Source organism: Chiloscyllium plagiosum, unplaced genomic scaffold, assembly GCF_037043375.1.
Source record: "Chiloscyllium plagiosum isolate Xiang-an unplaced genomic scaffold, Cpla_swu_hap1 HiC_scaffold_9, whole genome shotgun sequence".
NCBI lineage: Eukaryota > Metazoa > Chordata > Chondrichthyes > Orectolobiformes > Hemiscylliidae > Chiloscyllium > Chiloscyllium plagiosum.
The window spans coordinates 66,091,124-66,309,041 of NW_028270147.1; the positions used below are offsets into that span (position 1 = coordinate 66,091,124).

The 217,918-nt window shown below is 42.4% G+C and overlaps 1 protein-coding gene and 1 pseudogene across 2 annotated transcripts; one reads left to right on the forward strand and one right to left on the reverse strand.

The window, feature by feature from the left end:
* The first annotated feature begins 9,729 nt into the window (after window positions 1-9,729).
* On the forward strand, window positions 9,730-148,139 carry LOC122554454 (cytosolic phospholipase A2-like). Of its 2 annotated transcripts, XM_043699514.2 has the most exons (18): window positions 9,730-9,854; window positions 17,642-17,809; window positions 50,516-50,597; window positions 68,407-68,555; window positions 69,623-69,739; window positions 84,830-84,867; window positions 94,307-94,451; window positions 96,541-96,677; window positions 98,321-98,543; window positions 105,167-105,281; window positions 107,389-107,526; window positions 108,778-108,873; window positions 124,719-124,787; window positions 126,267-126,509; window positions 132,881-133,065; window positions 138,223-138,418; window positions 141,457-141,614; window positions 143,176-148,139. In XM_043699514.2, the coding sequence occupies exons 2-18, from the start codon at window positions 17,777-17,779 to the stop codon at window positions 143,347-143,349; spliced, it is 2,298 nt and encodes a 765-aa protein (XP_043555449.2). In that variant the 5' UTR covers window positions 9,730-9,854; window positions 17,642-17,776; the 3' UTR covers window positions 143,350-148,139. The 2 variants fall into 2 exon arrangements, with proteins under 2 accessions (XP_043555449.2, XP_043555448.2); XM_043699513.2 differs by lacking the exons at window positions 9,730-9,854; window positions 17,642-17,809 and adding an exon at window positions 48,119-48,251.
* Window positions 18,884-19,374, reverse strand: LOC122554679 (large ribosomal subunit protein eL42-like; annotated as a pseudogene).
* Window positions 148,140-217,918: the final 69,779 nt, after the last annotated feature.

Genomic DNA, 217,918 nt, shown 5'->3' on the forward strand with positions numbered 1-217,918 from the left:
GGAGCCATGGTGAATTTCTGCAGTACATCTTGTAGACGGTATACACTGCTGCTTTTAAGTGTTGATGGCAGAGAGAGTGAACATTTGTAGATATAATGCCTTTCAGACTGCTTTGTCCTCGATAATTTTTCACTGCTGTAGGAACTGCACTCATCCAGGTTGAACATTGTGGTATCATAGATAAGCATCCTCCCTTCTGATTCTTATGATGGATGCTTGATGAAGCAGCTGAAGATGGGCCTAGGACACTACCCTGAGGCTCTCCTGCAGAGATGTCCTGGAGCTGAGATGACTGACCTTCAATAATTGCAACCATCTTCCTTTATGCTGGGTATGACTCCAAAACAGAAGAGAGTTTCACAATTGATTCTAGAAAATCTGCTTTTGCTGGGATTCCTTAATGTCACATTCAATTAAATGTGACCTTTGCATGATGGGTAGTCACTCTCACTTCACTTTTGTCCTCGCTTGAACTAAGGTTATGATGAAGTCAAGAGATGAGTGACCCGAACTGGGCATTATGGCTAGGGAGAAGCATCTGTTCAGTGTTGTTAATCCATCACTTTACTGATGGAGAGCAGACTAAATGGTAATTGGCTAAGTTGGATTTGTCTTGCTTTTTTAAACAGGATCTACCTGGTAATTCTCCACACTGTTGGGTAAATGCCAGTGTGTGTGGTTGCACTGAAATAGTTTGGCTAGGGGAATGACATGTTCTACAGCACACGTCTTCAGAATAATTGCTGGAATGTTGTCAGGGTTCATAACCTTTACTGTATCCAGTGCCTCCAGCAGTTTCTTGATGTTACATGGAATGAATCAAAATTGGTTTAATCCTAATAGCTGTGAGGCTGAGGACCGCAAAAGGAAGCCAAGATTGATCGTATATTTGACACTTCTGACTGAAAATTGTTGCAAATATGTTAGTCTTTTATTTTTGCACCATGTACTGAGCTCCCCCATTGAGTGTTGGAGATATTTGTGAAGCCTCCTCCTCCAGTGAGCTATTTAAATCCTCCATCACCATTCAAGACTGGATGTAGGAGGAATGCAAAACCTAGTTTGATCTGAAAGTTATGGAATCACTTAGCTCTATCTATCACTTGCAGCGAATGCTGTTTAATACACAAGTAGTCTTGTGTTGTAGCTTCATCAAGTTGACACCTAACTTTTACGTATGCCAAATGCTGCTCCTGCCATGCCCTCATGCAATCCATTGCACAAGGGTTGATTCCCTGACTTGATGATAATGGCAGAGTAAGGGATATGCCAGGCCATGAGGTTGCAGATTGTGCTGGAGTAGAATTCGAATGCTGCCTATGCCTACAGTGTTTCATGGATGTCCAAGCTTGAGTTGCTATACCCTTAAAGTCTATACAATTTACTCTGGTGAAAATGCCACACAACATAATAACTCATCATTAGATAGTGGCACTTGACTTGAAGTACTAAGTTAAGAAATATTTTCAACCAGTTTAATTTTTTTCTACATAATATTCATGATATTAAACATAGCACCAAGCATCTGGTCAAACAACAAGCAAAGGCTATAAAATCTCCCTTTAGTTTTAGTTGCATGTATTAATTGGAAAACATTATTAATAACATTTTTGTCATGATTTACCAATAAAATCCACAGGCTGCGCCCCAGCAGCTGAAGTCTTTCTCAACATTTCATTTTATAGACCTGGGCGAACCATCTGTGTTCCTGAACTAGTGCTGTACATGCAGCACGTGCAGCATAAATTTCTCCTGATGTAATTGTCTTCTGATGACTGAAGAATTTGATACGACACTGAAATGGACATAACACAAGAAGCAGATTTTATTTAAAGATCCTTTGTAAATAAAAAAAAATCAGCTGCTCCAGTGAAAATCATATGGAGGGCAGTTGGGTTAGCATGATGCTGCTTTCAGCTTCATTTTGCAACTGACTATCATCCACGGACAGCTGAAGATGGGCCTAGGACACTACCCTGAGGCTCTCCTGCAGAGATGTCCTGGAGCTGAGATGACTGACCTTCAATAATTGCAACCATCTTCTTTTATGCTGGGTATGACTCCAAAACAGAACAGGTTCAAGTCCATGACTTCCAGTGTGACTGCAGCTGCCACTTTGCTTGCTACCCACTGCTGCAGGTCATTTTGTATTTCTGTAGGTCATACTTCAGCCCTACACCTATGTTGAGGGTTTGGTTGCAGTGATGGAAGGGTTTGTGTTGCTGTCAGAAGACATAGGAGCAGAATTAGACGACTTGGCCCATCAAATCTGCTCCACCATTTAATCATGACTGATATGTTTCTCAAACCCAATTTTCCTGTCTTCTCCTCATAACCCTTAATCCCCTTACTAATCAAGAAGGTATCGCTGCCCTAAATACATTGAATGACTTGGCCGACACACTGTTCTGCCGCAATGACACATTCAGCACCAGCTGCCTGAAAAAATTTCTCCTCATCTCAGTTTTAAAGGGTGGACGCTTCATTGAGGCTGTGGCCTTGGATCCTAGCCTCTCCTGCTAGGTGGAGGTATCTTCTCCATGTCCACTCTAACCAGACCTCTCAGTATTCTACAAATTTTAAACAGACCCACCCCCCATCCTTCTAAACTCCATCGAATACATACCCAGAATCTTCAACTGTTCCTCATAAGACAAGCCCTTCATACCTTGGATTATTCTTGTAAATGTCCTCTGGACCCCCTCCAAGTCAGCATAGTCTGCCTTAGATGCAGAGCCCAAAACTGCTCATATTATTCCAAATGTGGTCTGACTAGAGCCCTATACAGCCTCAGCAGTACATTTCTGCTCTTGTATTCTACCTCTCTTGAAATGAATGCTAACATTGCATTTGCCTTTGTAAGAGCCTCCTGAAACAACATATTTACCTTAAGATAGTCCTGAACCAGAGCTACCAAGTCTTTTTGTTCTTCAGATTTCTGAAGCCTTCCCCCATTTAGAAAATAGTATATGCCCATATTCCTCCTACCAAAGTGCATAACCTCACACTTTCCCATATTGTATTGCATCTGCCAATTCTTTTCCCACTCTCCGAGCTTGTCCAAGACCTTCTGCACCTCCCCTCCTCCTCAACGCTATCTACCCGTCCATCTATCTGTGTCTCATCAGTATATGTGGCAAGAATGCCCTCAGTTCCTTTGTCCAGATGGCTAATATACAAAGTAACAACACTGACACCTGCAGAGTCACCAGCTGCCATCCTGTAAATGACCCCTTTATCCCCACTCTCTGCCTTCTGCCAGTCAGCCAATCCTCTATCCATGCCAGTAATTTGCTCCTAACACCATGGGATCTTATCTTGTTTAGTAGCCTCCTGTGCAGCATGTTGCCAAAGGCCTTCTGGAAATCCAAATAGATCAATTCCACTGGCTTTCCTTTGGTGAACATGCTCGTTACCACTCAATTCTAATGGATCTGTCAGGCATGACTTTCCCCTTGATAAAGCCGTGCTGACTCAGCCTTAGTTTGCCATGCACTTCCAAGTACTCTGCAGTCTAAACCTTAATAATGGACTAAAATCTTACCAACAACTGAGGTCAGGCTCACTGGCATATAGTTTCCTGTCTTCTGCCTCCCTCCCTTTTTAAACAGGGGTGCGAGACTAGCCATTTTTCAATACTCTGGGACCCCCCTGACTCCAGAGATTCCTGAAAGATCACCACCAATGCCTCTACAATATCCTCAGCTATCTCCTTAAGAACTCTGGGGATTAGTCTATCTGATCCATGTGACTTATCTACCTTCAGACCTTTCAGCTTCCCCAACGACTTCTTCTTAGTGACAGCCACAGCACTCACCTCTGCCCTGACTCTTGAAGTTCTGGTGCATTGCTGGTACCTATTCAGTTCCTCTGCCATTTCTCTGTTCCTCATTACTACTTCTGCATTCTCATTTTCCAGCAGTCCAATGGCTGCTCATGCCTCTCCTACCATTTGGATATCAACATAAAACGGAAAGAATTGTTGCAAATGTCTTTTATGCTTCTGGCTAGCTTAACCTCATATTTTATCTCCTCCCCCTTTATTGCTTTTTTAGCTATCTTCTTTTGGTCATTAAAGGCTTCCCACTGACCTTCACCACATTAGAGGCTATTTCTTTTGCTTTTCTGCTGTCCCTGGCTTTCCTTGTCCGCCATCATTGCCTCCTCTTCCCCTTAGTATATTTCTTCTTCCTTGGGATGAACTTCTGCTGTATCTCCTGAATTACCCCCAGAAACTTCTGCCATTGCTGCTCCACCATCTTCCCTGCTCGGTCCCCTCTTCCAAACAGCTCTGGCCAATGTCTTGCTCATGTCTTTGTAGTTACCTTTACTTGATTGTAATACCATTACACCTGATTCCAGTTTCTCCCTCTCAAACTGCAATGTGAATTCTATCATGTTATGATCACTGTCCCCTCGGGGTTCCTTCACGTTAAGCCCCATAATCAAATCTGTCTCATTAACCAGCAAATCCAAATTTCCTGGTCCCTAGCAGGCTCTGACTACAAGCTGCTCCAAAACAAAAACCATCCTCTAGACATCCCACAAACTCCTTTTCTTGCGAGATCACTACCAGCTGGATTTTCTAAGTTACCCTGCATGAAGTTCCCATGATTAGTCCAAAGTCAGAAGTCACCAGGTTATAGTCCAACAGATTTATTTGAAATCACAAGCTTTCGGAGAGTAGCCCTTTATTGTCACAGTGCCTTTTCTATCTCCTGATTTATTTTCTTCCCTACATCCTGAATCCTGCTAGAAAGCCTAACTCTGCCATTTTAAAAACTTTTGTCCTCTATCTTCTGTGAATTTGAACATTTCTCAATGCCAATATTTTAAGTTAATATTTGATAAATATCCTAACCAGGCCAGCACCCCTCTCGAACCCCAATTGGATTCTCCCTAATCAGAACATTACCTTTTGTTTGTTTCAAGAGTCATGATGACCAGTCTTGATAAAATACCTGAAATGGTTTAATCTATTGGGATTCTGGATAACCTAATTTCTATAATTCTATTTCATTTCCATAATTCTGATTTTGTGTGACTAGAAGACAGGCATTCCAGTGGATGGTCGATATTCTGGCTCTTGTGAAATGAATCACATTGAAAGAAAAATTCACAAATTCCTCTGCAGGGATGCTGAAGTTAATAAATGTAAAACAAACATTTCTACCATTGGAATCTAATTGTTTTGAGCAGGCAAAGCATCTGCAGTTACGATAAAACATTAGTTAGGTAATAGCTAATGCATAACCTCTATTCAAAAAAGGAGCAAGACAGAAAGCAGTAAGCTACACAGGGATAATGTAACATCTGTCAATGGCAAAAGGCTAGAATCCATTATTAAAGAGGATGCAGTGGAACATTTATAACATGATAATCTGATCAGGCAAAGTCTACATGGTTTTGTAAAGGAAAGCCATGTTTGACTGATGTTTTGCCATTATTGAAAAAAGTAATAAGATTCAGATTTTGATTTTTTTTGTCACGTGTACTTGAGTACAGGAATGAAGTGAAAAATATACAAAGTCACCATTCTCTAGCACCATTTTAATGTACAAAAGAGAGGATTAAAAACAGAAGTAGAAATAAAAGAAACAACCAAAAGAAAAGGATACATTCATATCACTCTCTACCTCCGTTGTGGGTCCTAACTGCCAGAAAAAACAAAGCCACTAAGTCCAACATACATAAAGGCAAACCTGTAAATGTGGTGTACATAGATTTCCAAAAGACATTCTATAAGGTGCCTCATTAAAGGTTATGATGCAAAATAAGAGTTTATTTGCAGAGGGGAGATCATATTAACATGGGAAGAGAATTGGGCATTTATCAGGAAGCAGAGAACAAGGATAAAAAGGGCATTTTGGCTTGGCAGATTATGACCAGTGAAATTCCAGAGGGATCACTTCTGCACCCTCAGCTATTTGCAATCTACATCAATGAATTGAATGGAAGAATTTAATGTATTCCAGCTAAATTTGCAAAGGATTCAAACACAGGTCAGAAAGTAAGTTTTCCAGAAAGCATGTAGGGTCTAAGAGGGATATTAATATGTCAAGTGAATGGGAAAACACTTGGCAGCTATAGGAAAATGTAACCTTGGTAAGAATAGAAAAGCAGAATGTAAATTAAATGGAGAGAGACTGCAGAACTCTACAGCAAAGGGGGATGTGGATGTTCTGGTACATGAATCACAGGTGCAGCAAATGATTCGGAAGGCAAAGGCAATATTGCTAATTACTGCAAGAGAAGCTTTGCTACAGCTATACAGGATGTTTGTGAGGCCAAATCTAGAATAATGTGTATAGTTTTGGTTTCCTTACTTAAGAAAGGATATAATTGCATTTGAAGCAGTTCAGAGAAGGTTACATCATCTGACTCTTGCAATGGAAGGGTTATCTTATGAAGAAAGATGGAACAGGTTGAGCTCTGTATCCACTGAAGTTTGGAAAAGTGAGTGGTGATCTTACTGAAACGCATAAGATCCTGAACAAACTTGATAAGATGGTTGCTTGGAAAATGTTGCCACTTGTGCATGTGACGAGAACTAGAGGACACAGATTAAGAATAAATGGGTAGGAAAGATAGGAAAACTGAAAGGGAGGATGCTGGGGAAGGAGCAATTTTGAATAATGGTGATACTTATATCCAACTAACTATACACTGTTCAGCAATAATGTTGATAGTATCCAAAGGAAACAGTGTGTTGGAGACCAGGACCCTTTATAATAAGGAAGGGACACTCAGCTACCACTCCATTGCCCATCACACCAACCACCATTGAACCCAAGTGCAATGCATGATCAAGGAAGCACAATTAGTGTTAGAGAAAACAGGGAAAACCATTACCTTAGTACAAACCATGACTGCATTCATAAGTCAATGACTGTATTGAGATGCTTGAAAGAATTATTCACTGTTTCTGTCTTGTTCCCCTCACCATGGCAAAATTGGTAGTGGAGGTGTTTAATCTGGCAGGGAGTTTGGCTAGGACATTAAATCAAGCTTGCCTATAGCTACCAGAATGTTCCTTTTATAAGAAACTGCAGCAAAGATACAGATTTATCTTCTATTTCTTGTTGTGGCATGGGAATTGCTATTCCTTCAGGGCCACTGGCTTAAAAAGCTGAAATACCCTTCTTTACAGCACTGTAGGAGAGAAAGGGTAGACAGTTAAATCAGATAACAATAGACCAGTCAGTTTAACATCAGTATGGGGGAAACCCTTAAACACAATAATCTAGAACAAAATTAGTTGCCACTTGGAAAAATATATGTGAATCAGTGAAACATCAAGGATTTGTAGAAGATAAATTGTGTTTGACTAACTTGATTGGGCTCTTTGATAAACTAATGGAAAATATTGATCAAGATAATGTGGTTGATATAAACAGATGCCTGATAAAGTACGACAGAATAGACTTCTTGGCAAAATGAAAATCTACATGATTAAAAGAGGAGTGGTCGAGCAAACACAAAATTGGCTAAGATGCAGAAACAGTTTATGGGAGAGAGTGATGGATCTTTCAGATTGAAGATAGGATCAGGAAACGCCCGGATAGCCCCTTAGTACTGCTCTGCCATTCAGCTAGAATATGACTGACTATCTATCTCAATGCCATTTACCCAAGCTATCCTTATATTCCTCCGTCCTCACTGACCTTGCATCAGGAGCACCCACCCTATCACCGAAGTAATCAAGCTCATTTGGTCAGCAAGTGAAAGCTGTCACTTTAAGTGCTATTTCATTACATGATGCAGACAGGGCTATATTCAATCTCTTTCTCTTACTTGACTATCAAATTGTGCCATTTGCATTCTGCAATCCCACTCATTCACCTCAACAACATTAAAATTCTAATTCATTGCACATTTTCAAAACTTTTCTAGACTAGAGGCTCAAATTTTGAAAATTGTCAGCCTTACAAGAGTCAGTGAGAGTATAAAACAGCACAACCATGTAATGCAGGAAATGCAGTTAAGATATGATTAAGGTCACATCCTTCATGAGAAAATTGGCGTAGGGTGGTTGCCTTTATGTAAATTTACAACATTAGTTTGCATTAACTTAGAACTTTCTTGATAGTTAAGAAAACTGGAGATATTTTACTCAACGATCACATCATCAATTGATTTTTTTTGTCAAATTAATTTGATTACATTTCAGAAACTTTCTCTCCACCACAGGCTAAAATTACATTCCTTGGAAATAAATCTTCACACTCCAAACATTCACAGTAGCTTTTGCCACATTGAAATCCCTGAACCAGCAGTATGTTCAAATTTGATGCTGACCAGCATGATCATTGTCTTTCAGTCTGTGAAGTACAAATTGATTAAATTGTGAAAAGTGATCCATAAAACATTAATGAGACACCCACATAGTGTTTTAAGTATTAATTATGTGCTGGAAATCCAATGTTTGAAAATAACAATAACCATTCATGTAAGATGATTGTGTTTTTCCATTTCAGGTTGATATCCAGCAACCTTCCACTGGTGTGTATGGTGTTAATCTATGGATATTAAATGAGTGCAGAATGAGAATTGGATTCATTGCTAGCAACCCAAATGAAGAATGGTCATGTAGATCAACATATCACCATAAGAATTAGGGAAGGATGTAGAACAGGTTAGAATGTTTCTTACATTCAGTTGTTGTGTCTATGAGCATGTCTACACAGTGAATTCAGCAGGCTGTGAAATATCTGCATGAAAAAAAGTTCAGAAGAAGGGTCACTGGACACAAAGCTTAACTCAGCTGTTTCTTCACAGATGCTGCCAGACCAGCTGAGTTTCTCCACCAATTTCTGTTTTTGATTCTAATATTTGCATGGGTTCTGAGCTCTGTAACAAAGCATAGGCCACTGCACAATAGACAGGTCCATGAGAAGCACATACTGCCTGCTCTCTAAGTCTGCTCCATCATTCAATATGATCATGACTGATCATGGACTTCAACATCACTTCCCCACCCATTCTCTATTCCTTGATTTGTGGAGACCAACAACCTGCCTAATTAAGCCTTAGCTATTTCAGTTATAGAGCATCTACAACCTTTAGAATGGAGAACTCCAAAGATTCACAAGCAAACAGCATTTCAGTGAATTCAACATCAGTCACAGTGGCTACAGGCAAGATCCATGATAGATCTCAGACATTCATTGTTTAAAATACCTGCCTCTGAGCTAAATCTCCATTAGTCTGAATTGTAGATGCAATATTATTCATATTTTGACAGAATTGGACAACATTCCTCTTCAGTAAACTACACCCAGTGATGCTCCTGGTGTAAGCCATGGAATTTAGTAATGTTTGGATGTATCAGAGTGTGGAACATGGTAAGAGCGTAGATGGAAATAAATATGCACCAGAATCTGATTTCTTGGTTTGAGTGGGATTATGCAGAATTATACATGAGTGTTATGAATTAGTCCTGGGAGATGGTCATGACCTGATCAGCGAGGCAGAGTGTAGTAACTTGCAGGAAGTTCATGAAAGTCTATAAAGCACAAAAAGAATTCCAAAAAGAACCCCAACATATTCCATTTCATACTGTATGAAAACTCATGTACACTTTGCCCAGACGTGTGTGTACGGGAATGAAAGGTTTCATCAGCCCAAAACAAAGAAAGTTAAGCTGAATGCTTCTCAACACACTGAGCTCTGCTGATCGCGGCTCAGTGTGGGCAAGGCTTTCACGACTACTCGTTTTGTAAGGAAACACCGCCTTCCCCTTGCTGTGTAATATCCGCCTGAGTTTTCTCTACTTCGTTCTTTTTTTCAAAACGCTCGGGAGGATTTACCGGAGAACAGGGGAAGAAAGTGAGTGGAAGCAGACACTGTGAGAGGTAACACAGACCTTCAGACTGGCTTGTTAGTGGGGAAGTTGGAGATGGTGAGGTTCATAATGTCTGATATAATCAGAAAATACATAGTTTTGTATCAAAGTTTGCAGGGACGCTTCTCTTGTTCAGGGGGAGAAAAGAGATGGGAAATTAAGGCAATCGCTTTCCGAACGTGACGGCTTCCTTTTGTGTGGCTGAAACGTACGTTGGGTTCATTGACCTGCTTGAAGGGGAAGGATAGGTACCGTGCCCGTGCCTTCAGCCAGGCTGCCTCTTCCATACAGGAATTACTGCCTTCCTTCATGTGACCTGCAGCGAGTCTGCTGCTGGGAAATGCCTTCGCCAAGTTTTCCTATTGGGAAATGCGAAGACTTTCAAAGACCTAAGTACTGTAGGGGAAAATGGTCATCTGAGTGTGTACCACAACCAACAACCGAAATACCTTTTGGAGATGATTAGTTTGTTCACCCAATTGTTAACCGTGCAACGAGGAATCAGGGAGAAATGGGCAGAAGTGAGGGCTGGAACTTTGCATTGAGTGAAAGTTATCCTGAAAGCGAAAAGCACAGTGACAGGGCTGTTTTAATGAGCACTCACTTTGTAAACCTAATTCTATTTGCACTTTCTACTCTCAATTAGCAGTAAGATACCCATGTAGGGGGTGAATGCAAACACTTATTGAAAACGCGTATTAAATATCACTGTTAAGTACATTCTCATTTTACAATGATCCTTTTTAAAGGGGAACTGGATGCTGCTATGTATTCCACGTCATCCTGAGAACAAAAATAGAGGATCCCCCCCCCCCCCACCAGCCAACATTGCTAGCTAGTTACAAAGATTCATCTGCTGCTTTTCCTTACTCCAGTACCTACTATATTTTGCTTTTTAGTCATGCAGTGAGAGTATTGCTAGCCAAGCCAATAACTTGTTACCCACACATTGATGGTTAAGGGGAGTCGGACACACTTCCTTTTTTGTACAAGCAGCAATGTTATGTTTTCTCCGACAGTCTTTATTGAATGATTATATTCATGTCCAGTTGTTCACTCGGTGCTGTATGGACATGGCTGAACTTGCCAACTCAGCTGGCCTCCCTTCTATATATTGTAAAAGAGCGTGTTTACATACATTTTCAGGAGGGATCATTGAAATGTTGTAGTGAACTTAAAACCTTGTAAAGTCTTTGCCAGTTAATACTCTGAGGTGGATACACATTTAACAGGACTGACCCTGCCCTTTAGGACTCTCATTTTCTTGATTTTGACGGACTGTTCCCACCACCTACCGACTATACCCAAGTCATCAGGCCCTTCCCACTGCACTCTTGCACATCCTCCCCGGAACCCTCTTCCATCCCCCATGCACCCCATCCCAATCGACACCCCTCCCTCCCACCACAGATTCACCCTTGTCTGTCTCATCTCTCCATGCAAACTGACCTTCTCCTGTCCTACTTCCTCATACAGCAGAGTTAAATCAGGAAAGATGCCAACATCCTGTGCAAAACCAAATGGTGTACGCCACCCTTATAAATCCAGAGATGTGCAGGTTAGGTGAATTGGTCATGCTAAATTACCTTTGCCTTTGTTCAGGGATGTGTTAGTTAGGGGTAAATGTAGAGTAATAGGGTAGGGGAATGAGTTTGGGTGGGATACTCTTTGAGGATTGGAGTGGACTTGTTGGGCCGAAGGGCCTGTTTCCACACTGTAAGGATTCTATGATCTCTGATCTCTAATTACATTCAGAAAGTAGTGGGGAGCTGCCTTCTTGAAACACTGTAGTTCAGATGTTCTAAGCACACTCACATGCTTGGGTGGTGAGCTCCAAGATTTTGACCCATGGATTCTTTTTATTTCACAAATATATTTTAATCATAAACATCTTTATATACATTTGTTGTCACTAAAGCAGTTTAGTTCTGTACAGTCTTTGCGTATGGAAAGCAAACAAATGTCGGAGTTTAACTTTCCCAACAGTTCCAACAAACAAACCCAAGGCATTTCTTACTTATGCAAGCTATTATTTACATATATTTGAGGCACTGGGAGAGTCCAATATCTGAATGGACCTGCATTATATTTTGGCTGAAAGATCTTTGATGGTAGTCTTTCCCCACTGCGTCTTTGCAGCAGCTGCCCCAAGCTTTAGTGTGGATTTTGGCCCATTGATGGTGAAGCAATAGCGGAAGGCTGTCATCTGTAATGTTCGGGGTGTCAGGAGGAGGCCAAGATGTACCATCCACTTGGCACTTTTGGATGATAGTTCCAATTGCTTCAGCCCAATCTCGTGCACTGGATGTACTGGAGACCCTAATCTGAGAGACCGGAGTTGTTAACTCCAATTAGTTGTTTACTTGTTCACTACCATTCACAAATGGATGTGATTGGACTGCAGAACTTCGATTTGATCCATCAATTGTGTAACAACTTCGCTGTCTCTACCCCATGCAGCTCCCACAATTCCTTTGCTCTGTCGTCCTCCAGCAGTGTTGCTCATGAAACCACCTTGAATTATTTTCAATGGGTCAAAGTCCTGCAAAGTAGCATATAGCCTGGCAGTAGCGAGTGAACAATTCACACTGGTGCTATTGTAGCCAGATGTAACACTGAATGGAGCATTTGTCCTTTGCCCATGTGTGACTGAATGGAATTGATAAACGAGTTTATGTTGGGAGTCGAAAACTTGGGACCAGCTGACCTTTAATGAGTCTGTTTCTAAAATAATTGAAGGATAGGGTGAGTGAAATCTTTTGTGGAGCATAAATTTTGACTTTGCGTAGTTGGACTGAATTGCTGATTCAGTGCTGACATGATTTAGCGCTACATAGGTTACATTGATTTTACTGGAATGAGTCAGGGAAATAAAATTGCCTGGAAGTTAGGAAGGCAAGGAAAGTCATAGAGACATGGGTACATATTCTGCATGATTGTTTTTATAGGAGGAAGGAATGCATTTGTGAAGTAAGGTTCTGTGAATTGAGATCTTGAATCTTCATTAGAATGGATTGTGTCAGGCATATTGTTAGGTTTGATAAGTGTTTTTTTTTCAAGTTCCCAACTTTAGAAAAACAGTCATAACGCAGACTTTTGAGTAGTTCAAGAGTGACACGATGGCTCAGTGGTCACCTCTGCTGCCTCACAACACTAGGGACTCAGGTTCGATTCCAGCCTCAGGCGACTATCTGTGTGGAGTTTCCACATTCCTTCCTGGGCGGCACAGTGGTTAGCACTGCTGCCTCACAATGCCAGAGACCCGGGTTCAATTCCCGCCTCAGGCAACTGTCTGTGTGGAGTTTGTGCATTCTCCCCGTGTCTGCGTGGGTTTCCTCCGGGTGCTCCGGTTTCCACCCACAGTCCAAAAAAAAATGTGCAGTTTAGGTGAATTGGCCATGCTAAATTGCCCGTAATGTTAGGTGAAGGGGTAAATGTAGGGGAATGGGTCTGGGTGGGTTTCTCTTTGGAGGATTGGTGTGGACTTGGGCTGAAGGGCCTGTTTCCACACTATAAGTAATCTAAAGAAAAATGAAGATTGATATCAGAAGATTGCAAAGATAGTCATAGCGCTGACTTGAGCGCTACAAGAGCGATACGGTGGCTCAGTGGTTATCTCTGCTGCCTCACAACACTAGGGACCCAGGTTCAATTCCAACCTCGAGTGAGTATCTGTGTGGAGTTTGCACATTCTCCCTGTGTCTGCATGGGTTTCTGCCAGGTACTCTGGTTTCCTCCCACAATCCAAAGATGTGCAGGTTTGGTGGATTGGCCATTGCTCATAGTAGGAGAAAGTGAGGACTGCAGATGCTGGAGATCAGAGCTGAAAAATATTTTGCTCATAGTGTCCACAGATATGTAAACTAGTTGGATTAGCCAGTTAATGGGGTTACAGGGATAAGGAAGGGGCTGGGTTTGTATGGAAATACTCTTCAGAGGATGAGTGTGGGCTTGATGGGCCAACTGGCCTGCTTCCTCATTGTAGGGATTCTGTGATTCTACAGAGTGACTATTTTGGGTACTTTGATTAGCCAACCACCTTTTGATATTAGTTTTGATTTTGTCAAGTTGGCAAGTGACAAGTCAGTCAAACCAAAAACAGCCAAAGTTCATAGGTACTCCCAATTAATTCTACAGTGACTGATATCTTAGTAGGTATTGATATCAGACTTTTAAAGTGTGCTTTTGAAATGAAATGCATGCAAAGTCTCTGGCTGTACACTCCTACATCTTTTGGGGGAAAGCTGCAAGGGTTAGGGAAGGCTGATATTATATTATCGTTTACTATTTTGTGGTCACTTTGTTGCTCAGTGTAGTGGATATCTCTCAAAGTTAAGGCATTTTGAACAAATTTTTATCACTTGATAAATGCATGATGCTATGAAGTTGGGGTAATTGTTTCAGATTGCTGTGATGATGTAGAGTCATAGAGTCATGTAACAAGGAAACAGACTTTGGTCCAACCAGGCAAAAGTGAGGACCGCAGATGCTGGATTTAGAGTTGAGAGTGTGGTGCTGCAAAAGCACAGCAGGTCAGGCAGCATCCGAGGAGCAGGTGAATCGACGTTTCAGGCAAAAACCCTTCATCGGGTATGAGGCATCCCCTCGGCTCACAGCCTCATTCCTGATGAAGGGCTTTTGCCTGAAACGTTGATTCTCCTGTTCTTTGGATGTTGCCTGACCTGCTGTGCTTTTCCAGCATCACGCTTTCGACTTTGGTCCAACCAGCCCAAGCCGAATATGTTTCCAAACTAAAGTAGTCCCACCTGCCCGCACTTGATCCATATTCTTCCAAACCATTCCTTTTCATGAACATTTTCCAATGTTGTTACTGTACCTGCATCCACCATTTTCTCTGGTAGCTCATTTCACACATGAAACCACTTTGTGTTTAAAAAAAAAATTGCCCCTCATATCCATTTTAAATCTTTCTCCTCTCACCTTAAAAATATGCCCCCTAGTTTTGAACTCCTCCACCCGAGGGAAAGATCTGGTGAAATTGATTTGCTTGGAGGGCTGGGTAGAATGCAAGGCTTGTCTGAAAGTTGCAAAATTTAGTTTAATAATTCTAAAGTTTTACAAGCTATTAATCTGAATTTATTTTGACATGCCAAATTACATTTTATTTGTTAATATTGGATACATTGCCTTTAAAGTATTGTAGGTTGTCTTTCATCCTTATTGGGTCCACAGATGGAATCTCTATATCCAGTCTGAATAGCACTTGATTTGCTGGGACCTCCTATAAGTGGGCAGTCTGGGGCTCTCACTGGCTGTCCAAACTGGTACATTACCAATGAGAAGAGTGTGTGCAAAAATCTAAAACACCAGTTCAAACTGACCTGCCAAAGTACAATATGAGAGGGAGAAACAGGTATGGTGGAACCGGACTGATGTCCCAGGTGCAAATAGAGAAAAGGAAAATTTCCCGTCTGAAAGTTTTTCAGAGTGATCAGCTCATGAAATGGACTTTCTCATTAACTGACAAAGTTGAAATGTTTACAATTAGTTAAGAAATTGATATGTATTCAAATGAATATTGACTAGAGTTAACAATTTGGATGGTGAAGAATGTGTCAAATGTGTTCAGGAAAATTTTCTTTCTCAATATGTGGATGCTCCTACTAGTGAAGGAGCAAAACCAGACCTTTGTTTGGGCAATAAGGCACAGCAAGTGACTGAAGTAAAAGTTGGGGAACACTTTGAGTCTAGTGACCCTAATTCTATTAGTATCAAAATGTTTATGGAAAAGGATAACCCTTCCATAAAAGTTAAAGGTTTTAATTGGAGTAAGGCAAATTTTAATGGTATGAGACAAGAACTTTTGAAAATTGACTGGAGTAGACTGTTTACAAGTAAAAGGGCGTCTGACAGTGGGAAGGGTAAGCACAGTAGGTCAGGCAGCATCCGAGGAGCAGGAGAATCAACGTTTCCTGATGAAGGGCTTATGCCTGAATTGTTGATTCGCCTGCTCTTCGGATGCTGCCTGACCTGCTGTGCTTTTCCAGCACCACACTCTCAACTCTGATCTCCAGCATCTGCAGTCCTCACTTTTTCCAAATGGGAAGGGTAAGGCTGGTAAGATTAAGGAATTTTTAAAATCTTATTTTAGATATAGACAACTTGGTTCAATTGAATCTCTTAATCAATATAACGCATGTAGGGACATTCTTAAGAAAGAAATCAGGAAGGCAAAGAGGGGATATGAGATAGCATTGGCAGATATGGTTAAGGATAATCCAAAGAGATTCTACAAATACATTAAGAGCCAGAGGGTACCTAGAGAGGGTAGGACCTCTTAAAGGTCAAGAAGGTCATCTTTGTTTTCAATCACAGGAGCTGGGCAAGATACTAAATGAGTATTTCATGTCAATTTTTACTGTGGAGAGAGAAATGAGACTAGGGAATGCAGAGAAATAAACTCTGTTTTAAAAACAGTTCACATTACCGAAGTACAAGTTTGGGATATCTTAGAGAATATAAAGGTGGATAGAAATCTGGGGCCTGATCTAATATATCCTAGAATGGTGTGGGAAGTAAGGGAGGAAATTAAGAGACTCGTTGCAGAAATATTTGCATCACCTATAACCTCGGATGAGGTGCCTGATGAATGAAGGATGGCTAATGTACCTTTGTTTAAGAAAGGTTGTAAGGAGAAGCCAGGGAACTATAGATCTATGAGTCTGACTTGGATTATGGGTAAATTGCTGGAGGTGATGATAAAAGAGGATTCATGGCCATTTAGAGAGGCAAAAATTGATTAGGGACAGTCAGCATGATTTTGTGTGAGGAAAATTATGTCTCACAAACTTGATTGACTTTTTTGAGGAAGGTATTAAAAAGATTGATGATGGCAGAGCACTAGACATTGTTTATTTGGATTTTAATAAAGCCTTTAACAAGTTCCACATGGCAGACAAATTAGTAAAGTTAGGTCACAGGGCAAGCTTGCCAATTGGTTGCATAATTGGTTTAACAGCAGGTGTCAGAGAGTAATGGTGGAAGGTTGCAATGGACAGGGTTGGGGGCAGAGGTGGGGGTCGGACAGGAGAGGGGGGGGCCGAGGTGGGGGCAGACGGGGGGGTCGGGGGATCGTGCATGGTGTGCTGCTGCTTAGTCTCATGAAGAGGGAGTGGACTTAGCAAGTGCTTGCTGTGTCAACCCCATTGAACTGATAGAGGTGGGCAGGAGGCTTCAGCAATGCTGCAGGTTCCTTACACACAAATGTGTCTCTCTGCTCAGAAACAAACCCTGATACAGAGAGAGGGAGCAAAGCAGACAGAGTGAGGAAAAAGGAAACTTATATGTATATTCCCTCCAGGGAAAAGACAATTATGGAGAGATATATATATCTCCGTGGTTGTCTTCCCTGGAGAGCAGATTTCAAGGCAAGGGGACACATTTTTAAGGTGAGAAGGGAGAGATTTAAAAAAAACATGAGCGGCAAATGTTTTTACACAAAGTGTAGGTCGCGTGTGGAATAAACCTCCTGAGGAGGTGGTGGATGCGGGTACAGTTATAACATTTAAAAGACGTTTGCATAAGTACATGAATAGGAAAGGTTTGGAGGGATATGGACCAGGAGCAGGCAGGATGGGACTAGTTTAGTTTGGGATTATGATCAGTACAGACTGGTTTGACCGAAGGGTCTGTTTCCATGCTATGTGATTCTGTGTCTGTATGGAGGGAACTTAAGTTCTCCAAGATGGTGAAGCTACTGGGGCTGCCTTGCTCATGTCTACCTAGTACGCATAGCTCTTAAAATTGATTTTAACAATTGTTTTTTCTATTCTTCAGGAATGGAACTAGACATTTGCTGAAAGCTATCTATTTTTTCATCGCACCGAGAAATCTTCAAGATTTTGTTTAATCAGTGCCTGTTGAACCAGTAAACTGTAAGATACACCAAGATCTGTTCAACTGCAATTGAGAATGGCTTCTATAGACCCTTATTCTCACATAATAGTAAGTACAAATCTCCGTTGCTAACTCAACTTAATAACTTGATCAGATTTTCCATTAACTAACTGCAATGTATTTTTGAAATGTTATGCACGTTCATACTGTGGAATATTGATACCTTACAAAACCTCCAGAATGATGGTGTGACAGTTACTATCAAACCAGGCCATAGCCTGTCCCTTACTCCTCTGGTAACTTCTTTTTCAAGCCCCTCACTTTGTGCCAGCTTTTCTTTCTTTTGAAATCTTGTTTTCTACTACTCCAGATTTCTATGAGTTATCCTTCCTTCTTTCCTCCCCAAATGCTCAGTGCTAGATTACACCTCACCCTTGATGATTTTGATCTTCATCTTGTGATTCCTTGCCCTTGCTATCTCCTGTGAATGTTTTACTGCCATGGGACTGGTCACAGCCTGGGCCTCTCCCACTTGGTGTATCTCTCACTGCTCATACTTCCTTAGTCTCTTTGAACCCCTACACCATTAGTATCTACAGTGGATTAAAAGCTTTCTTCAAAATCACTTAAAATACGCGTTCAAGCTACAACATGCTTAAACACGAGCCCCTTGAGTCACTGCCATGTTTCTCCACTTACTAATTTGCTCAGGAATCCTCCTTCCTTTGCCCTTGCCCCAAGCTACCACTCTCTGACTCTGACTCTGGTTCCTCTTCCTGGTATAGTCACCATCTTTCCTCCTGAATTTGCAGGGACAGGAATTTATGACCTATCCCAGGATCTTACTGAACCTTGGTAGGTGCCATGAGACTGCAGTCTCTTTGACTAAAATAATTCAAGACCTGAACACAATAAGAAAGCTTTGGTTTCTCTTCCACACAACGGGCCATTCCGTTAAATGTGTCATCATATTCTCATCTCCAAATAGCTTTTCCACCTACCCCACATTCCGTTAGATTTGAATCATTGCAGTTAAATGTCACCCTGTGGCCATACAGATTCAAAGACTTCAATGACATTCCCTAGATTGTGATTGTAGTGTATTATTCTCAATCTCACAGCATCCTTCAACCATATACTTGTCTGATCTCAGTCTTTCTGTTTAGCTTTTAGTTAATTTTATTATGAATTTATACTCCAAAGAATTGCAGCATAGAACTGGATGGCATGACCCTTCCACTTCTTGTTTCCTCCCAGCTCAAAGTGCTTATACTTCTTTAATGGCCAGCATTCTCTTTGATTGACACATGAGCTCCACACAATCTAGTCTCAGCAATATCTTCTTTGTAGTCTTAGCCTTTATTCAAATATGGGCATAACCATTCTGTTTCCTATCATAATGCCTCTTACCCTATCTGTATAAAGAATCTTTTCTTGTACTGCATAACCTTATGTGCATGTTGCCTGGAACATTTCTTACAGTACATCCTGCTGGTCTTTGATGTGTTGACCAACTTGCCACTTTGACCCCAAGCAGAGAGGGAGGGTGCTTCAATGAACTTATTATTGTATACCTTAGAACAGGTGGGACTTGAACTGGGACTGCCTGGTTCAGAGACCGAGCAATTACCCCCGCACCATGAAAACTCTCCATTCCCTGGACTTTGAGCCATAATTTCTCTTATGAAATGTTGAGAAGACCAAAGATATTATCATTGGCCGTTGTCATAAACTTCAAATCATTCCCCCTTGTCAGCCAGCTTCTAAGCCTGAACTAGATTGTTTGCAACCTTGGCCCAAATTCCTGTCCATCGTCCTACACCATGCCGATTAAAGCTCCACTACCCTAACAACTGCTGCCTGACATCAAATCCCACTCACTTATCATCATTCACATTTTTAAATCCCCTCATGGCCTTGATCTGCCCCATCACTATAACCTTCATCAGCTCTACAATGCCCAGATTTATATGCTTCTTCCAAATGTGGCCTCTTGTGAATGCTGTGCTCCCTTTGCTTCACCACTCACTGCCATAGCCTTTTGCTGTTTAGGCTGTAAACCCCTGAAAAGTTTCCCTTAACCTCAGCCCCACTGCCACCTTCTGCTTTGAGAACTCTTTCAGGATGAAGTCTGAGGAATTGGTCACCTTTCTTTCTACCTCTTCATTTTGGGATTCCTTTTATACATCTGTGAAGCTCCTTGGAGTGTTATGTTCTGTTTGAGGCTCTATATGCAAGTTATTTCAGGTTTGTCACAGGCATTTTGATTCTTTCCTGTGGGCTCTCGTCTCTCTCACTTGTTTATGTTCTGTTTCGTGAGCACCAAATGATAAAGAACTGGGAGGTGCCTGTGACCACTGCCTCAATATAGACCAAGAATCAAATGTATTCAGCCATTGAATGTGAAAATGAGATGTACTCAATCTTGTCCACTTGTGATCAATTTGAAGTTCCTTGGTTGAATGCCCTTCCATAAACTTGCCACTCATTCTCTATGAATCCCACTGACCTGAAAGATGTGATAAAGTAAATAGACATAAGTAAGCATTTGCTATAAAATGAGTTATTTACAATGGGGTGAAGAGTACCATAGAAAGAGGTCCTGGAGCACTCCTGTTTGTTCTGATGCTGAGACAGTTGGCTATAGAATTATAACTGGTGCAAGTTTGCACTTTTAGATTTCAATTTTGCAGCAGAGGGGCAGTTTTGAAACTGAGGACCATTATAAATCCAAATATTCTGAAAAGTTACTTCCTTAAAGTATTCACGTCTTGCAAAAATGCTTTCCTTTATCAAGTTAACCAAGCAAACATCGAAGGATATTAACAATAAATAAGATGGAGTCATAGAAAGCAGAGAATGTAATAAATTAATCATTTTCCTGGATAGTTGGTATTTATGCCAATGCACTGAGACTGGATGATTTATGAGGCATTCTCAGTCATTACGTGTGGAGTAATTGGATGCTGAGGTTTCATAAAATAGATGCAATAGATATAGGCAACTCATTTGTCTTTTTTTTTAACTAGGGGAACCAATTATTAGCAAATTTGAGAATTATATGGGCAATGATACCCTAACAGGTATCATGGATTTAAATAAAGAACATGTAATCTAATTATCATAGAGTCACAGAGATGTACAGCATGGAAACAGACCCTTCGGTCCAACCTGTCCATGCCGACCAGAAATCCCAACCCAATCTAGTCCCACCTGCCAGCACCCGGCCCATATCCCTCCAAACCCTTCCTATTCATATACCCATCCAGATGCCTTTTAAATGTTGCAATTGTACTAGCCTCCACCACATCCTCTGGCAGCTCATTCCATACACGTACCACCCTCTGTGTGAAAAAAGTTGCCCCTTAGGTCTCTTTTATATCTTTCCCCTCTCACCCTAAATCTATGCCCTCTAGTTCTGCACTCCCCAATCCCAGGGAAAAGACTTTGTCTATTTACTCTATCTATGCCCCTCATAATTTTGTAAACCTCTATAAGGTAGCCCCAGCCTATTCGCCCTCTCCCTATAGCTCAAATCCTCCAACCCTGGCAACAACCTTGTAAATCTTTTCTGAACCCTTTCAAGTTTCCCAACATCTTTCCAATAAGAAGGAGACCAGAATTGCACACAATATTCCAAACGTGGCCTAACCATTGTCCCGTACAACCACAACATGACCTCCCAATTCCTGTACTCAATACTCTGACCAATAAACAAAAGCATACCAAACGCCTTCTTCACTATCCTATCTACCTGTGATCCAATTTTCAAGGAGCTATGAACCTGCACTTCAAGGTCTCTTTGTTCAGCAACACTCCCTGGGACCTTAGCATTAAGTGTATAAGTCCTGCTAAGATTTGCTTTCCCACAATGCAGCACCTCGCATTTATCTGAATTAAACTCCATCTGCCACTCCTCAGCCCATTGGCCCATGTGATCAAGATCCTGTAGTAATCTAAGGTAACCTTCTTCGCTGTCCACTACTCCTCCAATTTTGGTGTCATCTGCAAATTTGCTAACTATACCTGTTATGCTCACATCCAAATCATTTATATAAATGATGAAAAGTAGTGGACCCAGTGAGGAAGTGGCCATTGTATTGGACAGTGAGAGATCTATAGCATATGTCTGTTAATTTCAGAAAGGCATCTGATAAAATGTCAAAAGGAAAGCTACTGGTTAAGCTTGGGGATTACTGGCAAGATATTGGCTGAAGGATAAAAAACAATTAATGCCTGCTCAAAGAGGTGTAACACGGAAAATTAAAGTACCAATTTTGCCCTGATTTTGCCCTGACCTGCAATGATGGTTTTGGGAACAGTATTGTGAGCAAAGTAGGAGATTGTTGAATCTGAGCAGTTTTCCAAACTAACCACTGTATTTGAGTGATTGTGCTGGAGACATGGTCTGACTGGCAGCAGCTAACCACCTGCAGGAGGAGGAGATGGTGTTGGTAGAGTGGTATTATCACTGGACTGGTAATCTTGAAGCCCATTCTAATGCTCTAGGGATAGGTTCAGATGGAGAGTATCCCAATGGCAGTCAGGCCCACAACTGAGGGTGAAGCCCAACCATTGCCTCAAGGCAACCTCTTGGCAGGTCAAGAAAGATTCCTTTAAAATTGCCAAATCTTCTCCCAGCCAAGAGCTGTGGGTGCCAGAGGGTCACAGCTGCTGCCGCCGATTCTCCTCCCCTTAAAATAGTGGCCTGGCAATGTGGGCGACACATATTTTTCAATGTTGTAATTTCTAAGAAGATGCCTTGCCTTGAGGTGCTCTGATAGTCTCCTGCTTACATTACTGCAAACCATTTGAGCTTGCTGGTTCCCTGGCCTATCTGCTGTCCTTAATTGGTGAGGTTACCAGGTCGTCTTTTTAATTGGCTGAATTCGTAATCTGACCGGAAACGAACTGGATGTAACAGAATCAATGACTTCAGCAAAATTCAAGGGGGGAGAACTCCCCAAAGATAGACCATAACTATTTCTATTTTATTTAAGTACCTTGAATTCAGAAACATGTTGCCATTTGCAAATTACATGAAAGTAGAATGGGTTCTTGTTTTGAAGTAGACAACTTTGAAATTACAGGAGGAGTTTTTGAAGAAACATCCAAGAGTTGGAAGGGTAACAATAACAGCCTTGTATGGGTCATGAACACCAACACAAATCAGTTGAGCTAAATAAATTTCTGTGCTGCAAATTCTGTGAAGAAATTTACTGCTAAAAAACATGAAGTAGTGCAAACATTGCAAAACAAAAAGAGCTGCATATTCCTTGAATGCGGAAGCTAAGTGGAGGAGATTTTAGAATCCTTGAATTTAATGCTCAACATGAATGCTTCAAAGAAGCAATCAATAAAGCCAATGGAATGTAAATTAAAAGCATTTCTCACCAAACTGGAACATGCTATGCTGAAACTGTTCTAAGTTACTACATCCAATTCTAATCACAAAGACACAAGGTAACACAGCAAACTGAGCTGAGAGTTCTGCAATACTTAATAGTGAATAGGCCAGCTTGCTGTCTTCCCGTGGCTTGACTACTGAGTCTCATTTTCAGCTGATTACTTAATATTTTTGGGAGCAAAGGAAGCTTTGTGAAAGTGTGCATTTCCTTTTGTGAGGATTAGAATGAGGGGACCCAGTTTTAAAAATAAGATATCGCTCTTATAAAATGGAGATGGAATTTTTTTTTGCTCTCTGTTGGTCGTTAGTCTGTGAAATTCTTTGCTTCAGAAAGGAGTGGAGGGTGGATCATTGAATTTATTCGAGGCTTACTGAGTTAGATAGAACAAGGGAGCTGCGGTCGATGGGGAAAAGACAGGAGAGTGAGTTGAGACCACAATCAGATCAGCTTGGATCTTATTGAATGATGGAGAAAGCCCCAAAGGCTAAAATGACCTAATCCTCTACATCGAGGGCAGCACAGTGGCTCAGTGGTTAGCAATGTTGCCTCGCAGCACCAGGGACCCGAGTTCGATTCCAGCCTTGGGCGACTGTCTGCGTTGAGTTTGCACATTCTCCCTGTGTCTGTGCGGGTTTCCTCCCACAGTCCAAAGATGTGCGGGTTAGGTGAATTGGTCATGCTAAATTGCCCATAGTGATAGGTGCATTAGTATGGAGTAGGTGAATGGGTCTGGATGGGTTACTCTTCGGAGGGTCAGTTTGGGCTGAAGGGCCTGTTTTCGCACTGTAGGTAATCTAATCTAATCTCTATGCATCATCTTGTCTGCAGACATGTAGCTTGGTCTTTGCTTTCAGTTCTCAGTGGCTCAGTATTGTTCACCAAACAGATTTTTACATTTTAATTTTCTCCATTCTCTGTCAATATAATCTTTTTCTTTTGTCAATTCTGCTGTACTGTCAAAGTTAGTTTTCCTCTAGGAGTTTTATTTACGCTAAAGCGTAATTTTATTTCACTTTCCATGTCATGATCTCTTTTCTCTAATTTGATGATTTTCATAACTCTGCCTCGGGCATTCCAATGCTTTTTATGTCTGAGAAGCTATGCAAGTGCCAGTGCTGAACAGTTACTTCCAGGGAAAGGAATCTAAAAAAGATTTGCATTTATATTGGAGGGGGGGAGGGAGCGGGGGTCTTGTGAATTTTAAACATTCTAACATGCTTTACCATCAATGCCTCTATTTTCTGGTCCAGGTGACTATGAACGGACAATAACTAAGTCTTTAGTGTGGCCAACATTCCTTCTCCAACCAGTCCTGACTATGTTGATCACACATCTCGTTGCTGCTTATGCAAGTTTATATTGTGGAAACAGGCCTGACCTGTATAATTGAGAAAACTGTCAACCTAATTAATTGTGATTGAAAATTTAATGGGTGAACTAAAAGGGCACCAAGTAAATGAAAGGATTTATTTTATCTATGGAATTAAATTGTCTGATGTCATGTTAAATAATGATTAAAAATATAGTTTGAAGAGACACTCATGACAGTTCAAGTGATGCAGCCAATATAATTATAATGGGGCTTTTCTGTTCACTGCAACTTTGCTTTCCAGGAACTCACTTGTGAAACATTCTTACATGTTTGATGTATTTATTGATACTTTTCATTGTAATAGGTAGGTTGCTGCACCTTTTTTATTCTTTAAAATCCCCCTGCCCTTGCCCCCTGAAGTCAGTTATTTCTGATGAGATATAGTTTAATGGAGGATACAGCATGCTGTATCTGACCTAGTTTTTGTTACACACTGTGCACTTGCCAAGCATTGTTGGCTGGTGATCAAAGGTGAGAAGATTGGCTGATGTTCTTTTTCCTATTTCTACCCCAGGAGGGTGTGGAGTTTGACAGGCAGACCCCAGTTCTCTGGTTTCTGTGGTCAGCGGTAATCGAAGATCATTTGTAATTCTTGGCCATTTTTCTTTCCTGATGCTTGTCCCACTTGATTGTTGCTTAAAGACATTTCTTATCGGTTGTTACCCAAGTATGAATGAGGACTGCTTAACTTCTGAGCAGAGAACTGTTTCATAATATGGTCTTCTCCCATTTCTGATTGGCTCACTCAGGTGATGGCTATAAAATACAGGGGAACCTAGATTATCTGAATGAGATGGGTGGCCACTATTTATTTCGAATAATCGATTATTTGGTTAATCGATTAAATGCCTTTCCTCTGGGGCTCGGAGTTTTTAATGTCTGCTCCTCGTTCAGGAGACTTCAGCAGCACGCTGCATGGTAGGCCCTGCTTTTTGTCTGGCTTGTATTATATGGTAAAAACAATGACTGCAGATGCCAGAAACGAGATTCTGGATTAGTGGTGCTGGAAGAGCACAGCAGTTTAGGCAGCATCTGAGGCGCAGTAAAATCGACATTTCGGGCAAAAGCCCTTCATCAGGAATAAAGGCAGAGAGCCTGAAGTGTGGAGAGATAAGCTAGAGGAGGGTGGGGGTGGGGAGAAAGTAGCATCAAGTATAATAGGTGAGTGGGTGAGGGGATGAAGGTGATAGGCCAGAGAGGAGGGTGGAGTGGATAGGTGGAAAAGAAGATAGGCAGGTAGGACAGGTCATGGGAACAGTGCTGAGCTGGAAGTTTGGAACTAGGGTGAGGTGGGGGAAGGGGAAATGAGGAAACTGTTGAAGTCCACATTGATGCCCTCGGGTTAAAGTGTTCCGAGGTGGAAGATGAGGCGTTCTTCCTCCAGGCGTCTGGTAGTGAGGGAGCGGCGGTGAAGGAGGCCCAGGACCTCCATGTCCTCGGCAGAGTGGGAGGGGGAGTTGAAATGTTGGGCCACAGGGCGGTGTGGTTGATTGGTGCTGGTGTCCCGGAGATGTTCCCTAAAGCGCTCTGCTAGGAGGCGTCCAGTCTCCACAATGTAGAGGAGACCACATCAGGAGCAACGGACACAATAAATGATATTAGTGGATGTGCAGGTAAAACTTTGATGGATGTGGAAGGCTCCTTTAGGGCCTTGGATGGAGGTGAGGGAAGAGGTGTGGACGCAGGTTTTGTAGTTCCTGCGGTGGCAGGGGAAGGAGCCAGGATGGGAGGGTGGGTTGTGGGGGGGCATGGACCTGACCAGGTAGTCACGGAGGGAACAGTCTTTGCGGAAGGCGGAAAAGGGTGGGGAGGGAAATATATCCCTGGTGGTGGGATCTTTTTGGAGGTCGCGGAAATGTCGGCGGATGATTTGGTTTATGTGAAGGTTGGTAGGGTGGAAGGTGAGCACCAGGGGCATTCTGTCCTTGTTACGGTTGGAGGGTTGGGGTCTGAGGGCGGAGGTGCGGGATGTGGATGAGATGCGTTGGAGGGCATCTTTAACCACGTGGGAAGGGAAATTGTGGTCTCTAAAGAAGGAGGTCATCTGGTGTGTTCTGTGGTGGAACTGGTCCTCCTGGGAGCAGATACGGCGGAGGCGGAGGAATTGGGAATATGGGATGGCATTTTTGCAAGAGGTAGGGTGGGAAGAGGTGTAATCCAGGTAGCTGTGGGAGTCGGTGGGTTTGTAAAAAATGTCAGGTGTCAAGTCAGTCGTCATTAATGGAGATGGAGAGGTCCAGGAAGGGGAGGGAGGTGTCAGAGATGGTCCAGGTAAATTTAAGGTCAGGGTGGAATGTGTTGGTGAAGTTGATGAATTGCTCAACCTCCTCGCGGGAGCACGAGGTGGCACCAATGCAGTCATCAATGTAGTGGAGGAAGAGGTGGGGAGTGGTGCCGGTGTAATTACGGAAGATCAACTGTTCTACGTAGCCAACAAAGAGACAGGCATAGCTGGGGCCCATACGTGTGCCCATGGCTACCCCTTTGGTCTGGAGGAAGTGGGAGGATTCGAAGGAGAAATTGTTAAGGGTGAGGACCAGTTTGGCCAAACAAATGAGTGTGTTGGTGGAAGGGTACTGTTGGGGACATCGGGAGAGGAAAAAACGGAAGGCTTGGAGGCCCTGGTCATAGCGGATGGAGGTGTACAGGGATTGGATATCCATGGTGAAGATGAGGCGTTGGGGGCCGGGGAAACGGAAGTCTTGGAGGAGGTGGAGGGCGTGGGTGGTGTCTCGAATGTATGTGGGGAGTTCCTGGACTAGGGGGGATAGGACAGTGTCGAGGTGGGTAGAGATGAGTTCAGTGGGCAGGAGTATGCTGAGACAATGGGTCAGCCAGGGTGGTCAGGCTTGTGGATCTTGGGAAGGAGGTAGAACCGGGCAGTGCGGGGTTCCCGGACTATGAGGTTGGAAGCTGTGGGTGGGAGATCTCCTGAGGTGATGAGGTTCTGTATGGTCTGGGAGATGAGGTTTGGTGATGGGGGGTGGGGTCATGGTCGAGGGAGCGGCGTTTGGCTTCAGCGGTGTAGAGGTCAGTGCGTCAGACTACCACTGCGCCCCCTTTATCTGCTGGCTTGATGGTGAGGTTGGGATTGGAGCAGAGGGATTGGAGGGCTGCGCGTTGTGAGGGTGAGAGGTTGGAGTGGGGGAAGGGGGTAGACAGATTGAGGCGGTTAATGTCCCGGCGGCAGTTGGAAATGAAGAGGTCGAGGGAAGGTAATAGGCCAGCGTGGGGTGTCCAGGTGGATGCAGTGTGTTGGAGGTGGGCGAAGGGGTCCTCGGAAGGTGGGCTGGAGTCCTGATTGTGAAAGTAAGCTCGGAGGCGGAAGAAGTGTTCAATGTCTCGGCGTGAATTAAATTCATTGATGCATGGACGGAGGGGGATGAAAGTGAGTCCTTTGCTGAGGACTGTTCATTCGTCCTCAGTGAGGGGGAGGTCTGGAGGGATGGTGAAAACTCGGCAGGGCTGGGAGCTGAGATCTGGTGTGGGTGTGGAGCTGGGAGTGGGGGCGGAGCAAGTAACTGGAGTGGGTGTGATGGTGGGGGGAATGGGCGTGGAGTCATAAGCAGGGTGTTGGTGGGGGCGGAAGTGATGGCAGGCATGGCAGTAGGGGTGGCGGAAGTCACTGAGCGTGTGACATCAGCGATGATGTGAGGGGCTGAAGTGATGTCACGTGTGATGCATGAGGAATTGTGAGGGACCATGATGGGGGCGGAAGTGACATCATCAATCAGTGTGGGGGTGGCAGCTGCATCAGCCGCATGGCTAAAGACATCCAAGCAGTTCCAGAGGCTGGGGGGATCTTCTGGAATGTTTGAGGAGCGCTGGTTATGGAGGTGGGTAGATAAAAGTTTGTTGTACTTAGTTTTTGATGTTTGAGATGGAGTTTAAATACTGTTTGTTGAGAGTATGAATTCTCCTGAGGATGTAGTATAGAGTGGGTCCTTGTAATTCTGAGAGAGTGTAGCCCTCAGCTGAGGCAGGGCTGACTGTAGAGAGGTTAGGTGCTGGCGCATGCTGCAAGCGTGGTTATATGGTACCCTTTGCAAGTGTCCAGGCATCAAAAGCCCCCTTTGAAGTATCAGGATATTTATACTGGTATCAGTTTGCTTGTTCTCAACATGTACAGCTGGTTGTTGTATGTATGCCTTTCCTTTAAGGTATTTCACCTTAAGGACTCCGTGTTGTGTGTATACAATGTTGTGATTCTGGCAGTTAATCAGCTTTGTATCTGCAAACTACAGATCTACAAATCAGTTCGTCTGCTGTAATGTCTGCTTCGTGACTTATAAGGTGTTTTACTGTTTCAAATAAAGTTACCCACTGAATTAATCAACTCCTGATGCATGATTCATTGTTCAATCATTATCATTAACATAATTATCCTTCACATATAGTCTCTGCTGACCTCAATCTGGTTAGATATGCTAGCCAGAGCAAAACGTATTAAACGATGACTTTTGAGTCACTATGGATTGCTTGTCACATCAGCCATTTTGGAGCTAATCTATACAGACTGCAGAGTTTTGAGTATGAGCTTTTGAGCCAGATAGTAACATGGGTAACATTGTTGGTAACATGGGAGAAACAGTACAAATGCTCATATTGCAGCACGTGAAACTGAAGGAAAATCCCAGTGCAGTTTCTGAATGCAATTTGATCATCTCTGCATGGGAGTGTGCACGTAAAGGTTGGTTATAGGAGGATGAGATCAGCTGGTGTATATTCTCTGTCATTGGACAGTCACCCTAGTGTTAGAATTTATTAAGGTGAGTTTCTGAATGCAGTGGTCACAAGTTGCAATCTGCATGCCTGTTTTCCTTTAATCAGGCAATTCTCAAGCTTTGTGCTACCTGCTCATTTAAACAATTGCAACATTGGTGCAAGCAAGCCCACAATGGGTGGTTGGCTGTGTGTAAAGTTGGGGCTGAGCAGTGAGGGCCGACAGCAAATGGTTCACCTGGCTTGCTGCTCTTAAAAGCAGCCTGCTCCTCTGAAAGGAAGCTGCACTGATCGGTTAGGAGTCACTTGGACCCAATCAGAGAGAGCCAAATTGTCCTTTGAGATAGGTACAGATCTTCTGATAATCAGGCTTTGAACTCCTTTTTTAATGTGAAATGGGTGAAACCTTTTCCTGTCCATGGTTACTCTGCCCGTTTTACAAATCCCACCTTCGAATGGCACTCACGCTCATAATTTCCTTCATAGATCAGCTTGGAGAAATGTACTAAAATTAACCTTTCAGAGGCTTAGTTATGGGTAGGTTTTCAAATGAGTGATTAACTATAGCAATGACCACAGTACAAGATTGGATTTAAAAATATATATTAAAAACATTCACATTTTTACATATATGTACTCACATCATGTAAGATTAAAGGATTTAGGAGCAAAGACATGCTGCCATCTGATGGATGTTTCTCACAGGCAGAATTGAGTGGCATCTAGACACTTTATATACAGATGTAATATCACCAGTCACCGCCAACAACTATTTCATTGGCTGCCACTCCAATCAGTTCTTTCCATTCAGTAGTCAAGGTTTGATTCCTATCTTAAAGTGAGTGCTGAATCACATCATGGTGATGTCAGGTCAGCCCAGTTGCTTTGGTTACTCAATGGTCCGTGGTCATTTTCCACAGATTCCCCCCATGCATAATCAGTGTTTTCAATCTGGCCAAATGCTGTTTTGGCCAGGAACACTGCAACCCAGTCTTTCTGGGTCTACTTGTTTTCTAAAATAGTGAGGAGATATAAGAAGGTAGGAGCAGGAGCTGATACATATATGGAAATAGAGAGCCATGAAGACCATTCATTCAAAAGGAAACTGGTAGAGAAAATCTTTCAAAGTTTGTGAGAAGATTTGTAGCTCGGGTGCTCGTTGTTGTGGTTCTGTTCGCCGAGCTGGGAATTTGTGTTGCAGACGTTTCGTCCCCTGTCTAGGTGACATCCTCAGTGCTTGGGAGCCTCCTGTGAAGCGCTTCTGTGATCTTTCCTCCGGCATTTGTAGTGGTTTGAATCTGCCGCTTCCGGTTGTCGATAAGCACATCGACCTGGACCCAATATACCGACCACTGCAACAGACAGCTGGAATTACAACCGGAAGCGGCAGATTCAAACCACTATAAATGCCAGAGGAAAGATCACAGAAGCGCTTCACAGGAGGCTCTCAAGCACTGAGGATGTCACCTAGACAGGGGACGAAACGTCTGCAACACAAATTCCCAGCTCGGCGAACAGAACCACAACAACAGAGAAAGTCTTCGCTGGGTTTGAGATGACATTTCCTGAAGTTCTGAACCTGAAACATTAACCTTGATTTCTCTCCTTGGATGCTGCCAGACCTGTTGAGTTTCTCCAGTAATTTGGTTTTGCTTTAGTTTCTGATTTCCAGCATCCATAGTTCTTATGATTTTTTGAGTTGACATTTCTTGCTCTGGCGCTGGTTAATGTAGTACTATGGTTTGTTACCTTCCTATGTTATCTGAAATGAAATGACTTCAGTAGAAGATAACATTTGGTCATGTTTTCCACTCCATGTTACTATCATTTTAACACAATGTTCGTGGAGCTAAGAGACATACTTCACCTGATGGATGTTGTAAAATCTGACATGTTATGAAGTTCCTGTTTTTGTTAATGCCACACTGAATTGAACCACTTGCCACACATCCTGTTCCCAGAGTGAAGTCCATTTTGTTAGAAATGTAGAATAATCTTGGAAATGGAAGTCAGGCATATGAATGACTGACAATTTTTCACATGGACAGCCTTGCCATTTCCTTCGTTTGCTGCATTTTCTTCCCTTGAATTTGGTTGAACAACTCAGAAACTATCTAGAAAATCACTCTTAAGGCAATGATTTAAAAAGAAAACTTAGACTCTGCATCACCTCCCATTCAATCCATTTTTCTCACTACCCCTGCTAATTGGGATCTGGCTGCACTGTTGCTGGCAGCTTTCTGCATTCTATCCAAGTGACCATTCTGAACAGACGAGCCCAGATAGCTTGGCTTCTCCAGCCGTTATCATGGCTGTTTATTGACAGAGCTATGATAAGCAGTAATTTTTTGACTGAAACATAGAAAATAGGAGCTAGGAAAATAGTAGGCTATTCAGCCCTTCGAGCCTATACCAGTATTTCATATGATCATGGCTTCTGCCCTTGCCCTTTGATTCCTTTTGCCATGAAAAAATTATATCTAATTCATTTTTGGAAAACATTCAATGTTTTGGCTTCAACCACTTTCTGTGGCAGAGAATTCCACAGGCTCACCACTCACTGAAATTCCTCCTCAATTCAGTCCTAAATGACCTACTGTGTATTCTCAGACTGCAACCCCTGATTCTGGATTTCCCGGTCTTTGGGAACATCATTCCTGCCTTTACCCTGCCTATTTTTAAGGCTTTGCAAATGATCACAACCATTTCTTCATTTGGCATCATTGTGCCTCCTTTTTTGTAAGTGTTTTCATATTTGGTGGTTTGGGTGGGGAATCCGATCTGCCTTATTTTGAGAGACCGTGTTTAAAAATGACAGATGGTTGGGGATGGGGAACGCTACAATCTCATCACTTCTGGAGCGGCCTGTATCATGCCCCATGCCACCAAGAGTATTCTCAGTGGGCACTCAGCCTGGGTCAGAAGCCTTTGAACTGCTGATGCCATGATAACTGATCCTTTCCAGCTGATTTGTGAATTCAGACCAAGGGTGTATCAACTATCACTCACCAGAGAACTTGCAGTCAGCCACGCCAGTGATTTGTTTATTTCTGATGAGGTTCTTCTAAGAAGAAGTTTGCTTTTACCGAGGTCTATTTCTGGAAATTTCTGGAAATGCTGTGGTGAGCTCCTTAAATTGACAGGAAGTGTTGCTCTTCTCACGGACAGGGAGGGTGTGTTGTGCCCTGTCCCACACAGAAGCTGTAACAGGTGTGGGACCTGTATTTCAGCAAACAGCGAGATGGAGCGGAGGCTGCAGTGGGAGCTAGCTCAATACCAGATTCTCCACCAAAATGGCACTGGACTCCTTTGTGTTTTTTGGTAGTGACAGTCTGGCAGGCCTGCCAATGCACCCAGCCTCTCAGTGTGCATCTTTATCTTACAGCATAGTGCTGTAGACAGTCCCAATGAGATTTTAATCTGAGTCCCCAGTAACAGAACTCATCTATGACTTCGCCCTACAGTGAATTAGCACTGAAACTACCATTTCCCTGATTTCAATGTAGCCCACTTATACCCAGTGATTCACCAGGGGCAGGTCTCAACTCTCCACTTCTTTCTGAGATCCATGTAGTACCAATGTCCGCACTGATATCTGTGAGGGTTGGATCAAGTGATACTGCCTCTTCTTTCAGTTCTGTGCTTTTGATGTTCTGCCTCGGGCTGCTGTGTTTGGGCATGCAGCCGTTATTGGCTGTCAGACAGCAAGTACTCTGAATGGGACATTGGTGTGTGCGGGGATTTTGATTGGATGGAATGCAAGAAGCCCATGGATCATTCTGTCTATAACTTGCTCATCAGGACAGGCAGTAGTGTGAGGCTATGTATAATGTAGACTTGTGTAGGAAAATGTCAGTAATTATATCGCTATCTGCCTAATATAGTTAGTGAGAGAGGTGTGTGGTTAGTGAGAGTGAGTGAGGTAGATGATCTGGAAGTCAGTGAATGTCAGGGACTTCTAAAGATAAGAAAGCGGAACAGACTGCCTTTAGGAGCAGAGAGGCTGCACCACATACTGTTAACGTACATGGTCAGGTTCCTTATTGAGTTTAAGTAACCAGTTGCTCAGGCCCCACTTGATCCAATGCTTTAACTATTTGACAATGCAGCAAACAGTCATTCCAACAGGCCTGAGCAAGTCACCAGCTGCAACTTCCACACACAATTTATAATTTGTAGCTTAATTTGTACAAACTTATAGCTTAATTTATAGCCCCTTCTGTTTTCATAAGGCTGCAGGTTTTACAAGAGCTAGAAACTATTCTAACCACCGATCCTTGAGCACACAGCACCTTGCTTAGATTTTACTTAAGTGTCGATTTGAGTGTTTTTCCTCAGCAGCTTTCAGCATCTTTCTCTCTCTTTCTCTTTCTTTCTCTCTCTCTCTCTCTCATTCCCTCATTCACTCTCTGTGGATGGAGCAAGTTGGGAGGTTGCAAGAGCAAGCAAGCAAGATCACATGACTGTTGCATTATTTCCTGTGAAGTATACTGTTTTATTAACATAGTCAGACTTAACCCCTTATACTACAAGAACCACAGGGAACTGGAACCAAACCAAGAGATTTGTCCATTTCCCATCTCCCATCAATCATCTTTGAAGATCTCATAAATGTAGCTGCCCTTCAAATAAAAATTATTCTTCCATTTTGAAGTGCTGAAGGATTTGGACTGCTGTTTTCAGATGCCAGGGGCATGGCAAGCCCACATTAAAAAGTTCAGAATGAAATGTTGTAGATATTTGGTGTATTATTCATTGGCCAGTGTACAGGAGCACAGCATAATGCATAAGTTGTCCTTCCCAAGTGTGATTTGATAGAGGAGCTAACCATATTTATACTACTTCCTGAAGTAATCAGGGGCATAAAAGCTTCCTTACATATTATTTTCAAAATGGTTTGCCTCTCTTGTTCTCTTCCTGGGTCTGTCAGTATCTATTACAATTCATTAGCATGCAACCAAACAAGATATCTTAATTACTACCTCAATTACTACCTGCCCCAACCCTATGGTGTCCTTGATGCCTGATTCTAGCCCCTTCTTAGCACTTGCCATTCCTGGGACAATTCACCACTGATAAACTGGCACCCACACCACCTTTGAGAAGTTGCTGTGTATCTGGACTAGCATTGGCAATCCAGCATTGCCTCTCACTAGTAAAGTAATAGCACAGCAGCCACAAAGCCACACAACCAAGCTACATAGCTGACATGGTGACATTCCCTCATACATACAGCCGCATTATCTCATGCTAAATGATGTTGTCATTTAACTACCAGTCTAATAGTTTACATCGTGCCAAATACCTTCCTAAATCACAGCGAACCTCACCTCATGCCCACTGCTGACCTGCAACTTAATGTTCAGTTTAGACCATCATATACAGGCAAGCAATGACAATGAATGCAAACAAAATGAATAGAGGCTGCAATTTGCCCCCACAATGCCAACCAATTCTGATATGATGATCAATGACTATTTTACAGTCTGTGATGCTCTGCTGCATGCAGCTCCCATCTACTGGAACCGGGTGTCAATCATGTCCTGTTGGCTTGTAGCACAGGACACACTGTCACTGGTTCCTCCGCATCCAGCCCATCATCTTGCTGCCCACTCCAACTGTGTAGAGCACAGCTCACCAGAATGATGCAGCACACTCTATCGGGGTATCGGGGTTATACTGCAGGGCCCCTTCAGGCTGGTCCAAGCAGTGGAAGTATGTTTTTAGTCTGCACTCCACAACAGTCAGGTGCACTGGTGTCATGGGCTATGGACACAGTGGTAAGCCTTGTCCCCCAGTAACCAGCTTCAGAAAGCAGCTGTAGTTGAAATTACCAGCTATCTTTCCAAATCTTCCAGCCCTGGGCTGCAACACTGTTCTTGTCAATGGGAAACAAAATGAACCAGTGTAACCTCAGATGCCACAGGTTGCTGTGCTGATGCATTTGTAGATACATGACTGGGAGATCCTACACCGGTCTCATGGCACTCCCCGAAAGGAGCTAGTTACATAGACATTCAGAATGTCTGTCACCTTCTCAGCCCCCAGGGAGTGGGTGGCCTTCCACTCCTGTCACCTTCTGGTCCCGTTCTAGTATCCTGTACAGTTCCAGCTCAGTGTCCCAGGAAATGCTAAGCCTGTCTTGCCATTACACCTCACTCCATCCCCAACAATAGAGTCCAGAGTGAAAATCTCTGGTCTCCCTGTAAATCCCCCATGGATCCTGCAGCTGGGACCTCTCCCTGAGCTGGGAGCTCCTGGGCTTGTTGCTGTCCCTGGGCTCACCTTCACCATTGTTACTCATGCATCTGCCTTCACCTCAGGAAGGCAACCATGGCAATCAACATCTCACCAGCAGCCGGACGCACGACTCTTGCTGGCAATGACGGTAAGGTACATGAAACAGATCCTATACTCTAAGAGCAGTCAGTGATGGCATGCCCTGCAGGTGAGGGCTGCACAAACCTTCCACACAGTGAGACGGGCAGCACTGAATAACTAGGGCCATGTCCCTATAATTCGCTGAGCATCACCCTCAACATTTGCACCAACTTGGTGAAGGTGCTGCACTGGCTGAGTGACTATTGCAAGAGATCACAAAGGGAGTACCTGCTATACTGCAACCTGCTTTCTATTCCGAACCCTCATTAATCATAAAATTGTCATTGTCTTGAGTGGAGTGCATTCTGATACTTACTTTACAGCTCATGAAATGATGGTCTGCCTCCCATACAATGCTGTAAGCTTCACAAGTGATGTGTCACTTTTGGTCAGCATTTGCTTCTTTTTAATAATTTCTGTGAACTTCTGTGCCATCGAGAAGCCAATGTTCAATTTGCAAAGACAAAGGCCTGGCGCAAATCACCTTTGAACAGTATTGGAACATTTACACAGCCCCATCACCAACTGGATGGAGGACTAGCCCCACCCACTTTCCAACATGGTGGCTTATTTTGCGCAGTGTGTTTGCTGCACAGACTGCTGGTACCCACTGTATGTGTTAGATTGACATCTCTGTGCCATACAGCTCTGGGTCTCCTCCACTCCAAATCCACCCTCAGACAGATCCAACATGATGAGCAATCTGTGTGTCTGTGCAAAACAGCTCATCAGCTTGGCAGTACTGAGAGCTGCTTGTACAGGTGCCAACACATGAACAAGCATGGCAAGGAAGGGATACTGCCAGTCTGCAGGTAGATGCTAAGTGAGTAAATGCTTATAGAACAAGTGCAGAGTTATGAGGGGCAGCCTGGTCCTGTCTGTGAGCTGGGTGCCAGCCCCTCTGTATAAGGTGTGTCAGCAGCAACATTTCTGTGGTATTGTGGGTGTACCCTACAATGCAAGGCTGAGCAGCCTGAAAAGCATACAAGGTGGAGTGAGATGGTCTTGACATCAAGATGAGCCCCACTGCACTTGTCACCTGATTCTGCCTCACATCTTGCCTTAGCCCACGTTGCTCAGAGCCCTGTAAGATTCTGCCTGTTGATTCCTTTCTGTTACTCTTTGTCTGTTCTGGTGCTGCAGCTTTTCCTCCTTGGTTCACTCTGTTCATTTTCTTCCATTGATCTCTTTTCACTCCCCATCCTATTCAGTGGATAAGCTTCATGAGCTGCAAAGATTTATTCTGCTTCCTGTTGCAATGAGACAAGGGTAGAGAGGAGTTTGTGCAATCAAATCAGTCAGTTAACAATTTGCACCCACACCTGGATAGTGAAAAGTTAGCAGAATTTCTATTAGTTGAACAATTTATTAATTCCAGTTGTTGGTGGAGTTATTGCCTACATCCAGAGTTTTCTTTTGCTTGTGTTTCTAGATTTCTGAGCTCATGTTCACTGCAACTCTGTTGATAGTGTTCAAACCCATGTTATATCATGCCCTGATGTGTGTAGAGGGAAAGCTTTCAAATCCATTGGGTCATGGTTGATTTAGATCCAGGTTCCAGGGGTGATGAAACTAGTCTTATCTATTTTCACACCCATTCTTTTATTAATTAAAAGAAAAGCTTTAAATGGAATAAGCCCTTCCCTTTCAACCAAGATCAGCTGCAAGCACAGACACCATAGCTGCTAAATATAGGGTTGTCACATTTGGTGCTTCTGTAAAATACACTTGTTTCTTAACATGGACTGAGCCACATGATTAAAACGGGAAATTATGTGAATCTACAGATGTACTCAATTACACTGGTACAATTGGGCATTACTTATGTGGATGCTGCAATTTGCATTGAAACAAACCATAGTGGCATTTTGTAGAATATTTTCCTTTCCAATTTTCTCTCAGCAGCTGTGTCCACGTCCGTTCTTCTTGTGTGTTCCTGGAAGGCTAATGTTGTCAGGCAATGAAGAGGAGATAAACCAAGTCTGATACCATTCTCAGCTGGTGTTCACATACATGGGCTTCTCAGCAGCAGTCAGAAGATGGTGACTAGAAAAGAAATTAAAGCAAATACTGCAGCTGCTGGGAATCTGAAACAAACGCAGAGAATGCTGGAGAAACCCAGCAGGTCTGGCAGCATCTGCAGAGAGAGAAATAGAGTTCATGGTTCGTGTTTGGTATGACTCTCCTTCAGCATAGTAGAAGACTATTCAGTTCCTTGTGTCTGTACTGGCATTTAAGAAACACTATTCAATAACAGCCACGTCCCTTCTTCTCCTCCATAACCCTGAACACTTCACTGGTCTAATTTTATATTCAACTCCATTTCAAAAGTTACCAGAGAATCTCCATCCATGCTTCCCTTTCCTGGAAGAAAAAAAAACTTTCAATAAAACCAATTTAATTACCTCATATCTTCTATAAATATGGTGTCCCTCTGTAAGATGCATTTTTTTGGTGTAGATCAATCTACGCATTCACAAATGTGAAACCTCAAGAGTAATTGGGAAGTGCCACGGACCCTGTGATGTTTAGTCCCACCATTGCTATTTTAGGAGACAGCAGTTCTTGAGCCTGTTAAATGCAGCCGCAGACCAGTTTTATTCATGACGCAGAGGAAGAGGCCTTGGAAAGATAACTTTAAAATTAGTTTAAGTGGCAGACCATGCGGAACAGGCTACTGCTATCCTAGCTTCCTTCCCCTTTCTACGATTTCACAAGCAGCCCAGAACCTGTCCTTCTACAGACTGCTGGCCTGCTATTGCTCTGGCTTGAATACTAAAAGCTGTAAGTTTGTGGAAGCTGTGCACATGTTCTTTTTAGACAATGCCTGTGCTGACATCAACCACTGTCAGGCTAAAGAAGCCACTTGGATGTCCCACACATCCACAGCCCTCTTGCCCTGTGGACAATAGCATAGAAGATCCTGAAGTGCCGTCTGCTGGCAGACTGAATTTCAGCTAGAAAGTAGCAATACATCTTTAAACAGGCAGGTTTTTATACAGGCTGCACTGCTCTCAGTAGGTCCTCATATATTGAGGCCAGTTTGCAGAAAGACCTGCAGAGAGGAACTACTTACATTGACTTACGAGTCCTGAAACGGTGTTTCATGTATGGCATAATGCGAAAACTCTCCAAAGTTACTTATTGTGTGAAAACCTGACAACTAAGCAACTCCATTATCAGCAACCAACATTTCTACATGCAACATGGAGATAAAGTCAGCTGCCCATATATAAACAGCAACAGGCTCTCACAGTAATCAATCTTAACACCAGCCTGTATTATTTTGTACCAGGGAGCTCCCACACAGAGTGTTCGGCATCATTGCATATGCCAATGAGTTGGCCTTGACATGCCAAGCTAACGACATTCCTGATGAAAAGCTCGAAACGTCGACTCTCATGATCTTCAGATGCTGCCTGACCAGCTGTGCTTTTCCAGCACTACACTTTTTGACTCATACAACCAACGCACTCGGTACTGCTTCCCTTGGGCAGGATTACCAATAGCACAATGCTGCCTAAAATGTCCCAGCAAAAGTGATTGACAGCAACCTCCATGAAGCCATGAGGCTTATTTCTTGGATTTTGAGATTGATGTAATTCATGGTAACCATCTGTGCTGGAGCATGCTAAAACCCCAGACCATAGGGTCCCTTTAGTGTGGAAGCAGGCCTTTGAGCCTACACCTACCATCTGAAGAGCTAGACCCACCCCATCCCTATATCCCTGCATTTCCCATTGCCAATCCACCTAACCTCTACACCTTTGGACTGTGGGAAGAAACCAGAGCACGCAGAGGAAAGTCGTGCAGACAGTGGGAGAATGTGCAAACTCAGCACAGTCACCTGAGGGTGGGATTGAACCTAGGTCTCTGGTGCTGTGAGGCAGCAGCGCTAACCACTGAGCCAATGTGCTGTGATCATCACAGGAAGGACACCACTGGCTCATCCCAGCGAAGCACTCACATTGACATTGAATCTCAAAAAAAACCAAGCACTAATCCTGAAATACTGGAAAACACTCCATATCCAACAAACTAATGACAGTGCCACCTTGCGATGATACAACTCCTGGTTGACTGCAATCATCAACTGTAACTGGGAGGTGACACCAGTGAAGAATCAGAGAATCCCGACAGTGTGGAAACAGGCCCTTTGGCCCAACAAATCCACACCAACCCTCTGAAGGGTAACCCACCCAGGCCCATTCCCCAACCCTATCATCCTATATTTACCCCTGGTGACGTTCCAGGTTTCGACATTCCATAGAAAATCTCAACAACCCTCAGGTTGTTGATAATGGGCCGGGGAAGATGTGGCTGATTACTCCACATGAGAAACAGCATAAACTGTGACAGTGACTGTCCAAGTCAACCCAAACCCACGACTGAAATCCTGCTTTGAAAGATCCGTTCTCAACCATTCTCCTTGTGTCAGCCAAAACCGTAGAAGGGATTGTTAACCTTGACATTGAGCTATAACTGTTTCTCTCGCCCTAAAACAAACCTGGGGCTGTATTGTTTTTTCACGTTGCAGGTGAGTTGGGTTTTTTCTTGTTACAGAAACCTGATCAAACTGGTGGGGCTAGGAATGGAGAGCGATTCCCACGACTAAATGCAGCAGCACTGAGGCCTCTGGTTGTTTGAGAGGAGAGTCGAGATGGCGTAGGGGGGCCAGAGGAGTTGCGCCGATGGGAGTAAGGGGGTTGGGGAGCTGCTTCTCCAGCAGGAGACAACCACTTTAGACAGCAGGGCTACCTTTATGTTCAGTATCGGCTCTGTCTTCTGAAGGGTACAGAATGATACAGTCTGGTGTGAGAAGCAGACTGAGTTCCCTCTGACCCTGTGATGTCCCGTCAGTCATCATTCTGATGTGTTGCCTGGCACCAGCAGAGTGGACATGAGATGATGCAGAGGTCCAGAGCAGCCAAGGGCACAGAGATTGACAGTCTTCTTCAGTACTGGTTCTCAGTCTGGATCTCCTGTCGCTACTGTGCTTAGGGTTCTGTCTCTTCCTCCTACTTCTCTTCATGGTCATTGCCATTTTTCTCAGGCCTTCTGGTCCTCATTCTCCAGTTGCCTCAATTTCTGAGAGAGGAGCACCCATTTTTGGCTGTGCCCTCAATGGTGTTTGAGAGGATTTCAAAAACCTATGACCATTAATGCTAATGTCCACATTGCCAGCCAATAAGGTTTAAGGTTGAGAGTATGGTGCTGGAAAAGCACAGCAGGTCAGGTAGTATCCGAGGAGCAGGAGAATCAACGTTTTGGGCAAAAGCCCTTCATCAGGAATGAGGCTGTGAGCTGAGGAGGTGGTGAGATAAATGGGAGGTGGGTGGGGCTGGGGGGAAGATAGCTGAGAGTGTGATAGGTGGATTGAGGTGGGGGTAATAGTGATAGGTCAGAGAGGAGGGTGGACCGGACAGGTGGGAAGGAAGATGGACAGGTCATGAGGGCTAAGTTGGAAGTTTGGAACTTTGTGTGGAGCTGCAGGAGATGGTGAATATACTAAACGAGTACTTTGTATTTGTGTTTACTGTGGGGAAGGACATGGGAGACATAAAATGTGGGGAAATAGATGGTCACATCTTGAAAAATGTCCATATTAAAGAGGAGGAAGTGCTGCATATCGTGAAACCCATAAAGGTGGATAAATCCCCAGGACCTGATCAGGTGTACCTAGAACTCTGTCGGAAGCTAGGGAAGTGATTGCTGGGCATCTTGCTGAGATATATGTATCATCAATAGTCACAGGTGATGTGCCTGAAGACTGGAGGTTGGCAAACGTGGTGCCACTGTTTAAGAAGGGTGGTAAAGACAAGCCAGGGAACCATAGACCAGTGAGTCTGATGTCGGTGGTGGGCTAGATGTTGGAGGGAATCCTGGGGGACTGAATGTATACATTTTGGAAAGGCAAGGACTGATTATGGATAGTCAACATGGTTTTATGCATGGGAAATCATGTCTCATGAACTTGATTAAGTTTTTGGAAAAGTAACAAAGAGGACTGATGAGGGCAGAGCGGTGGACATAATCTATATGGCCTGTCCTCGGATGCTGCATGAATTGCTGTGCTCTTCCAGCACCACTGATCCAGAATCTGGTTTCCAGCATCTGCAGTCATTGTTTTTACCTCATAATCTATATGGACTTCAGTAAGGCGTTCGACAAGGTTCCCCATGGGAGACTGGTTAGCAAATTAGATCTCATTCAATACAGGGAGAATTGACCAATTGGATACAGAACTGGCTCGAAGGTAGAAGACAGAGGGTGGTGGTGGAGGGTTGTTTATCAGACTGGAGGCCCGAGACCAGTGGAGTTCCATAAGGATTGGTGCTGGGTATACTATTTTCTGTCATTTATGTAAATGATTTAGATATGAACATGGGATGTATAGTTAGTAAGTTTGCAGATGACACCAAAATTGGAGGTGTTGTGGACAGCAAAGAAGGTTACCTCAGATTACAATGGGATCTTGATCAGATGGGCCAATAGGCTGAGGAGTGGCAAATGGAGTTTAATTTGGATAAATGCAAGGTGCTGCAATTTGGGAAAGCAAATCTTAGCAGGACTTATACACTTAATGGTAAGGTCCTAGGGAGTGTTGCTGAACAAAGAGACTTTGGAGTGCAGGTTCATAGCTCCTTGAAAGTAGAGTCACAGTGAAGAAGGCAATTGGTATGCTTTCCTTTATTGGTCAAAGCATTGAGTACAGGAGTCGGGAAGTCATGTTGCGGCTGTACAGGACATTGGTTATGCCACTGTTGGAATATTGCGTGCAATTGTGGTCTCCTTCCTAACGGAAGCATATGGTGAAACTTGAAAAGGTTCAGAAAAGATTTATAAGGATGTTGCCAGGGTTGGAAGATTTGAGCGATAGAGAGAGGCTGAATAGGCTAGGGCTGTTTTCCCTGGAGCGTCTAAGGCTGAGCGGTGACCTTATAGGGGTTTGTAAAATCGTGAGGGGCATGAACAGGAAAAATAGACAAAGTCTTTTCCCTGGGGTGGGGGGAGTCCAGAACTAGAGGGCATAGGTTTAGGGTGAGAGAGGAAAGATATAAAAGGGACCTAAGGGACAATGTTTTTACACAGAGGGTGGTGTAAGTATGGAATAAGCTGCCAGAGGTGGAGGCTAGTACACTTGCAATATTTAAAAGACATATGGATAGGTATATTAATAGGAAGGTTTTAAAGGGATATGGGCCAAGTGCTGACAAATGGGACTAGATTCGGTTGGGATATCTGGTCGGCATAGCCGAGTTGGACCCAAGGGTCTGTTTCTGTGCTGTACGTCTCTATGACTCTATAACTGGGATAAGGTGGGGTGGGGAGAAATGAGGAAAGTAAAATCCACATTGATGCTGAGGGGTTGGAGGATCCTAAGGCAGAAGATGAGGTGTTCTTCCTTCAGGCATTGAGCAGTTAGGAGTGGTGATGGAGGAGGCCCAGGACCTGCATGCCCTTGGCGGAATGGGAGGAAGAGTTGAAGTGTTCAGCCATCGGACGGTGGGGTTGGTTGGTTGGTGCTCCAACCCTACTGCTTCAATGTGGATTTCAACAGTTTCCTTATTTCCCCTCCCCCACCTTATCCCAATTCCAACCTTTCACCCGGTACCGCCCTCATGACCTGTCCTACCTGTCCATCTTCCTTCCCACTTATTCGCTCCACCCTCTGTTCTGACCTATCGCCATTTTCCCCACCTCCATCCACCTATCGCATTCTCAGCTACCTTCCCCCCAGCCCCACACCCCCTCCCATTTATCATTCCACCTCCTCGGCTCATAGCCTCATTCCTGCCCGAAATGACGATTTTCCTGCTCCTCAGATGCTGCCTGACCTGTTGTGTTTTTCCAGCACCAGACTCTCGACTCTAATCTCCAGTATCTGCAGTCCTCACTTTCGCCCAGTAAGGTTTATGACCTTGTAGAGTGGTAGAGTGCAGAATGTGCAAAGTTCACAATTCGGACTCCTCCCCCGACTTGCAATACATCTGGAAACCACGTTTACTAGCCTTCTAAAACCCTTCCCCTGACTCCTGCATGACATGCTCTCACCCCCATTCAGCTGGTCTGACACCAGCCAGCTGTCGATCTCTGGCCTCATCTTTAAAAATGGGGCTACATACTCGAATAATTTCTGACTGAATTTCTCAGATTTACTTGTTAAAACAATTCAAAGCTGTTCGTTAAATCTGGGGAGGGCCACATGTGAACATTGTGTGTCATCAGCAGCCCACTTATAAATGCTTAGATGCAGAGAGGAACTTGTATTCACCTGTGTTTGAGTAGTAGGAAATCATCCAAATAGGAAATCTTTGATATGGCTTAATGACTAGGTTTGAATAATCATTTTCACGTGGATTTACAAAAGATCTTTCTTGTTCAAGTGTCTTAATTAACATCTCTATAATGTGGAGGACTGGCTTCATCAACTACAGGAAACAATAAGCAGGACATTTCCTCTGGTTATGAAGCTCTTTTGTTTATTGAAATAAAACCCTGCCACATAAGCTTGTTAAGCCTGAGCTTATTGGGGTCAGTAGGCCATGCCTGCTACTTGTTTTTCAGAAATGGCAAGTCAACTGCTTTCAGGTTTAACACCCTACCATTGGGTTGGTACAGATAAGCCATGCCATTGGGATTTGACAGGATCAGGTACAAAGAAATCCTGGAGAAATACAAGAAATTTTTGAAAAATGTATCTTGGAAATATGTAGTGTCTGAAGTCAGGAAAATAAAGAGGTTGAACTGTTTGACAAAATTGGTAATAGGCAAACCACTCATCAAAAAAAAGAGTAAGGCCAACAACAGGTTAAACTTGCAAATAAATATAGTGACTTTGATGACCTAACAGTTAATGGCCTGAAAAGTTCTGCATATCTCGTTTTAAAAACTGGGCCAAAGCGACACAAGATATAATCCCTGTGTCTGAATGAATGAAGTAGATTACTTTGTACAAACTTACTTTCTATGTATTTTTTACTGCAAAGATGTTAACAATGCACATAAACCATCCACAATTATGTATTTCAAATTTACCATAGCCAAGTTTATTAAATGGTAAGTTTTTTCTCACTTTCACAGCTGTTTTGCCGAGCATTTCCAGTATTTTCTATTTTTAGTTTTTATATCCTTACCTAATCTTACTTATGGGATTAAAGGAACAGGATGATGTCATTAGGCCCTTAAACCTGACGACGATTCTGTGAGATTGTGGATGATATGGATTGCAACTCCAGTTACATGGATCAATTCCAAAACCATCACTAGCGCTGCCTAACAGTCTGTCAGTATCCATTTTGAAGAGGTACTGTTATCTAACTTAAAGTAGACAAACGGGAGGTTGGAAGAACACAGCAAGCCAGGCAGCATCAGGAAGTGGACAAATCAACATTTCAGGTATAGCCCTTTTTCAAGATTGGAGGTGGAGCAATGGGAAGTTGCAAATAAAGTTGGGAGAGGATGAGTTATGGGTTGGGGTGGAATGATTAGGTGATGATAGGTGAATGCAGGTAGATATGACCTTGTTGGGATGAATGAATCTGGTTTGTAGCTGGAGGGAAGGGTCGGTTGGTGGAATGGAAGGAGGCAGGATTGGAAAGGAAGTCAGGGATGGGTGGGAAGGTTATTTGAAGTTAGAGAACTTAATGTTGAGTCCTCCAGGCTGTAGGTTGCCTAGCCTGACCTCCCGGTCACTGCCCACTTCAATTCCCCTTCCCACTCCCTGTCCGACATGTCTATCTTTGACCTCCTCCATTGCCAAAGTGAATCAGACCAAAAACTGGAGGAACACCTTATATTCCACCTAGGCAGCTACAACCCAGCATTGAGTTCTCCAATTTCAAATAACCTTCCCAACCATCCCCCAACTCCCTTTCTAGCCCCACCTCTTGCCTTCCATCCCTCCTCTCCCTTCCATCCCTCTAACTGACCTTTCCTTCCAGCTACCACTGGATTCATCCCTCCCATTGACCAACCAGATCATACCTACCACCTGTATTCACCTATCACCACCTCATCAGTCCGCTCTTCTCTCTACCCAAAACCTGTCCACCATCGCCTCCTCCCTCTTTATTTGCAGCTCCCTCTACCCCCAACCCCAGTCCTGAAGAAGGATTATTCCCGAAATGTTGACTTCTCCACCTCCTGATGCTGCCTGGCTTACTGTGTTCTTCCAGCCTCCTGCCTGTCTACTTTGGATTCCAGCATCTGCAGTTTTCTTGTATCTGACTTAAAGTACGGTTTCTACTCAAAGGCATTTTCTATTTTATTTCAAGTTATCTTTGAACTAATTACATGCCACATTTGTGGATTAAATGTTTGCGTCTTCTGTCAGAAAATAATCAAATTTTTGCTCAACTTGCTAACTTCACTTAAGGCTTCCCGAATGTAACTCACCAACTTTCCCACACTGTCTGTCAATTCCATTTCCCCTAATTCCCCAAATAGTTTGATGGTTAGCCTTGATAAAGACCAGAACAAATGTCCACATTATTTCATGAATTAGCAACCAAGAAACCTAGGTGCCAAAAATACAAAGTAAATAGCCAGGATGCAAAATCAATGAAAAAGGCTATTACCATATATAAGGTATGAAAATATACAAAGTTTACATGGGAATAAAGGAGGTGGAAGGGTCTCAGTGGGATGAGGATGGGGGCTGCAATGGAAGAATTCTGTCTCAAGTGATCAGCACTTGGAATAGACATTTCAAATTGAGGAGAAAGCTATGCAGTTGCCAAAGAGCTCTGTGGATTGCACCGTGGAAATATCTTGTTGGATGAATCAGCTAAAATTGATCGAAATCTTTTCTAGATTGCAGTTATTTTATGGTCATGTCTGAAACCAGCAGTAAGTTTGCATGTTCTAATAAAAAGTGAAACCATTAAAGGCAGAGAGTGTTATGAAATCGTCACTGCTTTTGAAAGGCTTATTGCACAGCACATAAAGGTAGCCTACATCACAGGCAAACATATGAACCTAGTGGTACAAAACATTTTTTCCTATTCAAAATACACACCAATACATTTGTTTCTTAAACAAACATCATACTACAGCATTGAAGCACAGATGTAAATGGGTCAATAACTCTATAGGCCTTACCTTTGGTTTCAATTTGATTTCTTTTATTTTTGAATTTGGCGAATCTTTTTATAATAAGTAATAAATTTGTTCATATTGTGTTTAATGTTTGAGATCAATTGGTTATAAATGGTTCACCGCAGTATTGTTGGATGGGCAGAGTGGAGGACAAGGACTCCTCTCCTGAATGAGTTAGAGAGTCTTGGGGCTCTTCAATAAGATGTACTGGCAGCTGACTGAAGATTTGACCTAAGCACATTCTGATCACATTTAAATGTTTGTTGAGCTTTGGGAAGAGAATACTTCCTTTCAACAAAGTTCGTTTAGTACAAAAACAAGTGGCCACCCATCTTTTAGATATACCACTGTGCTGAGTGCAAGTCTAAAAACTTGTATCTCATTCTTTGAAAGTGTTTAGAAGAGACATAAAACAGCAGCCTGTTTTCACTTCTTTTAATAAAGTGATCGCATTAACAAAAATGTATTCTGTTAAAACTTAAAGTTCACTAAGAAAATATCCATCATCGGGCTTAGTAGGGAAGTTAAGGAAATGGAGAATAGTAGTCAGCCTGAGGACTGGGAATGCTTTAGAAAACTAGCACTAAAGGGCATTTCAAATGGTTGAGTATAAGGGAGAAATGCAGAATTAGAGTTAAGTTTATATTTTGGAATATAAATGCAACGATGTGACTGATTAACTATAGCGTAAGGAAATGTGATAGTGTTCACTTTGACAGTAAGAATAGCAAATTAATCTTGTGAATGCTGATGGTCAGACAGACGAGGGTGTATTGATTCAGGGAATGTAGAAAGTCAAAGTGCAGGTATAGCAAGCAGTGAGGAAAATGAATAACATGTTGGTTCTTCTTGCAAGTGGGCTGGAGTACAATGATAAGGATCTCTTGCCAAACCGGATATGAGCTTAATGAGATCACACTGAAAACTGCTTCCATTGGCTGGAGAATTTTGAAGACGAGAGCACAGTGTCAAAATAGGGACCATTCATTTATGATTGGGATGAGGAGGAATTTCCTCATTCAGATTGTTGTCAATCTCATTGAATACATTCAAGGCTGACACGGATTGGTACTTAGTCTTTTAGGGAATCACAGCATATTGGGAATAGGCAGGAAGATGGAATTGAGACAGAAGATCGGTTAGGATTGTATTGAATAGCACAGTGTGTTAAAGGGACTGAATAGTCGACTCCCTCTACTCCTAATCCTGCTCCTCCTACAGCAATAGCCAGCTACTGATTAGTGTCTGCGCATGGGCACAAGTCAGTTTTTGCCAGCCCCATGCCCAGTGATTGACAGTCTCTAAGTCAGATCTAAGTTCTTTGCGTTATCTGTTTGACAGGAGGATCTGGTTGAGCTCTCACTGTTTAATTCCTCCTCCCCCTCAATTATCCCATTAAAACTATGAAAGGAGATTGAACCAAGCCTTTCAGAAAACCTTATGTACAAATTACTGCTTGCTATTGCCTACTGGAAGGGAAACGCTACCATAATACTATTTGTATGTCATGATGAACAATTGTCCTTTGGATCTTGCAAGACTAAGACATTCAGTGCCTTTATGTAGGGTGAGATTTGCAGTTATTCTAATCCTCTAAATTCGCTGTCTTTTAAATAGTCTCCAGTGCCTTCCTAGTAAATCAATTTATATGAACTAAATGTAAGATTTGATTAAGTAATCTTCCTTTCTATGTAAGAACATTTAGAATTTTATGTGATTTTCTGTAGTTCATCCAAAATTTTCAACCTTTATTGCTCCATTTTTGAGGTCTGGAAGAGGCTAGACACACTAATGAACTGCAATAATAAGCAGATCACACTATTCTTTAAACTTAAACCTCTGGGCACTATTTTGGTGGGAGACACAAGAGAAAATGATTCCTGCTGTGAATGTGGAAAGTCACTTCTTGTTATCTGTATTTCGGTCAAAGTGGTTAATTACTGTATTTAAGGCAATTCAGGTCTTCAGAACTGTATGCCTTGCTATTCCAATGCTTTTTGGTTGCTGTGAACTGTTTCTTGGAAGCACTGCTGAATGCTAAGCACATTAGCATTCAGCAGTGAATGTTTTGAATGTAATGAGATATAGAGGTCAGGCAACTGCAATCTGTTTCTGAAGGCGGGAGGTGTAGCTTTGAATTGTCTTGAGAACTCTTTGATAAAGCTGCCTGGAATTAAAACAGTGCTCCATTCTTGTGAATTTTGCTCTGCGTCTTTGTTAAGCTATGATTCGGAGATGCCGGTGTTGGACTGGGGTGTACAAAGTTAAAAATCACACAACACCAGGTTATAGTCCAACAGGTTTAATTGGAAGCACACTAGCTTTCGGAGCGACGCTCCTTCATCAGGTGACTGGAGGGCTCGATCGTAACACAGAATTTATAGTAAAAATTTGCACTGTGATGTAACTGAAATTATACATTGAAGAATTGATTGTCTGTTAAGCCTTTCATCTGTTAGAATACAGTGATAGTTTCACTTCTTTCATGTGTAAATCACAAAACCCATTTTTTAAAATTTGCCTTCTCGTGTTAGCTGTTAACAATAGTGATAGCTAGACAATATGTTGAAGGTGTTAGCCCCCTGTGTTCTCTGTCTACGACCTGATGTTTAGATTGATTCCAATCTAAAAACTGAGATAACAGAGTTTTACATAAATTCATGCAGTTTTTGAGCTCAGAGTTCTACATGAATGTAGATACCACATACATTCATGTAGAACTCTGAGCTCAAAAACTGCATGAAATTATGTAAAACTCTGTTATCTCACTTTTTTAGATTGGAATCAATCTAAACATCAGGTCATAGACAGAGAACACAGGGAGCTAACACCTTCAACATATTGTCGAGCTATCACCATTGTTAACAGCTAACCCGAGAATGCAACTTTAAAAAAAAGGGTTTTGTGATTTACACATGAAAGAAGTGAAACTATCACTGTATTCTAACAGATGAAAGGCTTAACAGACAATCAATTCTTCAATGTATAATTTCAGTTACATCACACTGCAAATTTTTGCTATAAATTCTGTGTTACGATCGAGCCCTCCACAATCACCTGATGAAGGAGCGTTGCTCCGAAAGCTAGTGTGCTTCAATTAAACCTGTTGGACTATAATCTGGTGTTGTGTGATTTTTAACTTTGTTAAGCTAAAACATCACTTCAACAGTTCTCGTGTCTGTAGGGAAAATTCATTATTTGCATCATAAAATCGTGAAAAAAAGTGCTTTCAAATGTCGGAGCAATAAATGTATCTGGTTCTGCCACTTTGTCATGTTACCCTTTAATAGGTATCTGAGAAATATTGACACTGCTTGAACACAGGACAGTCAGTTAGGCTTGCTCCTGTCCTGTGGACATCAGAGAAAGATGGAATTGGGTAGCAACAGCTATTCTGCAGCTTCTCTATGTTTGTGGTTTTATTAGTCAGATTGTGGGAGAATTACATCCATTTGCTGATCTCTGAATTTCCAATGCTAACATTCATCCTTTATTTATAGTGAGCAGTCGACTCAAGAAAATGAAGACTTCTGATCCTGGATAAGACCGTCCGTGTTATTGATGTAACTGGATTGGTTGCTGGGATCATTGGTCACTCACTGAAGATCTCTGCAATGGAACCACTAAATATAAAAGAGCCTTTTCCCTATTAACCTATCTTATACCCTCACCAATTTAAAGGAGTGGCTAGCACATAACTGATAACTGTGAAATTAAGGCATGAATTATGTGTGGATCCAATTTTTAGCATTGAAACAGACTGAGAAATTCAAAACCTGATGAGAGGAACTGTGCACAATTTTAAACTCTAAATTTCCAATCTGTTTTTAGGTTGAACATCAGGTTTCTCACAGATTAACTGTGTCTGTGCTAAGAGCTGAGAAAGTAACAAAGGGAACATTTGGAGATCTACGTAAGTACTTTTTAGAGAGTTTTGTCTGTTCATTGTCTGCTTTGGCTGATTTGTTCTTACACACGTAATTTTATTCATAAATCAGGGTGTAGTTCATAATCCAGACGTGTATATTGTGTAATGAGTAAGACATTAAACTGAAACCCAGACTGCCTCTGAACTTGTGATTCAGGTGGATATTAAAAGTCTCACAATTCTATATAAAGATCAGGGAATTTTCTCTGTGCTCCAGCCAATGTTCCTCCCTCAATCAACAAAAAAAAGCAGATTAACTGATCATTCATTCTCAATTCTGAAATGTTGCTCATGCTGAATGGTTGAAGTATTTGTTAGCATGAAAACAGTGACTGCAGGTTATAAGTAATTAATTGTGCCTTCTGAGAGTTTTAATTTAACAAAGTGCTGTATAAAACATAGAACAGTACAGGACAGGAACAGGCCCTTTCACCCATGTTGTTGTGCTGAACATGATGCCAAATCAAACTAATCCCTTCTGCCTGCCCTTAGTCCATATCCCTCCATTCCTTGCATATTAATGTGCTTATCTCAAAGTCAAAAAGAAATATATATAAGAAATGTAAAAACTTAGAGTGGTGATCCCTTTTGGAAAAAAGTGAGAGAACCTATTTTTAGAGCACATTTTCTAGCCCCTTTCCCATTTGAGGTGAGGAGAGGGTATTCTGAGGAGGACTGCTCAGATACAGATGCTGCTGCCTGAGGACAGCTCTTGTCCCAATGCAGCTATCCAACAGCTATCACACACTTGACACCCATATGCAGATGTTTGACTCAGGACTCCCAGATTCCCAGCCCTGTCCCCATTGCCACTTCTCCATCATTATCTGCAGTCTCTATTTCTGCAGTCCTCACCTTCTCCATCATTACAGGTCTTGGAATACAGACACTGGTAGAAACCCGACTGTGACTTTATTTAAAATGGGGAATCGGGCATACCACCATTGCCCACATGTTCTTGATGGGTTGGTGATCAGATTTTGGTGATGTATTTTGCCGATGTGACTGCAGTGCCCTTGCTGCTGCAGCTGGCCTCCACCTTCACAGGCAGTGAGATACATAGTGTTCCTTCACCTATTCTGCTATTGAAGAATATTTGGACTGTACTTGGTCTGGCATCTCCCCTTGAATTTGCTGCCGTAGGAGGCCCTGCTCGAATTGAGGAAGTCCTGGCATCATTCCCTGACATTATTCCAACTTCCTAGTTATACAATAGTCTGTGCTGTCTGGTTTTGTTTTGCCTAGTGATTGATAGCAGCAAATTGTGCTGCAATGCCTAACGGCAAATAAACATCAAGAATAAAATTGTGCTCATTCTGCTCCCCTTTGTCTCATTAGTCATCATTCATCTGTATTTATAAATAGTTATGAAATTGCTTGTTTTGATAAGGCACACTTCAGCATTATCTTTAGAAAGAAATACCAGCAATCTCTGCGACAGATTAGTTTTAATCCCATTAGAGGATATTTTATAGGCTGGTGTACACAGATGTGAAGCCATTTGAATTATGTATGAATGTATTGAATCTGGCTGTTAAGTTATATAATTTGTGTTTGACACTGTGCATCTCCAGGATCGGAGTCATGTGTTCCATGCAAGGAGCAACATTTATTGAATGATAGAGTGAATGGGTGTCAATGATGGTACTTTTGCTGTTTCCATTAACAGATTTTGATCACGATCATGAGACGAGAATCAGAAAGACTCAAATACTAAATGTAAAATTATTTTTAGTGTACACAGAGTAGATGTGCATTTTTAAACTTGGACTACTTTTGTGAGGTTTGAAAAGGAAACGGGACGTGCACAATAGAAGCAGCAAAACATCCATCACAGTGTCTGAGATCGATACCCACAATCCGATAAAGGAAAATATCCAACATATCTTTACCCAAACTTATTCAAGTTTCCAATTGGCATGTGCATGGTGCAGTGATGAGTTCCCTGGCAATAGGTCCTGATCTACTATTTTGTATTGGTTCAGAAACATATCGCACACTTGTAGACTAAAGAATTTCTGATATTCAAATTGAACTTGTGCTTCCACTAGGTTCTGTCATTAGAGAGTGAGCTGTTTGGACTACCAGACATCCTGCAATGTGAAAGCTTCTTCGGATGCCAACGGTTTGGTTGGATGTCTGGGTACCTAGATAATTAGATTAGATTAGATTAGATTACTTACAGTGTGGAAACAGGCCCTTCGGCCCAACAAGTCCACACCGACCCGCCGAAGCGCAACCCACCCATACCCCTACATTTACCCCTTTAACCTAACACTACGGGCAATTTAGCATGGCCAATTCACCTGACCTGCACATCTTTGGACTGTGGGAGGAAACCGGAGCACCCGGAGGAAACCCACGCAGACACGGGGAGAATGTGCAAACTCCACACAGTCAGTCGCCTGAGTCGGGAATTGAACCCGGGTCTCTGGCGCTGTGAGGCAGCAGTGCTAACCACTGTGCCACCGTGCTGCCCACTTTTTCTTTTCTTTTTTTTTCGTTTTTTTTTTAAATATATTTCACAGGGAAAATGGGACTGGTTTCGTTTGGGAACATATTTGGGGTGGACTGGTTGGACCCAAGGGTCTGGTTCTGTCCTGCATGACTCAGAGAGTCACAACTGAGAGCAATGGCAGGCCATTCGGCCTTTATACCTGAGTCTGCCTGCTATCCTCCCAGCTTTCTAACACACATTTCTTCTTGACTGATGGTCTGAGGTGGGAGGTCGATGGGTGGAGGAGGCAGAAGGAACCCCATTCATTTATCACCACACCCCTACCCCCCCCCCCCACCAACTCCCCATCACCCAACCCTAAGGCACTGAGGTCAATAGCAGCACTGACCGGCCTGAGCTCAGCCAATCCAGCACCTGGGAGTATTCTGGTGCAGGACCCTGAAGTCGACCTCACTAATTAATTTCACTCTGTTTCTCCCTATCTCACCAATGGCTGACCCCTCCCCACACTCCTCTCCCTCACCCTGGGCAGCTAATCCCCCCCGAGGGCCAGGCTCCTAAGAAATAGAAGCAGAAGGCCATTCAGCCCCTCAATCAGCTTTGGCATTCAACTCGATAGTGGCTGTTCACGCTCCCCCTCCCACCAGCCCCAGCATCCAGCAAAGAAAGGTCTTTACACTCAAAACAAAAGGTTAAATCTTATGTGCCCATTTCCCACCAACAACAACGATTGGTGGCTCTGAAGGGGGCCATTCAGCCCATTGTACTCGACATTACCAAGGACTTGGGGACTCTACTGTTAGGTGAAACTGAGTCCTGTGCTCATATACACTTGCAGCATGACGCGTTTGCCAATTTTACCGTAGCTGCCCTCCTATTTGGTTGGTTGAGACTCTGCATTTAATTAAACAGAGTGGTCAGACTCTGCCACTTGTCCAATTGGAGGAGAAGTGGGTGCTGCTGGGGTAGTTCCGAGAGAGCACCTCAGGTTGGAGATACTTTCATACTTTCAAGCTCAATTTTAAAGTCAAAACACTGAGGGCAGAAGGACCTGCCAAACACAGCTGTCATGAGGATCCCTGGAGCATCTGTTTTACCTGCAGCATCCTGTATGGGACACGGAGCCTCAGCTCCTAATAGCTCCCTGAACCGCCATCATGTGGCATCCTGCATGAAGCTGGTGGCCTACCCGATAGCCCAACCTCAATAAAATGTGACCTGCCCTATAAAGTGAGCACCTTGGCTGCCCAATTGGTTGAAATGAATTATATCGGGAAGGTCAACGGATCTACATAGGGAATCATTTTGATGTGGCTCCTGGCTATTTATCCAGCCTGGTTACCTCTCTTCACAATATCTAGAGGATTACTGGGAAGCCAGTAAAACTCTGTCTGTTGTGTCTGTGCTGGCCAATGCATGAACTATCCAGCCTTAACTAATTCTACATAGGCCCATTGCAGGCATGCATAACTGAAGATGTATTTGCTGGCCTCAGTGAGGCCTCTTCAACCTTCAGGGGTTTCAATGTAAAAATAATCGCTGAAAATGTTAGCACAAAGGAAGCAGTTCTCGTAGTTCCATTTTTTGTGGTTGATATTTTACTCTGGCACTGAAAAATCAGAACCACACCCAGTGATGTTTCTGTGTGTCTCAGAGTAGTTACAATTGTTTATATCACATGTTAAAGCTCTGGTCCTTCCGCAGTTTTATTCTTCAAAACTCGGTGGTAAATTAACCAAAATCCGAGTGTTGTGGTGGAAAGAATGGTACTCTGTAACAAGCCAAAGGATCAAGTTATAACTTGCTAAAGGTTTGATGTTTGGGCATTAGCACATGATGAGCACATTGCTCTCTTTGGAATTGGATTGTAAAAGAGTAAGTTAGCACTTTTGGTGTAGGCCTTTCATTGGAAGTGGAAGAAATTGATGATGACCAGGATTCTAAATCAAATTGATGGGAGAACGCACGCATGCATCATGAATAATTTCTCCCATTTTCTGAAGAACTGAAATTCTAACTCATTAGCTCCTTTTGCAGATGTGAACTGACCTTTCCACGCTAAAAGTGGTTCATCGTGGTCAACTGGAAACAATTTGATACCACATAATTGATTAGAAATTTTCTGCAATTGTAAAAAACAAAAAAGAATGTGTAGTGATTGTACCGAGGTCAGCCAAGTGGACCTCATAGACTCTGCATTCTCTGATTGGGGCTGTTAATCCAGTCGAATCAGGGAGCCCTGGTTGACAGATAAGAACAGGGATGTCAGACATCCTGCTCACTCTGAGAGCTGGCTCTGAGGGAGCTGGATCAATGTCAAGGACTCTCCATGCGTTAATATAGGGTGACTTGGTGACAGGATGTTGGTCTCTGTGCAGTTATTTCAGAATGAATTAGGGATGGGTAATGAATGCTGATTTTGCAAGTTATGTTCATGTCCTTCAACAGCTTGCACTTCTACAACATAATAAAGTGATCATAGAAGCATTGTCAAAGAAAACATGATGCTGAGCCAGATGAGGAAATAATGGGGAGAAGATCAAAAGCTGAGTCAAATAGGTTGGGGGTTTCAGGACTATTTTGGAAAGATAGAACCATAGAATGGTGGAGGAAAGAGGGATTGCAGTGAGGGGGAAACAACAGAGAATCCATTGCAGGGGTTTCTTTTGCTGTAAATAAATAGGTAAGGATAGAGGTAATCCCACTCAGTCAGACAACAGTGAGAGGCATTGGAGGAGGACGGTGTGGTCAGTCATTTCAAAGGCTACCAAAGCTGAAAAGAAACGAGGTGGAATTATTTACTATTGTCACAGAAACATGGTCTGCCATGTGTGACTTTGACAGGAACTGTTTTGATTGTGTAATATGTTAAAACCTGTGGAAGTTTGGGAAAGGCATGCACAGGTTTGGGAGGGGACAAGCATTCAAAACTTTGGAGACGAAAATGGCATTTGGAGTTTGTGAGGAGAGTGGACTCAAAGATTTGCTTTTGTTAAGGTGAGACGTGAAGGAAAGAGAGCTTGAGTTGGAATGGTAGTTAACATGAGAGCCAGGAAGGGAAATTAAATTATTAGCAGTACAATGGGAATGGTATCAAGGAAGCAGGAGTTGGATTGCACAGACAAGAGAAGCTCATAGAGGGCTGGAAAACAGATTGGAGAGAAATTACAGAAAAATGCACATTCAGGGAGGGGAGGTAGCCTTAGAGGAAGATTTTTGTGCCAGGATAAGGGAAGAGAGGGAAGTATCAGAAGAAGCTGATCTCATGATCTCAGTCTTGGTAACAAAAAAAATCCATGAGCTCCTTACCACATCTCAATGGTCTTTGAGTCAATATCGATCAACATTTCTGACTGTCTGTCTTTTCCTCAGTACTGAGCTGTAGTGTCAGCTTAGCTTACCCATTCCAACCTTGCCTGGGTGAGAGTTCTGTCAACTCTTCCACAATAGCCTGTCAGATGTATTTTACAACTGCAACTCGAAATGGTTGATTGACATCTCATTTGTGCGTCAAAAGGTTTATGTGCAATTTCTGGTCTTGCTCATGTGGCTGGCAGTACAACGTAGTGAGGAATCTGAGTTGTTGGGACCTCTTACTCCCTGCTTGGGGAGCATCAGAGTCTTGAGTGTCCAGTTCTACTCTAGTGCCTACATGGGCCCTCGTGGTGTGTATGGTGTAACCAGATGTTTATCCTTGTGTTGTATATTTGTTCTGGAGCTTCCCAAATCTCTACAACTGCCTCTTTGTAAAGAATCTGTCAACATTCGGAACTGGAGAGCACCTGTCTGGTGGACACAACCACATCACCGATTCCAGTTTAAATGTCCACATTAGATGTACCTGTGTCAGAAGAGAAGGAGAAATATTGGTCCCGTTAATCAGGAAGGGAAGAACAGTGTAGGTGTGTGAGGGGGGAGTGCTCATATCCTCTCACGATCTCTCTGCCAAGATGGCACTGCTCTTTGGCAACGTGTGATCTTACTTTACTAACGTTACTGTTCTTTTTGTTTGTAATTGTTAATTTATACACTGTTGTTGATATACCTGCTACGAATATCCGAACTACAATGACATTTGAATTGAATTGAGCTTTAGGCTTTTTGTTTTGTAAAGGAAACTGGAATAATCTGTAAGTGAGTTGATTATTTTGGATAATCATTTCAAAGGAACTGATTTGAGGGAAAGAATTGTCAGATGTCAGATATCTTTCCACTGAACAATGCGGCGTAATCTCAATTTAATTTTCATCTGCATTGTTTGCATTCATTGGCAAAAAATTAATCACTAGATGATTAATTATTCTTTGGTTTATGTAAATACAGCGATTGGTTTACAACTACTGTCAGTAAAGAAATCTTAAAGCAATTAATCATCTGAGGGCCAACCATAGAGAAATTATCACTTCGGCTGTTTTATTTAAAATTGCTTTGACATATGTAGAATAAACTCAAGTTGTTTTTCTGACCTGAGAAAAGCAGAAGGGAAACAGTAGTAGAAAGCTGACAGGCATGCCTCGGGTACTGCAGGAGTGTTTTCCCGTTATTGCCCATCTTCTGAGAGATGTGATAATAAATATGTGCAGCAGTCAGGTGTACTCAGAAATTGGCCACCAGGCTGACTACAGTACGTCCAGTATAGTTTGATCCCTTTTATTGCAGTATCATCAAGCATCCAATGTTCTTTGGAATCATAACATAAAGTCAAAGGATATTGTTTAGATAAATGCTCAGTTTGTTACAGTTTCCACCCCTGCTTCTCTGGCATTACTTGAAAATGAATTCCAGCAGAGATGTGAAAGCTTTGTCTTGCACACATGACTTTAATATCCATTCTGGCAGTCTAACATGCTGAAAATGTCTGTGCAACATAATTTGGTCCTGAGCTCATTCATTGTGCTGATACTAGATCTTGAGGAGATTAACTGGCTGACCTGAAGCAGTTTGCAAACAGTTCGGGACTTGACTTAAGTTGAATATGCTTTTAGATCCTAATGTATTTGCAATTCCTAACCCAGACCTAAATGTCAGTGTTTGAAGTGTTTTGAAATATGTCGACTGTAGTGTATGTTCCAATAAACAGCAGTCCATTATACACAGCTGCATTAATAGAGTTCAAATGTTGGCACGTGTTTACACATTATCAGACATGTTTTATGTTGCCAGGCCTTGACCTTCTCCTTGCATGAAATCCTTTCTATAAATACATAGATTGTCCATGAGTTCACAATGAATGCTTCTTGCTTTAGAAAAAGCATTGGCATTTTAGTTTGGGAGAGTAGGTATGATGGCTGTGACAGGACAAACTTTAAGGCACAACCGTACTACTCATTACTTATTTTTGGAATATATTCAAATCCACTTGCATACAAATTTGATATATGCAAAATCTTGGCTAAGGCCTTGTTCTGTGAAAGTAGATTTGCTCAAGCATTAATTTAACCCATTGTGGTCAGATTGGCTGAGCCCTCGAAACACTGAATCAGAATCTTTGGAGTTTAAAGCTTGGACCAGGACTTCACTACTTAATGTAGGCTGTCTCCTCAATGCAGCCCTGTCAAAAGGTGAAGTTGTTGGGTGTCACACCTAAATGAACTGTTAAGTTGAATACTGGTGACTCTGGCTAACAGCAAAGACCTCATGGTGCTGTTCTAAGTCCAAGGACTTGACTTTGTTTTGAGTAATGTGTTTAATGCCTACCACAAACTAAAGTGAAAGAAAGCTACAGCAAAAGTAGATTTTACATCACCACAGCAAGCCATTGTGTGCAATTGCCATCCTTCAAACATCCCCCTTTTCATTTAAAAAAAATGCTGCACTACCAATTGCAGGTGCAAGTTACCCAATGTTTAACAAAGAAAATTATCTTTCAGTACCAGATTAGCAATGATTCTAGTCTGTCCCACTTTAATCCGTTTCTGCATATTCATTTCATTCATGATCTCTAAAATGTTCAGGTCCTTTAATGTTGTGTACCAGATAACATCTCTCAACAATGGTCTGAAGAACGGTCAATAGACCTCTGCTTTCTCTCTATAGATGCTGCCAGACCTCCTGAGTTTTCCCAGCAATTTCTGCTTATTGTTTCTGATTTCCAGTATACCCAATTCTCTTGATTTTTTTGTTGTCTTTCAGAGTCTAATTTGGATCATTCCTAGATCATGTTGATTTGTTATTGCTAGTTTCTTTGAATTGAGTAAAAACTGCACGGTTATTCTGTGCCCGGTATCACTGCACAGCCTTAGCAGTGAGCTTGCATGCTCTGATAACAAATTAGGCAAGTGCTCTGATAAATATTTCACAAATCCAACAAGAAATAAAATTTCCAATAGGAGGATCTACCATCTATGGTTTACTAAAAAATGTTTATGATAGTATCAAACTTAAAGAAAAAGCATGTAAATATGTAAGGATTGGACAGAATACAAAATTACAGCAGAGTTATAATATGAATAAACAGAATAAAAATACAATAAAAGATTAATAGGGAAGGAAAGATTAAAGTGTGAGAGAGAGCTAGCTAGAAATGTAATGACAGTAAGAGTTTCTCAAGTTATTTAAAAACAGAAGAGAGGTAACAAAGTGATTGTTCTGTAGAAAGTGAGTCTGGGAATTGATAATAGAAAATGAAGGTGTTGCAAATGAATTGAACAGGTAATATCTGAAAAGCGCAAGTTGTCTTATGAGGACAAGTTAAGCGGTCTAAGCTTGTATCCACTGGAGTCTAGAAGGTAAGAGGCAATTTAATTGAAATGTAAAATTCTGAGAGGTGTTGACAGGGTGGGATGTGGAAAGAATGTGTGAAAGTCGAGAATTAGAGGGCATTACTTAAAAATAAGGTGTTATCCATTAAAGACAGAGATGAGGGGAATTTTTTTTCCCCTCAGAGGGAAAATAGACCCCACTCATTTGGCTCAACAGCACAATAAAACTGCTAAGAGCTTCAGTAAATAGGCATATTGAGCTGGTTTGTGAAAACTACATCAGGGCTGTCTCAGTCTGGGTCATATTTGAAGGTAGTTGGTTGATGACTCATAATTCCCCTCACCCCACACACATGCTTTTTCTCCTTTCCAAGAATATCTGAGAATGGCTGCTTTGGGAGTGTGAATGAATGAATTATTGTCATGTGGACAGCAAAGAAGGTTACCTCAGATCACAACAGGACCTTGATCAGATGGGCCAGTGGCCTGAGAAGTGGCAGATAGAGTTTAATTCAGATAAATGCAAGGTGCTGCATTTTGGGAAAGCAAATCTTAGCAGGACTTAAGCATTTAATGGTAAGGTTCTAGGGAGTGTTGCTGAACAAAGAGACTTTGGAGTACAGGTTCATAGCTCCTTGAAAGTGGAGTCGCAGATAGATAGGATAGTGAAGAAGGTGTTTGGTATGCTTTCCTTTATTGGTCTGAGTATTGAGTACAGGAGTTGGGAGTCATGTTGTGGTTGTACAGGACATTGATTAGGCTACTTTTGGAATACTGCATGGAATTCTGGTCTCCTTCCTATCGGAAAGATGTTGTGAAACTTGAAAGGGTTCAGAAAAGATTTACGAGGAAGTTGCCAGGGTTGGAGGATTTGAGCTGCGGGGAGAGGTTGAACAGGCTGGGGCTGTTTTCCCTGGAGCATTGGAGGCTGAGGGGTGACCTTGTAGAGGTTTATAAAATCATGAGGGGAATGGATAAGCTAAATAGACAAAGTCTTTTCCCTGGGATGGGAGAGTCCAGAACTAGAGGTCATAGGCTTAGGGTGAGAGGGGAAAGATTTAAAAGAGACCTAAGGGGCTACGTTTTCACGCAGAGGGTGGTACATGTATGGAATGAGCTACCAGCGGAAGTGGTGGAGGTTAGTACAATTGCAACATTTAAAAGACATCTGGATGGGTATATGGATAGGAAGGGTTTGGAAGGACATGGGCCGGGTGCTGGCAGGTGGGACTAGATTGGGTTGGGATATCTGGTCGGCATGGACAAGTTGGACCAAAAAGTCTGTTTCTGTGCTGTGCATTTCTATGACTCTATGTACATTTTATAGCAAGAAAACATTAAATACAATGAGAGGCTTTTCCAATGTCACCGTGATCAGGCTCCATTTTGAATTGTTTAAGAAAAAGGGGGAAAAGGAAAGATATAGATTAAAGAGAGTCCATTTCTGAGCTAGCTCATCATCAACAATGCCTGTGTCGCTATCCCTCCTCCACCACCTCACCACCGTCTACGCCAGACCCTACCAGTGTCGAAGTTGCCATTCTTCAGGAGCCATCTATTGCCTCTAGACCACCTCACTGATGTCGCCATGATGCCATTGCACTATCGCTTCACCACCACCAGCGTTGAAGTCGCCAATCCTCAAGGGCCACCTTTCACCACATGGCTTACCTTGCCAACGTGGCATCCGCTGATGTAGCAGCCTCCGATTCTGATGCCAGGTCCCATGCTTATCCTCGCATAAGTCTGAGCTGGGCTCATTCACTGCTGTCATAACATCCACACTGGATCCACTCTTGTCCATGTTTGGATCCCTCGCCACTATCGTCCAAACTCAGGACAAGAGAAAAAAAAAGAAAAAATAACAAAAGGAAAAGGAAAGCGGTGGAGCAGACGAGATACAGCTCAGGAGCCCTACTCCGCTGCCATCTTGATGACCAAGGACTAGTCATTGCAGATATAGCAAATAACAATCTCTACAGTCTCATTATAATTGGACAGCTCAGGACTAACAGCCTTGAGAACCACCAAAGAAAGCATCAACCTAAACTTTGGATAATGAAGCAAAATTGAAAATCTTTGATTGATTTTGAAGCATAATGCTGGTGGCCATTCATCTTGACAAATACACTGGAAAGCCAATTAACTGGAGGAACTGACCAAGTAGTTCTAAATAACAAGATTATTTGCCTTATGTTTGGTCATACAGAATTCATGTGTTGCTGAAAAAAGATGCACCTTGTTGAAACTCTTCATCTTACAGTCATCAGGGCATCTCACAAGAGTGCTAATTCAAGGGCAAAACCAACATTCATACTACATGAATAGAGAGTACTGATTTATTGGCAAGTGGCTGCTGGTCAGTAGAAGCATTGCCATGGACAGTGTACCCAGGCTTACAGCCTGACTTGGTTTACATGTTAAATACAGCTAACTGATTCCAGTTGACCAGGATAATACCCTGAGGAATTAGCCAGGAAATGGCTGTTAGCCACATGCAAAATAGGTGACAGTCATTCACTCAGGGCAATGCGATGACCAATGAGCATCAACCTACCTGGTTTCAAAACTTAAAATCTGGCTGTTTACTGTCAGCCATCATTAATGGATGCATTCTCTTTGACAATGCCTTTTCTATTCAGAGCCCACCAGCCAACCAATCCACACTCTTCTCTCACTCAGAATAAATGTGGGATTCCCTCTTGAATGATTATATTTGGGAAATGACCTGATGAGCTTAAAATGAAAAGCTGTGACAAAATGTGTCTTTGTGTTGCCAATACTTATTATAAACGAGCACTATTACAGCCTTGCAATGGTGGCCACAATGGACACCCTTCAGGCTCTCTGCCTGTATTCCTGATGAAGGGCTTTTGCCCAAAACGTCGATTTTACTGCTCCTCGGATGCTGCCTGAACTGCTGTGCTTTTCCAGCACCACTCTAATCTAGACTCTGGTTTCCAGCATCTGCAGTCATCGTTTTTTCCATCCAACTGTCAACTGCTGTCCTAGATAGAAATGAGCAAATTATATAGATTCTGTAGTCTTGTAGCCACTGAGAAAAATTGATCTATACATCTATCATGCCCTCTTCTGATTAATTGAACATTGCAAGTGTCTTTATTGCAGGATTCTGGTCAATACACATACAACCTTTGGCAATCAGTGCTGAATGAATAGGAAAGAAAGCAATGCACAGATGCTGCTGTGTTCAAAGATGAAATACATCTGCTAAAGGATAAATGCCATTAAAAACAGTTTGCGCATTTCCTTTTAAATTCTTCGTGTACTAGATAATGCTTCCACTTTAAGAAAAAACTCAATGTACAGCAGTTCTGTCATCATCTGTAAAACAGCTCAAGGTTTCACCCAAAATGCCTTCAATCTGATTATCACCTTCAAATAGTAACTGAACTGTGCAATTTCAGCATTATCTGGTATTAATTCAGCTCTGGAATCCTTGCACTATTTATTTTACTGGGCTTTGCCTGCGTTAAGTGTTCAATTTAAAAAAACATCATCTGTTAAAAATATGACTTTGTTAAGTCTGCTAGATGTTTAAATTAAGTTGCTGAAAGAATCTGAAGAATGAAAGCCTGCTTGTAACAACAAGTGGTGTTGCACAGTGCTTGGCAAATGGTTCATTTAACACTAATCTCTGGCCAAGAACATTTCGGTTATGTATACAAAGAGGAAAATAGTCACAGGGAACAAGAGGGAGAATCCAAATTGGTTTTTAAAAACTGCAACCACAATCAATACATCTGCTAAATGGAGAAGTATAATTTTAAATGTCAGCCAAACATTTCTTTATTTTAAATCACATATACAAAATTGTTAATCCCATGCTGCTAGCACTTAGATGTGATATTTTCAAGTTGCAAAAGGTTTTCAAACACTTCTTTTTCCTTTCATAGTTAAAACAATGTTTGCCAGGCACTTTAAGAAAATATCCCTTCAAGACTTTCTTTTAAACCAGATCTGCATTTATTGTGCCAATACTCATTTCCAGTATTTAATTCAGTATTCAGTAATATGGTAATGACAAATTATACTGCTCTTACTCTGCATACTTGTGATCTGCAGACTTTGCAAAATAATTATTATTTAATAAAGCATTATTTTTCAGTGACTGAACTCAAATTAATATCAACACCCAGTTCTCTTCAGAATTTTATCTTGTTCCTTTTTTTTGAATGCTTTCAGTAAAATAATAATGTGACCCCCAATAATTTCAACCAGCACTCCAATGCACATTACTTAAGGGTAACATGCTTTAATAACAGCCATTTGGTTGTGTGGATTTTTGTAATTCTTTTGCAGAGTTGTGTTTCTATGAACACAGTAGCACTCAAAGTGATACAAAGATAAATACTGTATATTAAAGTCACAAATCTGCAGTGACATTTGCACAGGGTGGAATTGAAATTGACCTGTGTCAGAAGGCAAAATGGGCTTCTGGAAGTGAGTGATAAAGAACTAGAGGAAGATACAAACTAGGCTGTTGACTTTGTATGATCATATTTGGTGCTATGTGTATAGGCCAATTTTCTGCAGATATTGTGAAGCCATTAATGCAGTATTACTCTGCTTTAAGGGAAGCAGTGTCCCATTAAGGCTATGATGCTTAATTGTTAATGAGTGAACATTGGACAAAGCCTACTTATTGTCACAGCTTATCATCACCACTTTGACTATGTGATTAGAGTTTTATGATGACTTTGCAAAACATTCTGGCTTCTGTACCAAACCTGTGCCAAATAAATGTGTTTCAATATTCAAGCACCCCCTTGTTACATGTGACACAGATATTTGAATGTTGTAATATGTACAACAGGAAATGCATGCCCGTTGTAAACATTTCCATTATGTAAGCAAATTATCTGTGGCATTGGTAAACGTAAGATAGAGGATGTACTAGTAATGAAATCATTATGCCATATAAAATAAAACATACTATTCTATTATTTTATTAAGTCTAATTTTTGTTAAGTAAACATTGGGTGAGATCATTGATAGATTCTTGTACTGTTAAGTTAACAAGATGTATGTTTTTAGTGAAGTCAGATTAACAGCATGCAGGCTTATGCCTTTAACTTTATTGACTGGAAAATTTTGTATCAAATATACAGCTCAGGAATGAGCCATTTGTTCCAATCAGTCCATACTCAACTTCATGCTCCGTAATTCTGCAAACTCTTTCCTTGTGGAAATCCATCATCATAATCCTCGATTAGCTTCATCCTCATTTTCCTATTTAGCTTCCTCTTAAATGTTTGTGTACCACTCACTCCAGTCACACATTGTGATACTGAGTTCCTGGATTTCTTGGGTGACTAACTAATATTGGTGGACTCTAGTTATCCTGTAGCCAACAAAAGGAAACACTGTCTCAGTATCCACTCTAACAAATGTCTTGATTGTTTTAAAGACTTCCATCAAGTGACTCTGCAACTGTGTCCTTTCTTGCAAAGTGGAATTGTTCAGCCACAATTTTCCTATGCCTTCAAAACAATAGTCTTCATTCTTTTACAGTGAAAATAAAAATGGAAATTTGCATTGGACTGTGCTGTGTTGAAACATGCATAGCCACTATGAAGACAGCAGCAGTTTATCTGTGTGAAGTCACTGTGAAAATCAACTTCATTAAAACATATAACATTCTTGGGAGTCTTGACAGGGTTGATGCTATCAAGATATTTTTTGTGATTGCAGAGTTTCAGACTAAGAGTCATTCTCTTGGAATGAATGGTTAGCCATTTTGTGCTGAGATGATATCACACACAGGACTGCATAGTTTTAGAAATTCTCAATTCCACAGGATGGCAGATGCTCATTCATTGAGTAGATTCAAGACAGAGATCAATAGATATTTTAGAAGTTACGGGAATGATGGAACATAGGGAGAAGATGGAGGAGTGGAGCTGTACAAAAACAGCCACAATCTTATTGTGTGAAAGCTGTAAATTCCGATCTTCATATCATCTTATGAATGATATTAATCCCGATCACTATTAACCGTAACCCCCCACTGGGAACTTCTTGGCTTATGTGACACTTTAAGCATGAGTCATTAGAAATGGCCAGACAAGTGGAGAGTGCAGTTCATAAAGTCTTTGTTAATAATGGCAATGGGTACAAGAACAAAAAGGTTATGTTGAACATGGATAAGATATTAGTTAAGTTATCATATTTCCAGAGGACCAGATGACTGCGCTCTCGTGCAGATGACTGGTGGAGAGTTTAACCCGAGGGTCATCATACCTCAGGTGAGTGGAGAGGTTGAGAAGTAGGGACCTTCCTGATAACCTCCGTCAACGTGGGAATTGGATCCCTGCCATTAACATCACACTGAATTGCAAACCAGGGAACTGAGCTTACTGACCAACAAGATACTGGTTAGACCTCAGGTGGATGATTGTCGACAGTTTTGTGTGTCATACCTTGAAGAAGGATGTGAATGCAATGAAGAGAGTGCAGAAGAGGTTTATTAAAATTGTTTGAGGAATGAGAAACCTCAATTATAAAAATAGATTGGAGAAGGTGGGTCTTCCCTTTTCTTGAAGAGGAAAAAAACTAAATGATCGAAGTTTGCAAAATCAGGAGACACCAGGAAAGATATAAAAAAAAAGGTTTTTCACACAGCAGTGAATAGTGTCTGGAATGCACGGCCTGGAAGTGCGATGGAGGTAGGCTCAATTGAGGCATTCAAGAAGGCATTAAATATTTATTTGAATCAAAGCAATGGTTAGGGATACAGAGAAAATGCAGGAGAATAGAACTAAACCATCATGCTCATTCAGAGCCAGGGCAGACCTGACACCAAATGGCTGCCCCCTGCATAATGACACAGCAGAATTAGGCCATTCAGCCCATTGAGTCTGCTGTGCCATTTGATCAAGGTTGATATATTTCTCAACCCATTCTTCTGCCTTCTTCCATAACCTGTGATCCCCTTGCTAATCACCCAGATCCTACTTATCTCTGTCTGAAATACATTCAATGACTTGGCCTCCACAGCCTTCAGCAACAATGAGTTCCACAGATTCACCATCCTCTGGCTGAAGAAATTCTTCCCCATCTCAGTTCTAAAGGGTCGTCCCTTCATTCTGAGGCTGTGCCCTCAGTCCTAATCTCTCTTACCAGTGGAAGCAGCTTCTCCAAATCCACTCCATCCAGGCCTCTCAGTATTCTGTAAGTTTCAAAAATATCCTCCCTCATCCTTCCAAACTCCATTGAGTACAGACTCGGAGTCCTCAATCACTCCTCATATGACATCCCGATATCATTCCTGTAATCCTCCTCTGGAACCCTCCAATGACAGCACATACTTCCTTAGATACAGGCCCGAAAGCTGCTCACAATATTCCAAATGTGGTCTGACCACAGCCTTATTACAGTCTCAGCAGTACATCTCTGCTCTTGCATTCTTGTCCTCTTGAAAGCAATGCTAACATTGTATTTCTTTTCCTAACCACTAAACGAATCTGAACATTAACCTTATGAGATTCCTGAACTAGGACTCCTAAGTCCCTTCACCTTCAGATTTCTGAAGCCTTTCCACGTTTAGAATATAGCCTATGCATGTATTATTCCAAGCAAAGTATATAACCTCACATGCTTCCACATTGTACTCCATCTGCCACTTCTTTGCCCACTCTCTTAGCCTGACCAAGCTCTTCTGCAGCCTCCCTGTTTCCTCAACAATCCTTGCCCCCTACCTATTTTTGGGCAATCTGGAAACTTTGCAGCAATTCCCTCAGTTCCTTTGTCCAGATCGGTAATCTATAACATGAACAGATGTGGTCCCTGCCATCCAGTAAAAGACCACTTTAACCCCTTCTTCTAGTCAGCTTGCCCCTAACACCATAGCCTGTTCTCTTATTTAGCAGCCTCCTGTGCAGCACCTTGCTTCTCTGATTTGCAACCTGTTTTCCTCTCCTCGCCATCTCCTCCCATCACTAGTACAATCCTCTATGCCTTATCACTCAAGTTATTCTGCCTAATCTCTTCTGGCTTCCTCCTATTACATACTCCCTATTGTTGGAAGAGAGTTGAGGAAGTAAGTGAGAACTTGTTTGTTTCCTCCTAAGAATGAATGATGACTGTCAGCACTGATACTGTTCCATCCCTCACAACTGGCATAATCTAGCACTGGATAAGACATAGACAATAAAAAGGGTAAATGAAAGACTCACATGGAAAGTGGAATTATTTACAATGGTATTGTAAAAACTTCCTTCTGATCTTTGAGACACTGTGCATGTTTAGGATGAGATTATACAGCCTTTTCATTAGAAAAATTACAAACGACCTATGAACACCAATGATTTATGCAGAAGTGAGAAATATTCTATTACCTAGCATCAAATCCCACAATTTGGTGTGCTCAACGTTCTAAAGGAAAATTGAAAAGGAACGTATTCCATTCACTCACATCATGATTTGACAGCCTGAAGCTAAATATTTATTAAGTTAATTTACCCAAATTAAACAGTCTGAATAGTGCACTCTGGAAAATGCCGTTAGTTTTCTATATTTTCCAATGAGGTATAATGATAGAATTAGGAATCAAAGATGTACTGTTTTGGACGTAGGAATCAGTATGCAGTGACTTTTTTTATGTCCTATTTAGTTGACACTCCTGACCCTTACATTGAATTGCTCATCGCCACGGCACCAGAGGGCCGCAAACGCACCAAGTACCTCAACAACATTGTCAACCCAGAGTGGAATGAGACGTTTGAATTCCTTCTTGACCCCAATGAGAAGAATATTATGGAGGTAAAATGTCCTCTTCCAGACAATTGGATTTGGATATTCAATTCTAATCATATAGATTAGTGATTATCATTAATGTACATTAACAGTGTATATAAACAGTATTTATATATGTTGTATACAAATACCATAATCAGCTGTGAACAGTTACATCTTATGCAATCTCAAAACTGTACAAGTGTTTCAATTTGTTGACTCTACTGGTTAAAAATAACAACACTTCCATGAAGTAAACCGATGATACTCAATTAGTTCTGAAGAAGCTGGGCTTGAAGTGTGAACTCTGTTTCTCTCTCCAGCTATCACCGGATCTGCTGAGTTTCTCCAGCACTTCGTTTTTATTTCAGATTTCCAGCATCTGTAGTACTTTGCTTTTGCATTAGCAAATACAAGCGTTACATAACTCTCCCAATTAAACTCTCGCCTCTCCCATCTGCAATTCCACACAGAGGCAAACAGACACAATGTATTGGTATTATGTACAGAAGGAGAAAATTGGAAAAGCACTCAATGGCCCCAGTCCATAGGATTCTCTGAGATGACTGTTTTGCTGACAGGACTTGCAGTTCTTCAGTCTCTTTCTGATATTGTCTCCGATATGGTTACATGTATGTCCCAGTTGTTCTGGGATAATGGTGTGATCTATTCTTTTATATTCTTGGACATAATTTATAACATTACTGAGATAAAATTGAATTTTTCCCATTTTGGGAAATAATTATTTTGAATTTCCGCTCTTGATTATCCAGTGACTGTTTGTGCATTGTGTAGATGTCAGATATGACAGAACAGGATTGATCACAGAGATGAATAACTTATCTGCCACATCAAGGCTCATTTAAGAAGAATGGTTACTTGGGCAAACTGCAGATTTCCCTTTGGCAGTGAGTGCTTTCAGGAGCAGTGCAATTAATGTTAAACAGACAAATGGACAATGAAGGAACTTTAGTATTTGGATCAGGTCCTGCAGAAAACCCTGTGCAGTTCTTATAGTCAGCTGCTTACATTTGGCCAATCTTATTTCAGCTGTGGATGCATGACTTGATTATTTTGATGTATTTGCTTCATAGATTACTTTAATGGATGCAAATTATGTGATGGATGAAACTTTGGGCACTACCTCATTCAATATTGGAGAGAACATCAAAGTAGGAAAAAAGAAGGAGTTTTCATTCGTCTTCAATAATGTAAGTTTTTTTAAAATGAATCGTGTGCAAAGATATTATACCAAACAAACATCGCATAATCTTCAATCAGCCCTACTGACCATCCTCTCAGTGTATGGCATCTTACTTCATTCCTACTTTCTTCCAACGGTCTTGTCAGTTTTTACTGTCTGTCTCAATCTCCTTCCATACTAATAAATTCGAGTACTCTTCCACTTAAGTAAAGGTGTTCCATCTGATTGCTCCTTTTTTCCAACTTCATGAGTTTGACCACATCCCCTTAGTCAAAGTTACTACATAGAGGTCAACCCCTCTGTTATTTAAACCAAACACCCAGAAAAGCTCGCCTTGCCTCATAATCTGTTAGGGGTATTGTTTTATCGGAACAGCAATCCCTACTTGCACCTCATGCACAGTAGTATTAGTCCTCCCCATCTTATTCCTGCATATGTCCTCTTACTGCTGAAACAAATCTTTCAACTTGGTTCTTTGCTCCTAAGACAGATAGCTCAATAACCTATCCCACTCCTCAAGGACTTCCTCATTATTTACCATACTTTGAGGCACATCAAAATCTCCATCTGGATTTGATTCCTCACTCTGTGGGGCAGTGAGTAACACCTGTTTCTCCAGTTCCCTGTCTCTATTATAGTAAGGTTTCAACATAGTCACGTGACATATCCGACACAGTTTTTTTTTCTATCTGGCATCTTTATCAGATAGTTTGCGAGACTCAACTTTTTCTCAATTTGATAGGGACCATTAAATCTGGCTTTGAAGGTATCCCCTACCACTGGTAATGATACTAATGCATCATCTCCACGGGAAAATGTTTGAATTTTAGAATTTTTATCTGCCACTTGTTTCACTCTATGCTGTGCACTCTTCAGGTGCTGTTTAGGTAACTTACATACCTGATTTAATATCTCCCTCACCTCAGATACATAATCCAAGTGTGACATCTCTGACTTTGATCTGAAAAAGTTTTCTTGAACTAGTTTCAAGAGGCCTCTCGCTTCATGTCCAAATATTAAATCAAAGGGAGTAACTGAATGGATTTGTTTAGCGCATCTCTATAATGGCAAACAATATGAATTGAATACCTTTATCCCAATCATTTGGGTAATCCTGACCATATGCTCTCAACATGTTCTTCAGGGCCTGGTGCAAGCTTTTCAAAGCTCCCTCAGAGTCACTGGATTTAAAGTGCTGTATGCCTAACCTATCCATAACCTCCTTAAGCAACCTAGCAGTAAAATTAGATCCTTTGTCTTACTGAATCTCTCTGGCTAGCCCATACTGGGTAAAGAAAACTACCAACTCCTCTAACACCCTTTTTACATTGATACTCCATAATGGAATTGCCTCCAGAAATCTGGTAGACACATCCATTATGGCTAGCAAGTACTGGTCCCCACTTTTAGTTTCAGGGACGGGACCTACACAATCAATTATAACCCACGTGAAAGGTTCTTTGAATGTGGGAATTGCAAATAATGATGCAGGTTTTATTACTGCCTGTGGCTTACCTACCATTTGACATGTATGACATGTACAGCAAAGGTTAACCATATCCTTGTGCAGTCCAGGACAATAGAAGTGGTTTTGTACCTTAGCCTGAGACTTCCTCACCCTAGGTGACTCTCTACAGGTAATTCATGTGCTACCCATAATACTTTCTGTCTGTATGCTCCCAGCAACATAACCTGGTGCACTTCCATCCATTTCTTCCCCGGCACTAACTGCTGTGGTCTCCATTTTCATCTTAGGATTCTATCCTTAAGACAATAACCCTTGGGAATATATTCTGATGTCTTTTCTGAGTATGCATCTACATATATATATTTTATTGTCTCATCTTTCTGTTGTAAGTCCACTAGCCTTTCTCTGCCTGACCCTCTACCTATACAGGTTTTCCCTGCACCATCACATCTAACAGGGTGTCAACTAACTGAACATCAACTCCTTGTCTTTCTCTTTAGTTTTTGCTTCTTGCTGTGACTTACGACAGTGGGATCTTGTTACTACACAGTCTGGAAAAAGTTCAGGATGTTTGTCTTTTAACTCCTCAGTTCCCTGGTCTTCCTTTGGCTTTTTCACAAGGGGTGTCACTCCCACCATAGATCCTGCTAAATTGTTCCCAAGAACAAACTGTATTTCTAGAACTGACATCATGTCAAACACTCCCACTGTAACTTCCACAGTCTTGAGTTGCCACTGCAACCTGATTTTACATAGGAGAATGCTAAATTTCTGTCCATCTATTCCACAAATGACCATTCTCTCGGATAACAGGTCAGGAAGAATGCAGATACGTTCATGTCTTACTATTAGAGATTGATTAGCTCCTGCACTTCTCAAAATTGTAACTTCTTTCCCTTCTCCCCCTGTTCTTCCTGAGTAAACTTTATCCATAGAGGTGAAGTCTTTATAGAGATCAAGCGCTAACTCAATCCCTAGCCCCTGCCTATGATGTGTACTCTCCTGCAGCTACTTGATTTGTTTTGGGATTTCCTTTACTACTTCCATTAATCCCACAGGCTTAGGCTCTCTTACTACATCTTTTCCCACAGTGCCTTTCTTCAATGACCAGCACTGTGGGAAAGAATGTAGTAAGAGAGACTAGCACTGTGACTTTACTTATCCTACCTTACCACAGTGGAAACACCTGACACCTTTCACCTCCTTTTCAATCTCTTGGGCTTCTTTTTTCACATGTGGTAAACTATTACCACTGTGCTCTACTCTTTGTTTTGTAGTGTAGGATCTCCTCTTCTCCTAATTTCTATCCCTCACGGGATGAAATTTTTGCTGGAAGCTAAACTTTGCCTTCAGCACCAATGCATATCCATCTGCCGTCTCTGTTGCTCTTCTCACTTTTTGAACTTTCTGTTCATCCACATAAGTTCTTATCATCTCTGGAAGTGAGTTTTTTAACTCCTCCAGCAGAATAGAGCCACATATGTCTTATCTGTTTTTAAGGCCCACATTCATCTATCAAAATTGCGATGTTTAATTCTTTCGAACTCAACGTAAGTCTGGCTTGCTTCCTTCTTTATGTTTCTGAACCACTGTCGAAACGCTTCTGGTACCAATGGGTAAGCACTCAAAATAGCCATTTGACAGCTGTATAATCTCTTGACCCCTCATCTACAGCACTGCAAATACCTCAGTAGCTCTGCCTGCCAGCTTAGTCTGATCTAGCATTACCCAAAGGTTCTCTGGCCACTCCTTCTGCCAAACAAATTTTTCAAATGAAATAAAAAAAGGCTTCGACATCTTTCTCATCAAATTGTGGCAACGTTTTAACATATTTGTATATATCAAAACCTTCTCCTTTCATCTTCATCCTGACTCATTCACAATTTCTATAGTTCAAGTTCTTCCTCTCTCTCTTTCTTCTCTCTCTTTCTTTTTGCCCAGCCAAGAACCTTCTCTCCCTTTCTTTATCTTCTAACACCATTTGTCTCAATTGCAATTTAAGTTTCTCTAACTCTGCAGCACTCATCTGTTTCTCTGATGCACTAAAATGCTTGATCAACTCCGTTAAAATTTCAGCTCTCCTTTTGTCCCTGATTAAATCCAATTCTAACTTGTTTGTTAATTCTAAAAGTATATCCTTCCTCTGACTTTCTAAACTTTCTTGGCAAATTTGGGAAGTGTCTTCAAACCCCAGAACCTCTTTAGCAATGTTAAGAGCTATTTACTTCACTTTTAATTTAAATAACCACAAATAATTGAAATTAGAGAGTCATAGAGATGTACAGCATGGAAACAGACCCTTCGGTCCAGCCCGTCCATGCCGACTAGACATCCCAACCCAATCTAATCCCACCTGCCAGCACCCGGCCCATATCCCTCCAAACCCTTCCTATTCAAATACCCATCCAAATGCCTTTTAAATGTTGCAATTGTACCAGCCTCCACCACATCCTCTGGCAGCTCATTCCATACACGTACCACCCTCTGCGTGAAAAAGTTGCCCCTTAGGTCTCTTTTATATCTTTCCCCTCTCACCCTAAACCTATGCCCTCTAGTTCTGGACTCCCCGACCCCAGGGAAAATACTTTGTGTATTTATCCTATCCATGCCCCTCATAATTTTGTAAACCTCTATAAAGTCACCCCTCAAACTCCGCGCTCCAGGGAAAACAGCCTCAGCCTGTTCAGCCTCTCTCGATAGCTCAAATCCTCCAACCCTGGCAACATCCTTGTAAATCTTTTCTGAACCCTTTCAAGTTTCACAACATCTTTCCAATAGGAAGGAGACCAGAATTGCACGCAATGTAAATGATAAAAAGTAGAGGGCCCAGCACCGATCCTTGTGGCACTCCACTGGTCACAGGCCTCCAGTCTGAAAAACAACCCTCTACCACCACCCTCTGTCTTCTACCTTTGAGCCAGTTCTGTATCCAAATGGATACTTCTCCCTGTATTCCATGAGATCTAACCTTGCTAATCAGTTTCCCATGGGGACCCTTGTCGAACGCCTTACTAAAGTCCATATAGATCACATCTACTGCTCTGCCCTCATCAATCTTCTTTGTTACTTCTTCAAAAAACTCAATCAAGTTTGTGAGACATGATATCCCATGCACAAAGCCATGTTGACTATCTCGAATCAGTCCTTGCCTTTCCAAATACATGTACATCCTGTCCCTCAGGATTCCCTCCAACAACTTGCCCACCACCGAGGTCAGGCTCACCGGTCTATAGTTCCCTGGCTTGTCTTTACCGCCCTTCTTAAACAGTGGCACCACGTTTGCCAACTCCAGTCTTCCGGCAACTCACCTGTGACTATCAATGATTCAAATATCTCAGCAAGAGGCCCAGCAATCACTTCTCTAGCTTCCCACAGAGTTCTTGATCAGGTCCTGGGGATTTATCCACTTTTAACCATTTTAAGACATCCAGCACTTCCTCCTCTGTAATCTGGACATTTTGCAAGATGTCACCATTTATTTCCCTGCAGTCTGTATCTTCCATATCCTTTTCCACAGTAAATACTGATGCAAAGTATTCATTTAGTATCTCCCCCATTTTCTGTGGCTCCACACAAAGGCTGCCTTGCTGATCTTTGAGGGGCCCTTAAACAAATTTTCTTACCTAAGCTTTTTTTCGAGGTCTAGGACACAAATCAATAAGTGTTTAAATCTGCGGGGATTTTTCATACCCCAAGTTTGTTCAAATCTGTCCAAATCCCTGACTGGATCTGTCTAAACCCCTCCAAATCTCAGACCCGAGCCCTTGAACTGTTATGACATGGCGATGAACCCCTCTGTTAATTAAACCAAACACCCAGAAAAGCTCACCTCGCCTCATAAGATGTTAAAATATATGTGACAGAGAACTCCCAAATTAGACTATTTAAAGAAAATGATATCAATTTATTTTTTAACTCTAAACGTGAACATTAAACAACAACTATTCACAACTCAAAGCTACCCCCACTTTCTCTTAACTGCTTACCATCTGCCTCTAACTCTATAACAATATGCTGTTCCAATAAGACACTTATTAAAATTACATCAACTTAATTTCAAAACCACAAGTCATTATCTTTTTCTGTCATTATCATCTTCACTCTTCCAGCTGCTGATTTCCCTGAGTCATCTTCTTTCTTTTTTACTGCGAGTATGTTTCATATAAAAAGGTACCTTTGACAGAGAGTCTAATGTCTTTGAGAGCAAGTTGTTGGATGGGCAATTAGCTCTCTGGCTCTACGGCAGTTGCTCTCTGACCAATTTTTAAAATGTCCACATGTTTATACACTATCTCCCCAACATCAGATTGTCTCATTGATTTGATGTTGGCGAAACAAAAAAAATTCAAACTCGATTAGGTTTTAGTATCTTGGGGCATAATTTAAACCGATTGGTTAAATTAGAATTGTTGTCAAAACAGCAACCAAACTCAGGTATCCATTTCACAGCCAAATGTTACATATTTTCAATATTCCGGTACACACTGGGACTGTCATCTAGTTGTATGCACAGGTGCTTGTAAGCTCTCAGTTCAGAACAAGTGCTGGCAAATGGGACTAGATTAGGTTAGGATATGTGGTTGGCATGGACGTGTTGGACCGAAGGGTCTGTTTCTGTGTTGTACATCTCTATGACTCTAAATACAAGTCCTAACTTCCAGTACAGACCTCAAGGTGCATACATGGACAGAAAGCAAGCTAATGTTTCAAGTCTAGATGACTCTTCACATCACATCAGCTCTGATGAAGGATCATCTAGACTTGAAACATTAGCTTGCTCTCTCTCCATGGATGATATCTGACCCACTGTGACCTCCAGTATTTTTTGTTGTCAGTACAGATTCCAGCATTTGCAGTCATTCGGTCCTACAGACCTCAGAGACACCTACACAAGGATCTGCTTTCATACATTTCTTTCTTGCCTTGCTATGAGTTGATGAATATTCCAGGGAAAAATATATTTTCTCTAATTTGCATAACTGTTTATTTATCATTTTAAATAGCGATAAAATGTATATCCTTAAATTGCAGCTTTTCTCATTATGTGGCTCTTGGTCAGAAATCACACGAGACCAGGTTATAGTCCAACAGGTTTATTTGAAATGACAAGCTTTTGGAGCATAGCCCCTTCATCAGGTGAAGTGAGTGGGAAGCACACAGAACACAGAATTTAGGGGCAGAGAGATCAAAAGATCATACAAATGGTATGAGTGGAGTGTCGAATAATAAGACTGCAGGTGGCCAAGAATGTTAGATGGTGTGAGTAAAGTGTCAACAGCTGGATAACCACCAAAGGGATGACCTATGATACAATTAAATGAGGCAGAGAGATAATTACAAAAACTTAAAAATAAGGTGGTGCTGGAGACAAACCAAATGACTGGAATAACAGGGAACACAAACAGAAGCCACTGGAAAAGCCCAGCAGGTCTGGCAGCATGTGAAGAAAAACCAGAGGAAGGGTCAGCGGACCTGAACCCCCCCCCCCCAGCAACCCCTGCCCTTGCTCCTGATTTACAGCATCTGCAGTTGTTTCTGAGTTACAGTATGCTGCTGGGTGTGTGGCAGAAGCTCTCCATTTCGCAAGGCAGAGTGGCAGGAATGTTACAGAGAAGGCAGTAGGACCTGGCCAGAATTTCCTGCCGAGTTTGGAGATAGATGTATTGGTGAATTGGAGACAGTAAGGACTGCAGATGCTGGAAGCCAGTGAGGCAGGCAAAGCACAGCAGGTCAGACAGCATCCGAGGCACAGGAATGTCAATGTTTTGGCTTGAAACGTTGACTTTCCTGCTCCTAGGATGCTGTCTGACCTGCTGTGTTTTGCCAGCTTCATATCTATTGACATGATGTCTTGGTGGTTTGCTAACTGGCAAGATTTAATAAACAGATGATGGTTAGTGGAGACAATAGCATAGTGGTATTGTCACTGGATTAAACCCAAGGCTTATGTGCTGGAGAAAGCATATGAAATCTGACATGGTGGATGATGAAATTTGAATTCAAGTAAAAAAATGTCCTTCAGGAAAGTAAAGCTGCAGTCCAAATCCAGTCTGGCCTATACCTAATGTCATACCCACAATAATGTGAGTTCACACTCAACTGCCCTCTGAGATGGCTCAGCAAGCCACACAGTTGCATCAAAGTCTAAAGCAAGAAATGAAACCAGACAGACCACCAGACATGACGGAGACACTGGAAAGCATAACAACAGACTCAACCTTATTGACCCTGCTGATGAATATTTGAGGACTTTTGCCAAAATTGGGAGAGCTGGGGCAAGGCCAGTCAAGCAGCAGTTTGACATTGTCACACCTTGGAATGGGGCCGAATGATAACGTCCCAGATTCCACTGTCGCTATCTCCGGCTATGTCCAATTCTGTTGACATTGTATGCCTTGCTCTGTCTAAGCACCCTATGATCTTTATGTCTTGTTTGCTATAATCTGCCTGTACTGCTCACAGAACAAAACTTTTCATTGTACCTAGGTACATGTGAAGACAACAAATCAACTCAAATCAATAGACCCAGCAGAGGTTTCAGCACAGTGGTATACAGTCAGGAGAGAATTGCCCTGGGAATCCTCCACACTGAACCTAGAAGTCACATGCATCAGGTCATGTGGGCAAAGAAACCTCCTTACCATCTGCTGTGCCCATCAGCTGATGCATCCGCATTGAACACCACTTGGAAGAAAGACTGAGGGTGGCAAGGATGCACAATGTACCCTTGAATTCAATGTCCGATGTTGAAACTCTTAGCTCTAACATTCTAATTGGCAGGTACACAGTTTCAACTTAAAAAAAGGGAAGTTGGAAAGAGGGAATAGGAACTAAAAGTCAATTAGCATGGAACAGAAACCATGAAGTACAGAACATAAAATGAAATGAGACCTGATTCTAGTTCAGTTTGGGGAAATTAATAAAATAATGAATCTGAGGGAGGTGCAGGATAAATTGGATTGAAGACATGGACAAAACGTTGGTGAAAGTTGTACCAGTTTGAATGTTAACATTAATATTGCCAAAGGAATTTCACCATGACTTCATGAATTTATTATTTGTACAGTGGGAAGAGAATATATTGGCCTAAACATGATTTCACTAAACTATTTTTATTCCTATAATCCATTAACCTTTGAAAGCTAAACTTGACATTCCTTATTCCTTGCTTTATCTTGCCTGCTCAGCACCCAGGCTGTACTGGAACAGTTCATCCACTTCACCCACAATTTCCACCCCAGCCTCAAATTCACTTGGTCCATCTCGGACACCTCCATCCCCTTTCTTGACCTCACCATTTCCATCTCTGGCAACAGTGTCCAAACGGACGTTTACCACAAATCCACAGACTCCCATAACTACCTGTACTATACATCCTCCCACCCAGTATCCTGCAAGAACTCCATCCTGTTCTCCCCAATTCTGCTGCCTCCCCCGCATCTGCTTGGATGAGGAGACATTCCACTCCCAAGCATCCCAGATGTCTACCTATTTTGAACAATGTGCTTTTCCTCCCTCTGTCATCCAGACAGCTCTCCACTGCACCACCTCCATTCCCTGTTCCACTGTTCTAAACCCCATCCCTCCAAATGCAATAAAAACAGAGTCCCACTTGTCCTCACCTGCAACTCCACCAGTCTCTGCGTTCAACACATCATCCTTAGACACTACCACTAACTCCAAATAGACCCCACCACCAAGAACATCTTCCCCTCCCCACCCTTCTCTGCCTTCTGCAAGGACCCTTCCCTTCGACAGTCCTTGGTCCACCAACCCCTCCCAACCTCCCAGGTATCTTCCCCTGCAACCGGAAAAGATGCAAAATGTGCCGAACACTACCCCTCCAACCTCCATCCAGAGCCCTAAACAGTCCTTCTAGGTGAGACAGAGGTTCACCTGCCTCTCTTCCAAACTACTTTACTGCATCAGGTGCTTCCAATATGGTCTTCTCTACATTGGCGAGACTGAACATAAATTTAGGGAATGGTTTACCGAGCCTCGCAGCCGGGCCTGCAAGGGCTGACTGGATCTCCCAGTCACTGGCCATTTTAATTCCTCTTCCCACTCCCTTTCCAACATGACCATCCTCGGCCTCCTCCATTGCTACAACGAACCAAACTGCAAATTGGAGGTGAAAATGTGTTGCTGGAAAAGCGCAGCAGGTCAGGCAGCATCCAAGGAGCAGGAGAATCGACGTTTCGGGCATGAGCCCTTCTTCAGGAAAGGGCTCATTCCTGAAGAAGGGCTCATGTCTGAAATGTCAATTCTCCTGCTCCTTGGATGCTGCCTGACCTGCTGCGCTTTTCCAGCAACACTTTTTCAGCTCTGATCTCCAGCATCTGCAGTCCTCACTTTCCACTGCAAATTGGAGGAACAACACCTCATCTTCCGCCTGGGCAACTACAGCTCCCTGGACTCAACATTGAGTTCTCCAATTTCAAATAACCTCCCTTCCCATTCCCCGACTCCCTTCCAAGCCCCTCCCCCTCCCTTCTTCCTCTCCCAACCACCAACTGGATACATTTCTCCCATTGACCAACCAAGTCATACCCTCTACCTGTCTTCACCTTTCCCCACTTCACCACTGCCCCCATCACCTCTTTTATCTGTAACTCCCCCTACACCCACCCCCAGTCCTGAAGAAAGATTGCACCCAAAATGTTGACTTCTCTACCTCCTGATGCTGCCTGGCTTGCTGTGTTCTTCCAGCCTCCTGCCTGTCTACATCTGCAGGACCTTTGTCTCTAACCAGTGTTTTCAACTTCAGTGAAGGTCTTCATTCATGACCATAGCCCTTTACTCAACAAAATAGAGGGATAATGTTGGAGGAGAAGTCCCAACTCCAAGGGAACACTAGCTTACCTAGATTCACTATTATTTCTTGGGAACCGAATGGAAGAACATACACTGGGGCTGTGTTGTGTAAGGCCTTGAATAGTCAAAACACCAGCTGGAGATGAATTCAATAAGTAGCGTGATGATGTTCAAGGTGACCTTTGACACAACTAAATGCCTGGCTGCAACATGCTTTCATTTCCAGGAAGATCAGATCACGTTATTTTTCCTTGGAAAATGCTATTTCTGAAAGCACAAGCTTCCTCCTCATCTACAAATACTGATTGTCACATATTCTTCCAATCAGGTATCATCCATGATAGAACAATTTTCATTTGCATTCATCTTCTATTTTCTTTTCCTTTAAAGAAATGTTTCTTCCAGTTTAATTTGCTGTTAGAAAGAAATGAAAACCTGTAGTTATGAGCCAAAACTTGGAATACTTGAGCAATTTCCATTGGAACAGAAGCTGCTGATGTATGTAATTAGATGCTTTTAAAAAGACAAAGGGCTTTGACAAGACAAGAGAGAAGGGAGTGTTATCTAATCATGAAGTAAGTGATGACGGGCCATTGATTGAAACTGGCAGTAGGAAGGTAAGATAAGAGATTAGTAGCTATTTCTTTCCTCAGAGTTACTGCCCTTTGGAATGCTTCGCTATGGGATTTGTTGAGGCAAGCAGCTTTTCCATCTTTTAAAAAATAAAACAAGCACCTACATAAATATTTACAGGAATGGAAGAGATGAGGCATTGAGAATAAATTTGTATTTCCCGAGGGGATAAAATGACTTGAGAAAAGGGCCAATGACTTCCTTCTATTATGCAACAGTGTGAGATTCCTAGCCAAAATTCTCCGAGCGCTCGGGCTTCAGCAGCAGTGAGCATCTAAGATCAAAGCCAGGATTGTTTCTGCTGATGGAACATGTCGAGTAGCTCAGGCTAACTCCATTCTTTTTCTGTGTCTCTTCCCCTCTTCTCTCCTCTCTTCTCATTTTTTGTTTGGAAACAGCTGGCCTCTTTGGCAGTTTTCCCCCACCCATCACTCCTGGATATTTCCATACAGATTGAGAAATAAAAACTTGCAAGTTTAACGGCCTTCATTGGCAGATTTCATCTCTCCTTCGAGGTTCAGCCCACACAGAGATTTGCACTTCACTATTTCATTACTACATCAGCACACAACCGGATTCATTCAAGTTACAGAATGTGATGCAATTGCACTGCAGCCTTAATCCAGTTAGAAAAAGATATCGTCAGGTCACTTGACCTTTTCTCTATCTTATAGAAGGCAGTGTTTGCTGACAGTGACAATGGTGGGCAACTGTACATTCATACTTATTCAGGGACATGCAAGTGCTTGGTTCCAAACACTATATGTCATCACATAGGCTTTACATGTAACATCGTGAGCAAATGCAGGGCTGTGCATGCGTGTAGAGCTGAGGTTCAAAGGTGGAGAGAGGGGATGTGAGCCCAAGGCTGGCTTCCCAGGTGGAGGAGGAAAGAGTGAATAGGACAAAGGCAGGGTAGGGGGGAAGGGCAGGTGGGCAACAAACAGGGCCCAGGAGACCCACACCCTATCTGTCTCCCTTCTTCTGCACTTCCCCTGGTTCTGTCCTGTGTCCTGATGCAGTTCCACCCTGCCCCTTATCTCTCTCTCCCCTCTTCCTACCCTGCTCCTGATCTCTCTCTCTCCCCCCCTCCCACCCTGCTCCTGATCTCTCTCTCTCCCCTCCACTTACCCTGCTCCTGATCTCTCTCTCTCCCCTCCTCCTACCCTGCTCCTGATCTCTCTCTCTCCCCCCCTCCCACCCTGCTCCTGATCTCTCTCTCCCCTCCTCCTACCCTGCTCCTGATCTCTCTCTCCCCTCCTCCTACCCTGCTCCTGATCTCTCTCTCCCCTCCTCCTACCCTGCTCCTGATCTCTCTCTCCCCTCCTCCTACCCTGCTCCTGATCTCTCTCTCCCCTCCTCCTACCCTGCTCCTGATCTCTCTCTCCCCTCCTCCTACCCTGCTCCTGATCTCTCTCTCCCCTCCTCCTACCCTGCTCCTGATCTCTCTCCCCTCCTCCTACCCTGCTCCTGATCTCTCTCTCCCCTCCTCCTACCCTGTTCCTGATCTCTCTCTCTCCACCCCCCCACTCTGTTCCTGATCTCTCTCTCTCTCCCCCTCCCACTGTGCTCCTGATCTCTCTATCTCCCCTCCTCCTACCCTGCTCCTGATCTGTCTCTCTCCCCTCCTCCTACCCTGTTCCTGATCTCTCTCTCCCCTCCTCCTACCCTGCTCCTGATCTCTCTCTCCCCTCCTCCTACCCTGCTCCTGATCTCTCTCTCTCTCCCCCCTCCCACTGTGCTCCTGATCTCTCTCTCTCCCCTCCTCCTACCCTGCTCCTGATCTCTCTCTCCCCTCCTCCTACCCTGTTCCTGATCTCTCTCTCTCCACCCCCCCACTCTGTTCCTGATCTCTCTCTCTCTCCCCCTCCCACCCTGCTCCTGATCTCTCTCTCTCCCCTCCTCCTACCCTGCTCCTGATCTGTCTCTCTCCCCTCCTCCTACCCTGCTCCTGATCTCTCTCTCCCCTCCTCCTACCCTGCTCCTGATCTCTCTCTCCCCTCCTCCTACCCTGCTCCTGATCTCTCTCTCCCCTCCTCCTACCCTGCTCCTGATCTCTCTCTCCCCTCCTCCTACCCTGCTCCTGATCTCTCTTTCCCCTCCTCCTACCCTGCTCCTGATCTCTCTCCCCTCCTCCTACCCTGCTCCTGATCTCTCTCCCCTCCTCCTACCCTGCTCCTGATCTCTCTCTCCCCTCCTCCTACCCTGCTCCTGATCTCTCTCTCCCCTCCTCCTACCCTGCTCCTGATCTCTCTCTCCCCTCCTCCAACCCTGCCCTTATTCTCTCTCTCTCTCTCTCTCTCCCCCTCCCCTCCTCCCATCATGCCCCAATCTCTCTCTCTCCCCACTCTGGCCACATCCCCCCAGGGTAACCTGCGAACATGTGATTTAAAGTAGCTCATAGCACACACGCTGGTGTCAGCAAACACAGCCACTAGAGAAAAAAACCATAGAAAAATCAATCCCCTTATATCCTTTCTGTTTAAAGCTATCGCAGAGAATCTTGTCATGGAATTGTTTTATCCTGATGTGTATGTACAAAGCAAATTTACAAGCCAGTCCTGATGCCCACACGTATTCTCTGGTAGGTTTCAGCCATAAAAACGTTGCTCAATAATTCAACGCAAATATAACTAATTAGATTCAGAGTTGTACAGGACGGAAACAAACCCTTTAGTTCACTCATCCATGCCAAACTGACCTCATCCCATTTGCCAGCATTTGGTCATATCCTTCTAACTCCTTCCTATTTATGTACTGATATAGATATCTTTTCAATGTTGTCATTACACCAGCCTTCACCACCTTCTCTGGCTGTCCATTCCATACACACTACCCTTTGTGTGAAAAGGTTACCCCTTAGATCCTTTTTAATCTTTCCCCTCTCTCCTTAAATCTATGCCCTCTAGTTTTAGACTTGTCTACCCTGGGAAAAAGACCTTGGCTATTCACCCTATCCATGCCCTCATGATTTTATAAAGCTCTATAAGACCACTCCTCAGCCTCCGACCTCCAGGATAAAAAGCCCCAGCCCATTCGGCTTCTCCCTATAACTCAAACCATCCAGTCCTGGCAACATCCTTGTAAATCTTTCTGAACCCTTTCAAGTTTATCAACATCCTGCTTATAGCAGGTAGACCAGAATTGAACACAGTATTATAAAAGTGACCTCACCAATGTCTTGTACAGCTGCACCGTGATGTCCCAAATCTTGTACTCTGCACAGGTCAATGAAGTCAAGCGTACCAAATGCCTTCTTCACCGCCCTGTCTCCCTGTGAGACCACTTTCAAGGAACTATGCACCCGCACCCCTAGGTCTCTTTGTTCGGCAGCACTCCCCAGGACCTTACCATTAAGTGTATAAGTCCTGCCCTGGTTTGCCTTACCAAAATGTAACATCTTAGACTTATCTAAATCGAAACCTAAATTTGTCACTCCTCAGCCCATTGGTTCACCTGATCATGATCCTCTTGTACTCTAGGGTAACCTTCTTCACTGTCCAATTTTGGTGTCATCTGCAAACTTACTGACATACTTCCTATGATTCACATCCAAATCATTTTTTCTTCAGTTCTGTTTCACAGTTTCCACACATTAATACAGACCGGTGAAACTCATTAATTATTTCTTGTTTCAGATGACTGTGCATCCAGGCTTCAGTTCTCGATGGATCCACATTCAGGGGTGGGGTTGTTTGAGGGGGAACTGTAACGGTCAGAGGATGTTTCTAAATAATGGAGTCAAATGAAGAGCTAACATTATTAATAAAGACTTGTAGCTTGTAAGGTCAATTCCTACTCTACTGAACTTTCAGATTTCAGATTGAGCAGCAGTAAAGGGCTGATCTCTGAAAATGAAATCTCCTCAGGCAGTGTCCCCAGTCTCAATTACTTCTGAGTGACTCCCATTAGAAACTCTCTCTGAGAGAGTGTTGGGTATTGATCATGCTTCTGATGCATTTTGTGATGGAATAGCATGTCAGGACCTACTGTCCCAATTTATGCACCAGTTTGGAAGCAACAATTTTCAGAAGATGGGCTGACCATTTTCAAACAATTATGATTTTGTTCATTTCAGCGTAACAGTTTGGAATCCAGTTTTTGATCTAGCTGAGTTGTGATAGGTGACTGTGGAACCTCACCACTGTCTTCATACTAATCATTTCATTTCATCTTTTCCAGGTGACTACTGTCTTTTTGGACATGTACTTAGAAGTTTGGTATGTATCCTGACAAATCTGAAGTTTTTAGTCCCAGTGGCTTTCATGATAGATCTCTGATCTCAGGCTGTAAGTGGGGCAAAAAGGCAACAGAGACTCTGAGGAAGCAACCAAAATGAACATTTCTGCTGTTTCTCCAGGGTTTCTGCTGAAATTACAGCAGGATATTAAGAAAACGGTATGGAAATTCCAGCTTGTGCTCAATGAAGGAGGCGAATCTTTTGAAAGGACAGGGAAGTATTTCAAGGTGCATTGAACTTGCTCTTTTAGACTGATTTCAATGCCTTGTATTTAACTTCTCTCTCGGTGAAATCACCTGTTGACATTCAGTGTGTAGGCTTGTGTGAGAAATGTAGGGTTGAGCATGTTAGTGAAGAATCAAAAGGCAATTTTGCAGACAAGGACTGTGTCCTTTGGAGAGGCAGCTGAGAAATTGGGCCATTACATCATATAATCGATTTCCTTGAGAGTGAATGTATGTGTAGTTATGGGGTGGAGATGGATAGAGTTAAACAAGGTAGTTGGATTTAATTCAGTTGTAAGCTTGAAGTCTTACATTTCGTCTTCATTTTAAGATTTCCTATGTCTGACGAATAAGTATTCTTATGGAGACTGCCAATGAGGAACAGTTTTGCATGAGATGAGAGATGTGGTGGATGGGTGGATGTTAGGAAACAGAGTTTTGGGGAGGGCAGTGAGAAGATGAGGCAAATTAATAGATGGAGGAGATTGAGAAAGGCAGAAAGAAGTCAGAATATAGCAAGAGAGACTAGGAATTAAATAAGGGAATGAACTGGGGAAACTGGCTCTGGGGTGAGTAGGTAGGCGAGAGTGTGACTGTGAAACACCTGTGTGAGGGAGAGTGAAAGAGATACATTCCTCCATTTAAAAAGTAGGAGTTTGGGAAAAATCATCAAAATAGAAGATGCAAGGGATTAGTTTAGCAAAATGTTAACTGTCAGGTCCCAGATTTAGTTGATTAAATTTAAACAACTTCAAGGACAACAACAAATGAGTTGAGGAAAACAAACCTTGGAGCTGGAATTTTAAGTACCAGCTTTTGCTCCACTGTCATGACTTCAGCAGAAGAGGCTGTAACAGGAACTGCTGTGAGGGATCAGTCTCTCAGCTTCATGCCACAGTCAGCCTTTGACCAAATGATGTTGCTACACTGGGATGGTTACATAGGAAAACCCACAGCGAGAAGAATTGGTCAGGCCCAATTTAGACACAGGGATTGTGACAAGTAATTCAACTACTGCTACTCCTGCCAATAAAGGCAGCACTCCAACCTCGTGCAGCCTGATTTACAGGAAACCCTCAGCAAGGGGCAACTTCCCCCTAACTCTAGCCCACTGGCTGCAGTAGGTATTGGAAGTGCATAGAAAAGACCTTTGAAGCAAGAAGAAATGTCAAGATGTGCAACAGGTCAAAGAGCATACTCTGAGTTTGTCAGCTACAGCTTTCAAGGGCCTGGGGATACAGGAGATGAAAGCAGGAGAAAGGCTCTCTACCATCGAATCAGGAGACCCTCTGGAAAACCATTGTGAAGGCAATGGGAGCAGCTAATCCTTACTGTTGAGGGTATCAGTGCTGTCCAATGGAGCTGGGTGTGGTACCAAAAGGAGTGCACTCAATGCACATGGTTGATCAATGCCTTGAGTGCACATACAAATGCCATAACCAAATAGTAGCCTTAAATACTGTTCTGTTTCCCATATTCCCTTCACCCACTTATCTTTGATCAGGTTTGACTCATACTTCACATTCTGAGTCTCAGTTTACCCTCAGTGTTGCTGTAAGCCACACACTCACAATTTGCACACACTGGCAGTTAGACAATGGCAGCAGGCAAATTGCCCAAACATTGGCTGGCATATTTCCCTCTCTCTTCTTAGACAAAAAGGTGCAAAGTAACAGGCTACAGTATATAACGGACAGAATACAGGCTTAGATACAAGTCCTCACTCCCTTGAAGAAGAAGATGCTCCCCCTCATTTGATGGCTTTGACTGAGGCTGGTACCAGGCTGAAGCCATTGAGGATGAATTAATTCACCTTCTTAGAGACTGCCCAATCTTCAAGTAATATTGAGCAGGTGAATTAGCAAGGAGCTTATGTCTATAATGTTACATCATGTCATAACATGTCGATGCCATTGTGCAGTCAGTGGTTCCCTGCAGCACTGGAAAGCCCACTGTGTTGCCACATGCACACTGTTTGTTCTGTCTGACCAGGGAGAAGCAGCCAATGTACTTCCCTCTCCTGGCCTATCACTTTCCCTCTACCACATCAGATAGAAAACCCAGGACTGAAAGGCTATGAAAGGCTGAAAGGCTATGAAAAAATTCATGCCATGATTAGCTTCACAGCCACTGGTAAAGTTGCTGCTCAATAAGAAAAATGCTTTGTGAAGACTCTGAGTGGATATAATCTCTTGCTGACAGCCCTTTTCCACCAACCCCTCCACTGCCACTCCCTCTGGGAGCAGCTTGTCCTAGTATCTGTGTTGCTGCTGCTCAGTCTCCCTGCCTTAATGCTGATAAGGGTGTGGGTGGTCAGCGCAGTTCTAATAATGGGAATAAATGTGCTTGATCAGAAACCTTGAAGAACCCAAGACTTCACCATTTGACACCACTTGTTCTTGACTTTATTTATTTTTAAGTAACAGTAGGAAATGCACAGCAGTTCTACAAGCCCTGACAAATATCAACTAACCTGAAAGTAGTTGTGGTCCTTCCTGCTGCTTGAAGCATATTCCATTTAAAATACTTTGGCTGGAGTATCAAGGTTGAAAATGACACTGCTATAGTCAAATCAGTGTTCCACACTAACTGCAGCTGGCTGAATGGCTGGTTAGTGATACAGAATAATGCCAACAGCGCAGGTTCAATTCTCGCACCAGCTGAGGTCACCATGAAAGTCCTTCTCAACGTCTCCCCTTGCCTGAAGTGTAGTGATTCTCAGGTTAAACTACCACCAGTTAGTTATCTCTCTCTAATGAGAGAAAAGCCCTCTAGTCATCTGGGATTATGATGACTTAAATTTACTTCCTTACATGCTAAGTGGTATTACCAACTCTTACTCTGCAGGGCTGCATTCAGCACTGCTGCCTCACAGCACCAAGGACCCGGGTTCAATTTCAGCCTCAGGTGACTGTCTGTGTGGAGTTTGCACATTCTCCCTGTGTCTGAATGGGTTTCCTCTGGGTGCTTTGGTTTCCTCCCACAATCCAAAGATGTGTAGGCTAGGTGAATTATCCATGCTAAATTGCCCACTGTGTTCAGGGATGTGTAGGTTAGGTGCATTAGTCAGGGGTAAATAAAGGACAATAGGGTCGGGGAATGGGTCCGGTGGGTTACTCTTCAGAGGGTCGCTGTACACTTGTTGGCTGAAGGGCCTGTTTCCACACTGTAGGGATCCTATGATGATGATTCTATATCTCTGGTGCATCCTTCTGATCTTATCAAAACAATAACATCTGGTGCAAGCTGCTCTTGACACTTGTATGCATTGTGAGAAAGTCAAGCAGAAAAGAAAATTCTTGCGAAAAATCTACCTCTCATATTGCTGTGCTGAGTGGGAACAGGAATATATTTCCAACCAAAAACCAAAAAAAAATCCTCTTTTGCAGCTTTAGAAATGCACTCAAATATGATTTTTTTTTCTTAAATCAAATGCATATTCCAAATAGCCCTAAATTTGATAGTTTTGTGTGAGCAGGCAACATGACATTATTGAACCAAGTCTTGCTGCTTAGCTGCTTTATACATCTACATTTTTTGAAATACTATACACAGTCTACAAACTGAGTTCTCGTTCACATTCATATGGATAATTTTAAAAGCAGCATTGGCTATTTTCAATGCATTTTCTTGGTCATTCTGTTTTGGAGAAAATTAATTGTTTTCTTATTAAAACATAACATTTCATATGACATCCTTGGGTGTGTATCGAATTGGAAAGTTTTGATGTTGATAAGTTTCCTAATCTAAATTTTGCATTGCTGGGGACATTTTAAAAATTTTGTGTTTTTTTTGTGTTTGATCAAAGTCCATCATTTTAATACTGCTGGTAAAATCTCACTGCATTTGCAAAAGAGCATTCAATATATGACTTTATGTTATTATTTATTCATGCACTGTGGGTGTCACTCGCTCATTTACTGTCCATTCCTATTTGCCTTTGAGAAGGTGCTACCTTCTTGAATCACTGATGTCCCTTAATTGTACCTGTAGTATTGTTCGTAAGAGATTTCCAGGATTTTGACCAAATGATAGCCTATGAATGATGATATTGTTCCACATTCAGATGATGTGTGGCTTACAAGGAAACTTTCAAGTAATTGTGTTCCAGTGTATCTGCTGCCCTTGTCCTTCTAGATGGCAGAGGTCAAGGGTTTGGAAGGTGCTATTGAAGGTGGCAGGGTGAGTTTTGCATCTTGCTGCCATTGTGTATCAGTAATAGAGGGAGCAAATGTTGAAAATGTTCAATGAGATGCTGCTCAATCAGGCTGCTTTGTCCTGGATGGTGTTGAGCTTCATGAATGCAGTCATCTAAGCAAGTTTTCCATTGAACTTTAGATGGTAGATAGGTTTTGGGAATCAGAAAATGAATTACTCACTGCAGGATTGTTAGACCCACTTTTGTAGCCACTGTATTTATATCGCCGGTCCATTTTGATTCCTGATCTATGACAACCCTCAGGATGTTGATTGTGGGAATAAAATGAAAATGCAGTTGAGTACAAGAATGATGATTAGATTCTTTCCTATGGGAAATGGCCTTGCACTTGTATGATGCAAGGTATTTGTCACTTACCAACCCAAGTCTGAATGTTGTGCAGGTCTTGCTGCATTCGGACATGGGCTGCTTCAGTATCTGAGGAGTTGTAACTGGTTCTGAACTTGGCACAATCACCACAAAAGATCCCCATTTCTTACCTTATGACAGAGAAAAGATGAAGACAAAGCAGCTGATCACGGTTAGATCAAAGATATTACCTTGAGGAATTCCTGGAGTTGCAACTATCTTTGTTTGTGCTAGGAATGACTCTGACCAGTGGAGAGTTTTTCCAATTGTCTATGACTGAAGTTTTGTTGGAATTTCTTAATGCCACATTCAGTCAAAAGTTGCCTTGATGTGTCAAGGACATTTAACCTCCTTTTTTCTCTCAGGTTCTGGTCTTTTGTCCACATTTGAGGTCCTGATGGAACCAAAGCTTAGTGTCAGTGAGCAGGTTATTGTTGAATAAGTGCCATTCTTCTATTGCCTTACTGATGATTGTGAGTAGACTGATAGGGCATTAAGTGGTTGGATTGGTTTTGCTCTTTTTAGTGGCCAGAATACTGAGCGATTTTCCATTTTATTGAGTAGATGTAGGTGTTGTAACTGTGCTGGAATAGTTCGACTCCAGACATGGATAGTTCTGGAATAAGTCTTCAGTACCATTGCTGGGATATTGTCAAGACCCGCAGTACATATTATCTTTAGTCCTTTCTTGACATCATGTGATGTTAATGGAATTGGCTGAAGGCTGGCATCTGTAATGCTGGGGCCCTCAGGATGAGAACACGATGGATCATCTGCTTGGCGCTTTTGGCTAAAGATTAATACAAGTGCTGCAGTTTTGTCTTTTGTGCTGCTGTTGTCGGTCCTTAACACGTTAGCGTCAAAACTTCTGAAAAACTCAATTTCTGTCCCATGAGTTGAATTAACCATCTGGTGGTCATTCCTCAATTGCATTTTAATGTCTGTATTTTTTTTTTTCACATTTTGAACATCATGATGCCTGACATTGAGCCAGTGCTGGCACTATGCAAATCTTGAAGAGGCTCCATGGAGATGTGTGATCATTGTCTGGGCATTAGTGAGCCCCTGATTCCTTCTTCAAGCCCTGCAGGGGAATTGAGTGCTCAGTGTGCACTTTTGAAACTTCTTTTATATTTGAGAAAAGATTTAAAAATCTTTGTTATCAGTGATGTTAAGCTAACTGCCTCTTGTTTTAAATATTGGAATAATGTGGGCTACTTCGCCAATCCGCCAGCACTTCCCCTTCTGTATTGATGTCATTACCACTATCCTTAGCTTCCTTCAGTGAACAGAAGTACAAACCATCAAGAATTAGGGATTTAGCCCCCATGCAGATTGTTCACTTTATCAATCATTTTTCATCTTTCTATTTTAAATCCCTTGATATCCATTTTGATCTTCAACATCATACCTGCCTTTTTAGACTTCTTGTAAAAACTGAAGCAGAGTTCAATAGTTCAACATTTCAGTCATTTCATTGCAGTTACCTGGAGTCTCCCTCACAGTTGTCTTAGTTTCCCTTTTGTTTCTTATGTGCCCGTGGAATGCTTTCCATCTCTTTTCACCTCATTAATTGTTTTTCAAATCTCATCTGCCTTTTCAGAATTAGTTATTTTCCCCACTAATGTGTGCTTTCAACAATGGGTATGTGATTATTACTGTAGCTGGCCATTTACCAATGAGTAACCTGATACAGTGATCACTTGGTCATCAGTGCTATGCTTTGATGATGTGGATGTTGGTGTGTTTTGCTTTTAGAATGTTGTTATGCTTTCAGGATATCAAGATAAGTTAGCATTTTTAACAGTTGTCTAGGAATTCATTTCTTCTCACAAAATTAGGTGTTTTTGAAAATGCCTTAAAATGAGACTGCTGTTGGAGTCAGTTGAGCCTCCAGTAGTATCTAAAGACAAAGTAACAAGAAGTGAGGAATGAGATTGCTGCATCTCTGGATCCTCACTCTCCACGGGAGTAGGACTGGCTGATTGGAGAGACTTTATTGCTGGAACAGCACAGCAGGTCAGGCAGCATCCAGGGAACAGGAGATTCGACGTTTCGGGCACAGGCCCTTCTTCAGGAATGAGCAGAGAGTGTTCAGCAGGAGAAGATAAAAGGTAGGGAGGAGGGACTTGGAGGAGGGGAGTTGGAAATGTGATAGGTGGAAAGAGGTCAAGGTGAGGGTGATAGGTCGGAGTAGGGTGGAGGCGGAGAGGTCAAGAAGAAGACTGCAGGTCAGGAAGGCGGTGCCGGGCTGGAAGGATCCGGCTGAGACAAGGTGGGGGGAGGGGGGATGAAGAAACTGGTGAAGTCCAAGTTCATCCCCTGCGGTTGGAGGGTTCCCAGTCGGAAGATAAGACGCTCCTCCTCCGACCGTCGGGTTGTTGTGGTTTGGCGGTGGATGAGTCCAATGACCTGCATATCCTCGGTGGAGTGGGAGGGGGAGTTGAAATGCTGTGCCACAGGTTGGTTGGGTTGGTTCGTCCGGGTGGCCCAGAGGTGCTCCCTGAATCGCTCCGCAAGTAGGCGGCCTGTCTCCCCAATATAGAGGAGGCCACACCGGCTGCAGCGGATGCAGTAGATGATGTGGGTGGAGGTGCAGGTGAATCTGTGGCGGATATGGAAGTTTCCCTTGGGGCCTTGGAGAGAAGTGAGGGGGGAGGTGTGGGCGCAAGTGTTGCACCTCCTGCGGTTGCAAGGGAAGGTGCCGGGAGTGGTGGTTGGGTCGGTGGGGGGTGTGGATCTGACAAGGGAGTCGCGGAGGGAGTGGTCTCTACGGAAAGCTGATAGGGGAGGGGAGGGAAATATATCCTTGGTGCTGGGGTCTGTTTGGAGGTGGCGGAAGTGACGGCGGATGATGTGCTGTACATGGAGATTGGTGGGGTGGTAGGTGAGGACCAGTGGGGTTCTGTCCTGGTGGCGGTTGGAGGGGCGGGGCTCAAGGGCGGAGGAGCGGGAAGTGGAGGAGATGCGGTGGAGGGCACCGTCGACCACGTCGGGGGGGAAATTGCGGTCCTTGAAGAAGGAGGCCATCTGTGTTGTACGTATTTTGAACTGGTCCTCCTGGGAGCAGATGCGGCGGAGACGAAGGAATTGGGAGAATGGGATGGCGTTTTTACAGGGGGCAGGATGGGAGGAGGTGTAGTCCAGGTAGCTGTGGGAGTCGGTCAAGTGTTGTTCCTCTGTTCAAGAAAGGGAATAAGGAAATCCCTGGGAATTACAGACCAGTCAGTCTTACATCTGTGGTAAGCAAGGTACTGGAAACGATCCTGAGAGATAGGATTTATGACTATTTGGAAAAACATGGCTTGATTAAAGATAGTCAGCATTACTTTGTGAGAGCTGATCATGCCGCACAAGCCTAATTGAGTTCTTTGAGGTTGTGACAAGACAAGTTGATGAAGGTCAAGCAGTGGATGTGATGTATATGGATTTCAGTAAGGCATTTGATAAGGTTCCCCACAGTAGGCTCATTCAGAAAATTAGGAGGTATGGGAAAAAGGGAAATTTGGCTGTCTGGATACAGAATTGGCTGGCTGAAAGTAGACAGTGGATGGAAAGTATTCCACCTGGAGGTCGGTGATCAGTGATGTCCTGCAGGGATCTGATCTTGGGCCTCTGCTCTTTGTAGTTTTCATAAATGATTTGGATGAAGAAGGAAAAGGGTGGGTTAGTATGTTTCCTGATGACACAAGGGTCAGTGTTGTTGTAGATAGTGTCGAGGGCTGTTGCAGGCTACAACATAAGTGGCAGATAGCGTTCAACCTGGGTAAATGCAAAATGATTCACTTTGGAAGGTCAATTTGAATGCTGAATACAGGGTTAAAGTTAGGATTCTTGGCAGTGTGGAGGAACAGCAGATCATGTACATAGATCCCTTAAAGTTGCCACCCAAGTTGATAGAGTTGTTCAGAAGATATATGGTGCTTTGGCTTTCATTAACGGGGGATTGATTTTAAGAACCGCAAGGTTTTGCTGCAGCTCTATCAAACCCTGGTTAGACCACACTTGGAATATTGTGTCCAGATCTGGTTGTCTCATTATAAGAAGGATGTAGATGCTTTAGAGAGGGTGCAGAGGAGATTTACCAGAATGCTGCCTGGATTGGAGGGCTTGTCTTATGAAGAGAGTTTGAGTGAGCTCAGGCTTTTCACACTGGAAAGAAAATGGAAGAGATGTGACTTGATAGAGGTATACAAGGTAATGAGAGGCATAAATAGAGTAGATAGCCAGAGACTTTTTCCCCAGGGCAGAAATGGCTGTCACAAGGGGTCATAATTTTAAGATGATTGGAGGAAGGTATAGGGCAGATGTCAGAGGTAGGTTCTTTACGCAGAGAGTGGTGGTAGTAGAGTCAGAGACATTAGAGACATTTAAGTGATTGCTCGACAAGCACATAGACGGCAGTAGATTGAGGGATGTATAGGTTGATCTTAGATTAAGATAAATGTTCGGCACAACATTGTGGGTCGAAGGGCCTATACTGTGCTATACTGTTTTATGTTCTATGTAAACCATTCAAGTTCTCCCTTGTAGTTTTGATGGAATTTAAAAGCTTGTACTGCAACTTTTTCAATCTTCAGTGTCTTTTTGTAATCAATCTCATTGCAATCCCTTCATTTTGTTTCCAGTTCTTCAGCTGATCTGAGATTCAGTATGGCACTGTGCAATGAGGAGAAGTCATTCAGACAGATGAGAAGAGAAAAAGCCATGCAAGGAATTAAGAAGCTCTTAGGTCCAACAAATTCCATGAATGCACCGCAATCAATGCGGGAGGTAAAGTCTCAGGATGTGATGGAATCTGTTTATTTCTGGAGAATGTGACCACATTAATGGCATCTAGGCTGGCAATTGGCATTCATTATTATCGAATCACTGGGCTGTAAAGGAGCAGAAGGAGGCCATTCAGCCCATCCTGCTTGCACCAATTCTGTTACCTCATGCCAATGTATCCCATACAATTTCTATTCAAATAACCATCCAATCTCCTCTTAAAAGCCTTAATTGAGCCTGCCTCCATCACATTTCCAAGCAATGCAGGCCATGCCTAACTACTCACTGTGCGAAATTGCTTTTGTTCTCACATTAACCCTACTTCACTTAAACATCACTTTAAAACTGTGCTCTTTTGTTGTTTTCTCTTTTAAAAGTGGGAACAGATTCTTCCTATCTACTCTCTCCAACCCGCTCTTGGCTTTGAAAACTCTATTGAAGCTGCTCTCTGCCTTCTCTCCATTGAAGAACATGTCCCAACTTCTTCAATCCATCACCATGACTGAGGTTTCTCACTTCTGGGGCCTGTTCCTGTAAACCCCTTCCGCACTCTCTCCGATGCATTCACATCTTTCTCACAACTATACACAGTATTCCAAGTGAGGTCTAACAAGTGTCATGTAAACATTTAGTGTCATCTTCCTGCTCGTGCACTCCATGCCCTTATTAATAAAGCTAAGAACACTGTATGCTTTATTAACTGCACTCTCCACGTGCCCTGCCACTATCAATGATCTGTGCACATTTACACCCAAGTCCCTCTGCTCCTGAGCCTTCTTTAAGTTTGTACACTATACACTGTATTCTGTATTATATTCCAAAGTTCTTCTGACCAAACTGCATTCACGTTCATCTGCCACCTGTCCACCCATCCCCAACTTGTCAATGTCCTTTTGGAATTCCACACTACCCTCACAGTTTACAATGCTTTCAAGTTTTGTGTTGTCTGCAAACTTAGATATTATCCCCTGCTAACCAAGATCCAGATCAGGAAATGTAAGGGTCCCAACACCAACCCCCAGGGAGCTCCACTACAAACCTTCCTGCAGCCCAAAAAATATCCATTAACCATTACTGTCTGTTTCCTATCACTATGCCAATTTTGTATGCATGTTGCTACTGCCCCTTATATATCATGAGCTATAATTTTTCTCACAGGTCTGTTTTATGGATTAAAGCGTTGTGTTTATCAAACAGCTGATGGGATGGGTAGATTTTATTACCTGTCCAATTCTGTATTCCAGGTAACTTCACGTTATGTGGAGCCTGTCATTAGGCTCCTATCACAGGCTTCTGGTCAGTGAGATTTCTTAAAAGAAAGACTTTAATAAAGGCTTTAAGCCTTTTCAAAGTGAATCACAGCCAAATAACCACTTTTAAAGTCTAATCACTCTCAGACTGTGAACAAAACACATTTAAGTTGTTTTTTTTTTAAAAACACAAGTAGCTATTTTGCAGAACCACTTGAAATTTCACAGTGGCCATTATTCTGGAATGCTTATGAACACAGAAGAATGGACAAAAATCTCACACAAACACCAACAAAATAAATGATGAAGTGATGTTTCTCAGTCTCTTGGTCAAGGGATAAATATTGGTCAAGTTGCTGGGAAACTCGCCTCCCCTTCTTTGAACAGTGCTATTGGATCTTTGGTCCAGTTGGCAGAAAGGCCCTCTGTTTAGCGTTTCATCCACAGGCAATCCCTTTAACAGTGCTGTGTTCCTTCAATACTTCATTGAACTGTCAGGCAGAGTGATATGCTCTACTCTGTGAAGTAAGATCTGAACTTCTGACCGCTGATGCTCAGATGATAGTCCCATCTATAATACATGGCAGACACTTAATGCAATGCTTTAACTCCCACAGACCTAAATTGAATCTTCTCTCTCCCTGTAGCTCCAAATATCACAAAAATGAACATTAAATCATAAGTGTAATGAGCAGTATTTAAACGCAGAATAAAACTCATCGAGTTACTGATGGTCAGTTGTTACATCACATAGTTAAAGTCTGCTTGGTTTTATAAGGTAACAGCCTGGAATTGTTCTTCATATGGTGTCTGGAGTGTGATATTTCTCTGTTCTATTTCAGGTACCAACAATAGCTATTCTGGGTTCTGGAGGAGGCTTTCGAGCGATGGTTGGGTTTGCTGGTGTTATGAAGGCATTGATGGAATCTGGAGTTTTTGATTGTGCAACTTATATCGCAGGGCTCTCTGGTTCCACTTGGTAAGTTCCATCAACAAGAGTTCTTTATCGACATTGTCCAATCAATAAAGTTTTATTGTGTAAGCTGTTAGAAACTTCAAGCCCCTCCCTGTTTCTGAGGCAAAAAGTCAATATCCAGAATCATTGTAAGATGTTCAGATCAGAGATTATGAGCTAGATTTTCATATTAAGGGTAGGCAGTGGGGGGTTGGGAGTTTTCTTGGCTCAGCATGCCCATCTCAGCAAAAGTTGCTTGGCAAGATGGTGCAATACTGTTGCATGCTGGCACTGAGCCAGCTGTCACAGGCTAGCTTAATGAGACTTCACAAGAGTCCAGATATCCATTAGTCTCTTGAACAAGGGCACACCAGGAAAAGCAAATCTCGATTGAAAACATTTTCCTTTGGACCTACTTGCCATTGGCTCAATGTTCAACTACACAAGATGAAGAAATGTCAAGTGCTTATAGTTTTTGCTATTGACACTTCAAATATTTGGTTGATTGACACTTTTATAGGAGTGTAGGAACAGCAGGCTTTTAGAGAAGTTGAACGTTTTCAGCATTTCCACATACGCCCTTGTTACTATAGCATTCATTCATTCTATTAAAGGGTATAATGCTTGAATGAACTATGGAAGTAGAATGCTATGGGTTGACAATGAGGATATGAAGGATCATTAAATTATAATGGGAAAGGGGGCAGAATAAGTGATTAAAATATTATCTTTGAAAAGATTCCCACATCCTGACTATGGATAATGATGCGTCTGAGGGACTGTGAACAGTGAGTCCTTAAAAAGTTCACCTGTCTCCACAAGGGGTCTGTGCTGGGCCATCACCTTTTCACAATTTACATCAATCACTGGATTGAGTGGATCAAAGTCACAATGGCTACATTTGGAGATGTGACAAAGATAGATAGAAAATATGTTGATGAGCACTGCACGCCAAAAAGCCATTTAGTACACAACATTTAAGATCATGCATGAAGATTGACCACTGGGATAAACATTAAAGGCATACTGGGTCCATTGAACCATTCTGAGCAATACAGGCCAAGTATACTGATGTCCAGAAGTACTTTCTAAAATTTAGCTATGGCCACAAGTACTGAGAGGATCTCAAAGTGCAAGTTTTCACCCTGGATAGGTAGCATCTGAGAGGTGATTTAAAAGATATTTATAAAATACTAAGGCAAAGGTTTCAAATAGTTGTTGTTGTATTTGTCTTTGTGGATTCACATCTCATGCACATAGCCCTCCAAGTAAGTTGGACAATTCATGTTGATGCCGGTAAAGCTGGAAGCTATGAACATTAATTTTGAAACTTTAGCTTTTTAATTCTGCTCTCTTATATTTGCATTTATTTTTATCTAGTCCAGTTATATTGTTAGATCTGACAGACAAGCACATGTCGTGATTTTACTCCATGATCCTGAAGTCCAATGACCCAGGAATGCATCAAGACACACTGTCACATCATGTCAGATATTATGAAAGAAGGGTTGAAGATTTCTTTCAATTTGCTTTCTTTGGGATAGATGGGGACAGAGAAGTTGTTGCCACTGGTGCCAGTGGTGAATGGATGAGAACTTGATAACATTGAAAGGCCTTTGTGTTATCATTGTGTTTACATATCCTTCTCATCCACCCTTCTCAATCAGGTACATGTCAACATTGTATTCTCACCCTGACTTCCCAAGAAAAGGACCCGGCGAAATCAACAAAGAGCTGATGGAAAGTGTCAGTTATAGTCCAATGTACCTGCTGACCCCTTTGAGGATCAGACGTTACATTGAGGCACTGTGGAAGAAGAAGAGGTCAGGGCAACCTGTCACCTTTACTGATGTGTTTGGGATGCTCATTGGCGAAACACTGATTCAAAATGTAAGTTGAGAATATTTCCTATTCCGCAATATCAAAACACACAGCCCAAATGCATGTTGACGATTACAACGTATTTCTCGAAAAAAACAGAAGGTTGAATAGGAACTTTTTTTTCAGTTTAGTCAACACACTCTCTAAATGAAAGATTAAATACTGCAGAAACCGTAGGTTGTTCTGCTAAAGAGGATGCCAATTCTAAGGTCTTTTCCAAACTGTAAAATAAATCATGTTTGGAGTTACTGATTATATTTTTCATTCATTAAATCTACATTTTATGTATTGAAACCATGAAAATTAAGTTTTAAGTCTTTGTGTATGGCATCTGTGAATCATAGTAAAACAATTATATACACTCATGCTGAATGAGAGGTGTCCTGTAAATTATAAAATTATTCAAAAAGGCTTTTGGATCATAATGGACTGCAGCAATATGAGAAAATGACAGGAGATTGGCACCAGATAATAGAACCAGTACAGACATACTGGGCCAAATGACCTAATTCTGCACCGAATCATTCTGTGATTCTGTGCTGCACTAGAACCAGCCATACCTCCCACCAAGCTGTTCCAGTAAGACACTGGCATTAACCCAACTGTTTAGAGAACTTTCCAATTGTGTCCTGCCCTCTAAAAATGGAACACATCCAATTTGGCCAGCTACAACCTAATTAGTGTGATCTTAATCACCAGCAAAATAATGTACGCACTTGTCAAGCCACAATCTACTCATCAGCATTCAGCTTGGTTTCTGCTAGGGCTACTAAACTGTACAGCCCTACAGTCAAGGTTAAAGTGGTAGTGGAAAAGCACAGCAGGTCAGACAGCATGCGAGGAGCAGGAAAATCGAAGTTTCAGGCAGGATTCCTTCATCAGAAATGCTCCTGCCAGAAAAGTCGATTTTCCTGCTCCTCGGATGCTGCCTGACCTGCTGTGCTTTTCCAGCACCACTCTAATCTTGACTCTAATCTCCAGCATCTGCAGTCCTCAGTTTCACCCTGTTGAGCCCTACAGCCTTGGTTCAAACATGGACAGACAAGATCAATTCCAGAAGTCAAGGTAGAGTGACTGCCCCTGATATCAAGGCAATGTTTGCCCAAGTGTGGCATCAAAAGGGCTTGGCAAAATCAATATCAGTGGGAATCATGGAAAGATTTGGCCATTGGTTGTGTTTCATACCAAGCATAAAGGTGGTTATGGTTATTGGATGCCAATCATCTTAGCCCCAGAACATCACTGCAAGAGTTCCTCAAGGTAATGTCTCAGATGCATCCGTTTTTAATTGCTTCATGATCAGCACTAGCTTTGAAAGCCTTATTTCCAATGTGTACTCTCTGGCATTTAGCTCTCTTAGGCCAACAGAGTGAAGAAAGATGCAGTTAAATAAAGACTCCCTCCCTCACTGCTCCCTTCTTCACTTCCTACAGCATTTCAGACACAATGTTGCTGCTGTTTGCACTCCAGCCTCTGAGCCCATCAGGGTTCTCACCTGTACTTATCATGTCTGCGGGCCCACATCAGGATGCTTGTCTTTCTGAAACTCTGCTGACCAGGAGCAGTAACATCTGAGAGTCTATCTTTAGACTAATCTTTCTAGAGCTGAGAAGGATTGCTTCTGGAACTGTGGCCAGTCTTTCCTCACCACCCATTTTCTTCCAGCCATAACCTCTCAGTGAGGTTGACAGGCTTTCTGATGCAAATATGATATTTCATTCCTTAATAAACAACTTCAGCTGCGCCTCCAGTAAGGTGCCTGCAAAACGACCATAGGGGTCTCCTTTCTCTCTGTCTTTTTCTTTACATCTTTTTCCATCCCTCGGATGGATGACATCCTTAGCAATGGTTCCTGCCCAGTGTTTTAGATCAGACCCAAAGCCAATGTAATGCTTACCATATCAAATGCATGACACACACACACACACACACACACACACACACACACCTTGCTCTCTGCAGACCCAGATTGGTTGTCCCACGTAGCAGGGTCTTTAACATGAGCAAAGGTCACTTTAACAGCAGCATAGTGGGATAGTTGATGAAATAATCAAACAGGGACAAAGAAACCAAAGGCAATAACTTGGGTTGTAATTATATGTTGATATATTATTATTAGACATTACACCCACCCTTTCATCAGTAAATCTCTAGCAATGCAAGTTAGTGAGGAACTAGTTTACTAAAACTGATCAAAGTATTTTATGCAGTCAAACTTGCACAATTGCTAAAAACCATTTGTCAAACTAAGATTGTCAAGACAGATTTGTGTAATTTTGAAGTATGCACGTAAGATCTGAGCAATCCAAGAGACCAAAGATAAATGAAGACTGGTCATTTTTATTGTTGCGTGCAGTTTGCACCTTATCATCACGCGAAGTTTAATCTGTGGTGTATTATGTTACGAATACATTCCTGAGAGATAACCTCAATTGTAATAGAAAGAAAGGTCTGCTTCACCAACATCCCTCCTGTCAGACCATTGAGCCAGAGCCAGGCCACATCCATTCACAGTGTGTCCTCCTCTGCAACTCAAATCAGTCTGTAAAAACTAGGCGTTGATGGCTGGAACTTCTCTTCCTGTCAGAAGCAAACACTTTGTTTTCCCTTCACAGGAAAACTTTACTTTTGGCTTTGTTGCAGTGACTGATATTCATTTGCACTGCTTATAATAATATTTATGATGAAGGTCGATCAGCTATATTATTTACACCATGGAATATGAACAAGAACGCCTGTTAGTGGAATGGTGGTTTCATCCCATATTGTAGTATGATGTGCGTTTAAACCTCCAGATCTTCACTATACTGAGATCATCACCTCAGCCTTTGTGTAAATGCAGACAATAACCAAACAGAGACAGAAGTGACGAGGGAACCAGTCAATGATTGGATCAGTCTGATGCAAATGGTTTGTAGGGGGAGCAACACTGAGTCAGGATAGAACCCAATACAGTCAGGAGAAGGACATCCTAATAACACTGACTGCCAGGGAATGCTGCTTGGTAAAAATATTAGCATCAGCCAGTCGGGTGGTGGCTTGGTCTGTGCTGGGGACAGCATCCATTTACAAGTTAATTCAAGATCCATGTTATAACTCCTAATCTGGCCAGGAGTTTCATCTCATCAGTGTCATCATGTAGAACCAGAGCCTTGGACTGCCCCAAACAAGGTCATTGATGCTGGAGGTTAGTAACCTTATATCGCCTAGTCCCGGATGACTGGCAAAGTGGGAGCAGCCAGTATACCTGATAAAACATGACAAATGGGCAATGGCACAACGTGTGTTACAACCAATGGACTGCAGTCACCATTGACACAGAGCAGCAGTAGGGTTAGGGTTTTGGGTACCCTAAGGTCCCACTAACAGCAAACGAGATGAATAACCAGTCAATCTGTCTTGATGGTATTGGTTAAGGGAAAGAAAGAAACACATGTTTATACAGTGCCTGTCATGGCCTCAGCATGGCCTAAAATGCACTATAACCAATTAAGTACTCCTGAAATGTATTAATTGTTGAAATGGATAAAGGCTATGATCAGATTTGAAGAACTCTCTGCTCTTCTTTAAATTGTTCCATGGGATATTTGTCTTTTAGTTACCCACTCACCTTTCGAAGTTTAAATCTTTGGTTCCCTTGTTCTTCGATTTGTTAGAGCTTCAATTTGTGGTGATTTACTTTTTCTGAAGTGGATCTAAAAGATAGCCTGCAGAGGCAGTTTACTTGATTGGTTAGTTTACAAGCATATTATTGTTTGTGGTTGAGTGTTTCCAGGAGGGGATTAAGTTAATCTGTCCTCCCTGCATTAGTGCTTCTTGTGTACTGTTTCATGGTCTAATTCAAGCTAAGGCTTTATTGGCCATTTGTGCCAGAGTAACCCTGCTCCTCAATCCCTAGAACACTCACAATCTATTTGTGGTTATATTTCTTTTTCAATCATTTGACCTTTTAACATGTTTAGACCTTGAATAGTCACAATGTCAATCGTAATCCCTAGAAGATTTAGTAAACATGACTAAAACGAGACGTACCAATTAATGGGAAAATGTTGCATAGCTAAACATATTTTGCTTACTACTTAGCTGTGTGTAGTTTCCTGAGCCCCCCCAACCCAGGAATGCAAAGTTATCTGTAAATTTACAATCATACTTCTCCATGTTTGATTTTATTTAAAAATGAAAATATTTATCCAGGAAGTGCACACTTGAAGGATGACATGCTCTTTTAGAGCAGGTGCAATGTAAAGTCCAGTCCATGTAGTCAAGTAATGGGCAATGTTAACTTTCAGCAGCACAGAGACAGACAGAAACAGATTAACATTTATTTTTATTTCCTCAATTTCTCCCTTTCTTTGTTTCTGTCCTCTTCCCTGAAGACGCTCCCTCGGTAACTCTGTGTTATCCTACATTTCCCTCAGTAATCCAACATCATAAGCAAGTCAAAACAGTGACAATTAGCAGTCAGCTCAACTCTGGGAGAAAAGAAACAAATACCTTAAATAATTCCAGCATTGGGCACCAAGCACAAGAGTGAAGTTCATCTTTACATTCCCAGTGAGATTGAAATATATTTGGTTTCTTCATATATTATGTTTGTCAGTCAGGGTAAATGGCAGCAAGGTGATAATGTGACTGGATTCATAATCCAGAGGCCTGTATTAATTCTCTGGGACATGGATGAAAATTCTGTCCTGATGAAATTTGAATCAATCAATAAATATGGAATTTTAAAAAAGTAAATCTTGGTAATGGTGATCCTGAAACCATTGGTATTTATCATTAAAATGAATCTGGTTCCTGAGGGAAAGAATCTGCCATCCTACATGTGACTTCAGCCACACAGCAATATTGTTAATTCCGAACTGCCCTCTGAAATGGCTAAATAAGCCATTTAGTTGTATTGGGCTGTTATAAATTCGAAAAGAAATTCAAATGGATAAACTCTGTAACATTGGCCTTGATATCGGAAACAACAATGACAAACTTGGTCCCAAAGACCCAGCAACATTTTCCTTATTATTGTATGGGGGCTAGTGTCAACATTGGGAGAGCTGTCTCACAGATGAGTCAAGCAACAGCTTGACTTTGTCCATAAGTTATGATTTTGTGATTATCGCAATATCCCAGATAGCACTATCCCTATCCCTGGGAATGATCTGTCCCACCAACAGGACAGACCCCCCAGGGGTAGCAGCACAGTGTGAAACAGTTGGGAGGCTAGGAGCAGCCAGGCACGTCCCAAAATGAGGTGTTTGAAGTGATGAAGTTACAATATAGAACTGTTTTCATGCCAGATGGTTGAAGCAACATGTAAAAGACAGGGCTGAGCAATCCCACAATCAACATGGGCAAAAAAGCAAAATTACAGTGGTGAGTCGAGAATGACTGCACTTGACATACGATCACATTTGACCAATTGTAGCGTCAAGGAGCCTGAGCAAAACTGGATACAGTGGATATTGGGGGCAAACTCTCCGCTGGTTGGAGTCACTCCTGGCACAGAGAAAGACAGTTGTGGTTGATTAACCATCTGCAGCTGCTTCATCAGTGACCTTCCCTCCATCATAAGATCAGACGTGGGGATGTTCGCCAATAATTCTGCATCATTTGCTACTCCTTAGCTACAGAAGCAGTCCATGACCAAATGCAGCAAGATCTGGACAATTCAGGCTTGGGCTGAAAAGTGGCAAGTAATATTCATGCCAAGCAATCATCATTCCCACTAAGAAACAATCTAACCACCAACCCTTGACATCACTAAATCCCTCACTCTCAACATTCTGAGGGTTATCATTGACCCGAAACTGAAACTGGACTAGCTATATAAATACTATGGCTACAAGAGCAGGGCAGAGATTGAGAATTCAGCAATGAATAACCCCTGACTCCACAAAGCCTGTCTACCAATACAAGGCACATGTCAGAAGCGTGAGGGAATACACCTCTCTTGTCTAGATGGATGCAGTTCTAACAAGTATTGAGAAACTCAGCGCCATCAAGGACAAAGCAGCTGGCTTGATCAGCACCCAGTAAACCACCTTAAATATTCATGCACTCCAGCACTAACACAATAGTAGCAGTGTGTACTATCTGCAAGATTTATTGCAGCAACTAGTAAAGGCTCCTTCAACAGAACCTTTCAAACTTGAGCTCTACTACCTAAAGCAAGGACTGCACATGCATGGGAACAACACCCACCTGCAAGTTCCTCATCATCCTAACTTGGAACTAAATCTGCCAGTTCTTTATTGTCACTATTGATTGCAGCACATACACCACATGGATTGCAGCAGTTGAAGAAGGCAACTCACCAAGAGCAAATAAGGAAGGTCAGTATAAATACTGGCCTAGTCAACATTACCCATACCTTATGAATGAACAAATTTTAAAAATCCATTTCAGTAAGGGGGAAGACGCAGGAACAGAAGACACATTGTTTTGACTGAGACTAGATGTTACAGGAGTTCTGCGAAGCAACCTAAATGGGTGAGCCTAGTGTTCTGCTCAGTTGATTGAACTGAAGAGAAGAATGTAACATTCAAAGCACTGGTGAAGAGGGAATTCATTTTTTAACTATGAAAGCTATTGATTGCAATAAATGCTTTTAGAATGTATTCTTTGATTTGTTGCAGAGAATGAACTCTAAGATGAGTGAGATGAAGGATAAAATAAATGATGGTCTTTGTCCCATGCCCTTGTTCACCTGTCTTCATGTAAAACCGGATGTGTCTGAGCTTATGTTTGCCGGTAAGCTTTTATGGAATAAATGTAATGGAGATATTCCAACAATAGAGTTAGGAGGTCAAAAATGAGTTACAGTCTAGAATTAAACAGCAATCCACCCCTATTCTGGTCTGAACTTGTTATTGGAGAGGGGCATTTTCCTTGTTTTCTCTCTATAGATATATGTTTTGTTTGCATTCTCTAATCATGGAAAAGGAAATCCAGGTAGGAATACTGGAACAGGAGTAGGCCATTCAGCTCCTCAGATTTGTTCTGCCATTCAGTGGGATCAGTGTCACCTTTGAGCTTTAATGTTTTAATTTGCTTCATCATTAATCAAGCATCACATCAGTCTGATTAGAAAGTTTATCAATTTTAATGTGACACATAAACATATGTTCAAAGGATTAAAAGGTACAGAGCAAATTTTAGTGAGGGCAAATATTTAGAAAAAAGGATTTATACAGTCTCTTTTAAAAGATTAGACAAATGATTTTACTTCCTACCAGGATTAAAGGTCCAGCCAACATGTTGAGACGTCCCCAAAGCACCACCCCGCCCCCCCAACACACACATCTCCCCTGACACACATCCCTTACCCTGTCCCACACATGCCCTCCCCCTCTTCTTCACTAACACATCTGCTCAATGTACGATCCTACCTTCAGCACACATCACTCACCTTCCCCAAACAGTGTGCCGCTGGCCCCCAACCCCCTACTGAAGAAGCTCACTTGGCGAATACTCAGGTTTGAACTTTTGGTTTTATTGCAGGAATTCCCTCTGATTCCTGGTCTAAAAGCTGTAACTGATCAATGCGGCTTGGTCTTATTATGATTAAATCAGTATATTTCAAACTTTTAAACTGCACAATTGGTTTGCATCTCAATGATGGGACCATTTGGGAACAATTACTGTAATTTGATGTATTTCATCATTGTAAGCCAAGCTCTGACTATATTGAAGGAATGTGATGTATTTTTAGGTCTGTGAATAGATCTCAGCTCTCTGCCTACAAGGCAGAACTTACTGGGAGGTTGCCCCACTAACATCAACCTGTCCTCCATTTTGCTAGGGGCAGGTGAGTCTACAGTGGCCTTCTTGCACTTATTCCAGTGGAGGCTCCTCAGACAATCTCATGCCTGGCCCTCAGGGAAGAAGAGTGGGTACTATCCTGACTGGAATTTCCCCCACCTAGGCTTCTCCATCAAAACTCCCAAACCCCCTTTTCCCACCTCCCACACAGAGGCCTGCGGTCTCATCCTTAATGCAATACCCCCCCATGGCACTTCCCTGCATCCTGGCTCTGAGTCTTTGACTGGTGGGACTGCTTGTAGTACCAGCAGCGGTCACCACTCATGGTGGTGCTGTCAGTACTACAGCACTGCTGGCCAATCACTGTGCTTGGCCACCCTCTGAGCCAGGACTTCCTTCTGAGTTTGGAGGAGGGAACCCATGCCTGCAGACAATGAATGTTCCTTGGAATGTTAACTAGCAGAGAGACAGATGTTACCATTGAAGACTTGTCACACCAAATCGTTTGAAAATCTGGATGCAAACCAATTATATAGTTTAAAAGCTGAAGAAAGTTAGAGTGGCAGAGCAGAAATACATTAGAGGTTCAAGACTCTGACTTTAAACCCAGCAGAACAGGAATACCCAAGCTATGGTTTGTGCGTCACAGGTTCCCCTCAACACCTGGGAAGCCAGTTGCTGAAGCTGCAGCAATTTTGAGGTTTGAGCTTTGATTTCTAATTTGTTAACTTTAATGTTTTTCAGGCTGCAGATTTTAGAAAGAGTTCTTTTGAAAGATGAATTTGCACTCAAAAGATGAGCTTGGTTAGTATCAAAGACTAGAGACACATGCAAACTCATGGGAACCTGGCTGTTAATTTGAATGTGACCCTAAGACTTGATATAACATACCAGTGTGACCACAAAGCTAGTACACTCTGACATCAGACATACTCTCCCATACGTCAGGGAAAAATTTGTAGTTGCCTTGCAGTATAATTGTGACTCGAAATAGAGTACTTGGAATTTATGAATCAGTGATATTCTCTTTTACAAACAGACAATCATTCACACTGACTCTGCCTTCCTTCCTCGACTTTATCTCTCTCATTTATAGATTGGGTGGAGTTCAGTCCATATGAGATTGGAATGGCAAAATACGGGACCTTCATGCACCCTGGAATCTTTGGCAGCAAATTCTTTATGGGAACAGTGGTGAAGAGATATGAAGAGAATCCACTTCATTTCTTAATGGGTATGTTTGATCATAAAACTCAGTTAAACTGGCTTTCTGGGTCATGTTCTGTTTACATTAAACAAGATGGGATTTTAAGGCCCCTCCTCTAGTGGCATGTTTGGAAGTGAGAAGGGCATTTAATTAAACAGGATGATGGTGTGCCTGAATACCATTGCCTTTATGTCTCTGCCTGGACTGAGCCAGAGCAGGAAGGACAGTGGTCAGACCTATCAGCCCAATCTAATGAAGCCTTACACTCACACTCACCACACACACTCACACCCCACATACACTCACACCCCCCACATACACTCACACCCCCCACACACACTCACGCCCCCCCACACACACCCACGCCCCCCACACACACTCACGCCCCCCACATACACTCACACCCCCCACATACACTCACACCCCCCACACACACTCACACCCCACACACACACTCACACACCCCATGCGCACTCACACCCCTACATACACTCACACCCCACACACACTCACACCCCCACACACACTCACACCCCCCACACACACTCACACCCCCCACACACTCTCAACCCCCACACACTCACACCCAGCCACACAGACTCACACACCCCCATGCACACTCACACCCCCTACACCCACTCACACACTCACACCCCACACACTCACACCCCCACACACACTCACATCCCACACACACTCACAACCCCACACACTCTCACCCCCCACACACTCTCACCCCCCACACGCACTCACATCCCACACACACACATCCTCCACACACACACACTCACATCCCACACACACTCCCCGTACACACCCCCCCACACACACACACCCCACACACATACCCCCCCACACACACACACCCCACACCCACTCACACCCCACAGCCACTCTCACCCCACAGCCACTCACACTCCCCACACATACTCACACCCCCCACACACACTCACATCCCCCACACACACTGTTACACCCCACACACACTCACCCCTGTACGCACACTCACATCTCACACACACTCACACCCCCCCCACACACACACACACCCCCACACACTCACACCCCACACCCACTCACACTCCCCACACATACTCACACCCCCCACACACACTCACATCCCCAACACACACTGTCACACCCCACACACACTCACCTCCCTCACACACTCACCTTCCACACACACTCACGCCCACAAACACTGACAGTGGGAAGTTTAAAATCTTGTGTACCAAAACATACATTCACTTTCATCTTTTCTGCCTCTTATATTGCTAGGTGTTTGGGGTAGTGCTTTTTCGATTTTATTCAACCGAGTACTCGGAGTTACCAGTTCCAACAATCAAAGCTCCACCACGATGGAGGAAGAGCTAGGTATTGTACCTTTCCGTTTTGATTAATCATTAACATCAGGCATTCAAGTCCATTGATACACATCTATGCTTTCAATTAAATTTCCTTCTACATTTCAAGATTACCTGTCTTTGTTTGAACTAAAGTTGAATGTGTTAGTAGATGCATGATGCTACTTTATGGTAGTTATATACCTACTTAATATTGTTCATAAGGAATTAATTGGAAGTTCTCATTTCATATGACCATATTGTGCCAATTGAGTTGGGAAATAAGCAATTAAACTGCAGTTGTTCTACTAAATATTGTGATATTTAATCAAATTCTTAGGTTTTGTGGATGTTTCCATTGGGGTAATTTTATGATAATGGATTACTTTATTTTAAATTCTATCCCTAGTTCGCATTGTATTCATTCATTCAGTCATGCTTGCTGTGTCTGAAGGTACATGTTTAGTTCATTGTCTGCTGACCTTTCATCCAACACCATACTCTTAGCAATTTCTATCAGTTTTGGTTTGCCAGTGATTTCCATTTGCAGGGGCAGAGCTCAGAGGCATTGTGAATTGAACCCAGGCTATTGGTGTTATTCTGAATCATGCATTATCCACCTAAGCAAGCCACATCCTCCTCATCAAAATTGAAAGAACTGCGAACGCTGTAAATCCAGAAACAAAGGCAGCAGTTGCTGGAAAAGTTCAGCAGGTCCGGCAGCATCTGTGGAGAGAAATCAGAGTTAACATTTCAGGGCCAGTGACCAACCCTGAGGAAGGGTCACTGGAGCCGAAACGTTAACTCTAATTTCTCTTCACAGATGCTGCCAGACCTGCTGAGCTTTTCCAGCAACTGCTGAGCTTTTGTCACATCCTCCTCATGTTGTATTGGTGCCATAAAATGTCATTAATGATTTTCGTTCTACTAGAAGCAGGGGCAATGTTGTTCCAGCTCTTGACTGGGATTGGGGTTTGGTGGGGCTGGAGAAAGAGGACAGTGATTGGCTTCGCTAAGGCCTCATGTTGTTAAATTGTGGCCATTTACTGACAAATAAGGGAAAAGACAAATGCGGGAGGGGAAAAGAAAAATAATGAACTAAATTCAACAGCAGAAGATTTGAAAAGGGCTCTCCCTGGCTTGTAGGACTCAGCTATTGAATGAAATGTTTCACGGGGCCACTGGTATTCTCAGTGTTATTCTGAAATGCAAATACAGGGCCTTAGTTTAAAGTAACTGGCAGCCATTTACCAGTGAGGAACAAAATACTGAGGAGAGAGTGAGGTCTGCAGATGCTGGAGATCAGAGCTGGAAATGTGTTGCTGGAAAGGCGCAGCAGATCAGGCAGCATCCAGGGAACAGGAGAATCAACGTTTCGGGCATAAGCCCTTCTTCAGGAATTCCAGCAACACATTTCCAACAAAATACTGAGGCCTAATGACAGGAACTAATCATCTCTGGGACTTCTTGAAATTCCTTTGTTGATCCAGTGGGGTCAGGTCTGGTCAAAACAAAGAACTGTAGATGGTGGAGATCTGAAACGAACAAAAACAAAGGGCTGGAGAAACTCAGCAGCTGTGGAGAGAAAGACAGAGTTAACATTTTGAGTCCAGTGATCCCCTTCAACAGAACTGAACAGAGTTAGGAATTTATGCTGATGACGGTGGTGGGCGAGGGGGAGGAGTGAGACAGATAGATAATGAGAGGGGCAAGAAAGAAAGCAGAGGAAGGGATTGTTGCTAGGAAACCAGGGAAGAAGAGAAGTTGAAGAGGTGACAATGGGGGCTGTGAATGGTGAAAATAGGTTGGCTGTGTTGAGAGCACCCATAGAACATAGAACATTACAGCACAGTATGGACCGTTTGGCTCTCGACGTTGCACTGACATGTGGAATCAATCTGAAGCCTATCTTTCCTCCACTATTTTATTTTCATCCATATGTCTATCCAATGACCATTTGAATGTCCATCCAATGACCATTTGAATGTCCTTAAAGTTGGCGAGTCTACTACAGTTGCAGGCAGACCATTCCATGCCCCTATTACTCTCTGACTAAAGAAACTATCTCTGATATCTGTCCTATATCTATCACCCCTCAATTTAAAGCTTTGTCTCCTTGTGCTAGCCTTCACCTTCTGATGAAAAAGGCTCTCACTGTCCACCCCATCTAACCCTCTGATTGTTTTATATGTCTCAATTAAGACACCCTCAACCTTCCTCTCTCTAATGAAAACAGCCTGAAGTCCCTCAGCCTTCCCTCATAAGACCTTCCCTCCATACCAGGCAATATCCTGGTGAATCTCCTCTGCACCCTTTCCAAAGCTTCCACATCCTTCCTATAATGCGGTGACCAGAACTGTACGCAATACACCAAGTGTGGTCGCACCAGAGTTTTGTACAGCTGCAGCATGACCTTGTGGCTCTGAAACTCAACTCCTCTACTAATTAAAGCTAACACACTGTATGCCTTCTTAACAATGCAGGACAGGACCTGGGGGGTGTGGAGTGGGGAATAAACAAGGAGGGGCGCGTTCACATTCTAAGATGGTTAAACCTGATGTTGAGTTCTGAAGGCTGTCGGTGAAAGATGGGGTGTTGTTCTTTTATTTTGTTGAGATGCCTCTGGAGCACTGCAGCAAGCCTGAGACTGAAATGTTGGCATGGGGGTCGAGGTTGTGTGTTGAAGTTGTAGGCACTGGAAGTTTGGGGTCATCTTTACGGATAGCGTCAAGGTGTTCAACAAAGGGGTCACACAAACTGGAGATTGTCTCCACACTATAGACAAGATCACATTGTGAAGACAGTAAACTAGATTGAACAAGTTGCTTGCTTCATCTGCAAGATGTGTCTGAGGCCTTTGCTAGTGAGGAGGGAGGAGGGAAATGGGCAAGTGTTCCACCTTCTATAGGCGATTGCAGGGGAAGGTGCTATGGAGGTATGAAGAGATGTTGGAAATGGAGGAGAAGAGCATGATGGTGTCCAGGGGAGAATGGTCCCTGGAATACCTGGAATACTGATGAAGGATGGGAGGGGAATATCTGCCAACTGGTGGCACCCCACTGGAGCTGGTCGGAGGTGATGATCCTTTTGACTCAGAAATGAGAAAAGTGAGAACTGAGGATACCCGATCGTTCCTGTGAAAAGGAATGGAAGGAGTGAGGGCAGGAAATGGTTCGGACACTTGACCACCGTAGCACGGAATCCTTGATAGAGAAAACCATTGGACATATCTTAGACTGCCTTGTGGAAGTTGGCATCATCAGTATAGATGCAGCAGAGACAGAGGAACTGGCATAATGGGATAAAGGCCTTTACAGGAAGCAGGCTATGAGGATGTACAGGTAACTGTGGGAGTTGTGAGTGTACCAATTGATGTCATCGATGTACTGGAAAAGGAGTTGTGAGTGGGGGGCCAGAGTAGGACTGAACAATGGAATGTTCCACATACCTCACAAAGAGACAAGCACAACTGGAGCCTATGCGGGTACCCTTGGCAACCCCTTTGACCTGAAGAAAGTGAGAGGAGTTAAAAGAGAAGTCGTTCAGTGTGAGAACGAGCTCAGCCAGGCAGAGGAGGCTGGTGGAGGATGGAGTTGATTCAGAACTTCTTTCCATTCTGACGGGGGGATCTGATAACGGGATTGCACATCCACAGTCAAGAAGAGTCAGCTGGAGCCCACAAACTGCAAATTCCAAGACTGATGTAAAGTGTCCAAAAAACGATGAACGTAAGTGGGGAGGGACAGAACTAGACGGGACTGTTTATTTTACATCTTAAAAAGTAGAATTGGATACTTCTAATAATAAATGTTAATTGGTTAACTTGGATCATTTACTTGATTTTAGTGCAGCAAGATGTTGCAAACCTTTCGTTTGTAATATGAGTTATCCCATCACACAAGACTTCCCAGTTGCTTCACACATAATGGAATGTGTTTGAAATGTAGTCACTTCTGTTATGTAGCTGAGGTAATGAAAAGCCCTGTGTTATTTCCCATCTAGAGACTTATAAACAGTGACGCACATCGTTTATCTGCATCAGAGACAGCACTCATTAATTTATAATGTCAATTTATGGACAGTTTCCTGTCTGGGGAAATCCAAGTTTTATCAATTCAGCATGTGAAATTACACAGGGTCCTCCAGTAAGGAAACATCCAAATTCCCAAGTTGGAATTAAGTTTTCATACTTTCTGCAATTTTATAAGCTCGCAACTTACAAAAATAAAACATTGTTATATTTTCAGATTGAGTGAATGAATTGCCCTGTGATATTCTCCAAGGTTTGAGTACCAATCGAGAGTCTGTGTTGAGTCTGACAATATCAACTCAGGATTGTGAAAGGGCCACTCAAAAGTATCCTTAGTATTCCTGGGATAAAAAGGAGAAAAATCAGTCAAAGGCTGCCATTTTTTGTGCCATTCGTGATTCATGTTGAATAATGTATTTCATGTGGAGTTTCAATGAGGACACATGACTGAATAGGCAGGAGTTAAAAAAGATCAGAATAGTATGTGGCGTGATTGTAGTTTTTGAATTTTTTTGGACTCCATTGCAGTATCTATCTTGAGTATTTTTGTGGGATTACCAAATAAGGTATTCAACCCCATTTATCAAGTGAGATCAAATGACCAAGCACTGAATATCTTTTTGCTGAACTTTTAGTTCTGTTTGTGTTTGACATGTTAGCACAAGATACCACAATGGGACATTATTTTACTTCAGGATCTTGTGTCAGTGGTGTTCACTATTATCCACCCCGAAGGCCACGTTTCTGGGAATGCTTTCTAGTACTGCTGGAATACCTACTAACCACTCCACTTCTGATCATTCTGATATAACCAGTGTCATGAGAAAGGTCTATTCACTGATGAAACTGTACAGACCACACTACCCCGCTAAACCAAACTTTTCTCCTTTTAAACAGCTGATTTCACCCACTAATTCTCATACTAATACTTAGTTGGGAAGATTTATTTTCAAAATAAAATTGCCTGAGTGCCTTTCCACAAAGCAGTTGAGCATGAAGATTAAAAGAAAGTAAACCCCAGAACAGAGATGCTGAAAGATTGAGTTAACATTAAAAACATGAAATACTAACACATATGAAGGGGCAATCTTTAATTATAACAGGGTTTTCTTTTTTTTGAAAAATCCATGTTCCAGTAACTACACAGATTGCGTGTATTTTCTGAGACAAAAAGGCCCTGATTTCACAGTAAGCACTTAAGTGCTGGCCTGCGCCTGCTAAAAAAGCAGCGAATAAAAGTCCTGAGCGTGGATATACCCTTTCCAAATTTCAGTCTGAATCTGGTGCTAAATCAAGGAGGTCACTAGACATCCAGCAGGTGATCTCATCTGGCAGTATTTCAGCAAGGCAGGAAATCACTGCATTTTTCAATTTCATTAACTCTTTTACAAAGAGTGAAATGAGTGGTAATGGCACATGGAATTGTATTGAAGCTGAAATATCATTTATGTTCTTTTTTGAAAACCCTAAAAATCATAGTGGAGAAATTCAATACTTTTTCAAAGATGAAATGCATTTTTTACGAGTGGTGTGGTGTTTGGCAAATATTATGTTCTATGTATGTCATTATCATCCCAGTAACAACTCATTCAACATGTAACCCTTTCAAAGGGTTTCACAGTAAGACTAATAACATAAAAGGAAATTCTCATCAATTTAGTTGTTTCTATTTGATTGCAGTCTCACAGGGGGAGGGAGTGACTGAAAGAACATACTGTGGAATCATTAAATCACTGACAACCTCTGGATTTCTGTGTTTTTCTGCACATGTTAGTATCAGCTTCAGTTGAGTATTGACAGCCATGCTGCACATTTCACCATCATTCCTAATTTATATTCTGAGTCAGTAAATTGTGCTTTCCTCCACTAGGTGTGTATCCAAGTACTGTACTTAGGAAATGGTAACAGTCACAGAAGCAGGGTCGGTGATTACACAGAATAAGGAACAAAAATTCTCTTCCCAGAGGTCCTTTTAACCACTTTAAATAGCCTGCAATAATATAATGATATTGCTGACATACCCACTGTCCCTGGTGTTATGATCCCAGTTATGAGAATATTGGACAGGGTGTACGTTTTGATCTGGTTCAATAGACTACATTCTTGTGGAAGAACAGGGGTGAGAAAAATGAACAGCAGAATTCCAGGGTTGAATTGAAATGTTATTATAAAATGTCTTTGTTATACAAAAATCAACAAAACATACAATAAATAATGACTAGATATTGAACAGGTAAGGTATTGATTCTGAACCATACATACATAGAGAGAGAGCTTAGAGTCTAACATTTAGGATTGATATGAAGTAAATAAGGGTTAACAAAAAACTCTGGTCATACACCCCACAGACTATACTTCAAATGGCTAATGGAGTTAAAACAGATCCTACTATGATGTTTGTGACAGTGTGGGTTGCCAAATCTCATTTAAAAGATTTTTCATCTTTACAAAGGATTCTACGGATTTACTGTCAAAGATCCGTCTTTCTAACTCCTTCAAAGGACTCCCTGATTTTGGATTGGCTGAACAATTGCTCTAACCTTTGTAGTTCAGAGTTCTGGTCATGACACCTTTTCCAAGTGTCTCATTACCAACACAATTACAACTTCCATTAAGCAACAGAACTTGAATTCCTGTTAAGTTCTGATCTTTTTTCAGTTGCAGCTTACAGATATTGCATGTGGGCCTCGTTCACTCTGCTCTCAATTACACAACATTATCAATGGCTACAAGAACTTCTTCTTAGAAACCCCAACCTTTTACCACATCATGGAGCCACTATTTTCTGGGAACTGTTCTGAGCCCTAATAGCAACTTGATGCCTGGAACCTGTTCTTCTTGTTCCAGCACACTCCTAGCCATAAACTGTGATGAACCTCTCTCAGCAAATGCAAACACAAATAAATTGAAACCAGTGAACCTACTTAAGTTCCATCTATCTCTGAGACAGGGTGGCATGGTTGCTCAGTGGATAGCACAAGTGCCTTGCAGCGCCATGGTCATGGGTTTGATTGTCTGTGTGGAGTTTGCACGTTCTCCCCGTGTCTATGGTTCCCTGTGGGTTCTCCGGTTTCCTCCCACAGTCCACAGATATGCAGGCTAGGTAGATTGGCCGTGGTAAATTGCCCATAGTGTTCAGGGATATTAGGTGGATAATAAGAAATGCAGGGTTACAGGGATAGGGTGGAGGGTCTGTCTGGGTGGGATATTCAATGGGCTGAATGGCCTGCTTCCACACTGAAGGAATGCTATGAATATAGCCTAGTCTGGGCTGCCCTTAACCTGTTTTTGGTGTTTAGTGTCCCTCATTTACAATGTATTCTTTGATCTGCTGAAGTAAATGGGTTTTACAGCTTTTATACAACTATAGCTGTAATTGTCAAAATAATTTATTCTGACTTAATTGAACAAGCATGAGTAACCTTCTGAACTGCCACTTAATGCAATATTCTGGCAATCCCCAAATCCCTTCATTTTAATTATCTTACCATCCTAGCTCTTAATGATTTCATGATTGTTTAAATGCATTTATCCCATTTTCTCCTGTTAAATTCTTAACTCCTAAAACTGAAAATTGGACACAAAGACACATGAAACACAATCTAGGATTTCACAACACTGGCCAGTGGAAGGGTTTATATGACCTCAGCAAGCCAGGGAGGACATTTATACACACATGCTTTACAATCAGAACAGAAACCAACACAGAACTGACCGTTTGGATCTCGTCAAATGTCTCCCTGTTTAATGGTCATATTAATATAGTGATGTCTACTCCTTTGTTAATGTAATCCTGTGCGATTACATTAGATGCTATGCATCAGTTGGTAGCTCCATTTTCACTGTGTTGTTTAATGACTCCCCCCCCCTCCCCCCCCCACTGTAGACACATATCCCTCAGGAAGCTAAGCAACCTGAACCCACTCAGTCTGCCAGTATGTTGACTGCTTCTGTACAATTTCTAATTTGGAACTGCCAGATATAGTGTGTAATTACAAAAGACAACTGCTGTGAGTCGTGCTTTGCAACAAAGTGACACTTAAATTACTGAAAAGCTGAAATGATGAAAAGTCAGCACAAATTCCAGGAGATTGATTTTTGTATATGTTTAGATTTAGTTTCTGGAGTCTCAGCTTCCCTGATCAGGGCTTGGTCACATCTTGCGTCATTTTCCACTGTGAAATATTGGAAGTTGCTAGTATTTTTAACTAGTTTGTCTGCAATGCATGTATATGGGCCTTGCAACATCAAAAGAAGTCTTTTTAGATTACTGGATGAAGTCCAGTCTACAATCAAGTAGTGACAAATCAATTTAAATGAAACATGGTTCCATACATCTGTGTGGGAGGTGTAATGCAAATAGTTCTGACAGCCTTTGAAATAAAGCAGGCAACTATAACAGCAACTTACTGTTTAAGCTACATGTAGTTGGTTTCTAGTTATAGATGCCTGTTACAATGTTTGACAGTTATGGTCAAAATGGTTTAATATGCAGCATCACCAGTTCCTCCCATTAGTGGATCCCATTTCCCCTATTATCAGGAGTTTACCTCTTCTATCCAACTTTTAATCTAATGCTAGTCTGACCCAGGAGACTCCGATGCTGAAACTCTTGTCAAATGAACTAGATATTCGTCAATCATCTGAAATGTAGACAGATTTACTTCTTTGTGAGTGAGGAAAAACGTAAATCAAAAATCATTCATTGATAAGTGAATGAGCAGAGTGACATTTAGAGTAAATTATTTGGTACCTTTGCTTTAATTCGTATCACTCCAAATTCGTATCACTCCAAAGCAGAATCAAAGCAAGTCACACTTCTGTTTGGAAGCCAAGGGGAACTCTCCTGGCTAGCTGTTTATCCATTCCTGTTCAGTTAGTTATTGACAGACATTTGCACCATTCTTGCAGCCTCCCTCTACATCTCTTCTAAAATGGAGCTCAAACTTGTATTCCCATCTTTGCCTTTTGTTGTTGAGCAGGAGTCAGCTCTGACTGACTCAATACTCACTGTTCAAGGGAGTCACCAGGCTATTGCTCTCTGGGTGCAATCTCTAGAAACTACTCACTTATTCTTATTGGAAAGATTATGGCATTAGCCAATCTGTCCAAGTTATGGCAGACAATCAAGAGACCCCTCCAAGAAATTTATTCCAACCTTTATTCTTTTACACATGGAATGAGTGTGGAGAAGTGCTGATGAGCACTGGTGCAGTGAACTCTTCAGAGCTTTCTTCATTAGGCCTAATAAGAAAGTTTTAGGTGGCCCCTGCCCCAAGGGCTCTCCCAAAACCTCCTCAAGACCCTCCTTGGTGCACCACCTACTGTTTCATTGCCTCTGGCCAGCAGCCTCCTCCTCCCTAAAATGCCATCCTCACCCACTGGCTGCTGCTCAAGCAGAGTTTAAAATCACCCAAACTGGTTCCAAGGTCAGGGTGCCCAGTGGCTTGGTGTTTGCTGTTTTCAGGAGCAGGGAGCTAGGAGATTGACTGAGGGATGGCACAATGATTTTGTTTTGGGGTAGACTGGATGATAATTGTTATCAGGTCAGGAGGTAGTACACCAACTTGATGAGAGAAATGGCCGTTCAACATGCTGCCTTATTAATATGTCCCTGTCTGTAGACTCCCCTCGGAGTACACATTTGTTCCAGAATGCCAAGCTTCATCAGGTTGGACAAATGGGACAAAATGCAGGTGTGTTTGTGATGGAGAGGGGCTCTTTGGCCTCTGTGATCAACATTTCAATTAACCCAATATTCACAACCTTCTGTGGGAGAGAATCCTTCCCAATTTTCTTCCTGAACAGCCCAGCTCTTATTCCCTTTTGTTTTGGATTCCAAGCAGAGGAATTAACTTCTGTGTCTCTGATGTATCAAATCATTTTATTATTCAGAAAATGTCAGGTTGATCAACCTTCTAAATTCAACCTTGATACAATTCCAAACCCAACATCAACCTGTCCTTGAGGTTTAACATTTTAAAACCTCAGATGAATCTGGAGAATCGCTGACAAGGCATGCACTGCCCTCCATTGCACCACACTGCTGCAGATGGGCCGTGACTAGTCCTCTGTCTAACTGAAGCATCACTTCCCCAAGTTAAAATTCCAAGCTGTTGAGATAAAAAAAAGGAACATTCCATCAACCATTTTCATCCTTTTTATAAAAACTTGTCATGTAGGGAATGGAGAAATAAATATGCCAGAAATACTTCTGTCATTTTATAAAGAATCTCTCAAAGTCGAGGCAATGAAATGTGGCTAAATTGTGCAAAACTAGAATGATAGAGTATTATTTAACTGGTGATTGATTGGGAGGTTTGGATGCACTAAAAGAACAAGGTCTTCTTGTAGACCAGTCACTGTGCAAGTATGCAAATCAACAAGCAACTAGGAAAGCAAATGTTATATTAATCTTCATTGCAAGAGGATTTGAGTTCAGAGGTAGGAATGCCTTATTGCAGTTTTACAGGACCTTGCTAAAACCACATCTGTAGTACAACGAGAAGTTTTGGTCTCCCTACACAAGAAAGGATGGACTTGCCATAGAGGAAATGCAGTGAATGTTCACAAGACTAATACCTAGGATGGCTGGACTGTGCTAGGAGGAGACATTGGTTTGACTGAGCCTATATTCACTAGAGTTTAGAAAGGTGAGAGGGGTTCTGACTGAAAACATACACAGTTCCAACAGGGCAGATGCAGGGAGGATGTTTTCCCTGGTTGAGTAGTCTAGAACCAGGAGAAACAGTCTCAGGATATGACGTAAACATTGAGCCCTGACATGAGGAAACATTTCTTCACTTGAAGGTTAGTAAATCGGTGGTAATCTCTACCACAAGGTTGTGGAGGCCAAGTCAGTAGGTATATTGAGGAAAAAGGGAGTTTATTTTTCAGATTTTAAAGTCAACAAGGGGTATGGGGATATGGCGTGGAAATAAAAGACCAGCCAAGATCGTATTGAAAGGCAGAGCAGACTGAAAGGGCTGAATGGCCTACTCCTAATGCTAGATTTTATGTTTCTATGGCATCTCGTTGTCTTGTGCTTTAAGGCAATATTGCTGCCTACACATTGAGAGTGCAGTCTGGATTGTCTTGGGCTTTAGTATCTGCACATTAACTTCCCCTGAAGTTGATGGCTCCTCACCATTAAGTTTTTATTTATTCATTCATGAGATGAGGGCATCTGTGACTGAATCAGCATTTATTGCCCGTCCATAATTGCCCAGAGGGCAGTTTAACAGTCAATCCCATTATTGTGGTCTGGAATCACTAGTAGGCCAGACCAGGTAGTGATGGCAGTTTCCTTCCCCAAAGGACATTAGTGAACCAGATGGGGTTGTCAGACAATTGACAATGGATTCATGGTCCTCATTAGATTCTAGTTCAAGATTTTTAAAATTGGAAACTAAATCAAATTCCACCATCTGCCATGATTTGAACCTAAGTTCCCTGGATTAATAGTCAAACAATAATACCACTTGGCCATTGTTTCCCCAAAAGTATAGGGTTGCTTTATTTGCATAGGTTATCAAATCCAGCTGTTTAGTGTACTGTCTGAGACTTCCCTTTTCACGCACTCAATCTAGACTGGTGTAATTTCTGTTATTGATATCAGGGTCCTGTGATTGACATGAATCTCATCATTCCACAGACATGACCATTCCAAACAGAACAGAAACCAAATTCTGGAGGAATCTCAAAACCTATTTTGGAGGCACCACTCTCATTAAATATAAATTAACTAGTCTGTGTGTTTGCAGGGATCCAGAATGTTCCTACAATCTGACTGAAATTATCTTGTGACTGACTAGCATTGTCTCTTTGGTGAATTTCAATTCAGGAACAAAACACAAAACACAAAATTAATATAAGATTTAAAAGTTAGCTTTTATTGTAAAAGTTTGACCCGAATGAAGTCTGAAGTATATTATTTAACAAGCAAAGTTGCCTCTGAGTCCATGGATTCTGCCTCGGGCCTACATTAGAAACGCTGTGGAGTAATGGATCACTGGAGCCATGAACAGTCACCTTAGAGTTAGGTTTAACTGGTTGTCACCAAGTGCATAATATCATGCACAACAAGAATACATGACCACTTGTTTCCTCAGTCATTTTAATTTTGCCACCATAAAGGCTGCAAACCTATATGGACCTTGGTGTAGGTTTTGTTCGCTGTATGACCATGCTGCTGGTGCAACCTTGTGGTAGCAATATTTACATGAGATTGATAGCAGTCTTGTAAAAACCCCTTTGAGGAAGCAACAGAGTGAATTTGCTAACAAGGGAATAGATGTGGAAGTTATTCACAAAAAAATGTAAAACAAGAAGTTTCATTCACAATGATGCAGGGTGTAAAAGGAGGACCTGACAATGAGTGGAAGAAGGGCAGAAGATTGTTGATAAAAGCTGCAGAAGTTTGTGTGACTCAGAAAGAAATGTTGCAATCTCTCTAATCATGAGAAGCAATCTAATTCAAACAGGAAGCTTGGCCAATGTAAATCTGGTGTTAACATCAGTGCGTATGATCGTTCATGCACCACATCTGAATCAGCTTCTACTTTGCCTACAGAGAAAAAAGAAACTTGGCAATTTATGTGATGCTTGTTCATTTCTTCCAGGTTTCAGTATTGCCATTGGATCAAACATTTAATGGATAACGTGCAACATAAACTGCTTCTCACTAGGATCTGTTCTTCAAACTGCCTCTCTCTTCTTTGCTTAATTTACATTGCGGATCTCACTAATTCACCATGCTGAATCATAGCCATACACAGCAGTCATTCTGTGAATTTCAATTGAAAAGCTCTGTTTTTGGATTTGCAAAGCACAGAAGTTATTTATCATGGTATTAAAATGATAATAGCATCTTCTCATTTCAAGTAACCAGCATTCAGGTACACATGTGGTTCGACCCAAAGCAGAGCTCCATTCTAATCCACCCAGCAATGTACCTCTACTTCAACTTCAATCTAGTATGACTGAGCAGAGTGCCATTTTCCTCCTGCAGAATAAAAACAGTTTTATTGATGTTGTGATCATAGGCCCCATCCACCAAAAGTGCACAGGAAATTGATCCCAAAAATACAAGTCAAATTTCACTGGAATAGATTGGAATTCCACCAATTTAGTCAAAGTCGTTAAAATATTGTATCCTGTACAGAGAGCATAATCGCTTTTACTTCCATGTTGATGAAGTCTCTAGCAGCACGGAACTATTGATCTCATTTGTAACCTATTTCAAGTGAGGGTAAGGATACATACAAAAGTTTTTTTTTCCCCTGCAGTCTCTCTCTGATCAAAGCTATCTATTTCTGGGCAGTCTCAAAATGAGATGGTTTGTCTGTCATGCATCGAGAACAGGAACAGTGTGTAGGTTCAGTTTGATGCTGCAATTCATAATGTTGCTGAAGAGTTTCTCAGACCATAAAAACAAGAGCAGGAATAGACTGTACTGTCCTTCGAGATAATTACTGCTAGTTCAAGTTCCTTTTCCTACCTGTTCTCCAAATTCCTTTTTTTTTGAGAACCTATAAATCTGACCATTCCAGCCTTAACGATGGAGCTTCTACGAGTCTCTGCAGTGCAGAATTCCAAAGTTTCCCAATGCTGGAAATGTTCTGCTCGTATCATACCAAATGATCAACTCTTTGTGTTGAAACTGCAGCATGTGGCACCATCATATCAGATTGTGCTCATCGAAACAGCTAATTTTCACACCAGAAGTATAATTCCCTTTTTACCCCCAGTTTTTCTTGTAGGGGCTGCCTTATGCACGCAATGTCATCAATGCCTCACCCAAGTCACCATTTTTTTAAATTTCAAAAATGTACTTTATTCCTCAAACATTCATCTATAAGTACGTACAGTGGTTGTCAGTCAGTTCTGTACAGACTTTACAGAGAAAGTAACCAACCAAACATTGAAATTTTGACTTTTCTCACTGCTTCTCTACAGTTGCAAAAAAACATTATGCAGGAAACTATCTATATTCATTTCGAGATAATGAGGGTGCCCATTATTAATGTGTGGATTGAATAGGGGCCTTCATCTCTAGCAGGGTAGTAGTCCCTAGCTGGCTTCCCTTAAACTCTTCCCTTAAGCCACAGCTCATCTGAAACCTGGAACTTGCACGGGTCAGTTGCATTTGGGCTGAAGGATCTAAAATCATGGGGGTTCATAGAAGTCCTACAGTGTGGAAGCAGGCTGTTTGGCCCACCGAATCCACACTAACCCTCCAAAGAGAATCCCACCCTCTCATTCTCATCGTAAATGGGGAACATTTGAAAAGCAAAGCCAGATGTGAAAAGGAATGCAGAGGAAGTTATAGAACAGGCCCTCAGTGAGAATTTAAGACTTCAGTGTGAGCCAGAAAACAAACAAGTAGACAGAAAGAAAAGAAAACTAAAAGGCTAGTAATAGTCTGCTAACGCTAATTCTAATCCTCCTTCCTACATACAGTTATCCTTTCCCTAGGGAAGCTACAGCATGGTGATAATGTCACTGTACTGATAACCCAGAAACCTAGGTTGATGTTCCCAGAATGTGCGTTTAACTCCCACCATGGCAGATGATGAAATTTCATCCCATAAAAAATCTGGAACAAAACGCTCGCCCAGTCGTGGCCGTGTCAATGGTTGTAAAAACCCATCTGATTCATGGGTGCCCTTAAGGGAAGGAGATCTGCCATCCTTATCTAGTCTGGATTACATGTGACTCCAAATTCTCAGCACTGTGGTCAACTTTAAACTTTCATTCGGCAATAATGGATGGGCAGTAAATGTTAGCCTAGCCAGCAACACCCACATCATCCTGTGAATGAATTTTAAGAATTATAACTGCTAGACTCTTGACTCTGCCGCCAAGTGCCAAGTATTGCTTGTCATGACTAGGGATCGTGTTTTGGTGAATTTAATGTGATATTTTATATCCGTGAATGAGTAAATCATACACCTTGCAAAACTGTTCAATCTAAAGGGTGGCACAGTGACAAAATGCTTAGCACTGCCGCCTCACAGCACCAGCGACCCGGGTTCGATTCCAGCCTTGGGCAACTGTCTATGTGGAGTTTACACATTCTCACCGTGTCTGTGTGGGCTTTCTCTTAGTGCACTGGTTTCCTCCCACTGTCTAAAGATGTGCAGGTTGGGTGGATTGACCATGCTAAATTGCTCTTCGTGTCCAGGGATGTGCAGGCTGGGTGGGTTTTGTCATGGGAAATATGTGGTTACAGCGATGGGTTAGGTCTGGGTGGCATGTCCTTCAGAGGGTTGGTGTGGACTCAATGGGCCAAATGGTCTGCTTCCACAATGTAGGGATTCTATACATTCTATAATGTAGTTGTTTATATTTGTGAAGCATGATGGGGGGAAATGGGCTCTTACTGTTGCTTAATTCAACAAAATGCCATCTGTAATTTCTCACTGTTACTCAACCATGCCAGGCCACAAGGTTGAGCAGAACGTGGAGTGGTGGGCACTAAGCCATCAGCCTGTGTGAGAATTTTCAAACATTTAATCTTTAATTTGGGGCAAAGGTACAACATTAAGTAGTATTCCTCACAATTTGAAGATCAATAAGTAAAACAACACTGAATGTTTTGGTATATCTTATGCTTGGGCAGGTATGTAAAGGTTTATCAGCAGTGAGTGTTTTCAACCAAGATGTAATCATGTTGCTGATATGTCATTATTGACATCATTATTCCAAAGTTAAGCTTTTATTCTTGAACAGAATTCATGTAAGATCCAAGGACCTTAGACATTCATTATAAAATAATTTGAATGAATCATCTGTCTCAAGCTATAGTTAACTTCCCTTAACCTTTTTAACTGTTTCCATTACAGCACAAATTCAAGCCAAGCATTTAATAGGAAACGACAGCTCCGATAGTGATGATGAATCCCAACCCAAAGGTAAGAGTAAAAGTGTGAAGTCATCCTACTGTTGTATCCTGTTTGTATTTAAAGGAAAAGGACCATTCCAAATTAAAAAAAAGTGCTCTGCCCCCCTGAGAGACAAGGATGTGCTACTTTATCCAAGTAAGATCATTGCTCCTATGGATTGGATATTGGGAATTTTGATGGGTTGGAAAACACTGGTATGAGGCAGGCTCCAGAGAATTTATATGACACAGCACTAGGAGAAAATTGAAAGTATTTACAGACACTGAATGACAAGGGCTTGAATATTGAGGAAGATGAAGGATATTATAATTTATAATGTCTGTATGAAGAAAAGACCAGCAATTGCTAAAATATTTACGAAATGTGACAGCAGGATTTCTGCAGTTGCTGAGCACTTGCCTGTTTGCTTCATGAATGGTGAGCTAGCAAATGTATTTCTGAGGATCACACTAAACAATGATCCTTTTGTTTCATTAGTCTGTTTGGAAATGTCATGACACACCTCTGTTGCAGCTGTGACTTGAGCCTAGACCTTCTGACCCAGAGGTAGGGACATTATCAATGCACCACAATGATCTTGTATGATCATTCTTTATACGCTGAGACTGGGGAGAGAAAATAATAAAAATGATGAAATATACAGTTATCTCGAGCTGTTGCTGGCAAAGGTGCCACTCAGATGCCGTGCCAGGAAATCACACTGTCATCAGGATGCAGAAAAGTACTTCCCACAATACTCAGTTTACTGGACTCCATCTGCATCAATTCTGCTGATAGCAACAGTTATTAAATTAATTTGCAATTCCCAAGTCTTGTAAATTCTGGTGTTTACTAGGAATGCTTTCTATTGACCATCACATCCAGCATCACTGAAAGTATGGATTCGCTGGGGCTTTCTGTTCCCAGTGGCAACCCAGTAATCCTTGCTGGAAATCTGTAAACACAGCTCATTGATATGCAATCATGCCCCAGTTCTATTACCATTCATGAAGATACTAGCCAACACTCGAGCTGGGGCTTTGGAGAAACTGAGACATAAATGTTGTTACAATTTGAGAAATGGTTTCAGATTGTTTAAATGTTAAGAGTGGAGAAGGCCTGAGCTAATCTCTGCATGCCAGCTTTCTGTTTAATAATAATGTGCACCAACAGACTGGACATTTCTCTGATTAGAAAGTTTTTTTTATAAAACTCCAAATCCATTTTGCACCAATTAGTTATACATTAGCAATATCAGGCTGAAGTGATGCCATACTGACTGCTGTTAATGATCCATCTCCAACTCCAGCTCAGGTACCTTCAGACTTTTAATTACTGGTCCAGTTTCTATCAATACACGGTTCAAATCCTTTGTGTAATGATAATATTGGATTATAAATATAAAACACTGATTGATTGTTTTGTGAATCAGTGGAGTACTGAGGATGAAACGTACTCGTTCAAATTCCAGTGTTGATAATGAACAGAAATGTGCTTTCACTGTGACAGAGGACAGAATCGGTAGTGAAGCAGCTGATATGGAAGAGGAGATCCAGAGAAATAACCAGGACAGCTGGGTACAGAGGATGTTAAAGACTCTGTTCAGCGACACTGCACTCTTCAACACGCGAGAAGGCCGTGCAGGCAAGGTGCATAACTTCATGCTGGGTCTCAACCTAAACACATCATTCCCACTCTCTCCTCTCTGTGACCTCATGATGCAAGAGGAAGATGAAGAAGAAGTTGTCACAGGTTAGTAATTAGACCAAAGGCTTTTTTGTGGACAGCCTGCTTTGTGTTTAGTGATCAAATCCTGTCACTATGAATGACATGTGTCTTATTCTGGATTGATCTTCTCTATAAATCACAACCTAGAAAAATGAAACGTTCAGCAATATGGACCCCAAGCTCTGGCTGGTGTCCAGCATGTGTTAAAATCAATATTATGCAGCCTAGTACCTAATCTAACACTCATAACATATTAACATAACATGGACTAATATGCAGATTAACACCGCATCCGTTTTACATAAGCTAATACAGTACAGTGTTATGATCTTAGCTGATGATAATACTGGACAAGTGAGATCTGAGTGAAAAATGTTTTTATAAACTTTTATTTTGCAGCTTAATTACTGTGGTCTCTCATGGAACATAGTCATAGGAAACTGATAATGTACTTTTAACAAAAGAATATGAGTTTATTGAACAAAAAAACCCCAAATATATACACCCAAGAAATATTCTATACTATGCCATATCATTTGATATGATCTTCTCATAAACAGCAAAAAAAATCCATTTCCTTTACCCTCACATCCTACAAAGTATCATTCCTATCTTCACTCTTCAAATTCAGTTGATGAATTCATATGCGGTTCCTTGGGCAACTTTCTCCATATTTGCTAAATGTGTATCTCCTCTCTCTCAGAGAGTCATAGAGTCATGCAGCACAAAAATGGACATCTCAGTCCAACTCATCCATGCTGATCAAGTTTCCCAAACTAAACTAGTCCCACTTGTCTGCATTTGTCCCATCTCTCTCTAAACCTTTCCTTTTCATGTATCTGTCCAAATATCTTTTAAATGTTCTAACTGTGCTGCACCTGCTACTTACTCTGGCAATTCATTCCACGTACAAACTACCCTCTGTGTGAAAAGCTGCCCCTCTGATCCCTTTTAAATCTTTCTTCTCTCACCTTAAAAATTTTGAACTCCCCCACCCTAGGGAAAAGACCTTTGCTTTCACCTTATCTATGCCCCTCATGATTTTATATACCTCTATAAGGTCACCCTCGACCTCCCACACTCCAATCAAAAAACGTTCCGGCCTATCCAGTCTATTTTTATTACTCAAACCCTCCATTCTCACTAACATTATGGTAAATAGAGTCATAGAGATGTACAGCATGGAAACAGACCCTTCGGTCCAACCCGTCCATGCCGACCAGATATCCCAACCCAATCTAGTCCCACCTGCTAGTACCCTGCCCGTATGCCTCCAAACCCTTCCTATTCATATACCCATCCAGATGCCTTTTAAATGTTGCAATTGTACCAGCCTCCACCACTTCCTCTGGCAGCTCATTCCATACCCATACCACCCTCTGTGTGAAAACGTTGCCCCTTAGGTCTCTTTTATATTTTTCCCCTCTCACTCTAAACCTATGCCCTCTAGTTCTGGACTCCCCGACCCCAGAGAAAAGACCTTGTCTATTTATCCTATCCATGCCCCATCGTAATTTTGTAAACCTCTACAAGGTCACCCCCTCAACCTCCAACGCTCCAAGGATAACAGCCCCAGCCTGTTATGCCTCTCCCTATAGCTCAAATCCTCCAACCCTGGCAACATCCTTGTAAATCTTTTCTGAACTCTTCCAAGTTTCACATCATCTTTCCAATAGGAAGGAGACGCAATATTCCAACATTGGCCTAACCAATGACCTGTACAGCCGCAACATGACCTCCCAACAATTTAATAATATCCTTCTTATATGAGAACTGTACACAGTACTCCAGAAGAGGCCTCACCAATATTCTGTACAATCTTAATATAATGACCCAACTCCCATACAGAGAGATGCGCACACACACTCATGATAATTCAATGATTTTTCTGAGATTGGCTATTTTGAGGCTACTAAGCCACACATCTGCTGGTATGGATGCTTTCTTCTGAACTCAACTTGCATCTAGATCCTAGCCCCTTTCTTTAGGTTGTAAAAACACAACTTAGTATATACTTCACCAATTACCTCAGTAGGGAGTTTGCCATTTAGCTTAAGTTATATGATTTCTTGGAAAGGCTGTTTGAACTCAAAAGCTTAAAAGGTTCTTCACAGAACTAAAAACTAAAACACCCATTTACCTTACTTTCAAACCAAAGTTTCCAAATAATAATATAAATCTTTATCACTACAGTCTACCATAAATAGCATCAGCATTGCACAGACTGCTCCAAACATTACAACAAATTCCAGCTGCCAAGTTAAAATTTTTCACTCGCTCTCTCTCACTCTCCCTTATCATTCCAGCAGGCACTTTCTGTGGTTTACAGAGCACTGCAACTACAATATATTGTTCCCAAGCTCAACCAAAATTTGGCATATTAATGACTCGATAATGAAAACCTGTTTTAAAATAATCACTTTATGAATTACTTCATAAATGCCTGTTTAAATAGAAATTGTACAGGAGTTAGAGTTGCAACCTTTGTAACTTGTCAAGGCAAGGATCTCAAATTTAGATTTTACTGCAAATTTCTGATGTTTATTGATAAATTCTATCTTGTGAGACTAGCAGTCTTACAATCACAGACAAACCATGTAGGTCACACTTAAAACATCTGTGATCTTTGTTGTAAAGAGTTACAGTAGATTCTAAGTTTTCCCTCTAAGATGGAAACAAGTTCATGTACTTTTCATTGTCACGTGGGCCTCTGCATATATTCTAAGCAACCTATTCAGAGCAGGTGGGATTTGGTGCAGGGCTCCTGGAACTCACCCTTGCCCACTTTAAATGTTACTGCCCCTTTGGAAATAACTTGTCCAATCTTGGATGAACCAATCCAAAGTTGACCCAGTAAGTGAAATTTAGTTGTTAATTCTTGGTTTGTGTTCATTATTCGTTGCACTGGTCATTTTCAAGATGTTTGGTCTAAAGTCCAGGTTTTTTTAAAAAATAAATGAATTAAATCAGTCGCTAAGATATGCATGCTTCCTTTTGAGTTAGGTAAAAAGGTAAATGTTTTCAATCGGAATTAACTGAAGTAAGTAAGTTATAAAAAGGTTCCCAAAGTGCCAATACTCCAGAGGTGTGTCATAACATTCCTGATGAGATTGATTTAAAAAGTACGCATGTGGACAGGAGTGAGGTCTCTCATGGCACAGTGATAGTGTCCTATCTCTGAGCAGGGAGGCTCAGGTTCAAGTCTGGAAAATATCTATGGACATGAGTGTCAAGATAGTGTGGAACTGCACAAGAATAGCAACTGCAGTGTTTACTTCAAGACTGCAGTGTATAGAGATGTTTAGATTTTAAGGTGGCTAACTTGAATGTTAGAATTTAGCTTGAAAATAATATTTATGCTTGTGTTAGCATTCCCGCGTTGATGGACAAAAGACTTTGCTGCCTGTTCTGTGTTAGTTAGTGGTTATCTTGATAATTGCGCCTATTTTTCTTGTTTCCCGTTCCAACTAGATAAATATTTTCTTTCCTTTTCCTTTTGTATTAAAATGTGAACTGATAAAAATGGCACGATGTGTTTCTTGTGATATAGAAATAGAACCTAAGTGTTTGGAACAAACATCAGGACATCATTCAGTCCTTCAAACTCTTTCCAAAATTCAATTAGATCATGGATCTTCTCATATTGGATCCGCAATCCTTAATACTCTTGCTAAGGACAATCTATCAATGCCTGTCCTAATATATTCAACTGGCATAGCCTCATCAACCTTTGAGGAAAGAGTTGCAGGTTTCCCCTAATTTACCTTGCTTTACTTGTCCTGGCCTGAATAGCTTAAAATTGTTCTTAAATATCATCAGATACTTGTTAGTGCTGCCAAAACTGTCTTAAAGTCTGTCAATCAGCCGGGCAGCCTAACTAAAACCTGACTTTTTTGCAAATGGCTCTACTCAGTGCTGGCAATATTCAATTTGAATTGCAGATATCTAATAGAGACCTCATGTCTCTGAAGGTGGTACTGAGAGACATTCACAAAATACCAGCCTAGCTTAATGTTCACAAGATGACGCATTAAATGCAAATGAAGACATTTTACTTGACAGCAGGGTAGTGTCGAGAAGCTGGTTTCTTCACTCCCCTGTTTGTAACTCTCTATGACATATTGTATGACCTGGTGTAATGATGTATGATTTTTAAAATGACTTTCTCGTTCTGCTAACTCAAGTGTATTTGTGTCAAATAATTTTGTAATGTTGATGGAAAAATAATGAGTGACTGAAAATCCTGATCCATTTCCTTCAATGACTCAGGGTATGAAATCACCCTTTGTACCCAGTTAAGTTCCATAAACCAGGAAGGAGACAATCCCTGCGTAATGGAAGATATAATAATTAATATGTTTTAATGTTATTTTTGGAAGGTGGATTTTAACATACAGGTAAATTAGTGTTATTTTTTTCAATGAAGAATTCATTGAAAATATTCCTGATGAAGGGCTTTTGCCCGAAACGTCGATTTTCCTGCTCCAAGGATGCTGCCTGACCTGCTGTGCTTTTCCAGCACCACTCTAATCTAGAATCTGGTTTCCAGCATCTGCAGTCCTTGTTTTTACCTACATGCCTGTAGACCCCTGTGTACTGTTAATGGAGGAATTGTTTATACCATGATGGTTTATGGCAGGTGGAGTAAACATTAAAAGGCCATGAACTTGGTTTCAGTTTAGCATAATTAAGAATTTATTTTAGTTTACAAAACCCCGAGATTGTAAGGTTTAAGGCCATTCAGAGGAGATATGACTGGGGTCAGAATCAACTTCAATTCAAATCAGTTCAGGGAAAACGGTGTCACTTCAGCATACTGTATTTTGTGTAGTTTCCAAAGCAGGAGGCTTTTAGGGCTATTTGAAACTTGAAATTATGAATTTTAGTTTTATGATTATTCATAAATGAAGACTGTACACTTCATGGGGGAAACTGGGGAGACTCAGTTAAGCAGAATTTAAAGCTTTGATATCAAGGGGAAATTCTCTGGATTTGAAGCTTTATAAATTGATAACGTTGGGAAACAGGTTAAAAAAATTGTTTTGTTGTGAGTTTTCTAAATTGCCTTCAATATCTAAATAGTTATTTTGTTTTTTGTCTTTCGTGTAATACGTTTTTATTCTGTTGCTAAAGAAACTTTGTAGTTCACGTGACTATGTTTCAATAACTGACCACCATGTGAACTAAACTTTTAAAAAAATTTATCTATCAAGCCAGGTTTCATTCTAAGATATTACTAGTGCAGTAGTAACTCAGCTGAGCTCGTAATATCTGGTTAGTACTGATATCAGCATCCTGGGTTTAAAAAGGTTCTGGGGAGAATATGCAGTAAAAAGTAAACTGTGACTGCTCCCATCCTCATCAAACCTGTTTGAATGCATGGTGGGGAGGTGTTATCTTGGTTCCCAGGGGATTGACTGGCATGGTGAAGGTAGGGTTAGCAACCAGCACCCATGTAACTGGCACTGAGGAAGGCAGGATAGAAAAGAGAAATGTTGGTCCAGTCCTAATGCCACATGGATCACTAGAGTTTTCAAACGTTTTACACAATTCCCCTTTCAAACTCGATTTGCTAATCTTTCTTTCTGACATCTTGTAAATAAGACTTGATTATTCAAGTAAGGGAAAAGACATCTGCTAGTTTAACATCGGCTGTGGGGACATTATTGGAATTTGGAATTAAGGACGGTGTGGCTGTACACCAAAGATGGTTGTGTTGATTAAGGAGTTCAAATGTGGATTAACGAGAGGTTAGTTGTGGAGGCTGGATCTCCGATAGTGTTTCACAAGTTGGGAAGTTGTGGGCTGTGAGGAGCTGCCAAGAAAGAGGGTTGGAGGATGGAGGTAGGTGAGCCATCACCTGAGTAATTGTGGGGCAGGTTTGAGAGACCACATAGCATCATCCAGCAACTACTTCTTATGTTCTTACGTTATCATGTGAAGGAATAGAAGCCTATAATTCAAGCCAGGCTATTCAGAGTAGATTTAGGAATCACATCCTCAGATAATAAGTGGTAGAAAGGTGGAACCTTTTTCCACAGCAGTGGTAAATGCTAGCTCAAATTACTCATTTGAAATCTATGATCCATAAGTTTTTGCTAACCGAGAATATTAAGGAGGATGGAGTCTGCTGAATGGTTGGAGTTATTTACTAGTCTGAGGGCTATCTCACTGAATGCTGGAACAGGCTCAAGAACTGAGTAGCCTGTTTGTATCTCTCTTGCCTGCTTTTACTATGGCAAAAACCTAGCATTGTTTGACATAATTATTAAAATGATTTCCTCCTGCAATCCAGCAATGTAATCGATAAGGGGAAAGACTGGGAAAGGCAACTTCAGAGCAGTTTTCTCTTTGGGATATCTGAGTTAATATTTCTGTCTCCAATGTTCCTGCAGACCCAGATGAATTTGAAAGGATTTATGAACCACTTGATGTGAAAAGTAAGAAAATTCATGTGGTTGACAGCGGGCTCACTTTCAACCTCCCCTACCCATTAATACTGAGGCCCCAACGTGCTATTGACCTTATCATCTCCTTCGATTTTTCTGCCAGGCCAAGTGACTCCAGCCCACCTTTTAAGGTAAAAATATAGCTGACACTTCTTGAAATGCAAAACTTTACTTGAGTCAATATCTAAGAATAGTTTTGTCAATACTGACTACTAAGAAGATACTTGAAAGGACTTGAATCCATTTTGAAAGAGTCCTAATGTAAAATTTTAAGAGCAGTTCTTCAAACTTGGCATTAACATTTGCCTCAGATAGTTTTTCTATAAGTTTGGTTTGATTTATTTAGAATGTTAACGGTGTAAGAATGAGTCAGAATACAAATGCACGGTTCTATGAGGGATCAATGTGTGGTTCCTGTGATAAGTCACTATCCTTGGCCAACAATTCTTTGATGGGGTATGGGTGTTGCTTGCAATACTGCAGATGCTTGCATGTTATTCTGCTCTAACCCGATTACAAATGCCCACTAGTTTATCTGCTGTAGATAGGGTGTCCTTCAACCTTTACAATGATGCTTTCAGTTATAACTTGTCCCTCCCTCTATAAAGTAGTATGAATCTTATAGTTTGTTTGGCCAAGACCAAGTTGTGTCCAGTTATTTGATAGAATTATTTCGAAGAGGCCCAGTGGGTTTTAACTCTGTATGTTACCAAACTCGCCTCATTAATACTTGCACCTCTCCTTTGTCTGTTACATCCAATTCTGGCCACATCAGACCACCCACCATTCCCAAACAACTCATTATACTAGATATTCCAGAATTCATTGGTATTCTTTGCTCCAGCGCCATCTTTAAAAACGCGGCTGTTCAGAGCTATCTAGCACAGTTCCTGATTTGTGCCCCGGATATGACAGACAGGGAGGAATTAGCACCCCTCTGTGTGGACAGAGACTTGGAGCAGCAGTGAAGGCCACGACACCAGACCATACCAACCTGATCCCAGGTTAGCACCCACTTTAAACAGTCCAAGCTGTTTGGAGGAATCCCCAGATGTGTAGGAAAAAGGTCTCCACTCCACCAGCATTGAATTCAAGATGGCAGCAAAGTAGCAGGGCTGAACCTGGGGCTCGTCTACTCCCATCTCCTTGCTTCATTTTCCTTCTTTTATTTTTACTTTCGTTCTTTCTCTTTTCTTTTCACTTTGTTTTCTCTTCTTTTGAAGCCTGGACAGTGGTGGGTAAAGGAGGAGGTCTCCAGTGGCAGCAGCAGCAACACCAGGATGAGCCATACATGGCTCCACTCTGGCTTATGGCCTCTTGGTGAGTGAGGAACAGACTGGCCACTACCTTCGTCTCTATTTTTTTCTCATCTTTTCTTTCTTTCTCTTTTCATCTTCCTGACATCATGGGGAGGCCAGAGCAGTGTTGGTGAGGACTCCCAACTGCTGTACGCTCAGACCGTGGACTCCTGGCTGCAGTAGGCCCGGAGCGAGGACTGCTGCCTACGGTAAACCTGGAGCGGGACTCTTGCTGGTGACAGTGGTTCATCAACTGCGGCAGTTTCTGTGCCCGGAGCAGGGACTCCTGGCTGCGGTAGGCCCAGAGAGGCGCTTCTTGACTGCAATAGGCCTGGAGCAGGTACTCCTGACTGCAGTAGGCCCGGAGCAAGGACTCCTGGCTGCGGTATGCCTGGAATGGGGACCCCGGGTTGCGGTAGACTCGGAACGGGGACTCCTGGCTGCAGTACACCCGGAGCAGGGAATCCTGGCTGCAGTAGGCCTGGAGCGGGGACTCCTGGCTGCTGTAGGCCTGGAGCGGGGACTCCTGGCTGTAGTAGGCCCGCAGAGGGGACCTCTGGCTGCGGTAGGCCTGGAGCAGGGACTCCTGGCTGCAGTAGACCCGGAGTGGGGACTCCTGGCTGCGGTAGGCCAGGAGCGGGGCCTCCTGGCTGTGGTGGGCCCAGAATGGGGGCTCCTGGTTGTGTTGGGCCTGGAGCGGGGCCTCCTGGCTGTAGTGGGCCTATAGCGTGTGATCTTGACTGTGGTAGGCCCGGAGCAGGGGCTCTTACCGCGGTTGGCCCAGAGCGAGGCTCCTGGCTGCAGTAGCGGGTGACTCTTGACTGCGGTAGGCCCAGAGCGGGACTCCTGGCTGAGGTAGACCCGGAATGGGGGCTCTTGACTGCAGTAGGCCCAGATCGGGGAGTTCTTAACTGCACTAGGCCCTGACTGAGGGCTCGTGACTGTGGAGGGCCTAGAGCGGGGTCTCTTAACTTTGGAGGGCCCAGAGCAGGAACCCTACAGAAATCCTGGAACCATGTTTGGGAACCCAGCCAATGAAGTTGAACTACACTTAAGTCCTTTCTTTTATTCTACTTGTAACTCAAAATGGTGCCGGATTGTGGCACTAGAATAACTTTTCAGTGTAGCTCCCTAGAAACGTGATAATAAATAAAACATCATTTATTCATTCATTCAAGTGTCATCATCTTGTCTCCAATTCCTCACACTCTGTCTCTGCTACTGTATCCATCTCCCACCAAGACTCATGCTCTACCAAGCTTATTAATGGCAGTAATATCTTGCCTCACTGATGGTAATATGTTCCCCCACTTCACCATCAGCCAACCTAACCCCCAGCACCACTAACCCTCCAGGCCCTCTCACCTGCCTACTTACTCAGGACACTGCCCCACCTACAGCTGTGCAACCCACTTTCAATCCTTTAATACCTGCCACTGTCTGTGTCCAGGAAGGAAACAGTCTGCAGTGGGTCAGCAAGACTCCAGGCGGGTGGTGGGCTGCCCAACATTAGCTCCTCGCCCCTTTATGTGGAGAGCACCTTGATTCTGACCAACCCAGGTGGCTGACTGAGTGTTTCCAAACCCTCTTTTGGTATCAAACGCTGCCTTTGGCTGATTGCAGTAAGCTGATTATGATTGCCTTCATTCCTGATGAAGGGCTTTTGCCTGAAATGTCGATTTTCCTGCTCCTCGGATGCTGCCTGACCTGCTGTGCTTTTCCAGCACCACACTCTCGACGCTAATCTCCAGCATCTGCTGTCCTCACTTTCGCCTGCCTGATTGTGGTGGGACGCCCTGAGTAAAGGCCATCCCCTTTGACTTGACTGAGGTCTGCTGACCACCACGATGAGCTTCCTTTCTTTGTGTCTTTGTTAAATAGAAAGGGAAGACAAATGATATGACCCTCATATCTCTAGCTGAGGGGGACAATGTGCAGAAATCCAAGATGAGGCAAAGCAGAGTTTCTATGGGAATCCAGTCCAACCCACAGTGAGTGAGTGCTATTGCAATGAGAGAGAGGCTGGAAATGCAGCCTGAGCTGGGTGTGTGCTCCTGAATGCAGTATCCTTGCTTGCACCATAACAGTGACCATTGCCAGTACAGCCCAAGATGCAGCATTGAAGTGCAGAAATGGATCAGAGATACACCATGACGTTTCTTAGAAGTTGGCACATATCAGATGACAATATCGATGGATGTGGAGTGTTTGTGACTAATGACCAAAGCGCATGTCCTGAGATGTCGGTGCCGAATTTCCAACATGGAGGTTGTTTGGAGCAAGAGGCAAGCTGAATTCACCAGGTATATGCTTGCTCTCTATGATGCGTTTTCTCGACATCGAACTTGGTTGGCAAGTTTGGGAAGATGGAAAGCTGAATATTAACAAGACAAGTTGACCTGTCAAATAAGGTGTTTTCACAAGCAGTGTTCACCTTCATTGGTAACTCTCTGTTGCCTAACAAGAAACTCATTTTGCCATTTGTGAAGAGCATAAAAGATGGTGTAAGGTGCTCCCAGTGTTGAGATCTGCCTTGCCCAACTTCTCGCCTGATTGTGCCTCAAATCTCAGCACAGCCCATGTTGCTCCAACCCCTTTAAGAATCTAGCCTCTGCCTTCCTTCTGATCTGCTACAAGTTGAAGCTTTTTCGTTTCTCTTCACTGAAGTGAAGGGCAGCACGTTGGCTCAGTGGTTAGCACTGCTGCCTCACAGCGCCAAGGACCCAGGTTCAATTCCAGACTTGAGTGACTGTCTATGTGGAGTTTGCACATTCTCCCTGTGTCTGCGTGGGTTTCCTCTGGCTGCTCCATTTCCTCTCACAGTCACAAAGATGTGCAGGTTAGGTGTATTGGCCAGGCTAAATTGCCCATAGTGTTAGGTGCTTTAGTCAGAGGGAAATGGGTCTGGGTGGGTTACTCTTCAGAGGGTCAGTGTGGACTGGTTGGGCCGAAGGGCCTGTTTCCACACTGTAGGGAAGCTAATCTGAAGTGAAAAGTCAATGAGGTAGAGGCAGGATAAAAGTAAAACTCCATTTAGTCTCCGACTCAAAAATTGTAAGTCTTACTATAGATTCTGTTTATTTATTTGAAGTGAATATTAACTCCATTGTGACAGTCAATGAGTTGGTCATGGGGCAGAATCATGGTTTTAATTTACAAGAATCTACAATCTCATGATTGACCGTACAGCAAACAGACATTGCATTACAAGAAGATTACTCCTCCAGCAAAATGCAGTGTAGCAGCTAGTTGCATGATCCAAGTGATTTTAGGAATGGAATTGGGAGTAGCAACTTGATGTTAGGAAGAAATGCAGTTCCCAATCCTTGAACCTTTACGGGAATAATCACTTGCCAGTGATTTATGTTGGATTGGCCAGAGAGCATGCTCACTGTTCAATTAAGGGCATCAGACAGACCCTCAAGTTTGCCAGGCAATAGGAAGGCCTGTAGCAATGACACATCAGCAGCTCTACTGGCCAAGTTGGCAACAACTACCACTGTGCAAATAGAAAGGGGACCAGTTTAAAAAAACTATTTTTTTAAGAAGCTTTAATATGGATGTGTATGGTCTTTACGTTGGTAGAATGCTGCCATGGCAGCACGGTGGCACAGTGGTTAGCATGCTGCCTCACAGCGGCAGAGACCCGGGTTCAATTCTCGGGCAACTGTCTGTGTGGAGTTTGCACATTCTCCCTGTGTCTGCGTGGGTGCTCCGTTTTCCTCCCACAGTCCAAAGATGTGCAAGTTAGGTGAATTGGCCATGCTAAATTGCCCATAGTGTTAGGTGAAGGGGTAAATGTAGGGTAATGGGTCTGGGTGGGTTGCTCTTTGGAGGGTCACTGTGGACTTGTTGGGTCGAAGGGCCTGTTTCCACACTGTAAGTAATCTAATCTAATCTAATTTGAAAGATAAACTTTGTGGGATTTAGCAGCCTCATTCAACAAACTGCTCAGAGGAAACCTCAGCTTTGATCTGTGTAATTTGACAGGAGCTCCTCCTTGCAGAGAAGTGGGCAAGAATGAACAATCTGCCATTTCCTAAGATTGACACCAAGGTTTTTGACCGAGAAGGATTAAAAGAGTGTTACGTCTTCAAACCTAAAAACCCAATGACAGAGAAGGACTGTCCGACCATCATCCACTTTGTACTGGCAAACATCAACTTTAGGCATTATAAGGCACCAGGTAAGAAATTTATCAGAGCTTGACAGAAAATGACCTTTCTGAACTGTCTGCATCCGAATCCATAAAGAAATCAACTACTTTTTTCAATTTTCTGACCTCTTGCCCATGGATCCTATGTCTTGAAGCCTGGACATTGAATACCACACTTTTGTTTCAGCATAAAGGACAACCTTGCAAAGCCTTATTCTTCTGTCGCTGAACGGCTATGTATACACTAACTAATATGAGGCATGATGGAGGAAACTCCCCGCCCCACCATTGTAACTCCTCATAATCCACTCTGCCTCTGATTCACTACAAGAACTGAACGATGGGTTTTCTACTCTGTATGGTTATTCTCTTCTTTAGGCACTTACAAGTGAAGCTGGAAAGGGGACTTTGTCGTACTTTTAACAGCGAGCACTGAGTATGCTTCTTGTGGTCCTTTTGCTTTTGTCATGACCCTTAGCTTTACTAAAAACAGAAGAAGTCTGGATACTGATTGAGATGTAAAATAAAATGTCATTACCAATCCTTACACTACACTTGGGCTAAATTCTCTCAGTGTGAACATTTCCACTGTATCATCCTAATTTAAAGCATGGTCCAGTAATTTTGTGATGTCATTAACATACATTAAAATTTAATTAGAAATAATTTGACTTCTTTACCAGGCTGGTTGACTTTGCTGTACAGATTGGAGCATTATACCAATTTTATTTACTGTAAAGTTTCATTTGTTTATTTGATTCCAATCAAGGACCTTCCCCTACATGAGGCATGGGTCTCCAATTGCTAACAATGTGATAGTTATATAGGTACCCTGAGCAGCCAGGTGGACACTGCTCAATCTGACAATCAAACTTCCCACCAAAACAAGTCATTTTAGTCTAAATGTTATTAATTGGTAAAAGACTTTCAAAATGTTGTTTTGTGATATAGTGCTATATACATTCAATTCTTGTGATTATGTGGCCCCAGCCATTCATTCAGATCTATTGCCTGTGGCCACTTGCTTCTACCTAGTAGTATATCTTTGGACAAAGACCTTTTTATAAAGTGATGTTCTCTGTCTCCAGAAGCATGTGCAGTGTCTGATTTAAAACGCAGCACTGTCTCCAAAAGCCGAACTGTATAATTGAGGTAGAACGTTGAATTTAATGCAGTGCAAACAAATGTGAATACTTTTACAAGTATCACCACAGTTGCTATTATGAGTAATTATAATGCTCCTCATCACATGAGTGTTCCAATGTGAAAAGAATAAAGAGTTGAATCTAGTAAGATCTAATGAAACTCAATGTGCTATTGAAGCATGAACATTATCAATGAAGGTAAGAATTTCAAGATTGGAAAAGGACACTATTATGAATAAAGAAACGCTCACAGTTTGCTCACTTCCATTAAACACATTAAATCTGTCATCTATAGTTCTTGCATTTGGTAGTAACCCACTAAGAAATAATTCACTGTTTCTTAAAAATGAAAAGACGTTCATTTCTAGTTACCTGAATCTTGGCTGTTTAACCTCAAAGACAAATTTAAAGGCTTGAAATTGATGTCATTGTGGCATCAGCAAAACAATTGTCTCGTTCTAAAGCTTGTTCATTGGTTCAGCCTTGAACAGTCTGAAAAAAGAAGAAAGCCTCCACTCAGCCTAACTTGATGATTTCTCCCTGTCTAAAAGCAGACAAGCTGGGGCTTGCTGGTTTGAACACCAATGAACGGTACTAGTCTGAATCTTGAGAACTGTTAAAGTCAAAGTACCAAAGTTCAGTCTGTTCTGAGTGAAATATTAAGAAGCTTAGTCAATGAACAGCTGTGTGTGATCCTGAGATCAGGAAAGCCACAGGTTCAGTCTCCAATCCTATCAAAAGAGTTGATTTCAATTAGGGCAGCAATAGCTGTGGGTCCCCTGTATTGGCCTTTGTTGGGTTACATCTTCCAACAGATATGCAGAATACCTTGTAGGGACATACTCATGATATCATCATTATATTATGGCATGTGACCAAATGGTACAAAGCTCACAGTACCCATCTTACTGAGCTCTGTTCTCTTGAAGCATGACACACTGAGTGAAGCAGGTTACAGCACATAAGAATTACTTAGCTTAAGCACAGATACACAACTGCCTGTGATTGTAATAAATGTTCATAGATACCATGTATGCTAATACATGTTGGTGCATCACCTGAATTACAAGATCCATGCCTCGTCTTTGCATTACAAGAGCTAACCTATGTATCATAGCGTGACAATGGCAAATCACCAGTACATCAACTATTATCTCATATCAGTCTTAGCATACTAGAACTAGGAGTGTGTCAGCCATTGTTCCACCTATACATCACTGTCCTGTTACCTTCCTCTAGAAGGTGCTTCAGTGGAGACGTCAGGTGAGTATGATGTTCCCAATGATTGGGGAGTGCAGAGCTAAGGACATGGGATAGGCCATTTAAGATGAAGATGAGGAGAAATTCTTCACCTGCTGTACGGTGTCCCTGTGGAATTCTCTGATGCAGAAAACAGTTGAGGCCAAAACATTGAATATTTCCAAGAAGGAGTTTGATATTATTCTCACAGCTAAAGACGAAAGGGTTAAGGGAGATAGTGGGAAAAAGGTGCTGAGTTGGATGATTAGCCCTGATCATTTTGAATGGTGGTGCAGGTTCGAAGGGCTGAATAGCCTACTCCTGCTCCTATTCTCGATTTCAATGAGTGGATGGTTTCCATTGGCAAATATTGTGTTGTCATTCACTGCCTATCCATACACCAAGGAAAGTTTGAAATATAAACAGAAAATGTTGTAAATACTCAGCAGGTCAGAGAGCATATGTAGATGGAGAAATGGAGATAATGTTTAAAGTCACTGAATGACTTTAAAGTCATTAGAATGTTTGACTATTTGAACAGGGATTAGATGGCAGTAGCACCAGGGTGACTTCATCCTGGCATCAATTAATGCCTTAGAAAAAGAGAGTAGATGAAAATAGATCATGGGAAGTAAAGTGCTAATACTGACTGCTGTACTGAAACAAACCTTCTCTTTGCTAAAGGTGTTAAAAGAGAGAGCGAGAAAGAAATGGAGAATGTGGACTTTGACATCTTTGATGATGCTGATTCCCCATATTCTACTTTCAACTTCCAATATTCCAATAAGGCATTTACACTGCTTCATGACCTAATGGAGTTCAACACGCTTAACAATATTGAGGTATGTTTGAAACCACATGTTTGACCAAAGGTCTAATTTTTCATGGCAAATTAAAATTTTCTGTAGGACATCTTTGTTGTAGAGATAAACAATCTGTGTGCATTATGCTCTGAAGCCCTGTTTTATATCAGTCATCATAAAAACACAGGATAATTTGCAATAAATCTCAATATATTTGGTCCTCTTGTTCCCAATGTAGCAATTATATTAAAACACTTGAATATACAAAGGAAACTAACATTAGGGATTCCAGATATCAGGCACTTAAGTTAATAGAGAAGATCCAATAAGGGATGATGTATTAAGTTGAAGGAAGGTTATTAAAGCAGAAATACAAATGGGTTCAAGAAATAATGCGATGCAATCCTGAAGAGAGAAATGATGAGAGAGAAGCAGAGAAGAGGATGAATCAGAAATGAAGTGTCACACTCCAGCTCCATAGCCTTTTCCTGACCCACAAATGTTTTCATGTTGTACTCATAAATTCATCATTGGCATTGGAAGAACATGTGACATTGAATATTGATAAACCATGTAGCAACAAAATTGAGATCAAATTTCAAAGCCACTTAAGAGATACATCTGCATATCTAAATAGAATGGGATAAATTGATAGAGCATTTAATGGCAAATATTGACACAAAAAGCAAATTCAAAAATCGTGACAACACAAAATGAGATTTTGTTTAAATTCTTAATAATGTACAGATCAATATTGAGCCTTAGATAATAGGTGCAAAGATGACTTGACAAAGTGTTCAGAGGCAACATTCTGATGTGACAAGTGCTAATGGAAATATTCAGTGTGTGTGTTCCCAGTGCAGGAGATATGACACTACTGTTAAACCTGGCCACTCTGGTCCACACACACAAGTGCAGATGCATATGCAGCACAGTCACAGGAAAAGGCATTGGAACAGGAAGAGATTGCCAACAGACATTTTGGATTTAAAAATATAGTTATATTTTGTAATGCTTTCTATAAGGAGATGAATACATGGTCAAGCATGTCTTTTTTAATGCTGAAATCAAGTGGGACTGTATTTCGGATGCCTGCATATTTAATGCTTAGTGAAAGCCTTTGTTATAAATAAATAGCCACTACAACTGATCCAGAACAGCCTTTTTTATCTCAGATCTTATCTAAATGAACAGATTTCCTGTTGACTGGTTCCCGGTAATAGTGAAAGGTATTTAGTTCATTTATAACATACCTACGATTTGATAAACATGTCTTGCCTCTGGATACGAGTTTATTGTAACACTCCAGTTTTACACATAAGTGCACATTGTTTTAGCTAATATCGGCATTAGCCACAAATGCAGTGTTAAATATTAGCTGCTGTTTATACTTAATGTCAGAATTCTGCAAGTAACACTGTGGTAAAATAATATTCATCAATGCCCACAACACTTACCCCTCACAATGGACATGTCCACTTTACTGATCAAGTAAAAACTGACTGCTTAATTAGATCTGTTACGTTTCAATATCTAATCAATTACATCGTCGTTGCCAAGCATTTAAAAGACTGAAGTATTTATCTCCTCTTCCGAACAGTTGATTAAAGATGCCATAATCGAGAGCATTAAGTACAGACGACAGAATCCATCTCGCTGCTCTGTATCCCTCAGTGACGTAGAATACAGAAGATTGAAAAAGTCACTTAGTTTTGATGGGCTGCAGTCCAGGAGGAAGCGACATGCTGCAGAGGAACAACATAAACCAATTTAGCAGCAGCACTGCCACAGGAGGAGACTGGCATTTCCAGAGACTGGCAGTCAAATCTTAACTACCCAAGTCCACAATATTTACTCCTTGGATTGGACTACACATTGGATCTTACGTAATACCCTGACCGCAATCAGCGTATCAAAATAATAACACAAAAGAGCAGAATCCTACTTAAAAACAACAGTGATGATAATAACATAATGGACAAGCTGTGAAAGATAGAGTACACCAAATGGAAGATTCTATTGTCATGGTTAAAACCCACTTCCTTTTCACGCATTCTTTGTTTTCCCATCTATCTAGGGGAGGGGTCATACCTTGGCTCTCAACCAGTGCTGGTCTGAATTGATAAATGTGGACTAAGCAGAACATGGTGATGACAATATTATTGGTTCTTCTTTTCCCAGTCCACTTTGTAGCTAAGTTCCAACAATTACTTGCCTGAGGATCAGGAAGTCAATAATGATTACAATTATAAATTAAATCTTATCATATACTGCAGATTGCTGAGGGACAGAAATTAAAGTTAACTTTCAAAACATGTTTCTTTTTGGGATCTGTAACTCAAAGTGAGTGATAATAGTCACTTTGCATTCTGATTTTAGATAAAAAATAGTGTCATCAACTAGTCCTGTAGAATTTCTTTATCACACCTGATCTTTTATGTCTTAAGGACAGTGTAGCTTCTTGCAAACACAAGACTTGCTGGTTTTACACTGAGAATGTCTCATTAGCATTTCTTCATTCAGGTCGTCCACTAATAAATCTAGCAAGAGGACAAATGGATTCTGTGTTTATTTAGATAGATATCCAAACCAAGTATAAAGAGCTCCCGTTCATGGCATACAATGATAATATAGAAAACTCAATGTGGCCAAGTGAGACGTGTTTGTGGGGTTTGAAATATAACAAGCAGAATTATCAGAATCATCAGTCTCTTTACCGAAACTTCCAACTGTGTGATATATTGGTAACCATTTGCATAAATGACGCTTTGGGTAAAACAATAATCTATTGCCACATTTATTGTTAAAATTCCAACAAGACAAGGTTTTGAGAGCCAGTTTCTATTATATTGCCCTACAATGTGTTAAATTGGCTGGCCTCAGTTGGAATTCTATTGAAACATCAAATTGAATAGTATGTTCCCTGACACCACTTTAAAAAGATGGTGGTTCCCTATGTCACATCTAGACCAGATTTTTTGGGAGGAGACAGCATGCTCCATTTTCGCTCCTTTTCCATAATACCAGGAATGATGTGGTTTAGCTTCCAACATTCCACTTTACATTGATTGCACCAAGTCAGCTGAATAATACCCTGCCCCAACAGAGCACCACAGCTTAGCTTTACTTTTGCATTATATGTGTCATTTCTTGATTACCTAAATGTAAAACTGGCAAATGAATTCTTCAGAAAATTGTATTTATGGCTGAGATTTTGGAAAATGGCCAAACATACAACTTTCTGGTCAGTGGAAGTCATCGTCAACGTGGATCTCTTTATTAGTACGATTTCCCTCTCCTGAGTCCTCCACTATCACTTCCTTCAGACTGAGCTGCACGCTTTTACTCTGTCAGTGCTGAGGAAACATGGGAATCAATTGAGTTTGGGACAGTGTCAGTGATTTCCTTCCTGCCATAAAGGGAAAGAAGCTGCTTAGGCCAGATATTCCACCTCGCGGCACACAGCGAGAATGAGGAAAACTCGGTGTGGCCAAGCAAGTGAGGCGTGTTTGTGGGGTTTGAAATATAACAACCAGAGCAATCAGAATCATCAGTCTCTTTACCAAAATTCCAGCTGCGTGATATGTTGGTACCTTTTGCATTCATGACACTTTGGGTAAAACTATAATCTGTTGCCACATTTATTTTGAAATTCCAATAAGGCAAGGTTTTGAGAGCCAGTTTCTATTTTATAGTCCTTGGAGACCACACTATTCTCTGTTTATAAATCATCTTAATCCATATGACTTTTGATAACATGCATTATACACATTTGGAGGATTAAAAGCCCAATTGTTTTTCTCTTTCTCATCTGGTGGACCTGCCCCAAGGCCATGTCATTGAATTATTTTCAGGCTAATGTCACAGCTAAATTTTTAAGTGGGCGGTGGCTGCCAAGGGGGCACTCCCTGCATTTACCAGTTTGGTGAATCCGTTTGCAACTGCGCCCGTATGTGAGGTCTGCTCAGAAAGAACTCAGAGCTAGGGATGGAAACGGTGTCAGGGCAGTTCAGCAACTCCACCTGATTCAACAAAAATCTTTTTAAAGCAAAAGCGTAACTTTTCCAAGTAGGCAACCGACACCAAGAAACTGCATTTTATTTCACACACTTCGCCATCAAAATCATAATTGAACTCCTCTGACTGCTATAGGGTCTGATTTGAATATTTCAAATGGATTCGGTGTTGGGTGAGAGGTCCTGCTCTTTAAAAAGTCTGATTTGTGAAAAGGGTGTAAGGTTTTCCTATCCCCAATGTGATATAGAGAGATTAATGATACAGCCAGACTCATGGCAGATGAAATTTAACAAAGGGAATATGAACTGATATGTTTTAGTAGGACGGCTAGTGAGAGGCACTGTAAAGTCAATGGTGTGGTTCTAAAGGGTTGTGGGAAGAATTGAGAATTTTGCATTAAAAAACTTTGAAGGTGGGAGAACAAATTCCAAAAAGGGTAAATGGGATCCTTAGCTTTATTAATCAAAAGCAAGGAGATTATGCTTAAACTCTTAAATAACACTGATTAGGCTTCAAGTGGGTGTACTGTATTCAATTCTGGGCCTGCAAGAAAGCCCTAAAGAGATTTATTTCAATTATATGGAGAAACTGGTTTGCCTTCCTTAGAACAAAGATCATTAAGAGAAATAAAAACACAAAGCTGCAAGTGCTCAGGCAGGATCTGCAGAGAGAAGCAGAGTTAATATTTCAGGTCAATGAGTTTTTATCAAAACTGGGACATAGTTCTGATGAAAGGCCATTTGACCTGAAATGTGTCTCTGCTCAGACGTTGCCTGATATGCTGTTTGATTCCAGCGTTCCTAGTTTTTATTTTAGACTTTCCGAGTCGGAAGCTATTTTGCTTCAAGATTAAGAAATTTGATAAAGTTGTTCAAAATCACGAAGGACTTTATTAGAGGATTACGTAGGTTTGTATAGGGTTTCATTCACTTGTAGCACAACAATAATGATAGCCTCTGAAATGCCAGTGAAGGTTTATCAACTGCTCCCAGCCCTAAGTTAGATGCCTCTGTTGTTCCAAATGCAGGAAAGGTATTTCCTTCACTTGCATTGATCACAATTTATGCTGTCAGCTTCTGAGAGGAATCAGTCACTTTATAATGGATGAGAAAGGAGCATAGTATATCTTCACGTTATTTGATTCCACCAAAACATCAGTGCAGGGGATGGGAATTGTAGCCACTTTTTAGTTCTTCAAGAGCTGATCAGTACTCTGCGGGTGAACTGAATGTATGCCCTGCAGATATGCTATATTTCATCCAAACCACCCAAACCATTTAATAAGGGCTGCTTACTGGGACGGAGCATTGCTTCATAAACATGCATTCTGTTATTTCCCAGATACTCTTAGTAAGTTGAGGAACTTTCATACAGTAAGGTTATCTTCTATAAAAATAATGCTAAATGTTCAAATTCTTTTGAGTTTCAGTTATGGAACAATTGCACAGGCTGGATGCTGTGCTGTTTTAAAGATGTTATTGCAAAAGTTGAAATACATTTGATTTCCACCATATTCTTCAGTAATGATTGTATAAGACACATTGTGATTGGAGCACCCAGACTGAAGCATAATCATTCTAATATAGACCATCAGACCTTTTTTAAAGGGTGCTAAATAAATCATCTTGTATTGTTTTATATAATAATTGTTTTTTTATGTTTTATTTCTTAATTGAATGTTGATTCTGTTTTGATTAATAATACAAATGAAATGATCAGATCCAATGTGATAAATAATCAGTGGAATAATGCTCCTAAAGATCAATACTTTTCTAACTCAGTGAAAACTCTAACTCATGGGTAGAAAATTATTTGAAGACCAATGCCCAGTATTCTGCACAATAAAATGATGTTTAGGAGTTACCTGTGAAAGGTAAAGGCAATACCTAACCAATGGTGAGTTTGTTGTACAAACCAGAACACCCCGAAGTATAATCTCCAATCTGTGCTGATTTGATTCAGTTTGATTGCAGTCGGTTGGGCAGCTTCAAATGACTTTTATTTCATTTGGTTGGGGAAGAGTAAAAATGCAGTTCTGATTCATGATCCTGAGTGTATCCAGCAAATTCTGCTGGAAAATGCATGCAAATGTGAATGTCAGTTCTAATACTGTCTACAATTAGGCAGGTTGCTAGCGTTCGCTATCTGGGCTAATGATGAAAAACTGGGTGAGATGCCATGAGGACAGCCAGCAACCATTGATTCATCCAGCATCAATCAGCATCTTTTAAGAGAAGTGGGGAGAGGGAAAAACCGAAAAAAAAAAGAATGTTTATGATATATATTTCTAAACCTATTTAATTTAATCTCATGAATAGATTCTAAAAAATATTTGAGAATTCCAAGCATGTTGCTAAACATGGCTGGAATATTATTTTAGTCATTTGGTGTGTTAGGTTTTAACAAGTTAGGTGAATAAATATGTGTCACATTGTAATTGCTATTTACTTAAAGAATAAATGGTGTTGCTATGGGAAATTCTTGATATTTAACAAGTTTTAAAAACATTCCTATGTGGTTATTTAAATAAATGATTAAATAAATGCATGTGCTTGCTTTGATTTATATTTTTTAGAAGAATGATATCATAATTTCATTTGATAACATGATGGCTTGCATATTCAAACAGGTAATTATTCACTTATTGAAACACGATCTTTGCTGTTATGTACCTGGTTTTATAACTCCTCCATCCTTTCCTTGAGTTTTGATGATTGCAATTAAACATCAATCTATCTATCCCTGGTTTGCCAATATTATCATGACCACTGTTCTTCTGAACTGAACTCTCATGCTGCTTCTCAGTTCCAGATGTACTATCTTCTTCCAGTTTCCCCTTCACTGTCAATTGAAATTGAGAGTCATTACACTGTCTTCTACTTTCTCATTCTTCGTAGAATCCAAATTTACTGCACAGATGTTTCTTGGCTTTTCCCCATTTATGACTAAGATAAAGGGAACCTTTTTCCTCAGAGAGTCATGTGTCTTTGGAACCTAAAAGGCAGTGGAAACAGAATCTAAATATTTTTTAAGCCAGAGCTAGATAGATTTGTGGTAAGCAATGGGGTGAAGGGTTATCTGGGGTTGGCAAAAATGTGGAGTAATCAGATCAGCCATGATCTTAGAACATAAGAACAAGGAGCAGGAGTAGGCCTTCTGGTCCTTCGAGCCTGCTCCGCCATTCAATAAGATCATGGCTGATCTTTTCATGGACTCAGCTCCACTTAGCTGCCCTCTCACTATATTCTTTAATTCCTCCATTATTCAAAAAAATCTATCTTAGCTTTAAAAACATTTACTGAAGTAGCGTCAACTACTTCACTAGGCAGGGAATTCCATAGATTTACAATCATTTGGATGAAGAAGTTCCTTCTTAATTCAGTCCTAAATCTGTTCCCCCTAATTTTGAGGCTATGCCCTCTTGTTCTAGTTTCACCTGTCGGTGGAAACATCTTCTCTGTCTATCGTATCTATTCTATTCACTAACGGTTTTTTGAGAAATTTCTCTCTCAAAAAAAAAACTATCTTAAATTCTTACAGTGCAAAACAAAATCAAAATACCCCTGGATCTCGAGCTCCAGGGAAACAAAACACAAACATTTAACCACCAACAAACAATTATGCATACAAATCAGATCACAATGATTAAACTTTAAACTCTCTATATCTCTCTCACACAGACACACACACACAGAAACATTCTGCAAGCTGCAGCTGCTCTCTCTGTCTGTCTGTCTCTCTCTCTCTCTCACTCACACACACAAGAATTCGACCATAAATCAATCGCTGTCAGCAAGCGCCTTACTTAAACCCTTTGTTCATTTCCAAAATCTAATTATCCTACAGGCCTTATCTAAAACATTTAACAGTCTAGTAACACTACAACACTATGACTATTCTCTGCTATTTTACTTTTAATCATCCACTACCAATCTGCCAGCTTTCTAAACAGGTCTATCAGTGCTTCCAGAAAAACAATTTCCCCTCATTTATTCTGCCCTACAATTTCCCCTTTTATTCTGCCCTATCTATCTATAGGGTCTTATAAAATAATTTCCCCTTCTTTATTCTGCCCTATCTATCTATAGGGTCTTATATTTCTGCCCTATCTATCCATAGGGTCTTATATACACCACGTGGAATTTATTACTCAACAATTACTACTTTCTATTCTTACTCACCCCATACCCCACTGCGCAGTTTTCTTGACCAATTCTCCACGTCTCCTTCAACAGCAATTTACCCCTCACCTTTGGATCTTCGATCGGAGAGACCCTCCGGCAGGTTCCCACACCTCCAAGTCCCCAGGGACCACTTGAAGCCAACAGAATATAGTCCAAATTCACAGCAAAAATGCTAACTTTTTTTTGTTGGGTCCCCTTATTCTGTCAGTCTCGGGAGTGTCCCCGATGGACCAAGAAGCGCCCTGTTACTGCCGCCCTCTCTCCAGGTGGGTCTCTGCATGACCCTGATCGCAGCCCCAAATTTGTTGTGGAGAAAATATAGAGAATCAGCAGGAGACGCAGAGAGTTCTTCAAGAAGTAGGTCTTTTATTTACAAACAAAAAACCGTGACACTGAGAAACCAGATTCTCGAATGCCCCCGAACCTCAGGGTCCGTGGATTTTTATATCTTTTTAATCATGTTTCTGTTAGCTTATCAGCATGTACAACTATATTAATCAAAGTACCTCATTCTAGCTATAAAGAAACCAGTGATGTTATTTCCCATTATCTCTTTAGTTGTACATTCTACTTAATGTTATTCTAATGTCACGGTTAGATATTTATTGCTCACTGTACTAGAGTGATCTTTAATTCCAGACTAACCTGTCTTGATAGATATTTAACTATTCCATCTGTTACAATAGTCTCCTTTCTCAAGCTGACTTTACTAACAGTAAAATGGTACCTTGATGTCAAGGGCAGTTGCTCTGTCCTTACCAGTAATGTCTTGATGTTGGGAACATTTGTCTGCTGTTGGACCACATATCTTGTCATTAAATTTGCAGAATTTTGTGAAGGTAACATTGGTGGTACTTTTCCCGTGCTTTTAGGTATCAATTTTGGACCTGCAGATTCCAAAACATAAAGCAGAACAGGAATCAATGGTTAATCACAATTTCAGTTATGGGTTTGAGGTCTTGATCCTCAAATCCTCCTTAGTCGGGCCAAACTGGCATCGTGGATGCAAAGATAAATTTCATAATTAATGTGTGTGTTAATCAAGAGGAGCATCTCAAAATTTGGAAAATGTTCCACATTTTGCTGACAACATAACAACAAAGCCCACCTTTGTTCTCAGTGGACATGTATTTTCAATGTTTTCCCCTTCCCTGACCAGAGAAACTGAGATCAATTCCAGTACCCATTGCTATAGTTGAGATCAGCTTTCAGCAGACAGGTTAAAGATCATATCTGGGAAACCCTTATTGGCCAGAAAGTGGATATATTAACTGAACCGACAGAGAACTCTCTTTAAGTACATTAAAAATGTAAGTAGTAACTGATAGATGCTGCAAATTGAAAGAGTAAGTTTAACATTCCAGCTAATGAATTCCAATTTTATGGGTGTACTCTGATCCACCTTCACCGTGCAGCAGGAAATTATCTGCATGCCTGCACTTGGTGTTACGACAGTGTCTGCACTTGCTGGAAATTGATGTCATTGTTTTAGAAAACACATGGCACCACAGTTTCCTCATGTGGCCTGGGGCAACATTGTCTTCCGAATAAATCATTCAAGTGACTGAATGTACACAACACCCAATCTGAAGTAATACCAACATTTTCTCAGAGGCATTGCTTTGAAATTGGAAATTTAAATTGAAGTGAATTAATACTTTCATTTTAAACTATTTTGCATTATATTTGAAATAAAAACATGAGCATGTCACTAATAAGGAGAAAAGGCATAATTTCAGGATAATGTGATTGTAACATGGCCTATTGGAAACATAGAACATAGAACATAGAAGAATACAGCGCAGTACAGGCCCTTGGGCCCTCGATGTTGCGCCGATCCAAGCCCACCTAAACTACACTAACCCACTATCCTCCATATACCTATCCAATGCCCTCTTAAATGCCCATAAAGAGGGAGAGTCCACCACTGTTACTGGCAGGGCATTCCATGAACTAACGACTCGCTGAGTGAAGAACCTACCCCTAACATCAGTCCTATATCTACCCCCCCTTAATTTAAAGCTATGCCCCCTTGTAATACCCGACTCAATACGCGGGAAAAGGTTCATACTGTCGACCCTATCTAACCCCCTAATCATCTTGTACACCTCAATCAAGTCACCCCTAAACCTTCTTTTCTCTAGTGAAAACAACCCCAAGTGCCTCAGTCTTTCCTCATACGATTTTCCTTCCATACCAGGCAACATCCTGGTAAACCTCCTCTGCACCCGTTCCAATGCCTCCACATCCTTCCTATAGTATGGCGACCAAAACTGCACACAATATTCCAGATGCGGCCGTACCAGAGTCTTATACAACTGCATCATGACCTCAGGACTCCGGAACTCAATTCCTCTACCAATAAAAGCCAGTACGCCATATGCCTTCCTCACCGCACTATTTACCTGGGTGGCAAATCAATGTGATATAGGGCTACTGGTGTCATTCTTCTCAAGTGCATGCCTGCTCATAGGTACTGTCAGAAAGGGCTGAGAGAAAACTAGTGAATAAAACAAAGAGGTAGCATTGCCCTTGAACAGCAAAATAAAGGGAAAGAAATCAACTACTGTTAGCAAGTGTCTAATAGTTTTGCATATAGTAATGTACTGAGTCGAGTGTATTCAGGTTGTATCCTTTGAATTAAATGAAGTAATTTACTCAGAAGTTGAAGGAAAATGATTTCTTTTGTTGTGTTATAAACAGAGATCTGTTGTGACACAAAGAGGGAAATTTCAGGATGATTGATTAAAGGTGAATTGAAGGCAGCTGCAATTTTAAAAGACTTTTTCACACATTTTTGGAAAGTGGGAAATATACAAAATTGATTTTACAAATACAGACTGGGGGCATATTTTTAAGGTGAGAGGACATTGAATTAAAAGACTTGGGCATTTTTTTCTTTATACAGGAAGTGGTTCGTGTGTGGAATGAACTTTCACAGAATGTGGTGGATGTGAGAACATTACAACTTTTAAAAGACATTTAGATAAGTACATGAATAAGAAATGTTTGGAGGGATATGGGCCAAACACAGGCAGTTGGAACTAGTTTAGTTTGGGGAACATGGTTGGCGTGGACTGATTGGACCAAAGGATCTGTTTCCATGCTGCAAGACTATACGACTCTATGAGAGCTGTAGGTTTTGTGAGAAGGCAAACCTTCAGTGTTGATCGCAAACTAAACAGGCTGAGTCTCTTCAGTTAATTTCTCACGTTTTTTTGAATAACTATTTGATAATAAGTTCGGGAAGAAACAAACACTCCAGCATTAAAAACTGTTAGCTGTTCTGAAAGACCACTGCCATTTAGTGGAGGCTATCTGTTGGAATAGTGACAAACATGGCCACAGGGTAACTTTGGGAGAAATTCTGCTCATCTTCACAATGTTGTTGGTGGCCAGACATGAATGTGTCGTGACTACATGGTAAAAGAGGATGCTTTTAAGGATATGCTCAAGAGATAATAAGAAACAGTTTATGCTCTTTAGAACACACTTCAGGCAGTTATTCCCTAGTAATAGATAAGAAAGTGAAAAGAGCAAACCAGTGTTTGTCTGGAAAAAGGAGAAATAAATAAACTGTTTGAGGAAGCCAGACCAGTTCTTGCGTTGATGTGGAGATGTGTAGCAGTTTAACATACTAGCAGAAAATTCATTTTTATCTCTTTGGGTGGGAAGATAATCATTTTCTTTAACAAAAAATATTGCTTTCGACAACTCCTGATGTGAAATACCTGAGTCATATTGCAGGCTCTCCAACACTGAGTACCCAACAGCTGTATTTGGAATTTGAATGATATGAACAATGGAAAACTGATGTAGAAATGTAAACTTGGGTTACTTTCCTAACCACGAGGAAACAAGGTATGGTCTTGGCTTAGTCTATACTGGGAAAGAATAGATTAAATGTACTTTCAGAACTAGATGTCAGTGACTTGGATACGAAAGAGGGACTGTGATTTTGTTTTAATTTATTAATGAGATTTACAAAAAAGATGACTTGTTGAAAATGTTTGAGGAATGGTTGACTTTTAATAAATTTTAGAAAAAGACAGCCAATCCGTGGAAGAATATATTGTAGATTTTATTAAGATGTAAATTGGTAATTTGGAACTTTCAATGTTGTACCAGTATTCTGATTATTAAACTGTGTGCAAGTCTCACATAGGAATAGACTTTTAGTTTTGTCAGTGTTTAATTTTTGTGACATAGATTCCCTCTTAGTCACAGAGTCATGGAGGTCTATGGCACAGAAAAAGATAAAGCCAAAAACAACCATCTAACTATTCTAATCCTATTTTCCAGCACCTGACCCATAGCCTTGTATGCTTTAGCATCGCAAGTGTAAATCTAAATGTTTCTTAAATGTCATATGAGAGTTTTTGCTTCTACCACCCTTATAGGCAGTGAGTTCAAGAATCCCACCACTTTCTGCCCCTTTCCACAAATCTATGTCCCCTGGTCATAGATCCTTCTATTAAAGGAAAAGTTTCTTCCTGCCCACCCTATCTGTGCCCCTCATAATTTTATCCATCTCAATCATATCTCCTCTCAATCTCCTCTGCTCTAAGTTAAACAACCCCAGTCTATCCAATTTTTCTGCATAACCGAAACTCTCCAGTCCAAGACACATCTTGGAAAATTGCCTCCAACCCTCTCCAGTGCTATCACATCCCTTTTATAATGTGGAATCACAGTGTTGGTTTGGGGCAGTTGGCTGGATTGTTGGTTTACAGAGCAGTGTGATGCCACCAGCATGGGTTCAATTCCCGTCACTGGCTGAAGTTCCCATGAAGGACTCTCCCTCTCAACCTCTCCCCTTGCCTGAGGTATGCTGGCCCTCGAGGTTAACCACCACCAGTCCACTCTTTCTATTGAGAGAGCAGCCAAATGGTCTCATAAGGCTATGGTGACTTGATAATGTGGATTCCAAAACTGCACACAATACTATAGCTGTTACCTAACCAATGTTTCACATAGTTCCAGCATAACCTCCCTGTTCTTAAAGACTATGCCTTCTCAACTACATTATCCTGATACTTAAGGGAGCAGTTTATGTGCATGTCAATGTCCATCTGACCTTTGGTGTTTCCCAAAGTCCTACTATTCATCATGTATTCCCTCGCCTTGATTGGCCTTCCCAAGTGCATCACCTCGCACTTATCTGGATTCCATTCCAGTTGCCACTGATCAACCCATGTGACCATCTGTCTATATCCTCCTGTAATGTAATGACATCCTTCACACTATTTACCACACCACTAAATCTTGTATCGTCTGCAAAATTACTGAAGAACCCTCCTACATTAAAGTCTAACTCATTTATATAAACCTCAAATGGAAAGGACCCTAGCACTGACCCCTGTGAAACCTCACTGGATGCAGATTTCCAGAAAAACAACCCTCAACCATTACCCTCTGCTATCTAGCACTCAGGCAACTGTGGATCTAATTGGCCAAATTTCCTTGGGTTCCGTGGAGTTCTATTTTTGATATCAGTCGCCATGCAGGGCCTTATTAAAAGGCTTGCTGAAGTCCAGGTAGACTGTATCAAAAGCATTGCTTGTATGCCTTGAATAAATGAGTACCGCCATCAGAAGATATTTGAGAAAACAATGGCTTTTGATTACTTTTCTGTCACACATTTGTAAATTCCTCAGTGATACAAACAATGGAGGACCCCATGATTATTCGCCTTTAAAATCACCAGGAGCCTAGTTCTACAAGGAGAGAGTTAATGAAAGATGTTCTGAGGTAGGTCACAGCGTTCATAGATTTATAAATCAAGTCAGAACACTGGATTGGATTGCAATCGAAAGTAAATGAACCCTACTGATGTACAAGGCATTATTTAATAGGTGTTTTAAATGTGAGTCAAATTTACGTTATGTAAGCAATTGTCCAAAAACCAGAATCAAGTATTTGAAGTAACTCATAATACAGACCATTCTGATGATGTATTTCATGAAAATAAATTACATGAAAATATTATATTAGTTGCTGAATTCTTACGTCAGGCCATGACTATCTTGGTCACTGTTTCCTTCGTTAGTGCTGACTGCACACATTACTGTGTGTGCTCAATTGACTAAACTGTTGCCTGGGGACCCTTGACAAATGGATAAATGTAAACATAAAAACATGAAAGCATTATCTGCTTTAGGTTCAGGATGATAATACATAACTCACCAAAAAAAAGCAGCAAACCTGAGGACTGGGAGAAATTTCAAGTTCAGCAGAGGAGGGCCAAAGGTTTCATTCGGAAGGGGAAAATAGAGGATGAAAGAAATTTTGCGGAAAACATAAAAACTGACTGTAAAAGGTTCTACTGATACTTGAAGAGAAAAAGACTGGTGCAGACAAACATACATCCCTTGCAGTAAGAATCAGGTGAATTCATAGTGGACAACAAAAAGATGACAAACCAGTCGAACAATACTTTAGATCTGCCTTCACTAGGGAGAACACAAATAACCTTCAGGAAGTTAGTAAGTTTGCAGATGATACCAAAATTGGAGGTGTACTGGACAGCGAAGAAGGTTACCTGCGAGTACAATGGGATCTTGATCTGATGGGCCAATGGGCTAAGAAGTGGCAGATGGAGTTTAATTCAGATAAATGCAAGGTGCTGCACTTTGGAAAAGCAAATCAGAGCAGGACCTATACACTTAATGGTAAGGTCCTGGAGAGTGTTGCTGAACAAAGAGACCTTGGAATATAGGTTCATATTTCCTTGAAAAGGGAGTCTCATGTAAATAGGACAGTGAAGAAGGTGTTTGTATGCCTTCCTTTATTAGCCAGAGCATTGTATATGGAGTTGGGAGGTCATTTTGCTACTGTACAGGACATTGGTTAGGCTACCTTTGGAATTCTGTGTGCAATTCTGGTCTCCTTCCTATCGGAAAGATGTTGTGAAACTTGAAGGGGTTCAAGAAAAGATATGGAAGGATGTTGCCAGGGTTGAAGGGTTTGAGCTTTACGGAGCAGCTGAATAGGCTGGGCTGTTTTCCCTGAAGTGTTGGAAGCTGTGGGATGACCTTACAGAGGTCTATAAATTCTTGAGGGACAAAGATTGGGTAAGTAGACAAGGTCTTTTCCCTGGGAGTGGGGAAATCCAGAACTAGAGGCCATAGGTTTAGGATGAGAGGGGAAAGATTTAAAAGGGACCTAAGGGGCAATGTTTTCATGCCTAAGGTGGTGCGTGTATGGAATAAGCTGCCAGATGAAGTGATGGAGACTGGTACAATTACAACATTTCAAAAGGCACCTGGTTGGGTACCTGATTAGGAAGGGTCTAAAGGGATATGGGCCAAATGCTCGCAAATGGGACTAGATTAAATTAGGATATCAAGTCGGCACGGACAAGTTGGACCAAAGGGTCTGTTTCCATGCTGTACATCTCTATTAATGTCTTTAAAAAGAGTGGTCCTCCCCATATGGAATAACAGGAATGTGTCCTTTTGTCAGTACCAATGTAGTCTGAGCAAAGTCTTCAACAAATAGAGCAAGGACGAGATTGGACATGGAAAATGACTGACAAAACATTTGTCATTGGTAAAGCTAGGAGAAAAAGAGAAGTGCAGATGCTGGAGCTCAGAGTCAAGAGTGTAGTGCTGGATAGGCACAGCCGGTCAGGCAGCATCCAAGGTGCAGGAGAATCAATGTTTCGGGCATAAGGATCTTCTATAAATTTACAATTCAGTGGATCGGGGCATTATTGGAAAACCATTGAGGAAACTAATTGTTCCTCGCCAACAATTTCAAGAAGTATTATTGACATCCAGTGTAAGAGTTTACCTAACAAAAAAAGAATTATCTCAAAGTTGCATACACATTTTGCACACCTTCAGAAAAATCAAAGATGCTTAGCTGAAGAATGCCAGAGTTGTAAATAAGGAAATTGAATCCCTTGCTGAACAACATACATCTTAATATGATGTAATTAAAGGCATCAAGTGGTAAGCGATAATATAACATTTTAATAGATATGCCTTAACGATATCAAAAGGCAGAGCAGGCTCCAAGGGCCAAATGGCCTTCTTGTGCTCCTAGTGTTTATGTGTTAATCCCATATCAGAAAACACCACTGTATCCAGTTAAAACGTTCACATTACTATCGGAATTTACTATAGCCTTGACTGTGGAATTGAAAGTATGGAACAAGCATCAAAATATATATTTGTTACATTTTGACAATATGAATATTAGATTCAGCACATCTACAGTAATCAACAAACAGGATAAACATCAGTAGTAAATAATATTATGGAAAAGTGGATGCATAAACCTTGGAAACCCAACAATATTTCCAAGAAATAACAATAGCGAATCAGGAACATATGTGAACATTCAAATAAAATGGTTTTGAACAATACTTTAGAAAGTCCATTCAGCAGTGGTTTTATGTGAAAGAAATCATGCAGTAGTCAATTAAATATTACACAAGACATTAGCAGATGAACCAAATTGTGAGTTGCACACTGTTCTTGTTAGTACATGTCAAGTATTATTTGCAAATGATTGGTAGATAAAAACCTGTAGCAATTAGTAGAAGGCTATAATCCAAAATTGCTTTTTGTACTGCATGATGACCTTTCAGCCCGCAAGAAAACCATTATTAGCCCCACTTTCTCTGCCAACCTAAATGCTCTACGTGCTGGCAGAAAAGCATTTATCAGACCCGAGCCATCGGAAAATAACAGGGCACGTCTGAGAGGGGGTCAGTTGCAGACAGGACAGTGGCAGAATATATTGAATCTATCAGGAAGGTTTCTCACGCGATGAAACATAGGGATCGGTTCAAGTGTGTCTGCTTTAATGCAAGGAGTGTCTGGAATAAGAGTGACGAACTTAGAGCATGGATCAGTACTTGGGGCTACGATATTGTGGCCATAACGGAAACGTGGGTTTCAAAGGGGCAGGGATGGTTGCTTGATGTTCTAGGGTTTAGAACGTTTAAAAAGAACAGGGAGGGTGGAAAAAGAGGAGGGTGTGTAGCATTGCTAATCAGAGAATGCATCACAGCTACAGAAACGAATGTTGTTGAGGAAGGTTTGTCTACTGAGTCAGTATGGGTGGAAGTTAGAAACAGCAAGGGAGTTTTCTACAGACCACCTAATAGCAGTAGAGAGATTGAAGATCTCATAGGCAGGCAGATTCTGGAAAAATGCAAAATTAGCAGGGTTGTTGTTATGGGTGATTTCAACTTTCCCAATATCAACTGGAACCTCCTAAGTGCAGATGGTTTGGATGGAGCCGTTTTTGTCAGTTGCGTTCAGGAGGGTTTCCTTACTCAGTATGTAGACAGACCGACAAATGGAGAGGCCATTTTGGATTTCGTGCTCGGCAACAAGCCAGGATAGGTGTCAGATCAAAGTGGGAGAGCATTTTGGTGAAAGTGATCACAACTGCCTCACATTTAGCATAGCCTTGGAGAGTGAAAGGAGCAGTTACCATGGGAAGATATTTAATGGGGAAAAGGAAATTATGACACTAACAGACAGGAGTTGGGAAGTAGAGACTGGAGCAATTGTTCCACAGAAAGGGCACAACAGACATGTGGAGACTATTTAAGGAGCAGTTGTTGCGAGTGATGCACAAATTTGTTCCTCTGAGACAGGTAAGAAGGGGTAAGATTAAGGACCCTTGGATGACGAAAACAGAGGAACTTCTCATCAAAGGGAAGAAAGCAGCTTACGTAAGGTGGAGGAAGCAAGGATCTCGCACAGCTTTAGAGGATTACAGGCTTGCTAGAAAGGAGCTCAGAAATGGACTGAGGGGGCACGAGAAAGGCTTGGCAAGATGGATTAGGGAGAACCCAAAGGCGTTTTATCCATATGTGAGGAATAAGAGATTGCTCAGGGAGAAGGTAGGGCCAAACAGGGATAGCGGAGGGAACTTGTGCATGGAGTCTGAGCAGATAGGGCAAGCCCTAAATGAGGTTTTTGCTTCGGTTTTCACCAAGGGAAGGGAACTTGTTGTAAATGAAAACTTAGAGGAGCTGGGATACAGTCTTGATCAGATCAAGATTGATGAAGTTGATGTGCTAGAAATTTTGGAAAACATTAAGATTGATAAGTCCCTAGGGCCAGACCAGATTGATCCTAGGCTGCTCCGGGAAGCGAGAAAGGAGGTTGCTAAGTAGCTGGTGAGGATATTTGCCTCCTCACTCTCCACGGGAGTCGTACTGGAGGATTGGAAAGAGGCGAATGTTGTTCCACTTTTCAAGAAGAGTAATAGACCAATTACAGACCAGTCAGTCTTACGTCTGTGGTCAGCAAAGTTGTGGAAAGAATTCTGAGGGATAGGATTTATGACTATCCGGCAAAGCATAGTGTGATTGAAGGCAGTCAGCATGGCTTTGTGAGGGGCAGGTCATGCCTCACAAATCTTATTGAGTTCTTTGAGGAGGTGTCAAGCTAGGTCGATGATGGTAGAGCAGTGGATGTGGTGTATATGGATTTCAGCAAAGCATTTGATAGGGTTCCCCATGGTAGGCTCATTCATAAAGTCAGGAAGTATGGGATACAGGGAGATTTGGCTATCTGGATTCAGAATTGGTTGGCTGACAGAAGGCAGAGAGATGGAAAATATTCTGCCTGGAGGACAGTGTTGAGTGAGGTCCTATAGGGCTCTGTTCTTGGGCCTCTGCTCTTTGTAGTTTTTATAAATGACTTGGATGAGGAGGTTGAGGGGTGGGTTAGTAAATTTGCAGATGACACAAAGGTTGGAGTGTCGTCGATAGTATACAGGGCTACTGCAGGCTGCAGCACGACATAGACAGGATGCAGAGCTGGGCTGAGAAATGGCAGGTGGAGTTCAACCTGGATAAATGTGAAGTGATGTATTTTGGAAGGTCAAACTCGATTGCTCAGAATAGGATTAAAGACAGGATTCTTGGCAGAGTGGAGGAACAGAAGGATCTGGGTGTTGCAAGCGGGCATCAGAGCCGCCCAGCTTTTGCCACAGGACTATATCTACATCAGGAAACTATAAGAATTCATTTTGTGTTTTAAACAGCAGTCGCAGCTTTAAACCCACAGAACTCAGCAGCTGCCGGTCCGCCCACGTGACCGGGAGATAGGAGACAGAGGACTGATAAAATCCACACTATACCAACACTACCCATGACTCATAGACCAAAACTCCGGAATTAATTAATATGGAAACCCATCTCCTGATATCAGACCAATACACACCAACACCCCAAGGGAACAAAGGGGGGTGCTAGCCCCTGCCCTCACAGAGAGAGACAAACAGATAATACCCAGACCCGTTTTACATAAACCAATTAGCACCCTATTGTGCGTGCCCTGCAACTCTCCTGGGACGGCAGGAAACAGCCTATTCGCACCTACTCCAGTGATGGTGGGGAACTATCATCCCATTCATCCTCAAATTCCACACATCCTGACAACTAAAAGTATATAATATGTAGCAGCGCGCGGGAACAGGAGAGCAGCCGAGATTCGGACCTTGGTTAGTCTCCGCCGGCGTTACTGTAGCAATAAACGTTACCGATTGTTGAACCGCACTCTGGGCTCGGACTGATATCATTTCATCCGCGCTAACAATTGGGGGCTTCGTCCTGGTTAAATACGGCTGCTGGATCCCTGCGACGGCACTGGGTGAGTATCTTTACTCTTTTACTTTTCGTGTAAAAGTCTCCCAGTGCCCCGCAAGGGACTTCACTGCCAGCCATTATTTGAACCTGTGAACAGAGTGAGTCCGGCAGTCGTGTAATGGTAGAGTACTCTTTAAACGTGTGTGTGTGTGTGTGAGTGATCCTTCGCGGGTGGGCGATTGGGATCGCGGAACACTAGTAAAAGTGTGCGTGATTATTATTATTGTCGTTTATTGTCAATGTGCTACTGTGACTGACGGACTATCCTTGGACTGTTGTGGTTCTGTTCGCCGAGCTGGAAGTTTTTGTTGCAAACGTTTCGTCCCCTGGCTAGGCGACATCATCAGTGCTTGGGAGCCTCCTGCGAAGCGCTTCTTTGATGTTTCCTCCGGTGTTTATAGTCCAGTCACCACTATAAACACCGGAGGAAACATCAAAGAAGCGCTTTGCAGGAGGCTCCCAAGCACTGATGATGTCGCCTAGCCAGGGGATGAAACGTTTGCAACAAAAACTTCCAGCTCGGCGAACAGAACCACAACAACGAGCACCCGAGCTACAAATCGTCGCACAAACTTTGTATCCTTGGACTGACGACTTTAGGTACGAGACCCCGACAGATTGACCACCCATGTTTAAAAACCGACCAAACAAGCCTTCCTGGTTGATCTCTGCAGTGGGAGTTAGGGGACCCCATTGTACGTTGAGCCCGGTTTTAGCGCCTTCCTTGCGTACGCGGTAGACGATGGGAGGTCTACGCGCGCCACAAGAAGGGAAGTCCTCCAAACCAGCCCGAGACACGGGGCCTTTGGGCCAACCGGCGGTTATACGCTCTGCCCATTGACCTCGCGGTCCCGAGGTATTGGCCTCTGTAGGATCAGGCGCGGTTAGGTCTGACTTCACGCCCCCCCCCCCCCCCCCCCCTCCCCTTGCACTCGGGCCCCTGGTTCACGCCCAGTGTTTGTGGGGTACACATGGCCGCTGAACGTCAGGCGGTGAGAGAGAGACTCACGGAAACCTGGGGTTGCGCGCTCAGGAATTGACCGTCTGTAACTATCCCCCCCCCGCCCAGGTTGACCCGCGGGGCTAGGGTTCGACTTACAGGGAGTGGGCTCCCCGACTGGGAGATTAATAAGCCAGTGCCAGCAACATCCCTTAGCACGCCTGCTAGCTTTACTTTAAAGTAGCTTCTGTTAAGTTACACCCGCTGCGCCCCTACCATGGGTGGGAGCGCGGCCGAAGACCTAGATTGGGGGCCAGAGGGTTCCCTTACCCGTTTTATAGCCGACAAGAATAAGAAACTTATTAAGGCTATGCTTCATTTCAATCCTGATGAGTGCAAGCCAAAAAGCTTCAACCTCATGTCTCTTTTTAGACATGTTTTAAGTTCAGTACTACCAAAGAATTATTTTTACAAGATGGTTACATTTTGGTGCTGTCAGTAAATTAGGGTAACATAGAGGCAGGTTTGAATTTCACTGACAGCAAACTGGATTGTTAAGATTAAAGGTGTCCCTTAGTTGTTTTCGTGGGAAGGTATTCACACTTGTAGACAATGGTAGATTGTGTTAAAAGTGAATAGACTGTTAGTCTCCAAGTCTCAGGTATTGAGAATGCCAGACTATAATTTTCTTTTGCTTTAAATTAGTTACTTGAGTCCAATAGTTGGAAACTAAAGGTTAGCTAATGAACATTTCTATCTGGCTGGATACAAGAAGACATCCCAGAAGTTCACAAGACTCTGCCAGAATCGCAGAGGAAGCCAAATAGCAAAGTTAACAAGAACACATTTCTATGTTTACCTTGCGGGAATGCAGATGGAACCTCATGCTCAAATTGGAAAGGCCAAATTTTTAAGGATTTAAAATGAGGCTGCAAGATTTGCTTAAATTGAGCTGGGGAGATAATGTCCAGGAAGCTGCTGGAAAGGAAGACTATTAGCAAAAATATGACAGAACAATTAGAATTTGAGCATGAATTCCACATTGATTAGACCCAAATACTCCATACAATGAAGGTGATGAAGGGTGATTTAATTGGATTGTTTGAGATAACTAAAAGAGTTGAAAGGGCAGACAGAGAGAAACAATTTCCTCTGGCAGGAGAATCAAGAGCAAGACTGTGTAAAATTAAAGCCAGACAGCAAAAGGATAATGTCAGGAATCATTTCTTCACACAAAGAGTGGAAGAAACCCTAACCTTTCACTTTGTAAAAAGCCTTGGACCCTGCAGGTCAATTCAAAATGTTTAGACTCAGACCAGGGCACGCACTTCACCGGACGCGCAATGAAACTGGCCTGCCGCCTCCTAGGCATCAGACAGCGCTTCCACGTCCCGTTCCATCCCCAGAGCTCCGGGATGGTCAAGTGCATGAACCGGACCCTCAAAGCGGCGATCGCAAAGGCGATTGCCGAAACAGGGCAGGGCTGGGTGGATGTTCTGCCCTGCATACTGATGCGCTTAAGGGCCATCCCAGGCCGCTCCACTGGCCTCACTCCCTTCGGACTCATGACGGGGAGGGCCATGCGACTACCAGAGAACGTCATGGTCGGGGGGGAAGACATGGCCCGCCTGAGGGACAGGGTGACGTGCTATATCAGGCAGCTGGACACGCAGCTGTGGGCCCTTAGACAAACTGCGCGCGACCAGCAGGACATTAGGGACCAGGCAAAACTGCAGCCGCATCTGCCCTCCCAACCCCTTCCCGGCGTTGGGGACAAAGTCCTGGTCAGGGCCTCCCCCAACCGGCCTGGCTTCGCCCCCCGGTGGCTGGGACCGCACGAAATCATCCTCACCAGCGACACGTGCGCCTGTGTCGACATGAAGGGAAAGGGCAGGTGGAAACACTGGTCCCAGCTTAAACCTTACCCTTAAGCCCCGACCAGACAGACACTCCCCCCCCCCCCCCCCTTTTGACTTGACTCTAACCGCCCCTCTTTCTCCTTACAGCACGACGGGCGGACCGGTCCGGGGGGGCCTGCTCCTACACACACTAACCCTACACCCTTGGTAAGGGTGCCCCTCTCTCTCTCCCTCTCTTCCCACAGATCATGCTTCACCGGTGTACCGCTCTCCTCCCTGCTCTCCTCTTCGCCCTACAACTAGTGCCTTCCTTCCCCGAAATATATGACAACTTCTACCGCCACGGTGTTGCCTTCAACGCGTCCGACGCCATCTGTATTCCTGCAAGGGACAAGCCCGATGTGATCGACGCGTTCTACAACGCCTGGCTGGAGGTCCTCCCGGGCGTACAGACACTCTGTTTATTCTGCACGTCGGAGCGCGACCCGCGGCCGACCTGCCTCCGGCGTGCTGAGGCAATGGGCTTGGGGGGTTGCATGTTCAGGACAATGTGTGCCATGCCAGAGGACCTCTCCTCTGCCCCGGCCTTTGATGCCTTTACTGTACGGGATCTGTCTGTTTGCGGATATTACGAGCCTACTAATGCCGCAGTAGTCTCTTTGTATTTGTGCTTTCCACCCGCCCCGACCACACCGCACCCGACCACGTCTCCCAAGATATTGCCATGCCCCTCTCTGGGACCGGGGCCCGTGGGGGGACTGGTATTGTGGGATGAGGGAGAGGCCCTTTATGGCAACGTCCGACACGAGGTCGTGCGTGTGCTGGCCAATATATCGGGCATCCGGGTACCGGACTATTGCACAGCACAGGTACGCAACCTATACGCCATGATGGGGAAGGAGATTATAGAGAGGGCCATAGATGCCATGGGAGCAACCCACTACTGAAATGACATACATAACACGCACACACAACGACACAGACGGGACATAGTCAACGATGCTCTCACAGGACTCAACACGGGGACATCCGTAGTAAACTCCCTAGACATCCAGGGCCTTAACGAAAAGGTCGAGCAACTAAAAGGGGTAATGAGGGACCTGCTACAGAGGTCTCTCACAGATCAGGCAGACCAGGCACTCCTGGGGGAAGAGGGAGCATACACCCAGCTCGACGGCATTGCAGTCCTGGAGACACACGTCCACACCATTTACTGCCTTATAGACCGGGCCATGCGTATGGCCTGTGGATGGTAGCCCAGATCCGGCATAATCTTGACCAGGTCCAAAGGGGGGAGGTGCCCGACTGGATCGACAGCGCCAAACTGGCCTCACTCGCGGGGCGCTCCGGGCTGCTCGACAACCGGACTCTGAAGGGTATGACCAGAGTATACCAAGTGATGCCCGACTTTGAGGTCAGTGAGGCGACAGGAGTCGGGATTGTCCTCCTGATCCCCATGGTCACCCCAGAGTTGGGGCCATTTCCTCTGTTTCACATTGAGAACATCGGAGTCATACGGGAAAATGCTTCCCTCAAATTTCAATTAGCTCACCACACAGCCATATCTCGAAACGGCGCTGTATACGGGGTGCCGCTTACAGGCTGCAAGCAGCTGGGGGCGATTACCATCTGCCCTCACCCCTTACGAAGGAGTGAAACAGCGGACTGCGGGTTCAACCGGACACAAGGCTGCACCCTTGAAATCGAACCCACGGGCCCCCACTTCACTAGGGCGGGGTATGGTTGGGGGGGGGGACGATATCGTGTCTCCACTCTTGAAACCTCATTTTGGTATAATGGACTGCAGTGCCCGATTCCCCAGCACGAGTTCTGCTTCACCCCCAGGCGCCCAGTCACGGTTGGGCAAGCTCACATCTCAGAGGTCCGACGACGGAACCCCGAGTCCATACAAACTACTGATAAATTCAGGGACACCCTCAGGGAATATCAGGAGCCTGAACAAGCCCCCATCCCACATTTGGCCGAGGTCTTACGGGAGCTTAGGACCCGGATAGGACACTCAGTGAAATTGTATCACCAGTTGCAGTCGCATGTAAAGGACCTAGAGGAGGACACAGATACAGCTCTACAGTCCCAGGGGTGGGCGCAGAGGGTTTGGGATTGGGGCCTGAACGTAAACATCCATTCCTGGATCCGAATCATCATTACTGCTGGCTCTGGCTTGGCTCCTGGTGGCGTGTCATTCATGCCGCCAGCACAAGAAACGAAAGGCCAGGAAGACCATGCTCCACGCCATCGACTCCTGGCGGGCAATCAGGCACCGTGAGCCCACAGGGCTCGAGTTAATGTAACCATCTCCCGGGACTATCCAAAGGCCCCATGACTGCAGCATGACGGCCGGCGGAATGTACCGGGCGAGGAACCGACTTTTAAAATATCGGCATCGGGGGTGTGGATGTGTCCAACCCCTTGCCGAAATGGGGGACTGCAAGCGGGCATCAGAGCCGCCCGGCTTTTGCCACAGGACTATGTCTACATCAGGAAACTATAAGAATTCATTTTGTGTTTTAAACAGCAGTCGCGGCTTTAAACCCACAGAACTCAGCAGCTGCCAGTCCGCCCACGTGACTGGGAGATAGGAGACAGAGGACTGATAAAATCCACACTATACCAACACTACCCATGACTCATAGACCAAAACTCCGGAATTAATTAATATGGAAACCCATCTCCTGATATCAGACCAATACACACCAACACCCCAAGGGAACAAAGGGGGGTGCTAGCCCCTGCCCTTACAGAGAGAGACAAGCAGATAATACCCGGACCCGTTTTACATAAACCAATTAGCACCCTATTGTGCGTGCCCTGCAACTCTCCTGGGACGGCAGGAAACAGCCTATTCGCACCTACTCCAGTGATGATGGGGAACTATCATCCCATTCATCCTCAAATTCCACACATCCTGACAACTAAAAGTATATAATATGTAGCTGCGAGCGGGAACAGCAGAGCAGCCGAGAAACGTTACCGATTGTTGAACCGCACTCTGGGCTCGGACTGATATCATTTCATCCGCGCTAACAGTGTGCAAGTACAATAGATCCTTCAAAGTTGCCACCCAAGTGGATAGGGTTGTTAAGAAAGCATATGGTGTTTTGGCTTCATTAATAGGGGTATCAAGTTTAAGAGCCACGAGGTTTTGCTGCAGCTCTACAAGTCCCTGGTGAGACCACACTTGGAATATTGTGTCCAGTTCTGGTCGCTGTACTATAGGAAAGACACAGAGGCTATGGAGAGGATGCAAAGAAGGTTTACCAGGATGCTGCCTGGATTGGAGGGCTTGCCGTATGAAGAAAGGTTGAATAAGCTTGGACTTTTCTCTCTGGAGAGAAGGAGGAAGAGAGGAAACCTGATCGAGGTATACAAGATAATGAGAGGAATAGATAGAGTCAATAGCTAGAGACTTTTCCCCAGCAAGATTGACTGGTACGAAAAGTCATAGTTTGAAGATATTAGGAGGAAGGTATAAAGGAGACATCAGAGGTAGGTTCTTTATGCAGAGAGTTGTGAATGCATGGAATGCGTTGCCAGTTGTGGTGGTGGAAGTGAAGTCATTGGAGACATTTAAGTGACTGCTGGACATGCACATGGATAGCAGTGAGTTGAGGGGTGCGTAGGTTAAGTTATTATATTTTACATTAGGATTAAATCTCAGCACAACATCATGGGCCTAAGGGCCTGTTCTGTGCTGTACTTTTCTATGTTCTATGTTCTATTAACATATTGCATCAGACCATCTGGGAGGTCTTCAGTTCACTTCGCTTGGTTTATGGTAAGAGACAAATGGGCATAGGAAATGGAGAGATCTAGAAAAAAATTATCGGACCTAACAAGAAAACTCTAAGGATGCAAAATAGGAATCAGACATAGAGTCATAGAGATGTACAACATGGAAACAGACCCTTCGTTCCGACTCGTCCATGCCAACCAGATATCCAAACCTAATCAATCCCATTTGCCAGCATTTGGCCCATATCCCTTTAAACCCTTCCTATTCATATACCCATCTTGATGCCTTTTAAATGTGGTAATTGTAGCAGCCTCCACCACTTACTTTGGCAGATCATTCCATACAAGCACCATCCTCTGTGTGAAAAAGTTGCCCCTTAGGTCCCTTTTAAATTTTTCTCCTCTAAATCTATGCCCTCTAGTTCTGGACTCGCCCACTCCAGGAAAAAAAATCTTGTCTATTTAGTCTATCCATGTCCCTCATGACTTTATAAACCTTTATGACGTCACCCCTCAGCCTCCGACACTCCAGGGAAAACAGCCCCATGTATCCTTACAAGTGATAAGGATGCATTATGAATTTTCAAAAAATAGAGAACATGAAACAAGATGATAATGATGAGGCACATCACATTCCAAAATATTCTACAAATTAGAACCAAGCTGGAGGATCTGATAGTTCAAGAGGTAGATACCAACCTATGTCCTGACCATAAATGAGTAGGAAAAGGCAATCTCAGATAGACAGTATCTGTTTAAAATAGGTTCCTCAGTGGTGCTCCAGCAGATGGGTCAGATAAGTGGAGAAATGGAGATAGAGAGACTGGCAGAGAAATCTACAGGCAATATAAAAACAGGTTTAAATAGCCAAGAGGAAGTACAATGGTGAGGGCTATGCATTGGCAAAAGGGAATACAAGAAATGAGAACAAGAAAACATAGCTCAGTTTTGAGTAGTGATTGAGGAGATGCATCTAGGAGGAGTAAGTGATTGTGTGGAGTGGCAAGAAATCTTTGCAGGCCATTTCTCAGAGGTAGTCCAGAGACCGCAACAAAAAAGAGGTTGCAACCTGATGAGGTAACAGGGTACCAAAGGAAGAGCGGTGCCTTTTCAGCAAAAGGATAGAAGCAAGTCTCCATGATTGAGAGGTGCTTGTAACCGATAGATTAGAAGACAAAAGTAGTTGGAGTGGCTAAGCAGCAAATGTTAGAAAATTAGAAAGAAATTGGGGTATGTTTAGATTTTGTAGATAGATGCCAATCTGCTCTTTAACATAGATGTACAGAAAACGTTGTACCAAGTGGTATTTATAAGGTCAAGGTTAGTAGCCAGATGTTCTGAGGTATGCTTGGGTATTTAAAGTGAAGCGAGGATACTCACCTCCAGTGAAAAGGTGATTTTGAATTGGTTTAGTTGCCCATTCATGGAGATACAAGTCAATAGATCTGAAAGCTTTCTTGCAGGATAAAGCTGTTGCAGAGAAAGATGTTTAGCCTCCAAATGAAATGTCCAACATTGAAAATGAACTCGGGAAGTGGAATAGATCTGTTTTAAGTGTCAAAAGATGCTTCTCTGGTCTGTTACTTTTTAATGAGGGCTGTTCTGTTAAAGTTAAACTGTGCACAAATCAAAACTGCAATGTTTTACTGGCACCATAGTGAAAATATTTCAAGCATCTTTAATGATGCCTATGAATGTTTTTATTGCAGTGGCACTAATGAGTTTGAAAAGAATGTTAATGAACAAATTAGGAAGGAATTCAAAATTGGTAATCATTTCTTCTGGAGCATTTGAAAGATGTTGGTTTGGAAATAAAACAGGCAGAGTCAGAAGTAATTTTACATCAACAAACTTACATGGAGCATGTTAAGCTCATCATGATTGGTCAACCTAAGTCCATGAAAAAAAACTACACTGCCCTAAAAGATGAAGTGGAGCAATTGCAGAGTTATTTCAGAGTCATAAATGATGGAGGATAATGGTGAAATCTAACATGGGTGATTCAATGATTGAAAAAACATGCAGTGGTGTGTGAAAGCACTCGTGCATTGAGTGTAGGAGTTGGGAGGTCATATTGCGCCTGTAGAGGATATTAGTTAGGCCATTTTTGGAATACTACATTCAGTCTGGGTCTCCCTTCTATAGGAAGGATGTTGAAAGGGTTCAGGAAAGATCCACAAGAATGTTGCCTGTCCATGTGTACGTCTGTGTATAGGGGTGCCTCTACACATACACATGGACAGGTGAATACACAGACATGTACACAGACACACACACACCCTTACAGACACGCACACTCCCACACTCACACATACACCCCTATACACAGAAGTGTGTGTGCGTGTAGGGGTGTCTGTGTGTGTATATAATGCAATGGTGGTCACATGTAGTGTGACATTGTGAGAAACAAAGCTCACTCACTTAAATAATTTCAGTCCGAGAAAAGATCTGAAGCAATCAGTATGTTTATTATACGCCTGAAATAATGCACACAGAGTTTAGCAAGTACATATCTTATATAGGATTCACTACTCCCAACCCGGTGCCCATTACTATTGTTTATCTCTTGCCTTATCCGGCCTTGTGCATAACAAAGTACAAGTTTTACTCGGCCATTTCACCACATCCTACTGTGGCCCATTGTTAGGTATATCCTTCTTCACTATTATCTACTTCCCCCGCCTGTGACATTTCCTCCCTTTCCCCAACCATATTGATCCTTATGACCTTTTAATTGGGGTTTGTTTTTGTGTTTTCGCAAAAGTGGGAAACAGATGCTTATAACTACTGCTAGTACAAGCATATCTGGCTTAACCTACATCCTAGGAGAAAGTGAGGACTGCAGATGCTGGAGATCAGAGCTGAAAATGTGTTGCTGGAAAAGCGCAGCAGGTCAGGCAGCATCCAAGGAGCAGGAGAATCGACAGTTCAGGCATGAGCCCTTCTTCAGGAATGAGGAAAGTGTGCCAAGCAGACTAAGATAAAAGGTAGGGAGGAGGGACTTGGGGGAGGATATATTTCCCTCCCCTCTCCTATCAGCGTTCCGAAAAGACCACTCCCTCCATGACTCCCTTGTCAGGTCCACACCCCCACCAACCCAACCTCCACTCCCGGCACCTTCCCCTGCAACTGCAAGAAATGCAAAATTTGCGCCCACACCTTCCCCCTTACTTCCCTCCAAGGCCCCAAGGGATCCTTCCATATCCGCCACAAATTCACCTGCACCTCCACACACATCAATTACTGCATCCGCTGCACCCGATGTGGCCTCCTCTATATTGGGGAGACAGGCCTCCTACTTGCGGAGCGTTTCAGGGAACACCTCTGGGACACCCGGAACAACCAACCCAACCACCCCGTGGCTCAACACTTCAACTCCCCCTCCCACTCCACCAAGGACATGCAGGTCCTTGGACTCCTCCATCGCCAGACCATAGCAACACGACAGTTGGAGGAAGAGCGCCTCATCTTCTGCCTAGGAACCCTCCAACCACAAGGGATGAACTCAGATTTCTCCAGTTTCCTCATTTCCCCTCCCCCCACCTTGTCTCAGTCCCAACCCTCGAACTCAGCACCACCTTCCTAACCTGCAATCTTCTTCCTGACCTCTCCGCCTCCAACCCCATTCTGGCCTATCACCCTCACCTTGACCTCCTTCCACCTATCACATTTCCAACGCCCCTCCCCCAAGTCCCTCCTCCCTACCTTTTATCTTAGCCTGCTTGGCACACTTTCCTTATTCCTGAAGAAGGGCTCATGCCCGAATGTCGATTAACCTACATCCTCACAGCACCTTATCTACTTGTCTGTAACATCTACCATTGTTTGCAGGCATGTTTCATTCTTGTATGCACGTTTCAGCTAATACAAAAACAATTATATATTTCCTCCACATAGTTTTCATTCTTGTTGGCTTAGCTCTTGGTTGAAACAATTATACATTGGTGCGAGTGCATTTACCTTGCATAAGTAATAATGATTGCAGAAGTAACACTACTTTACCTATATCCCATAACATGAACCCCTGGTCCTGGTTGATGCCCTCCCTATGGGTACGGAACTTAGCTATCAGCCTCTGCTCGGCCACGTTTTGCTGCTCCCTGTCCCGAAGTCCACTTTGGAGGATGGTCACCCGAAGGTCTGAAGTCGATGTCCTGGACTGCACTTCAGCACTGATGAAGACGCAGCACTCCGAAAGCTAGTGTGCTTCCAATTAAACCTGTTGGACTATAATCTGGTGTTGTGTGATTTTTAACTTTGCACACCCCAGTCCAACACCGGCATCTCCAAAAGATGTGATGTTAATCACCCTTTCAACTGAACAGAAGCCATTGATGGGAAATCGACATAATTATCTCATAAAGATCTGATTCACATTCCACTTCAATTACAACATTCTTCTCATGAAGTTGTAGATCTGCTAATAGATACTGCACTGTTTTCTGTAAACATGATAGAAATTTAGATCAAGAGTCAGCCCAAACTGGAATATTCATTTCTTACCTTTTAGACACATTTTCAAATGAGTTTTGAGTCATATCCCGAGAATGACTATGCATGAAGGATAACAGGCAGTCACAACAAACATCTGCACTGCCTACAGCTACTGCTTTAAGGTCAGTTTTGCTCTTCTTTTCAGTTTTGAGTGATGTCCTCCACGGTCACTGTATCAGTGTGAGAAGATAGCTAGATAGCCAAACCTGTGCGAAAATAAATTGGTGACAGCCATTATAAAGGACATGGCAGCAGCTCAGAGCATGAATTTCCTTTTCTGAAGGGTCTGTCTCATTTCCATTTGGAGCCTGCTGGTAGCAAGGTGGTTTTGGTAAGTGTCCCCCACTGCAGACAATGGTGCTCCAAACCCATATTCTACCACTACAGAGGTCATTGAATGGAAATCCATCTGGTAATCTTCCTCCCACCAACTGACCAACATTAAAACAGCATATTTTTTCACAGGGAATATTTCCATATGGACATACTGATGTCTTATCAGTTCTGGGAGTCAGCGATCACCTCTCTCAACAGAGGTGTCAGAGCTACCAGCTCTCTGAATGTGCAGGCAGCAGCCAGAATGTGCTGTCATCCTGAGTAAAGAGTTGGGAGGTGACTTGTCGTAAAATTGTTGAACATTCGTTTGCTACTGGATGGGCTCGAGACTCCCTTTTAACCCTAACGTCCCAACCCCACTCATTGAACCTACTCTCTGTCCACTGAACTCGCCCAAAATTGGAGACTGAACCAGGAAGCTTATTTGATTTTTGAACACACTTTATATCCATTCATGAACTCTCACTTCATGAAAATAATGAATTTGATTTGCTATCTTTGGCTTTCGGGAGCAAACCCAGGAGGGAGCCTCAAGTACACAATCACTGGATTACTATAAGTTGAAATGTTTGTGCTCTATAACAGCAGGATCATTGCTGTCTAAGCAGCTGAAAGAGAAACAGTGAAGCAGTCAGCGACTGTCCAATAACCTTTTCACTGACACATCCACTGGCCAGCATAAACATTGGTCTGAACTATGACAGACTGGCTGAGAAAACAAGATTAAAGCAACAAAAAAAACTGACTGAATGATCAAATATGAACTTTAGGGAGCTTAGACATCAAAACTGTGAGGAAAAATAACAATGCAGTACTGCAATCTACAGTCACTTCACCCACACATCCAAACAAAGCAATATAAACAGGAGTAGGAGTAAGCTGCTTAAGCCACTTGACCCTACTCTGCAGTTTAATAAAATCATGGATTATGTTCTCCTCCTACTCCAATTTTCCATTTACCTCATTTCCACAGAGGCCAAAAATCTATTGATCTTGACCATTCTTGGATATACTTGACAACTCTCCAAGTTGGAGAATTCCAAAGGTTCACATTTCTCTGAGTAAAGACATTTCTCTTTGTCTCAGTCCAGCTTATCCATGAGCCCTAATTTCAGACTCCTCCAGCATGAGGACACAACATCCCAGTATATAGCCAGTCAAATATTCAAGTTGATGGGATGAGGTGAGAGTGCAATGAAATCCTAAAGCAAACTGTGAAGATATCTCCAACCCGAACAAAACACGTGACTTCTGTTCTTACAGATGGAGAGACAAATTGAAACGAGGCTCCAACAATGCAGTTGGCAGCCTGAAGTAACATTGTTGCTGTGTGTGAGTTTCCAAGGGCTCAGGAAATCCAGCACCAAGCTGGGGACAGGGGTTCCTTTCCAGAAGCCAGGCACATTTTAAACTAACACTGATCTCCCAATCCCCCTTCCCCTCATCCCTTAGCTTCACAGCCGAATGGAGAAAGGGAATAAATTAAAATAGAACATTCAAACTGAATATGGGCCAATTTCAGTATGATAGAAGAGATCTAATAAAATGGGGTAAAATGGAACTGGAGACTGACAGGAAAACCTGCAATGGTAACCTTTAAGGGAGAGTACAGACTAGGTATATTCCAACAGGGGTAAAAGGTAAGGGAGTCAAAAACAGAGCTCCTTGGATGATGAGAGAGGAGGTGAAACAGAGTATGGAGAGCGTATGATGCTAATCAGGTGAATTCTTCAAGTGAAAACCAGATCAAATATTATAGGTTGTGAGGGCCAGTATAGAAAACTTTGAAAGAGAGAGTACAATAGTAGAATATAGTTAATACAAATAAAACAACAATCTTCAAGACAGATGTGGCAGCAGTCAACAAGGGGGTGATGGCCAATGAGGGCAGGGAGAAGGACATTGACGGCAGGGAGGGAATTCCAGGAGTGAGGCTGGGCCGAGGATAGTGTGTGAGGCCATGGGTCTGAGGAGCCAGGCTGATGGCCTAGGGAATGAGGTCAAGAGCCAACAGAGGCTGCCAAGTGGGGGGAGGAGCTGGTTGTTGGGATAGGCAGAGGAGCTGTGAAAGGAAGTGTGGGTGAGGACTGTGAAGGCAGGGAATGGGCGGGGGGTGTGTGAAGGGAGGTGTTGGGGGAGGGGCTGCAAGGGGACTGTTTGAGGGATAAGTGATATTCTATGAAGGGTGGAGGTATGGAGTATGGGGAAATAGTATGGTTCTACCAAGGATGGAAAGGATTTGAAAGGGAAGAGAGGAGCTGCGAAAGAGAGAAAACAGTTTTAAACATTTCAACAAATGAATAACTTGGAACTGTTGAAACTGAGGAAATGAATGCCTCACAAAATAATCTAGAGTCTTTCGATTAAAGCTGCAGGAGTTCAGGAGCTACTATATGGGCAAAAAGGAAAGGGAATGCAATTACAATGAACTCTGTGTGAATTGTACAATCTAATGTTGAACAGACTTAATTCATAAAGTAATCACAAGAGTCTTATAAATGAATTGCTCAAACTAAACATCAAGCATTCTTTAGAGAGCAAAACAACTTGATTCAAGGTTCTGAAACATTTATAAGTAGAACCTATTTAGACCAAGGGCCAGTAGCACCACATCTATTGACTTGATAAGCATTGAAGCTGCATAGAAAAAACAAGTTTTACCTAAGAATAAGTGATCCCAAAAAACGTGACCAATCTCAGATGTAATGAACACCAAAATGAGATTTGACATACCACAAAGTGTATAACCACATTAAAACCATCCTGTCTATGTCTCATATATTTATTTTCATGGGATAAACTTCCTGGAAAGAAGTAATTTAGAAAACTATCTATTCATTTAAACAAAGCTAGGAATGTAACATTTTGAATAAGCTGCTACTTCACAATTGATTCAGTGTTTATCCTATTATAAATATCAAGAAGACAGGCAGCTAATACTCGGGATTATATTTATGACTTCAATTAAACACTAGAGATTTAACTGTCCCACGGAAGTGACATGATATTGGCTAAGGGAGAAATTGTACTTATTGAGAAGATTTCTGAGGTTTGGATTAGACATGTTTTCAATGGCCTTCAATCAACCAGTTCTTGCCTCGATTTCTATTAGGTACTTTCTCAGAGATGAGCAGGTTCCCTGGTATAGTCAATACCATTCACATCAGATTTGCTTGAAATCTTTACAGGGACACTGAGTAAGCTATCCAAAAGATGTGCCGATCAGGTGAACTGGCCATGCCAAATTGCCGGTAGTGAAGGGTACATTAGTTAGGGATAAAATATAGGGTAGGGTAATGGGTCTGGATGGGTTATTTTTCAGAGGGTCAGTGTGGACTTGTTGGGCCGAATGGCCTGTTTCCATACTGTGGGGAATTTAAAAGCTTCTTGGCACAGTGAGCCTATCACAACACCTTGAAAGAGCATCATCATTCCTTACACTTCCCTGTTCCTTTTCCATCACAGTTTTTTTGCCTTTCCAGTGTTTATCAAAGCACCCATTTCTCATCACGACATGCTATGTAAAACAATGTCTCCTCATTTCTTTTTTATCCATTACCTTAAATCAGTATCTAGTTACTTCTACTTCTGGAGGTTGTTTCTTTCTTTATCCTTGATCAAAGCCCTCCACAATTTTGACCATTTCTATTAGATCACTCTTTAAATTTCTTTGCACTAAGCAGAACAATCCCACCTTTCCTAGACTCTGTGTAACTAAAGTTAGACATCATCCAGTAAATCTTCTCTGAACCCTCTCCAAGGCTTTGACATCCACACTCAAATGTGATATTCAGAATTGGATTCAATGCTGCAGCTGAAGTTAACCAGTGTTTTAGAAATGTTTAAGATATCTTCTTTGCTTCTATACTCTGTGCCTCTGTTTAAAAGCCAATGAATCTACCAGCTTTATGACAATCTTTATCAATATGCTCTGCACCTTTACCTACATATATTCTCTGTTCCTGCACCCCTTTTGAAGTTGAGCATTTCACTTATATTGCCTCTCCCCATTTTTCCTATCAAAATGTATCATTTCACATTCTCGGTATTAGAGTTCATCTGCTATTTGCTTGTCCAGTTCACAAGTTTGTCCATGATCTCCAGTATGTTACTGACTTTTTCAGTGTTTAGCACATTTGAGTTTCATCCCACCTCCAAACTTTGAAGTCAGATTCCATGCCCAATAACGTTTTTCAGAGAGCACTGGTTTAAATATGCATTGCTGGGCATACAATCAACATATACCTCACTCATGTTAAGCACTGATGAATATTTACTTCCTCTTTATTTCTATCCGATCCAGTTTTTTTGACAAGCACTAGTGACGTTCTCTAGAATGGGATTGGCAGCATCCTATTCTTTACTGAAAGCAAATGCAATGCATTTACTCAGTACCTCAGCCATGGATTGTTGTAGATGAAGCCTGGAGCTTGAATTGGGGAAATGTCTCAACTGATCAGGCACATTTCCTTAGAAGATGCTGGAATGAAGTGATAGAGTTCGGCCCACTGAGATAGAATGCAGTTCCCAGGCAAGTTGACATCATTTATTGCATCCGCTGCACCCCCGATGTGGCCTCCTCTATATTGGGGAGACAGGCTGCCTATTTGCGGAACGTTTCAGAGAACACCTCTGGGACACCTGGACCAACCAACCCAACCATCCCGTGGCTCAACACTTCAACTCCCCCTCCCACTCCACCAAGGACATACAGGTCCTTGGACTCCTCCATCGCCAGACCATAGCAACACGACAGTTGGAGGAAGAGCGCCTCATCTTCCGCCTAGGAACCCTCCAACCACAAGGGATGAACTCAGATTTCTCCAGTTTCCTCATTTCCCCTCCCCCCACATTGTCTCAGTCAAATCCCTGGAACTCAGCACCGCCTTCCTAACCTGCAATCTTCTTCCTAACCTCTCCGCCCCCACCCGCACTCCACCCTATCACCCTCACCTTGACCTCCTTCCACCTATCGCATTTCCAACCCCTCCCCCAAGTCCCTCCTCCCTACCTTTTATCTTAGCCTGCTGGACGCACTTTCCTCATTCCTGAAGAAGGGCTCATGCCCGAAACGTTGATTCTCCTGCTCCTTGGATGCTGCCTGACCTGCTGCGCTTTTCCAGCAACACATTTTCAGCTCTGATCTCCAGCATCTGCAGTCCTCATTTTCTCCTCAAGTTGACAAAAGGCCAGCTTCTGTTCTTGGGACTTTGTCCCCATTGTATAAAGCCACTTAGCCCCTCTAGAGCTCACCCCTAACACTCTATCATTGCCCCCAAACACTCCACCAGCCCATTATACACCTATACCAACTCAAACTCTCTTTTACACTGAAGGCACCCAGGTCTGCTGAAAGAGTTGTTAAATATGACCTCTTTTTGTTATTCTTTTCTGGAGTGTGACCATCACTTGTTAAGCCAGCATTTATTGCCCGTCCCTAATTGCCTTTAGGAAGATAGTGGTGAGCTAAGTTCTTGAACAGCTGATGTCTGTATGGTGTATCTACAGGCATACAGCTGTTAAGAAGGGATTTCTAGAATTGTGACCCAGTGATAGTGAAGGAATGGTGATATAATTCTAAGCAGGGCTACATGCAGGTCATGGTGTTTCCATGTCTCTACTGACCTTGTCTTTCAAGGTGGTATCAGTTACCAGTTTGGAAGATCCTGGCTATGGCAAGCTGGTGAGTTGTTGCTGTCCCAATGTATGTAGATAATGAAGGATATGAATATTTAGTGTAAAATGTGGTGCCAGTGAAGTGGGTTGCTTTGACCTGGATGGTCTTGAGCTTCAAATGCATTACTGATGTGCATTCCACTCACTCCAAATCCTATTCTTGATTTGTGCCTTATTCATGGAGAACAAGCATTGAAGAGCCGAATTTGCTGCAGAATTCCCATCTCGGACCTATTCTTTTAGCCATAGGATCGATTCGGTTAGTCTGGTTTGGAGTCTGGTCATGCCAACCCCCAGGATGTTGATATTGGGCATTCTGATGGCATCAAGGGGCAAAGTCACATTCTCTCTTCGTGAAGATGATCATTGACTAGCACTTGTGTTACTTGCCAGTTTTCAGTCCAAACCTAAATGGTGTCCAGGTTTTGCTGCATTTGGACATGGACTACTGCAGTATCTGAGGAGTTGTGATCATGAGTAAATGTTTCCACTTCAAACCTTGTGATGGAGGGAAGGACATTAGCGAAACAGCGGAAGATTGTCAGGCGTCGGACAGTACCCTGAGGAATTTCTGTGGCTCAAGATGATTGATCACCAACAACCAGAGCCATCTTTCTGTGTGCTAAGTATAGTCCAACACATGGAAAGTTTTATCCTGAATCCCATTTGCCTCCAGTTTTACATGGGCTTGTTAATATTCCAGGGCAGTCACTCTCACTTCCTTTCTTGAGTTCAGCTGTTTTGCTCATGTTTGGATCAAGGATATAATGAGGTCAGAAGTTGAGTGGGCATGTCAGAACCCGGACAGAGCAGACTATTGAACATCGCCTGCATGCTTGTTTGAGAGCCTAACCTCAAAAGTATATTTTCAGCAGGTGTTCATTCCTGGCAGCTGGAGAGACTGTTGTCTTTCCTTATTTGACATATTTAAGAGCATATCATGAATTGTTCTGACTGTGGTTTCTTTTCTCAATGTCTCAATGTTTGTTTCCACAGGATTAAGGAATGTTAAATGTTTGAATGCTCTCCAAAACCAGCAGATTCTTTTAATAATATGACAAACAAAACAGTACATGGTGTGGTCCATCGGATTCCATGCAATTCTGGTCTCCCTCCTATCGTAACGATGTTGTGAAACTTGAAAGGGTTCAGAAAAGATTTACAAGGATGTTGCCAGGGTTGGAGGATTTGAGTTACAGGGAGAGGCTGAACAGGCTGGGGCTGTTTTCCCTGGAGCATCAGAAGCTGAGGAGTGACCTTATAGAGGTTTATAAAATCATGAGGGGCATGGATAGAGTAAATAGACCAGGTCTTTTCCCTGGGGTGGGGGAGTCCTGAACTAGAGGGCAGAGGTTTAGGGTGAGAGAAGAAAAATTTAAAAGGGACCTAAGGGGCAACTTTTTCACTCAGAGGGTGGTGCATGTATGGAATGAGCTGCCAGTAGAAGTGGTGGAGGCTGGTACAATTACAACGATTAAAAGGCATCCAGACGGGTATAGGAATAGGACTGGATTGGAAGGATATGGGCCAAGGGCTGACAAATGGGACTAGGTTAGGTTAGGATATCTGGTTGGCATGGATGAGTTGGACCTAAAGGGTCTGTTTCCATGCAGTACATCTCTACGACTCTATGACTGATGTAAAAAGAGAGACAGGATCTTTTAAGACTGTATTCACTGGAGTTTAGAAGAACATAGGGGAATCTTATAGAAACCAAGAAAATTCTAACAAGACTAGGCAGTGTAAGGATGTTCCAGATGACCAAGGAGTCCAAAACCAGGAGTCACAGTTTTAGGATATGGGGTAGGTCATTTAGGACTGAGATGAGGAGAAATTTCTTCACCCAGAGCATGGTGAACCTGTGGAATTATCTGCCACAGAAATCAGTTCAGGTCAAAACATTGAATGTTTTCAAGATGAAGTTAGATTTAGTTCTTAGGGTTAAAGGAAGCAAAGGGTATGGGGAGAAAGTGGTAACAAGATATTGAGTTGGATATTCAGCCATGATCACATTGAATGGCAAAGTAGCCTCAAAGGGCTGAATGAGCTATTCCTGCTCCTATCCTCTAAAATACTATGTTTCAGAGCAAATCAGAGGCCAGGAATCTTGCTCGGAATTAATCAGCTCCTGATTCCCCAGACCCAGTCCACTATCTATAAGGTAAAAGTCAGGAATATGATGGAGCACTCTCCACTTTCCTGGATGAGTGCAGTTCAACAACACCATCCAGGACAAAATAACCTACCTACAGGTACCACATCCACAAACATTCACTCCCTCTACAACTGATGCTCAGAAGCAGTAGAGTGTACCATCTACAAGAAATTCGCTAAAACTCCTTAAGACAGCACTTTTCAAACTGGTGCTCACAATCAACTTGAAGGACAAGGAAAGGCAGCAGATATATGGAAACACCATCGCCCACAAGAAATATATTGTCATTCCTTTGGTGTCACTGGGTCAAAATCCTAGAATTGCCTCCCTGAGGACATGGTGGGTCAACCTACAATAAATGATCCCCAACAGTTCAAGAAGGCAACTCACCACCACCTTCTTGAGAACAGTAAGTGCTAGCACAGTCAATTGAAGCCAATTCCCGTGAATTAATTTTTAAAAAACTCCTCAGAGTTATCTAACCAAGATCCTCAGAGTTATCTAACCAAGATTCAGTACAGTTACTGTTCCAGTAAACACTAGCACAGACTTAATTGCCTTTATTTCCTTAATGCAGATTTTTAAATATGCTTTATATATATTAATTGTCCATTTTTGGGCTACCATAAGTTTAATTTTTCTACCTCGTGATATTCTCCAGAATTCAAAAATGCAACTTCCCATGGTGATATGGGACATTAATGGAGTAAGCAAAGTCAAAATGAAGTAAGAAACAAAGAACCTGGAAGTAATTTGCTTTCACTCCATTCTGAATTAATAGTATTGATCACCTGTATTATACCAAGATTGCCTGACATTACTTACATAGATCTGCATTAACTTGAGATGACATGTCAATCATCTGCCAAAAAAAAATCTCTCAATCATTGGCAGGAACTTCAAAGAAAGAACCGCAGAAATCCCACAAAAACACACTTTGCAAGGAATTTTACAGTACTTCTTTGTTAGTTCTACAAACCTAACCAACTAAGTGGGAGAACTCCCAGAAAAATCCATCACATCTCCCACAGCTTCCCACTGGCCAGAGTCGCCAATGTGTTGTGAATTGGGGGCCCCCTCAACTCAGGTAGTTCTTGTATAGCATGAGACCTCAGTTAACTGTGTTACATTAGGAACTAGGCTTTTGTAACTGTAAACTATTCACAGAAAAGGTCATAAGAATCATCATCAAGGTCCTGACTCATGGCAAATATTTATCAGATGCCACCTACTCAATTGTGAATGCAGTGTACTGAAAGAAAGAAGGTTTCAGTCTTAGAAGGAATGAAAACTAACCTTCAAATGGATATGGGCAAGGGGACAAGGTCACCTTATCCATGAGTAGCTGTCCCATGAGGGGCTAGGCAGGTGATTGACAACATAAGGAATATTAACAGCGACAGGAAGGGAGGAAAAGGCAGCAAGAGCTAGGCAGATAAGTCACATCATCCTTTTGGGGGAAGACCAGGAGTCCCCTACATCCCTGAGAGAAGAACAAAGATTGTTGGTACTGATTCTGGATCAGTGGTGCTGGAAGAGCACAGCAATTCAGGCAGCATCCGAAAAGCTTCGAAATCGACGTTTCGGGCAAAAGCCCTATTCCTGATGAAGGGCTTTTGCCCGAAATGTCGATTTCGAAGCTTTTCGGATGCTGCCTGAATTGCTGTGCTCTTCCAGCACCACTGATCCAAAATCTAGTTTCCAACATCTGCAGTCATTGTTTTTACCCCATTGTTGGTACTGAGACCATTAAAGACTACCAGACACCACCACAAAACATAACTGAGACCACCGGGATGTGGGAGTGCAATGCCTCTACCCCCATCATCAGAAAGGCTCCAGGATCAGTAAAGAGTTCTCATATCTCATTGGTCATATATTTCCCTTCATAGCCCATGTTTATATCTAAACTGTTGCTTCTCAATAAGCTAGCAGAAAATTGTGATACATTGTCCAATGCCTTAATTGTGGTCATGAACCTCTTCCCCCTCAAATTCAGCTAATGAATTTTCTCTCTTCCTGTTTAAATTTGGCCAATAATTTTTTTTGTCATTTGTCATTCATTTACTTTATCACTTAAGTAGACTATTTTTGACTGGATTGAAAAGCTTCCAAAATGTGAACCCGACATTAAACTCATTGACTGTTAACTGAACGTTAACATCCGTGCTTCTCTGAACCACACCAGAGGTTCTCCTTCAAATTTTCCCAGAAGGCATCATTTGGTTCCCAGCAGTTTTACCTGGTGGGATAGTGGGTTGCATTCAGTAGCACCGTGGAGGAGGCAAGGGCTGCTTTTGAAAGAACACCAACTTTAAAGTCTCCCACTAGGTCAAAGGTGGCTGATGTCAGAAGTGAGTGGAGAGGAGCAGTTTCTTGGATTGATGTCCCTGGCTGAGGTGAGGAGGGAGTAGCTCCCCCATACTCAGTATTGAATCCCTTGAACAGGCACTGATTGGCTTTGATCAAGAATTTCCCGAATAGGGTTACAGTCTGACCACAATTGGAGTAGCTGCATGGGGAATGACAGAACCTGCCTGCACCTAGTCTATTTCTCTTGCTCGATCTCAGTTCTATTCAGGAATGCAACTTTTTAAAAAATCTACGTACACAAGTTGTCAATAACAATAATTGAATCTTCTTTGGTTGGACGCAAATTACTGCAGATGTTCGAATCTGTACTGAACCCAAAAATTGCTGGAGACCGCAGCATGTCAGGCAGCATCCGTGGAGAGTGAGCAAGCTAACATTTCAAGTCTGGATGGTTCTTCAGCAGAGCTTCTTTGGGTAGAGTTGTTAGTCAGGATCTGTTTAAAAATGGTACACAATAACCACTTTTGGATTGCCACTAGATTACCTCTTCCCTGTCTCTCACATTTATCCTCATTCCACTTGCAGTACTTGCTCCATTTACCTCTTAGTGTCCCATATCTAAACAGTTTGCTTTCTTAGTTTAATATAGTTTTACAAGAGCTGATGAACGCAGATTCAGCAGATACTGTTCACTTGTGAAAATATGAACTATAAATAGAATAAAACCACTTCATGCACCTAGACTGCAGCCTGGCTACGTCACTGGATCTAAAGTGAACAGAAATAGTGTGGTTGTTAGGGCATGTAAATCACCCCATGGCTTGGCTACTCATGTCTGCTGCCTTTCCAAAAGGGCCTTTAAATTTTCTGGGCATGTACAAGCATGAAACAAATTCAATTCAGATTCAGCTCAAAAGTAGGCCAACAAAAGCAAAGCCTTTACAAAATGCAGTCTTTCTGAAGATCTCATTATAAAGAAATTACTTGATAGTATAAAACCCAGCTGAAACTTGAGCCAGTGGACATTCATTCAGCTTTCAATGAATAGCTATCTGGCAGGCTGATCGAAATGAGACACAGTCTCTTTGCAATTTTCTTGAACGACAACAAATTCTTTCTGACATCCAAGCATTGGATTAAGAAGTATTTAGATAAAAATTGACAGAATATTATTTGAGTTCTTTCACTTATGCATTGACATGTGTATCCTGTTCCAAAATACAGTGAAAAGTGTTGTATAGTGTTGTCTCCCTCTGACGCCATCTTAAAACCCAGAGAAATGAACTAAAATGTAGAATACAAAGGTGGAAAATTGAAGAAATAAAGGAAGTACACAATGGGTGTACACTGGACCTTGCCAGTGTAGACACCACCAATGCTGCTAGGATCCACATTGAGCCCAAACTAGCCTCTGCCACTGCCTCTATGAATCAGCACTGGGCACATTCCCTGCCGGGAACCAAAACTCACCTTCCCCATGGCTGCCGTGAGTCGTTGCTTGGAGCACCTCAACAATTCAGAAACCAGGAAGCCAAAACTACCCCAATGCCACTGCCACTAGTCCATGCTGGACCCACTTGAGCCCATGCTGCTGGGCCCACTCGGGTTCGTGCTGCTGGGCCCACTCGGGTCCATGCTGCTGGGCCCACTCGAGTCCATGCCACTGGACCCACCTGAATCCATGCCCCTGGGCCCACTCGAGTCCATGCCCCTGGGCCCACTCGAGTCCATGCCGCTGGGCCTACTCGAGTCCATGCCGCTGGGCCCACTTGAGTCCACGCTGCTAGGCCCACTCGGGTCTGTGCTGCCTGGCCCCTCAGATCTGTGCTGCTGGCCCAGTCGGCAATGCTGTCACTATGACTGAACTCTCCACCAAGAGGTAAGACAAAGAAAATAAAAAAGAAATGAGAGAAATGAGAAAGAAAGGAAACGAAACAAAAAGAAAAGCAGACAGAATGGACAAAGCCCTACTTGACCGCCATCTTAATGGATTAACAAGAAGCTAAAAACTCAGGGAAGGAATTCTGTTCTGTCTATTATAATTGAATCTGCAAACTAAACAAAAACTGAAATGAACAGTTTTGTGATTGACTGAACCCCAGGGTTACTTACCTGACAGGGGAGCTACCATGATCCAGAAGGTGGTTCTCACACAATGAGTCTGAGCTGAGATCCTCCATCACTAGAAGATATTGAGATCTTTGTTGGATTGTGATTGTGAGTAGAACTTAGATGATCGTCAGTTGAGCTGAGCTGTAATTGGTGGATCTTTATGCTGCTTCGACCAAAAGCCAATTCAGTGACCAGCCAACCAGAGCTATGACATCTGCTAGTGCCCACGCCCCCAGGGCAGGGGGTCCAAAATACAGTCAGGGTGACTGTGAAGAAGGTAGAAGAAGGATTGCTGGTGGACCGAACTTCTTCATTAAGAGAGTCCTCTGGATTGCTCCAATCAGCAGGTATTCTCTGTCTGTAGGATATCCCCAGCAGACGCTATTTTGACGTGACCTTCAGGAACGAGAAGCAATGTGAGTGTCTCCTGAAGGTGTTTGTGGAGAAAGGAGGTGATGGTCCCCTCTCCGTCCTGTCTGCGACACCATTGATCTGTCTCCCTGCACAGAGGAGCTGGCTTGTTACAATCCATGTGTATCATCCCCATATCCCAGCAGCAGATGCTCAGACCTTCCTGGGAAGGTACATACAGCTTGAAGAAGGTAGCACCACTGTAGTGGACCCCTTAAGAATCTAAACCAGCGAGCGGTAGGGCAAGAGAACCTGTATGTCAGGTCCCTCTGATCGCCAGTGGGAACATCCTGCACCCACCCTCCAGCTTCGTGATAGAGGGAGCCAAAGCAGCCGAGAGTGTGCTGACTCTGCGGTAGGGCAGGGCACATGGCAGCAGACCGTAAACTGACAGGAACTGCAGGCAGGAGCGCAGCCTGACTGGGGAATGCAAGGAATCCAAGAGCTGCCACCTGTGTGGGGAAGCAGGCCACCTACACAAGGCCTGTCCGAGACAAAGGGCTACCACATATGCTCAGATGGCCGGCAGTGCCAACTCAAGCTGTGAACCCTCAAAGGGCAGTAATGTGCCACTCTCCAGCTAAACTGAAACCAAGGAGGGGCAGGCTGAAGAGGACGAAAAGGTAGCGGAGGCATGGCAATTGACATATCCTCCACCCGAACAGCTGGACTCAATGGGGGAGGAGGAAATGAAGGAGACGGCCCCCAAATCCCCGCAGCAAAATGAAAAGAGACAGCGGCATGATGGACATACCAGCAGCTCCCTTGACAATAAGGACTTGCGGAGGAATGAACACCAACAAAGAAAAAGCACAAAGATGCACCCCCCCAAACCCAGAAACACCAGACATCACAAGGGGCCCATGAAACCCAACCTCCAGCCAAAGGGTACCCACCCTACCACAGCTCCAGGCAACTGGGACAACAGATCCTTTATCCCATTCACCATCAGGACAGATTACTTGAAAGTGCTGGGAATATGATTCCGAGGGGCTGTGTCATGTGCCAAAACGTGGGAGGAATGTATCGCCAAAGTGAGACTGATACTGTCCTTTTGGGAGCTCTGTTCCTTCTCCATTGTGAGTAAAAACCTGGTCATCAAGTGGGAAGCACTCTCTCTTTGTTGTACATGGTGCAGGTCTGGCACATCCCCCAGCACTGTGCTATTGCAGTCACCTAAGCCATTTCCACTTCATCTGGAGGTCTAAAATGGACCAGGTCCAAGGACACCATGTACACAGCTCTGGATAGGGAGACAAAGTTCAAGTAGTCAGACTGTTCTGTGTCACCAGTCTCTCATGGAGAGATTTGCAAAGAAAACCACCTTTGACCACAAGTCCATCAGGAAATGGTGAACACATAGCGTCCTCAGGACCCTGTGGGAAATGGAGATGGTGGATCCTGTTCAGTTGTTCCTTGAACATTCTGTCAAAGTCATTCCGTAGAATGCCTCATTGCCAGATCTTTCTAACAAGCACCAAGACATCCCTCGGCTGGTGGTGAGAAAGGCACTACCTGTGAGATCCTTCATGTACATCTGGTCTATCTCCACTACTGCACTCTGCTCTCAAAGCAGAGTGGAGGGAGCGGGTAGAGACTGTCAGATATCTCCTTCCAGAATGTGCCTTTGCAAATGAAGCCTGGAAAGAGATGCAAGGGTTTTTGGCGAGGTCCATCCCGAACAGTTCTGAGATGCAGGACTCTGTGCTCTACAGTCTGTTTCCCCGGGACACACACTAAGACAAACATCAACTAGGTGAAAGAAGCTCTTTGGTCTGCCCAAAGCTTGTTGGTTTTCTAGAACAAGGAGTTGACCCAAACTGAGTGTTGCAGGCTGGCACATTCCATAGTCAAGGATTATGTGCTGAGGGATGTGCTAAAGCTTGGGGCAGCTGCTGCCAAAGAATAGTGGAGCAAGACCACTGTCTGAGGTCTTTCTGCTGTGTTAAATGGGGGTCCTTTCAGTTATCAGACTCTCCCAGTGCCTCAAATATATGTAAATATAGTCTTATACAAGAAAGAAGTGCCTTTGGTTTGCTGGGAAGAGTCAAATTCTAATGTTTGTTTGTGTCTTCATATGCCATACTGACTGTGTATGTATACAAAGATATTTTAATGAATAAAGTGTGTTTTTGAAATAAAAAAAGACTGAATCCAGCATGGTGGTCAATTTGCTCATTTTCAATGTAGCAGCCTGTGACAAAAGATCAGAAAGGATTTCTGCCACAAAAAAACAGGACAACATCTATTTCTATTTGCTTTCTGTCATTAAGGAGCTTCCCCGAACTTCCCTTTTTGGCCTTTTGGGGAAGTGGGTCTGAGTCACTGGAAGGGTAACTAATTTAAGGGAAAGGGATTGTTATGAGACTTTGAGGGGAGTTGCTGCATGCAATATTGCGAATGGTAGACCATGAGCCTTGGTGGGACGTGGATGCAATGGCAGAGTTAGTGTGAGGAGCAGACAGTTGGTGAGCTGTCCAGTCATTCATCTTTTAGTGGTATTGCTTGCACATTCCTCCAGACTGTGGACACAATACTGACCAAAGTGGCTACTTCAGACTTGGCTGGCACAACTTGGTGTAGTGCATAGCAGAGATTTAAGTAAGACCTGAGGTATGAATATCAGAAGGGCCTGACACTAGTGAGTATTTTCCTGTTGCTAAGAGCAAGATGGTGCATGAGTGGATGTGTGGGACATCCTTCCTGAGCCAAACAGCACAAAATTGTATGAGAGAAGGCATTAGGACTAACACAGAGAAATCCTCCATCAGGCAGTCAGCCCAGGATCTACCTTTTGAATCAGAGCCTCACATTTTATCAACTTAAAAAGGTCCCACCTGAAACTACTGTACATCCTATAACATGGCAACAGATGGACGTGCTAATCCTTAGTGGCTTATTGAACAAGGCAGCATCAAAAGTATGGGCCTTCTCTGAATGAGATAAACTTTCATGCAATCCAAAAGACAATGTCAGTGACATATTTTAAAAAGAATACTGTACAAGTTTTTCAAACTCCCTGCTTACTCTGAGTGCTTCAGTGTGCCTCCCCTATGCTTCACTCATGTACAGCTGAGGAAGTGGGTTGGCTGCTCATGCTCCACATTTAATTGCAGAAACAGTTCCAGAAATCTGAAACATTGCACCCATGAAGATCCAAAGATTTGCCTTTCAGTTCATCCACTGTCATGCTATAGTGATCAGGGACAGGATGGCATTATAATATTTGAATATTCTCCCCAACTGTCTAAATGGGTATGAATGCTTCTTGTGTCAATTCAAGTATATCAGATTTCAAGGTATTGTCCAGTGAGTGTCACTCGGGAATGCACACTTTATGTGTTTTGCATTTACATAAGCTGGAAAATCTGCCACATAACACACTGCTGCTGCTTGTAGCTGTTCCTGTCAGAGGATCTGATGACATGGTATGTCTGTCTTGTCTATCTTGTGTCATTTTCTCACATACGTGCAACTGCTCTGTGGCAACTGTCATCCACGTACACCTTCCCTGAGTGCTTCATTGTGCCTCCCCAGTGCTTCACTCATGTACAATGGAGGAAGTTGGTTGGTTATTCATTCTCTACATTTAAGTGCTAAAACAGTTCTAGAAATATTATACCCATGAAGGTTTGAAGATTTGTCTTTTAGTTCATCCACTATCACGCTGTAATGATCAGGGACAGGATAGAGTTTTAATATTTGAAAATTCTACATGGTTAAAAGGCTATGAATGCCTCTTGCACACTGAAATGAAAAGTAGTAGTAGTAAGACTGTGGGCAGAAGAGATTTATCGATTGGTCATGATTCCTTGTCTCAAGCGCAATGTTTAAAGGGGATGGAAGATCCACCCCCTACCTTTTTCCCCACCCTTTTTCCATCTTTAGCCCCTGTAAAGGTCATTCTGCCACATGTTTAGCATCCTGCACCCATTTTATTCTTCCCTTCCTGATGTGCCAGTCTCAGGCGGAAAAGAAATTCAGGCCTATTATTTTAGAATATAAAATGGGTGTTTTAATTGTGATTTGACCAAAAGTGAATTGAAAAATGGTAGTCTTTTCAATATGTTGACTCTCCAATTCATCACTTCTAAAGTTCTTGTCTCTCAGGCAGCCCCCAAGGACCCCAATCATGTCAACACAACAATTTGAGCCATTGGAGGGAAAGAGCCAACATGAGATCTTTCTCTGTGATACCAACCTGTCACACTCCATAACAGAGGACCAATCCCCTGCTTGACTTCACTGTTTAATTGGAGAATCCATAGGTGACACTATTTTTACACCCAGGATTATTATTGTATATGTCAACTGACAGATATATGGCTAGTCATGAATAAGTGTTTTCCATTGTTATCATTTTGTTTGCCATTAAAATAAATAGGAGAAAGTGAGGACTGCAGATGCTGGAGAGTAAGCGTCAAAAAGTGTGGAAAAGAACAGCAGGTCAGGCAGCCAGGAAGTGAGCTGTGAGGTTGTTCTTGCATAATGCCACTCCTGCCTGAAGCCCTGCAAACTAAAAGGTCTATTCAAATACATTATCAGATTTCAAGGTATTGTCCTGTGTGTGTTACTCACCAATACAAGATTTTTGTAGCAATATGTTTTGCATTTATGCAAGCTTAAAAATCTGTTACAGATCACTTTGTGGCTGCTGCTGGCAACTGCCCTATCAGAGGATTGGCTGACATGGCATGTTTGTTTTGTCTGTCTTGCGTCACCTTCTCACATACATGCAAATGTTCCTTTGCAACTGTCATCCAAGCACACCTGATATTGACCTTTCTTCCTGTTGCATTAGAAGAAATGTCAAGGAAATGTTGGTAGAAAATTATTCGGCTCCATCAGCTCAAGGCAGAAACTAAACAAAATGTACAAACTCTTGAGGTTTGTTATGTTGAACTAAAAGAAAATTGTTTCTTTCTGTACGTGAGGTGGAATGCTGTGACTATAGTGGCTTGGTCAAACTATTTTCCACTGCTCTCAAAGCTGAAGAGATTTCCAATTCCAAGTAGCAATAAAGTTTGAGATGAAGTGTAAGCAAAGAGGCAACAACTGAACTGTTTACACCACTTTGGGATGTTATATAGTGGTAGACAGACAAACTGCAACTGAATTGAGTCATACAGTCATAGAGATGTACAGCATGGAAGCAGACCCTTCGGTCCAACTCGTCCATGCCGACCAGATATCCTAACCCAATCTAGACCCACCTGCCAGCACCCGGCCCATATCCCTCCAAACCCTTCCTATTCATATACCCATCCAAATGCCTTTTAAATGTTGCAATTGTAATAGCTTTCACCACTTCCTCTGGCAGCTCATTCCATACACGTATCAGCCTCTGTGTGAAAAAGTTGCCCCTTAGATCTCTTTTATATCTTTCCCCTCTCACCCTATGCACTCTAGCTCTGGACACACCCATCCCAGGGAAAAGACTTTGTCTATTTATCCTAGCCATGGCCCTCATGATTTTATAAGCCTCTAGAAGGTCACCCCTCAGCCTCCAACACTCCAGGGAAAACAGCCCAACCTGTTTGGCCTCTCCCTATAGCTTAAATCCTCCAACCCTGGCAACATCCTTGTAAATCTTTTTCTGAACACTTCCAAGTTTCTTTCCGATAGGAAGTCAGATTGTCACACAATACAGTGAATAACTGTCTATTCCAGATTCAACTGAGTTGTATCTGCAATTTTTAATGATAAATTCAAGTCTGATTTAGGGGCTGAGGTGATTAGGAAGGATCAAGTTCAAGCAACATTACTACAGTTCAAGCAGAAATCCCCAACAACAATAAAAGGCATCACAATAAGCTAGAATGCTTTTCCTGTTAACATAATTGAGGAAACAAGTTGGATTCACCATTAATTCAGTTGCTGAGAAGAGAAAACTTGAAGTATTCAAGAAGATGAAGTAAAAGGTCAGCGTATAATAAAAGAAAGAACTGCAAATACTTGAGACCTGAAACAGAAATTACTCAAGAAACTCAGCAGGTCTGGCAACATGTGTAGAGAGTTGTGTTCTGAAGAAAGGTCACTAAAATATCCACTGTTTTTTCTCCACAGATGCTACCAGATCTGCTGAGTTTCTCCAGCACTTCCTGTTATTGTGTGCTTTAATACGTCTGCCTACTTCAGCACCGTTCTCCAGATAGAAAGAGAACCAAAGTCTGCTGGCAAAAATATAAAGAAATGATGCATACAACTCAGTGGAAGACACTAAGGAGAGACAAATGAGGTGGAAAAATCTAAGGTAACACAAAGAAAAAAACATCACCTGCTGCAGCAGGGAACAGTCAGACAACAATAAAATAATCTCTGTACGTCACGGAGATCCTCTGCAGAAGAAACACAAGAGGTTAAAGACCCACCAGCTCAGAAAGACTGTAGATCAGCAAAAACACCTTCCACCCAACAAACTACCATTCGTCCAAGTCTGAAGACAACATGTTCAAGGAGAACATGCAGCCTCCTGACAGTCTAAATTTCTAAAGTCAAAGACTTGACAGAGAAGGGTAATGGTAAATGTAAGTTTATAAACAATTGAATAGCGATAATATTATGAGGAAAAACACTTTGAGGGGCAAGGTGTTTGTGAGTCTCCAAGGGTTAATATTTGAGTTTAGTAGGTAACAGCCATTGTGATGATGTCACGACAACATGATAAGTGTAAATAGAAGCTGCACTCTCACCAGTCTTTGTAGTTATGTCGGTCATATTCATGTGATCTTTAAATAATTGCAGTAATATAATAAACTTCCTATTGTTTATGTAACAAGATTCCTCTAGTTGGACTAAAAAGGTAGCTATCTTCTCTATTGCACTTCAGACTTGAAAGAATTTACACAAATGCAACAATTATGTTCTTCGTCTTTACTGTTTACCTCTGGAAGTAAATTGAATTCCCTGAATATTTGTTGTGTATACAGATTGAATAATTTTGACAACAATACATGAAATACAGAGGCCGGGATCCCATCACTAAATTACCCTTTATTTTCACATGAAAAATCTTTGACACTGATCCAGCACCCTCAGAGCCAGTCCTCAGAACGAACAGAACCCCGACACTCCTGTTTTTTTTTTGTGATCAAACAGTGAAGGGGAGGGCAGGGATTAAATCAAAATAGAGTAGGGGGAGTGAAATAAGAGTCTCGTGTTTATATTTTTTGTTTCTTTTTTTGTTTATTTTTAAATCTCCTGTTTATTTTTTTTTAACCCCCCCCCACACTAGACACTCCTGTTTATATCTGTCAGCCAGGGCTCCCTGATTGGACCAGGTTAACAGCCCCAATCAGTGAACTCATATTTTATGAGGTCAACCTGGCTGAATTAGTTACAGTCACTAGAGTACACAGTCCTATCATACTTCTGTCTTCCCTTAAAACATGTCTAATTGTTCATTTTCTAGTTTGATCTTTGCTGTTATGTTTCCATATGAGTCTTGATCACCAAACCTCGGTTATTCAATGTTCTGATGAAGGGTCACTGGACTTGAAAAGTTAACTCTGTTTTCTCATCACAGATGCTGCCTGATCTGAGTTTCTCCAGTAATTCCTGTTTTATTTGTATTGGTTCTCTCATAGCCATAGTTCTTTATTTTACTCTGTCAATGTTTTTATGCAAATTTGAACTAACCAATTTTCTCATAGTACTTGAACTTTCAGTTTTTCATTCTTAATTTTACAGAACACAGTTCCTGTGGTTGATACTGCTTCCAGTTCCTTTTAAATAAAGTTCAAGTCTTTTGAAAAACAAATTTTAGGTCAAATATTTGAAAATGTGACAATTTTATTTTGATATTTGGAAATCCAAGTAATTTTCAGGATTTGCTCAGATTCTAAAGTATTTTGAAATTATTTTAATGATAACCTATAAAAATAATCTTCCACTTTGAACTTCTTCAACAAGCCATTGCTTTGAGTCACTCTTCACAATTGTACAGACGACAATCAATTCCTTCAGTTCTCGAGAAACATTGCAATACTGCTGGGTCACAGCTCCATCTGCTGGCAGTCAATATTTTATACATGGGGCCTTCCAATTATAAAACACCTTGATGTTGGGCATTCTCAAACTGAACACCAATGGAAAGAGAACTTTTTACAAAGAAATAGTGGGACATCAGCAAGCCTCTGTCCTTGGAATTGATCTCAGAATGTTCTTCTTTTTCATGAACAGATTCAATTCTGGAGAAGGCAATGGATGACACAACTATGAAGTTCCTTAGAGGAGCTGAAAATGCTTCATTTTTCCAACCAGCATTTTAACTTCTCCCCAACATGCAAATAAGATGAAGAGAAAGTGAATTTCAGTTCCTTGTCATCTTCAGACTGGTATCCCTTCAGCAAGTTACCTTTTATTTACATGTGGATTGTATTTGACATCATTCCGGCTTCCTCAGTGCCAGCTCTCAGCGAGAATTAATGGAAGTGTCAGAGCCCAGGGATCTGCTGTCGGGAGAAGCTGCTGATCTTTGTGCTTGACATATAGGGAGATGATCAGAGAGCACACAGCTTCTACACACCCTCTGAGAGAGCAGAGAACATTGCTGGATTGACACCTTTGGCAAAAGAGACTGGGGGAGAGATGGGGAACTAGGAGTTTGATGGAAACTAAATAGTTCATGTGATAACAGTTTGAAGGGAGACTGAAACTGGAGAGGAGATTCAGAGTAAAGGGTTACACAGACTTTAATGACAGGAACTAGGCATGTGGGTAAGGAGCTCTGGCATGATGATGACAGATCACATGGGGCTGAGACCTGGTGGAAGAGGACATTTGTGAATACCCTTTCTGCCAGGCTTCTGTATATATTGTTTATAGTCAACACATTTTAATTGTGTGGAGTAGACTTGTATTCAGTCCTCATCTGTCCCAAGTTCCTCCACATTCTCATACAAGGACCCCGGAGGGCAGAATTCTCAGCTGCTGAAAGCTGCCAGCTGTTAGATTTTCATGTATCAGCAGTGCCAACAGGATACCAGGGCCTAGGATTGGCATGGATTAAAACACTGGTGAGTAATGGTAGGAAGAGACAGGAATTGATTTCTGGATGATATGCAGTATGTGGACAGCACAAGAAAGATGATCAGTTTGATCTAGTTGAATGGCAGCGCTGTCTCAATGGTTTCCTCCTGTTCCTCTTGTTACTTTCCTCATGTGATGTCAGCATCACTGTTGTTTAGTGAAACAGATGGATTTTTACAACAATCAATGGTAATTTCATGGTACTATTGCTGAGACTGGCTTAAAATTTAGATTAATTAATTGTAACCCATGGTCTGACAATTATTAATTGAACCGGTGTTCACAGTGTGTGTTCCCTGATCTGATGAAGAATTAACTCAGCTTCTCTCACTCTACAGATTTTGGAAGACATGCTGTGTTTGCCCAGCACTTTCTGTTTTTGTTCCTCAGAACATTATTCTGGGCCTCTGGATGACTAGTCAAATTACATTAACAACATGCCACTGCCTCCCCTTATGTTTCCAGAAAGACCTTCAGGTGTTTGTGTTCATATCTTAAAGATGGCAGGACAGGTTATCCTCTGATTTACAAATGATGATATTGAACACACAGGAAGAACATTGTATTAAACCTATATAAAACACCAATTGAGTATCATATCCAATTCTGAATGCCACACTTTAAAAAGGACATGACGAATTGCAGAAGTGTTTTTTTAATAATGGCTTCAGTAGTGAGGAAATACAATGTGTCGACAGGAGAAGCAGAGGTTGTTTCCAGTGGTTGAAGGGTTAATAACTAGAGGCTGCAGATTTAAAGTTACAGAAAAATATTTTGTTCACAAGTGGTTAGAATTTGAAATGCATTGCCTGATAGGGTGGTGGTTATAGATTCAATCATTACCTTGAAAAGTAAATTGAAGAGATATCTGCAAGACCAAACAATTGCAGGAATTTGGGGATATGGTGTGGGGGTGTTGAATGGCACTAAGTAGATTGCTCTTCAAAAGAACATGAACTTCAAAAGAAAAAATAGTGAGTAAAATGCCTTTTGTTTTCAGGAATCCATTCTATAATGGTGAGTAATTTAAAAGCTCACCAAGTCCTGACTGGTGTTGACACACACTATGCACTTGAGAGGATTTAGTAAATCTCCAGCAACAATGTGTGGGGATAGAAAGCTTGTGAAAAGTAAATATTTTAAAGTAACTTCTAGTCTAAAGGTTTTTGCTAGTTGCTTTATTCTGACATTCTGATGCTCTTTATCTTGAATCCAATTTTAAGCTTTTTGGTAACGGGTTTTTCTCAATAGAATACCTTTCACATGGTGGCTCAGTGGTTAGCACTGCTGCTTCACAGTGCCAGGGACTCGGGTTCAATTCCAGCCTCGGGAGAATGTCACATGGAGTTTGCTCATTGTCCCCTTGTCCGTGTGGGTTTCGTCTGGATGCTCTGGTTTCCTCCCACAATCCAAAAGATGTGCAGTTGAGTCGAATTGCCCATGCTAAATCGCCCATACTGTTCAGGGATATGTAGGTTAGATGCATTAGTCAGGGATAAATGTAGAGTAATGGGGAATGGGATAGTCCTCAGAGGGTCAGCGTGGATTTGTTGTTCCACACTGTAGCGATTCTGAGGATCTAAGATCAGCAAGTACAGTTCTACACTTACTTAAACCACATTACTTCATCCATCTGCCACTCACCTACAGAACGATTGATTTATTTCGGGCAGGTTGAATGGTGCACAGAGCCATTTTGTTTTCACTTTTTTCAATGAGGAGTGAATTTAATTAGGAAAATGCTGTTTCCAGAGGCCATCATTAAGTAGACATGCCAGCCCCAGTTGGATTTTGTTTATTGTTTGCGTTGCCCAAATGCATCATTTCATATAAAACTTTGCAGTTTTTAAACACCTCCCTCCAGCACACATATATGAGGTGCTTTTAGGAGTCTCACAGAGTCTGCTCTCGATAATATTTTACTGATTTCAGTGACTAATCCTGTATGACAGTCATAATTTTTTTTCCTTCAGTTCTCCTTGGATACAATAACTGAGATTTCCTTGACACTAAGTGTGGATAGGCAGCCTATTGTCCTAGCTTCAGCTAGTCACTGTTTCCAGTGTCAAGTGCACTTCTCAACTTATTGCAAGCAGCATGTGAATTGGCCACCATGGTGACAATCAAACATCCGCAGCCAATAAAGAACCTGCTTAGAGTAATATATCCTGATTATTTTTTCTGTTAATGTGCAAATCTTCTCGCTGTTGAATTGCTAAAGTGCTACTTGATTGTTCTGAAATCAGCTGCCATGGCCCTTTACATTTTTTTAAAACCTTATGGAATGTCCAACAACACTTGCTGACTGTTCTATATGTAGTTGAATGTGTTGCCCCTTTTTAGAGAGGTGGTCAGGTGACCCAGAGGCAAGAACAAGAGGGTCAGTCTAAGATTGACTGGGGGAGGCTGAGGGGATACACAATAAAGTGTTCCCTTTTTAAGTTGACTCTCTGGCTACCTGATGTTCTATTTACGGTTCTCGTCAACCACAAATACAACAACCGGCGTCAAGGATGGGAATTGGCTCACAAATTGTGTACAAACGCCATTTCATTTGCCAGGAGGAAAGACGTCACCCAGTCTCCAAACCCGGCGTGGGATTAAGGAGGCAACATCAAGGCAAAGTGTCCTGTGGGGTGCAGGTACACTAACAGCCAGGGCAGACAATGTTCACCGTGGGGACTCTGACTGCGAACGGCTACTAGACTCAAGTGGTGGAACATTTGAAGAAGAGACAAAAAGTTGGGCACTGTACACCAAATGTTTTGATGTATATGTAAAGGTGAATAAGATGGGTAAAGACATATTGGTACCAGTTTTCTTGAGTAACGTTGGGAGCAAGACTTGCAATTCTAAAGATTCATGTCACTCAGGAGACCAATAAGGGGACAGATGTTATTCCTGGCCATGGATGCCCATTCCAATGTATCTGAGGATGATGGATCACAGCAGTGGTGACTCAAACAGGACTTGTCATATTCGGTGCAGACTAGGGATGAACTGGGCTGGAGGAGACACATGAACTAGCTAGTTGCTGCATCTCACCAACGGTTGAATGTCCCTCAGAATACTGAACCGATCCGGAGGGAACCAGTGGGGCCAACAAGTCAGAGTTGGCCATAACCAGGGAGGAGACAACAGCAGCATCACAGAGCAACAACTGCCAATCAGACAGGGATGTACCTATGAAACAACAGAAACTTACAGAAGCCCTGGAGACTATACTAGAAAAGGTTACTGAGATGAGGAGATGGCCTTCAAAGAATCACCATTCTCCTTTGCACAGCACTAAGATTGGATAAAAATCACTAAGTGGTTTATATGAGAATGTGAGTCATCATTATATTGTTAACATGTTAACATTTAACAATTTTAGTTTAAATTTGAATTTTTTTAAGAAGGGGTTCACATCTACAATTATGAATGTCATCAAAATTGCAGAATTGGAAGGTAAGGGATTCAAATCCAAATATGATAATTACTAATATCCTGTTTGTGAAAATTGTTTCACAACATAATGTGTGAAGCTCCTTTTGTTTTAATTCTGAAGAAACTGGCCCTAGATGAGCTCGAATGCATGCAGCTTTACAAATGTCATGATTCCAGATATGGAACGCCTTGCCCTTAAACTAAAATTGTTGATCACATTGATATAAACCATTGCACCTTCAACATGTGGTGTTTAGTGAAATATCCCACCTTTATTGAGTTTCCAACCTTGCTGTGCTACTGAAGAGGGGCTTATGCCCGAAACGTCGATTCTCCTGTTCCTTGGATGCTGCCTGACCTGCTGCGCTTTTCCAGCAACACATTTTCAGTGCTACTGAAGAGAGCAGCTATCTCACATCAATAACATGGACTTCAGTTCTGCTCTGGCAAAATGAACTTCACAGTGTAGTTTCCCACATTGACCTAGAGGCAATACGGTGCACACTTCCATAACATCAACTTGCTGTCTCTACATGGATGCTGTCTGAGCCACTATCATCTCCAACATTTTTTGTTTTAAATATAGATTCCAACAGCTGAGTAATTTGCTTCTTCGAAGAAGGAAGTATTGCTGAGCCACTCACCTCCTGATGTCTGACTGAGACTCGTATTGACAGCCTTAATGGAACCTGCTAACAATAACCTTTCGGTTATGTGATTTGCATAGCCCTAGTGATCCTTCAATTAGAATGATTCATCATCATTTCCTAACTTTTCAATTCATTGTGAAATTGTTTTAACCAGAAGTACATTGTTATATTTTAAGAGTTTAAATGTTAACATGTTAACAATATAATGATGACTCACAGCCTCATGTAAACCACTTAGTGATTTTTATCCAATCTTAGTGCTGTGCAAAGGAGCAGAATTGTTTATTTGGGTACTTTTGTGTCTTTTGCAGGTGAATTGGTCGGATTCGAATTTATTGCGGGTGTTGTATTTGTGGTGGACTGGAACCGTAAATAGAACACGAGGTAGACGGAGGGTAAACTTGAACAACGAATACTTTGTGTATCCTCTCAGCTCTGCAGTTCTTCACCTTGTTCCTCTAACTCATATCTCTGGGTCATCTGACCCACTCTCTTAAAGGGGCAACATGCAAAACTCCATACATAACTCCCTTCCCCATTTATTTCCACATCCCTCTTGTCAATATATCTACATCCATAATTATGACTATTGTATAGGTATTTTGGCTAACATATGTACACTGTTAGGAATATTTACAAAAAAATAGCATGTATACCCTTCTGTAGTCTACATTGACATGATCAGTCTCACAGGGAGATGGTGTTTCTTTGAAGGCCATCTCCTCATCTCAGTAACCATTTCTGGTATAGTCTTAAGGGCTTCTGTAAGTTTCTGTTGTTTCATAGGTAGATCCCTGTCTGATTGGCAGTTGTTGCTCTGTGATGCTGCTGTTGTCTCCTCCCTGGTTATGGCCAACCCTGACTTGTTGGCCCCACTGGTTCCCTCCGGATCGGTTCAGTATTCTGAGGGACATTCATCCGTAGGTGAGATGCAGCAACTAGCTAGTCCATGTGTCTCCTCCAGCCCAGTTCATCCCTAGTCTGCACCGAATATGACAACAGTCCTGTTTGAGTCACCACTGCTGTGATCCGTCATCCTCAGATACATTGGAATGGACATCTATGGCCAGGAATAACATCTGTCCCCTTATTGGTCTCCTGAATGACATGAATCTTTAGAATTGCAAGTCTTGCTCCCAACGTTACTCAAGAAAACTGGTACCAATATGTCTTTACCCATCTTATTCACCTTTACATATACATCAAAACATTTGGTGTACAGTGCCCAACTTTTTGTCTCTTCTTCAAATGTTCCACCACTTGAGTCTAGTAGCCGTTCGCAGTCAGAGTCCCCACGGTGAACATTGTCTGCCCTGGCTGTTAGTGTACCTGCACCCCACAGGACACTTTGCCTTGATGTTGCCTCCTTCATCCCACGCTGGTTTTGGAGACTGGGTGACGTCTTTCCTCCTGGCAAACGAAATGGCGTTTGTACACAATTTGTGAGCCAAATCCCATCCTTGACGCCGGTTGTTGTATTTGTGGTTGACGAGAACCGTAAATAGAACATCAGGTAGCCAGAGAGTCAACTTAAAAAGGGAACACTTTATTGTGTATCCCCTCAGCCTCCCCCAGTCAATCTTAGACTGACCCTCTTGTTCTTGCCTCTGGGTCACTTGACCACCTCTCTAAAAAGGGGCAACACATCCAACTACATATAGAACAGTCAGCAAGTGTTGTTGGACATTCCATAAGGTTTTAAAAAAATGTAAAGGGCCATGGCAGCTGATTTCAGAACAATCAAGTAGCACTTTAGCAATTCAACAGCGAGAAAATTTGCACATTAACAGAAAAAATAATCAGGATATATTACTCTAAGCAGGTTCTTTATTGGCTGCGGATGTTTGATTGTCACCATGGTGGCCAATTCACATGCTGCTTGCAATAAGTTGAGAAGTGCACTTGACACTGGAAACAGTGACTAGCTGAAGCTAGGACAATAGGCTGCCTATCCACACTTAGTGTCAAGGAAATCTCAGTTATTGTATCCAAGGAGAACTGAAGGAAAAAGAATTATGACTGTCATACAGGATTAGTCACTGAAATCAGTAAAATATTATCGAGAGCAGACTCTGTGAGACTCCTAAAAGCACCTCATATATGTGTGCTGGAGGGAGGTGTTTAAAAACTGCAAAGTTTTATATGAAATGATGCATTTGGGCAACACAAAAATAAACAAAATCCAACTGGGGCTGGCATGTCTACTTAATGATGGCCTCTGGAAACAGCATTTTCCTAATTAAGTTCACTCCTCATTGAAAAAAGTGAAAACAAAATGGTTCTGTGCACCATTCAACCTGCCCGAAATAAATCAATCGTTCTGTAGGTGAGTGGCAGATGGATGAAGTAATGTGGTTTAAGTAAGTGTAGAACTGTACTTGCTGATCTTAGATCCTCAGAATCGCTACAGTGTGGAAACAGGCCCTTCGGCCCAACAAATCCACGCTGACCCTCTGAGGACTATCCCATTCCCCATTACTCTACATTTATCCCTGACTAATGCATTTAACCTACATATCCCTGAACAGTATGGGCAATTTAGCTTGGACAATTCAACTAACCTGCACATCTTTTGGATTGTGGGAGGAAACCAGAGCACCCAGAGGAATCCCACGCACACACAGGGAGAATGTGCAAACTCCACACAGACAGTCGCCTAAGGCTGGAATTGAACTCGGGTCCCTGTTGTTGTGAGGCAGCAGTGCTAACCACTCTGCCACCCCATTAGGGGTGGAAGGAGTCAGTGCTTGAAGACATAGTGCTAATCAGGTGAGCTATTTCGTACTGGATTGCGTGAAGCATTTTGAATGTTGTTGGAGCTGTACCCATCCAGGCAAATGGGATCTATTCCATCATACACTTGACTTGTGGCTTGTAGGTAGTGGTAGGTGTTAGGGAGACAGGAGGTGAGTTACCCACTGCAGGATTCTCAGCCTCTGACCTGCTCTTGTAGCCACAGAATTTATATGGCTAATCTAGTTCAGTTTTTGGTTAATGGTAACCTGCAGGATGTTGATAGTGGTGTATTCTGCAATTGTAATGCCATTGAATATCAAGGAGAAATGGTTAAATTGTGTCAGGTTGGATTTTACCATTACCTGGCACTGGGACACCACAAATCTTTCTTGCCACTTGTCAGCTTAAGACTGGATATTGTCCAGGTCTTACTACATTTGGACATGGATTACTTCAGTATCCAAAAATTGTGAATGGTGCTGAACATGGTGCAATCATCACCGAACATCTCCCAATCTGACATTATGTTGGAGGGAATGTCATTGATAAAGCAGCTGAAGGTGGTTAGGTTTAGGATACTACTTTGAGGAACTCCAACAGAGATGTCCTGGAACTGAGATGACTGACCTCCAAAAACCACAACCATCCTTTGACTCCAACGAATGGAGAGTTTCCCGTTGAATCCCTATGAGTCTAGATTTTTCTTGGGTTTCTTATAGCCACATTCAGTTAGTTGCAATCTGATGTCTCACTTCACCTCTGGAGTTCTGAACACTTTAGTTCATTTTTGAATCAAGATTGTAATGAAGTCAGAAGCTGAGTGACCCTCGCAAAATACAAATTGGGTATCACTGAGCAGCTTATTGCTGAGCAAGTGCTGCTTGATCATTGTCGATGACCCCTTTTTATCACTCTACTGATGATGGAGCATAGACTAATCGGGATACCACTGGCCAGGTTGAATTTGTTCTGCTTTTTGTGTACAGGTGAGAAGGTTCCGGTGTTGGACTGGGGTGGACACACTTAAAAATCACACAACAGCAGGTTATAGTCCAACAGGTTTAAATGCATGACACTGTGATCTTTTACTATAACTTCTGTGTCTTATGATCCTGCCCCACTAGTTACCTGACGAAGGAGCAGCGCTCTGAAAGCTAATATTTCCAAATAAACCTGTTGGACTATAACCTGGTGTTGTGTGATTTTTAAATTAATTCCATGTATAGGACATATCTGGGCAATTTTCCACATGGTCAGGTAAGTACCGGTGTGGCAGGTGCACTATTACAGTTTGGCTAAGGCCGTGGCTCGTCCTGGATTATTGCAGGAATGCTGTCAGGGCCCATAGCCTTTGCAGTATCCAATACCTGCAGCCCATTTCTCAATATCACATGAAGTGAATTGAATTGGCTGAAATGTTGCATTTTTCATACTGGAGACTCAACATAACTCCTTCCTGACTCAATACAACTATGCCACCACCTCTACTGGGTCTGCAGCACAGGACGTACACAGAAATGGTGATAGTGTTGTCTGAGACATTGTCTGAAAGGTATGACTCCAAGACTATGACTACATCAGGCTATTGCTTGACAGTCTGTGACAAAGTTCTCCCAATTTTGGCACTAGCATCTAAATGTTGGTAACAAAGATTTTGTATGATCAACAGGGTTGTCATTTCTGGTAACCAAGTCAATGCCACATGATCCATCCTGTTTCCTTCTCTTTTTGAGACTTTATAGTTGTTTTAATACAACTGAATGGCTTACTAAGTATTTAAGAGTTAACTACTTTGTTGTGTGTCTGGAGTCACATTTGGCCAAACCAGGTACAGCAGATTTCCCTCCCTAAAGCACATTGGTGAAATGACTAAGTACTAAATAGGCCCCTGATGCCAATGCCTACACCAGTTCTAATACGATTGGCAGCTTATTTCCAGCTGAACATAGGTGCACGCTTCCACCCAGCCACTGTGGGACACCACTTCAGAGAAACAGGCACTCTGCAGCCAAATTCCTAAGCCTCTAAATCCAAATTCATGCAGCTATTGACCTCTGATGACCAAACAAAACATATTTGTTTCTATACTAGCTTTAATCAAGCAAATGCTTCCTGGAGCTTTACAGTAACTGAAAGAAATTGAAAACTTCAGTGGCACAGAGGGATCTGTTATGTGTACTGTTATGTGAATTATAAAATGTAGTATGTAACATTTACATGTAACTGCAAGTAATTCAGAAATCAAATGAAATGTTGCAAGGGGAACACATCTGGAATAATGTATAGTTTTGGTTTCCATATTCTGATATAGCGAGTTTCAATCATTTGGCAAAATCTGGCAAATGGAGTATAATGTGGATAAATTTCAAGTTATCCACTTTGGCAGGAAGAATGAAAGAGCAAAATACTACTTAAATGAAGAAAGACTGCAGAAGTCCAACATGCAAAAAGATCTAGGTATTCTAGTGCATGAGTCACAAAAAATAGAAATCAGGTACAGCATGTGATCAAGAAAACTAATGGAATGCTATTCTTTATTATGAGAGGAATTGAACATAAAGATAAGAATGCTATACACAGAGCACTGTATGACTGCATCTTGAATACCTTTTGAAAATTTGTTGTCCTTATTTTAGGAAGGATGGAAATGCATTGGAAACAGTGCAGAAGATGTTTACCAGATGGATAGCTGGAATAAGTGGATTTGTCTTATGAGGGTAATTTGGATAGATTAGGTTTATTTTTAATTTAGTTTGGAAGAGTGAAGGGTGACTTATTGAAGTATGTAAGATCCAAATGGTTTGGACATGGTGTATGTGGAAAAGTTGCTTCTTCTTGTGGCTGACTCCAGAAAGAGGGGGCACTGTTTTAAAGTTAGGGGTTACCTTTTTATACAGAGATAAGGAGAACATTTTCCTCTGTGGGGGTTGTGCAACTTCAGAATTCTCTGCCTCAGAAGATGGTGAAGAAGAGCAGAGCAGTAGTAATTGGGGACTCGATAGTTAGGGGCACAGATAGGCGGTTTTGTGGGAACGAGAGAGACTCACGATTGGTATGTTGCCTCCCAGGTGCAAGGGTCGTGATGTCTCTGATCGTGTTTTCCGGGTCCTGGAGGGGGAGGGGGAGCAGCCCGAAGTCGTGGTCCATATTGGCACCAACGACATAGGTAGGAGGAGTGCCGAGGATGTTAGACAGACTTTCAGGGAGCTAGGTTGGAAGCTCAGAGTTAGAACGAACAGAGTTGTTGTCTCTGGTTTGTTACCCGTGCCACGTGATAGAGATTCGAGGAATAGGGAAAGAGAACACTTAAATGCGTGGCTACAGGGATGGTGCAGGAGGGAGGGATTCCGGTTTTTGGATAACTGGGGTTCTTTCTGGGGACGGTGGGACCTCTATAAACAGGATGGTCTACACCTGAACCTGAGGGGCACCAGTATCCTTGGGGGGAGGTTTGCTAGTGCTCTTGGGGGGGGTTTAAACTAACTCTGCAGGGGCATGGGAACCCAGATTGTAGCTTCAGGGTGCAGGGCCTGGAGTGTAGGGAGGTTAGGAACATGGCATCAATTTCCAAGGAGGGTGTCTGTAAACAGGAAAGTGGCTTGAAGTGTGTATACTTCAATGCAAGAAGTATACGAAATAAGGTAGGTGAACTTGCAGCGTGGGTTGGTACCTGGGACTTCGATGTTGTGGCTATTACGGAGACATGGCTAGAACAGGGACAGGATTGGCTGTTGCCGGTTCCAGGATTTAAATGTTTTAGTAGGGTCAGAGGTGGGGGTAAAAGAGGGGGAGGTGTGGCATTGCTTGTCAAAGATAGTATTACAGTGGTGGAAAGGACGATGGATGAGGACTTGCCATCTGAGGTAGTTTGGGCTGAGGTTCGGAATAGGAAAGGTGAGGTCACCCTGTTAGGAGTCTTTTACAGGCCTCCCAATAGTCCTAGAAACGTAGAAGAAAGGATAGGGAAGGTGATTCAGGAGATGAGTGACAGTAATAGGGTGGTGGTTATGGGGGACTTTAACTTTCCTGATATTGATTGGGAAAGCTATAGCTCAAGTTCTTAGATGGGTCAGTGTTTGTTCAATGTGTGCAGGAGAGTTTCCTGACACAATATGTAGACAGGCCAACAAGAGGTGAGGCCATACTGGATTTGGTTCTGGGTAACGAACCAGGCCAGGTGTTAGAATTAGAGGTAGGTGAGCACTTTGGGGATAGTGACCATAATTCGGTGATTTTTACTCTCGTGATGGAGAGGGATAAGTGTGTACTACAGGGCAAGAGTTATAGCTGGGGTCAGGGAAATTATGATGCGGTGAGGCATGACTTAGGATGTGTGGCTTGGAAAAGTAGACTCCAAGGCAAGAGTGTAAATGATATGTGGAGCTTGTTCAAGGAGCAACTATTGAGTGTCCTTGATAATTATGTACCTGTCAGGCAGGGAGGAAAGGGTCGTGCGAGGGAGCCGTGGTTTAATAAGGAATTGGAATCCCTTGTTAAATGGAAGAGGGCGGCCTATCTCAAGATGAGACGTGAAGGTTCAATTGGGGCGATTGAGAGTTATAGGGTAGCCAGGAAGGACCTGAAGAGAGAGCTAAGAGCAGCAAGGAGGGGACATGAAAGGTCCTTAGTCGGTAGGATTAGGGAAAACCCTAAGGCTTTTTATAGGTATGTTAGGAATAAAAGAATGACTAGGGTAGGAATAGGTCCAGTCAAGGATAGTAGTGGGAAGTTGCGTGTGGAGGCGGAAGAGATTGGGGAGACACTGAATAAATACTTTTCTTCAGTATTTACTCAGGAACAGGGCATTGTCGTCGATGTGAATACTGAGTCACAAATAAGTAGAATGGATGGCTTTGAGGTATGTAGAGAAGAGGTGTTGGAAATCCTGGAAAAGGTGAAAATAGATAAGTCCCCTGGGCCTGATGGCATTTATCCTAGGATTCTCTGGGAAGCAAGGGAGGAGATTGCAGAGCCATTGGCCTTGATTTTTATGTCCTCTTTGTCTACAGGAGTAGTGCCAGAAGACTGGAGGATAGCAAATGTGGTTCCCTTGTTCAAAAAGGGGAGTAGGGATAACCCTAGTAACTATAGGCCGGTGAGTCTCACTTCTGTTGTGGGCAAAGTCTTAGAGAGAATTGTAAGGGATAGGATTTATGCACATCTGGATAGGAATAATGTGATCAAGGATAGTCAGCATGGTTTTGTGAAGGGCAGGTCGTGCCTCACAAACCTTATTGAATTCTTTGAAAAGGTGACGAAGGAGGTTGATGAGGGGAAAGCGGTAGATGTGGTATATATGGATTTTAGTAAGGCGTTTGATAAGGTTCCCCATGGTAGGCTACTGCAGAAAATACGGAGATATGGCATTGAGGGTGAGTTGGAGGTTTGGATTAGGAATTGGCTGGATGGAAGAAGACAGAGGGTAGTAGTTGATGGCAAAGTTTCTTCATGGAGTGCCGTCACTAGCGGTGTTCCGCAAGGATCTGTTTTGGGACCATTGCTGTTTGTCATTTTTATAAATGACCTGGAAGAAGGGTTAGAAGGTTGGGTGAGCAAGTTTGCGGATGATACGAAAGTCAGAGGAGTTGTTGACAGTGAGGAAGGATGTGGCAGGTTACAGCAGGATATAGAGAAGCTGCAGAGCTGGGCAGAAAGGTGGCAAATGGAATTCAATGTAGCTAAATGTGAGGTGATTCACTTTGGGAAGAATAACAAAAAGATGGGGTACTGGGCTAATGGTCGGATACTTGGTAGTGTGGATGAGCAGAGGGATCTTGCTGTCCATGTACACAGATCTCTGAAAGTTGCCACCCAGGTAAATAGTGCGGTGAGGAAGGCATATGGCGTACTGGCTTTTATTGGTAGAGGAATTGAGTTCCGGAGTCCTGAGGTCATGATGCAGTTGTATAAAACTCTGGTGCGGCCGCATCTGGAATATTGTGTGCAGTTTTGGTCGCCATACTATAGGAAGGATGTGGAGGCACTGGAACGGGTGCAGAGGAGGTTTACCAGGATGTTGCCTGGTATGGAAGGAAGATCGTATGAGGATAGACTGAGACACTTGGGGCTGTTTTCATTAGAGAAAAGAAGGTTTAGGGGTGACTTGATTGAGGTGTACAAGATGATTAGGGGGTTAGATAGGGTTGACAGTGTGAACCTTTTCCCGCGTATGGAGTCGGGTATTACAAGGGGGCATAGCTTTAAATTAAGGGGGGGTAGATATAGGACTGAAGTTAGGGGTAGGTTCTTCACTCAGCGAGTCGTAAGTTCATGGAATGCCCTGCCAGCAGCAGTGGTGGACTCTCCCTCTTTATGGGCATTTAAGCGGGCATTGGATAGGTATATGGAGGATAGTGGGTTAGTATAGGTTAGGTGGGCTTGGATCGGCGCAACATCGAGGGCCAAAGGGCCTGTACTGCGCTGTATTCTTCTATGTTCTATGTTCTATGTTCTATGGTGATAGATTTTTTAAAAATAGGTAGATTCCATTACCTAACAAGATTGCCTAAGATTATTGGGAGTAGATGGGAACGTGGGCGGAAGTGAAGTTGGAGCGCAGAGCTGGTCGGGAAGGTAAGTGATTGAAATTTAAGAACTTACCTCGACGCCAACGGTCTTTTCAAGGCAGAGCGCGGCGAGAGCTGGGCGGAAGTGAAGTTGGAGCGCAGAGCTGGTCGGGAAGTTAAGTGATTGATATTTGAGTGAGTGTGTTCTAGACCCCAGGCCCTACAAAGTCCACAGCTACTCAGTGTTCTTGTTTTGGAGACTAAGTGTAGAGTAATGGCAGCGCAGGTAGTGGAATGTTCCTCCTGCAGGATGTTTGAGGTAGGGGTGACCACCGATGCTCCTGTCGACTTCATCTGCAGGAAATGCAGTCAGCTCCTGCTCCTCACAGAAAGTGTTAGGGAACTGGAGCTGGATTTGGATGAGCTGAGGATTATTTGAGATAGAAGCTACAGAGACATAGTTACGTCAGAGAACAGAGGTAGCTGGGTAACAGTTAGAGGTGGGAAGGGGAGGAAGAAGGCAGTGCAGGGATCCCCTGTAGTTGTTCCCCTCAACAATAAGTATACCGCTTTGGATACTGTTGGGGGGGGAACGGCCTAGCAGGGGTAAGCTGCAGCGACCGGGTCTCTGGCACGAGGTCCGGCTCTGAGGCTCAGAAGGGAAAGGGGGAGAGGAGGAGAGCACTAGTTATAGGAGACTCTATAGTTAGAGGGACAGACAGGCAGTTCTGTGGACATGGGCGAAACTCTCAGATGGTTTGTTGCCTCCCGAGACGTTTCGGACCATGTCTTCAGAATCCTTTAGGCGGAGGGTGTGCAGCCAGAAGTCGTGGTGCACATTGGCACCAACGACATAGGTAGGAAGAGGGGTGGGGAGGTCATTCAGGAGCTCAGGGAGTTAGGCTGGAAGCTAAAAGTTAGGACGGACAGAGTCGTCATCTCTGGGTTGTTGCCGGTGCCACGTGACAGTGAGGCAAGGAATAGGGAGAGAGTGCAGTTGAACACGTGGCTGTAAGGATGGTATAGGAGGGAGGGCTTCAGGTATTTGGACAATTGGACTGCATTCTGGGGAAGGTGGGACCTGTACAAGCAGGACGGGTTGCACCTGAACCAGAAGGGCACCAATATCCTGGGAGATAGGTTTGCTAGCACTCTTCGGGGGGGTTTAAACTAATTTAGCAGGGGGATGGGATCCGGACTTGTAGTCCAGCAAGTAGGCTAGCTGTTTGTCAGGATGTCCAAGAATGTAGGGAGGCTGTGGAGAAGGTAGCACTGACAGGGAATACTTGCGGACACAGAGATGGGTTCAAGTGTGTATTCTTCAGAAATAAGGTGGGTGAACTTAAGGTGTGGATCAGTACCTGGGACTACGTGTTGTGGCCATCATGGAAACGTGGATAGAAGAGGGACAGGAATGGTTGTTGGAGGTTCCTGGTTACAGATGTTTCAGTAAGATTAGTGAGGGTGGTAAAAAAGGAGGGGGGGTGGCATTGCTAATTAGAAATGGTATAACAGCTGCAGAAAGGCAGTTCGAGGGGGATCTGCCTTTGGAGGTAGTATGGGCCGAAGTCAGAAACAGGAAAGGAGCAGTCACCTTGTTGGGCGTTTACTATAGGCCCCCCAATAGCAGCAGAGATGTGGAGAAACAGATTGGGAAACAGATTTTGGAAAGGTGCAGAAGCCACAGGGTAGTAGTCATGGGTGATTTCAACTTCCCAAATATTGATTTGAAGCTCTTTAGATCAAGTTGATTGGATGGGGAGGTGTTTGTGCAGTGTGCCCAGGTAACTTTTCTAACTCAGTATATAGATTGTCCGACCAGAGGGGTGCCATATTGGATTTGGTACTTGGTAACAAACTGGGACAAGTGATGGGCTTGTTAGTGGATGAACATTTTGGTGATGGTGACCACAATTTTGTGACTTTCACCTTGATTATGGAGAGAGATAGGTGCATGCAACAGGGTAGGTATTACAATTGGGGGAAGGGTAAATACGATGCTGTTAGACAGGATCTGAGGAGCATAAGTTGGGAGCATAGGCTGTCAAGGATGTTGTGGAAATGTGGAACTTTTTCAAGGAACAGATACGACGTGTCCTTGATATGTGTGTACCTGTTAGGCAGGAAAGAGATGGTCATGTGAGGGAACCTTGGTTGACGAGGGAGGTTGAATGTCTTGTAAAGAGGAAGAAGGAGGGCTTACATAAGGTTGAGGAAACAAGGTTCAGACAGAGCGTTGGAGGGATACAGGATAGCCAGAAGGGAGCTGATGAAAGGGATTAGGAGAGCTAAGAGAGGGCATGAAAAATCTTTGGTGGGTAGGATCAAGGATAACCCCAAGGCATTTTATGCATATGTGATAAATATGAGAATGACGAGAACGAGGGTAGGTCCGGTTAAGGACAGTAGTGGGAGACTGTGTATTGAGTCGGAAAAGATAGGAGAAGTCTTGAATGAGTACTTTTGTTCAGTATTTACAAATAAGAGGGACCGTATTGTTGAAGAGGAGAGTGTGAAACAGACTGGTAAGCTAGAAGAGATACTTGTTAGGAAGGAAGATGTGTTGGGCATTTTGAAAAACTTGAGGATAGACAAGTCCCCCCGGCCTGACGGGATATATCCTAGGATTATGTGGGAAGCAAGAGAGGAAATTGCAGAGCCGTTGGCAATGATCTTTTCGTCTTCACTGTCAACGGGGGTGGTACCAGGGGACTGGAGAGTGGCGAATGTTGTGCCCCTGTTCAAAAAAGGGAATAGGGATAACCCCGGGAATTACAGGCCAGTTAGTCTTACTTCGGTGGTAGGCAAAGTAATGGAAAGGGTACTGAGGGATAGGATTTATGAGTATCTGGAAAGACACCGCTTGATTAGGGACAGCCAGCACGGATTTGTGAGGGGTAGGTCTTGCCTTACAAGTCTTATTGAATTCTTTGAGGAGGTGACCAAGCATGTGGATGAGGGTAGAGCAGTGGATGTAGTGTACATGGATTTTAGAAAGGCATTTGATAAGGTTCCCCATGGTAGGCTCATGCGGAAAGTCAGGAGGCATGGGATAGAGGGAAAATTGGCCAGTTGGATAGAAAAGTGGCTAACCGGTTGAAGTCAGAGAGTGGTGGTGAATGCTAGCTATTCAGCCTGGAGCCCAGTTACAAGTGGAGTTCCGCAGGGATCAGTTCTGGGTCCTCTGCTGTTTGTAATTTTTATTAATGACTTGGAAGAGGGAGTTGAAGGGTGGGTCAGTAAATTTGCAGATGATACGAAGATTGGTGGAGTTGTGGATAGTGAGGAGGGCTGTTGTCGGCTGCAAAGGGACTTAGATATGATGCAGAGCTGGGCTGAGGAGTGGCAGATGGAGTTCAACCCTGTCAAGTGTGAGGTTGTCCATTTTGGAAGGACAAATAAGAATGCAGAATACAAGGTTAACGGTAGGGTTCTTAGTAAGGTGGAGGAGCAGAGGGATCTTGGGGTCTATGTTCATAGATCTTTGAAAGTTGCCACTCAGGTGGATAGAGCTTGTAAGAAGGCCTATGGTGTATTAGCGTTCATTAGCAGAGGGATTGAATTCAAGAGTCGTGAAGTGATGTTGCAGCTGTACAGGACCTTGGTTAGGCCACATTTGGAATACTGTGTGCAGTTCTGGTTGCCTCACTTTAGGTAAGATGTGGAAGCTTTGGAGAGGGTGCAGAGAAGATTTACCAGGATGTTGCCTGGAATGGAGAATAGGTCGTACGAGGATAGGTTGAGAGTACTAGGCCTTTTCTCATTGGAACAGCGAAAGATGAGGGGTGACTTGATAGAGGTTTATAAAATGATCAGAGGAATAGATAGAGTAGACAGTCAGAAACTTTTTCCCTGGGTACAACAGAGTATTACAAGGGGACATAAATTTAAGGTGAAGGGTGGAAGGTATAGGGGGAATGTCAGGGGTAGGTTCTTTACCCAGAGTGTGGTGGGGGCATGAAATGCGCTGCCTGTGGGAGTGGCAGAGTCAGAATCATTGGTGACCTTTAAGCGGCAATTGGATAGGTACATGGATGGGTGCTTAAGCTAGGACAAATGTTCGGCACAACATCGTGGGCCGAAGGGCCTGTTCTGTGCTGGTATTGTTGTATGTTCTATGTTCTATAAAACACAAGCATGATCTTATACAGCTGAATGGCCTACTTTTACTCCTAATTCATATGTTCATACTTACCCATTACACTGCATTCTAACCTTCCTTCCTAATTGTTCTGTTCCTTTTAATGAAATATTATTTTTATTTCCATCCAGCCACAAACCATTTCAAAACACCTAACCAATTTACCTCTCGCTTCTCCATCTGTCCTACACTATTTTTTAAAATTTAAATCAATTTTATAAATTTTACCTTTAATTCTTCAAGTTATTAAAAATAAGTTGATTTATTTACCTTTGCTATTTCAAAGTGCTCAATTGGCATTTTTCATGTGCCAGCTGGTATCCAGTCCTTCCGAACATTGCATCAATCCTTGTTGCTATTTTTTTCACAGTAACGCACTGACTGTGACCCAGCCAGCACAGAGTCAGTCCCTTAAACGGAGGAGATTCTAAATCTCCTGATTATTTCTTTTTAAAAAAAGGAACAAACATCTTCTTTGGAAAAGGTTAGGGGAGCGGGGAGTAAACTCTCCTCTTCAAAAACACAGGGATGGGCAGCAGAATCTGACTGCGGCCCAACCAGCACAGAGGCAGTCCCCCTTAAAGGAGGGGATTCTAAATCTCCTGGTTATACAACCGTTGTTTCTATTCATTTACTTATTTTAAATACAGAGTCCCCTCTCCAATTTCTGATGTCCCTTGTTTCCTTAAATCAAAAAAGGTCAGTTGCACAACTTCGAACAAAACTATTTCTTACCTTATTTTGAGGTGTCAGATTTGGCTCAGTGACAGTCACATCATCTCAAACTCAGGTAGGTATACATTCGAGCCCCACTCCAATTATACTTTAAAGCAGTATTGTGGAAATGCTGCGCAGTTAGAGATTTTTTTTCAATGAGACGTTAAGCATGCATTCTTTCCCTCCTCAACTGGTAGTAAAATATTCTGTGACACTATTTCAAAGAAGACCAGGCGATCTGTCCTAGTCAACTTCAGCAGCACCATTAAAACAGATTATCTTGTAAGTGTTTGTGGGATCTTGCTGTGCATAAATTATCCGATGTGTTTCTCTATGTTACAATTTAAAAAGTACTTCATAGCCTTAGAGAATTGTAAAAAGTGCCGTAGAAATTCAAGTCCTTTTGAATAAAAGTCATTTTTGAAATTTACAATGGTCACTATTTCATAGTTCGATCAACCCCAATATCTAAAAAGTAAAAGTAAAATACTGCAGATGCTGGAAATCTGAAATAAAAACAGAAAGTGGTGGAGAATCTCAGCAGATCTGGAAGCATCCTTTAGATTGAAAAGTAGAGTTAATGTAGAGTTCTGAAGAACAGTCATATTGGACTCAAAGGGTTCACTCTGTTTCCTTTCCACATATGCTGACAGATCTGCTGAGCTTCTCCAATACATTCTGTTTTTATTCCAACCTTGTACTCTTGTGCACCACTCTCTTCCTACCTATTTATGCTATTTATTTTCACCTACTCCACTTGTAACTCTCCTGGCATCCCTCCCACTGCTTTCCTCAGTCTCTCCTAATACCTGGAGGACTACAGACTTTCTGCCCACCATGGCTTATTACAGTACGGCCTTCTGTTACATAGTATAGTATAACATTTATATCCTAACCATCCATGTAATGATACTTTAACAAACACTGGAGATTTAGTAAGAAGCAAAACTCTACATATATAGCCTGATACAACCCACACACACACATACACTCATATATATTAATGATTTGGAGGTGCCGATATTGGACTGGGGTGGACAAAGTTAAAAACTAGCTTTCGAAGCGCTGCTCCTTCATCATGTGGTTGTCATCACTCCAAAAAGCTAGTGCTTCCAAATAAAATTGTTGGATTGTAACCTGGTGTTGTGATTTTTAATATTAAAAGAAGTATTTCATGTATTGCAGTATTGATAAATTATTTGGTAAGTCACTCACACCAATATGAAAAAAGTATATAAACAGGAGATTCAGAGTCTCCTGATTCTAAGGGGGAAAAAATTTAAATAGCATAGTTATAAAGTACATTTGTGCCACCTACTGTCCAAAAATATTAGTTATTTGCAGAAGGGCATTTTTTGATTCAACTAGGTTCATTTACATCACAAACATAGAAGCAGGTAGCAGGAGTAAGCAATTTGATTCCTCTAGCCTGCTCCACCTAAAGTCTATGCTAAAAGATCTTTTTATGGTTTGGAGGGCAATAATTCATCAGACTCCCTGTAAGATAGTTTGAGGCAGGAAATGCCCCACTTCAGGGCCTCACTTCACTATTATTGAGCCAGAATTCACACGTGTGCGTGGGAAATCATGTCTCACTAATTTGATTGAGTTTTTTGAAGAAGTAACGAAGAAGATTGATGAAGGCAGAGTGGTGGATGTGATATTTATGGACTTCAGTAAGGCATTCAACAAGGTTCCTCATCGTCGACTTGTTAGAAAGTTATATCATATGGAATACAGGAAGAACTAGCCATTTGGATACAGAACTGGCTGGAAGGAAGAAGATAGAGAGTGGTAGGGGAGGTTTGCTTTTCAGACTGGAGGCCTGTGACCAGTGGTGTGCCACAAGTTTTGGTGTTGGGTCCACTGCTTTTTGTCATTTATATAAATGATTTGGATGGGAACATAAGAGGTGTAGTTACTAAGCTTGCAGATGACACCAAAATTGGAAGTGTAGTGGACAGCGAAGAAGGTTACATCAGAGTACAACGGGATCTTGATCAGGTCAGCCAATAGGCCGAAGAGTGGCAGATGGAGTTTAATTTAGATAAATGTGAGGTGCTGTACTTTGGAAAGGCAAATCAGGGCAGGACTTATACACTTAATAGGAAGGTCCTGGGAAGTGTTGCTGAACAAAGAGACCTTGGAGTGCAGGTTCATAATTCCTTGAAAGTGGAGTTGCGGATAGATAGGATAGTGAAGAAGGCAATTGGTATGCTTTCCTTTATTGGTCAGAGCACTGAATATAGGAATTTTTGGGAGGTCAATTTGCAGCTGTACAGGACATTGGTTAGGCCACTGTTGGAATATTGTGTGCAATTCTGGTCTCCCTGCTTTCGGAAGAATGTTGTGAAACTTGAACGGGTTCAGAAAAGATTTACAAGGATGTTGCCAAGGTTGGAGGACTTGAGCTATGGGGAGAGGCTGAATAAGCTGAGGTTGTTTTCCCTGGAGTGCCGGAGGCTGAGGGGTGACCTTATAGAGGTTTATAAAATCATGAGGGACATGGATAGGGTAAGTAGACAAGGTATTTTCTCTGGGGAGTGTAATCCAGAACTAGAGAGCATAGGTTCAGGATGAGAGGGGGAAGATTTAAAAGGAACTTAGGGAGGCAACTTTTTCACATAGAGGGTGGTATGTCTATGGAATGTGCTGTGAGAGGAAGTGGTGGAAGCTGGTGCATTACAACATTTAAAAGGCATCTGGATGGAATGCGAATAGACAGGGTTTGGAGGGATATGGACCAAATGCTGGCAAATGGGACTAGATCAGGTTAGGATATCTGGTTGGCATGGACGAGTTGGATCAAAGGGTCAGTTTCCATGCTGTACATCTCTATGACTTTATGACACCAGTTATAATCCAACAGGTTTATTTAAAATCGCGAGATATCGGAGCGCTGCTCCTTTGTCAGGTGAAGTGCTTCAGCCAATGAAGGAGTAGCCCTCTGAAACCTTGTGATTTTAAATAAACTTGTTGGATTATAACCTGGTGTCGTGTGACTTCTAACTTTGTCCACCCCAGTCCAACACCAACATCTCCACATCATTACTATTACTGATATTTTACTAGCTGGGGTGGTAATCAGACGAGTGAGGACTGTGGTGAAATTCAGCCCATCATGTATAAATCCCACTTTTAATGATCCTGTGATGCATGAGCAATATCAGTAGCTGAGAAGGTGCTTGCAAATGTGCATTCAAACAACATGTCTTCATTAGCACATCTTTCTGTCTTTTTCCACTGCCTGATCAGGTTGTACTTCTGGGTATATGAAAGATTAAAGATACAAGATTGTGTATGAGGACTGGAGGTGAAAATAAAAAGTGTACGTTTTCACCATTTCAGCATCAGTGTATTCTCTCTGCCTAAAGGCAGACTTTTGGCTCCTAGTAGATATTCTATGTTTCTCTATCCTGCGCCAGTCGTTTAATTTGGCAATAACTTCCTTTAATCTTTAGGCCATCCAGTATTGTCATTCTCTTCCTTCCTTCTCCATTTTCCTTGATACCTTTCCTCCGTATCCAGAAAGAATGGTTACTATGTTTGCAGATGTCTCTTTGACTCTATGACACCAAAACTGGTGGGGTAGTGGACAGTGAGGAAGGTTATATCAGAGTAAAACAGGACCTTGACCAGATGGGCCAATGGGCCGAGGAGTGGCAGATGGCATTTAATTTAATGTGAAGTGTTGCATTTTGGTAAGACAAATCAGAGCAGGACTTATATAGTTAATGTCAGGGCCCTGGGGAATGTTGTTAAACAAGAGATCTAGGGGTGCAGGTGCACAGTTCCTTGAAAGCAGAGACACAGGTAGATGGGGTAGTGAAGGAGGCGTTTGGCACGCTTGACTTCATTAGTCATAACACTAAGTATAGCAGTTGGGATGTTATGTTGTGGCTGTACATGACATTGGTGAGGCCAATTTAGGAATATTGTGTACCTACATTTCTGGTCTCCCTCCTATAGAAAGGACGATGTTAAATTTCAGAGGGTGCAGAAAAGATTTACAAAGATACTGCCGGAACTGGAGGGTCCTAGGTATAGAGACAGGCTGAATAATCTGGGGCAAATTTCCCTTGAGCATTGGAAGCTGAGAAGTGACCTTATAGAGGTTTATAAAATTGTGAAGAGCATGGTGGTGGAGTCCAAAACTAGAGGACATAGGTTTAAGGTGAGAGGGGAAAGATTTAAAAAGGATCTGAGGGGTAACGTTTTCATGCAGAGGGTGATGCATGTATGGAAAGAGCTGTTAGAGGAAGTGGTGGAGGCTCGTACAATTACAACTTTTTAAAAATTCATTCATTGAATGTGGGTGTCACTGATGAGGCAGGCATTTATTGCCCAAAGGACAGTTAAGAATCAACCACATTGCTGTGGATCTGAGTCACATGTAGGCCAGACCTGGTAAGGGTGGCGGTTTCCTTCCCTAAAGGACATTAGTGAACCAGATGGGATTTTCTGACAATTAACATTGGATTCATGATCATCATTAGACTCTTAATTCCAGATTTTTATTGAATTCAAATTCCACCATCTGCCATGGTAGGATTTGAACTTGGGTCACCAGAACATTATCTAGGTCTCTGAATTAAAAGTCCAGCACTAATACCAGTAGGCCATCACCTTCCCTAAACTTTAAAAAACATTTGGATTGGTATGTGAATAGGAAGGGTTTGGGGGTACATGGCCTTGGGATGTCTGGTCGGTACAGGTGAGTTGGACCAAAGCTGCATGACTTTACAATGGGTCTTCTTAAGATTGCGGTGCCCAGATTCTGTGTCTTCTAAACAACATTCAGCAACATGTTCCTTTCCACAGAGGTTCATCTTTTGTTACTTTCTCTAAAGCTTAATTTTAAAACTAGCTAGCACATTGGCCTTGGTCTTAAGACTCAAGTCTCACATCCAGAACAAAACAACACATCAAAACAAACTCTTTATGAATAATTTCTAAAATGTTAATTCAGCTTTCCAGTTAGCAACTGTCTATTCTTACTAAATTAAACCTTTCCTATTGCTATCCCTATCTGTATTTATTTGTTGTAGTTTTCATCTGTAGATATTATTCTTCGTGAATATTTGAATTCTTGCACCTTTCTCTTCCTTCTATGAATACAATTAAAATTCCAGATGATTTTGAGAGATGCACTTTCATTTTGTCAATGTTCACATACCCTGTAATGTGCTTGTCTCCTGTTACTATCTTGTAAACCTTGCTCCAAGTGCTTTGTCATCTGTGAATTCAACAGATATTATTATTCG

Bases quoted from the DNA above. Each gene is read 5' to 3' on its own strand.
- LOC122554454 (XM_043699513.2), top strand. From the start codon at position 48,192: ATGATGAACAATTGTCCTTTGGATCTTGCAAGACTAAGACATTCAGTG. The intron at 69,740-84,829 runs GTAAGTTTTTTT...CATCTTTTCCAG, and splicing joins TTTCATTCGTCTTCAATAAT to GTGACTACTGTCTTTTTGGA. The intron at 84,868-94,306 runs GTATGTATCCTG...TTTTGTTTCCAG, and splicing joins GACATGTACTTAGAAGTTTG to TTCTTCAGCTGATCTGAGAT.